This window comes from Urocampus carinirostris, chromosome 1 (assembly GCF_059441175.1).
Source record: "Urocampus carinirostris isolate Australia breed hairy pipefish chromosome 1, RoL_Ucar_1.0, whole genome shotgun sequence".
In the NCBI taxonomy this organism is placed as follows: Eukaryota; Metazoa; Chordata; class Actinopteri; order Syngnathiformes; family Syngnathidae; genus Urocampus; species Urocampus carinirostris.
In genome coordinates this window covers 38673553-38961910 of record NC_142349.1, presented here as the reverse complement: position 1 = coordinate 38961910, position 288358 = coordinate 38673553, and the positions used below count along the sequence as shown (strand labels likewise).

The following is a 288358-nucleotide window of genomic DNA, read 5'->3' as shown; positions in this document are numbered from 1 at the left end:
TATAGAGATAAAACAAATGCACAAAATGGAAATTATAAATACTATGGAGAAATGTCTTTTTCAACAGTGAAGGTTTGTACTTTAGATATCATTATCCTTTTTAAAATAAACACGCAGCTCTTGTTTTGAGAAATATCTCAAAGCCAAATTGTGTAATAGTTGACCACTAGATGGCACTGTTGCCTAATGTGAACGGAAACCAGTGCCACAGCAAGCACCAAGACGGTAGACAAACAAGGGGGCGACCTAATTAGGCATTCCATATGCAATAAAAATACAAATTTCTCGACTTGTGATTGATTTTATAAAACACTGGTATGAAAGATTGTGTATTTTCGCCTAATATCCAAAATAATGTTGTTGTTTTTTTTTTACTGAATGAAAGTTTGTTTATACCACTAGGAGACACTAAATATTATACTCTTTCCCATTACATATCACCTTATGGTCACTATCCCTGCTACAACTGCAAACATGCATAGAAAAAAACAGATAATTCAATATTTCAACGTTTGAAATTATTCATATCTATTTAGAATGATTCATAATTATCAAACTACAAAAAACAAATGAATGTGTTGTTGGGAATTAAATATCAAAATGTATCGTTTACCAATTTGTTCGAATTAGTTATCTGACTCCATTAACCAAGCACATCCTACATTCACCCAACAATTCATGCGCGCTCGCTTCTTGATGGAAAAGATGAACAAGAAAGCCGACATTTTCACACGGAGCAGATATAGTTTCATTAACAATTTAACAAGGTGTACTCCATCGAAAACGGATGAATTAGTGTCGTTGGAGTCTCTGTGAAGCCCTCTTCCGAAGTCCTTTGGCTCTCTCTTAATGGCGATCTTCTCCCCGCATAACGGCGTGCCGACTCCTCCCGTGGGCTTCACCATCTTGTCGAAGAGCGTCCCGATGTCTGGAATAACCAAAACAACACCTAGCGTTTCTACGTCACCAGGGCCTTTCTGCGTCTGGATGTGCTGATCATCTTATCAGCCTTATGTCCCGTTCCCGCCGTTCCTGTAAACAACATTTTCTACTAGAGTGCCCTGACATCGCACCACAGCCCAGCCAGGGAATATCTTTTGCATGAAATGTAATTTGTATTCGATCGTATAAAATCCTTTATAGTCAAATATATGAAATCCTTCAGTGTGTACACTTACCCCTCTTTGTATCGTGGTTACCTTACGCAATTTTTAATTTTCATTGTGCATTGTGATGTGCATTCTGATTGGCCAAACAGTCGCCCAGCCACTTTGCTGCCTTTGTCTGCCTGTGCGTCAATAACGTTGCGGTATCAATCCGATCCAAGGACCTTTGTATCGATAATATCCATACAGGAACGATGTGCCCACTCATATATGAAAATACATACCGTAGGCTTACATTTTTCTTCCTATCCTGCATACACAAGATGTTCTGTTTACACAGTAACATTATACTTCCGAACTTACCTACCAGCATAGCTCCATTCAAGTTGTTTGAGAGTATAGAAGCCTGAAGTTGTTTCGCTTTGAGCTTATTGACGGATTGCGCTCACGTCTCTCCAGTAACAATTACTGCAAAGTCAGCCTCGGAGTACACCTACAAAAGCTACAGTCTGTTGAAAGAACTGCTTTGCTAAAATCTGGTTAAATGGGTGGAATTCGGTGCTTGTTTTTGTGTGCGTGCATTACCAGTTAAAAAGAAAAAGAGGAATAGGCAATTGTGCCTTTGTGTCTGTGGAAGTGACTCAGTTTGTAGGAGTTTCTCCATTAGCACAGAGTGACCTCATGTAACAAGAATGCAAGGGCTGATTCCTCCCAGGCCTGAGCTGCTTTCTTTATCAAACACGATAAAGCCTCTCTTCTGGTAAGGGTACGCTTGCGAAGGAGGGAGGATGGTTAAAAGGTGAGCAAAGCCATTTCAAAGGCCGGAGACGGCTTCAGCTACCGCACACATTCCGCTTCAATTGCCGGGAAAATTGGCAAAGCGGGCGGGCATGAAAGAGGCTGATCGAGTCGAGCCGGCGTCAAAGTCGAAAACTCCAAAAGAAAAGGGGACGGTCCCGCTTGACAAAACGGGACCGTGATGAAGGCGGGGAGGAGGAGAAGCAGATGGATTATTTTTAGCGCTGCGTTCGCAGCTGCAAACGTTTTTGGATTGCGGCACGCGCACCAACTCGGCAGGGACCGACACGGGACCATATATGGTATTAAACCAGGGGTGTCCAAACTTTTCACAAAGCGGGCCAGCTGAAATTGTGAGGGCCAACTATTCAGCCTGGCATTCTTTAAACAGTCTTTTATAAATTCGCCCTCGGTGAAAAGTTTGCAGTGCTTGGTGATCAGCGTCGTGACCTCGTAGCTCACCTTTGTAGCATTTTTATTTGACTCAAGGGACAAAGTGCTACCGTGCTGTTAAAACCGCTTCCAGTTGCTTCACCTATTCACGTTTCCAGTTAGCTTGTCGTAGTCAGCATGTTTCGTCTGGCAGTGCCTCTTGATATTGTATTATTTTTTTGGCAAATTAGGCAGACGCAGTTGTGTCGGATTTTGATGAAAAAATATTCCTTTTTCCACTTGTCCCAGAAACAGCGGCACTCGGAGTCAACTTTTTTGTTGTTGTTGTTGTTTTACAGTGGCCATGTCGGCAATGGGGTGGGCTAAGGCGTAAGGTGGCCAAAGGGCTACTGCCGTCAATATGTGAGCAGTTGATTTTTTTTTAAAATCTTTGGGGGGCAAATGTATTTTATACTGCGGTCAATGTTTCTTGCGGGCCACATAGTATTGATTTTACAACAAAATCTGCGGTCCAGTAAAAATTCTATCACAGGCCTTAATTGGTCCCTGAGCCGAACTTTGGACAACTCTGGTCTTAACCCAGAGTGAAGTGTTCTTCTATGGCAGTGGTTCTCAACTTGTCTTTCTTGAGGAAGTGCACTAATCACAAGCCTCGACCAAAATCAATAAGAACATTTCCACTTTTTCAAATATATTGATTGAAAGTCTGACATCACTGTTGGGTGCACAGAAATCTGTCTTTTTGCCTTTTTTCTTCTATTTCTTCATGTTTTGCTTCTTTTTTTTGTTCCCCCTTTTTTTTCTTTTTTTTTTTCTTTTTTCTTCTTTCTGTTTTTCAATTTCTTCTCTTCTTTTTTCTTTATTTTTCTCTTTAATCTTCAATTTCTTTCTCTTTCTTTTTTTAAATTTCCCTTTTTCTTTATTCTCTCTTTTTCATTTTTCCTTTTATTCTTCTTTTTGTTTTTTTCCCTTTCTTTTTCTTTTTTCGCCCATGTTCTTTTTTCTTTTTTCCCCCTTTTTTTCTTTCCCCATTCAACAGTGGACATAAAATTAAAACTAAAAATGATGCTTCTTTGTCACTTTTGATTCTCCCTGTTGATTGTATTCTTCCTCGTGCTTTTTAACGCTTATTTTCAGTTTCATTTTGCTATACAGCGACATCTAGACGTCAACTAAAACACACATATATTTTTAATGAAATCCAAAATTCTTCAATTCAGTACATTTGTCTATAATATAAAATACAATTATTTTCTAAATCCACGTTTGGTGATGCTCAACATGTGTAAACACATTTTAATGGTCTTTTTCTGTGGTGTGAAATGGAGAGCGTTAACATCTGCACGGCATTATTGCCATCTGTTGAAAAGTAGTGTTATCGACCCTAATTTGTTTTTTTCTTTTCTCTTCATTATTTTTCAAAGATCCTGCGACCCACTGAAAACAGGTCCGTGTTACATTTTTGGGTCCCAACCCACCAGTTTAGCACCACTGTTCTACTCCAATGTTGAATTTGCAGCCACCAAGAGAGGTGGAAAAATAGATTGCACTGCTTTTCTTTCATTTTTCTAATATTCAGAGGATCTCAAAAGTAGCCGTACCCCAGACATTATTCCAGCACCGTGTTGTGTTTCCAAGGATCGACTGTGAAAAAAAAGAGCTAGGAGGGTTGAGTACAAACGCGGAGGATTTGCTATCCTCCAACTCAAAAAGCTTAAGTGATTAAAAAACCTCCCACCGTGTGTTTTTGTATATCACACAGCCAGAGAGAATCGTGGGAACGTGGGGGTCAAGTAATGAGTTCCTACTGGTACACTTTCTGTGCAACTGTCAGGGCCCCACTCAGGGTGGTGCAAAAGCACAACGCAGAAAAACAGATTAGTAAAGTTTGGTTCACGGGGAGTCAGGTATCAAGGCAAGAGTATCAAGAACACTAGAGGCAGCAGTCGTGGTCCAAGAGGCAGGCGAGGGGTCTGTGAATCCAGCAGGCAGAAAAGGTGGAAGTCGAAGAATTCGGCAGGCATTATTCGTGACCCAGAAGGCAAAGGGGTCGTTAAACTGTATAGGCCAGGTCTGAGACAATAAACTTGAGGCGTGACAAAGAAGGCAATAAGCTAGCACGGAGCCAACATGAAGGAGTGTTTAAGCCGGGAAGATGAGAGGTGTGATAGGATGGTAACCAGGACAATCGACACAGAATGTGAGATGACTATTAGAGCCTGGAAATGAGTGACCAAATAGGGCAGGGCCAAGCGAGGGAGAGAGGGCTGAGGCGGATGAAATAAAAAAGTCCAGAAAGGTAACTAGCTAGGAAGGTAGGTAGGTCGGTATCAGACAGACATACAGACAGACAATACTATATTAGTTGTGACTCGGCTAGTCAAAACTCATGGTTGCCATGGCGCCCAATTGGTCCCCGCGTGTGGCGCCAGGTTCTGTCACGGTGGCCACGGCACCCAACTGGCCCCGCCCACTGACACCAGCTGAAACACGTTGACAGATTGCTGCCGGACTACTTAAACGCGGTCTTGCGAGTTGCCTAGTGTCAGAGTGTCTGCAAAACTCCTGCTAGACTCTGTGTGATACGCCAAGTCCTGTGAATTTGCCTGCATTTGATCCTGTTTTATTTTCGGCCTGATCTGTTTATTTTGACCACTCTTTAGTTCTGATTTCAATCCATTTCCGCGACCATCGATCCCCGGATCGAGTGTGCGCGGATTCCTCCTCTCCCTAATAAACTGTGAGAACGTTACGCGATTGGGTTCTTATTCCCGTTTCCTGTCCTGGTTCGTGACACAAAATATGGCATTTTGTGCAATACAAGTTAAATATAAAAAGCAACTTGGAACTGTTTTTACTTATTTCTGTGAGAAGCCATTTTGAGAGTGATTACTGTACATTAACTCAGGTTTCAGGGTAATAACCAATCACGGCTCATAAAAATGGGGTACCATGATTCGTTGTTACCCGAGATAACGTCAATGCCATCAACACATAGATAGATAGATAGATAGATAGATAGATACTTTGTTCATCCCCGAAGGGAAATTCACATTTCCAGCAGCATCCCTGAGCTGAGAACAATCGAGAACAATCGAAAATAACACGGGAGCTGCTGGAGTGGCTGCCATTCGTGACGGCGCCGGAAGAAAAGATTCAATTTGAATCATTTACAAACAAACAAACAATTGAATCATGTACAAACAAACAAACAAAATATTCATGTTTCAATAAGTGGAGTGTTAATAAAATATTTCTGATACTGATATAACCAGATAAAGCTAATAACACCACCTCTTAAAATGGCTGCCTCAAGTGAAGGATTAAAACAATTGGCTTTTGTTTTTTACTCTTATTCTATAGATATAACATCAAGCAAAATACCATGCTGAAATGAGTGGGGGCCATGAAAAAGCACAATATTATTTTAAATTACTTGGGTTGACTTCGCCTCTGGTGGTTTTGTTGAATTTTGTCCTAAAATATATAGTGTGCCTCTCGGGAAAAAAAATAATTCTAGATATTTTGACTCCAGGTTAGCATTCAATCAATGTTTACATGAAATGTACTTCGACGGCTTGACGAGATAAACAAGAACTTCGCATTGACAGGCAGCCAGAGTTCCACCCTGGCCGATGAAGCTAAAACGATGATGAAAAGGATTAGCGCAAAGACAAGCCATCCCTCTTCCCAATACCAATTAGCTCTCGAGAGACTCGCACGCTTTTGCTCTACAGAGTCCATTTTAATGCGAGACGACTCGGCCTTGACTCGGCTCGCTCTGTTTCTTTCTCTCGTCTAAACACACATGAAAGCTTGGCATGCGAGAGTCCCGTGGCGAGCTTTCCAAAGCTCCACGCGGAGACTTTTGCAGGTGTGAGACTTTTGGACAGCCACCAATACATATTCCGGAATATAAACCGAACATTACTTTTTTGTTGTTTTAAAGAAATGCCTTCCAATGAGCTCAACGGTAATTCTATTATGACTGAATTTATGTATTATATATATATATATATATATATATATATATATACTGAATGGTTTTATACATTTTACTATAAAGGATTTTATATGATTAAATACAAGTTACATGTAATGTATCAAGTACAATGAAGATTTTCACTGAGTGGGCTTCAGATCACGCTGTTCCAAATTTGAAATGTTTTGGCTGGGGAATTTTGATAACAGGACTCTGACGAAGGACGTCAGACATTGTTTTGATAAACGGTAGCTTCGTGGGGGCTTTCATTGGCACGCCCATGGGAGGAGCGGGCACACCAGCTTGCAGAAAAAACGTGGGCCGAGGAAGGAAGCAGAAGATCGAGAGAGAGAGACAGAGACTCAAGCGACACTAATTCGGTTACTTCGGCCATATATTCGATGGAGTGCGCTTAACTAAATAGTTTAAGAAATTAAATCTGTCCCGGTGTGGAAATGCCGGTCTCTTGTCCATCTTTTCCCATCAAGAAACGAGCGCGCATTCTTGGTAGAAAGTAGGTTGTGTTTGGTTAATGGAGTCAAATAACTAATTCGAACAATTTGGTTAACGGAAAATTTAATATTTAATTCCTAACAACACATATAATTTAAATCAATATCCATCCATCCATTATATGCACTGCTTATCCTCAGAAGGGTCGCGGGGGTGCTGGAGCCCATCCCAGCTATCTTCAGGCACTGGGCAAGGCACACAGAGACAGACTCCTTTGCTCATTCACTCCTAGAGACGATTTGGATCGGCCAATTAACCTGACATATGCCTGTTTTTTGGGGAATGTGGGAGGAAACCAGAGTGCCAGAAAGAAACCCACGCAAGAACGGGGAGGACATGCAAACTCCACACAGGAAGGTTCAATCTCAAGACCTTAGAACAGTGCGCACATGCGCTAACCACTGCGATGCCGTGCTGCTGATATATGTGTATATATATATATATACATATATATATATATATATATATATATATATATATATATATATATATATATATATATACATATATATGCACAACAGAAGTGAGTAGGATAGCCCCAAAAAATACTCAAGAGAAAGTACTGTTACTTAGGAATAATTTGACGTCATCGAAATGATTACTTGAATAAAAGTAAAAAAGGACTTTGTTAAAAAACTACTGAAGTAGTAAGTAACTCTCCGTACGTCTTCTCATTGGTTTTCTTTTTCCAAACAAGAATTAAATCAGATCATTAAATCATCAAAGTACAGTCCAGTTAATTAAAAAAAAGTTCCTAACCTTGCTCATGTGTGCCACCTGTTGGTTATTTGAGTCACTGGTGAAATCTAAATAATAGAAACGAGATCTATGACCACAAATAAATGCACCTTAGCAGAGACAGACAGACTCATACCTGCGTGTTGGGGATAAAAGTAACGGGTTCAATGTAGCCCAATGCAAGTCAAGTCATGTTTATTTGTATATTCGTTAATCACAAGGAGTCTCAAAGGGCTGCACAGATCACAGCCACAAAATAGTACAGTTTATTCTTCCCAGTCTACTCAGGGAAAGATAAAACATATAGGGATTTGAAAATACTCAGAGAAGTACTAAATTTTCCCAAAACTTCCTTAAGTAAATGTAACAAAGCAAATAGAATTCATTACTACTGTTAGCGTCTAGCATGCCTAGAACCATCAACTGGCATTTTGAACTTGGCACAGGTGTGTTCAATTATCACACACCTGTGCCTAATCATCCTGAACCCTTTAAAAGGACATGTTTGTTCTAAAAGCTCTGTTTAGCCATTTTGAGTTCTCGCTGTCATTCTACTTGTGTCATTTGCACTACCACACCAGATTTGTTCATTCTGGGTTTCTTTGTTATTTCCATATTTGCATTTTCCGGTTTTGTTTAACCATTTTGTTCGTTGTTATGTGTCCAATTGCTTGTTTGATACCTTGGTCCTGATTTTGTTAGTAAATACCATCTTTGTTTTGAGTAACTCTGCCTGCAATGTATATATATAGCTGCTGACATCAAAACAAGAAAGCTGCTCACCATGCACAGAGGGCTCCACCCCAAGTCCACCACCCTAAGGCTATATGCTAGGTGGAAAGAAGGAGGCTGAGGGATAGTGAGCATCAATGCCATGTCCGAGGAAGAAATCCAAGAGTACTTTGAACAAATGGCCCCAAAAGATGTATCGGGCAGAAAAACCCAGATGAGTTAAAAAAAAAAAACAACAACTTTGCAGTCAGAAAAAAAAATTGAAGAAATGCAAACTCAAAGGAATTTAAAAGATGGCATGTATGAAATGTGATCCTTAATTATTAATGTACATTTACACTAGGCTGCAACAATTGGTTCTTAAAGGATCACAAGAGCCATTGACTTGGTTGAATTGACTGTAGGTACAGCAACAGTTGAACACATTCCAATGAATAAAATATCCAAGCCACGCCTACCATAGTTACCGTACAGGGTTGGGTAGGGTTACTTTAACTGGATTACTTTCATTTACTTTTGGATTACTCCAATACCAAATATGCTAATAAAAGACAAAAGAAACTAAATATGAAGAAAATTATGACTCACAACACGTGGTAAGCTTTCTCTCCTGGCTTTGATCTCCAGCAAAACTAAAATAAAATGCGACAGAAACAAGATGAAAATAAATCCAAACGGCTTGCCAACATAATTTTTGCCGTTCCATGTATTCCGTTACTCCCCAAGCCTACACAAAATTTAGTCATTTTATTCAAAGTAATCCAGTTAAAGTAACCCTACCTAACCCTGTTGCCGTATCGATGTATCAGACACAAAAAAAGTAGGGCGCCTGAAACAACAGTGAGCGACTCTTAAGTCGCTTTTCCTGATAGCATAGCCGCATCATTTCTTCCCTTTTATATGAACTTATTCCAAAATACTGTAGAAAAGAGTCTAGTTATTATATACAGAATTAATTTAATGGCATCAAGGTGTCGCTAATAATCTTGTAATGTTGGCGATCTGTGAGGAAGTCGTCAGATCCGTACCAACTTAGCATAAAAAATGATTCAGATTAGTTGGCTCTGACGGACTCTTACTGCAAATGTAAAGCAGGGAATGTTCACTTTATTGTTTTCCTCTATAACAAACCTTAATGAGCTTTAGATATGCCACCTCATTCTAATTTCTTTCCATATCTAATGTCATGAAAAACCTAAGTTCTCTTTAGGCTGTCTTTGCAGATAACTTCATAAGCTCATAATTTATGACAGAACAAACCCATTTCGAAACTTTTTAAGGCGTGTCCAGGTTTCTATTTCCTGGAAATATACCAAATTAACGTGGCAGGGATGAGCTACAGATTATGTGGTGAGGCTGATGTGGTGCTTTGTTATAACTGACCCAACAGCAGCGTACATTTCAATTTAATAAAAAGAAAACATGCTTAGCGCACGTGCGGAACAGTTCTTGAGGTCATGAGATCGAACTTCCTGCGTGGAGTTTGCATGTTCTCCCCGTGCTTGCATGGTTTTCATCCGGGCGCTCTGGTTTTCCCCCACATTCCAAAAACATGCATGTCAGGTTAATTGACCGGTCTAGGTGTGAATAAATGAATGAGTTCTCTGTCTCTGTGTGACCTGTGATTGGCTGGCAACCAGTTCAGGGTGTCCCCTGCCCACTGCCCGAAGATAGCTGGGATGGGCTCCAGTACCCCCGTGACCCTACCGAGGATAAGCGGTGCAGATGATGGATGGATGGATAAAACACGGTAGAAAAAATAACTTTGTTCCAGTTCCCATCAATCATCTTCACATTGAGCATGCCCTTTTCTATTTCAAACACTTCAAATTATTTTTTTTCCTGAGACAAAGGGATTAACCACACCCCTACCAAACGTTACGGATACCTCTGATCAATGTTAAAAGTGCCCCAGATACATCGTCCAACTGTTTTTGACAAAAAAACACTTGTTTACACTTGTAATGCTCCTAGAACTGTACAAGTGTGTGGATCACATGCGATACATAAAAGGATGACCTAAATTGGCACCCACCGGCTGTAGTCATCCTCACGTTCTGGTTGGCTGAGAATAAGTGCTGTTGGATGTATTAATTGTCCTTTCTCTAGAAGTGACAGATACACAACTCAAACTTTATTTTTAACTTTGTTCACAACAGCCACAGCTGCAAATGATTCAAGTTCCTTGATGAAGGCTGCCTGATATCAAATTCATTTTTTTTTTCAAAGTCTACACTTTGCCCTGAAATTACATACGTATTTAATATGTCTGCATTTTTTTCCATTCTTTTTTTTGACCTTATGCTATTTAGCCACGCTCTCACAATCACCTAGCTCAAAATTGTGTGTCACTGCACTGTGTGCTGGTTACTCCCCACTTTTGCGTCTCAGGGGTCAACAGACACAGCTGCATACCACACATATTTCAAGATCGAACACCACTGAAACATAGTATCCAAAACATCAACAGTTAACGGAAACGTGTTTTTAATTGGCAGCTAATTTCGTTAAAGTACATTTATTTCTTATTTTAGAAAATATTGAAAAAAAACAGCAACAGTTTATATCCAATTGTTTACAAGAATCTTACACCAGTGACAAGCAGAAGAGAATATGTTTAAGGAAGCGCAGTCAGAGTTACAAATCAATGAACCTTCATCTTACCCGTCATTTAATTGGCTGAGCAAGTAAGCAATATATAAACTGTAGCTCGGAAAGAACACAATTGATTGTCTTACCTTAAATTATAAATGTAGTCTATATGCTTCTTTTGAATAAAAGCCTGAATAGTTAGGTAATCTTGCCTTATGAAAAAAGTCCATGCAACAAAAAAAAGACATTTCTGGATAGCTTAATAATAAGAAAAATAATAAATTGCATTTCGAAATGCCTTTTAGGGCACCCAAGGTCGCTCTACGTATGAGTAGGACACAACAATAAACGAAGAGTAAAACCAGAGTAAAACAAGCAATTAATAAATAGCCAATACAACATGTTAGAGTTAAAAGGGGCGGTGTGTGAGGCAAATGGTCAAGAAAAGTCTGAAGCGGTGAGTTTTGAGTTTGGATTTGAAGGTGCACAGGGTCGCAGACTTCTGAAAGTCAGGCGGCGATGAGTCCCAGAGCTGGGGGGCAGAGCGGCTGAAAACTCTGCTCTCCGTGGAGCTGAGGTGGTCAGGAGGTAAAGTGAGATGGAGGGAGGAAGATGATCCGAAGGTGCGGGTTGACTTGCTTTTATTAATACTATCACCAATGCTATTGTCTTAGGCTGAGGTGTGCACCAAATCAGTCACTGGTCTCACTTAACGCCCTGTGCCATGAGGCAAATGCATTGCATGTCTCACTATTCTTCTGCACACTGTAATACTAATCTTATTCATAAAAAAGATAGCACAATAAAAATGAAATGATCTGCATTTATATAGCACTTATCACGCCAATGAAGGCTTTACAATGTGCTTCACATTTACCCATTTACGCACACACTCACACACCAATAGCGATTGTGTAGCCATGCAAGACGCCAACCTGCTTATTGGGGTCATTAGGGGTTCAGTGTCTTACCCAAGGACACTTTGACATGTAACACGGAGGAGCTGGGATTCGAACCTGCGATCTTTTGATCCCAAGATGAGCGCTCTATCTCCTGAGCTATTCTGGGAGGAAAAAAACCTTTTCCATGTTTTCCTATGACTCCACGACTCTGTCATGCAAGTTCAGTATCCATGATGTATTATTTATCTGTTCACATAAATCAAATCTGTAATCTAACATTTCTATACAGACTGACAACGGATTAACTCAATTTGGTTGTGTTCATCTTTGAAATCGTAAAACGACAAAATTCGAATAAAAAAGATTTTATTTCATGATTGTTTTTTAAAACTCTTTATCTAAGTCATTTTCTTGTAAAACAAGAATAAAAAACGGATCCATTCAAAAAAAATAACAATGAATTGTAAAAGCAATAGTTTTCACTTTAATAAGAAAATAACCAAATTCAGTAAAACTATCTGCAATATCCTCATTTTTGTCTTCCTTTTAACCGCTAAAAAGAATGTTAAAATATGGTAAATTGATAAATCTAATTTGAGGTAGTATTCTTTCGCAGAAATTAATAAAGTAAAATTACAGTTAAATTGCAATAAATAAGGTCAAATATTATTTACAATGACATCCTATGCCTGTTCTCAGACAGGCAGATATTAAAAAACAATATCTCAGGTGTACAGACCGTGTCAGAACCGACACAGTTTACAAAGAATTAGCCATCAAGATGTCTTTGGTGTCACTTTTAGAGAAACGCTGACGACTTTTAATTTCCCCTATGTGCAGTGAGTGCCCCTTTTTACATACATGCGAACCTTTTAACATAAAACTACCGTAGAGACCATCACACACTTTATTCTTATGCTCGAAACACAATTCGTCTTTTGAATATTTGTTTCAAATCAGAAGTGGCAATCTTTTACCATAATGGAAATCTAATAAGATCAGTGGAGGGGTTTATTTATGCATAGTCTTAATTCAAAATAAAGCAGTTGTAGACTAAAATAAAAGTTTGTTGCTGTTGTTTGAACTTGGAAAAACATGTGATCAGGATTTTTAGAGGGGGGAAAGCAGGAGTCAAACACACAAAGCAATAAAGTTGATGTGTACGTCTTCAGAATCTTAGACAATGCTAATATTTTTAAGCCATTAACAACAGTGTTGTGACAAAGTAATTTCCCCATTCCCGAAATCTGTGTCTTTTGTATGTTTATCACTTACAAAAGGTTTTAGAACATCAAACCAATATTGATATCACACAGGACAACCCATCCATCCATCCATTATCTGCACCGCTTATCCTCAGTAGGGTCGCAGGGGTGCCGGAGCCCATCCCAGCTGTCCTCGGACAGTGGGCAGGGGACACCCCGAACTGGTTGCCAGCCAGTCGCAGGGCACAAAGAGACAGACAACTCACTTGCTCATTCCCATTAGGGACAATTTGGACTGGACAACTAACCTTAAATGCATGTTTTTGGAATGTGGGAGGAACCAGAGTGCCCGGAGGAAACCCACACAAGCATGGGGAGAACATGCAAACTCCACACAGGAATGCTCGATCTCAAAGCCTCAGAACTGTGCCGCACAAGAGTTAACCACTGTGCCGCCGTGATGCCCCAAGAAAACCCAAGGAAATACAAATTGCAGTTTTGATTCAATTTATTAAGGGACAAAAAATCCCAGCCTATCTAGACAAATGTGAAAACCACCCTTTGTAACATCACAAAGCAAATGTAACCAAAGGCCACATGGGCCGTCAAGAAATCACTTACATTTAATCTGTTTGACAAAGTGAAGTAGGCTACTAAATCTCAAAAACTCAATTGTCATGCTACAATCCAAATAAATCCCAAAAGAAATCACATAAAAGTGCTCAAAATCTAACAGTCCAGTTAAGGTCTCAAAGTCTTTCCAAGCCTGTGGGTCTCCAGCAAACCCCTGTCAGAACCATTATCCACAAACGGAGGAAACTGGAAAGGGTGGAAAACATTCCCGGGAGTGGTCATCCAACCATGATTACTCCAAGAATGCGGTGACGGCTCATCCAGCAGGTTACAAAAGAACCTTAAAAAATATCCAGGAAACTGTGGGCTTCGCTGGCCTCAGTTCAGGTCCGGGTTCATGACCCCACTATAAAAAAGCGCTGGCCAAAAATGTAATCTATGTAAGAGTTGCTGTCACAAAAGAACAGTCATCTCAAATTTTCCAAAAAGCATCTTGACTATCCTCAGGACTTTTGTTTAAATCTAAACTTAAAACTCACTTCTACTCCATAGCATATGAATAACCTACTCTTCTCGTCGGCTGAAAAATAGTCTGTGTAATATAGTGTAATAATCTGTGAAGCCCTTTGAGACTCTTCGTGATTTAGGGCTATACAAATAAAGATGACTTGACTTGACTTAAAACATCTTGTGCACTGATAAGTCAAAATTTGAACTTTTTGGAAGGGGCGAATGGCGTTACATCTGGCATACAAATGGCACAGCATTTGACAAAAAAAAAACCTGCAGTAAACATAGTGGTGTAGGTGTGATGGTCTGGGGCTGCTCTGCTAGTTCAGGACCTGGGTAACTTGCTGTGGTTGACGGAATAATGAATTTTGGTGTTTACAAGACTGTGATGTTTTTGTTTTTTGATTGTTTCGTGCTTCTGTTTTCCTGGTGGTAGTGTGTGGGAAGGGACGTGGCCTACTGCTGCTTTGACGACACACACCTGCCTTTAATCAGCAAACTATATAAGCTTGTTGGTGAATTCCGTCCTGATGATTTGGTTCCTGTCCAATTGATTTCCTAACTCCGGCCAGCCCGCTCCCTGACTGCGCCACCTGCATTCAACTTGCAATAAACACTGTAAGAGTGTCCTGTCTCACATCTCTGAATTTCGGGATCCAGCCATGAAGAAAACATAGCAAGATCCTGGAGTTCATGCCCTCAAACTCAAGTGCTCTTGTATCATGCAGCAGGACAACGAACTGAAACACACTAGCAAGTCCATCTCTGATTGGCTCAGAAAAAACAAAATGAAGGCTCTGGAGTGGCCTAGTCGAAGTCCAGATTCAAATCCAATTGAGATGCCGTGATGTGACATTAAAAAGGAAGTTTGTGCTAGAAAACCCTCCAATATGGTAGACTTGGATCAAAGAAAAGTTAGCCTAATTTCCCCCACAGCGTTGTGAAATACTCATTATCAATTATCATAGACATCTAATTTATGTTATCGCTGCTAGAGTTGGCCCAACTCACTATTAGCTTCAAAAAGCAGTTATTTTTTCACAAAGGGGCAGATTGGTTTAGATTTTTTGTGCCTTAAAAAATGGAATCAACATTCTAAAAATGCGTTCCGAATCTTTTCGGGTTGTTTCTGTGGGATAGTAAGATTAGTTTGATGATTTGAACTGTGGCTGGCTGGCAATCGGTTCTGCCTATTGCCTGAAGATAGCTGGCATGGGCTCCCACACCCTCGCGACCCTACTAAGGATAAGTGGCACAGAAGATGGATGGATAGATGGATGATTTGAAACCTTGTGATAAATATGCCAAAAAGAAAACACAAAAGAAAAGGGGCACATACTTTTTCTTGGCTTTGCTAAAAGAGTCTGTCTAAATCTCAGTAGCCAGGTCTCATTTCTCTGGGATAACGGAGCCCATCCCAGCAATATTTGGGCAGCGGGCAGGGGACACCCTGAACTGGTTGCCAGCCAGTCGCAGGGAACCCAGAGACATACAACTCACCCGCTCGTTCACACCTAGGGACAATTTTGACCAGCCAATTAACCTGACGACAATGTTTTTTGGGGGAATGTGGGTGAAAATCGTAGTGCCTCGAGTAAACCCACGCAGGCACGGGGAAAACATGCAAACTCCACACAGGGAGCCTGCGGTAGCTGGACTTGAACCCTGAACCTCCGCGCTAACCACCCAGTCGCCTAATGCCCTTGATGAAGCACAAAAGTGATAAATTGTCAACCAGGTGGAGGCGTCGCCTTTGTCCAAAAAGTCCAACGTGTTGTTTGAGAAAATGACAAGTTCTTTTCGGCCGTTAGGAATTGATAACGTCGGGTGGGAAGGGGAGTTTTAAATTGCCGGGACAGCCCCACTGCAATAAAAGGAAGACTTTTGAATCGCCTACTTTTCTTTTTACACACGGACAATGAGAGAAGATATACCGTCCTCTTGATTATGGGAAAAGTGGCCATTATCGCTGAGTACAAACTGCACAAATAGCACTCAGAATGTGTGCATTTTTGGGGTGATTATAGTAATTACCAAAGCTGGCTGGATATGAAAACATATCATGAAAACTGGAAATGGAAAAAGGGAGATATTAAAGCTTCTTTACGTGCCTGGAGGCTGCATACAATTTCTATCTTTTGCAAAATGTCTCACTAATTGTGTTTCTCGGAGAATATTCGGCCTGGTAGCACACAAAAGAGTATGTAATATATTCCCTCATGACTACCAGAGCACATAACACATTTATAACAATGATTATATGGGTGAAGATATTCTGACAAAAAAGAAGTACTCTAGAAAATGGTAACAACTGCTTTTCTTGGTCTATGTGATACAGTGGAATTTTCTTTTATACATTCATTCATGTTATTTGCGACAATCAACAAGCACGCTGTTGATCAATCCATATCAATCTGCGTGAAAGGGACTGCCATTGTCAAGTGGGCACAAAGCTTTTAGGGCAGAAGGAAAGCGAGGTCATTTATTGGAGGCACTTTTATTGCTGGAACGTCTGCTCTTTTAAATCCAGTTTGATGGTTTGTGCAGGTCTGTAGCAACACGGATAATTTTCTGGCCGTCAATACTGTGGAGTACCAAGTCAATATGGCCACTAGAGAATAAAAAAGGATTTATTTTTACATTAAGGTTGACTTGAAATGTCCGTTTTAAGAAATATTGACAGCGCACAACAGTAATATGGTCATATTCAGAATATCGAGCTAAAAAGCGAAACCTGTTAAACAAATAACACATATTGTCTCAGCTCCGCATGCTCAACTCAACATGCGTGTTCGGCAAGACTTCAATGAGTGAAACGAGCTGGAACAGAGATTCCAATGAGTTTTTCTGTTTGTGTGTCTCGCAGTGGCGCTCACAAAATGGCGGCTAGTTTTAAATACCAGAGAGGACTGGAGAAGAAGAAAGATTGAGGAAGTTTGGGCCATGACATGGACAAAACCTAACAATATTGCAAGATCTGTCTATTGACTAATCTCAAGCCATTCCTTGATAGCACACAACATAACATTTAGATCATTGTTTGACAACTAGTGGATCGGGACCCAAGAGTTGATTGTGGATCCAATTTCAGTGAGTGGCGGGCATATGGCCTGGCAAAATAATGCTAACAAAAAGATAAAACAGAGAGTCTATTTTACTATAAATGGTGGTAATGCCCTGCTCAATCCCTTTTACTGTTTAGTCAGTCTATGCTGTCCCAATTGTTTGAGAGGGACCACATCCCATTTTATTGTGATTGTGTTTTATTTCTTTTTTCTCTCCATAGTAATGTGTGCCAAGTAATGTATTGATATGTTTAAGAAAAACTGACAATAATGACAAAGGAAATGATTGTGAAATACAAAAATATCGTATGAGTGTCTCCCTTGGAAGCGGTGCTTGCTAAATGGTTGAAAAATGCTATATTCTTAGCTATTTTGCCAGCATATTGATCATTATTATCCTCACAATTAATTTTCAGTGTTTAGGTACAGGGTGGCACAGTAGCTGAGTGGTTAGCATGTCCGCGGCACAGTTCTGAGGTTATGGGATCAAATCCAGCGACCAGCCTTCATGTGCGGAATTTGCAAGTTCTCCATGTGCTTGCGTGGGTTTCCTCCGGGCACTCCCGTTTCCTCCCACATTCCACAGAAATCATGCATGTCAGGTTAATTGGGCGGCCCAAATTGTCCCTAGGTGTGAACGAGCAAGTGAGCTGTCTGTCTCTGTGCCCTGCAACTGGAGGGCAACCATTTCTGGGTGTCCCCTGCCCACTGCTCAAAGGCAACTGGATGCACCCCCGTGATGCTGCTGAGGATTATGATAATGGATGGATGTTTAGGTACACGCTTTTTTCATATTTTGGTATGAACTTGGCTATTTAAAAGCAGTTTTAGAGGTTCGCTTATATGTGATGTAGGCTTTTATGCAAGTATATACGGTACTAGAAGTTTTTGGGTTTTCCTCTTCATTTTCGTTTTAATAAGGTTAACATTTTCTTTAAACTGCACAATTTCAGAAGTGTAATTGTTTTCTTATTTTGGGGCCAACCTGAATGATTGGTCAGACCAGTTGAGAACCACTGACTTAAACTCATCAAGAAGCAACTAGTACAAATATAAAGATAATTGTACATTCATTACAACGAATAACTGAAACAATAATATGATAAGAATAATCAAACAAAAAACCCTGAAAAACTCGTACAATTCTAACTACACATGCAGTGACATGTTTTATCAATAAAAATATTCATAATATTTAGACATCACGGTAGCAAATACAATTGAAATCGAGAATTACGAATTGCTATTTTGGTGGTATATTTGAAAGGTGAATTACTGTAAGCTTTATAGCAATCTATTGAATCTAGTTTGCGAACTAAAATTTAAACTATTGTCTTTTGTCTGGTTTGAAATTGAATTTATCAAAGTTAGTTTGCATCAAACGCTAGTTTTTTCTTTTTTTTTTTCCAGAAATAAAGATCCTCCACAAATGCCACTCCCACCCACAGTTGAATTTGAAGAAAAAAACAATAGCAATAATTAGTATTTTCACAATCTTTTAACGACATCTTGAATTTATTTCCTTTCCAGTTATTGCTAATTGGAGCTTAAACTAGAACACGTCGATTTTCTGCATCAATCACCGAAGCGTGTTGCCTTTGCCTAGATTTCCCTTATTATTGTCGACATACAAGTGTGAAAGCGTTCTGCTTTCGCCGTACTGAAAAAAAATGATTTGCTGCTTGGACTCGGCTGGACGGACAGGTCGCCGTGATTAATGTTCCACTTTCCTGAGAAAAAACACACGCACACAATACAGCTGAGATTTCATCCAATACACTGAATTATAGAGCAAATAAAATGACGAGTTATGGCAAGGGCACAACAACTGCACATTACTCTACACATATTTTATCATATATTTTCGTTGCATTTTTCAAACAGTGTTAATCAAGCATTTTTAAAAAGGTATATGGAATATTTCGTATTTAGTGTTTGGATGGCTACCATGAATATTTCTAAACATTTGGGCCTTTTTTCCCCAAACATATATTAGGGGGTTGTTTGTTTCCACCTTTGCTTAGACATGTATAAATAAGATATCTACATAAAATTATTTTCTCTCTACAAAATATTTTCAAAGGGACATTGTGCATTGTTTATAGCCTCCTAGTGGTAAAAAAGAGCATAACTCATAAAAAATAAGCAAACATTTTCAAATTATCATTTGTGAGTTATCTATCCCTGTGTGTCCTGCGACTGGCTGGCAACCAGTTCAGGGTGTCCCCTGCCCGAAGACGGATGGGATGGGCTCCAGCACCCCTGCGACCCTACTGAGGATTAAGCAGTGCAGATATTGTGTGTGTGTGTGTGAGAGAGAGAGAGAGATTGTCTATGTGTTTGTCCACCCAAGAAAAGGGTAGGCAGTCAGGTAGGTTACACTGGATATGAACAATGTCCAAGAAAGACGACTCAGTGCTTTTGGTTTCGTAGACTCAGCATTTTCTCCCAGAAAGACATTGCACTCTCCGAGGCCAGAACGACATTGAATATCGATATCTTCAATCTATCTTATCTGCAGTTCACTTCATTTAAACGAAGACGTTTCTCTTAGTTCACAGTGAGTAATTTAGTGTTAGCTGCTGACTATGCTGACTAGTCACTCTGGTTTTTAGCATCACTGTCACATCGATGGAGGTGGCAGACGTAAATATAGGGAGGTAGGACCAGGGTAAGGGTATTTTCCCAAATAAAAATTCTGTATTGAAAAAAGTATGAAATAAGCAATAAAGGTTGCGAGTAAAAAACAAGGCAGTAATGATGTGCCCCGCTGTGCCGATGCGTGTGCCGAGGAAACTGAAAAATAATCTACAAAGCGCAAATGGAGACATGTGTTGATTACGCCTAAAGCCTCGGACGTGAGTTGCTACGTCGAAAACCTCACAAGACGGGCTTCCTAAGTCATCGCCTACACATAGTTTTGTTGGTCATGCGACATAAAATGGCCCAGCGAGATGACAAAGAGCCGACAGGTGACACTGACACGCCCAACTGGCATCTTCAAACCTCAATTCAATTTGATTTTGTTTTGCAATAGCCGCACTGTACCCCACCAAAAAAGAAGAGAACATCCACAGTCTAGGATCATTTTGAGCAGATATCCCATAAAAAGGTACACATTATGATAAGCACTGTGAATATATATTGTAAATTATTGTGTTTTGCTGTCTTTCTTCTACTTACTGATGATATAAAAGCTGAATCAAATCAAAATGTATTGCTTAGGTTCTTTTCAGGCGCTCAAAAGTTCTGTATAAAAACATTTAGTGTACAATAAGACAATAACCACCACCCACCAGACCTTTCCTCCCCATGCAACAACCCGAAACATATTCTACATGGACACACACATTGCTTAAGGTACAATAAAACCAAAACAATTATAATTGAAATGAAATTATGTCAGCCTCAATAATTCAAATGTAATGCGGCAAGGAACGGGATGTGTGAACTTGGGTACCAAAAGAACACGTCATCTATGTTGAGGCATTAAAGGGCCCTGCATTAAAATAAGAAAACTCAAATAGACCCACACCGTGGTAAGGAATTTTAACATGCAATAAAAAGAGAACATCGTAGCCGACTGAAGCAGGATGTCAAACCCCTTGGAATCTTGGGACAAACATGTCTATCAAACTTCTGCAAAGTAGCAATAAAATTTCTCCTTTCCCCGTCCTCACCCGTCCCTTGTGAACGACTATTTTCAAAAGCAGGACCAATCCTATTTAAAAAAAAACATTTAAAGTCCAAGACTTTGGAAATGCTATTCTAAACAAACACAACGTGTGGCCTGTTCTTTGTTTATATGTCAATGTCTGAAGTAAAGCAGCCATTCTTTCAAGTAACAGACATACATTCATTCACATCACAATTCCATCAACTTCATAGCATCAACAAAAGGCGAGGTAACATTTTTATTTAAAAAATGACATGTTGTTAGAACAGTGGTACCTCGTTTTATGACCAACCCATCTTAGGAGATGTTTCAGTATCCGAAGTTCGCGTCCGACTAAAATCGTCCTCGTTATACAATCGGTTTTCCAATTTCCGGGGGAAGTCAGTGACGCTACCACTAAAAGTTTGAGCAGGTACACCCCAACAGCTACCTACTTGGTTTATCAGATAGGTGACAGCCTTGCAAACCAGTTGCATTGAACTGAACTGAACTACACTAAATTCACTGTTGAATTGAACGCTCAGCGCGACACGGATTGTTTTCGCCAACACTTTCTATATCTTCCGCATCGCTCATTGAAAGTTATTGACGTAGTTTCCCAAGCGTTAAAGCAGATCATACTTCGCCATGTGATTGTCATGGCAACCGGTTTGTGCACAACTAACCAAGCGCCCTGGAAAATAGAAGAATGAAAGCCTTTAGATGTAGACGTGAATTGTTTTTTAATTAAAAAATGATAAGCTATCATGAATATGAGGTGCGGTCTACAATAAAACATTCAAAGGTTACCACAGAACAAGACTGAATCATTTAAACAGATTCTTTCAACTACTCCACGCATCACAAACTGAGCACTTAAGGCACGTTTGCAAGAGATTCACTGGCATTTGCATCATGTATGGCCGACTTCTGTCTGTCCACACTCGGAGGCTTGATATGGAATCAATCTGAATTAATGATGAGGTCCTGTCATCCCCTTTAGAAATACAGGCTTGACCATTGCATTTTTAATTACACCTGAGTGCCAACATATCGGGGGAGCCGTCCTGTGAGTCACTGGGCATAAATCTTGGCGAGACAGCGGAGATGACTTCGCATATTTTGCAATGAATTTGAGAGCAGACAAAATGTCATGTGAATATCTGCTTTTGATGCAACACAATCATTACCATTTAAAGAATAATGGTCGGACGTACCGATTTCTATCTAAATATTAAGGCGGCTCCCGGTCGTATTTGTCACGAAACGGACCGAGAAGCAGGAAGTTGGAACTCAATTGCGTAGACGATATGTCACTTTAATTGAGAAAGAAAGTTGTCCAACACACAAACGGACCAAAAACAAAACAAAGCAGGTTCAAAGGCAGGCAAAATTACAATCTACGCATTACTCAGGTCAAACAGGCATGAACAGGTTTTCAACAAGCAATGGTCTAGCAACGGGCAGTCCCAATAAGAGCGTTTAAGTACTCCAAGAGCAATCAGTCCAATGCGTCCCAGCCAGTGTCAAGGGGCGGGGCCAGCTGGGCACCATGACAACCGTGCAGGGCATGACAGTATTCCTATCTGATACCAGTAATAATACTGCACGGGTTAGCAAAAGAAAATGATGCACTTAATGGATGGATAAGTTACATTTTGAAATTAGTTTAATCTTAAAGGGGTTGTATCAGCGTTAAGATCGAGCCTAAAAAAATCCAGCCCGACCCAACCCAGCACGCGTCTATTGAAGTCCGACCAACCCTGACCCAAACAAATTAACTTAATTTGAGACAAGCAAACATGAATTTTCGTATTTAATTTGTGAGGACTCAGGAGGAGGAAGAGAGTGCTATTTGGACATACTCCGTCTGTAATTGCTCCAAAATTTGCATACATACTTCTACTGTTAATGTGAATCATTGAAAATGTCCCTTCTGATTTAACATTATTTTCAAGTTTTCAGTGTAATACTTAGTTGCTTGAGATAAACAGAAACTGGTTGCCCTCGTCTAATTGAGCATCACTGTATTCAATACATCTCAATTCTGATAGCTTTTGCTCTAATATAGTTTGATGGAGTGCCAAATCACAATCAGTCATGGATACAGGTTGGTTGAAAATTTGCATACATACGTGAGCTATTGAAGTGAATAAATGAAAGCTTCCTGTTTTGTTTAACTTTGTCATTATATTGCTTCTGGGTAGAATAATTGCAGTTCTAACCAACAAGGCGGGAAAATTATATTCAGAGAACATTACAGGGTCCCTTTCTTGGTCAATATGGTGTTCCTTATCCAAGTCTACTTTGTTCACCGTTTTTGCAGTATTGATTTTAAAATGTTCATGTCATTCCCAGGTGTATTTTGGGGCATTAGTGTAATTGCCGTTTGCTGTCTTCTTTGATCCATTGATGTTTAGCTGAAGTTGTCCAGTTCTTCTGGATTATTTACCAGTAACACTTTTGCAGCATCTGGAGTAAATTCAGTTTTATGAAAATGTCACCGTTATAATGGCACAAGCCAGGAGATGGTGATTTCCCCCTATGTTTCGATCCAGAGCCTGCGCTCTGAAAATGCTGGTCTACTAGTGATCCTAAGAGCCAAGAAGAAATCCGCAGGTTTGAGGGTGCTCTCTATTCGGGCCCCGGTGCTGTGGAATGCTCTTCCCCCTGAGATTCGGTCTGCAAACTCAGTGAAAACGTTTAAATCCAAGTTTAAAACACACTTCTATTCTATAGCATATGAATAACCTTTATTTTATGCTGACAATATCTGTGTAGTATTTGCCCTCATGTAGGTTTTGGATCAGAGGATGGTGTCATAATAGTCTGTTGTTTGCAATAATCTGTGGACTGTGCAGCTCTTTGAGAATCTTTGTGATTAAAGGCTATACAAATAAACATGACTTGACTTGATTTAAGGTGGATGACATCTTAAATCTAGATTTTATTGAATAGTGAAACTTTGTTTTAAAATGCAAAATTAAACATTCCCAATACACTTTCTATATGCATTTTAAATCTGACGATGAACTCATTTGTGAATTTGAATATATTTGAGGGAGGCATTTATTTGTTTTTGTTTACATAGTTTATTGCTGTTATTCAGCGGTGAGCTTTTTAATGAACAGCTTTGAAGAATAAGCAGATAATTGCAGTTATGAAACATGGTTTTTCCAGTCTGAGGAAGGCATACGTTTGAAAAAGTTCTTCCTAAGAGCCTCTGCTGCATAGTGGCATATATTCATCTTAAAGGCTCACAAACAAGTTTAGATACTGGGGAGTACGTTGTTTTTGTATTTTAATAAGAGCGTTTACATGCTTTTTTTGCTGCTGTCATGGATAGCAAAGGATTTCAGGCCGGGATCAACACTTCAGTTTTTTAAAGTCTTTTTTTAGAGCTGAGATAGAACTTGTTTCAGGTAAACTCAGTAGCTAATTGGGCCACTGTGGAAAAGAGTATTATTGAGGGGAAATAGGTGTATACATATAAATATATTAAAGAAAAAGCAAGCGAAAAATGAAACCATGACCTAAGTCTGAGGCGTAAGTATACCAAGACTATGATTGCAGCCAGCACATATAAGAAATCTTTGCGTGTGTTATGTTGACGAGATAAAAGTGAAGATTGTTTTGTGGATGTATTTTTTTTTTCAACAGAATGTAACCAGAGGCGAGATTTGTTTGTTGAATAATTCAGTCGTCGTTGAATAATTTAGTCGTAGGAGATCAACAAAACTGCCATTTTGACATTCATTTCCAGCTAATGTTAGCGTTGTGCATGCTATATCCAGTCTTAATTATTTTGTAAATTAAATGTGTGTTACACCCTACTAACCCTGCAGAAAAACAAACGAGACTAAACTTAAAATTATTTTGTAAGTTAAAAGCATATTTAAATTAAAAATACATTCTAAAGTCCAATTCAAAGTTTTCCCAAGTATCTAAGAACCATTAGTATCACAAACTAATGGAGTAGACTAGGAAATTTGAACAGTCAGTGTAACACAGTTACATGCACTTATTGCACTTATCTACTAGAAAAAGATCCCAACAATGGAGCGCAACAATTCTCAGTGGAAATACGATAATTGATAATAGACAAAGGGTTGGGTTTGGCCGGGTAATTAGATGCTAGCTGCTGATGTGCTGGGGAAAGACTTTTACTAGCCGTTAAGGGCCAAAGGAAACCAGATCATATTTTTATTCTTGTAGTAGTAATTATGGATGTTTTAGTATCATCATTAAAATCATGAATTGTATTTTTGGGGAAATAGCATAGAAATATAGAAATTATGAGCAAGGAAATAACTGGGCATCATCGCAAGGCAAACAGCCCCATTAATTGAATCCTTAATTTTGTATTATTCTCCAAAAGGTGGATACTTTAATTCCATCCTAATATGTACAATTGAGGCAACATACCTCATAAATTAAACGATATATGGGTTTCTACTGATGTCACCAAAGCCATTCGGACCCCCTGTGTGAAAATTAACTGGTAGAACAGAGGTCTCAAACTTAATTTAACATGGGAGCCGCCAGAGCCAGGGTCTTGGTGAAGTTGGTAAATATCAGGTTTTCCACAAAAAGTTCGGACAAAAACACCTCACTCTTTTCAAATACCTTTTTCTTTAAATTCCCCAAAACACAATAAGACCTGAAGATAAAAAATCATTAAAATTGTATCTGAAAATGAAAAAATAAATAAATAAATTAGCAATATATTAATACATAATCGGCTAACACTGCACTTAAAGGAAGAGTATGTATTATTCAGTGCCTCCTTAGTGCATTTGTTTAACACTCGTAAGATGAGAAATCTTAACAAGCAGGGGATAACATAGTTTACCGACATCTTGCTGCAAAGAGTACCCAAAAAACAAAAACATGTTAAAAGGCTGGGCCAAAAGAAGATGAAAGAAAAAATTTGATTTTTGGTAACTTTGAGTCTCTTTAATTTTTATTCTTACTTGTGTTTTTTAGAACTGGTTTTTGGTCTCACAACAGAATACTAAACCAGCTAGTGTTCAAAGACAGTGGTTTTCTGCTAAGCTATTATTCAAAATGTGAATCTTTAGTTGCATTACTACACTGTGGAGCCGCAACGTTGTCTTTGTCAGCACTTTTTCGTCTCTAGTTTCACTCCCCTGTCCAATAAAAGTGTTTTTCCTCTGTGCTAGTCTTATCACAACACCGTAAATCTAATTTCGATCGGATAAATTAACCAAAGAAGAGAATAGCATTTCACTGCTTTGATCGCCTTGTATTCTTTCAAGGCATGATAGGTAACTTGAAACCTATGATAAAGTGTCTGACAGACAGCGATTTTGCAGCCCAGCTCCTTGATGTGTTATTAACAAGTGATGAACTATGAAACATGCAAAAGGCAACTTGAAAGTCTGACACATTAGTCTTGCTATTTGTAGAACAAGTAGAACATGAAGTTTGCTTACTGATAGAAGCTAGCTTGCCACTTTTTAAAAATTTGATTCTGATATTTACTTAAATTACTTGGTTAGCTACTGTCTGCATGTTCTCCCTGTGCTTGTGTGGGTTTCCTCCGGCACTCTTCTCCCACATTCCAAAAACATTCATGTAAGGAATATTGGTCAGTCCATGAACTTCATTGTCTCTTTGTGTCCTGCGATTTGCTGAGGACCAGATCAAAGTGCCCCCTGCCCACTGCCTGAAGATGGCTGGGATGGGCTCCAGCACCCCTGCGACCCTAGTGAGGATGAGCAGTGCAGGTAATGGAATCAGCAGTAATGGTAATGTGTTTTACTGCTTTTGTAACTTGGTTTTCTAGCATAATCTGTAATTCTGGGCGGCAGTGGCTCAGGAGGTAGAGCGCTCGTCTTGGGATCAAGGGATCCCAGTTCGAATCCCGGCTTGTCCGTGTTACATGTCGAAGTGTCCTTGGGTAAGACACTGAACCCCTAAAACCCCCAATAAGCAGGTTAGCGCCTTACATGGCTGCAAGGCCACTATTGGGAAATCTGGAGCACATTGCAAAGCGCTTTGGGAAGTCATTGACTTGAAAAGCGCTATATAAATGCAGATCATTTCATTTCATTTCATAATATAGAAAACAAAAATTCTACATTGGCAAATTGATCAATTTCTTTCAAATTCTTAAAATAGGCACTATTACCTTATAAAACAGAAGTACATTATTTTGATATCAAAGCTGGGGTGCATTGTTTTAGGTGTCCACTGCACCAATCTGCTTTAATCTTACTCAGTAGGGGACGGACTTCTTGTCATGATTACTGATGCGAGGCACCTGATTCTGCTCCTTTGGCGCCAACTGCCTCGGACACTGATTGGCTGCTTATCTCTTTTTAACCCCCCGTCTTCCTGTCACCCATTGTCAGTTCGTCTACGAACCTCAGCTCTGGGGTGCTTGTGTGTGTGTGCTTGTGTATGTGTGTGTGTATGGATGTGGGTTATAGTCCCTGGAAGGGCTGAACCGATTTTTGTGAAAATTTACACAGTTCTACTTTAGGCCTGCGGGAACATATTTAGCTAGGTTTCATGTTAAAGCACTCCCTATTAATACGAACAATATATATATAGACATCTTCTTTTGCAGGGACTGCTTTCACGGGGTCTTTAACGTTTTTTAGTGACCCTATTGGGTCGATCCGCTATCATCCATTTTCTTCTTGTAACCCTAACCCTACCGCAGGAGAGTCAGCCCCGTGGTCTTCTGACAAGGTGCAGATTCGTGCCAAATATGCCGCTGAAATGACGTCAAGAGACAGCACCATCCTATACTGATTAAGGAGGCCGGGCGAGGCGAGGAAGACCAGAACCGTGTAGCAGATAAGAGGCTAAAGCGTAATCTCCCCAAACCGAGATGGATTTGTTCGTGAGGCGCATTTTGTGGACCAACACTGAAAGAATGACAATCCAATGAAGTGATTGCAAAGGCATATTTCAACTAAAGTGACGGATCACTGATTACAGTTTGGGTCGACTTGAAGAATGAGAAAATGTCAATGCTGTGAAGGCACCCGGAGCTTTAAAAAATTCGAACAGGTTCACTTCTTATATGTTGCCCAATTATATTCGGAACAGAACAGAGGGGTAAGAATAAAACAATTTCAAATACGCTGTACAAGGCAGATTTTTCTATGACCGAGCCAATTGACAGTTGTGCGGAGATTTAAATAGTTTGAGAAGAAACATCTGGGGATCTCCTGACGAGATACACGATTTGCTCGGTTCTAATTGCACGGTCCTGCTGGGCTGAAAAACGTTCATCATTAGAGCCATTAGTCATAATCGGCAGCATTTAGGGCCGGAGCTCACGTCAACGAGTGTAGACTTGACGGCTGCAAATATGGGGGCGGGGGTAACAATCATAGCTTTTGACAGGCGGCGGCTCTCTGGAGCCTTTCACGGAGCCAGCTGACCGTCTCATTCCTTTTGGAGCTGTCATTACTGCACATTGTTTCACGGTAAAATGTGATTTATGAGCATGAATGATTGCTACACGCTCGCCACAGGTTAAAGCGTGCACGTGATGGATGGTGACGCGGTCGAGTTATAATTCTAGCGCCGCCGCGAACTTTCAAACGTTCCACCCACAGTTACAAACGAGAGCGGCCTTTATTTTCCGTGAGGCGTTAATCAAATAAAATTGCTTCCGGAGCGGTCCGAGCGCATCCTGGCACTCGCTGCTCCGGGCAGATAAGCAACGGAGAAAGAGCAGCGAGGTCATACGAAGTGCAGACTGCAATTAACTCGGTGGAATTAATTGGCAATTTCCGACGCTTGAGAGGAATAAGACACAATAAGGAATTCGGGAGGGATATGCTATGATTGGCTTTCTCGCTAGCTTAAGCTGAAATTTGCGGATAATGGCCACCATTGTGTATTAGTATTCCATTAGAGTAGTACCTTCGCAACATAAAAAGAAACAAGCCACAAGAGAGTCGGTGCAGAGGTAATGTGTCACTCAGTTGTTTTAAGATGTCATCTAAGTAAAATCGTGACTGCCTGAATACTTTACAAGCAGGAAACTCTTAGAATAAAGCTGCAATGTTATGACATCATATTACAAGAGGACATTCTATGATAAAATGTTATAATTTTAACTAACTCAAGTTAGGAAGGAACAAAAGATTTATATAAATTATAAATGAATTAAAAGTTTAGGGGAGTTTTTAAAAACGAGAATATTGGCTCATTTAGTTTCAAATTAAAAAATATGGGTCCTTTCGTTTAAAACAATCGTCAAAACCTGATCATTTTTGTTAAATCTCTACAAATTCTCCCATTAGTTTATCACGTCCCAAAAGAAAAACTCAACACCCCAATGGATGAGATCATCCTATGCAAACCGACCCATAGGGTTACATCAAAGTATTCCAAAATTCAAAGATGCTTTATCGTGATCGATTTTTCACCTTTAATTTTATTTGGACAGATTGCTGTAAAGCAAAGGAGAGCACCGCCTTCGTGGAGCGGTGGGGACAATATTCAAAATTTGTCCAACTTGTATCCTTTCATTCCATAAGATATCCTTCTCTATAGAAGTGGAGAACGTTTCTTGAGGCGTTGGTTTGCGTCAGTTTTGTTTGATGTACGCAATAGTTCATGGGTATCACTAAGCCAATGTTGATCTAAGCTAGCGCTAGCTAGCGATAGCCGTGCTGAACTGGTGCTACAACCACCATGTGTTATTTTGTGTATCCTTCCATAACATATTCATCTCCATGGAGAAGGTTTTTTTTTCCATGTTATTTTGAGTTAGTTCTGTTTGTTTAATGTAAAGAATAGTTTGTGAGTAGCACTAAGCTAACGTCGAGCTAAGCTAGCGCCACGTAAGTGCTGTGCTAACACAAGTTGATATTGGCATTTTCACTGTAGATTATTCTCTTTGTGAGTTTAGAAAACGTTTTGTGGGGACCACTTAGAGTTAGTTTAATATGTTTACTCTTCGCTAACATTGACCTGATGTTATCGATTAACTAGCGTTAGCTAGAGCTGAGATATTCTGAGAAGAAAATGGTTCTGATAAATATAGAAACTGTTTGTTTTATTAGATGTTTAATGTACTCAAAGGTTCTGTAAATATGGAAGTTTGTGTGGTTTAAATTTGTTTTTTTGTGTGTTTGTAAATGGTAAATGGTCTGCATTTATATATCGCTTTTCAAGTCAATGAAGACCTCCCAAAGCACTTTACAATGTGCCTCACACTTACCCATTCACACACACACACTTGTCAGATCAGGAGGCTTCTCCTGCTACTGGTAACCATGGAAACAAGTGCTGTCTCATATGGGGGAACAAACACCGAAATAAGACTGTCTGGAGAGGGATGGGTGGCGCCAGGATGTACTCGCCTAAGACACACTACATGGTTGACAACAACAGCTCACTCTTCGTCGCCAGGATCAAAAAGAGCCGCACCTTCCGCTAACAACAAGGTCGGATGTGATAAGTGTCTGACGGGAAGGAAGACACCCAGGGTGCGTGGTGGTATGGACACCTGTACAACTGCCACATGGAACATTCACACCTTGAACCTACAAGAGAGGTTGGAAGAACTCATCTGCGGACTGGAAATATCCTCTTTGGACCTTTTGGGTCTATGTGTGACCAGATGTAAATACTGCGGAAATGACGACTGATGAGAGACACATTTTCTAGTGTAGTGGAGAAGCTAACAAGCACATGTATGTTGCGGGATTTTTGTTGCACAAAAACATCAAGGCATCTGTATTTGGATGTTGCCTAATCACAAAATGCCTCAGTGCCTTGCCGTTTAACATCACAGTCATCCAGGCCTATGCACCAACCTTAGAACACAGTGACAAAGAAACTAAGGGGTTTTATGCCCAGGTTCATTACATCATTGACAAGGTACCAAAGAAAGATATCATCATCCTGCAAGGCGTCTAGAACGTCCAAATTTGGTATGAATGCTCATAAAGACTGGAATAAAACATGTGGAACAAGTTCTACCCTACAAACTAATGAAGGAAGACAAAGGCTATTTCAACTTGCTAGCTACAACAACTTGGTGCTGGCAAACACTCTTGGCAACCACAATAACTCCAGAAAATGAACATGGCCTCATCCGGATGTAATCCACCACAGTCAGGTTGACGACATCACATTTGCACAACATTTCAGATTCAGATTCAGATTCAGATTCAGATCTACTTTATTGTCATTCTAGTACACGTGTATACAGAACGAAATGTCGATACATCTGACCCGCACAGTTTCCTCGAATGTACAGATATAAGTAAAAGTTGTATTGTATTATGGCTACGTATAGTATTTTACCATAGTGCCGATAGTGCAAGAGGAGTAGCTAAACAGATGTGCAAAATGGGCATTCAGGTTAACAAGTCAGGTAAACAGTAACATTAACACTGTAACAATAACGCTGTAAGTACAATAGTGCAGAGAGCAAATGTGCAAGGAGTGGCAAGCTATAAAGAACTGCCAGTAGTGCAAAAAGTCAGATTAGCAGCCGTTTAGATTTAGGTTAACTATATGTTAGATTGACCATTTAACAGTCTAATGGCCAGGGGGACTAGACTACTGCGGAACCTGGTGGTCCTGCACCGCACACTGCAGTACCTCTTCCCAGAGGCTAGCAGAGTGAACAGTCCATGATGGGGGTGAGAGGGGTCCCCGATAATGTTCTTAGCATGGGATAGGCAGCGCTTCTGGCCAATGTCCTGAATGGAGGGAAGTGTAGTCCCGATTATTTTCTCTGCTGTCCTCGTTACCCTCCTCACACTACCCCAGTCGGTAGCGCTGCAGCCTCCACACCACACAGAGATACAGCTGGTCAGGATACTCTCTAGATAGATAGATAGATAGATACTTTGTTCATCCCCGAAGGGAAATTCACATTTCCAGCAGCATCCCTGAGCTGAGAACAAACAATCGAGAACAATCGAAAATAACACGGGAGCTGCTGGAGTGGCTGCCATTCGTGACGGCGCCGGAAGAAACGATTCAATTTGAATCATGTACAAACAAACAAACAAAATATTTATGTTTCAATAAGTGGAAAATGGGGGGAAAATAATTTCTCATACTGAAATAACCAGGTAAAACTAATTTTAAGTTACCTGAATGTTGTGCCATCTCACCTATGGTGCCCCTGTAGAATGTGATGAGGGAGGGTGGGGGCAGGTGGGCTCTTCTCATCCTCCGCAGGAAGTACAGGCGCTGCTGTGCCCTCTTAACCAGTGATGCAGTGTTCACGGACCAGGTGAGTTTGTTTGTAATGTGCACCCCTAGGAACTTGATACTGCTGACAACCTCCACAGCCTTGTTGTTGATGCAAAGTGGGGCATGGTTGGGCTGGTTTTTCCTAAAGTCGACAATGATCTCTTTAGTTTTGTCAACATTCAGGACCAGGCTGTTGTCCCTGCACCAGGCAACCAACTGCTCCACCTCCTCTCTGTAGGCCAGGTCGTTGTCGTCCCTGATGAGGCCCACCACTGTTGTGTCGTCAGCATACTTCACGATGTGGTTTGTGGCGGACCTAGGGGCGCAGTCGTGTGTCATCAAGGTGAACAGCAAGGGGCTCAGGACACAGCCTTGGGGGGAGCCCGTGCTGAGGTAGATGACATCTGAGATGTTCTGACCTATCCGCACTGATTGGGGTCTGTCACTGAGGAAGTCCAGCAGCCAGTTCCGCAGGGGGGTGTTGAAACCCAGGAGTCTCATTTTGTCTACCAGATGTTGTGGGATGATGGTGTTGAATGCTGAAGTCCAGGAACAGCATCCGCACATGGGTGTTCTTCTCCTCTAGGTGTGTCAGGCTCAGGTGAAGCCTGAAAATTTGGTGAAAATTTCAAAAGTGGAATCAAGACAGCTGGCATGCGCACATATCTAGGAGCCTATATGAGAATTAATCACGTCCTGTTCATTATAAACTTCTGCGTTCGTCTCCAAAATGTCGAAGTCAAAGAACCCAGTGATCAAGTTTGACCTTTGGCGACTAAAAGACCCACAAGTGGTCGAAAGCTTCCAGGCCTTTTTCGGCGGGAGGTTTGCTCCTTTGCTTGCCTTGGACGTAGATGTCAAAACCCTGACCACCAAGTTGTTAAACCCACTTGGAGGGACAAGAACATAGTAGTGAATTCAAAGATCAGACCTTTGGTGGTTACTTCCATCTTTCTCTACGCTTGTAAGACTTGGACTCTAACAGCAAACTACGAAGAACTGTTGTCAACTGTGCGCGGATGGAAACTTCAGTGGTATGGTCACGTCACAAAATTATCAGGACTGACCAAGATAATTCTCCAGGGCACAGTCCAAGGGAGCAGTAGGAGAGAAAGACCAAAAAAAATGGGCTGACAACATTAAGAAATCGACTGGTGCCAACTTTATTACGACCCAAAAACAGGCCAGGGATTGTCAACAGTAGAAAAGGCTGTCCAGAGTTGCGTTTTATTGGTGCCCCGACGAACGCTTTACTGTGAGAGTCCATTCAGTTAGGTTATCCGTGAACCGTGATTACTATTAAAAATGTAGTTTTATACAAGAACTAAACCTGCTATACAGCATATATACTCAAAATAAAACCCAACAAAACACACACTTGTATGAAAGGATTTAATTTTAGCAAAGGCTATCTCGGGGTCACTCGTATTGTAATCTTGGTGAGGCTGGTGGTTTATTGTACCTGCATTTTATACCATTTTCCAATCAGCAAATCAAGGAGACCTTGCACGAAAGGGTCCCTTCGAATCAGAGAACAGAGATTAGTCCTTGGCCAGCCAATGTTAAATCCTGTTTATTAAAAAAAAAAAAAAGAAAATGGGGCCCGGGCATTTTGTCAGAATCAGGCCACAAAAGTTGAGTCAGGCGTCTTTGTATGTTGCACGAATCATTCATCCACAAAAAAAAAGAAGCCTTTTGATTCATTTAGACAGAAGTTAGTGGCCTCAGAGCCATTTTACAGATGACTAATTGCCCAAAATCCAGCAGAATACAAGACAAATGAAAACAGGGCTTCATTAGTCTCTTTCAGTAGAGAAAGGATTTAATCGCATTGAAAAGAATCTTTGATTATCTAAAGAAATTCAATAATGCAAACCATTTTTTAAGTTTTTATTTTAAGGAATTAAAACAACATCAACAAAATGGAGCAAGCGTAATGTGCCCCTTAGCATTATAACACAGAATACACTGAATATACTGATTTAACAGAATATTTTTGAAATTTTAAATTAAATCAAATTAATGCAGTTTAAGTTTGATTTATTTGCAAATGTCAAACAAGTCAGTGATTGGGTAAAACACAGCAACATCCTCTTCTCTCTATCCTTGGATACAGACTTAACGCACCAATCCTCGGGTCTGAACAACAAAACAGAATAATATTCATACGTGTCGTTCCATATATATACAAAAATCAGAAGTTACTTAATAAAAAAAGCTACTTTGTGACTAAATAGCTGCCTGTGACATGATTGCGTTTTCACCCGTTAATTGTGACTTCTATGTTGAAATTAGGGGTTTAGCGAGAGGCACAGTTAGATTGTGACGCTTCCCCTTTAAAAGGTAGGAGTTTGGGTCCGCACATTTCTGCTGTATCACAGGTGACTGGGGAGAGAGAAGAAAATGATTAGAAAATAAATTACCCAGAGTTTTGCGTTGCAAATAAGTTCTCCAGGCAGGTGCCAAAGCCAGAGAGGAATGACTTCCATCCATCCATCCATTTGCTTCCACTTATCAAGTCGCAGGAGCAGCAGCTTCAGCCTCTGCAAGGAAGCCCAGACCTCCCTATCCCCAGCCACTTCATCCAGCTTATCAAAAGGGATCCTGAGGCGTTCCTAGGCAAGCCTAGAGACATAGTCTCTTCAGCGTATCCTGGGTCGTCTCCGGGGCCGTCTGCCGGTGAGACATGCCCGGGACACCTCACGAAGGAAGCGTTCAGGAGGCATCCTTATATGATGCCCGAACCACCTTAACTGGCTCCACACTGAGTCCCTCCCAGATGAGAGTTTCTCACCTTATCTCTAAGGGAGAGCCCAGCCATTTCAGCCACTTGTATCCAACAGGTCGGCGTAGGAACGTAGATCGACCAGTAAATGGAGAGCTTTGCCTTTCACGTCAGCTCCTTCTTTGCCACGATGGACAGGTATCGTATCTACATGACAGCAGACGCTGCACCGATCCGCCTGTCACTTCCCCGTTCCATCCAACCTTCGTGGCGATTTCATATCACAAGACATGACTTTGCTCTGTTCAAAGAGACAATATGTATCCCTTCTTTTTTTAACCAGTTTCAGTAAGAGAGCTGCAGTCAAACCTGTCACTTCTCACCCGTCAACTTGTACCAGCTAATCTTCCCTCTGGTTTCATAGTTACGCCTCTATTTGAATAGTTATAACTAATTCATTTAATTTACTTATAGTAATTTATTTTACCCTATTTTCATGACCATAGGGTGCACATAAAAGTGGAATTTTTTTCTTCTTCAAATCATGCCAGATGTACCAGAGTTGTCCTATAGAAATGTTCTAAATATCTTTCAAGGTGTAGCGCAGTCTGTTTTAAAATTGACTTGCGCTAGTGCGCTGAAAAAAGACAGCGTGTGAAAATAAGTAAAAGAGTAAGTTACTGTCGTCCCCTTTATTTGAGCTGTGAAAAACATCAAGACTTGGATAGCTGTTTTGCTATTGCCATTTATCTGCTTATTGGACAGGTAGCTGGTAACAAATGAGACTGGCATAAATTCTCTATTCCGTATTCTGAGATGTCATTTAGCTCCCTACATGAAATACTTGCATTCTCTCATTGTTGTGTCAGGGAACATCCTTCACAGACATCCCATCAATGAAAACACAATAGAAAAAAGGCAAAATGCTGCCACAGCAGCTACACCAACAGAATTTCAAAGAAAGGTCGCTGTGTCTTTGGCAATTCCAGAAAGCACAAAGCCTTGCATTCCACACTTCTACACCTGGTCTCCCCTACTACACAACAGGAGCAGTGGAAGTTATCTAAAACGCGAAACATTTTTTCCCCGTATCATTAGCGTTAATTTGTCATTTGAGTTTCCTTTAATCCTTGAGGAACGATCACAAGCGGATGCACAATTGGTCCCCATTACTGTGGCAACCAGCACTGTCCAATGGGGGCTTATTTTATTTGTTTTATTTTATTTATTTTGTTCTCTTTATTTTCCCTCGTTTTTAATCACCATTGTGAAGTTACTTGTCCCCATTCCAAACCCATTATGTGCCCTCTGGTGTAAAAGAGTGCTCCAAACCTCAACAGAGATTTAATCGAACGACTCACCAAAGGTTCAAGAAAAGCATACAGGCGCGGAGAGGAAAAACATTAGGGTTCTTTTTACTTTTTTTAAGGACACCTTTAAAGGATGAACCCCACCTTTAAGGCATCAGCTTAAAATCCCCTGAAGCCTGTTCATGGATTGGGTTTTGTTCTTAAATGTGCGCTTTTAATCAGATGCACTTTGTAGTCCAGAATTTACGGTAAACTTTAGATATTTCTAATGGAAGCTGTGTCTCCAGTTTTTTTTATATAAAAAGAAAGTGTGCTTTTGTCCAATAATTTGAGATACACTGTTTTTTATTTCGAGAGAAATTGTCATTGCATGTGATTATTTCCCAAGGAATAATGTTAACATTCATCATAGACGAGTATTTTTTATTTTGCGAATTTATGCTTTGAAATTGTTGTTTCAAGGCCAAGCGAGGCACACTGTTATAAATGAGCCCCCTGCAAGTAGTGCAAAGCTGCATTTAAATATGACCGGCCCCAGACGCCGCTTACAGAGCACATTTGTCGAGGCCCAAGAAAAACACGCCTGGCCACCTGTCAACCTAAAAGCCCTTTAAAATAAATCACGGTGACCTGTGCCTTCCACAGGGGATAAAGTAAGTGGAAAGAAATGGAGGGATAGGAAAATAAAGAAACATTTTAGTGAGAGCAGAACATGTTAATGATTCTCTCTTGAAAGAAAGGTACCAGTAACACCAAAAGGAAGCAGATGTAATCTTTTCTGTCAGTGTGATATGTCTCCAGTCACAGGCACCATTTATTCATTGTTGGCTTTGTGATCAAGCAAACAAAAAGACTAGGCAGGATAAAAGAAAGCTGCAGCACAAAATATTCTAAAAAATAGTTACTAGGCCGCAGTGACTAAAATACTGCTATTTATAAGGGGTGGGAGCTTTCACACAAAAATCGCCATTATCCGCATCGGATCGATACTTTGCACCTATTTTCTCAAAGCCGCTATTCTGTTTATTTTTATTTTCTATCGCTGTCTTTATCTTTTCAAATTATCCACCTCTCATTGATCTTTCTTTTTTGTGTCGCGTGGTCGAGGATCTGCATAATAGAATCGGTTCCCATCTCTTTGCTGCGCGAGAGGGGGTCTGAATCCATCACACGGATCCTCCATCACGCAGATCCTTCACCGCGCGACACAAAGAAAAAATAAAAACAAAGACAGGTGGGTGATTTTCTTTGCCCAGCCAGAACCTTAATATAACGATTGACATTTTAAGTCTGATCCGAATGAACTCAAGATCTTAGCCCACTCCAACTCATGAGTAATTCCAGTCGAACCTTTAAAGGTAATGTGACGCAGAGCCAAGAAGATGCATACAAGTGTTCAAAGTCAAAACAGGGAATACCAGTAACATAGTGATTCACAATTGCTGCTCATTCAATTTTGTGTGGAGAACATAGAGCAGAATGCTAATTACAGTCTGATATTCAATTAGGGCGCAAGGCTGCAGAAATGATATTTCATTCATCCTAACAGGAGAGGTGAAAGCAGACATTAACAGACAACAAACTACTTTAACATGCTCATAACATTCCCCACACTGACTTTTAGTGGATAGTAATACATTTTTTAAAGGAGCCTACGCGCAAGGAAATTTTATGGAGGGCCAAACCAGAAAAAACATCAATAAACGTATTATTGTTACAGCTGGTCCTTTTTTCGTAAACGGTAAATTATTTCAATGTCAAAACATGTTTGACTAATGTGTCACCTTCAAAATGTACATGGCTGATGTATTTATTTGTTTTGACTTGAGTATCAATAAAGAGTAAGAACACGCTCAGGTATCAGAAATGGTACACTGTTCATATATATATATATATATATATATATATATATATATATATATAAATATCATTACGCTAATCCTCAGTAGGGTAGCGGGGGTGCTGGAGCCCATCCCAGCAATCATCGGGCAGTGGGCAGGGGACACCCTGAACTGGTTGCCAGCCAATCGCAGGGCACACAGGGACAGACAACTCGCTCGCTCATTCACGCCTAGGGACAATTTGGACCGGCCAATCCACCTGAAATGCATGTCTTTGGAATGTGGGAGGAAACCGGAGCGCCCAAAGTAAACCCACGCAACCACGGGGAGAACATACAAACTCCGCACAGGAAGTCCGGTAGCTGGATTTGAACCCACACAGGAGGTTCCCAAGACCTTAGAACTGTGCCGCACACGCGCTAACCACTGCTCCGCCGTGCTGCCGCCCTGTATATATATATATAATATATATATATATATATATATATATATATATATATATATAATATAATGTTTATTTATTTTCTATACACATTTGCGACCTTTCCTCCTTGGAAAGTAATACTTAATTTAATAAAGTTGTTTATTTAGCTTTTCTTATGTATATGAAGTACTTTCCTTCATGTTTGAACAATCTCATAAGAATGTTGTCGTATTAATGTCACGAGGCAGGACCAGATCGGAGGCAGGAGGCAGAAAGGGTGAACTCACTCGCGTTAACGATCAGTTACTTTTATTAAGGAAATAAAAGTCGTCAAACACTCAGGGACGAAAACAAAAACAGGCTTACAAGCAAACAGGAACTCAGACTAGGAATGCTCACAAAACAGGCTTTTACTCAGAACGGGCAAGTACAGGTTTCCTCAAGTCAAACAGAACAGAATAATGCAATGTAATGCAGAACAGAATAATGCAGAGAGATGCAATGAACTCGCAACCGGCAATCCCCAAAACCCGCCCTTAAGAAGCACACACGCAAATTTGAAAATCTGCTACAGCCGGTGCCAAGGGGGCGGGGCCAGCCGGTCGCCACGGCGACCATGCTGGACATGACAATTAACCTGACAAAGTAAGTATTTTCCTTTTATAAATGGCCATTTTGGGATAGTTCAGATCATTTAGTCATTTCACAAAGCCACCAAATGTCAAGAATTGGAACAGGATCAGGACCCAAATGCGTGACCTTCTCACACAAGCCTTTAATTTTATGGCAAATGGGGAGTCATGCACATTAGGCAGCGGTCTGGCGTGGAAAGACAGGAAGCCAGAGACCGACGATATTAATTCCATTTGCCCGAGCAGATGTCGGACAAATAGGGTCGATACCGGACAGGACGGGACAGACAGGATTGATAATGAAACAGGATATCAAAATAAAGAGGAAAAACTAGAAAGGAACGAAAACTGGAGAGAATTATGAACAGGACAAGAACAGACTGAAACGAAACTGGAAACCGATATTTAACAGGACAAAATAAACGGTAATAATACCGGACAGGAAAACAGGACCGAGTCAGAACCAACGTCTTGCGGGGCAGAGGTTCATTGACGGACTGACAAAGGAAAAATGGGAGCACTGAGCTTAAAAAGACGGAAAGCCAATCTGTCAATGAGCCGCAGCTGGCGCTACACGGGTGCCATGGCAACTGTGACAACAAATAGTAAAACAACTGGTGCTAATTTAACAATCATGTAAACGGACGATATGTTCACTTAGATAGTATTTAAAGTGTACTCCTTAAGTGTTAAATTAACACTGTTAGAGTGTACACCTAACACTACCTCAGTAAACATAAGATGCTTATCTACAGAGTGTTGAATTAACACTGTTAATTTTACTGAGCAGTTACATCTTCTTCACATTTACTTGAAAAAATAATGATGCTGTATAAGACAGAATTGTTATTAACCTTATCTACATTCTTCTATTCTGCCTATTATTTATTTTTTAGTAAAATAGTGAAATAATTTAATTCAGCAAAATTATTGAAAAAGGTGCATGTTTTATCTTTGATTTATTTTATTTTTTTGTAGTAGCTTTATAAAAGGTTATGTATTTACCCATACTACTTCTTGAGCAGATAATTAGTAAAAAATAAATAGAAATCTTCATTTCTTTGGCTGGTAAATGGAAAAATGAAAAAATACTGAATAATGGGATGCAAGGATAACAATTGCCAATTAAATGCGTCAAACGTAAGTCGCACAGCACACTAGTGGGAAACAGCACACTGGTTGAAAATCAATGTATTTACTATTTACTGAAATTGACACTAATGCTCATGTTTGAAAATAACTGAGTTAGCATGCAAATTATATGTACATATCTTTAAAGTTATTATTTACTAGGAGTGGATGATGTCGGGATTTTTGTTATCCAAGTGACTACAAGGTTAGAGTTCACCAACACCGATCCGATTCCGAAAATTTTTGCTTGGAAATGTCATAATTTAATAATGGATTTTAATTCAGATTCTCTAATATTTTTGTTCAACATGTTTTTGTTTTTTTCTGTTCTAATCTCCTACTCCTTACAGCTTCCCCTTACCGTGGGGTATTTCTAATGGTGCGTTGTAATCAGGTGAATCCTATAGTCCATAAAATACAAGACCTTCCATGGCACGCGATTTAAAACATTAAATCAGTGATGCAAATATTTTGTAACCGCAATTAGCTCGAATTTGAAAGTTATAATGTACGCATAATCTTAAGACACACTGACAAAATGAATTACAGCTATAGTTTATATGGGAAGACAGTATTATCATATCAATCCAATCAAAGTACACGCTCATTATCGAGCCGAGATTGCCCGTCTAACTCCTTAAATTTTTCTGAGTTAAGTTTATTAACAGTTATATAAATTACTTTATAGCTCAGAGTTTAACATAATTTTATGGACAAAAATATTAGTTGAATTATGTGATAACAGGAATGCTTAGTTTTTCCAGGTGAAAAAGAACCATTTTGTTAGAAGTTGAGATCCATTGTTATATGATTACAGTAGCCTAATAGGTGCCTTCCCCAGTGTGCTTCATGTCGAACTGATGACACTTTGGCAATTTAGAAGCTTTTATCTGAGTTAATGAAATAGTGTTAAGATTCCCTATCACTCATCGGCCTTTGTAGCTTCCAAGGCCACGTACGGCGTGTCTGCGCGCTGTTATACGATGCTGCTTATTGAGTTCCCAAAACGATTGCACGGACCTACTTACAGGCTTCAACCTGGAAAACATAGGAGAACGCCACTTTATACTCCTAAAAGCAGCCTGGCGGCTGTCCAAAAAGCTTCGGACTAAATCTAATTAACGAAGACTCTTCATCCCGCTTCACTTGTCATTATTATTAGTGCTGCCCTGTTTCTCTTCTCCTTTTCCCCCTTCGTGGAAATTTTTTATTCTTTGTCAAAACACATCAATTTTATTTAAAGGCCGTTTAAGTACATTTTTGGCTTGGCTTTAAAGAACACTGAGCAAAGCATGCAGATTAGGAACCCATTTGTTGGCCCTAACATGCGGTCTTGCTTCAATGTCTGCTCATAAAAGCCGTAAGAAGCTGTGTGCTACAACACAAGCACACACACTTTTTTCTGGTGAATACTATCTTCGTTGTCTATCTAAAACTCACAGGCACATGGATTGGGGCTTGGAAGATCTTGGCCACGAACTAACCGAGATACTAGAAGAATGCAACTACAAACAAAAAAAACAGCTTAGAAGCTGCACACTGGATTTGAACTAAGATATTGGCTCACACAATCATATGCAACTGGAGTATCTGCAGAACGGGTTCCTTTTAAGGTTTTTGATGTCACAATATTGGGACAGGCTGTCAGTGTCTAAAATACATCACAAGCAGCTTCCACTTTTTACAGTATTGCTACTGTGGAAGGATTTGTCATGAAATGAAACTTGGAAGTGTACTTTTTATCTTGAAAAGAGAGCTGCTTTTAGGTAAATCTTACATGAAAGTCCCCTATTGATTTCAATGTTGGAAATGAAGTACAGTGAATATGAGGGCTGCAATCCATAAATTATTTTGTCAATCAATTAGATAAACATTTTCTTAAAATTGATGTATTCTAAAACACAAAATTATTGTTTAAAGAAAAATGGAATAATCACTTTCTCAGTTCAACCTGTTCTGTAGCAGAAAGAAAGGTAATATCTTCCAAAGTAAAAGCCAATAGCTGGAATCATGTCAGAACCATACACCTTCAAAATATTTTTTTTAGAATGAGTAAAAGTAATTTTAAAAATAAGCACCCTCGCATAAGGGCTGACCAATATTTAGGAATGTTTTAAAGGAATTAAGAACATTTGTACCCATGGGGGGTTAAAAAAAGAGAAAGTCGAATGATAAGAAGAACTAAAACGAGAGTCTAAAAGAAATCTAAGAAATAAACTCACATCAACATTTTTCTTTTACAAAAAAGTAATCTTACATGTATCATGAATTACATTCAGATATTTTGTTTTGCTATAAAGTTATAGTGTTCATTAGAACCAGTAGTCTAGATTTTAAAACTTCTGGAACATCTGTGATTTGTACTGTCCGCCATCCTCTACCAGTGACTGCAAAAAGAACGATGATACTATGTATATGTTTAAACTCCGCCTGTCTTGTTTTCCGCTCCACCGTAGCAGAAATCCTTTGTAGAAAAAGAACAGGACTTACACTTTTGCGGGAGCAATGTCAGAGCAGACCAAAATAAAAATGGATGACACGGCTGACCAGCTGAACTCGGTGGAACATAAAGCCAGTGGAGCGTTATCAGCGCTTTTGTGCACCGTGCATACAACGGTGGCGGGAAAAACAAGTACAGACCTTCACAGTTCGTTTGGTGAGCTAGAACAAGAACAAATAAACAATCATGTCAGGGGCAGGCCAAAGTACACTCAGTATGCCGATGGATGGATGGATGGATGGATAGACGGACCTCTGATATTTATAATGGGTTGTTTAAGAGTTTGATAATTTTTGGATGGTTGATGAGTTGGAAATATTTGAATAAGGTTTTCTCACATTGCTCAATCAAAGTGTTCATTGACATGTTGTAATGTATACAGTGGTACCTCTTCATATGAGCTTAATTCGATCGGAGACAGTGCTTGCAGCTATATTTGAATTTTCTAAATATGAACTAATTACAAACAAATAGGTCTGCTCCCGCCCTCCCTAAAGCATTAAAGTGAACCCTTAATAGCTTTGAAATATATTTTTTTCTGAACACTAAAAACAAATTCAAATCGTAATTAAACATAAAGAAAGTATTAAGATGAATCATATTCTATTAATGAAATGAAATGTGAGTTTATTATGAGCACCATGGTTTAGTTGCTATAATAAATGTGTGCGTGTGGTGTGGAGGAGGTGGTGGGATGCAAGGGGGAGTCACATAGATCGCATACCTGTCAATGTATATATGTTTTTCCTGATTTTATACGTTTTTGTATCGTTTCCTCATGTCGAGGTTTTTGAATTTTTCCTTGCCCTCGTGTAGATTTTAGATCAGGGAATGATGTAATAATAGTCTGTAGTTTGCAATAATCTCTGGTCTGTTTAGCTCCTTGTGATGAAGGGCTATACAAATAAACATGACTTGACTTGTATCGGATTTTTTTTATTTTTCTTGCAAATAAAACTGCATATGTGTAAAGTAAGCTATTTTTAGTTGTGTATTTCTCAGACTCCTATGCTATGAAATTAATTTGTTTAACCTGTTTTTCTATTTTTAGTATACAAGTAATCATCACACACACACATAGTCACATTTCAAAGATTCACGAGTTTTCCATTGTTTGTAATGTAATACGTATGCGCGACTCTATTGTATATTACTGCGCATGTGTGACCTTTCAATAAATACGTCTTCTGAACCTGATGTAGTCAGAACGGCCTGGGCGGCCAAGCAAGATGGCTGGCGGGCCGGGCTCACTACATTTGCGCAGTAGTTTTAACCTTTTCATGCCTCTACTTGAATACTTTTGTCAGCAATGAGTTTATGTCTTTATGAACTCCGACATTATGAAAATAATGTCTTGCAGTCTACATTACAAATAAGTACAAATTAATCGAAAAATTTGCAGCTGGTCCTCAATCCACACACAACGGTTTAGATCAAACTACAGATGCCAATTGCTCTCCCCTACAATAAGAGAGGAATCACTCAAGGGGCAAAACTGCTATTATTAAAAAAGCACACAGCGCCATTAAAGAGGCAGCTATTTGAAACCTCTTTTCGTTTTTGGCATGCACACAATTCAATAGTCCATTACTGAGATGTACAGGTCGCAGAGGAGCAAAAACTCAATAGGCGGGCTCAGACGGAATTAGGAGCAATATCGAGTTCAGTCCGTTGTTGGCTCCACAATAGAAGGCTTTTTTGTCGGCGTATATACATCACTAGTAATTTCTTAACGCTATGGAGAGGAGATAAAAATAGCTTAAGACCGTCACACTATATTAAGTGTGACGCGCAGGCGGATGGAAGGGAAAATTCCAAACTGTAGTCAGCTTCATTTGAATCCTTATAAATGGTAATAAAGAAATGTGTTTTTATTCATCAGTGAGGATTTGCTGATTGTATTAGTCAGTTACTTGAGACAATACTGCTTTGGGGATATTTGTATGGAGAGAAAACCAACATCCGTCCATTCATCCGTATGTCCGTCCATCCAACCATTCGTCCATTCAGCCACCCAGTGACGTGTAGTGAGGTTGAAGTTTGGTGAAGCACAGTCAGATAAATAAACATTATTCCTCATTTGTTTTGAAAAATATACTAACTGTGCCATTGAGAAAATAGATTTTAAAACGTTATCGTCTTAAAAGTACTTATATTAATTTGCATCTCCTGCTTTGATTTAAAGTCCAGTTTGGAAAACTCCTTCAATTTCAAGATGGAATCTTACAATTTTCCAGACAAACTTAATGTAACCAAATAATGAAGGCTGCACTTGAATTACTGTTAGCATGCTAAAATTACTTATGCTGTTTATTGGTTCTGTCCGAGTGTGCCAAGATGGTGACGTTAAATAAAAATGACTTTACCATTGAATACATTTAACCATTTAAGTTGTTTAATTTGATATTTCTACACCTGCATCCATTCATCCATTCATCCATTAATTGTCAAGTCAGTCTGGAAACTAACCTACATTTCAACATGTCTACAAGAGGATTTAGAATTGTTCTTTTTTAGTTCAGTTTTAGTTTATTTTGTCTAGACAACTCCTGACTGCCTCTTTGAACAATGGTCTCCCACCACTCTCTCAAAACGCTCCCAATAACAGTGTCATGCACGAGCAAACTTAAATTTATCAAAGTCAATGGTCTCTTAAAAACGAATTAGCAAGCGCCATCATTTTAACTCTTCTGAAATAAATTGCTTGAAATCAATCTCTCGTTTAAGGGATGCACACAAAAGAAGAAAAAAAGTAAAATCAGACCATGCAACCTTTCTTTCTGGAAAAAAAAAGAAAAAAAATCGAATCCCTTAGAACTTTGTTGCTGACATGATTTGACATCGGAAAAAAATAAGAACACAGTGTTTTCAAAGAGTGCATACTTTTGCAGGCCTGCTTAATGCTCAACAAATGTGTTTGAATTTGAATGGAAATGACAAAACGATGGCCTCAGTTGACACGCTTTGGTGATTAAAAAAAAAAAAAACACGAATCCAAACAAACTATGCGGAAAACGTTGCAAACAGTCAAAAGAAAAACACGCATGGTGCAAGCGATTGTTTGAGCATCTTTTGTCAAGTGGGCTTCACATTGATAGTGTGCATGACTAACTCTTCATTGAAGTGCTTTTATAACACATTAGGATCACGCGTTTCCAGCTTTGCACAGCTACCTCGCAATTTCCATTCAAGACAATTAATCGTTGTGATGTGTGAATGAGTTAATAGTTGTTTGAATATAATAGTGCCGTGATTGGTTGCTGCAACCTGTTTCTCACCCAAAGTCAGCTTTCAAAGGTTTTCCACACAGTATCAAACAACATTTGGACTTGTATTTCACACTAAATCTGGTGTGATTTTTATAGACTTGATTGTGCAAAAACAAAAGCAATGTCACATTGTGTCGCATTGTTAAATATGTTCTGAATTTAGTCTTGTTTACAATATCTTGTAAACAGGCATGAATATAGGTTGGTGGTTAAAAGGGTAAGAGGAGTGTGGTGGACACAGTACTATGTGACAAAATATTCATGTTTATTATCTAGGCTGAATTTAGCCTTAAGTTGCTTGCATGAAAGCAGGTTCAGTTTAGCTTGGCTCACTTACTGTGGCGACCAGGCTTACTAACAGGCTAATATTATCCCCAGAGATGGATCTGTGACAAGAAAACATAAAACTAGAACCAAAATTAGAATTGGCAAACGTGCAACGGATTTAGTCAAATGCTCCTGCCACACGAGTTTAGCTATGCTTAATCAGTTAGCCTCGATTTCTTTATTACCCCCCTAAGCAACTCTGCGCCAACTCACAGCAACACACTCTGGTTGCTGTTGTGATGTTGTCATGTGGATCATGTGCATGCAAGAAATTAAAAATACAAACTCACCAGATAAATAATGAAGTATGTTGGCTTTGTAGTTCTCTATGTAGAGATTTTCTATAGACTGCAATGATTGTTCTAAACATTCAGCATACTTCCAGTTTTTAACAATCTTTATATCATAATGTGGGCAGCACGGCGGCACATTGGTTAGCATGTGTGCGGCACATTTCTGAGGTCGTGAGATCAAACCTCCTGTGTGGAGTTTGCATGTTCTCCCCGTGCTTGCGTGGGTTTTCTCCGGGGACTACGGTTTCCTTCCACATTCCAAAAACATGCATGTCAGGTTAATTGGCCGGTCCAAATTGTCCCAAGGTGTGAGTGAGTGAGCGAATTGTCTGTCCCAGTGTGCCCTGCGACTGGCTGGCAACCAGTTCAGGGTGTCCCCTGCCCACTGCCCGAAGATAGCTTGGATGGGCTCCAGCACCCCCCGCGACTCTACTGAGGATAAGCGGTGCAGATAATGGATGGATGGATACCATAATGTATGGGCTGCAGTTGATCATTTTCCACCCTGATTGGCTAAAAATGCAGAAATTTCGTTTGATGTTTTTGTGATTCTTACTCTTAACGTAGCAGTTTCCCAACCCAAAAGGCAACTAGTCCTGCCTGCGCAAACGCAGCACCCCAAACACCCGGTTCATTCTCTGCTAAATCTCACAAACATCCCCTCTAAACATTTTCTCCTCGGTTCTAAACAATTCACGTAGGTTACCCTTTTTGACTTTCACATTTGTGTAAAATAATTTCATTCAACATTCCTTTTTAATCAAGCAGACATCTATTAAAAGCAACTTCTGCCTCTTTTTAAAATCTTGTCAGATTGTTTTTGCTGTGTGGGTTAGCTCCTACCAAAATGAAATCAATTATGTTGTTATCTTTTTAAGCTGCTAACAACAAAAATTGGATTTCCCCGTACACAACGACAGTTTTTCAAAGTTCAAAACTCGAAGTGATAAGTAAAAGCAGACTGTAAATGTTGAATTGCCCACACTTATTTAACACAGCAGACAAAGCTCAATAGATCCGGAATTCCTAAGTGTTAAATTGCTCTTAAAAACTACAAAAATGTAATTTTCAATCAAAGCACAGAGAGTGATACACCAATGGTGGGCCGTCTGGGCCTGCAAGGCTTTCTCTGCTAGCACAGAAAATATCTGATTCATGTGATGTTAATTATATATGGTCAATGACTACTTAGATAAATCAAAATTGTTTATCAGTTTCCTTTCATTGTTTCTCTCGGTTGTGCTACTTCCAGATGTGTGCTTTCATATTTAAGCATTTAACCAATTACATGTCAGCAATTACATTTTGTCAAGATCAGCAATCGACCCAAAGACGTTCACAATCTGTTCTGCAAGCCCTGAGGCAAAAACTAAGGGACAATAAAGCTGTTGGCTTAGCCAATCAGTTGACGGACCCAGGGCTTTTTAGAAGGCCAAGGGAAATGTCAGCGGTTTCACAAACTACTGTATGATTGGCTAGGGAGCGGTAACGGAATTATGACAACAAAAGGTTGAATAGAAATATAGTATGCCCTCGTTCACCGCTTTTGTTGAAATTTCAGCCCCACATTGAATCAAAACGTTTACCATAAATACAGCAGGACAGGTTTGACTTTCAGCATTGATTTAGATGGCGATAAATAAGGACATCTTGATCCAACTGAAACGCACGGATAATCTGCACGGCATAGTCATTAAAATCTTCCTAAGGAAAGAAAAGAGGATAGATCTTGTGCACAAATTATTTTTAGTGAGCAACATGTGGTTAAATACCTAAATATTATTACAATTTTAGTTATTATAGATGTTTTGTTATATGATTGGCGGTTGTAGCTGCAGTAAGGGTTCCTTAGCTATTAGCCTAGCTATTAGTTAAGGAAGTTTGGATTGATTTAGGCTCCTTTGACCTAGGTTTAAAATACAGTCTCTGATTGATTTACACTGATCAATACATTTTAAAGGCCCCCAAATATGCAAAGCTCGGATGAAAAGATTGAACAATTCTTTTAATGCATTTGATACAATTCTGAATTCAGTATCCCTTGGAGAATTTTCTGTTGTTAGAGAGTTAAGCTGTGACATATTCATGCATAAAAAGCAATCCTCTCCGATAAATCCTTCCTCACCGGCAGTCTGTTAAATGTAAAACACCTGCAAAGTCCAAGCGATGACTTTTTAATGAGACTCGTTTTTCTCAGTGTTTCAGAAATCCAATTAGGGAGGTTTAAATCTTCGAAGTTCACTTTTTATTTCTTAAAAGCAGGTGAATAATTGATCCCTCTAGATAACGGTTTCATTTTTAAAAACATATATTTGACTACATCCTTCCTATTGGCGCCAGCTGACAGTTTTGACACTGTGAAATGCTTTCTTTTTTGATCAAAGTCTTCTTTTTCACAATGTGTTTCTGTTTGTATTAGAACTGCTTTGATGATTAGCGCTAAATTTAGGCTCCGAAACACTTAAGAATCCAAACATGTCGCCAATAAACGTGCGATTAAATCTCCAAGGGTGGTCAGCTGGCAATTTATTTTTAATGGCATCTATTGTGAAAGCTCTATTTGATCACAATATCTATCCTTAAATAAGTCCAAACGTCAAAGCACTGAAACGATCAAAACAAAAGCTCACACTGTGGTTAATTAGCTATCCCTTGGATTCAAATTGTTGTCATTCGGTCACCCTGAGGACTGCTCATTTTGACAGTTCTTAAGGCATGGCCTTTAAGGGAAATGGCTTAACTATCATATCAGTATGAAATCAACAAAGAAATTAAACCATGCTTCACTATGATAAGCATCAACTGTTATTAAGCTGTCCAAACAGGTGGGCTTTTGTTGGGTGTCACACTGCATCCACCATAATATGTAGCATGAAACATCCATCCATCCATTATCTGCACTGCTTATCCTCAGTAGGATCATGGATTGCTGGTGACCATCCCGGCTTTCTTCGAGCAGTGGACACTTGAACAGGTTGCCAGCCAGTTGCAGGGCACACAGGGACAACTCACTCATTCACACCTCGGGACAATTTGAACCGGCTAATTAACCTGACATGCATGTTTTTGGAATGTGGGAGGAAAGAACATGCAAACTCCACACAGGGGGTTCGATCACATGACCTCAGAACTGTGCCGCACACGCGCTAACCACTGCGCCGCAGTGTTGCTCTAGCATGAAACATTTCAAGAGAAAAAAATCAAGAGGGTTAAGTGAAATGCCATAGATGGCCCAAGTCAATCGCCAGACCTATAGAGTTGTGGTCCCCAACATTTTGTCCGCAATATGTGTCCCTTGTACAGTATTTTTGCTCATGAAGCTTGGGACTCAGGTGGCATCAAGGTTGAAAAGAATATGACTTTTTTTTCAGTTGTCATTTTAAGTATTGCACGTTTTTTATATAATCTTGTATTACTATATGTGTATTTATTATCAAGTAAAATACAAACTATTCATTAGGTGGGAAAAATAATCCCTAAAAATAGCAAAATCATTTATTTGGAAAATTAAATATGATTTTCCTCATTGTTATGATTATTTTTACCAAAATAATAAATAGGTTCAAATATGGTATAATAGTATTTAAACTCGTACCGCCAATAGGCCAAAATTATTTTTATTTATGCTTTATTTTATTGTACCTTTTTATATCATTTGTATGCATTTTTGGGGCTTGGTGCTACTTTTTACATTTATTTGAGAATCTTACTTACGCCCTGAAAAGCCTTAAAGCGCTTTACGGAATTTTGAACATTTTTACTCAGTGCTGCCATCTTCTGGCCGGTGTCATAAATGCTCTGTCAAGCCCAAGCATTTTTTTAGATGCTCTTGAATGAACTCGTCTTTTTTTCATCTTTTAGAGGGTTTGGATTGGAGTTTGGACTCTACTTTAAAAATGCCTTCTCTTACGTTTGCCATTTTCATGCTACACTAACAAAAAACTGTAGGGATGACCATGAGTCACTCCCCATATTCCTGCTCCTTAATGTGTTCCACCTTGTCAGCTTTGCTAAAAGTAAGGCAAAAGCAGAGAGGCGCTGTGGAAAAAAAATAGAAATAATAAGGGCTCTTTTAACTCAGAAGAGCATTGGTAACACATACTTAATCGAGAAATTGTTCTACTTTTAACTTTTAAGGACCGCTCAAATGACACATCCCACATTTAACGCACACCAGGAGTTACCTTCATTTGAGAACTACTGCATGTATTTTAGCTTGGTGGGGGAAAAGTTAAGCTAGAAACCCCTGAAAGCACACTACAGCTCAAAGAGGCTGCAGGAACCTCACATGTTCTTCTGTCGTAACACTTTTGCTCACAAAAAAAAAATGATTTTATTAGTAATAACATTTTGCTGTCATAAAACTTGAAAATCATTCGGATTATTTTCAAAGCACGTAAAAATACAAGAAACATGTGTCAGGAGTAGTCATTTCACCAACACAAGTTAAGTGTCAGGAGTACCGATTGAGAGCACCTGCGACTGCTGAATAGGCGCCAATAGCCTGGACAGCTGATTGGCTGATGCACTCTTTTTAAACCCTCGGCTTCCAAGAGGAAGCCGTCAGATCGTTATGCGAACTGTTGCCACCAGCTCAGTAAGCCCTTACGTCCGACCCTGTTCCTGCCCTGCTTTTCTCTGCCCGATCTTCGTTGCCAACCTGTTTCCGGACCTGACTTTGCCCCGTTACCTGCCTGCCTTCTGTTGCCAACCTCGTTTCTGAACTTGACACTGCCTTTGCTCTCCAGTCCCGGCCAGCGACTTGTAATTCCAGCCTGTCTCCGATCCTCCTCGCTAGACACGGAGGTGCCACTCCCGCATCACCCGCTTCTCTTGTCCGTCAGCCATCGGATCATGGAAGCAAGCCCTGCTCTCCCTCTTTATTAATAAAAACTGAGAAAACGAGCGCTATTGGGTCCTGTGTCCGTTTCTGGTCTGTGACAATAAGTGTCATCTTTTTTTTATTTTTTAATAGTCGTGTTTAAAATTGAGCATTGGCTTAATTTCCTTCTGAAAAAAAAGAAAAAAGAAGAAAAAAATGAACCACTTTGTGTACATCCTTTGAGAAAGCCACAATACAACTTTTTTGAGGAATCGTTATAGCAGTTTTAGCCAAATGTATATTATGTCGACCCTTCACCTTTAAAGAACCAGGACGCTGCTCGATATGCTGTCTTCAGACTTACAGCATGCGGGCGATGCATCAGGCAGGCAAGTTTTTAGCCAAGGTCCGTCAGGATCGCGGCGGGTGAAATAAAGGTGACTGCCCCGCTAGCAAGCTTCTTCTGCCTTATTGAAGTTGTTTCAACTGGAACTCTTGCAAAATCTTGAGAGTGCCCGGTTACGTAGATGTATGTATTCACTGTTGACTTGGACTGTTTTCCTCCCACAATTTATCCTATTTTTTTTTTTATTCAACAACTTTGTGATTGGCTATTCACTGAAGCAGGGCAACAGAGTTGTTCTTATACCAACTATCGACAGAGGAACTGCATGGGGAACTCTGTACTTCCCATATATATTCTCATTGTATTTACTGAAAACAGCTTCAGGTTAATGTCTACAGTAGATTTCCAAGAATTGTAAACACATCAAGCAATCACATCAAAGAAATGCAAGTTGTTTTTTGGTGTGCATGAGACAATTTAAAACGAATGAAAGACCTTTATTGTCTTTATACAAGAGCTTTTCATTTTAGTGCAAGTATTATAAAATTCGGACTATAAGCCGCACCTGATTATGAGCCGCACCCATACATAAGCTGCACCTGACAATAAGCCGCATGTGTCCGGATTGAAACATAAGATATTTACGAAGAAAGAGTTTTAATAATATACGTTACCTTACCCCCTTAACGTTCCGGCGGCCCACCGAGACTTTTGATCAACAAATATTTGTCTGTACGATGTCACAAGTCACTGAAATATGTCATGCCACATATAATTGGAAAGCTTAAACTCTTGGGATTTAAGATATGATCAACATTTCATAATATATTCATCACAGAAACATGACGACCAGTCTGAAACAAGATACCCGAAAACTATAAAGCCTACGTGACTCACCAGTATGTCCCCTGGCCCGTCCTCAACTTCTTTAAATGTCCGCGGAAATGGCTTCGTTACTTCAAGGACAATCATTAGAATCCAACCGTGTAAAACAATTATTCCAAAACACACGGTAATGTCAAAATATATGTAGGAATATGCCTTAAACAGTCCTGCTTTGTTGGACGTTGTTTCTTTAATCCTATATTTTGCCACATAATTTCCATATACAAATAAACACACTCGTAAAATTATTTTCAATATGGTAGTTAGGGCTCTTCTTTCAATTGACACCTTTTTTAAGATGAAGGTCTGTTCCTGTGCCAAGTTACATTAATCCTGTGTCTTCCCCCACACATATGTTCCAGGTGTCTCGCTCGGGCGTTAACAGTGGGAGGCAGAGGTGGCAGTGCCCACAAACGGATAAACTCTGCCCACTCAAAGAAAAAGTGGTTGTAGGGAAAAATAAAACAAAGTAAGAAAAGGGGAAAATTGTCACAGTATGGCCGTTTGGTTTTCTCTCTCTCCTCTTCTTGTTTCTCTTGCCTTTTTAGGTCACTTCCTCCTTGGCTTTGATTTCCACTCACACGTGGGGTCATTTTCCCTGATTGCACCCTAATCACATCTCCTGCTTATCATTTAAGCTCTCCAGTATTTAGTCACGTTTGCCTGTTCGTTGCCATTCTCGTCTCGTTTTAGCATTATCACAGCCTTGTCTTGTTTTCAGTTAGTGATGGCAAAATAAAGCCCCATAAAGCAATGAAACCCTCAAGGGAAATGCTCCACACACACACCTTGAGGCTTCAAGATGACTCATGACCTGGACTATGCCATCATGTGGATAGAAAGATGGATAACACTGTGTAAAATACGCTCCAACAAAAACTATTTTTGTAATAGTGTATTAAGAGTGCATTATCAATTGTTTTCCTTTGTGCATATGCAACAAGTCTAAAACAGAGGTCAAATCAAGTGCTCATTCATTTTCATCAAAACCAATGATTTATTTCCCAAATGTTTTGGACCCAGGTGGTTTCTTTTTCTGCAGGAAATTTCACCTGCTGTTGAAAAAAACATTCACAAGGTACAGATGTAGCAGGAGTGCATAGATGTGTCATGAACCAGAACAGACTCTCGGATACAATAGCGTTAGTTTCAGAAGACTTTTTATTTGAAAGAGTTGTTGGAGCTGGCTTGGGACGTCGGCGCTTGTTGGTCGTCAGCCTCTTCGGGTGGAATGGCAATTCCGTGACGGGTAGACGGAAGGTGCAGCTTAGCGGGTAAGTCGATGGCCGGGGCGGGAGAGTAGGTCGCAAAACGTGGAACAGAAACAGGTCAGAAACGGAAGCAAGGCATGAATCAGGCAACAGGAGTCGTGGGTACCTTGTAGTCTGGAGTAACACTCAGGGATACAAAGAGTACACTCGGACGATCCCCTCTGGACGCAGACCGCTTAAGTGGAGAACGTCAGCCAATCAGGAGGTGCGCTCCAGCGCGCCAAACGATTGCCCCAGATTACTTCACTTAGGCAATCACGACAAGATGTGTCATAGCAAGTTTGTAAAGAATTGCAAGTGCATAATTCTGAGATTCCCAGTTCTGAAGGGGATTTTCAACTCTAGGGTGTTTATTTGCTTCTATTTTTTTGAACCACACTCAAACCTAGCGAATCATTTCCTGAATCAGTCACGCGGAACATCTGCTTTCAGGGCCTTCTAACGTCACCGTTTACGTCATCAATACACACCTGCCTACTTTCTCGACCACAAATTTTGCCTGCCGAGACCTTGCCTGTTCCTTGACCATGACAACTGCCTCTGGTGATCAAAATATTGTTGCCTCGATATTTCCTGTGTACCAAACCTGGACCGAATAAACGACCCATTGTTGCCTATATCCTTGCTTCTGCATTGTGCTTCCATGCCATCCAGAGCGGGTCCCTGACGGAAAATGAAGTACAAAAAAAGAAACGGGGAAAAAAAATAAGCACCATTTTAGGAAGAGAGAGAAGAAAAAGGGAAATAATGAAAAAGCAGTAAAAAATGATCAAAAACCAAAATAGATAGAGATTTGGTGGTCCCTTGATCAGTATATTACCAATAATAATGTAATATTATGCACAAAATTAACTAATGAGTTTTATAGAAAAAAAATGTTACTCTACTGAATTACACTCTCATTAATTCACTTTCTATACCTGTATTATTTATATACTGAACACATTTAAAGTCACCAACACAAAATCCATGACCAATCACAAGGGGGAAAATGCTTCTTGAAGGGAGCTGGCTGTCTATTGTTTTTAAAAAATGAAACCTGATGTAAGCTGCTGCTTGATGTAATGTTGGTTATGTTTAACGTGCATTAGTGCTGAGTAAAAAAATATTAGGGGTCATAATAGTTTTTCCCCCCATGGATTTGATATGCGCCTCTTGCAACTGCTGTCTTGCTACGCCACTGCCTTATTGAACATAGCCCTATTTAAACACAAAGCGTACAAGTGTCTGAGAAGAAAAACAGATAATTGGAAACATTTTCAGGGCTTAGAGAGTATCATTTAAGGCCACCTAACTGTCGGTCTAACGTAGAAGGGAAACGCCTCCAATGCGTTTCCCCAGCTAATCACGACCAAATCCCCTCGCCTACTGTCTGTCAATTTTGTGTCTCATCAATACCAATTTGTTCAATTTTAAGAAAGGAGCATGGACGTAATAAAAAAAACAACCCAGTTTATCTTTTGACGCAACAGAACAACAGTTCGCAGCATCATTAGCACTATCGCATTTAGCTCAGCCACAGGGGGTTGAAAAACAATATGCAAGTAAACTGGCCTCCCACTGGACGAGATCATCAACAGATCAGCGGGATGCTAATAGTGTCCAAGCCAAGCTCCTTCTAACAAGGATATATTGTTGATGACAAGGCAGAATAAACACTCATATTCTTTTGACACCCACCTATCTAATAGCCCTTTAAACTTGCTGCCATCAGAGAAAAGACTCCAGAGTCTTGGAACTAGAACCTTTAGGCTCAAGGACAACTTATTCCATTTGGCTTCTTCCTTACCCTACACCCTCCCACCCCTCTGCTTTCCGCCAAATCAATGCATAACTGTTCTATTTTGGTTACGGTTATAATTTGCAAAGTTTTTTTTTAATGCATCTTTTTTTTTTGACCTTGCTGCTATTTGTTATTTGAACTGTGCAGTATTCATAGCACGCTTGCATGTGGGTAAGAGAAAGTAAATTCATCTGTGCTGTATGCTTTGCCTATAGCATATTTCACAATAAAGTTGGATTTGAGTTGAGTCAGGATCTGGCATGCTACCTTGTCTTTGACTTCCATGTTAGCATAGGTCTGTTTTTCTTCCGGGCGTGGGGCTATATATTTCAACTTATTTTTTGACCCTTGTTTGTTACTTTGTTTTTGTGTTTTGTCACTAAGCATCACCCTTTTTTGAGCACCCTAGCGTCTGGTCCTGTGTTTGGAGCCACTCGTCAAATGGTAACCTATATGCAGCTCATACATACCAATTATGTCCGTCGCACCATGCAGGATAATTGAGAAGTTGCAAATACAAAGGCCCCGTTTCAGAGAAATACGTGATGAGGGTATTAAAAATATTTTTTTGCCCAAGAAAAAAGCCAAACTAAGTCTGCACAGCTTTGGTACAAATGCTCTACATCAATACTCTTGTCAAGACAAACAAATTGTTTTGGAGTCTAGTAACAACTTCACAAGGCAAAAGCAAGGTGTTTTTCTCTTTGTTGGCAAGATTAATGACCATCGCAAGGACCTTGAAGGACACTGTGAGGAGAATTCCGTTTAGCATGTCCTTACGCACATATGGGGAATCTCATCAACCATTATAAGATAACACATTTTGCCCCTGCTTTGCATTCGTCAGGATACCTCAATGTCCTTTGGAATCGTAGTGTGCTTAATAGAAATCAAATTAGAACCATCGTATCGCAAAGGGTGAGGGTATTTTTAGCGTGTCAGTTGGAGCGTCTTTAAGCCTCAAGATAATGCTCAAGACTGAGCGCGTCTGTCACGTCTGATGAGTTTGAGAAGCAGAAGATATGCATCGACGGTAATGCAAAATATATTTGGATTTTGCCGGTTGAGGGGCAGAATTTTTGGCTTCCACGTTTGGAAAATGACACTCAAGGTTGAATGAGGACAAAAATGATGGCTCGCTTGAGTTGATCAAATCCTGGTATAAAAAAGCTCTGACGAAAAACACACTTCTGTCGCCATAAGACGGTGAAAAAGAAGTCATCACGACTTACGGAAGGAGCACTTATCCATCAAGAATGGGGCTAAAATGTTGTGGGGGTTATGCCATTTAACATAGGTGGGGCATGAAGTCAAAGTAACAGTTAATGCTCATTTTGGGGGAAAATGTATTTTGTGTGGTGAGACAAGATTCAGGATCTCTCCTGCCTGGGTAAATAAGAAACAAGATCATTTTAGGTACTTTAATGCCCTGGCAAGTGGACAAGAATAGTTAGAGGACCTTTAGTTTGCAGTAAAAACAGAAAAACAAAATAGTAAAATCCCTCCCAAAAAAAAAAAAGCATGTAGTCCTGAGTTCTGACTAATCCAGCTGTAGCTCCCCATGTCACATCTCTTAAAGACATGCGTAAGTTTTAAAGAACTTAGACTTTTATATTTTTTTTGCTTGTTTTGAACAGTATAAAATATGTTTATTTGTTTACCTGAATTGCGGCGGCATGGGTTACAAATTAGCACATTTAACTCACAGCTCTGACGTCCCGGATTCAATTCAAGCTATCGGCCTCCCTGCGCGCAGTTTGCATGTTCTGGTGCCGGCATGGGTTTACTTTAGGTAATCTGGTTTCCTACCCACATTACAAAAAAGACGCAAGGCAGGTTGAAGGGTGTCTTCAAAATTTTCTCTGGGAATGAATGTCCGAGTAATGATTGTCCGTCTCCCAAAGTCAGCTGGGATGAGCTCCAGCATTCCTGCGTCTCAAGTGAGAGTAAGAGGTTCAGCAAATGAATGAATGGGTTGCTAATATTTTAGATAACTTCATCAATTCATTCATTTTCATCTGTTTGGTAGAGAAACCCAAATCTTCCTATCCCCAGCCATTTCGTTCAGTTCACCCAACGTGATCCCGATGCATGATACCAAGCCAGTTGAGATTCAAACTAGTTTTTCCAGAATGTCTTAGCTATTAGTTGTGGTCTCCTTTGCCTGGGACACACCTGGAAAACCTTTTCAGAAGGCATCTAGTAAACATCTCCACAAGATGTCCAAGCCACTTCGAAAAGCTCCTCTCAACATGGAGTGGCAGTCACTTTGCGGAGAATATTTTGCTGCATGTATTATTTGTGTCATATCAATGGCCAAAAATGTGTTTTGTCAACAAGTAAAAAGAGTTAGAGTAAATAAAATATTAGCACATTGCCAATCTAAAACAAGGAATGTTCTTATGATCATTTCAGGATTTTAAAAAGGACTCGGGTGAAAGTTACGAAAGGGAATATTCTTGCAAATCGTACTTTTTACTTTACGTGGCCAAAGTCTTTCTTTTAGCACAATGACAATGTAAAACGGCTTTTCCCCATCAAGGCCGATGCAAGTGTTGGGACATTTCCCACAAAATATTGCCACGATCAGTACAATTTTAGTTCTGCCGGCTTTGAATGCATAATAGGACCTTCAGGAAGCAGTGAATGGCGCAACAGAAAGCCCGGTGCTGGCCGGCATCCATTTGCAGTGAGTGAAAGCAAAATTGTTCAAAAGCCATTTGGATGGAAATCAGGGGAGGTGTTGGTAGATGAAAAAAACGTTGAAACCTGTTTTTGTACATTCTGAATTGTACAGGTTGATTCAAGTCAATTCACGGCCGGAAAGATGGCTGCAGTTTGTTGGATATGTAGACAGATGGGCCAGTCAGTGAGTGAGCGGGTGAGTGAGTGAGTGAGTGAGTGAGTGAGTGAGTGAGTGAGTGAGTGAGTGAGTGAGTGAGTGAGTGAGTGAGTGAGTGAGTGAGTGAGTGAGTGACAGACTGACAGTTGGAGTATGGCTGGATTATCCAGGTAGACAGACCTACTGATAGATCAAGAGATGGACGGACAGACGACCAACTAAACGACCGACCCAAAGACAGACAGGGAGACAGTTTTCAGTCTTCAGTATGTCAAAATAACCAAAGAATATGTCTAGTTGAACTGTAAACGAGTTAATAATGTATGCAGGATAACAAAAATGCAGCAATTTTGTTAAAACCTTGCTTTCCACACAAGCCGTGCTCGAGTTTCCTGCTCCGCTTCTCGCCGTATTGTGTCAACCCACTTAGCCCGATCCGCCTGTTTCGCTCACAGTAATGCGAGACGACACTTTCCCCGCACAATCCTAAACTCTCGCTACAATACGATTTGTCATCGCGCTCGGGAGCTGGTGACATTCATAAGCGATGGACTGTCACGATGGATTTGATCGCGTTTTGACCACGATTGGGCCATGGATAAAGCTTCCGTGAGATGTGTTAGCTTCACCTGAACATCACATATTTGGCCATAATAAAATTGTAAATGTTTGTTTCCTTTTGTATCGCTTTGCATGTAAAGTTACAACCGAAGAATATCAGCAGGGGGAAAAAATAAGGAAAAACAGATGTGATTGCATAATTGCATCTTCTCCAGCTTAACAGCGTCAAAAAAATCAGAAGAACAGAATTCAGCCTATAGCTTGGGACCCGGTGAGCTCAATCTATGCATAATGTAAGCTGGGATGAGCGAGGCAAATGAAAGCTTTTGTAGCTAGTTGCCGTCATCAGAAATTTTCACTCCGTAAAATTTGAACTTTTTCTGGTATTGAATAGCTGCAAAGCGTTGTGAAACTATAATTATTCTCCATCGAATGTAAGTTTTTTTTCTTAAGGTCTTTGTGAGTCTGGAATGGATTATTTGAATTTATATTATTTTTATAGGAAACAGATTAGTTTTCATTTAATTAAAAAAAAGAAAGGAAAATAAGTTGCTTGAAACGCCTGTTGTTGGGAGTTGCGAGATCTCAGGAAAATTTTATTTACGTGTTATACATTGTATTTGTTTTTCTTTAAAACAATGTTGTGTTTCTGTTCATGTATATTTATCAAAGACTGGCAGTTGAATGAATAGTATTTTAAAAGGGGGGGAGCAAAAATGAATACTTTTTGTGGTTAAGTGCTGCAGTAAACAAAAATATGAATTGGCTTAGCTTGATAAGTAAACACATAGTTAAATATGTAGTGTCCCCCCAGGTTGTGCAATTACAAAGCCTCCACAGTATATTCATATTCGTAAAGCAAAGATTTTCTGTTGTTATTGTTAAATGAGGGGGGCACGGCAGCTGAGTGGTTAGTGCGGGCTATGGGTTCAAATCCAGATACCAGCCTACCTGTGAGGAGTTTTCATGTTCTCCCCCTGCTTGTGTGAGTTTCCTCCAGGCGCTCAGGCTTTTTACCACATTGCAAAAAAAACATGCGAGTCAAATTGATTGGCCGGTCCTAAATGTCCTTAATTGTGAATAAGAGGGTGAGTTGTATGTCTCTGTGTGCCCTGTGACTGACTTTCAACCAGTTCAGGGTGTCCCGTGCCCACTGCCTGAATATAGCTGGATGGGCTCCAGCACGCATTTGACCCTAGTGAGAATGAGCAGTGTAAATGATGGATGGATGGATTGTTAAAAGATTTTTACATCTTGAAATGCAGTCACAAATTGAACCATTAACAGAAAAAAAAACAATACAGTGACTCTTCAATGACCGCACAATTTTTTTCTCTCTTTTTGTCCAGCTTTTTGTAATGTTTTTGGTTTCCAGGTACCTTTAGCAGCAAGGTAACAGCTAGTTTTGTCAGTTATAATTGAATCTCATTTTATTTAAAATAAATACACATTTTCCAACCTATTAAAAAAATGCATGTTTATATAATAGCTCATGTATATTTGCTTTTTATTTAAATCCATCTTCTTATCTCATCTCATCTCATTAGCTGCACCGCTTATCCTCAGTAGGGTCGCAGGGGTGCTGGAGCCCATCCCAGCAATCATCGGGCAGTAGGCAGGGGACACCCTGAACTGGTTGCCAGCCAATCGCAGGGCACACAGGGACAGACAACTCGCTCGCTCGTTCGTTTACACCTAGGGACAATTTGGACCGGCCAATCCACCTGAAATGCATGTCTTTTTAATGTGAGAGGAAACCGGAGTGCCCGGAGGAAACCCACGCAAGCAGGGGGAGAACATATAAACTCCACACAGGAAGTCCGGTAGCTGGATTTGAATCCACACAGGAGGTTCCCAAGACCTTAGAACTGTGCCGCACACGCGCTAACCATTGCCCCGCCGTGCTGCCCTTAAATCCATCTTGTTTTTTTTAATTAATTAAGTTGTTTTTACTGCTAGGACGCACAAAATAATATAGAATTTCCTTTGTAAAATGAGCTGGGGTTTTTTCAGAGAAAAAATGATTTTATGTATAAACAATACAAGTATAATTTCCCAGCGTTGCAAAGCATTTTACTTGTGCAAAGTTGTTGGGGTGTATGGTTTGTTGAAAAAGTACCAGGGAGCCACTTCAGAGCTGCTTGTACACAAAAGCAGATGTTTATCAATTATGTTGGTATTTTTGGGTGTGCCTTGGCATGAGACCTTGCTAAGAACACTTGCAGAGACCTAAAGTGCAACTTTGTCAATTTTCACAAAAATTGGTTCAGCTGTTTTGGAGCCTATAAGTCACATACACACACGCACACAAATCGGGATTTCAGAGAGCAGTTTATATTTTTGATATTTGGAAAGGCCCATTTATAATATTTTTTTTACCACTAGGAGGTAATACATCATACACACTGTCTCTTTAAAAATTATCATAAGTTACTATCATTACTTAATACCTGGATGTTGAGTTATTCTATTTTTAAATTTAAAAAGCATATCAGACATATATTCTCTCCACATCACAGTTAATGAGGTGGCCTGTGAACTTTAAAACTATATTTCCGTTACTTCTTATAGAGGAGCAATTATGCAGTGAAACCCCCTATGGTTCCCCCATCGCCTTCTCCTTCTATGAGATTATCACAATTTATACAGACCAATCTGCGCTTTACTTTGATGCTGAAAGCAATAATTACCTATGGATCTGCAACAGCGAGCAGCAATCAAAGTGACGTTTGTCTAATTTGTCCCAGCAGCCAAGTAAAAGCGTAATGATGCGTTTATGAAAAGTAATTTCTGACCCTTCAGGAAACTAAGTAAATTAGGCACCAGGGCATTAGTACTCGGTCCCCTGACCTGGCTACCATCATTCTAACATTTGCATTAACATATAGCATGGTAAGTTTAATTGAAGGTGGAAGTAACCTTTTCATACGCTGAGCCAATCAGTAGTAACGTCGAGGCGGGGGTGCGCGTTTACTTAACCTCCTTGAGCTGCATCACATCTAATATGTGTGATTTTTTTGCATTAGAAAAGCAAAGTGGCGAAGCAAGAGGAGCAACTTAATTAAAAGTTGACCATGAATCTGCGCTTCTTAAGGTCAGCAATCAGTCTTACTGTACACCCTGAGGCATAAAATTAACCTTGTCGCCTTATGTTAGGATAAAAATACTTGTGGCGACTGCAATAACAAAAAATGTAAAAGTAAATCAATTTAAAATGGAAAAAGGCAGATTTTTCTTCTATTTTTAGATGACTCGCCTACTTGTTTATTAGTTCTTTTTAATGTGGGGGAACAGACGCCAGCTCTGCCAAGAGAAATACTCTGTCAGCAACTTGATTGCATTTACATGGTAGAGCGCGGCGCAGGCTGGAGCGCATTAGCAAGCAAAGCCATGAGCGTCGGCAAAAAAAGGGCCCTTCTGCTCGTGCCATGTGGGGAAAAAAACACAAAAATCAACCCGTCCGTAATGTATGCACTGTTTATAACATGGGAAAGGAAATACGAGCTCCGAAGGGTTTGTTTGTCTCGCCACAATTCAAGTGAATGATGAGCGCAAAGCCTTGTATTGTTTTTTCACATGTACATACAGATATTTGAATAAACACATAGATTGTTTGCTTTTGGAGATGAAATTTTCTCATATGCTATGTGTAGATACCCCTAATCAATCTTTCGCTGCATCTTGAATTTCTATTAGTTTTGCATGTTTTGGAAATGGGTAAAACCAATATGCCAGGTCTATCTTGCAGGATTGGGTAATAACCGTGTGTTATGACTTTGCTTCTGTTTTGTGCTGTGTTTGTTTTTTTGTTCTAATAATCTTTTTTCTAACTGGTTATTTTCAGACTAACAGACTATTTTTTGGTGTCTGTACTCACTTGGGTAACTGAAATACTTTTAAAATGAAGTAACTATTGTCACAAACCAGGAACGGAGACGGGACCCAATAGCGTTCGTTTAACTCAGTTTTATTCAGGGGGAGAAAAGGACTTGCATCCATGATCCGATGATCGTCGGTCACAGGTAGCAGATAGCTGGAACGCGGAAGTGCCACTTCCGTGTCGAGCTAAGGTAGTTGTTGAAAGCGAGAACAAACAGGTGAATGGCCGGGGCGGAGGAGCAAATACATATACGGGTCCAGAAAAGAGGTCGGCAACGGGAATCAGACGGAAAACAGGACAGGATAGAGTCGGAGGGTCACAAAAGCTTGCCTAGCGGGGAGCATAGGTTTGCAGACGATCTGACGAGTGTTTTCAGGAAGGCGGGAGTTTAAAAAGAGTCCAACAGCTAATCAGGTTCCGTGGCTGTTGGCGCCAACGGGGCAGACTCAGGTGCCCCGCATCAGTAATCATGACAACTGTAACAAATAACTGTCTTTCGGGATCGCGCCCAACACTTCCAAACTGTGAGGCAGAAGTAAGAATCATTTAACCGTTAACTAAAATTGAACCCAAGGTTTTAAAGACTCAAAATTGTAATTATGAAGGAACCAAATGGAAGAATTGGGAGCGGAATTGGGGTTTGGTCATTTTTTTTGCGACACATTAAATTAAAAATATGGAGGCTTTTAAAACGTTCCATACCACAAATACGTACACACAATATTAAGCAAAATCCACAAAAAGGCCCAAAACAGCAGACTCCATTCAAATGTCTTGATAAAAAAGGCTTTGCTATTCATAATTTTTTTAAATCAATGTACCGGAATTGGACGCACTATGAATCGTGTTTTTTGACAAGGAAACAAGTAAATAATGAGTATCACATCCAAACGGAATTATTTTTACCCTGATTGGTTGAAATGAAAATAAAAATCTGCAAATGTATGTTGACACTGCGTGTCTCCAACTGCTACCATCGGGCCGACGTTACAGATTCCACACAAGGTACCAACAAACAGACTAAGAGATAGATTCTTCCCCAAAGCTATCAACACACTAAACTGCAGTGGTGAAACAGTTTTAAACTGCAATGTCCCTGTTCTAAGTGCAATAACACTGATTAAGTGCAATATTCCGGTTATGTACTGTTTTTATTTTAGATGTTCTTGACTTTTATTTACCACTTTAAATAGAAAATTATTTAAACTAAAAACTAAGGAACCCGAATTCCGATATAAAACTTATAAAAACAAATTGATTGGCATATTAAGAGCCAGTAGGATTTTTTTATACCAATTTATTACATAAGAACAAAAGCAGTCTTAGATATTTGGAGAATATTCAATAGCATTATAAAACAAATAATTCAATTTTTCTGGTCCCTATACGTAAATTAATTTTCTCCAATTTTGTACCACGTGCGCCAAATGACCTTTTTACAGCACCTGGTATTCCCAGGTGGTCTCCCATCCAAGTACTAACAAGGCCAGACTCTGTACAGCTTCCTGAGACCAGGCGTTCTTGAGGTGGAATGGACGTAATCAGGGCGGCACGGTATATAGGTGGTAAGCGTGCAGCCCCACCCCATGGTACGGAGGTCCAGCTTTCAATTTCAGCATGTTCTCCCTGTGCCTGTGTGGCTTTCCTATGGGCATTCCGGTTTCCTCCCACATTTTAAGAACATGCAGTCAGGCAAGCAGACGGGGACCTCGGACAGATCGGGCGTTGCGGAAGAGTCGAACGGGCGAGTCAGTCGGAGTGGAGGGCAGACTAATCGGAGTGGCGAGCAGACGAGTCGGACTCGGACAGCCGGAGAATCAAACAGGTGAGCCGGGGAGTCAAACAGACGAGCCGGGGAGTCAGACCGGGGAGCAGGGGAGTCTGACTGACAGACGAGCATGGAAGGTTGGCCGACAGGCGCGGCGTTGAGGGCGACAGGCGTGGCGTTGAGGGCGACAGGCGCGGCGTTGAGGCCTTCAGGCGCGGCGTTGAGGCCGGCAGGCGCGGCGTTGAGGCCGGCAGGCGCGGCGTTGAGGCCGGCAGGCGCGGCGTTGAGGCCGACAGGCGCGGCGTTGAGGCCGACAGGCGCGGCGCTGAGGCCGACAGGCGCGGTGCTGAGGCCGACAGGCGCGGCGCTGAGGCCGACAGGCGCGGCGCTGAGGCCGACTGAGACCTCGGACAGCTCGGCGCTAAATCTTCCCGGAAACCCCATTCGAGGCACAGTAGTTCCCATGGCGGGCGGGTCCTTGGGTCGAATGGGCAGGAAGGGTGACGGCGCGGCAGGAGAAGAGGCCCCGGGAGGAGGGGCCGTTGCCGACAGGAGCTCATTCAGCTGACGCGACAGGAACTCAGTCCGCTGAGCTAATTGCTCCATCTGGCGCTGTATGTTCCGTTGAGTTCGCTCGACCTGCAGTTGAAGGGCGGTGACATTACTGGGTGATCGCCATACGGCGCCCTCTGTCCGATCCAACTGCTGGAGAGCGTAGGGAGTATCTAGCTCCCCCCAATCCGTGCTTGTGTGAGCGTTCGCTGGGTTCACGTTTGTGGTCTGAGCGTTCTGTCATGGACAAGGGCAGGAAACAGTATTTAGAACCCACTCGCGTAACGTACTCACAATTTATTGGGGAGAGGAGGAATGCGCGCACACTCGATCCGGGGATCGATGGTCGAGGAAGTGGATTCAATTTTGAAAAAGAAAATTTGTCAAAAACAAACGGATCAGGCCAAAAATAAAACAGGATCAAACACAGGCAGATTCACAGAACTAGGCATTTAACTCAGAGTTTAACAGAAGTCTTGCAGAAGTCTCACAGAAGTATCACAGACGCTCAGATAACTAACGGCTCCAAGAAGCGCGTCTCACCCGGTGGCCATGGGCGGGGCCAATTGGGCGCGGTGGCAACCGCGACAGAATCCTGCGCCACCCGGCTGGGACCAGCTGTGCGCCATGGCAACCGTGACAACCTTGACGCTGGAGGCATATGGTTCAAGCTCCCATATCCTATACTTTAATGCAAAGATCGGGACATTTGGGTGGTCCTTCTGCCTGGTAGCGGACCCACCTCTAACAGCAGGTCCAAATATACGTTGTTTAATGGGCATTACACAAACCGCGAAACAATCAGTTGACACCATGAGCACCAATGAGAATTACTGTTATTATAATTAATACTCTTATTATACAGCATTCTGAAAATTTATTTAGACAGCAATGATAATAGTGATGATGATGATTTGACCGTGCATCCACAGAACCTATGTAAATATGTATATTTATGAGGTGTTTGTTACATGTAAATACACAAGAGATTTAGCTGTAAAACACAATTTTTAAGGAAGTCCAGGGGTTATGTATAAGTAACCGAATACTTCTTCCAATTCCTTGTCGGACATCTTACGTTAACATTGTTTTTTTTGTGAGTGTTTTTCTGTCTGGTTGGTTTCTTTTTGTTTTTCTCATGTTTGTTCATTTTATGTTATTTAGTTTGCAGAAGAGTTTTATTGCAGAATAGGTATTTTACTTTATTTTATTTACATACTGTTGAATGTGTTTATATTTCACTGTTTACTTTATTTACACTAGAATTTGTTTCCATAATTTTGTGCGAATGGAAGATTTTTTAGTTGTCATGTTGACTTCAGTTTAAGTGCCATATCGGTTCAAAGTGCAATATCCCGGTTGTGTATGGTTTTTATTTCAGATGTAAGTACTTTATATAAGGGGTGAACACTTCATATTTTTCTATTTGAGTCTTTATATTGTATATTTTTCCCAACTTGAGCTTAACCGTAATCTATTTGTACCAATAATAACACTAAAGATTGTGATTATGAAGCTTGGTGAGTAATTTTAATGAATGCAGCTTTGTCTCACACATTTTCCACAAACCATTAATCACATCAATTTTCACTTCAGCTTTTGAAGCGTTACGTTTTTTTCTTCACCGGTTTCAATCATTACCTCCCCCTCCGAAAAATGTGTCAGCTACAGTCCTTCTATTGCAGTATTGAACTAAGTTTATGTGCCTGAGACGCCATCAATCCAGGAAGTACCCGTGGAGGCATAACAAGGAGACTTTAAGGTCACTTTATTGAAATTCAAATAAACACAGACAAAACCTATCAAGCAAATAAAAATAACTAGCTTCAAAACAGGTTGTAAAATGGTCCATTAATTGCACTCATTTTATATAGCCGCAGCCAGCATATGAGCGAACACGGCAGTTACTTGTTTAAGATAATTGCCTACGCATGTTAAGAATATAATCACTCGAAAAATTGGCAGCGGTTTTACTTGCAAGAACATTGTTTCTCTGTTGACGTGAATAGAAAGCAAGTTTATTTATCACTGGACCACAACAAGATAAATAATGCCGGATGGGGCTTTTTCTTTCTCTCATTAACTTTAAAAGAAGACAGCCGCTTAGAACGTCACAGGTTTAAAAAAAACACATTGCACTGAACACATCGCAGACTAACAAACAGCAACAATGGATAAGAAAGAAGTAGCATGTATTGACGCCTATGTTGTTGTTTTTCCTTTTGCTAGATGAGAGTTGCCTAGTCTTTCACATTCTCCCATTTTGATACATAATTACAATCGCAACGTAGAGTGAACGTTATTTGCAGCAAAATTAGACATGGGACTCCAGGATCAACTTAATGAAGACTTCTAAGCGAAAAAAAAAAAAGATTCAGGATAAATGGGTAAAAAATAGTTAGTTACAGGGTTGTGTTTTGAGACTGGCATAAGTTGTAAGCAGGGTTGGGTAGGGTTACTTTAACTTGATTACTTTCAATTACTCTTGGATTACTCCAATACCAAATATGCTAATACAAGACAAAATAAACTAAATTTGAATAAAATTACTAAATTTTGTGCAGGCTTGGGGAGTAACGGAATACATGGAACGGCAAAAACGATGTTGGCAAGCTGTTTGGATTTATTTTCATTTTGTTTCTGTCGCATTTTATGTTAGTTTTGCCAGAGATCAAAGAGATCAAAGCCAGGAGAGAAAGCTTACCACGTGTTGTGAGTCACAATTGTATTCATATTTAGTTTCTTTTGTCTTTTATTAGCATATTTGGTATTGGAGTAATCCAAAACTAATTGAAAGTAATCAAGTTAAAGTAACCCTACCCAAACCTGGTTGTAAGAATAGTGAATCGGAGTTATAGTGCAACAAAATGTAGTACAATAACATTTAGCAACAACAAAAAATCCCAAATAAGTTGTTGAATAATTTATGAGTACCCATTTTGCAGGATCTACACTTTTCAGTTTCGAACGCTAGTCTCGGCACTCCAGATTAAACACGTAATAAAGACTTAAAAGGGAAAAATAGGATAAACTACAATGGTTGTGCACTATTAGAGCATCACCCCTGTTGAGAACCCTCTTTGGGTGGCATTTCCCTTTTTACCAGGGTCATTGGACCATGAGAATGGAAAACCCAAAGAGTAAGACTGAGTCCACATGTAGACTAAATATGCAATAGTCTCCATAGATATTGTTTGGAATATATTAATCTCAAGATGCCAGAGAGAAAACAAAAGATAAATGGTGACTGGAAGTTGAATATTTTCTTATTGCTGTCAGTAATCTGTCATTTTCAAAAGGCTCAAATTCCCTTTATGTAACAATCCCCATAACACGAACATTAAAAGGACAATTTGTATTGTTTAGCGTCATTTAGTGGAGACAAAATTCAGTAATTATTTTGAAAAAACAGTATTAATTCCAATAATTAGCAAAAATAATTAACAGCTATATTCTCATTATCTCATTAGCTCCACTGCTTATCCTCAGTAGGGTCGCGGGGAACAGCTATATTAATGGGTATTTTATAAAATACTCTTAGGTTGAGAAATTTGTATTTATTTTACATTGCATAAGGCTCACTCAAAGGGATGTGACATACTTGTCATCCTTCTTGCTGTTACCCAAAAACAATAATCTTGTGTACGTTTTGGAGGATCAGGCATTCGCAGGGTGGTAAAACAGGTTCAACACTAAAAAAACGACAACAGATGAAATTATAATAAATAAATTATTCTAACAAACAATGTATTGACCAATTGAATTAAAGAGCCGAGTTTATTCTTTTCAAAACTCGTCTCGCCTTTTTGGAGCACCACATACGTTTTTAGATCATTATGTCAGGAAAACGGATGAAAAACCTTTAGTTATTCTTAAGGGTGGCTACACACACGTAAGGAGATTTCTTTTTACCGTTTTTGGTAGCTCAATATACTTTAATCAAGACACACACACTCTTGGATTTATGGACTTTTCTTTTATTAATCATCTACTGAAGAAGCTTAAATAGAACACAAAACAAGAATAAGGAAATAAAACGAAAAAAAAACTAGAAGTTGAGAACGTAATCCGGCTCTATTTGGACAGAAGACATTGGCTTGATTTTTACATTATTATATTTTGATAGAGTTCCCCGTATTATGTCACACCAATACCAATACCTAGCAACAATGAGATGTTTTGCAAAATTTGGCGTCGATAAAGATGACAGCCCAGTCTTTAAGTCCTCGGCTGTAGAGCGATGAGGAATCCTAGTAGGCTGGAGAGCTGGTTGGAACGAGGACTACTGGATGCAGAATGTTGAAGGAGAGGTTGACTGCTGGTGGCTTGAGTTCTCTCTGAAGTCGCTGGCTTTGTCCCACTGGTTTGGCCGCTAGCTTGATCAAGCTTGGCTGCCGACCTGGCAAGGCACGTCGACTGCCTGTTGGGCTGAGACCTGGCCAGGACCGGCCAGGGCCTTGCCCCAGCTTTTTCTGTCAGGACATGCCGTGCTACCGTGTGGCTGGCCAAATATTGACTGCTCTTGCAATGTGAGACGTGTACCAGCTATCGGTTCCGGTCTCCTGGGAAGGGCGCACCGCCTGTGGTGAAGTGGTCACGGAAACCTTTGATGTGCAAATGAAGCCAACGCTCACGTCCCCAACCTCACATTCTAACAGTAACAGTCAGATAACATCTCTATGTGATTGACTTCAAACACAATCTTCACCTCACAACTTTTGACATTGTTTGATCACTTTCTGACATTGCAAACCAAGATTCTGACCAAACGTTGAATACTCTACAATATGAATATGTGTACATTAAAAAAAAAAAAAAAACAGAATCCTCCAATTAATCCAGACAAGATATGGCCTTTTCTTTTATTAATCATCTACTGAAGGAGCTTAAATAGAGCACAACACAAGAATAAGAAAATAAAACAAAAACAAAATCTAGAAGTTGAGAACGTAATCTGGCTCTATTTGGATTGACAACATTGGCTTGATTTTTACATTATTATATTTTGATAGAGTTCCCCATTTTATGTCATACCAATACCTAGCAACGATGAGCCTAATTTAATTTTAAAAAATGTGAGCAAAAAATAAATAGTTAATGCTGTGTTTTGGACATGATTTTCAAGGGAATAGAGTTATAACAGTCCGGCACCATTTAACTCCTAGTTAGTATGAAAACAGATGCAGCTCACGGCATATCGACCATACAAAGTGCTAATTTGCATCGTGTTAGATAAAGCTTATTAATTAATATGGACATTAACACTACCTTCCGGTGAACAAAGCCTTTCGCTTTACTGCCTGCCCGACAATAAATCCATATTGCTATTCACTTTCTCACCAAGATTGACCTTAATGTGCTCCTGATGTATGCCCACTAAAATATCAAATATCAGTCTGCCACAAATAATAAATCCATTTGACGCTGTTGAAATACAGTGTTGGACGTGTTACTGAAAAAAGGCAATTGGTTACAATTGCTAGTTACTTTGTTTTAAAAGTTGTTGTTATTATCGGATTACTGCAACCCAAAAGTAGCGCGTTACTATAAAAGTAACCATCTGGTTACAAATTTCCCTTATATTCTTGCATTGAACCGACTAAACTTGCATAAAATAGCCAAATAATAAAAGAAAGATGAAAGCGTGTACTTCAACCTGTTGAAGCTGTGAAGCCTTCATATTTCATGTGTAATCTTGAGAGCTTGCAAATGAACACTTAGGCAAGACACTCTATATCTGATTAGTCTATGGGCTTCGATCAACTCGAAGATTTCCATTTCTGGATACTGTTTTGAGCCTCTATTTGCACAAGATTTTATCCTCCATTCCTGGGGTCTGTGCAAGATAGTTATTTTTTTCCAGGCATAGTGTATTACAAAAATAATTTTAATGGTCAAAATGATCAAAATTCAGCACTTTATCTTGAAATTCTGTGCTCACGTTTGCCCCATAGATTTTGTTGTTATTGTTTAAGCCACGACCCCTCCTCAAGCGAGGCCTACCATTTGCTTCCGGTGATATACAACCAAATATGCGCTAATAATCTGACCCCTGATTTCAGAATTTTACTTAATAGTAGTAAATTTGGTGTAGATACAAGTGTATACTGTGGGAAGAATAATAGTAGGGAGGAATTTTTGTATGCTTGCTGGGGACGGTGCCACTGTTACTGTATTCGGTAGTACTTTGTACGGTGATACAAACCTGCCAACCAGCGGTGTTCCTGGCGAACTAAGGGTTGAGTAATTTTTCTGGAGCTTGGGGTTATGTGGCACTATCCAATGCACTATCCCTTGATAGACTTAAAATCATTGAAATGTTGTGGTTTTCAAGTCCCACCAGTGTTGGGTTTGACTGCAGAGTCTCAAGCCAGAACCAGCACGCTCAAGGACAGTTTCTTCCATCAGGCTGTCAGGACTCTGAACTCCTTAACCCCTGAACCTTCTGCCAAATATATGCAAAACTGCTGTATGAAAGTTTGTTTCTGCATACTTTATTTCTACTTTATTTGTAACATAATTTGTCCCTAAATGATTGATGATGTTTGCACATGGGAAAGCGTGGATATTTGACAACATACTTGAAATTGAAGTTGAAATGGAAACAGAAAATGACAGATTACTGACAGCAATGAGAATAGCTGGTGTTAGAATTTGTCAACTGTTTTTAATAATTAGCAGAGTAACGCAACCACGTTGTAACGACATTTGAGTTACAAATTTTTCAAACACTGTTAAAATATGATGTCCGTGTTGCATTGCTATTTAAAAAGAAAAAGAATGGACAAACATGCATGTCCTAGTTTGAGTCCAGGCAGGTGGTCCGAGCCGACGCGGGGGTCAGTTGTGAGTTGGAAAACAAATGCAGTGTAGCGCTCAGATGAGGAGTTTGACACTGTCATCATCAACCATTTATAATGCATGGCAGAAGGGGTGGAGGGGGATGCCGGCAAAAGGTGGAAATGAGGACACGCGCCAATTCCATCCACCTTTTTTATCATCTCATTACTAGATAGAAATGTAAAAGGGACCATATTTGAGAAAATTGACTTTTTGATGGCTTGTATACAAGTAAGTTGGCACTTCATGCCCACCAATCAAGTGTGAAATTAATCAACCAACTACTATTAGTCTTCTATTTCTGAAAATGTCTCTGTAAACAAGCAATTCTGTTTCTATAATTTAGTATTCAGCAACCACGGTGCCGTGGGGAATTTGTGACCAGGCCGCATGGGGAAAAAAAAACTACGTTTCGTTATTTTTTTACCCATCGTTGTTTTACTGAGGCTGCTACGGTTCAAACTGAACTTAAACTGGGACTTTAATGCAACCACTTTAATGTAAAACGTGGTACCACTGTACATTATAAATCTACTTAGATAAGAACAAAACTACCTGGAATACTTTATTCCAGATGAGGAATGATTTTTGCTTAAAATTACAAAAGCTGTACAGAATTTGGATCTTTCTGCTGCCTTTTACTGGCCTGTGTCATCATTGCAGCCTTAATCAGCTCATTTTAAATGTGCGGGTTAACACTCTTAAACTCTTAAAGGTTAGTGTTTGGAACAGGTTTTTTCTCACCAATTTTCATGCTACACTGGCAAATATAAATTAAAAAAGCCCTGCAGGAACAAACATGACATCCCTCTCCAGAACTCGCACCTGGTCCCATTCTTCAAAACTAATGTGATCCACCACGGACAGCTCTGCTCAAAGTAAGATGAAAAGCAAATGGGCGCAGTGGAAAACAAAGCATAAGGGGTCTTTGAACTCAGTTTGCCATTGTTTACTCATAATTAATAGAAAGATTTTTCAACGTTCAACTTTTTAAGAATACATCAAATGATGAGCACCACCTTTAACAACAGATTAGGTGTTAAAACCTTTTTTCAGCCAGAGACCAGTACAGATGATATCGATACAGATGTACTTGTTTTTAATTGCAATTTCTCTGGCAATCAATTCAGGGTGTCCTCTGTCCACTGCCCGATGATGGCTGGGATGGGCTCCAGCACCTCTGCGACCCTAGTGAGGATAAACAGTGCAGAAAAACGATGGATACATTCAATGCATTTACCCTAAATTTGTGTTTCTAATCGTTAAAACAATTCAGAGCATAAGTAACAACAGATTACTGACAAAAACACAAATGTATTCTCGTATTAACCCAACACGGTATTTATGAAGAAAATACCTAGGTAAAAGCCACAAAACCACAATGGAAAGTGTCGTTATCCACTTAGCCAAGGTCGGGTTTGGGAAAACAAACACTCGAACCACAATTTTCCAACTGGGGGGGCTGACCGACCCAATAAGTCATGACAGTCCAAAACCTTTTACTTTGTATCCACACGTTCCCTTAAGGCTTATCCTATTTTGGCGGAGGGAGACCGAGATAAGAGCATTAAACTGGAATATAAAACGTTGTGGGTGTCCAAGTGTGGTCGTTGTTGTTTTTGAAATGACACGCTGTGTGTCCTTTTTCAAATACTAAGCATAATAAGCAGGAAGTAGAAATGCCTGGTTGATGACAACTGCCATATCTATACAAGAGCACAACCAAATTGGAGGGCTTCCCTTTTCAGTGGAGAAAGCTATGGAGAGCGGTCAGTTTACTGCACATCAGAATCTGGGATCCTTGAATTAAGCTAGGTCTTTGTGATGATTAAGATATAAGAGTCACAAAAGTAGTGGTTTTGCCACAAGTTGTAGCTCCAGGTCATCCATTTTATGGGTAATTGATCTGGTGTTGGTGAGCTACAGACTCAGCAGGGGTGGCTTGTTAGGCTGCAGTAAGCCAGAACTGTGGCATCACTATTGAATCCTGTCATGGCGCCACTTCAGTCTCTTCCTGGACCTTATAAAAATCCACGGAGCACCCAGAGTTGGTGAGCATTTCTTTTAGCTCTTCGGAGTTTCCTCAGAGTCTAATTTAATGTTATTAACTGCTAAAACACTAGCTATTGCAGGTTGTTTTTGGTCGACCCATTGACCTGTGCACCCATCCAGCTGTTTGACTGACAGAATACACCAGCTTATCACAGTCATGTACACAGACAGTCATGGCCACACAACACACACATATAAAGCCCTCTGCCACCTATCTCTGTGATAGCATTTGCTGTGTGTTGTCTGCTGCACAAACCAATGCATAATGAACATTTGCAAAGTATCAAAAACGTCAAAGTAAACCATGATACAGCGAGGGATTACTGTATAGTCCAATCAAGGCCACATTAACTGCCTCAAAATCGGTTATTGTAATAAGGGCTAAATCGTTACGGAATTGAAAACAATAGGTAGCGACCGATCCACACAACCACAGTATTGTATCGTCGTAAGAAAAGCGGGATTGAGTCACCCCTAGTAATAATTGTAATCATAATTGCAATAAGGCATATCCTATTACATCTGGGAAGATTTCACAGTAATTGGAGTGAATAGTAATTTAAACCAATGATATTCCAATAGTTGAATTGTGTTCTATTACATTGTGTTTAAATTAAACATTGTTCTAATTGTAATGAATCTTATCAAAATTGTAACGAATTGCATTGTGACCGGAATGAATCGTATCGTATTTCAAGCGAACGGCCTAATGGGATTGCAAGATATCATTTGCAGCGTGTCAAGATTCATCTCCGCCTCAGTGATGCCAGGGAAAAAAAATGGCAGAAGAATCCCTCGGTTCTCTTTGATGGTCGGAGTTGTCACATATGGACAAGTGGACACCTGGCTCCACTTCCTCTGCCACTTCATCCTTCACACCATTTATTCCCAGCAGGTTTTCTTCCGGACAATTCCTTTAGACAGCTCAAGGTGACACGTGGCATCCCCCAGTCCTACTTGATGAGTTACCATTTGGCCGGAGAGTAACCCCTTTAACAGCCCCAGCCCCCCAAAAAACCCGCACCTCCACCCACACTGCAACAACAGGTGACCCAAATGCAGCCCAAGCCCTTTGTTGTTTTTGTGTGCCAACTATGAGGGGCAGGTTGACTCATTTCCAGCTCACTGACACAATAATTCCCTCTTAGTATCGGGAATTGTTTGTGTGCGTTTGTGCGCATTAGGGAGGCCTGGCTGATCGTTTTTTTTTCCCTCTCGATTTTGCAAGGGTCAGCAGATGTTGTGGCCAACCCAACAGAGTGACCGAGGGAATCGATGGCAGCCAATTAGACGCCACCAAAAGGATGCGAGAGAACTTGAGGCCCTGACAATGAATGAGCGAGGCTGGAAAAACAACAAAAAAGATAATCTGAAAAAAAGCTCTTCACAAAGACTGAAAACAGTGGCGAATGGGATATGAAAAGTCAGATACGGCTCAACAAATTAGCCTAGTAAATGAAGATGGGTTTACACCAGTCGTGGTCCATCAGGGTCTGCAAGGCTATTCCTGCTGACCTCAAAAATATCTGAATCGTTTGATGTTTATCGTATTTTGTTAATGAAGACTTAATACATAATTCCAAGTGGTCTGTCAGCTTCCTTTTATTGATTTCCCCATGGTTGTTCTGATTCCAGATGTGTGTTTTCAAATTCAAGCATTCAACCAATAACATTTTAGCCATCACTTGTAGCCAGTCTCTGAAATCTACGTGGAGGCCTACACAGTTATGCAGGCCCTTTAGCATAAAGTAAGTGTCGACAAAGCTGTTGCTTTAACCAATTGGATGTTAAGTTGGCAATACTTCGGCCTTCTAGCTGGCGTAGGTAACGTCAGCGTTTTCTCAAACTTTGATTGGTTAGGGGGTGGTGATGCAGCAAAGTTATGGTGCCAAACGGCATTGAACTGTCATGAACTGTCGCAACCGAGGTAAGCAGGAACTTTCATTTCATGGACTTGATGAAAGCGCTCGATCCAAAAACAAAGAGAACTGTTGAGCTTCTTTCTCTCATTGCCGAGAGAAATACAATGTTACCTTATTTCTTGTCTACCAATAAGTGAAGAAAGGAGGACTTATTTCGTATACAAATAAAATTGATTTTTAGACAGTAAAACGTGGCTTTATTCTTAAAAATATTACCATTTTTATGAGGATGTTTTTTAACATGTGTCACAACTGTAGCTGCAGTTGTATTTTCATAATGTTGTTATGTAGGCTTGGATTGATTTAGACGTAGCACTACTGAACGCCATGGTGTAAAAATGCACAACCTGCCACTGATTTACACTGACAGTCTAAATATGGAATTCCAATTTTAAAATTGATCTCTGTGACAATTTTACCACACTAGTTGGCATGTAATCTGTGATGAATTATATAAGAGGTTGAAATCTTAACAAAGGTCATCCTATGTTAAGTTAGTATGCGCAATTCCCCGAAAATCCATACTAGCTTTAACTAAGTATTTCAACCTGTCCAAAGTATGAGAGATTGTGGAAATATCCTTCTAATTGACTGCCGTTGTGACGGTTTTTTTTTAAACCTTCATTAAACAACCTAAAGCCCTGCGTGCCAACAGTGTGCGACGCCACCAACGATCGCCATTCTGCTTCTTGCGTCAGGTGTGCTGGGGAAATTTATGGAGGAAAATGGCGCGGTGTTGATAATTTTGGCACTTTGTCATCTAATTCCTCTCATGTGCCTAGCACCGAGAAAAACGGCAAACGACCCTTTTCCACAAAGCATGCGCTCTAAATATAAAACACTGCAGTGACGCCTGGAAACACTTATGATGCCCTTCTAGAAGAGACATGAGTTGATATTTTGCCAACATTTTTCAGATAATCCATAACGGGCAAAGGCAGGGTTTGACTGTACTTTATCCAATATTTACAAAATACTTGCGATATTTCAACCTTTTTACCCGTAGAGTCCTCAATTTATACATCCAAATTGAACAGCAGTAGAAGATATCCATCCAAAACACAGAAAGATTCCTATCTTGATGCATTCTCGCTCTATTCTCCACAGTATAGTTGCCCTAGTTCTGTGTTCTTTAAATATAGGGCTAACATATTTGTTATTGAATTAATCTAAAAATAATTGATATTGATCTGGTAACATTACTGCAATATTAAAGTATCTGGATTTCATTACTGGTATTGTTTTTTACAGGTACCTAGTACTAATATTTTGGTGGGAAACCGTGCAAAAATATTCTGCTTTTACTTACTTTTCAACATACATGCATGAGAAAGGACGCTGAAAAGTGCATGTGGGTGTACAAATGTGTGCATGTGCATGTGTGACGGAAAGGAATGAAACGCAATATGTCCCATGATCACCTCCCGAGCGAGCCAAATGAGCAACCTGCCTCTAACATCTGCTGTATTGGAGTAAAAAGCTCTTTTCATAGGTTATATAAATGACATAGGCTACTGTGTGGCATTGCAGTGGCCATCTAATATATGAAACAGATAAAATAAGAAAATACCTTTCATTGAAGGAAATGTTGCTAAAAAATAGGCGGTTGTTCACCTTCAATGTGTAATCTAGTTTCGATTTCAGTACTGTTTGAACTGAGCCTTCTCTACCGCAAGGTAGATGCCAGGAACCTACATGAATGTCACATTTAATGTATAATGGAAGTCTAGTTTTCATTTATTCTCCACTAATCTTTACAGAGATTACTGAAATCAAATGAAGACAAGGAAATCAGATTGTTAATCATTTGCCAACCTGCTGACTGATAATGAAGTGTGAAGGCAGCATCGTGCACAGCATAATGATCTTGCTCATTAAAAAAAAAAAAAAGTACAGAAAAAGATACAAACACTTTTTGGTGAGTGTGGAATTACAAACCAAGGCAATCATAATACATTGGGAAAGTCTTAAATTGTGTTAGAGTGTATTTCTGTAATTAGCAGCTCTGCTGACTGCACTCTGAGATTAAGTGCTTTTACATAGTTTTCTTCTTCAATACCATGTACAAGCATTACAACGATTATCCCTACCTAAATTGGATATTATAGGTAGTGGCTGCAATACATTGGGTCTAGTAATTATCAGCAATGTTGCAAATTGTTCCATCATAAAATGTACAAGACATTATTATGAGGAGCACTGTAGTGGACAGGAAAAACACACAGAAAGTAATCAACACAGCTCGGAATATCATTGGCTGCTCTCTGCCGAGTCTGGAGGATATTGCCGGCTTGCGATACCCAGGGTTTGGGCACATTACTTTAAAAAAAAGTAATTAGTTATAGTTACTCAATACATCTTCCAAAAAGTAACTGAGCTCGTTTCTCTATAGTAAAAGTAACTAGTAACTACGAAAAGTAGCAATTTCCATGACTTTAAAAAGAAGTTGTTGTATGTCAAAGAATTCGATATTTTCTGAGCAATATTCGAGCGTCCGTGCAGCCCTTTGAGACTCCTTGTGATTAATGGCTATGCAAATAAACAGAGATAAGACAGGTAGTTGTGTTATAGAACCTCATAATATTAAATGCATCTCACCAGCAACACATTTATCCTACTCTTGGAGTGCAACAAATATAGACAGCAAACCATGTAATGAAATAAAAATCTGAAGTAAACAGTATATAGGGAGTTTAATAAATGAAATCTAACTTAACTGGTCCGTTCTAGAGATGGAAATTCCGATTCTTTTTAGAGCACCGGCTTTTTAGGCTCGGCTCCCAAATGTCTCTTTGGGTTTTTTGGGTTATTTAATCCTTATATTACCATTCATTATGTATCATTATGCATGTCTTAAAAAGGGGTTGTCATGATTACCTGTGCCCGCTCATTTGGCGCCAACTGCCTTGGACTCTGATTGGCTCCCTGTCCCTATTTAAACCCACTCCTGTCCTTCGTCTATTGTCAGTCCGTCTGCAAACCTCAGTGAATACTAGGCAAGCCTTTTCGGCCCTGACTCTCACTTTTTGCTCCCGTCTGTCTCTGGCTACGACCCGTGTTGATCTTGACCACGTCTACTCTCCCGTCCCGGCTTAGGACCATTTCTGACCTGACCATGTTTTTGCTCTCCAGTCGACCTGTTTTTCCGTCCCCGACACCGCCATCACTCGCCACGGAAGATCCGGTTCCTCGTTCAGAGCGACCGGCTTACCGCGCCTAGCGAACACTAGATCGTTAGCGCAGTCCTTCCTCTTTCCTTTAATAAAACTTGTGAGAAACGTAACACAATTGGGTCCTGTTTCCATTCTGTACTGAGAGGGGGAAGATAGAGCAAGTTTAAAACTTAAGCACTAACACTGAAAAGCCCAAGAAACATAAATTAAAATATTTATAAATCTACAGAGAAAAAATACTAAGCAACTGAACCTATTTTATACTCAACAAATTCAACAACTCAAAAATCTCTGAAAAATGCATTTTGATCAATCAAAAGAGAAAAATAGAGTCTCGAAGGGAACTGCTCTCGATTGGTGTTGTGCTTAAATTTGACACCCCTGCAAAATCGAATTCCCCTTTGCGTGAACTATGCTTCTTAGCACTGCGCTTTCGATGATTAAAACAAAAAAAACGATCGTGGTCTATGAAATGAGTTCATGAAAACATGAAAACGTCCCGGACACCGGAGGCAACCCAATGTAGTTATACACAATAATATTCACGATGATGACTAGTTTCACACAATTAGGCTTTATTCAGTGTATTATAGTTGCATCTCATCTCATTAGCTGCACTGCTAATCCTCAGTAGGGTCGCGGGGGTGCTGGAGCCCATCCCAGCAATCATCGTGCAGTGGGCAGGGGACACCCTGAACTAGTTGCTAGCCAATCGCAGGGCACACAGGGACAGACAACTCGCTCGCTCATTCACACCTAGGGACAATTTTGGACCGGCCAATCCATCTGAAATGCATGTCTTTGGAATGTGGGAGGAAACCGGAGTGCCCGGGGGAAACCCACGCAAGCACGGGGAGAACATACAATCTCCGCACAGGAAGTCCGGTAGCTGGATTTGAACCCTCACAGGAGGTTCCCAAGACCTTAGAACTGTGCCGCACACGCGCTAACCACTGCGCCGCCGTGCTGCCCTGTATTATAGTTGCCTTATTGTATAATATGTCGACAGTGTAACTTTGAAGTCTTTCAAACTTGCAGGTGTTGCAAAAATCTCAAGACTACGTTCACGACAAACGTTCTAACGCAGCGCTGAAAAGCATAAAGCGAGTTTACGCGAAGGTGAGTCAGATTTTGCAGATGAGTAGAATTTAGGCACAACACCGGCTCCCACATCCAAGAGCAGGCTTATGGAGACTTTTTGTTCACGAACGACACAAGTTGAGGTGCTTAAATTGTTCACGAATCAGCCCTCCTTCACAATTCTAGTTCTAGTTATACAATGTTTTATACCGAAATGCCACTAAAACAGAGTGAAAGTGCTGCTGAACATATCCAAGCTGTATAAAAAGTAGTCACTGACCTTTTTGTGCAAGGCATGATTACGTTACACGGTGTTCTTTTTAATGGACCTAATGGTGATTCCAGAATTGAGAACTACTATTGCCCACCAATAGTAGTTAATAAAGAGAAATCCCCTTTTCATGGCAATTTATTCTAATATTTATAAAATTCAATGACAATTTCTATCCGTGTTAGTGTGCTGAGAGGGAAAAGCTTAGAAATTTTAGCTTTGCCTTATCTATCTCCTTCAAAGGCGTGATCTAAAGCATGAGTCCTTGAATTGGCAGCTTCAAGCTAAAATGCAAGACATTCTTTTTGTATTACAGACATGAATCCTTGAGACATTTTTCTAGACATTTGTATCAACTGATTCGATTTTACAGGTGATGTATGCGTTGAAGTATTTTCTGGCTATGTATAACAGACATTAAAAAGAGAACAACGTCTAAATGTTCCAAACAATCAAAAAAAAAAAAAAAACACTTTTCAAGGAGAATGGCTAAGTAGGTTTTGTAATGACAACAGCAATATTATGATACAGGTCATCAAACAGCTAAGATGTTCATGTTGACTTGTTGAAACATTTAAAATGTTCACATCTGTCGAAATTTATTTGAGTCAGAAAATGAAGGGGTGGGGGCAGAAAAAGTAAAATAAATAACATTACCAGGTTAAAACTTTGTAGTCCAAATGGTAATTTGTCTCATTTATTTAAATGTGTACCTAATTTGTTTTGTCAGGAATCAAATCAATCAAATTATTTATTTTTGAAAAATAAAAATAAAAAAATTATGTTATGTAATTGCATCAAAAGGTATTTCTTAATAGAATTTTAAAAAATGGAAACTCAAGTATATATTATTATTTTTTATTAAAAGAAAGGATAACATTGAAAAGAGGAATATTTTCTGGCCTTGAGCATGTGTGTAAGGAATGAATATAAGTGGGACATTCTTGGTTAGCCTTTTGGCATATTGATTCACCAACAACACACATAGCTATCCAATTTGATAGCTAAATACATCCATCATCTGCACCGCTTATCCTCAGTAGGGTCGTGAAGGTGCTGGAGCCCATGTATAATCTAACAATTGACTCACTGCATTATTATTGTGCTAGTTAAAATGGTAAAACAGTGAAGACCCACAACAATAGTATCTAGCTAATCCAAATACTCACTCAGTATTGACAGTAACAATGTTTACATTGATGCGCCCACCCTAAACGTTTACGGCAGTTAGTACATTTTTGTGAGGAATCTTTTGACCTACGCAGAGTCCTATAAATGAGTCGTCTAGTGAACAATTTTCAATATCTTCAAATAAATATTAGTTGTGGCCAGCTCGATGCCCTCAACATTTTGAGAGTGCATCATGTAATTTGGAAATGTCCTCATTTCTAGTCTTTGGCCGACTTTAAAGCTGAATCCATTTAAAATGTGATGATGGTTTCAAAAGTAATTTTGCATTGTATTGTTGCTAGAAATAGAGTAAACTTGGTTACATTTACAATGGATCTCACGATTTTAATCTTGTTAATGAGCACACTGAGCATCTTCACAATCCGGCAAACCTGGAGTGCAAACAAGCGCAAGACAACAGTCATTATTCACACATTGGTTAACAAGCTCCTATGCCGCTTGCATTAAAAACTGCTCTTAGGACTGTAAATTATCCCTGCCATTAAGATTATTAATGAAAGCACCAAGCCTTTGATTAGAAAAACAGCAGCAAGGCTCAGCCATGACAGTTTATACAACAAAAGTCAGAGAGAAGGGGTGGAGTGGATCATCAGGGACAAACCTTTCCGACAAATTCATCAAGGACCTGGCGCCCTGACAGCCTGTTAGTTGCCCACTCCCTAATCTGAAAAGGCCACGGGCGCGGTAGAGTGGATGCTTTGGCCTTTCTGAAGATCAATAGTGAAACGTAACAAATTATCCAGAGCAAAAAGAAAAGGTGTGCAAGGACCTACAGACACTAGTGTTCATTTTAACAGTCAATTTTATTTCAGTCTAAATTTTAGTCCAATTTCATTTGCATTTGTTTTTTGTTGTTATTGTTTTATTAAAATGGTTACAGTGCTTTGCAAAAAAAAATGTTTGTACAAATCTGATATATACTGCGGTCAACATTACTAGCGAGCCACATATGATTAATTTCATGACAGAGGCCGCGGGCCAGTAACAATGTGATTACCTGCCGTAACTAGCCCCCGGGACGGACTTTAGACATGGCTGCCTTCTAGTATTGCGGTCTGGACTTTGGCTTGGCCATTCTAACCTTTATCCTGTATTGTTCATTTCAAACCATTCAATTGCAGATTTTGCTTCCCGCTGGAAGGGGAACCTGCCCCACATTCTCAAGTCTATTGCAGACTCCAACAGACTTTCAGCCAGAATCGCCTGTATTTGGCTCCATCTCTGTTCCCACAAACTCCAACAATCTTGCTTGTCCCTGCTGAAGACAAGCAACCCCAGAGAATGATGCTTTTACCCTCATGCTTGACAGTGAAGATCGTGTTTTCAGGGTGAAATGCAATGTAATCCTTGCATTCAGCCCAAAAAGTTGAATTTTGGTCTCATCTGACACGGCACCTTGTTCCAAATATTATTTGTGTCTCCCATGTAACGTCTGGCGAACGCCAAAACGACGCTTTTCGTGATATTCTTTCACATAGGGCTTTCTACTTGACACTCTTCCATAATTGGCTGATGTATTTAAAGTATGACTAATACTTGTCTTATGTACAGATTGTCCTGCCTCAGCTTTGTTTGGCTGCAGGTCATCCGTTGTGATCACGGGTCTCTCGGTTGCCTCTTGGTTTAGCTTTCTCCTTGTTTGGACCAAAAGTTTATAGGGACGGCCAGGTCGCAGTGGTTTTATTATTATCAAGAGTCTTCAGCTGGTACAAAATGCCGCAGCGAGGCTTTTAACTAGGACAAAAAAGTCCGATCACATTACCCCAATTTTGGCTAACCTGCATTGGCTCCCTGTTAGCCTAAGATGTGATTTCAAGGTTCTCTTATTATTATACAAAATCATACATGGACTTTCCCCTCATATCTTTCAGATCTGAATTCCCCTTATGTTCCGGCCCGAAGCCTTCGTTCTGAGAGCGCCGGTCTTTTGGTGATCCCAAGAGCCAAGAAGTGTTCCGCAGGTTCGAGAGCGTTCTCCATCCGGGCACCGGTGCTGTGGAATGCTCTTCCCCCTGAGATCCGATCTGCAACCTCAGTGGAAATGTTTAAATCTAAGCCTAAAACTAACTTTTACTCTATAGCATATGAATAACCTAAACTGCTTATGTGTAATAACCTGTGAAGCCCTTTGAGACTCTTGGTGATTAAGGGCTATACAAATAAAAATGACTTGACTTCACTTGACTATTGCACGTGTAAATGTGAAATTTTCTTGTGTCCCACACTTTCCCACTACTTTATCTCTGACCTGCTTCATGTGTGATCTTTGATCTTCATAATCTTGTCTGTCTCCCTTCACAGACCTGTGAGCCCATCACAGACCAGGTGCATTTAAACTGAAACTCAATGACAAACATTTAGAAATTCAAGCCGACATTGGATCATTCAGAAGTGATTAGGGAACTTCTGGAAGCTGAGCTAAGAGAACAGGCGGCCAATATTTTTGCAACACCTACTTTTCAGTATTTGCTTTGTAACTGTAAACTAAAATGTTGAATAATTATGTTTCACTTCACCATTGTGTCGACCATTTTGTTGATTCTTACTAAAAGTTTTCAGTTCTTTAACTTTAAGTTTGAAGCCCGAATGGGGTAATATGACAAAAAGTTCTGGGGGGCAAATACTTTGGCTAGGCAATGTAAATAAACACATTGAATGATACAACACAAATAAAAAACATAGTTTTCATGCGCCATTTCTAATCTACATATATTTTAATTTCTAACACGAACAAATGAGACTTAGCCCTCTTATATGGGCTCCTTCGCGCCCGACACAATTTTGCTTTAATCGGGCAATCAATCATTATTAGATGTAGGGGAGTCAAGTAACAAAGTGCAGCAGAAAAAGTGTGGCCTGGCATTACTCCTCACAAAGGCTACAAAATCAAACAATCAAATTGCTGCAGACAGCACTAGAACAGTTCTTTGAATGTCGCCAGAGATACCGCTTGATCTTACAAAGCAGCTGTAATTTTTTGTCAGGAGACTGGCACAACGCTGCTTGATCTATTGTGTTTTCAGTGTGAAACCACACTTTTTATGTTGAGCACTCAATTACAGTCTTGCATGTAGAAATTGCTCAGGTTCCCATGTGTGGAGAAAATAAGGTGCTATTGTTCCAACAATGCGGTACACTATATTAAAAGGGATGATTTGGCACGATAGCATAACAATATGAGTACTACTTTGGTCTTCCGGGACTCTTGATTAGAAATGATAATGGATCTGAAGAATAGGCAATCTCCTTCCATTGCTCTAATTGGTTTTAAAGCAACCTTTGACGTGTGTGGAGTTACTAATGACAAGATAATTACACAAATGTTGAAAAGGGTCAAAGAATGGGTATTCAAACAACAAAACTACATTGCTATAAGTACTTTTCTAAAGATATAAAAATTACAAGACTAGCGTATAATTTCGAGGAAGTGTCATCTATTCATTGAAATTACATGTAAAAACAAACCCTATCATGTATATATATATATATATATATATATATATATATATATATATATATATATACCCTTATATACACTTGATTATGTACATTATTATTCATATAAATACATTATATATAATATATATATATATATATACCCTTATATACACTTGATTATGTACATTATTATTCATATAAATACATATATATATATATATATATATATATATATAAATACATATATATATATATATATATATATATATTGAAATGATATATTTTAAGTCAATAAATCTTTTAATAGCTGTGGATGGTCCTTGAAAAGTATTTGGGAAAAATGATATTGTTCCATGAAACCATTCAAACAGATTCAGCTGTACAGTCAGCTTGATTACCTTCTTCTAAATCCTCAAGTTTCAAATGTAACATATTTACTTCTGCTCATTCCAGCATCATTGCTTTCAAAATCCCAAGCGGGGGTAATTCAATATGGTTAATATACTATGAGATGATTCATCAAAAATGAGCAAATTGTGCAATTTTAATTTTGTTCTGCAAAGTGTGAAAATTACTTTAGAGTTTTACGACTTCCAACAAACACATAAAACAAAGAGGGAAAGTACAGTATTTTCTGAATGAAGTTTAAATCCCACTTGACACAAAAATGCATAACTTCAAGAGAACAAATGTATACAATAAAGCAGTCATTTATATGTCACATTTTTTGTACTGATGGTGCCAATACAAATGAAGAAAACTACACTTTTTGTATACACCGTCTTTGGGCACATTAGAAGATGACCACAGTCTCCGAGGGGAAGAGGAGGTTTTCGGTACAACCTAGCTTTTGAAATTAAAAAAATGTACTTTTCATGTAAATGTACAGAATACATGTACCTATATATACATAAAACATTTCAATGAAAGATCAGTCAACTTATGAAAAAGGTGTGACAATCCAAAATATACAGTACAAGTGTGTGCTTCTTTTTTGTAAAACAAACAATTCAATTGCACAAAACCAGCAAGAGACAATTGAACAAACATTTATTGAATAAAAGACATGTTCATCGTTACACATCTACAGGGTTCCTACAACCTAAGGCGAGTTAAATTCCAGACTTTGAAAGACTTTTAATGCCTTTCGACATTAGTCCAATGTCACTGTACCAAGTTGCTATGTATATTGTGGGTAGACCTAAGACCCAAGTCTGCTCTTAAAGGCCCGACTGAAGGCACATCACTGTTTTGATGGTTCCATTATTGTGGCCATGCCATGTTCCCACCAAATCAAATTGCGGAATTATTAGAAAACACAATTGACGAATGTTACTCAATATTTTTAGTGTGCGCCACCAGGCTGTACTTGCCCAAGACACACCACAGAAAATGGTGCCCCTACAACCCAAGTGATTAAGGGATCCATTCACCTACCCATCCAAACAAATATACATCATATTAATGTGTTCAAAGTTTTAATATTTTCAAAAATTGGATTTAAGACATCAAACCTTCCTGTGTGCAGTTTGCATGTTCTCCCCATGCTTGCGTGGGTTACCTCCGGGCACTCTGGTTTCCTCCCACATTCCAAAAACATGCATGTCAGGTTAATTGGCCAGTCCAAATTGTCCCTGGGTGTGAATGAGTGAGTAAGTTGACTTTCTCTGTGTGCCCTGCAACTGGCTGGCAACCAGTTCAGGGTGTCTCCTGCCCACTGCGCGAAGATAGCTGGGATGGGCTCCAGCACCCCCGCGACCCTACTGAGGATAAGCAGTCCAAATAATGGATGGATGGATTTAAGACATTCTAAAGTCAATTAAGTCATTATTAGAATAATGTATTTAATGCCTTTTAAGACTTTTTGTCGGATCCGTGGGAACCATGATATATGCGTACAGAGCGATGAGATAATGTTTCAGTGACATAAGAAACAAAGTTAAGGTGGTTTTATCCATTCCACCTTGAACTTTGCCAAGCAATTAGAAATGGGTAAAATAATTCACTCAATATTGGCTGTCAAAAACATACGTGATAAAAGCAGCAAAGGTCACACGACGTACTCCCAAATATTTGGAAAAAAACTTACGCAGGTTTAACCTAGTGGAAGTGAGGTCTACTAAGATGTGGCAAAATAGGTGCCCTCCACCTGGCATAATGAGTGTTTGCGCATTCCTCTATAAAATAATGCTCCAACACCCACATGTCCTTTTTCCCGGATATCAGCAAAATAAAAAAGAGGATGTGTGCATGGTTTGTTATAGGAGAAGTTCATCTATATTTGGCTTTTGCTTTGCTTTGCAGCATACGTTGAGAGCTGTGACCTGTGGGATATTCTTGTATCAACAAAAAGTCGGCATGAAGAAGGCAAAGTAAGAGCTTCGCTGACCACGCTGTATTTTCTTTCACTGTCATCAAAGCAACCCTACTGCAATGATGGCGTTTTGGGTGGGGGCTTGGAGGCTCGAGCATGGGCCCTTCCAGGCCCCTCTGACCACCTCGCTTATGAGAGTCAAGCACGGTGTCAGCAAGGCAACCGACATGAATCACGCGACTGCTTCCACCGACGTACAGTAATCTTGTCTGGGCTGAGAATATATAACCCATCAACCGCACAACAACCTTGGCGCTCTCCTTTGACTGGACATTTACACCAAATTGTTTTTATGAAACATGGAACGTGGCCCCGCACCACTCGGACTGCACAGGCGCCAAATTGGATCGACGGATGACCGCGAGACGGGCGGTTGTGAAAGAGCCTCCTTCAGCATTAATCAAAGAAATGAAGCGGTTAGATCCTACTCTCAATTAGATTAGATAACATAAATTGAAGAATTTGCTCAAAATGTGATGTCAATTCTCAACAGGTCATTCGATTTGATCGCCTCCTTGCTGTTTGCCGTGTTGGTTATGAATGTTTTTCTCAAGAAACACTTACCTTGTGGTGTTAGGTAATTGCTTTAAATGGAGACGCTATGGCAACCATGTCTTCTCGTAATAGGGCTAGGGTGATGATCGAGTTGCTGATTCGCCTTTACATGAGGACCGCAAGGTTGTTTTTGAATTATTTTGTGTGTTGTTCAGGAAGTTCTGTTAGCAAGTGGTAAGTGATTATGCATAACTGCTCTTATATTATATTAAATATAGATTCTATTTCTTTTGTATTCAAACTCATTGGCCTGTAGACCACATGAGCCCTACTCTATTCTAGCAAGGAATAACTCATCGATTATCCTATCGATGTCAGAATCGGACATATTTTCCAGAGTAATGACATCACCTTACACACGATCTCTACCATTTGCTATTTAATTGTGCATCAGAACCAGCTCTAAGTTAAATTCGCTAGTAACTCAGGTAATTTGCAAAACAAAAAATATATGTTTATTGAAATAAAGTATGAAAGTAAAAATGATTATTTTTCCAAGTTTGTATGTTCCTTCTTGCTGGTTTTTACTGTCGTCATTAGTATTTTGCAATGTAGTTCAAGTACTTTAACATAAAAAAAGTCCTCCTAAACAGAAAAAAATCTCCTTTGAATAATTTGGCTCTTTTTAATTATGTATGTATTTTCACAAAAAGTTTAAAATACAGTACAGTTGTCACGACCAGAACAATAAGTAGGACCCAGATGCGTAACGTTACTCACAAGTTTATTGAAATATAGAAAAAAGGCAGCGCCAGCGGTCCGGTGGTCGCTTAACGCGGGAAGCGAGCCGCTTACGGGATTGGAGCGTTGCAGAGGTTGATCTTCCAGAGCCGGAGATCGTAGCGTAGTTAGACAGAAAAACAGGTCGTTAGCCGGGACGGGAGATCAGAACCTGGTCGGGTCCAAAAACGGGTCGTATCAGGAATGGACGAATGGAAAACGGGACAGACGGGAGTCAGTCAAAAATGCTTGCCTTGTCAAAACAGAGGTTCGCTGACGGACTGACAACAGGCGAGTGAAAGTACTGAACTTAAATAGGACGGGAAACCGATCAGGTAACCAGCAGCAGCTGGCGCCAGATGAACCGGCACAGGTGAGTGTAATGAGTAATCATAACAATAGTAAGAAACACATCCGCGGTATTTTGTTTTTTTAATTAACGAGCAAGATTTTAAAAGATCCCAAAACGAGAACATTTGTACACAAAATAAGCAAAGCTATGTGCCATCTTAGAAATGTTTTCTGTTAAGACTAATATTTATATACTGCTGGAAGAAAATTTAAAATATAGTAAAATAAACTAAAGCATAATTTTTCTCATTTTTCATCTCCTCATCTTATCTCATTAGCTGTACCGCTTATCCTCATTAGGGTCGCGGGGGGGCTGGAGCCCATCCCAGCCATCTCCGGGCAGTGGATTTGGACCACGCAGGAGATTCCCATGACATGAACTGTGCCGCACATGCGCTAGCCACTGCGCCGCCGTGCTGCCCCTCATTTTTCATTTTATTTTTAAATATAACAGAATAGAAAAAAAAAACATTTAAAATCTTACCTATATATTCCAACCAAACAAGATTATTTTTGCAGTGTTCTAATTGTTGTGACGATAAAAAACAATACATTTTAATGAGGATAATGGAGGTAAAAATGATTTAAAAAAAAAAAACTTAAACAAGACAACAAGCCCTTAATGCCGTCACAAACTATTGTTACTGACGCCAAGCAACAATATTTGATGCTGACATCAGATACAATTAATAGATTACACTGTTTTCAGCCTAACAGAACCCAAGGTAGACGACAGCTCTGCCCCTTGTTTTTAATCACACACAGTGCATGGCATTCTACTTTAACGTGGATAGGATCGATTGAAACCAAAACATAATCATTTGTTCTCGAGTGTTTTATTTGTATTTTACGCTGTTGTTAGGTCAGTTAGTTGTCATTTTAAGAAGTTTGTAAGTTATTGCGGCCGCTTTGATTGCACGTTCTTTGAGTACAGTATATCACTGCGCCCTCGTTAGTGTATGAAAAAAAAAATACAAGTGAAGGTGGCATTTCGTAATTAAAGTAAAACTTGTAAATTATGGTACAGATAGGTTTTGCAGTTCGTGATCCAGTGTATCGGGTTTGTGAGGCTCATTATGTGGTTTCCATATGTTCCTTGTCGGAGAGTCGAAACGGGTGGAGATGGCAGTACTCGTTTTGTGAATACGATGTGCTGGGTGGCTTATCTGTATATCCTCCTTATACTATTATCTCTCACAAATCTAAATGTATTTTTATGTGTAGTTGGTACTGGGCTCGCCAACATTTTGCATCCACTCTTAGAAGGTTATTAACCTCTTTGGACACCTTGATGCCATGAATATAACTCTGTATATAATAAATGAACCTGATCTTTTTTATAATTAGGAAGAAATAATACGGCTATGTTATCAGGAAGAGTCAGTCGCTGTTGTTTTGGATGCTCTATTTGCTCCGCATGTGATACATGGATACCGTAACTATGGTCGGCGTGGTTTAGCGGTCTCCGTCAGATCTATTAATTGCCAGTTCAGAGGATGATGACTTTGCATTGTACAACACTTGTTGCCAGATTTTAGCAATTACCAACAGTACCAATGCCAAACAGCCAGAGCCATTACATTACTTTTCAAACCGAGTTGAATAGACGGTAATGACTTTGCACACTATGTGGCTGACAGACCAACACACTTTTCCCACTGATCACTACTCAAATGCTCTGATTGAATTGGCAAAATCACAACAGTGGTTCTGATGGTGGAAAGATATTTGGTTTAATAGGCTGAACAGTATAATATTGCTCCAACTAAAGAATATCAGTGTAGGACTGATCACACAGAATTTCAAGAGATTTAAAACATGTCTTGTGTATTAGATGCACTATTGGCAACAGTTGATAAGTATTGCACCTTTTTTCAAGCGCTTTAATGCAGCTGTTGACTCAAAGTTTAAAGTTTCAAAAGTATTAACACAGAGACCAAAATAGTGGCTAAAGTGGTCAAAATGACCCATTTTGTTTGCAAAAGGCTCTAACATTTAACATATACAACAAAGACATATTTTACCTTCAAACACCACAAGTTGCTAACAAGTGTATGAGCACTTCCAGCCCACCATTTCATAGTACAGTAGACAACAACATACAGGGGAATACAGGCAATTAGTGCACCATTGCTTGTAGCCTATTACTGTATGTATCGTTCATGTCAGTGCCATTTGTTTTCTAATTTGGCCTCTTGCAAATGAATGGCTTCGGAATCGGAATGTTTTGGCGAAAATTTTACTGATTTTACTGATTTTTTTTTTTTTTTTCAAAAAAGAAAACTGAAATAATAAATAGTACATACACTCCATGCAAATCAATTATATAGGAGTAAAGTATAAAGATATATGACTGTCCATTAAATGTAATAGGCAAGATTGATACTCAGCCTCTTTTGGCGTAACAACCGGGCCACCGATCCTCTTCTTGCATGCCTTATCCAACCTTGACATTCCTCTGCACCAATTTCTTTGACAGCAGCAGTCATTGCATTCAGCAAGGGCATCAGCCTACAGAGATGATGATCATAAACCTTCCACTTCCAAGCACTGAGGAGCTCCTTTTTGATATGCTTAGAACATTTATAGTAGAATAGGTTTGGCTCTTTGTCCAGCCTCTTTAAATATAAGGCCATGATTGACAACTTGATCAATAACAGTTGCCTGAATTCCGTCCTTCCAGCTCTACCTCCACCTGGGACTTGGACTCCTCTTCCTCAAACCCTTCTGTCTCTTACTCTGACTCACTCACTAATCTCCCTCATTTTCCCATGACCTTTTCCATCCATGTTGGCAAAGAATAACACACGCTGCAGCTTTGACGGCTGCGGACTGATTAACAATATAAGTATTTAATGCAGGAATGTCAAATTGGTGCTTCAGTGATATCACATTGATTTAGGTGAAGAAAAGTTTCTGTTTGCTTACCAGAGCTAAAACATTGGAGTTTGGACTGTTTAAATGAGACCCATGTTTACTGTTCTGCAAAAGGGTGGGGAACGTTTGTCAATCCAATTGGAAAGGGTTAACACGTTTTCAGGAACTGTCTTGCGCTCTGGTAAGATAGTGATCAGAAAACCGAGTAGCTCCCATATTGTTTAAGCGGGTTAACACGATTGCGAAAATAACTGTAATCAGTAAAAATGATGAATAGTAATGACTTGATATTGGTTGAATGCCCCCCTTTTTGATCAGCCGTCCCTCCCCAACCGCTAAAGGAATTTTTGGATGATTGAAAAAAATGTCCTGTATTTTTTCCCATGCCGAAGTAGGCATGTATGACAAGTGTAAAGGCCCACATTTTTTAGATTGTTAAAAACCAGAATGTGTTTCCCCGCTCCAAGGGTTTTCATTTTCTCCTCACACAACCTTCATTGGCATCAAAGAGTGTGCCTAATTATTTCCAAACATGAACCATCAGGCGCCGTGCTAATCGATGATATGAGTACAAGGAGCATAAATCATTTGTTACATGTGACGAGCACTCCTGTTCGCAGAGACTGAAAGTGTACTGCAATAGTACTAGCTGTTTACTCACGATTACAACTCAGCCTCAGGGGCGGATGGTTTGATTTGTAAGGAGGAGGAGGAAGAGATCAGCTTTGCACCCATCTCCTTCCAGCATCTTCTTCTAATGAAGGTGGAGAGCAGCATGGTACCGTGGAAGATGAGGTGAACAGAAAGTCAGCTCTTGTTTCTTGGAAGATAGTAAAAAAAAACATTTGTGACTTAAAAAGCGATTATTTTTTTGTTATTACAATACATACATATTCCATTGGTTGATAACTAATTAGGTGTCCGCAGCACAACTGAGGTAGCTTAACCTTCATCAGCTGTGCGCTAATGTTAGGAGAATTATTCATTGCATATTTCAGTAACACATGAAAAAGAACACTTGGTGAATGAGCAGAACGCTAAAAGTGAGGAAGGGGAAAAACAGTGGCGAGGCGGTTGGTGAAAATGAGAGCTTATTAGGCAAAATGAAGGAAACAGACATGAGCAGAAAAGCAGCAACAGTTAATAATACTTAAGATCAAATGCGGCTGAGAAGCGCAATTAGCGCACGGCGCCATGACAAAATCGCCAGCCTGATGATCAATAGTCGGCCTGATTCTCTTTTATGGAGAGGCAGGAGCAAACCGGCAGATAACGATCACATTTGCTCACATTGATTTGAAGCTCATTAGCAAAGAATCTTGATATGTAACCTAGAAAACGGTCCTCCTTCAGTTAGCCTATTCTCATTTTCTGGCCAAAAACGAACATTCATGAAATGTATCGTCGACCGCAACGGGCACATTTGCATCCTTTATTGTTCTCGTTTTTTGTTCAAATGAATGACATACATAAATGGTCTGTGGTCTGTTTTTTTTTTCTCAAGCTCGCTCTGTTGCTCAATAGCGTCATTTGGTTTTCATAGTCGGAATGCCTTGTGGTCTGTATTAAGTTGTTTTTTTCTCCAGCGTAGGCAATTTGGAGTGTTCCTCATTTGCGAGAGCTGTTGGCACATTCTAGCACCCATATAAAAATCAGACTCAAGTAAGAGCACAGCATTCGGATTGAGTATCTCTTTTGAAAACGAATTCCGAACTAAAATCCACATTAAGGCCTATAAGGAGGTAGCCATTTTGCTACACTTATCCATTGAAAATAATATCAAAGTTGTCCTGAGGTTAGGTAACTGATCACAGTCCAATTGCTTTCTGAAGCAAAGCCATAATCGATTATAGAGATCCCTCGTTTTTGCAGTTAATGGGCACCAGAACCACCCGCAAAAAGTGAAAAACTGCAAAGTAACATTGCACCATCATAAATGCCCCGAAAAGGTTAAACTTACCTTGAGATTACATCATTAGGGACTGAGAGTATATTACTGTAACAAAAAACAAAACAAATTATATACCCCCCAATAATAACACACAACACATCATAGCAGCTGATTGGACGGTTTCATTATCATTGTACAAAAGTAAAGCTCAATGGGAGGGCTTTCTCCTTTCAGTGAAAGAAAACAATTTAAATGGCGGCCGGCCAGATGCGCGCTAGCATCGGATGTCCTCGAATGGAGATAAATCTCAGCGATGATTGAAATAAGACCGTCCCGAAAGCAGTGCTTTTCTACGAGTAATGTCTCTAAGTCATCCATTCCATGTCTAAGGGAGCTGACGTTGGCAAAATAGAGAATCTGCAGGGGTATCTGAGGAGAATAGTTAGCCTAGCCTTAGACAGTAGGCCGGACCAGCAGGAGCGCTTTTGCCTTTCCTATACGCCACCTGAGTCGCTTCTGGAACCCGATAATAATCCCACAAAGCACCCGCTGGTGACCACAATTACATTGTGGTCTTCTGACTTTCCTTAAAGTCAAATTTAAGTGATGGATTTTTTTTTCAATGTAACGAGCCGCTAAAAGTGGTAGGCGGAGGTAAGGCCTGCCCCCTGTTTGACTGACAGATTACACTAGCCTAACAAAGTCACCCACACAGACACAGTCACACCCACCCAACAGAGTGCCCTTCTTAATCTGTCCCGGTGAACACAAAGGGCGTTACAAGGATATGAATGACAACAAAGACAAAATTGATTCATTTAAAAATCCGTGAATGAGTGAACCAGCAATATCTTTTGGTTAGTAATATTTTTGTGACGTTATTGTCAGTAGCAATGTTGGCACTGTTGGGACTATCTGCGATGACGGGAACTGTATGACATAATGCAAGATGAAAACTGTTTAAAGGATTCTGCAATTGAAAAACAAGCAGAATATGATGAAATTTAGTCTGAAAAAGAACTGCTCATCAATAGACACTAAAATGGCTTGTTTATTTTTAAACCAGGCTTACAGCAGACGTGAGTGAAGTCCTGCTGTGATCATGACATCTTTGATCAAAACCTCTTTCATCGATGACTTCTTCAAATATAAAACATATGTAGGAATGGTTGAAGAAAAATGTTGGTCTGTTGTTAATGTTTCATGTTCTGTGAAATGCTTTGTCAAAAATTTAGCTAACTAACCCTCGACATGCTTTCGATGATTACATTTTTCTACTAAAACGGATCTGTATGATCACATACTTGCCTACTTGCCTGTTTGACCCGTTTCCGGGTTCGCTGATTGAAGGTCTTTTTGGGGTCCTTGGACCTTCAGTTCTAAATATTATAAACATATCACTCTCCTCAGGTGTAGTTCCAGCGGCTTTAAAGTCCGCTTTTATTAAACCTACACTGAAACAACCCAACCTTAATCCAGAAAGCTTATGTAATTATAGACCTGTGTCAAACCTACTGTTTGTTTCTAAAGTACTTGAAAATTTTTGTGGCACAGCAGCTGAATGATTTCATAGGATTTCATAATAATCTTTTTAAATCAATGCAATCAGGATTTAGGGCTAACCACTCTACTGAGACAGCCCTGATTAAGGTAACCAATGATCTTCTACTGGCAATGGACTCTGGCGCATCATCACTTTTGCTGCTGCTGGACGAGTGCTGCATTTGACACAGTGGACCATAATATCTTGCTAGAACGGTTGGAAAAATGGATTGGTCTCTCAGGAACCTTTCTCTCATGGTTCAGATCCTACCTCTCAGATATGACGCACTGTGTTAAATATGGTGAAATTACATCTGAGCCCTTTAGTGTAACCTGTGGTGTTCCGCAGGGTTCAGTACTTGGCCCCCTTCTTTTCAGCATTTACATGCTTCCGTCAGGTGATATTATTCGTAAGTATAAACTCAGTTTCCATTGCTACGCAGATGACTCAACTATATCTTCAGATGGAGGAATATGCCACACTAAATTGTGGAAATTTGGAGGCCTGCCTCCCTGAGAAAAAAGAGTGGATGTCACTCAACTTCTTGCGCCTTAACTCTGAAAAGACCGAAATGTTACTTATTGGTCCATCTAAATACCGTGACAAATGTAATATCACCTAGAGTGACTCAGTCAAACATTTAGGTGTCATATTTGACCCCGATATATCCTTTCAAACACACTTGAAGAATATTACTAGAACAGCTTTCTTCCATCTTCTCAACATTGCTAAAAATCATCCCATGCTGTCTCAGTCAGATGCAGAGAATATTATTCACGCGTTTGTTACTTCCCGTCTTGATTACTGTGATGCACGACTCTCCGGTCTCCCGAAGTCCAAAATCAAGGGCCTTCAGCTGGTGCAAAATGCTGCAGCGAGGCTTTTAACTAAGACAAGAAAGTTTGATCACATTACCCCGATTTTATCTAACCTGCATTGGCTCCCTGTTAGCTTAAGATGTGATTTTAAGGTTCTGTTGGTATTATACAAAATCATGCATGGACTTGCTCCCTCATATCTTTCAGATTTAATTTCCCCTTATGTTCCAGTCCGGAGCCTTCGCTCCAAAAACGCTGGTCTTCTATTGATCCCAAGAGCCAAGAAGAGATCCGCGGGTTCGAGAGCGTTCTCCATCCGGGCACCGGTGCTGTGGAATGCTCTTCCCCCTGAGATTTGATCTGCAACCTCAGTGGAAATGTGTGCTTAAAACACACTTCTACTCTATAGCTTATGAATAATCTACATTTTATGTTGATAATATGTGTATTATTTGCCCTCATGTAGGTTTTAGATGAGGGGATGGTGTCATAACAGTCTGTAATAATAGTTTGCAATAGTCTTCGATCTGTGCAGCCCATTGAGACAATTTATGATTAAGGGCTATAAAAATAAACATGACTTGACTTGACTTGACATAAATTGTACATCTGAAGATCTCTGGCTCTTCAGAAAGCTTATAAGGTGAACAGTTTTAAACAGCTTAAGTGCTCCCTAACGAAGGGACAAAATGGTGGGCAGAAGGACAAAAGCGATATTTTCCAAACACTGAATGATGGGGCATTAATGAAGCAAGCAATTTTTATGGCTAAATGCTTCTGTTCAACCATTAGCTGGTAAAAGACCAATGATAGGAGCAGCCACAAATTATACTTATAAAAACGGCAGGTTTCCTTGTATTTTATCTTCTAACTCAGTTGACCTCAACGGCGACCACATGATAAAGGTGCTGGATTTGAGTCGAATCGGGAAGATTCTTCTTCTCTGGTAAACCATGGAATCCAATCTGTTTTATGTGGGGTGGGCAAAGCTTTACCCCAAAAAATAGTTAGGAGAGGGACAAGAGCTACCAAGCTGTACTTGCCCAAGACACACCACAGGAAGTGGTGCCCCTACAATCCAGGTAGTTAAACAGTGTATGACCTTTTTGTTTGTTGATTTTGAAAAAAAAGAGTAATATGATTAGCTAAATAATTACACAGAATCTTAAATCATGTGGCCACGTAACAAAAATTGGGTCAAAATTGGACCCGATCCACGGCTTGGATCAACTTCCGATTTTTTTATTTTATTTTATTTTTTATCTAAATGACCAAATTACTAAATAAATATGAAATAATTTTGCAAGTTGAAATTAAAAACAAACACAAAATTTTGTGTCCCAAAAATGGCTTATGACTTCAATTTGGGGAGAAAGTTAAAACAAATGCACAGAAATGTTAGGTTTGAGGCAAAATGACCTACTATTTGAGCTGTTGTTTTACATAAAACAAACCCCTTTTCGGAGAGGTGGCTTGTTTTGTTTTTAAAGCAACCATTTTTTTCTTCAAACCGACTCCAATATTGTATGGATCAATTTTGGTATTTAGCATTATTATTATTTACACTTGAGCCTTCATACTAGTAAATTGAGTTAATATAGATGAATGCACATTTTTGTTACTCACTTCTGATAATGGCAGCAGTTTTTTAAGAGTACCAAAGGTGTCTTATTGCCAAAAGAAAAGAAACAAAAGCTCAAGATGAAAGAACATGAGCTGTCCCCCATTGTGGTCTATTGTATACTGTGTCACATTCCTCCTTTTTGTGAAGTCGTTGGTTGGAAACTCTGTGACGCATTGCTATGACGTCACACTGTGTCAGTAGCTTGTCAATTGGCGTCCTGCCCCCACTCTCCAGCAAACTTTACTTTACTTCGGACCATTCAACAAAAAGACAAAAAAAAGTCATGGTTAAAACACTTCCCTCAAAATGGCTGGAAAAGGCTCCAGCTTACTCCAGCTGGCTAAGTTGGGAAGCTGTGTCAACGCTGTTTTAGACTTCTTTGATAATTTAAGTAATTACGTATGTTTATTGCTGACCTTGACTACTTTTTGTGTAGTGTTACCCAATGCAACATCTATTACAGCCTAGGCATCATGGAAAGGGAATAACCTCTTGTATGGACACTTTTCAAGGTTCCCAATTATCCCCATGCTGAGGTTTTGAGTTTCTTCTTCGCCCGTATGCAGGATTCACATCGGAGAATGTTATAATTGTGGCCTGTGAAGTCGTCCAAATGTGACTTTTCTCACCTGCTACTTGGGCATTGCTAAATGGTGGAAAAGAGATAGTGGGCTGTGTAAATATTATGAACCATTATGAGAATACAAGTAAATTGGTGAACTTCAACTCATGCATTATTGAGTTTTTTTATATGATGCAATATCATTTTTTTACCATACATATTGAGTGCGGGGATACATTTACAATGTGTTGTATGTATTCATCTTGAATAAAGAAGACATCTTGGTTAAAATTGTGGATATCTGTATACCTTGGGGATATAATTTCAATCAACAAATGATTTAACCTTTAATCAATATTTTTCTGTAGGTTTGATGGACCCAAACGCAGGAAGCAGGAAAAAGCAAGGTGCTTAAAGAACAGGTGGCATTTAATTACAAACTCATCCACAAAGCAACAAATAAATGTTCAAAAACAACAATAGAACAGTTCGAAAACAGAAAACTAAAACAAATAACCTCGGGTAAATAGGATGGGTTGTAAAAAGGTGATGGTGGACCACGAAGGTGAGATGAAATTCACGCAACACTGAGTGCTGTCAGACTGGCCTTATAAAGCGTGGAGCCCATCCCAGTTATCGTCCGGCAGTGGCCAGAGGACATCCTGAACCGGTTGCCTGCCAATAGCAGGGCACACAGAGTCGTACAACCATCCGCTTGCTCATTCCCACCTAGGGACCTAAGGATCATCTAGACAGGCCAATAAAACCTGACATTGTCAAGACCAGAACAAAGACAGGACCCACTTGCGTTACGTTTCTCACAGTTTTATTGGAAGAAAGAAAAGGGTTGCCCCACGATCCGGTGATCGCTGGGCACGGGAAGCAGGTCGTTCTGAACGCGGAAGTGGTACTTCCATGGTGAGCAATGGCGGTGTCAGGAACGGAAAAAACGGGTCAGTAGCCGGGACAGGTGAGCAAAAATGTGGTCTGGGTCGGAAGTGAGTCATAAGCCAGGAAAGGAGAGTAGACGTGGTCGAGGACGAAAAAGGTCAAAAGCCGGGACGGTAGAGTAGACGTAATCAGGATCAAAAATATGGGTTGAAGCCGGGGGAACAGACATGAGCAAAACACAGGTTGGAGTCAGGGTCGAGAAAAGGCTTGCATAGTGTAAACTGAGATTCGCAGACGGACTGACAACAGCTGACAGAAAGGAGTGGGTTTAAATGGGGACAGGGAGCCAATCAGAGTTCGAGGCAGTTGGCGCCAAATGAGCGGGCACAGGTGCTTCGCATCAGTAATCATGACAGACATGTATGTTTTGAATGTGGGAAGAAACCTGAGACCCCACGCAGGCACAGGGAGAACATGCAAAAACTGCACGGGAGGCTGCTGAAGCTGGAATGGTAGCCTTTGCAGCGTGGGGCTGCATGCTAACCACCCAGCTGCCATGCCACTACATACCTGTCAACCTGTACGGTTTTGCCATACAAAGTACGTTTTTTATGCACTTTAAGACGAGTACAACTTACGAGGAAATCTGTACGGAAAAACGCATATTTGTTAATGATGGGTAACATCCGGTATACACCGACTATCACTAAACGGCAAATCAATAAAGTCAAAGGAGTGAGCCGCGGCAGCCTCTATCTCGGTATCGTTTTTTTTCATTGCAAACGAAGCGAGCGGTTTGATGCCACTGTGTACATGCGTCTGCCGCCTTTCCCATCATGCATCATTCCGAAAAAAAAAATATGGTGTACGATTATTTTGTATTTTGTACGGGAAAATACGACAGTTTGTACGGGCATGGAGGTTGACAGGTATCCCACTATATTTTAAAATGATTAAGTTACAATTTTTTGACAATGACAACGAGGCTATCACAAAATACCAAAATCATAGATTTATTTAAAAATGTACCTTATTCAACACAAAACCATTACTTTTATGAATTCATAAAACACATTAGCCAGAGCCCGCCCCCTCTTCTTTAGTAAAACAACGTAATCTGATTGGACAGTCGATGGGCATCTGACGTCACCACCCGTCTGTCTTTTTTCTAAATCCTTTGATTCTTTGAACCTCTTTGTTCATCAAGGTGCTTTACAACTTTGAAAAAAAACAACATTTTTTTTCCCCGACTGCACGCTGACTAGTTTCGCTTTAAGCATGATTCAATAGCGGAATCGCACGCTTTTCTCCGGCCAGTTTCGGGACGTGTGACCAGCAGGGAGAGACAGTGAGAATAGCTTTTTATAGTGAAGCAGAGCGGGCGGCTCTCGCCTTCAGTGTCGAAGGAAGAGAAGTGGAGAGGAGGAGAGTTTTAGCAGCCTCAGTACCAGCCAGTGCTTCTCCCGGATACGTTCCACGGAGAAGGAGGCTTTCTCAACCGAAGTCCTTTTTTAGAAAAGACAAGGAGGAGTCCCCCATTTTGATTGTTGACTTTCGTTTGGGATTGCGGCTGTTGTTCCAAAGAGGATTTAACCCGACCAAGATGTACCGACGACGGGAGGGCAGTGGCGGAAAGCTTCTGCTGGCGCTCTTGGCAGCACTGCAGGTAACACATTCGGGACAGTTTGGTCGTCACTACTTTAGCTAGAGCTGCAAGTCTTACTCTTTTTTTTGTCTTAAAAATAAGCATTGCTGATTTATAAGAGGCAAGAGCAACGGTCGAGTGCAGCGTGCCGTTCGTGCTAGCTTGCACTTCGTCCTTCTTTTAGTTTAAACTACGACAGAAATTCTTTAAAAAAACGGTTTGAATTGAAAGATGGGATGTTCGGCGTTTAGTTCGTCCAAGTTTAGAAGATACCTACGGTTAACCTAGTTTAGCAGCGCTTGGCATGATTATAAACGTTCGTGCATCAGGGGCTGTGGGGGAGTTGATCGTATCATCAAAACCTTCTCATCAGCGTTTTTTGGTTTGGATAAGAATCCCACACCATTTGAAACGATTTCGCTTCAAGTACTTAACAAAGACATGCCACCCAAATTATATTGATTAAAAATAAATCATTGGACTGTAGTCTGTAGTCCGTTGCCCCACAACACGCAACAGGGTTGATGCTTATAAGACTTAAGGGCAAAATGATTGCACACACAGCGGGGGGACAATATTAAGCACAAAGCAGTAATACCACAGTTTCAGCTCACACACACACATATATATATATATATATATATATATATATATATATATATATATATATATATATATATATATAAAATCAATATTATTCCCTGCGACTGGTGAACCTGCCCACTGCCCGAGATATGAGATGTCTCCAGCGCACCCGCGACCCTACTGACAATAAGCAGTGCAGATAATGGATGGATGTGTGCATATATGTATGTATGTACATTTGAATATTGCTTGGCCCAGCAATTTGTCCATTCAAAAGCTTCCCATGTGGTCTCTAATACAATTCTAAAAGATGTAACCTATGAGTAGTTTCAATAAATGCTCCCTGATTTAAAAACAAAACAAAACACAGGTTTCCCACCCATCGTCTTCAATTCTTCAAGGGTTCTTTCACAAGAATGTTCATTTTTTTAATCCACCTCATTAAGCAGCGGCACAAATACCCACAATGCTTTTTTTTCCCTTGGCGGGTTGGACCCCCCCTCTTGTTTTTACATTCTTTTGACGGTTCAAGCTATGAAAAACGGGGTCAAATCTGGGAGAGGAGAAACAGAATCAAGGCTGAGGCTATGTTTAGGGAGTAGTAGTGGGCTATTCATGAGAATTGCCTCACACACGTTCATGATTCATTACTTGCTTTTTTTGCCAGTTCTGGGAAGTAGTTAGGCTAGCCTAGTACTCCCTAAATTTCTTGTGATAAGTTCCTGATATTGACAGTCTTGAACGCGATGAATCATTTCAAGTTTGGGGGGACATCCGAATTCGGGTACATCCTTGGTAATCATTTAAACCTTAGGTTATTTTCATCTTTGGTGTTCCACCCCTTTGTATTGCAACAATAGTGGGTTGTTGCTGAGTACGCTCCGTGGCCATGTTCCTATTCTTGAAAAGTACACTGTTGGTGTTGATCAGAAAGGCCGACACAGAGGCTTGGCAGTAAATTCATCCTGTGCCTAGGCCCCTCCACTGGGACAAATGGGGCTTGTTCTTGCCCAGCCATGCTTTTTGGCTAATGCTTAACCCCTTTGGCCTCATTATCCTAATTGCAGTGCCTGCAATAAAAACAACAGATGCTTTTGTACAACTGAGAGAGGTGGTTATGTTTGGGAGGGAGTGGGGTGTAATCGGAACGTGAGCAAGAGGGCTTTCGGCAGGGCACAAGTGGATTTTTGTGGATTGATTTATGATTCATTGTTGGAGACCCTTACTGTCTTTCTTTCCACCACAGGTTGGTACAGAATGCGGGGTCATCCCACCATGCAAGCCTGGCTTCTCTGAAGACGTATACAAAGTCGGCTTGCCAGATATCATCGAAAAGGGGCAGCCACTTTTTACTGGTGAGTTTTGCAAACCCCCGAACACCAGCCCCCTCCTGTGTATTGCTATGCTCCCCTGTCGTGTTTTATAGTATTCCTGAGCAGAACAAGCACAACATTTTTGATATTACCTCCTGAGTCGCGGCAGGCAGTGTTGTTTGCCTCATAAACCAGTTCACATGTGGTTCGCATTTGTATTGCTCCATTTGGTTACATGTTGCCCTTTTTTGGTTTTGAGCAGAGGGCTGTGTACTGAATACAGCTTGTTAGACGAAATTTAAAGCATACATTATGTATAACACCGATACAACTTGCATCTTTTAATAGGGGGTTCCCTGCAGGTAAAACAATAAAAATCCCTCACACACATTTCGATACCGATGCAACTTTAATGAAGCAATTAATGTTGCTAAACGTTGGGTGTGTAGCACCAGAAACTCATTGGATAGAAGTGACTCGTCCTGTTCAGAGAGTAAAGGTTCCCAACCCCTGCTCTAATCCCACTATGGTCTCAGTCCAAACGCAAATAGTCCGACTGAAAGTGTTGGGTTAGTCCTTTCATTTTCTGATTACTTGTGCATGTATAGCTGTTTGACTGATTGAATAACTTGTGCACATTAATGCGCATGTGCAGTGTCTCCTTCACTGATATATTTTTTCTTTGTTGGTACTGCAGATACAGTAATTATTGAACTGTAGCAAAGAGACAAATGAAACATATCAATCCGGCTAACTCGCTCAACATGTCTCATGTGTATTAGTTAACATTAAAAATACCACATATATCCCTACATAAAGTATATAATATAAGTCCAAATCTTTGGCAAGCAAAGTATTGGCTTGACTCCTAAATTTGGAGCCCAGTTTTGATGCTATGGGTAAAAAAAAAACATACTATTTCACTGACTGTGGAGAGTGACCTATTATTGATTTAATGTATGAATCAATGAAACTTAATTTATTACATGATAAAAATAAAGTAAAATGAAAAAAGTAAAATGCGGAAACAAAGTCTATTTGCTGCGTGGTTACGTTTCTCCTTTGCCCCTTCAAATCGAGTTGCTTGCGAATGCCATGTATACGGGGGTTATTTGTTTGGCACTAGTCATGTAAATGATTGATTTGGATTGGTCCAAAAATCCAAACTTTAATCCCAGTCGGGCTATTCACTGCATACAAATGTACCAGTTGTTTGTGTAATATGGATTTAGCCGCAAATTAGAATATGCTTTTGTATTTTTACCCAGGGACACTCATTCTTCTATTTGCCACTGACCAGCAATATCATCACAGTGCCCAAGTTCACCTTTTTCTGACTTTGGTCTTGTGACGTTCGCTAGATCCTAGCTTTAGCTCTGTAAAGTCACTTTTAGTGGGCCACAAGCGTGAGAATGGCTGTGTACTGAGATGGATGGAAAAAAAAAAGTTTTTTTGTAAAAATATGCATATGACGGAAATATTTGCTCTTATACATGGTCATTTGGTGTTTGTTTCCGTTTTAACTTTTGTATCACCTGAAGTTTTTTTTTTTGGTAGAGGAAAAACTGGTGCAATAAATTAGGTCAGTTTATGGAGGCTTATGCCTCAAAATGTTTGAAAACATTGGTCTGCAGTTGTCAATTAAACATCCTCAAAAGGCAAGATCCGTGCCCCTATTACTGGCATAACAAGGATGCAGCTTCTGTGAAACCTCACATTGCTCTTACAGACTGTAATAAAAGTGGAATATAACACCAGTGTGCCATTAGTGAAGGTTACAGCCTTGAGGTCATTTGGGCCAGAAAACATTCTCGCTTGTGTTGTATTTCACAGTATGTGCCTAAAAATTGCATACCGCTGTTAGTGTGACTCAGAGGGTAGTGGTAGAGAAGCAGTAATGGTGAGATCAGGTTAAAAAGTGCCTGGACGGGTGGTTGCGCTTTCACTTAGCTTTTCATTGTGCACAAGTTTCCCTCTGATTCTGCAGGTGAAGGATTTCTCTCCACCAGCTTGTGGATGAGCCATGACCAGGATGAATCAGGTCCCCCCCTTTCCCGACATACACATTTAGTTTTTTTTTAACTCGGTAATCACCTCCCCCAACAGCTTGTTGTACTGGAGTTTTCCTTGACAGAGAGGGGCACTCGTGTGTCATTGTAATGCAGACAAGCACCTCAGCAGCATTGGATGATGTTAATGAAAGTGCATTCTCCAGTGGAAGGCTACTGCTGGGTTTTCGGAGGGACAAAAAGCCCCTGCGGTGTGAAGAGTTTGCACAAGTTTTTCAATTTTGCCCTGGCCATGCTGCTTTGGATATTGTTTTTGACCAGCCGTTGTAGTCTAATGCTTTTTTTTTTCATTAGGTTAGTCGATTTTCACTTGAAAGGGCTTCATTGATAAATATAAACCTGTATGAGGGATTCATTTTAAGGCATACCAGGAGTTTGTGATTCCAAACACATTACAACTTTTCTTTTTTTTCTCTGAGTTTAATTTGGTGATTTAACAAATTGGAAATGGGATTGTCCATTTTAGGTTTCTGTAACATAACTATGTTGCTCGTATGGGATTGGCTCTAAATACATACTACAAACCTATGGTAAGCCCTTAAGCATCTTTGTCCCATCTAATTGCCGTCCGTCCTTTTGTGGAAGATTAAGAGAATACACAGCCAGAGGTGTGTAAAAAGGTGGAAATGGTGCTACTTCACTTGCAAACAACATACATTGTATGCACTAAATTGGAGACTTCCTGTGGATTTAATGTTGGCAAAGGGAGACTGCCCAGCCAGCAGAGTTGATTGTAAGATTAAATCACATTCCTTGGGGCTGTCTTCTAAACTTAAACCATGATCCAGTCAATGTTCCCTCTAAGCTTCCACAGGTGTGAGCATTCACAGTCTGTAAGTATCGCTTGGAACAATAGCGTGTGAATTTCCCTGCGGTGATGAATAAAGTATCTATCTATTTATCTATCTAGTAAACAACATCAATCCTGCGTGTGGCAACTAAATAATTATCAAACATAAACCTGAGATCAAATCAAGTTACATTTTGCTGAATTTCTGGCAATGCTAGGTTTATTTTTTTTTTTTTACAGTTTATTAAATTGACTAATGTACTATTGGTATGGTTGCACAGCCCAGAACTTTTACATAAGCTTTCCATGAAAAAAGTATCCTATCCAACCTAATACTGAAATTGTGTGATTTTGTTTACTTGGTTAGTTTTGGTAATAGAGATCAGTAAAGTATTTAATCAAACTTTTTTAGAGGAAGTACAGTGTTGGCAAAAAGTTTGACTTTATAGATTTGCAAATGATTTAAATCAACCATGCAAAGAGACACAAAAATTCTTCCTTTCTCTTTTTTTCCCTCCCTTTTTCTTGATTTTTAAAATTTTCCACCGACCCCCCTTTTTTATTTTTTTCCCTTTTTTTCTCGATAGTTTGTTGGGAATTAAATATTAAAATGTATCGTTAACCAAATTGTTCGAATTAGTTATCGGACTCCATTAACCAAACACAATCTACATTCACCCAACAATGCACGCTCGTTTCTTGATGGAAAAGACAAGAATAGCCGACATTTTCACACTGGGGCAGATTTAATTTCATTAGCAATTTAACTAAGTGTACTCCATCAAAAATGGCCGAATTAGTTGAATTATAGTCGTTTGAGTCTCTTGGAAGCCTTTTCTGAAGTCCTCTAGCTTTCTCCTCTCGGCCTATGTCCCCCCGCAAGATGGTGTCTTCCATGAGCGTGCCAAGGAAGCCCCCCCCCTGGGCGTCGCGATGTCTGGAAAACTCAAAACAACACCGAGCGTTTCCACGTCATCAGGGTCTTGTTCTCAAAACATCGCCTGCCGTCCTCCATCAGAGTCCTGTTATCAAAATTCACTAGTCAAAATATTCTGCATTTGGAACGCCATGACCTGTCATTGAACTATAGCCTACTCGGTGAAAATCTTCATTGCACTCAATAAATGTAACTTGTATTCAATCGTATAAAATCTTTTATAGTCAAATGTATAAAATCCTTAATTTTTTTGTTCTTTTTTTGTTTTTCAATGCTATTTGCTTAATTTTCTTGCCCCCTTCTTTTTCCTCTATATCTTTTTTAATCAATTTTTTTTTCTTCGTTTGTTTTTTTCCTTTTTTGGTCTTTTTTCCCACGTTTCCCCGTTTTGGAGTCATTTTGTGCATAATGTTACATAATAATCAATAATATATGGATTAAAACAACCTGAAAAGCCATTTGGGAGCTGAAAGAACCGGCTTTTTTTGAGAAGACAAGCGTGTCTCGTTATATTTCAATGTCTCTGTGACAAGGGAGAGTACAATAAGACTAATAATAAAAATAAAAAAAGATTAGGCATCTAGTAAATATCCTTACTTTTGTTTACTCAATTTTGCACTGCATGAGATTTTGAGCCCTGATTTTTATGCACTGGACAGTTGAAAGGAAAAATTGAATCCAGCCTAGTGAGGCTGTATTGATTTTCCAAAGTTAGTTGGCAGAATGATACAAAGAAAAAGGCAGGCCGGAGTTATATATAGTTTTTTTGGGTGGGGGAAATTACTCTTTATTTTTTATTTTTTTTCCCTGTTGTGCATACTGTTAGCCGATGCAAAACCATGACACGCTCTCCTCCCATATGACCTTTATTTTTAAAGCCTCAAATGTTTGCTCTGACCTGATAAGTGAATGGAGTAGAACCAGAAGCAAGTTATTTATTAAAAGCCTTTTACAGATAAAGATATCTTGTCATTGCCTGATAAAGAAACATGTTTAACAAAACTGCATTCAATTTCAGGCGGGTTGTGGCTGCGGGGGTCTTTGCGACCTCGGTGGAATTCTGGTCTTGTTAGCTGATTTACATTGTGCTTTTCATATCCAGGCTTGGCCTTAAAATAAGTAATTGTGTGTCAGTTGGACTTGGAGCAAAATTTAGTAGAGATTTCCCACCCATAAAACTGGTTTAATGAAAATGCCAAAACCCCTTATTGGGCCTAACACTTCCCATGCATCCCTTATTACATTTTTCAAGCTTTGATGTTGGAAAACCGTTTATGACCAAATTTTGCACTTCACAGTTTTTTTAATTTTGCAGATGCCCAGACCATGTTTTGCTTCACCCTCATCCCCTGTTTATTCTTGATATGCTTGAATACAGCTGTGGCCACTTAGATGTATTTAAAGGGGCCCCTGTGTTTGGTGGGACATGACCTAGCTCGACCTCGTCCTTGTAAAATAGGCCAAGTACTCATCGAGCTTCTCAAGTCCTTTTTCTGCTCGGCGACTACACGTGACATTAGCCGAGCAATCTTGGTCAGGTTCAGATGAACGGACGAGTGAACAAACAAGGTCAGGCACATGGACGGCAGGCATGGCTTGTTGGTACATGTCAGACCAGTACTACAGATATTTGCCTCTTCACAGGTGGCCTCTTTGCTTTCTGTTTAGAAATGTTGTACAGTAGATCTGCAATAACGAATCGATGAAATCAATTCAAATCAATGAATAAAATCGTTGACAACAAATTAGTTTATCGATTAGTTGTGTCGTGCGATTTATGCGTCGCTCAGCACGTCGTGGAGCCAGTGACGTCACACACAGCGCAAGTGTGCGAGCAAAATAGAGCGGGGCGTAGTGTGAACTATCTTAAAAGGCTATGGTAAATTCAACTTGTGAAACATGACAGACACAGAGCAAAACAGTTCGATCCAAGTCTGCAAAAGTGTGGGAGCACTCCACTTTTCACAAAACAAAAAAAGGACGTCACTTGGAAGCTTTGCAAAAGTATTACGGCACGGGTGCGCCACAACTAGGAGGCAGCAATCGAAAAACATGGAGTTACCGACGAGAATGAAGGGAGCTCAGTAGCAGGGTAAGCCATTACATTATTATTTTTTATTAGTTGGTTATTTGTGGTTTTAGGTATGTAAAAATAACCTTCGACTCTTGTAGCTAGCCGATCTCTAGCATTTGCTTTCTCTGTGATTAATGACTGCGCTCATGTTTGTGTACAATAATTTTTATTTCAGTGAAATCAGCTTAAGCAGTGTTTATTTGTGCTTCATAAAAATAAAAAAAAACCTCCACATTTGCACAACGGTGGTAAGATTGATCATCAAGTTTTAATTTTCTGGCAAAGTTCGAGTGATTTATTGAGGAAACATAAAATTAGTCTCTGGTAGCTCGCTTAATAGAAGCATGTTGGCTTATTAATGACTGGGTGTGTGAGCGAAATACTTTTTATTTCAGTTCAATGAAAGAAAGACAGCACAGAAAACAGTATCAACTGTTCATCAATAAAAGGGAATAGCAAATTATTCGCACCAAAAACACAAAAAAAAACTGAACAATGAAATTATAACATAAACATGTGCCTAAGGGGAGTAGGCCGAAGCAGAGGCAATTAAGTGCCCATTCTTGTTGCGCTTATAATAGTAAACAGTGTTTAAATATGCTTTTTGAAATAGCTTAACTTGCCGGACTTGTGTGAATGAGTTTAAGATTAAGCCACGAGTTTTTTTTCTGGCAAAGTCTGAGTGATCATTGTGTTCATTGAAATTTGTGCCAAAATAATACTCATACTATACTTTCTTATCACTTCAGAAAACAGCAAACAATGACAAGTTTCATGATGAGAAAGAGAAATAATGCACGCCACAGCAAGCAGCTGTCATCACTAAAAGCACCCTCAATATGATCCCTATTGACAAACACTGATTTTTGCATTGTAATGCAAAGTTCTAAAATAAGAAAGATTGAGTGAGTTAGTTTGCAAGGGTGGTAGTTGTTACTTTCTGCTTGTTAATGTTGAAAACCAAGTTACTGGCTTTTCAGATTTGCAATGATTTCTTGTTCCCCCCCAAAAATGATTAAAAAACAAAAAATAAATATATATATATATATATATATATATATATATATATATATATATATATATATATATATATATATCAGCTGGTGTATAATAAAGAAGGGCAAATTAATCATGTGTTTTTTAATAATCAGATTCATCGATTAATCAAAAAATAATTGTCAGATAAGGAATTATTAAAATAATCATTAGTTCAAAACAAAACTCATTTAATGAGGTTTAATGGCCGCAGATAATCAAACAGGGTTTATTAATTGGTCTATTCTATTTATTGCAAAATACAAAAATGTCTTAAGCACTCATATACCGTTCGTTCATTCATCCATCCATCCATCCGTCCACCCATCCAAAATAAGTGTACACATATGGTGGTATTGTAACCTGTGCAGCCCTGTTAAACATTTTGTGAAGGGCTATACGAATAAATGTGACTTGACTTGACATACAGTACAGAAAAGGCATCATTAACATTGATGTTAACACCTATAGACAATTTAGTGTTAAAAGAACTTGTGTATATTGTTTAATGTAGAGGCATTTTGTATGACTTGTAGCAAATCCAAATTTGACACTGGAGGTTCGCCAACTAAGTTCAAACTCGGAAATACTCGGCCTTGAAGCAGATCACTCTGCCGTCCGCATTAAGAAATAAAAGGAGAGTAAGATAAACAGAAGGCTGCATGTACTGAACTGCGAGACTAAACTTGAAACCACAATGATTTGGACAGCTCCCTCAAGTTTCTCGGATAATTTGTCTCAACACATGTCTTGATCTGTTAAGGAGCTGGAAACTTTGAACGACGTTTCTAACATGAGAACGTTTCTGTTTTACGAGGTCATGTATTGTGAAGAATCTCTAAAAAAACAAGTAAACTCCCTGTTTACAATGTCTGCTTGTGAGGTAGGGCTGCTTAGTTTTGACATTATATTTTGTTTTAACCAACTTTACAAAACAATACACTTACTACTTTGGCTTGAATGAAACCTTTCAAAAACTTCTTCTTGACTCGATGTATTGCAATTTCACTTAGAGGGAGGATTATAGGTCTGCTATCACAAGTACTTTCTTGTAATGATACACAAGCAGGGATGGTTGATATTCTGACTATTAATCCTGCCAGGGACAACCAACGCCTTTCTTTTATTTCAATTATCTTGTGATTGGCAGTTCTAAGTGGTGAATTAAAACATTAACATAAACTGGATGTTTTTTTAGACCATCTGCGAGGAAAAATATGTATTGTTAATAATATTGATTCAGGATTATTGCTTGAAATATTCCCATTGTGTCAGTTAAACAATGCAGAGACCCTTCGCTAATTTGCACTTCTGTTATTGCTGGTTCACTCCTCTGTGGATTTTTATAATAATTGAGTTTGTCTTTATTGTCATTAATATCATTGCATCGTGCATGGTATTCAACTGGGACATATTAAGGAGGGCATTCTGTTGTTGGTGGGTGTGCCTGTCTGTGTGCGCCGCCTTAATAGGCCTGTGTAGGCTCTCAGTCAAAACAGCTGCAGTGGGGCATGCGCAGTCTCTCTCTGAATCAAAAAAAAAAAAAAAAATTTGCACACGGTTACAGCTACAACCTCATTACATTAAAAAATAATGAATCAATTAAATCAGACTCTAAGGAAAGTCGGAAGAGTGCAACACAATTGTGCGCACCAGTGAGTACTATCAGAATTATGATCAGGTTCCAGAAGCGAATCGGGCGGGATCTGGTAGAAGGCAAGAGCAGTGCTGCTGCCTACTGCTAACAGGTCGGCTAACTACTCTCAGAAACTACTCCCCTGGACATTGTATTTTGCCAACACCAGGTCCATTGGCCATGAAATGAAGAACTTGGAGCCACAATTGGTGGTAAACAGCTGCGTTTGGGATGGTCTGAATCAAACCATTGCTGCGATCTGTCTCCATTCAAGGACACCCGTTGCTAGCGCGCGGATAGCCAGCCGCTCTCTAAATTTCTTTCTTACACTGAAAAGAGAAGCCCTCCAATTTCACTTTACTTTTGTATAATGACAATAAAACCAAGGGAAATTGCGTTGGGGTCAGGGGTTGATAAAGCCTAGACCACACAGAGGTAGATGGGGCGCGCGTGCTGAAGTAAGTGGGAGCTCTTTGCTCATATGTGAAGCTACATGCGCTTTTGACAAATGTCCTCCAACTTCATTTTAGTTTTGTAGTCTGAGAATAAAACCATGAATAAACTACTATAATGTGTTGTGTGTTATTATTTATAAAGCTATACAGTAATTGTTTTTTCATCACGGTCTTGTACTCATATAAACATATATACACACATATATACAGGGTTGGGTAGGGTTACTTTATCTTGATTACATTCAATTACTTTTGGATTACTCCAATAACAAGTATGCTAATAAAAGACAAAAGAAACAAAATATGAATAAAATTACTAAATTTTGTGCAGGTTTGGAGTAACGGAATACATGGAACGGCAAAAATGATGTTGGCAAGCTGTTTGGATTTATTTTCATTTTAGTTCTGTCACATTTTATGTTAGTTTTGCCAGAGATCAAAGCCAGGAGAGAAAGCTTACCACGTGTTGTGAGTCAGAATGTTATTCATATTTAGTTTATTTTGTCTTTTGTTAGCATATTTGGTGTTGGAGTAATCCAAAAGTAATTAAAAGTAATCAAGTTGAATTAACCCTACCCAACCCTGCATATATATATATATATGTATGTATATATATATATATATATATCGGAATATAAATATGTCATAATTGCACTATGAACCACGAGAAGGCTTGTATTTGTTTTCGTAGTCTCCACCCTGCTGTGTTTTACATATTCCCCGTCATTGTCGGATATGAAGTGTAAACCAACCCCATGGCCATTCATCCTCCTACTCAAATGACATCTTACATTGCTTTTTATTTAACTGCACGCACTTGCTTATATCATTCCATTGCCTTTGTACTCTTATTTCCTGGATGTAAATCAATACGTGCAGATATTTGTCTACCATGATCAATATGTATGTAATGACTGCAGTGCTCCAATTCCCAGCTAAAGCATCAAAGGCGGGTTGGGTTGAATAGATTTTATTCTTTCATTGTTTTTTCCTTGCATGAATTTAGTTTCGTCTTCAGTCACAGGATCCTTTCTCTTTTTCCTCTGAGTACTATGGCCTAGATAACCAACGCAAACTATGACGGTAGATTGAATCGTGGTGAAATATATCCGCGAAAAATAACCTTTGATCCAGACCCTTATAGTTCAACGTAACAAGGAAGGCGAGTTCGATGCACAAGTTGAGTTTATGATTGTACTTTTTTTGTAGTCCTAAGGCACACGTGTAAATTGGAAATAATAATAGCATATTAAAACTGGCATGCCCATCTGTGGCTAATTGCTGAGTGCATTACTGCACCTGCTGGGTGGCATGGCAGGATGAGGCATAATTTATTTATGTATGACCTTTTTAGGGTGCAAGTTCTTACCTAACTCAAGGCTGTCTGAAAATAATCCCTCACTTTGTGCAGGCTCACCTTGCTTTAAGACCATTATGAGTTGTATGTAAAGGGCTAACATAGCACCAATAACGTTTCATTCCCTCTTTTCATATCACAGTTATCAGCTAAAGGCCTTGCACTCCATCATTGGCACCTAACAGTGTCTGACATTGGGCATTCATCTCGGTCGTGAGGGGAGTTTCATTCGCATATAATTAGCTTTTTCAATTCAAAGGAACAAACTGTGAAAGGCTTGTAGCCAAGGGTTAGCTAAGGCTATTTGACCCTTACAATCTGAATTAAAAAAAAAACTCCTGTTTGACTTAATTAAATATGCAGTTGATATAGAGATATCTGGTTAAAATGTTGCCTCTTTCGCATTTCACAACCCAGGCATCATATTCTTCACAGGAGATATGGATTTTGCTTAATGTGCCAGTGACAATTCTTTTTAGCCCGTGTCCAATATAGATTTTACATCATAAATTATTTTTTTCTTAAAGTCATTTATTTTCACATTTCTGCTTTTGCCCGATCTTAATGCCTATGGTTTTTGCAGAACACTAGGAAAGCCTGTTTTTTACAGGCTTAGTAATGAAGCTTGTGTGTGAAAATGTTTGTCAAAATCCAATTTCAATTCACATCATCATGGCGGCGCCCTGTTCGGCTGCGGCTGCATCGGCTTGCAACGTTTTTTTTACACGTCGGCCATAAGATCCAGTCTTCGACTCAGTTTTGATGGCGCACAGTCGGCTCGAACTACAGATTAAGATACGATCGCAGTTTTTTTTGCTGGATATGCGATCATCCAGACATCAAGCGCTCGGTGTTTATTAGCCACGGACTGCTATGTCAACAAGACCCAGCGGCCTACAAAGCAGCGAAGCAGAGTGGCAAGACAGCGGCGTGACCGCCGAACGAGGACATCAAGCGCTCGGTGCTACGACCACTCGGGAGTGTTTATTAGCCACGGACTGCTATGTCAACAAGACCCAGCGGCCTACAAAGCAGCGAAGCAGAGTGGCAAGACAGCGGCGTGACGAGGAAGCGGGCCGGGCTAACAGCTAGGCTAAAGGCTAACCCCTCTAACATCCATTTTGCTCTCCAACGTTCGCTCTCTGGACAATAAACTGGACCATTTAACAACTGGAAGTGGCATCGAACCGCGAGATGACGAACTGCTGCGCTAAAATTCTGACGAAGACATGGTAAATCTTATCTATCCCGGCTGACGTTCAAAGAACCTGTGCGGGTCAGATGTATCGACATTTCGTTCTGTATACACGTGTACACGAATGACAATAAAGTAAATCTGAATCTGAATCTGAAATTCCTGTGCACCCACATCCAAACTTGAAAGCGTTTCACGAAGGTGAGGGAGGCAGTGGGAGTTGTTGCAGCTGGTTTATAGCCTATTTTGTTTTTTGTCTTAGTTGAGCCACTTAGACACTACTTCTCCAATTGTTTATGGCACAAGTTGAATCACTCATGAAAGGAACGGAGGGTAATTTTCTCGCTTTATGTTTTTGATTTAATTTTAAAAGCACATTATATATACCTATTAAACTAACTCCTCCACAAATGTCTCCATATATAGAGGCTTTGTATTATTCACCAGTGAAATCCTATTGTAGACCAAAAACATGCTAGTGAATGCTTAGTTAATACTGTACCATTCATGTCACTGATTTGTAGATTAAAGAGCCATTTTTATTTATTAATACAGCTTTTCTGGGGGGGTAAGTAAATCTTAAAGTTTATCTCTTTAACCAATCATGTGTACAACACAACCCTCCTTCTCGAGTCCAGTTGGCTGATCACTCAACAATTTTGTTACTTGATTTCGACCACTCTTTATCTCGCTTTAGGGCCTTTTCTCCCTTATAGGGTTAAACAAAAGTGAAGCATACTGGGCCTTGAAGGTCTTTACATTTTTTGCTCCCCAGGCATTGAAATGAGTCACTCCCGACTCAAGTGATCTCACTCTCATTAAATCTTCACGGCACTAGGCAATATTTTCAAGCTCACTTGTGTTGTTTTTATACAAGATTATGTGTATTGGCTACATATCTCTATTGTCTCAAGACTATCTTTGCGGTAGTCATATGTTAAATGGTCTGCATTTTTATAGCGCTTTTCAAGTCACCGAAGACCTCCCAAAGCGCTTTACAATGTGCTACACACGTACTCATTCACAAACACACTCACACACCGATATTGGCAATAGCAACCTGCTTATCGGGGGCAATAGGGGATCAGTGTCATGCTCAATGACACTTGAACATTTAACCGTGTGATTTCCAATTGTATTCTTTTTTTTTTTTTTTTTAAACGTGTTTTTTTTTTTTGTGTCCCATAGAGTGAGATGTAGATTTAAAACTACTGTATGTATCACGAGCTGCAATATGAAAAATAATGATTTGATAAAAGTTCAAATTAAAAAGAAAGATATTTGCCTTTTCAGTGAAATTTTAGGATATACTTAAAATCAACTCAAAGCTTGACATGTTAACTTCATTTGAAGTATTTGTCTTTTAGCGGAACTATTTTTAGAGAAGGTGGATTCCAGATTTCCGAAAGTGATTTTTTTTAAATCCCCAAAATGTAGAGTTGTATCCAAAAAGTCGCTACCTTTTTCTAAATAGTATATTGTTATTGGGCCTTTTCTTCAAGCTCACATTCACAGAGCTTTCTGTAGATCCTCTTGCGTATATTTGGTATGTTTCTCTGTGAAAAGCAGAGGGGCTCAGTCAATGCCAGATACTGAAAAATTAAGATCACATATTATTTCGAATGGTCTAGGCCGACATTGGTCATCTATACGGAGCTGTGTAAAGTATCTCCAAGACAAAAAACACCGCAGTCATTCTCATGTGTGCAGCTGGACATTCTCATTGATTGACACAATCCAACCAGCTTTTCACATTCAAAGGTTTACATACTAGAATTGTCAGTAGCTTCAAGCAAGAACTACTAGAACTCTAAATGAGAGCAACACCATGTTCCTAAAATAAGGTTTGAAGTTGTTTTCTTTCTTAATATATTTCCGGCAAAACATATCATCACTGTGCTCAGTAAATTGAAATAAGTCGCATAAAGTAATTTATCTGAGAAATATAGTGTTGAATCACAGTATGTAGTTGGCCACATGTATAAACTAAACGGCACAGATATCTAAAAAACATATTGGTACATGGTGAGACAGCACAAATTGGATCGCTGTCACATCTCTGTCACAAAAAAAGAAATTTGAAGCTAGGAAAGTGGGGGCACACATTGATTGACCCAGATACTGTAACCATATTAACAAAGAGGCTGCGACCTCCTGCGGGCCACGCCAACTATTGTGTTCCCGGCAGAGGCTTCAATTTCAACGCACCAGCGCTTCGTTAGACACTAGCCTCTTGATGACTCACAAGGTTGTAACTCATGACATTGTGCATGCATCATCCTTTCACCCTTCCTCCCTTACCCCGACCACTCATTCTCAAACAGAGAAGTTCCCTCTGCTTCTGTGCATGATGGATGTGATTTAATTGAGTAATGGAAGGATCCAACTCCTTTGTTCTACTTCCTCAGTTCATGTTTCCAAATACCTCTGATGCCTCATTTCTTTCAATGGAAGTCATGAAATTGACATTTTTCTTTTTTAAAATCAGTTATGTGATTGGGAACATGATGTCCCCTGCAAAAACTACAGTTCAGCTGTCCTTAAATGAGCATATGCAGCCTGTGATATTACTTGTCTCAAGTGATCTACTGTGACTAGACCTTGCTGACACCAGCACCTGCCATCACACTATACTGATATTATGATTGACCAGAAACAATTTTCTAGTCTCAATTTGAGTGCACACCATGGCAGTAGGCAACATATCGCTGCATGGCCCACGTTGCCAGAGTTTATACTATCACTGTCTTTGTCGATATTTATTGAGGCATTAAAGAGCTTGCGGCACGTTGCCACTTTATTTCCTGTTGCACTGCCGGCTCAGCAGGAATGAGGCTGAAGGGGGGGTATATTCTGACTGAAGGGTTGAATAGAAATTGCAGGATAATTTGTGAACATCTTAGACATGAAGTACTATCATAAAAATGTGGGTATTATATATTTGCTCAACAAACACAATTCAAGTGGGGTCAAATAGCCTTCACAAACGTAGGTAACAACTCTTCAGTGGCACTGGTAGGCATAATGTACAATTTTATAGCTGCTGATTTTAAATAATCATATTAAATTCTTATAAAAACCAAAATAATTAAAGTACTTTAAAAAAATCAACTGATACAGTAAAACCGATGAGAAATGTAAAATGCAAATAACTGAAAAAAGTTCATTCTACTCTATTTGTGTAAAGTGGCTGGTCATGATGAAAAACAGTCGTTTCCCCCCTTTTTTATAAGGACATATTTTCAGGCCGTTTTAGCTTTTAATAGACTGGAAAGGGAATATTGTCATGAAAACATGAGGATGGAACTGAGACAATGATAATGGTGCGATAGTCGACACGATAGAATACATCGAACAACTCACACTCGGATATGCGGCCTAGTACAATGATAATAGTAGAATAAATTATTCTCACGCATGGCTTAGCGGCAGCCAACCAGCATCAGAGATGAACAAGACTGCACCTCAAGCACAAAGCACTTTTTTTTGTATTAAAACTGCTGAACATTAGAGAGTTACTGTAGTTCTGTAGTGTTAGCATGTAAACATTTGCGAAAGTCCTTTTGTTTGGTAACTTTCTGTCATTAAACAAACACAAAATTTTAACAAAATAGTGTTTCTGTCTACTATGTATTGGTATAACTGCTTGTTATTCATTGAGAACAGTATTACAGACGCTCCCCTAGTTACGAACATTCGAGTTGCAAACAACGGTACATACGAACATTTTTTCGGGATGTCAAAACATATCCGGACTTTACTGTAAGTTAGATTTTATATTGTTTGCACATTTTCCGAGTAGAGGACAGTACTGTAGTGCTTCTTTCCGCCGCGTGGCACTGTGAGGGGTCACCCAGTATCCACCCGAAGAAGAAATCTGGTTTCTACTTCCTGGTATGTGTAAACATAAATACGTGTACTGCATCGCTAGCACGCTAAGGACTTTGACGTTTTTATTGTTCAATATCTCCTGCATCCAATCAATATCGTTGGGGTGAATTGTAAAGAAGAGGTGAGACGTTTCTTTTGAAATTAAAGAGGAATAAGAAAGCTTGATGCGGTTGAGAAAATGGTCTGAACGCTTTTTTTTGCCATTTTTTCCACGAGGTGGACCTCTTCCAAAAGTAAGTTAAATTGAACCATATGTATCTTTATATAGCTTATTATTTTATGAAATGTTTATTTTTTTCGTACAAAACAAGTCAGGTTACTTAAAAAAGCCTTAAGCATACTTATATATACCATATACATACAAAATATAGCACTGAAGTAACTTTCAAACAAATTCAGCTTACGATCATCCGGAATCTTTTCGTAAGTAGGGCAGCGTCTGTATTGCAGTGAAAGTGACAGAGCAGTAGAAAAATAGACCAGGGGTGACGAACACGTGGCTCTAGAGCCGCATGGGGCTCTTGGCCAACAAGAATGCGGCTCTTTTCCTCATCATATTTTCTATATACTGTAGCTCTTTGCCTTGTCTCATGTTTAGGTTTTTTGTGTGTATTGAGGGTGGACACTTTCCTTGAAATCAACACAATACTTGTAAGGAGGGGGAATGCGTTTTGGGAAATAATGTTTTTAATTGTGTGTTTGTGTGTGTCTGTCTGTCATGGCAGGTCAGTGCGTGGTGTGGCTCTTTGACTCTCAGAGTTAAAAATTTTGGCTCTTTGTGTCAAACTTGTATGGCTCCATTTCCTCTTCACATATACAACTGTTTACAATTGTTACACTGTGAAATCTCAAGCCAATGTGACGTTTTTTTCCCTTTAACGACAGCCAACTATCACCTTTAAACATGCTGGTTTACAGTGTATTGTTCAAAGGTCCAATGTCAACATGCCACCCCCGCTCTTAGTGTCTAAACATTATGACCTTTGAAGAAGGTAAGCTAAAGAGTTTTAGAATGATGGTGTCCACCATTAATTTATGACATTGCTAACCATACGAAGGTTGTAAGCCAAGGTCAATGACATTTATTGCCTGGGCCTACTGAATGAGTTGAGTTTGTTTCTGAAGCAAAGGTTTTTTGTTAGGGATAATTTTGTTTTGTTCATGGTTCAATTAATTGAGCATATGTAATACAGTTTAAAGGTAGGAGGGAAAAAATAAAGTACCTATATGAATTTCTCACTGTATGGGTTACTTTATTGAAAATAATATTCATGTCAGAGCTACAAGAATAACCCAAAAACTAATTAACATTTGCCTTGCTAATATGTACTAGTATACAAAATGTGTAGTCTTTTAGCACTTAGTTCAAATGAGAGGAAAGATCAAGACCTGAAGATTCAAAAAGAAAAGAACTCTGGGGAAAAAAACAGGTTACACTTTGAAAGAAAAAAAACACAACAGCTTTTGTTAAAAGTGATCAAATGGAAATAGCTGGTTACTTAAACGCTTCTGAAACTGTGGCTCCAATAATTCTGGAAAAAAAAACTACATTATTGACATTCAGTTGATAAAAGTTTCACATTTCAGTGCTAGATAGCAATTTTACATCAGGCTCATTTTGCATCTGGACTGTTAGCAGATGTAAAGCAACACAGGGAATCTGATCTGACAGATAAGCGGTTAGATGGAAAGGAAACATGAAAAGAATTTCATATAGATGATAGAAGAGAGGGCTTTAGGTCAAGTAGATCTAGCTCATGTTTTTGCAATCTTGTCCTCCCTTTGCTATCCCCCGCCTTAAAAACCATGCAGGGGTTAGCAAGGCATGCTTTTATATTGGATCAGCATGCCATGCTGTCTTTTTGTTTTTTCCCCCAGTCCCACTTCTTACGTTTGTAATCATAAGAAGTCCCTTATGGGGCTTGACTGACCACTCGTATTGACTCTAGGGAAGAATATATTTGCTTGATGCCTTGTTTGTGAATAGCACCAACATCTCAGTGGATCCGAGCCTCGTATGGAGATAAAATAAAACGGACAAGTTTACTCTGTAAATGCATTTTTCCAGCCGATGAAGTCCCATTTGAGGTCAAATTTAAAAACACATTTCTGATCTGTTCTTGAATATTTTAATGAGTTCTTACTGTGCTTTTGACAATAAGTCAATTAGTTGACACACTGTTTATATCTTTTCAGCCAAGTTGAAGTGTTTGGTTTTATGCAGCAAAGGGCTAATCCACAGGCCGGATGTGTGTGCGTGTGTTTGCCTTCATGGTATCTGCGAAATAAATATGCACGTCTGGTTCTCATCAAACAGCACAACCTGAAGAGTGTCTGGACCAAAATATTTTATGTTGCAATCAAGTCAAGACCTTTGACATAAGTAGGTGGCAGCTGATTGAGAGCATTTACTGTACATTTAAGACCTGTTCTTAAAGATGCAGACGCTGCCCTACTTTCGAACGAGATAGGTTCTGGACGATAGTTGTAAGTTGAATTTGTTCGTAAGTTGCTTTAGTTCTATATTTTGTGTTTTTAAGGTTTATATAAGTATGTTTAGGGCTTGTATAAGTAACCTGTATTGTTTTGTACTAAAAATAATCATTTAATAAAATAATATGCCCTATAAAGATATATAAAATACAGTTTAACTTACTTGTGGAAGATGGGCTTCAAGAGTTAGGCTACTTCCTCCTCCGTGGTAGAAAGTGGCCGAAAAAGTGATCCAACCATTTTCTCAACCTCATCAAGCTTTCTTATTCCACTTTCATCTGAAATGAAACGGCTCGTCTCTTCTTTACACTTTACACCAACCATATGAATTGATGCACGAGATATTAAACAATAAAAGCGTTGAAGTTCTTAGTGCGCTAGAGATACAGTACTGTATACGTGGTATGATTACACATGAACTAGGACGTAAAGCAGGATTTCTTCTTCGGGGTGAAGAAGCGCCACGCGGCGAAAATAAGCACTTCAGTACTGCCCTCTACTCTGAAAAAGGTGCACACAATACAAAATCTAACCTACAGCAATGTACGGATATTTTTCGATATTCCGAAAAAAAAAGTTTCATATTTACCGTTTTTCGTGAATCAAATTGTCGTAAGAAGGGGAGTGTCTGTACATACCAACCATCGAAGTTGTTCAAAAGTTCAAGTAGACAACAAAGTGCAACTTAGTGTCTAAAAATGTGTATGCATGTATATCTTTTACCATACATTAAAGCATTCACCTAATATGCATACTCTTAAAACTATTTTTACATGCTCAAGGTGTTGTTTGCTGTCATGGACTTCTCAAGGTTTCTTATTTTTCTTTTGTTGAGCTTTTAAGTTTTTCTTTGCCCGCATGCACGTTTCAAATCAGGGAATGGTGTAACTGTGGCCTGTGTAGTGCTTTGAGACATTTTGTGATTAAGGGCTGTACAAATAAATGTGAGTTGACTTGACTTGACTTGACTAGAAAGCCCCAGCTGCACACAAACATTGCTTTTTAAATGAGCTTGTACAGGATGAATAGCGGAAAAAACAACTGTGACACAACCTCTTTAGAGTGCCCTCAACAAGAGTGTGTTGACCAATGGAGTAGAGTTCCGAAGGCACAAAAAGTTCTTGTTCCGTATTTGTCACGGTTACTCTCTGCTTGGATATTTTTACAGGTAAGACAACACATATTATTACATAGATGTTGAAAGATTTATAATTTCCATTTGTTTGCCATTTGGGATCTAAAACGTGGCATTATAATCTATTATTGTATCATTTTTCAATATGAATGCATGTTAAAGTAGTTTATTAAATACACGCTATGCTATATTTCAAACAAAGTCCAACAAAAATACAATTTAGAGTTTGACACTGAACTTGGCTGATATAAAGTGCATGCTTGCTTATTTGAACGTCTAAAGAGTATTGTTTCTGTGTGTGGCCATCACTTAAGTTTTTTTTGCCATTGGTGGGTACATTGGTTGTTTAGTTCACTTAACCACTAGGGTCGTAGGGGCACCAGTTCCTGTGGTGTGTCTTGGTAAGTACAGCCTGTCGGCGCCCATCCCTCTCCAGGCCAATATATGTTTCCACACGGTCTCGAACTGGGGGCCTTTCGCGTGGTAGTCGAATGTGCTAACCACTACAAAAACTAAATATCATATAAAGAAAAAGTGGATGTCTTTGATACATTTAACCATATTTTAACAAAAGACTTCTTACTATGTTATGGGACATACATCTACCACGATGTCAAAATATGTAAAACCACTGTTAAACAAACTTGTATTTCTGTCACTAATGTATACATATGCATCATATCTGATGTGTGCCTATAGATTTTAAACAACATCAATTAAATATCCTAGCTTTGCTACAATGTAAACTGTACACTGTTAGACAAACTTCTATATCTATAACTAAAGCATACACATCTGATTTGATGTGGGCCTATTTATTTTTTACCACATCAAGTAAATACTCAGGCTCGATTTAAGTATTTATTCACAAGGACCTCAATAATGAATTCCAAATTCTTGTAAATGTGCATTTCTTGTATTTTCAGTTTTAGTGTTCAGCGTTCAATCAAAAAAAATATTTTCTGCAGATCTAATTCATTCACATTTTTGAGGCATGAAAAAGTTGCCTTTTTGTTGCTAAATCATCAAGCAGATCATGCTGTCATTCTGCAGAGCTGTTGAACACATTAGAGGGTGTGGATGCATAAACGAGGTCCTGGAAGAGTTTTTCCTATGGAAACCAGGCTTTGCTCGCCAAATCCTCTCGGCTACCCTCTGATCTGGCCAATTGTTTATTGGTCTGTCTGCAGTGTGCTTGGAAAACACAATTGCACCAACATTGATTTGTGTCTGTTTGAAACAAAGGAGATACTGACACTGCACACATGCTAAGTGAGAGCTCTTTTTGTGCTTTTCCTCTACCCTAGCACTTCATGGTAAAAGCCATTTTTTTTCAGTCACACTCAGTTATGGGATAGATTCCTCGCTGTTCATCTTTTTCTCAGATTACGAAAGTGTCTGACCATGCGAACACTGGCGGCTTTGTGGTAAGGGGTTGTACAGGAGGAAGCTGGATTGGTTGGCATGCTCTCTATTTATCAGGGTGGGTTTCATCTTGTTAAAAATGGACAGCTGGGCAGACAATTTTCAATCAAAAGACACCACAAAGTTGTATGTGTCGATCGGATTGTCAAAGCTTCCTGCATGCTTGGCAGCGAGGCCAATATTTGGCACATGTAGCAGTAGTTAAACTATATATGTTATGACTAAAGCTGATTCCACACAAAAAGAAACATCTTGAACATTTTTACTTTAGCAGAGGCCCCACACATGGCAGTGAAAGTAATGCCTTACATCCAGCTGACCTAGACAGAACACCACACACACAAATGCATCTCCACCCACAAATTGAAGTTTTTTCTTCAAACCAGATGTCTATCGCAGAAACAAAATTGACTTGTTAGAGGTAGCAAGTTAATTTTATAAGATTCCTTTTTTTAAACATGTTTTTTGGACTAATTTGCTCATTTTGACAATATTTTTCCATGTTGGACCAAAAATCCCCTCCCCCAAATTTTTTTTAAATCATGATTGAAGCTTCTGACTCATGTTGTTGTTTTTTTTCTCTTTTTTTAGGTTTTCAACCCTTATAACTGTGACTCTTAAAAAAATCATGTCACAAACTTACACCACTAGAAAATATCTTAGGATAATATTTGAGAAAATTATCCTTAGCAAGGTGATAAGTTAAGTCTGCATAGGAGATTGCATAGGATGTCAGTTTGTTACTTTGACTATTTTTGCACACTTTCGTTTGTTATTTTTACTATCATAAACTGGTTGTACCATGGGTCAGGAACCTATTTGACCTAAAGAGCTATAATTGCAAAATACGATTTTTTTAGAGAGAGACAGAGAGAGACCTACCCAGGGAAAAGGGTTTAGGGGGGGCTTTTAGAACTGGTTAGAAATTCTTATCTGAGGTTTTGCCTCTCTCCTCTGTTCTCCTTTCATGTTCAAATCCATTGATGTCTTCTCTCCTTTTTTTTGAGTGTTTAATAAACTATACACGTATCCCTAAGAAATGACTGTCAATAAGAGTGATCAAACTTAACTAAGTTGATGTTGTAGAATGTAGACAGTAATGGAAGGACAAGCATAAGAGGGGTAAATTATGTGCGAAGAAGTCTCCCTCTAGGATTAATGGGTGTCTCTGTCTGTGTTTATGCAAAATATAAAAGAGCCTTTGTTGGTGAAGAGCTCGTTGCTGACAGAAAATAACTAGCCCCCTCCCTCAAGTTTGAAATTCATTGCCTCCCTTTCTGCTCATCCGTCACTCCATTTTCCCCCACTCCCGATAAGCCTATGTGTTTTCTGTCAAAGTCGCTCATTTAGGATTCCACGCTGTGCCTGCTGTATGAAGGAGGACCCGGGAGACACTCGGCTACATTGTTAGTATTCACTGTCTCCTCCAGACTTCCTGCCACTGGGTGGGCTGTAGAAGTGGGACATGTACAGTTGGTGATTCATGTTTTTACCTGTGATGTCCTTCACTTGTGTTTGAATTCCAACCAGTATTGTTTACAAGATGGGCAATACAGTATGTTTTTGGTGTGGTCAATATGTGGCTAGCTAGCTGCTTTTTTTCTCATGTATTTTCAGCTCCAGTGCCATTTTGCGGAGATGTTCACCTCCTAGGGCAATGCTAAATAAAGAATAGGTCATCAGTGAGGGGAAATGACTACTTGGCACCGCACTGGCGGTGTGGCTTTCGTCATGTCACACATTGCTCTCCTCACACCTGCGGCTCATGACAGGATGTTGGCAGGTGTTAATTGCAATTGTAAAACAGTGCATTGTGCTTTGTGCTTTTGTGGCGTCTCCATTTCACCACTAAACCACACTATGTTGGGCATCTAAGACTCAATTTCTATAGTGTTTTTTTATTTAGTCTGGTGCAATTGCGACTTCCCAAAAACTTTTGGGCTTAGTGTTTTTGGGCGCTTCCTGGTGCCCACGTAGGTGACGTGCGGTGCACAGCTACAGTTGAGCCCGTATTTCAGCCGCTCCTTAAATTGAAAATATTTTTTTTAATAAAATTGTACTTCGAGGAAAATCAGGATAGCACATAAAATACTATGATCACCCTGGATTATTATCAGGTTTGGGTAAAAGATTTTGTCGGCGGCGGGAGCGAAGATAATAGTGTGGCAGCCTGTCCAGCCCACTGCTACAGCTAGCATTACAACTCTCACAAGCCGCCCCTGGCAAGCCTGTATCCCTCAAACCCCAGAGGAATAAACCATGAAGCGGAGGATCTGGAGATACAATTGGCAGGAAACCACTACATTTAGGATGATTATATTTTATTCGTCGCAAGGACTTGCGCTCAATCCGAAAAGCCCCGATGCTAGCGTGTAGCTAGCCTGCCGTTCTCTAAGTTGCTTTCTTGCTCTCAAAAGAAAAGCCTTCCAATTTCGCTTTTATTTGTAGATCTATAGCTGTTATTTTGTTAGTCATATACTGTCAGTTTGACCCTTTGGGGTTTTTTATGAAGGTGCAACGCTACCTAGTGGATTTTCACTTTTTGCGGGGGATCTGGTCTCCGTTAAACACATAAAACGAGTGATCTCTGTACATTACATGTGTAAATAATGTAAAACCCCCAAAATATCTCAACATACTAGGGAGTCACATTTGCAATATTTGTGTAGAAAACACGTCTTCCCTTATTACACACAGGGCTGCCGCGGATCTTTGAAAAGTCCCAAAAGGCATTTAAATCATTATTCTAAAAATAAAGCCTTACTTGGCATTAAAATGTCTTCAATCCCAATTTTTTAAAGTGTTAAACATGTAAACACATTATTAAGACTTTTTGGTGTGTGAGTGTGAACGGGTAAGTGTGAAGCACATTGTAAAGCGCTTTGGGAGGTCTTCATTGACTTGAAAAGCGCTATATAAATGCAGACCATTTACCATTCATTTACCATTTTATCCTAAAAATGTTTCGTAAAACGTTTTTTTTTCCATGCGTCATGATAAAAAATGCTTCATGTATGCTTCAATATAGCTGAAGAGTTATTTGGAATGAAAGTACTGAAAACATCTTTTTTTATTTATTGTTGTTCATGTCTGGAACTTCGGAGAGTGCTGTTTTTAAGCTGGAAAGTTTTCCACTGGACCAAAATCTGATTTAAAAAAAAATAAACTTATTTTTAAAATTGCCTCTAATATATGTTGTGTTTCTAGTTTTATTTGTCTTAATTGTGTTTTTTTTTTTGGTCGACTTGGTCTTAAATTTGTTTTTAAAAGGCACTAAAACGTCTTAAAAGAGTCTTAATTTTAACTTGCCGTAAACTGTAGGAACCCTGTATGCAGCTCTATGATGAACCAGCTTGCTGCACATGCTCGCCTGGAAATTCATGACTCTGGACCCGAATTAGTTTAACTTTATTTGAACCCCCTGTTCTTCAATGGGTAAAAACTAAACACACAAATAGCATAGCTGTGTTTATAGCAATGTTTTATGTGTTATCTTCGGCCACAACAACACCTTAAATATTTTTCTAGTTTTCCTTTGACTTAATTTATCTTTAAGTGGCACAGTGTTTTTTTTTGTTATGTTTGTTTTTTATGCTGATCCTCTGGCGACCACTCGGCTGTTAAAATTTTCTGATCCATTGCATCTTTATTAGGGTTTCAAATTTACTTTGGGTCCCCTTCAATGCTCATATTTTTCTAAGCACCCCTTAATTGTTTGTTATTTATGTTCTTCTGATTTTAAACGGTCTGTCTGGGTGCTTTTCATAGTCTTGACATTTTATCAATCCCCTTGAACTTTGTAAACATTGTAATTCATTTTCCAGCAGATTCTGCGGCGAGATTTTTTGTTACAGATGCTTTTAAGCTGTTCATCATAGTTTGTGATTTCTTGCCTTGCCTCAGGAGTACCACATAGTACCACCAAAGGATCTATTAGCTGCGTATTGACTTTTTTCACCAGTCTCCAACTGATTTGACATGGATAACGCGTTTGGATTTTGAGGCGTGGGGGAAGGCGATGCAATAAAAACAGGAGAGACCCATAAATGAAAGAAAGTGGAAGAAAGAGTGAAAGAAAAGCTTCTGAAATGAAGAGGGCTCAAGTTGGAAAAAGCCTATAGGTTGTCAGGGGCAACGGCATCACTCCCCTATATAAAAGCTTCTCAGGGGCAAGATTGCAGATTACTCGTGTTGTGTAAAAATATACGTCAAATCATTTATAATTGATTTTCAAAATGCATCTCGCGAATTTATAATTTCACAGTAATCCACATTCTTATGGCAATAGAATGTTTATTAGTATAACATACTGGGATGGACTGGTATTGTAGTAGTCATGCTCTGAAATCAATAAGGCTTAACTGGGTACAGAACGTGTATTTCACATACCGGGGACTCGAATAATAAAGTCTCAGAGTAAAATTATTTGGAATATATCCTCGATAACCGTGATGTCAACGAAAGAAGACAACTCTTAACATTGGCGTGTCCCATTGAAGCGACATATGAGCCAATCCAAAACAGATGACAATTGTAGTAAACAGTGATTGCATACTGCTTGTTTCTACTTAGAAAAATTGTAACTTTTCTTACAGTGCTGGGGAACCTGTCACTGTTTAGTCCTGCTTCGATCTCCAAAAGCTGCATGAGGTTAAGTGTACCTGCCACCGTTACAGTGTGCCTTCCTTCTAAGCCTCTGCCTCCTGTTAGATAGGCGATTGTGGCTTTTCCTTTGTGTTTTTGACCATGTATAAAATTGCCAGAATAGCTCCCTGTTAATATCGGGGCTGCCGAAAGCTCCCTGTTGTTTTTGGTCCTGGTCAGCCTAGTTAGCAACCAGTTAGCAAGCCTGGTGTGTCCATTGGTTCATTCAGAGCTTGGTTCATGTTTGTTGCCGTATCCGTTTTTTCATTGTTGGTTCCTGGGTAGCCTGGCTGCTTACTGCATGTTTTTGGTCAGCCAGCCTGGCATTGATTGTTTCGGTTACCTCTCTTTAGCAGCTGACTAGCCTGCTGGGTCCATTGGTTTATTTCAGGCTGGGTTCGTGATTATGGTTATGGCATTTTTTTCATTGTTGGCTCTCGGTTTGCCTGGCTGCTTACTGCATACTATTGGTCGGCTAGCCTCCTGTTTTTCTGCCAAATGGTTTGTTTAGCTGTCTTTAGGCTGATGAAGCTCCTGTTAGCTCTCCGTGTGTTATTTCAACCTGTTCGTCCCATATTGGCTAATCGCCATTTGTTGTACCATTGCTGCACCCACCTGCGACACAATTCCTCGGCATTTTCCACAAAAACTACTAAACCCCCGCCTAAAATATTCTTAATCTCTTCGCATAATTAATATGTAAACCAATATGGTGACTGGCTTCCGAGGGTGCTGGTGTTACTCTGATGATGATGATGTCACAGCTCAGGAAGTCAAAGACGAGACAGGCTGTCTTCAAAATGATTTATCTCGGAAAATAATTGGAATATATCAATGAAATATACTGTATATCTAGATGTTATACAAAAACAAGTATTATTTTCTCATATTTAGCATGTTTTAAAATTTGGGTATCCTTTTAGTTATTACAGTAGGTCTGGTGGATCTCCAATCTGAAATAACCTTTCATGTCAATTAGGGCTGCACGATTAACCGAAATCGAATCGTTATTGTGATGTGACGTGGTGCTATAGTGTAACCGTAAACCACTGCGGGATTTTCAAGGATTGATAGTTCCACCTTGTTATTTACTTGACGGAGTGTCTGGCCAACAAGAATTGTCACCTATCGGGGTTTAACATCGCCGGCCAATTAGAGGCAGGTTTTAATGGCACCAACCAACAAAGGCGAGGCAAAGTGTGCAAGACGTGTGTGCACAATTTTGATAGGCCGGTGTAAGCTGCCAGTCGGCTAAACGCACCATACACAAATGTCTAGCAAAACAAACACCACAGTTCGTAGTTTTACCAGCTCGTTACATTTAAAATAAATTCATTAATCAAATCGGACTCTGAGAAAAGTCAGAAAAGCGCTAGGAAAAGCTGATCACCAGCGGGTGCTCCCTGGATTTTTATCGCGTCTGGGAATTGAGGCGGCGTCGGATGGCTAAGCTATCAGCTAGGCTAACAACTCTTAAGCCAACACTGCCGAACGTGGCTAGTCACAAACGCCAAATCCATTACCAATAAAGTGGACGACTTGGAGCTACCACTCGTGGAAAACCGCTACATTTGTGACTCATGTATTTTAATCATCACAAAGACATTGCAGAAGTCGCAGGGACCCGACTCTAGCGTGTAGCTTGCCAGCCCATCAATCATTTATTTACACTGAGTTGTCTTTTGTATAATGACAATAAAGACCACCTATCCAACTGCAATTCTGCTTATATTTGTACATCTATAGTTGATACTTTGCAACAGTCCTATACTCTTTCTCCAAGTACGTCTTCTCAAGTTATGTTTGCATGTCACTATGTTTATGTTCTCCCCGGAAAAAACACCTAGCACAGAAAATGCACTTTTCTCTTAAAATCGAAAATCGCATCGAAATTGCAATTTAGGTCTGAAAAATTGCAATTAGGTTTTTTCCAAAATCGTGCAACCCTAGTGTCAATCAATGATGGACAGGATTTTAGATTTGAATGCTTTACTAAAATAAATTCAATCATATTCCATAGGCCTTACAGTTTGTAATGGTTTGTTGTTACAGGCCATGTTCGAGATGAAAGAACAGATCTCCCTAACATAGTTGAGGGTCCAGCATTGTTTTTTCTTAAGTAAGAAGGAGCATGAGTTGGACACTGTCCCTCATCATGGTGTCATGTTTGCCGCAAAAGAAGAACCATTTGATTGTGCTTTAATGTTCTCAGCAGAATATCAACACAATTTGCCCACAGATTCATAGCCATAAAAAAGAAATTGAATTCCATAAGAATAATCTGTTGTCATAGCTCATGGCACTAGCTTTTCCAACCATGTTTAAATGCACCCCACTGGTGTCACTCCCTGTCGTATTAGTTTGAAAAGACAATGCGATTGGTCTGAGCATAACAGCCTTGCTAGATTGAAAGGGAACTTTGGAAGTAAAATTTCAGACATTATTACATTAATTGAAAGATCACGCAATATTGGCAATGTTACCATTGCTTTTAGTTTATGATGCACCTCCTTTGACTTATTTAAATCTGAATTAACTGGTACATTTTTAATAATTAGTGAATATTTTGTTGGATAATGGTGCAATCACTGTACTGTACTCTATTCTTCACTGTAAAAGTGCATGTCGGAATACTACTCTCTCTGGGCATCCCATCTTGTCTTAGTGTTTTGGCAATAAAACCTGATGCACAGCTGCTATGGGAGCACATCTCCAGGATCCTGCAATGCTGATGACCTCCTAATGTGGATTCCAGCGATCCAGAAAGACAAATGTTTGTGGTTCCAGGTCTTCCCAGTATCCCGGGTTGCTGCAGCTGTCACATTATCCTTTCTGTGCCTTTCCCTTCTCGAGCCCAGAATGTAACCTAGTGTGTACTGGCATTACATGGCCTTTTAGCTGCTAAAAAGTCTTAAAAGGCATTGAGTTTTTTATTTTAAAAAAAAAAAGGCCTCAATTGGCATTGAAATGTCATAAATACTACTTTTGTCTTAACAATGTGAACATGTAAAAATAAGATTGATATTAGTTTTAACTAAAAATATGTAGTCACCTTTATCAATTGTCTTTTTTTAATAATTCACCTTTTTACTTTTGGTGGCAACATGGTGTGACCACAATAACGGTACTATCAAAATAGTGATGTGGCTTCATTCGGCCCTTTCTGAGCAGACGCTTGTCTTAGGTCTACCCACAATACCCAAAGTAACTTCGGACAGAGACATTTACTTTGGACTATGGGAAAGTGTACATTTAATGAGAACAGGCTGTCAGACAAACGTTTTTCGTCATGGCTAAATGTTGTGCCAAGTAATGTGTACGAAGCATGATGTATTGTGTGAAACAAATATTTGAGTTTTTGCATTGTGTTTGTTATAACTCTGGTGTTTTTTTTTATTTTTACTTATTTATTTTTTTGGGTCGACTTTGTCCATGACAAAACAGCGTCGGTCAAAACAGCCAAATCAGCATTATGTTAACTGATACACTTTGTATGCCCAAGTGTTTGCTCCTGTTTAGTATTACATTCTATTTTACTTCTACATTTTCTTAAATTTAATCCACGCCTATCAATGGGACGCTGAAAGCTTGTTTGTGTGCTGTGTATACAGAGAGACAAGGCAAATCATATTTACACTTGCTTTGTTTAGTAGTTGTGGCCTGCACACTGGTTAAGTGTCTAGGTTTTGCCAATTTGCAAAGGCTACAATTCCTGATGGATGGTTCTTTTAACGTGAAAGCTGAAAAAAAGAAGTCTCTCCGCTTCCATCCCCCTCTCTCGGACCAGGATACAATGAAGCAGATTCTTTCAGAGCCCCTTGTCCACTTGCCCAACCCCACTCTGTTTTTAGCTCGTTCTGCACCTTTTGCAACTCCCCTGTCTGTGGTTTGAAAACTGATAGGCGTTCTACTGCTTCAGGTTGCAGGAGTCTTGCTTTCAAATTCAGTGCTGATAGTAGAGGTGTGGCTACAGGCATAGTGAGAAAACGAGCAGCAAGGGAGCTGGCTCCCTCCACTTTGCCGCAAGGCTAAAAGCAGCCAGCTCATGCCTAATGTGAGACCTCGCTCAAAGGGATTTGTGATGGGGATGCTCTTTGACCCCTGAACGCCTACATTATGTAAATGTGTGCAGAAAACAAGGAGAATGATTCTGTTATTTCCACAGAAATGCACTTAGTTTACTTTGAATAAGTATGTTGATATTGGTCTTAAAACATGTTTGAGTGCTTTTATCAACGGCTCCAATCATAGGAATTGTCATAATCCATTTAGACAGCGTAGGTAGTAACACAAAAAAGGCAAATTTGTTGTCATGTAATGGTGCTTCCTTCCATATGTTGTTATGGTAGTAGTGGTTGGTAAGGTAACCAGATCTCACCCCACCCCTCTGAACAACGTTATTGTGCCTGTGCACAAAGGATGGGGGATGTGTAATATAAGACTGAGCAGTGGGATGAGGTTCATCGACAACGCCCTTTCCCAGACTGTATCGGCGTGTATCAGTTGACAATTTCAGGAAAAATTAAACATCAAATTTCATTCTAAAGATATAGAAATAGATAGGACTAACTGCTGGTTTAACCTTTTTCATTTTCCACTCTTAGTGAATGTGTATATTGTTATTCAGGATTTGTTACAATTAATGATAGATAACTCACATTTTGTTTTGAGCTTGTAAAACGCCTCGAGAGTCTAGTGATTCATTAGGACGTATTATTAAAATTACTCTTTAGTATGGGGTTTTTGGGGTTTTTAAGGGTTATTGATCTATCTTCGTTATTCATTATCCATTATCCGTTATCGGTCAGTTCTTAATACGCTACAAAGCCTAGGAGCCGGGACACTTACTCTCAGCCAAAAGGCTAAGCTAAGGTCCTAGCCCTATAGCCTTGCTGCGATCATTGCAAATGCACCGTTCCCGGAGGTACTGCAATACCGGGCCGATGCGTGAAGTGGACAGAGCAAGCTCTTATTCCATCTCCGGAATGCAAAAATCAAAGGCCAAAAGGCCAAGCTAAGGAAAGGCCAAGCTAAGGACTTAGCATCGGTCAAGCTAGATAACACCGGATAGCCACTGAGCGTTCATGTGCGTCTCTACTAAGGCAGCAGGTGGTGGGGGCATGCTCATCGTGTTTGAGCTGCTTATTACTAATACTGTGATGTCTTGTAAACCACAATGGTTACTTGTGCAGACATTAGTGGCTATGTATATAAATATTTTTACATTTTAGAAGAGAAGGACTTCATTTTTTGTGCTTCTTTGTGGTCAAACATGGGTTGATTTACAATTTATTTAAAAACAAATTATTTTATATGTGTTAGTATCTGTACAAGACAAATCAATGCACATATTATTATGTGTTTTAATAAAACCAACACCTTTCTTTTGTAAAGCTCAGTAAAAGTCTGAATTCTGAATGTATGTGACTCAAACCATATGTTGTTGGGACTTGAAAGGGTTGTGCGGCCTCAACAGACACAGCTGGCTGAGAGATAGTCTAGTCTTGCGATTTCAAAGCCTTCATGCTGTCTTTTAGCTGATCTTGTTGAGCTCACCAAAGCATGAACTCTTCCAACTAATTATTTGCCCTGCAATGACATGCTGTGTTTGAAAGTTTGTTTAAAGTGGCTGACCATGCTTGCCCTAAAAATAAAATCGTCTGATGTGTGCGTTCAATGCTGACATTGTATGAATGTTCTTTATGGTCACATGATCACATATAAGGTTTACAGAATGATACTCCAAACTGGCCCTGAGCTGGCAATGGATAGTGAGTTACAGGCCACCTGCCCTGAGCAGTGATCATTAGTACACCCAACATACTGGGATATTAAAGTTTGTTTTTACGGCTTCCCATCAACAACGATTCAGGGCTGCAGATTATTGAATTGATGTAATGTGGGTTATAAAGGCTGTGCAACTGAAGTGTTCATGTCCCTTATCTGGATAGTGTTGTCTTTGTAGATGCTATTACATAATAGCAGATGTGTTATGCCCTGACCTCCTAAAGAAATTACACCAAATAAAAGGTTATAGCGTTGTATGAATCTATATCTAGCTGGGCAAGCTCATTTTCTCGGTGAACATTTATTCTTTTCTGAAAGACAACCTTTGCACACCATACTAATGCTATTTTACCTGTCCATTCATCCAAAGTTAGATCATTGTATTTATAAATATGAATACCAATTACCCATATTGCAATGGCGACAAACAATTAGCAATAAAATGTTACAGCCCCAGAATTAGAATCTTTGGTTACACCAAAAGATCTCTATACGACATATACCCAGAGAATCCACTTCTTGAAGGAGCAATCCATTACTCATGAACAGCCAATTATATTTCTGTCAATCTTAGTGATGATCACAATTGTAGTACTTTAATGTTAAAACTACTAAAACTCTTGTAATTTAGCACATAAATTAGCCCTTATGATTAGCCTAATTCCATACAAAAATATTGCTTGCTTGAAGCCAAAATGATCTATGTCACAAGTTGTTTTTCATCATTTTGCAATGTAGATAAGGACAAACATACTGGTCGTCTCTTGAGCAGAAATGATCAAGCAATGTAAAGGGTTTTTGCTTGGTAAAAATTGCTTGTACTTTTTTATGAGGGTATGCTTATGGTTTAACAAACATGCAGTGTTAGGCATCCAGCACTTAATTGATTCTGCATAGTGCCAGAGATTATGAACAAACCAAATGTAATACTCCAAGATCCTATTGCGCCCAAGATTTTTTGCACAATTTTGTCCTTATGAATAGAACCTCCTCTACCAACTTAAGTCTTGAATCAATGTAGTGGTCAAATAAGGATATCAATCAGCAATTAGCATTCGATTGACAAATACAGTCTTTTCTGGACTTTATATTAAATGAAAAGGTTAAATGAAAAGCCTCAATTCTGGTAAGAGAAAGTTTGAATCATAAATCGGACCACCTGGAAAGATTTAGTTACCATAAAAAATTCCAACAAACAAAAGTGGCTGTTTAATGTGCTGGCCAACTATAAATCTTTCCTTTTCTGACGATTATTTTTGTAATTAGAAATCCTTTTCATATGCATCATAACTATTCTGTTTTTTCACTTTCAAGTGGTTGAGCATTTCCTGTTATGTTTGAAGCATCTGCAACAAAGAAACATCTTCCACCATCTGCTATCCAATGTCTTAGTCAGGGATTAATTCGGAATAGTCGGAAATTAGTTTGGCTGTGGAAGAAATAATTTAAGACCAATAGAAAGATGTATCAGGAGTTTGTGACGGATTATGCGGAAACAGTTTGAAATGTAATCATATTTAAGGCATAAGACGTGGAAAACGACTATGGAATGGCTTTCTAGTAAACTCTAATGGAGGTACTGTACACTGTCCTTCTGGTGAGTCTTGCCTCTGTTAAACACTGTGAACTCACACAAATGTGTGTTTCCCTCAGAGCCTCCACTGAAGCAGAATGATAGGAGAGGACTGACCTAGTCGAGAACCCCATTTCTCCTCTGTCTCTCATATCTTGCACTGCACTCAGCGGCTTGATTAGGGTTACACTCAGCAAGGTATCAAAATTTTTTTGCTGTGACACTGCAATTAGCCTCCCAGAAAGTAAATAACAATGGTCTGAAAAGTAAAAGAAGCCATGCAGCCTGTTTACCAGCTTGAAAATACCCGTTTTCATTTCAACCTATGTGAGCTGCAGGCAATGTTAACAGTAGATGAGCATCACGCTTATTTGTAGGTATTTTACAGCAGTATTGAAACGTTACCCTTTCCTACCTTTCAAGCAGTATATTTCACATACTATAATTTCCAGTCCAACATTGTGCTATATTGCTGCAAGTCCTGTTGCTGTCTATCCTATTTAGGGGTTTGACTTCTCTTTCATGTTAGCACATCAGTTAAAAAATGCATCTTAATGCTGTTAATTCTTAACCACCACAGTTGTTTGTAAATCAATTCCACTTCACAACTGTAGGAAAGGCCACCTTTCATATGTTTGTGCAGTCACTCGGGCACCTTGTAATTTTTCTCGTTGAAAGTTTGTGACGTCCAAATTGATGACTTGCATTGCAAGGTGACACAACATTCCATTAATCTTCACATTAATCCCTAAGGTCTGGAAACATTTCCACGCGCAGCCATTTCAAAGCAAAGACAGATTTGTTCATGGTCATGCTTGTGGTTCATTGTTATGTTAGAGACAAACTGAGGACAGATGTATTTGGAGTCAATTCCACCCCCCACGCAGATACCTCCACCCCAATTCCTTCCTCCCCCTTCTTGAATCTCTTTTCACTTCCGCCCTCTCTCCATCGCCCCTAATCTGTGGCCCATTGTATCTTTAATAAAGCACAGCTGCATGTATTCCACTTCACCCATTCGGTTGAGCTGATTGCATGGGCTTAAGAGTCCAGTCACACTGCCATACTTCTTTGACACTAATAATACATGCAGAAGGGATGTTCCTTGTGTCGAACTCATGCCGGGACTAATTGCTCGCACCTGACGTTAAGTTTATGCCAGTAAACCTATGTGCGCTGATGGTGGTTAAGTTGCGTATAATATGCCATGATCGTGTTCATATTTGGATTTCAAGCAGTGACCCCTAAATCATGGGTTGCACCTTAGAGACCACATTATTATTTTAACACCAAGTGTTGTCTTCTCAGACAAAGCCTCACATTCGATACATACCTTGCTTTGAATATGTTACACACTTTGGCTTGTGGCTGGGATGTTACAGGCTGTGTTCTTTACGTTTGTTGGGTTCGTAAGGGTGCTTGAAATCTTTGAAAATGCTTACATTTTAAAGATGTGATTTCAAGGATTGAAAAGTGCTTGAAATTTGGGTGAAGTGCTTGTAAATACTTGAAATAATTGCTACGTTTCTCAACAAGTCTGCTTAAGAATGACGCCGACACTGCTCTCTGGTGGCTTTGCTTTACAATTGGTTTTCTTTTTCCCTTGTGATCAATGGCAGCTGGGATTAGTTTGTATGGCGTTGTCCAATGAAGCGCCATCGCCACATGTAGGCCTGAGAGACAAAACAATAACAATATTTGTCACGATATAATGTTTGCCACACTAAATAAGAAAAATGTTTAAAATGTAAAAGTCAATATATTTGAACAGTAATTACTCTACCTGAACACTGTAGAAAATGGGGGCGCTAATGCAATGAAATCGCAAGTATCAGACGGACATTCAGGAGAAAAAGAAAGTAACGTGCACCAATTAATCAATTTGCAGGAATGGCAATGACACGCCTCACACAGAGTAATAGAGAATGAGCGAAAAAGACACAAACGATTACACGTCATACCCAGTGAAAGAGTCAAAGATAGGAGCGGCCACTTAAAAAGGCTTGTAGTGAATATATTCATTTTGATCAGTGCGTATGGCAAATGCACCCATTTACATTTACTACAGGTAGCATGCACCAATTTCATCTGACACAGCCCTGGTTATTTCTGTTTCAAAATCTTTAGCAAAATGTGTTTTTTAAGTTCAATTGTGATTAACGACTAGAATCAAACATCACACACCCTACATAAGTAGTACAGTTAATTGAAATGCCTATGCAGTGTAATCCTGTGTGCACTATGTATATAAAACTAAAAGCTACAGTGTTTCAATTTGGCATGTTGGGGTGGTGCTAAATTTTTTCAGAGCAGGTAAAAAAATGCATTCATGCATATACAAGTAACAGTCCTAATAGATGTATCTTTTGTTATCTGCAAAGCACAACTGCTTCATTAAAAAGTATACAAAAACATGTCTCGATGGATCAATTTTACTCTTGCTTTTGTCGACATGGTCAATCGTGCTTCTGCCAATAGATATGTGACCATTGGATAATATTAAAAGAATAAAACATCCAGAGAAAGTAAGGGATGATTCACAAAGCAAAAGTCGGAAAATTCTTACCGCACTGGAGTATGTGTTCCATGGCAACAGTTGGGGCATCCAGGTGAGTTCAACTCGCTGCATTTAAAATACATTTTTAATGGATTTTTTTGTCTATAGTTGGCAGACAACTTTACCATCCATTAGAAACCATGATGCATTTATCCTTGAGAGGCAAACACTTACATGGACCCGTTTTCTACAGCACTGTGTTCATTTTTTCTGAATAGTTGACGGGGAGAGGTCAACCAGGATAATTTAGATTAGTGACTATATTTTAACGGCATCTTCACACTTCTACGTAGAACATCTGATGTTACACGATGATATTTTCACATGCACAAATGTATGCTTTCCATCCGCTTTGTCAGTTAAATTCAGGTCGCACACAACAATCCGCGTAAAATGCATTGAAATCTTTTAGACCATTACTAGTTTTGCCCTTCTTTATTTTTAATTTATTTTATTTCTACCTTTTTGTTATTCTTTCTTTTTCAAGAATCTGTCCATTGTGGGAAAATTGACTCTTGTTACAAATGTGCAAATGCACACACACAAACATCAGCTGCATTGGCAGCTGTCCTAGTCTGTTGCTTTGAAGAGACTTCTTTGTCTTGCGTAAATATATATTATTTTTACTATTTTGCGCGCATCCCACCATTGTCTTTCACTAGGAGCTCGGCATGTGTATTCGGGTTGCACTATTAACCGAATTATAATCAATATTGCGATGTGACGTCGTTGACACTGTTTTTTTTCAAGGATTTATAGTTCCATGTTAGTGAGTGGAGTGTTTGGCTAACCGAAATTGTCCTAGTTCGGGTTTTAACGGTGGCGTCAAACCAGAGGAAAGTTTTGATGACACTAGCCTATAAAGTCAAGGCAAAGTCGCGGTTTCCCTAAGCTAGCGTGCAGCGAGACAGCCACTCTCTAAATTGCTTTCTTCTTCTGAAAGAAGAAGCCCTCCAAATTTGTTTTACTTTTGTGTGAAGACTATAATGACCATTTGCTAAACTTCTATTCTGTTTTTACTTGTAGATCTCTAACTATTTTGTCACAGTAGTGTACTCTCAGTAAGTAATGATGTCCTCTTAAATCAAGTTTGCATGTAACTATGATTAAATTCTCACAAAAGAGAAAATTAGCACAGAAAATGCCTTTTCTTTGAAAATTTAGAATTGCACCGGATTGCAATGCAGGTCTGAACAATTGTAATCAGGGTTTCCCCCAAAATCATGCAGCACTTCTGTGTAACCTTGGGTAATTTATTCTTTTTTTTTATCATTATGGGCTTTTAGAGGAAGATTACCCAGTATTTCCAAATGTTTGGCATAGTGCATGTGAATTATAAAGAAAAAACAATTGGGTCTGCATCACACGAGTAAGTCCTTTGTTTTAATGAGGAGTATTTTCAACATCTCAGTAAGTATTTTATTTGCTTTTTTATGTGTTCTCAATTTTTTTAACTAAAATTTAGGGAATTTATGCAATGATTTAATATCCAAAAAACAAACTATACATTTTCAGTTTACAAATGGTGCAGAAAATGCACAATGTCTGGTAGGGTCTCAGGTAGGGTATCATCACACTGAATAATAGTGTTTTCCAGCGGCCTCCAGCCTTATCCTCCATTGTCTGCTGCTTTGTTTCTCGCCCAAAAGGATGCACAATTGCACATGCCTCCTGTTTGTGCACTGATTTATCCAAAATCGAAGAAAAAAGCCAGAATCCCCAGCATCAATTTATGACAAACACATGTGGCAGGATAGCTTTTTAGCCTTTACATTCTCTTTTATCTCTTAACAAAAATGCATGGAGCCTTTTATTTGAGCTTTAATAGTCATTTCAGTAAATGTGCTTATCAAAATATGTATATTGTTATAATTCACATTTGTTTTTACTACACTGTATACTTCCTGTCTCATGCCACCTCACTTAATGTACGCCAAATTACTGTATGACATCCCCCAGAGACATAAAGATTAGCATACTATTCCTGTGCTACTATTTGTGTAACACATCAGACTTGAAGTCTCCTTGTCATTTATGGTGATGATAGTGATAATGATAATAGTCATTGGTCTGTTTCTTGTGCTACTAAGTGAACAGTGAGTGATCACGCGGGCGGTTTACAGTTTGTCTGAATTTAATCATGTTGTAATATAGGATGCGCCAATTTAATCAAAATTGCGGTTTCTTCCTTGGTCACTATCTCTGGGCAATTTTGTCTTACCAAACGTACTATTGCATGATCACGTTTCTGTATATCAAATATCCAATTTACCGTATTTTCCGCACTATAAGGCGCACCTAAAAGTCTAAATTTTTTTCAAAAGCTGACGATGCGCCTTATGACACAGTGCGCCTTATATATGGCTCAATATTAAATTCGCAAGGTCTCGCAACTACGAGAAACAGCCGCCTACTCCATTTTTCGCGCTGTGCATACTGGGAAATATTAAACAACGATTCTCTCATACGTGCATTTGAAGGCGAACACACGTTCACCAAGACGGGGAGACAGCGCCGGGCGACATACGCCACCATCTGTCAGTGGATCGTAAATGCATGGGCTGATATATCAGTCTCAACTGTGGTCCGAGCTTTCAAGAAGACGGGAATTGTCCCCGAACAGCCAGACAACATCAGCGACACTGACTCAATTAATGACGACCTTGATGAAACGGAGCCGGACGTGTTGGATGGCCCATTCACTGAGATGGTCAATTCGAACACTGCAGAAGAAGAATTTGAGGGATTCGTCGATGAGGAGCTTATAGAGTGATCTTTGTTTTTCTTTTGTGTGTTTACGTTTTACATTTTACAGTTATTATGTTATTGCTTTATTGTTATTGTTTTGCACTTGTTGTTTTTGCACATTACGAGTGTCACTTTATTGCGATTGCACTAACGTTTCATTTAAAATAACAGTATCAGACGTTTTTTTTTTGCGTGTTGACTAAATGGAGGAAAAGTAAAACGATATGCCTTGATGTTGTTCAAAGATGTTAAAGATGTGTCACGAAAATGCTTTACCTCAGAGAAAATAATAAAACAGCTGTTTATTTATTTTGGGAGTGAATGGAGTTGTGGAAAGCTTGTTTGTTAACAATAAAGTTTGACCTTTTTGAATGTTTTGTTGACATTCCCTTTAGCGTGGCAACATCTAGAGGTTGCATAACGTAACTACATTCTCTACTGTAGTCAAGTCACATTTATTTACCGTAAATAGCCCTTAATCACAAAAATGTCTCGAAGGACTGCACAGGATTACAATTACAAAATTGCACAATTACCTGATCTTAAACCAGCATGCACTTATAGCGCCTTATAATGGGGTGCGTCTTATGTATGGCAAAAGTTTTAAAATATATCATTCATTGAAGGTGCGCCTTATAACACGGTGCGCCATATAGTGCGGAAAATACGGTAATTGTTTTCTTTATGGAACTCTCTAAAGGTTCCTGTTTAATTTGGTTCCCGTGTAGGACAACAGATGGGAATCCTCAAACCAAAATAAAAAATAAAAAAATATATATATATATATATATATATATATATATATATATATATATATATATATATATATATAGATAGATACTTTATTCATCCCCGAAGGGAAATTCACATTTCCAGCAGCATCCCTGAGCTGAGAACAGTACAATAATAAAGCCAAAAGAATGCAATATACAAATACCCAGTGTGACGTGCAAATGCCCACTGTAGCGTGTTATATAGAGTAACTAAATAGTGCTACACAGAATACATATTGCAGTAAGATTCGGTAATATCCAATGTAGGTGGTGTGGTTTACTGTGGGCCTTTACTCTGCCGGTTAGAGTTAAAGAGCCTCATGGCATGAGGAAGAAAAGATCACTTCAGTCTGTCCGTAGTACAAGACAGTGACAGCAGTCTGTCGCTGAAACTGCTCTTCTGTCTGGAGATAATGCTGTGTAGTGGATGCGATGGATTGTCCATGATATATTAGAGGTCGACCAATTATCGGGCGGGCTGATCATGGGCACTGGTATTCGGAAATTTGACGGATATTGGAATATTATTTGGACGATAATTGAACACAACAATGTGCCAAACGTGTCTCTCTTATCCTGCCTTCTGTCTTTAATGATACTAACCCAAAAAGAGCCACTGAAGCAGGAAGCCCTCTCAACACTGCACAGCGACAAACTGCTGACTGGAGCATGAGTTAATATTTTAACTCTGTTGCTAATATTTTTCATAATCGCGAATATTTTTCACATTTGCATGCACTGCAATATTTTCTTTCCAACCCCCTTTGAGATTACCCTTGACTGATTTTTGTCTATATGTGGAGTTTTTTTTTAGACATTCCTGCGAACGTCAACACTGGATGCGATCAATGTCGCGAAACACTATAATATATACGACCACAACTAGTTGTACAAAGTAGGCTTTATATAGCATGCTGTAGTAGCCTTATTTAAAGCATCTTTAGTGTACGTAGTTTTTCACTGATCGCTGTTACCAGAGCACTATTGTGAATGAGACCCTGGTTTTATAGGATTTCCCAGTTTAAACAAATGTTTGAATTGAGTTAAAGTCTGACTCCTTTTTGCAAAGTAAAACACATCAAACATTTTGTGTTTTGTGGCTATGGGAGACTACAGAGGAACACCACATCTATTAGTCATTTCAGTTGTGTCATAATTCTATTTTATTTACTCTAAAAGGTTTTAGAGCGCTTATTAAGGTTTTGTTTGAATTCCTAACAAATATTCTTTGTATCATTTTGCATTTTTAAAAATGTCTTGCGCCAATTTTTAAACTTTTACAGCAAATAAATGCCGGCTCCAATATCTGCCTTCTTTTAATACTAATAATCAGTATCCGTATCGGCCGTAAAAAACCCTTACCGGTCAATCCTTTACATATAACTTTTCAAATAGAAACATTTGTCAGACATTCCTTGACACTTCTTGTCCATTTGTTTGCCAGAATTTGTCTGTGTTGTAATTTACTCGCTGCCCAAATGACTAACATGGATTTTGTCAGTAATATAATGGAAACATGATGTCTCAACTTCTGCATGCAGAGAAACTTAACAGAAATATATGGCCAGAGTGATTTACATCCCAACTCAATTAGTGCTAAATCAGGGGTTCTGCTGCACACAGCCTTTATTCGATTTGTCAAGTTGTGTCATAATTTTATTTAAGACAATAAATCTCGAGCAATTGCATGAGGAGAGCCACATGACAGATCGTATTTATTGTGGTTATAGAGAGCAGGTATATAACAAGTTTCCCACGTGCTGAAAATAAAAGAACTGAGAAGCTGACATAGCAGCACAAGTCACCTCATCTATTTTTTCATTAAACAAAAATGCTATATGATTGTCTCTGTGGGGGAAACGTTTGGAACACTCGTACTTGTTCCTTCTTTTCTTCATTCGGGAAATGAAAATGGGAAACTTTCCAAAATTGTAATCAAACATTCTTACAAGATCATTAAAATGAGTTACGTCATTAATGGAAATACCAGTACTAACATTTCACCCTTGAACTTTCAACATGTCTATCAATGCTTGCTAAAGAAAACTGAATGGAAGTCTGGCGTCTGTAACATGGATATTGTCATCTAAAATTTGAGATCAGAGTACATGAAAGAAATAATCCGATTGAACACAGAATCTTGGATATATGAAGGAATCTGACTGAATCCGTGAAGGGGGGCACGTGTCACCTCGGGGAACATGTTTTTTGTTTTTTTGTTTTTTCAGAACCTAATGCAGTTGCACTTTTACAATGCTAAAGGGCAGTTGCACTCTCATAAACAAAATGCACATGAGCATTGTTTTCGTTTGCTCTGAGCTTAGGTGCTTCGAACACAACAGGTGTGGACACAATGTTTGGGGGATTTTCAGTTGATACCATGGATTTTTTTTTTTAAATGGATGAAAAGATGGGCCGAGAGAAAAGAAAAGTTAACAAAAGCGATAAAGAGAAAGACAAAAAGTATCCTTCCACTTCTGCTCTTACCCGGATCATGTCGTTCACTGGTAGCAGACGACAACATCATGGAAGATTGCTAATATTGTTGCGGTACACTAGTAAATGTTCCTCGATCAAGCATTTATTTTTTGTGCGTATCGTGGCCCAGCTATGTATAATAAGCAAAACTAAATTTGCAAGTAGGGAAAAAAATAAAAAAGATGTTAAAATAATTGTTTGTTGTTTATTTTGTAGATCAAATAAAATTGAATACAAAAATAATATTGTTTTTAGTCTCTGCCTTGCTGTGAATACATGGGTGCCACGTTGGGTTTTTAAGGTTTATCTTTGCTTAGGAAGGGGAGCAGTTGGATGGGGTATGTCAGTGCAAAAACGCAATAGGAGAGGAGCTGATATTTCCTGCAGCTTTAAACATGTTCTCTGTAATGCTGGATGAGACAAGTTCTGCTAAAATAAAACTATCCCTCTCGCCAATGACACGGTTACTATACGTATAAATTAGGTTTAATTTGATATTGCACTCTTCAGTTTATGTTGGTGAGATCATTGTTTGTCAAAAATAATTACAGTTTAAGGATTTAATTTTCTTTTGTATGAAGAAATAATTTGTTGTAAGTTGCTCTATATTTATTTTCTATTCTCTTATAACTTAATAAAGATACAATGTTATGCATAGGTTTGCACTTTTATAGATTAAGTATAGTATTCAGTTGCGCGTTGGGAGTAGGGGAGAATGTTGGGGGGTGTGAGGGTCAAAATGTTTTCGTCTTCTTTGGGGGCCCCACATAAAATAATTGAGAAGCACTGTTATCATGTTTGTAGCTGTTACACTAATGTGTTTTGAGATAGCTTCGCTAAGGGCCTGTGTAACATTCCAGTAACAATTCCTCGGTGAAGTATCAAGACGATTGCTTAATTACCCTGTACAACTAAATTAGCCTAGCTATTCCCGGTTATATACTGAAAAATTTAGCCAAACCTTTTTAACTTTGAACCCTTGTGATTAAATAATACTGACAAAGATCACATTTTATTGTAGATCAAAAGCATTTTATTTTCCTAAATGGCCACCTTCACACTTTTTTTTTTTTGACGTTCAAAAAAGTGTCAATTTATATTTTCTTTTACTCCAGATAAACTGGATTTGCCTGGGAAATAAGAGGCTAACACTAGCTGTCACTCTAAGAAGCTCACAGTGGAGAGTTTTGTTAAACTATCTTTTGATTAGCATTGGTACTTAGTACATTATGTGAGATCAGATTACCAAAGGATTTTTTCTGGTCATCCTTTGCACTCATTCTATATATTCAGAACTCTCAACAATTGCAACAGGGAATTTATTTAATTTAATTTACAACCAAGTGACACCTTAGGGTCAGTTCTGGGTCAATGAAGCGTTCAAATCTATGTTAGTTACTCTGTCTGCTATGAAGCTTATGACTGAATTTGAATGCTTAAGATAAGAGAAAGATTAACTTTTTATGATTACTTTTTATGGCACATCTCCATAATGTATTCTTGACAAGCATCCTTATATATAATGTGAAAACTGATTTTTAAGAAAACCACAAAAACAAGTTATATTCCTTTTTATGAATTAGTGAAATGACCATAAATATCTAACGTAATCTTTTCAACTGAATCCATAACATATGTTCCAACCAGCTTTAAATGCGAGGAATGCTTTCCTTGTTTGAAGTACATTAATAGAAGACCCTGAATGACTTAGGTCTGACAAAAAGCTAAATGTCCTTATACAAGATCTTTTTCACAGCAGTTGCTTGGATAAATATTGGTCTGAAAATTATTTCATTTACTAACATTTCCAGTTTTGACGTTTGTGTTTGTATGTTTTTTAATTGTTCAATCATTTCAAGTAAAATACCCGAACTATATCATATAGGTGGAGAACTTAACCCATATCAGTCAAAAAATTATATGTAAAGGATTTATCGATATGGACTGGAACCCCCATGAGACACCTGTCTTTGGTGTGTCCGTACATCTGTGTTTACGTTGTAATAAAATAATAATGAAGTAATTGAGTTGTCCTGTTTAAAAAAAGCAGATTTTTGAGTTGGCACAAAAGTGAACAAGCCTGCTGATAAGCATTGTGGAGTTCACATGTGAGACCTTGAATTAAAAAAAAAAAAAAAAAGAAATTAATACGATTTACATATGTGCAAAGCGGCAAATCTGTCATACAACGTTGAACGCTGCTACAAAAATTGCAGATTACATTGTTTTTAAGTGACTAGATAAAATCATTTTGTGCTGCACATTCACTGAGATCCGCTACTCTTATTTTAATTGTCTACGGACTCAAATTCCTCTGAAATCAGTAGAAATGTGTGTTTGGTCGGTGAAACTATGCCATTTGGTTAAGTTGTGTTATGGTCTTGTATTATTTGGGTTATTGTTCTTCAAACTATTTGTCTATTGGCAATTCTTACCAATTGGTGACCTCACTTCCAGGATGCAAATGATGGGTTACCCACCGTGAAATATCTTTAGCTTGTCACATTTTTAGCGTATTAGAGAGTGCCTGTACAATTAAAGCAGACCTCAACTTGGAGACTGCAAGGTACTGCAAAATACTCCCCCCCACAAAAAAAAGATTTGTAAATGTGTTATGTGAAGTCACAATCCACTTTTTCATTTTAGAAAATAAAATGAAACTCTACTTATCACTTGCCAACCATTTGTGTGCATCTGAGTGCACATTTTCTCGTGATAGAGAAAACAATAGTGAGGCACTATGGCACTTTGGGCTAGCCAGGGTTTTTGTGTAGCCTGTCAGTGATGGGAGGGGGAGGGGGGGCATTGCAAACATTGAATAGGATCATTCAGTCGGAGGTAATACCAGGCCCCAGCGCAAGGCGTTTGTTGGACGGGCCATTCTGCTGACAAGCCCGTTTGTCCCATCCGCCCCCTCCCTTTTTTTAACCCCTAGACCCCATTCCCACCCTGCTGCATCGGCATTTCTTTCCGCACTGAAGCCTTTATCATTGTACCCATGACGACATGGCTGATAGGGCGTGGCCGCCACAATTTCTTTTTGCCATTCTGTGCGGGTGCCAATGCCTCCAGATACTACATATATTGCCTTTGCCACGCCAACACAGTATTTTTTTCAACTTTATTGAATAAATGTACACATGGGAGATTCCCGTTTATTATCGACGAAGGTGGTTGCGCTTGCTGAAAATTTGTCAAGTGGCTGTGGAATGTGGAGCCTCACTAAGATGTTGTCATCTCCGGGTTACAATGTTTAGGAGTTCGCCTAAGCTCAAAAGAAATGAAAACCTTTGGGGGGTTACACATTGCTGGAAGTCACTACTTAATATTTTAATTTCACATTTATTTTACTGAAGCTTGAACATGATCTTTAAGAACAAAATATATCTTAATTTTATGTTTCTGCCCCTATGTATCTCTTATATAAAAATATTACAGACAACGCAACAAATTGTCAACAAAATCAGACCATCAATTTTATCCTTTTAGAAGTAGTATCAGAGTTATAACAAATGTGGTAAAGATCCCATGTTTAGAATGAATTCTAAGATGTCATTATAGTAATGTGAAGTTTCATAGCTAACACCAATGAACTGTTTTTCCCCTAATTAACACTAGTTTGTACATTGACATTGGTATGTTTAAAGTATTTGATACTCTGGCCTGATGTTATGGCAGAATGTGGAAGTGTAGACTATCACAGCAACACATTCTTTACAGATGTACCTGCTATTCAATTATAAGGCTTGGTTGAAATTATGGTTCCACATTGATCAACTACATATTCCTCTTCATCCAAGTGAAAATGATGATCCGATGAGAGAGTATTAGGCCCCCAAAGTAGCGGCAGAAAGGAAGATGAAGTGCCCCTTTTGCAGCCTTTTGTTAAATAATGCCCACGGCTTTAATAATTCAAAGCAATACTAGGGCTTTTACACAAACCAAACACTTTACATTTGTGCTTTTGGTGTACATTAAAAATGAAGCTTGCTGGCAGGGAAATGGCCCAAGACAACAACATTTTTGTATTTTCCGCATTAAAGATGCACCAAACTATATCGCAATCCCCCCAAAAATGTATGTTTTGTGATATTTTTCCCATATGCAAGGTGAACCGGACATTAACTAAAACTACAGTTTGTGGCGCGGGTTGTACAATAAATACAAAAATAAGCATTGATCGATCAGTCAAAATATATGACCTAACAAAATTGCGTAATTTTGCATGCAACAAGAATCGAACCCGGGTCGTGGTGGGGGGAGCACGCCAGATCCTATCCACTAGATCACTAGGGATATAGACGACACATTAAAAGACATTAGGTTGTATCTCATTATCATACTATTTTTAGTCACAGTACCAAATAGATTGTTATTATTGGGCCTGACTGCAAGAATATTGTCGGACATTAAACAGGTCATATTAAAATACAACATTGTATTGCAGACTCGCAAAATCTCTATAAAGCACATGTGATTCTAAATGGAATGAAGAGAAACGCATTGAGGGAAGTAATTCTGTCGTCCTGAAATATTTAAATAAACACGTGGCCACTCATATCAAAATGTTTGTCACTTACAGTGCTTAGTTTAGGCTGAGAAAATGTAAAGCAAAATTGTATACTGATTTTTAATCACGTTCTGTTTTTTTTTTTCATTTCTCTAACACAGCACAGAGAGTAAAAACAGTGTGATACTGGGATGAAACTTAATGCCCTGTTGTTATAATTCTGTGAGCTTGCCATTGCTATCCAGTTAGATCCCGTTACCACAATTATGCAACTGTGGTCAGCAAAAAAACGTATCGTTTTTATCGATAATAGCAAAAATTTGGTAAAGCTTTTCCAATTGTGTCCGTATTTGAGGTGCAGGTGCAAATTTGTGGCCAATTTGGGCCTTTAGGGTGAGCCTTACGGTCTGGAAAATTCGGTATGTAGTCATAAAAGAGTGCGTATAATACACTTATTCCACTTTGTGTGTGCATGTGTGTTTGGTTGTCCATACCTTCGTGCTGTGCTATACCACTACTCACTTGTAATACAGTGTTGTAATCCTGCCTCTGAGGCTCTCAGTTGGACTGGAACCCCCATGAGACACCTGTCTTTGGTGTGTCTGTACATCTGTGTGTACGTTGTTATGAAATAAACATCACAAGCCCCCACTTGTCCCTGTGGAAGATTCATCTATCCAAGGTTTTCTCAACGTTGAGAGCAACGATGCTTTCCTTGTGAGGTTGAGTACATGTTACTTTTGTTTAATGTATTTATCAGGACACTAAATTCCAGATAAACTGCTCCTTATTGAGTTGCCCCCATTTTGTAATAGCTCTTAAAAGTTCAATTTTAGTTATTTTCTCTTTAAACTCGCCATTCCCCTGCACCTGTTTTGAACGATACCTTTGGGGCACAGCTCTAAGTGAATAATTTATGAGCATGAGGGAGGAATCACATAATCGCCATGAACCTTTCGTTTCCCTGTGTGTGTTTGTCTTGCCGTCTGTCTTCCATCTTCTCTGCCTTTGTCCTTTTTTAAGGATTTTTTTTACCACTGGAGATTCTTAACTTTATCTCTCTTGCAGTGACTTTCGTCGACTGCGGCCGAGGTGGGCTGGTGCGCCTTGAATCCAACAATCCAGAGAACTTCCGGATAGAAGCTGATGGCGTGGTCTACGCTGCCAATAATATGCAGTTCTCTGGATCACAGACGTTACTGCTGCTGGTCAAGGCCATTGATGACGCAACCCAGCAGCAATGGATAACCCTTGTCCGATTAGCTGCAGTCAACCAGCAGGTTAGTTACTGACATCCACTATGCTATTTTTTTGGTATCTTAAAAGCAACACTATGACAATTGATACTGAAACATTGTTTTGAAACATTCAGAAAGATTCATCTATTACTTATTTTCTTAACATCTTAACTTCCTATTAGTTTATAAAGGGAGTCCCTAGAATCAGTATTGTTTATAGCGGTTAATTAATCTTGTTTTACTACAAATATATTTGGCCTGATACCAACAGTGCACATGCAAAGATGAATAATGATTCTAGCAGGTGTTCCTTGATGCAACATGGAGGCCTGGTGATTAAACGTAATGTGAACATTTAGTTGGAGCTCAAACGTATACTTAAGACGGTCAGCGTCTAGCGATAGCAGATGCACAACGAATGCTCTTAAAAAAAAAACTCAGATAGCGTGTCCAGGGATTGTAAGCTTATTGCCCTTGTGCTATCTATGAGAAACAGCAAGCATGTGTTTGAGCTCTCCTGGACAACACAAGCATTCGTCTGCGATTAATTATGTCGTTCCAAGTGCTCATATGTCAACATTGTCTTTGGTTGAGGATAAGAGAAGGTTCACATTGAATGAGAGCACATGTCATATCAGTCCTTCTTGTAGTCAGGAAATGAAAAACTTCTAAAGGCTTTCTAAGATTGTGGGTTTCCACCTGAGTGCCAAAGAATTTTGTGATCATGTTCAGAAAGACTCGACACAGACAGACAAGCTTTTCTTTTAGTTACATGTTAGACCGTAGCCATACCTCATGTGTTTTCCAGATTGCCAATGTAAAAAAAATATATGTCAGATTTTTGGTGATTTCAAAATAATATGGAATTTACCATATATCGAATCATATTTCTGGTAAAAAGGTTTTAATGGGCACTCAAACCTTATCAATACTTCTTCAAAACAAGAAACATTAACCAAATTAAAGGAATGGACAAGACTCGATACAATAATTGTTGGCTTTATTCTTAATGTAGCTAATTTGCCTAATATTGACTACACATATGTTTTTTAGGAACAAAGATAGCACCTGTTATGGTTTTTGTGGTTAAACATAAAAATAATTTGTTTTACTTTAGAACCGCAAGCAAATATTTTAGGCACGAAGTAAATTAAAGTTGTAGCCAGCAATGATTTCACGCCCTCTCCTGGCAGCATCATTATTTACACCGAACTGCATCTGCAGGTATCATATTTTTAATGCATTAATATATATTTTAGTTCATGTGGTTCCTAACATGGATATTATTTGAAACTGGGACACTGACGGACATTCTTTTTAAACGCACAAACCCCAGACCATGCATTGTGTGCATCGAGTGATGATACTTTTAAATACTTCAGCAGCTACCTTTTTATTTTCTATCGTTACCACTGTCTTTCTGATTGGAGAGACATTTTAATCACCAACAACTGAACAATAATCTCATTTAAATTAGACGATGACTACCTTTAAAAGAACACTATCTGCTGAACAAATCGTAACAAACTTGGGAGATTTCTTAAAGAGTAAATCACCATTTAATGTTGATTCCCCAAAGCTGTAATGATGCTGTGTCTATGTCTGTGTTTGTATAGGGCTTCACAGACAGATGTAGTGCTGTTCAAAATAATAGCACTGCAATGTCAAGTCAAGTCAAGTCATTTTTATTTGTATAGCCCTAAATCACGAAGAGTCTCAAAGGGCTTCACAGATTATTACACTATATTACACAGACTATTTTTCAGCCGACGAGAAGAGTAGGTTATTCATATGCTATGGAGTAGAAGTGAGTTTTAAGCTTAGATTTAAACATTTCCACTGAGGTTGCAGACCGGATCTCGCTAGATCTTCCTGGTTTTTAGTGTATTTTTTTATTGTTACATGCCAGACAAGTTACCAGTAGGTGCTGTAGATTCTCAGAAAAAAAAAAAAAAAAAGACCCAGCATTTATAATAAGCACGCAATTGGTAAAATACAGTAGTTCGAAGGGGTGTGTTAAAAAAAGTTGCAGTGTGGAAACCAATCTCTGAGTTCATCATTATTGAGGAAGAAAAAAAAGCAGGTGTGAATCAGATGTGAATTGGGTGGCGCCTTTTTAAGGATGATGAAGCCAGCACAATTTGAACCTGCATTTGAGGAAAATGGGTTGTTCAAGACACTGCTCCAAAGAACGGTTTTCTTGGATTAAAAAGTTGATTGTACAGGAAAGAACCTACAATGATGTGCAAAAAAACGTTGGCTGTTTATTTAAAATTGGTAGAAAAAACAGATACACGTGAAAGCAAATGGAAGAAAACTATTTAAATGGACTGGAGACTAACGAGAACAGCAACGGCTCGGCCAATGATCAGTTACAGGACGATCAAACACAGTCTGTACACAATCTACACTACCTATAAGTGTTGTGGCAGTTAAAAGACGTATGTGTTAAGCAATTTTATTTTAAATAATCCATCTTGGTCTGGGAATGTTTTTCCTACTCTGGTGTTAGGCCCATTTATTGCATACCAGGGATCATGGATCAGTTTGTGTATGTCAAGATACTTAAAAAGGTTATGTTGTATGCAATGGGGTGTAAAAAGCCCAACACGCCATTTATCATTCCCAATGCAGGTTGCAAATAATTGCTGCTCTCACTCACTATTACTAGCATGCTCACAGCTTCTTAGTTTGTCTGCTTTACTTGGTCCAGTGCGTCCATGTAAGGCCTTATAATCAAATTTCAAACTTGATTAGTGGAATTTGTCCGACAGTAGTCAGTATATGTTTGTGTGTAAGATGTACATGATGTTGAGAGACCAATTACAATGTGCTAATGTGCAAATTTAGTATTGTGGTTGCATGGTGTGTTGTTAGGATAACTTAAGTAATGTAAGTGCGCCACTGGGGTTGGGTCCACCATACTCTCCGGGGGTAAAATATTTGTGTGCTTTTATAACATGTACTCTGGTTTTGTTTTACTGTTCAGTGGTGGAACAGATCATGTTGGCTTAAAAAATCCACAATATGCAGTTTGTTTCCCATTAATGGTTGTTAGATAGGACATCAAGAAAACATCCTTTGATTTAACTTGTGGTTTATTTATGAATGTATATAAAAAATTACTGTTGTCCTTTCCTGCCTTGTGTTCAATGTTATTGTAACTTTCCGTGGCACTACCTCAGTCCCTTCTTCATGTCTCTGGAGCAGCATAGGCAATTTGAACCATCTGTGTGTTTAGTGTCTGGCTTGCAGGTACCATCCTCCTTTGTTTCAAATCTCATTCATTACAGCTGAGGGAGGCTGGCAGATCCATTATGGGAGCCGGCTGTGTCTGTGTAGGTGCATTTTATCAGAATATGTGAAGAGGTTTGCCATATAACGGCGTGTGCGCTGCTGCTGTACTGCTGCTGCGCTAAATGCATACACAGAGCATGTCAAGGATAATACTGCTGTAATGTGGATTGTTGAAAGTGGCGTCTGACTACATTGTGAGGGAATTAATTGAACTACTAATCTTCCTCAATGTTATAAAGTACTCTCTGACTGTGAGTATCCCATCGAGGGACCTACTGTAAGCATAATCTGGAAATCACTCAATCTCAGTGTCTATGCTTCACATTGCTGTTCTTTAAATGGTGAAGTAGTTCAGTGCATAAATGGCCAATTAACAGTAATACCTGCACTTTTTCCTCTGGTGTTTCAAGGCGTGGCTAATTGAGGAATTTAGCCCAATTGTTTTGATTTTTCCTAAATGCGAAGAACATTTAGAAGTAACCTATGTAGTTATTGTTTAATAAGAAATTAAACTCTGAAGTCAAAAGACCACCACATATGGATCTTCAACTTAACAAAACACACTTAATTCATGACCTGCACATGAAACCCATTCATGTTATATATTCCATTTATATCGTGTCCTGTATGTGTTGACACAGAAATACTTTTCCCCCCCCACAGTTCATAAAACCTGCTTCTGATCCAGCCATATCCAATAATTTGAAGGAAATAGCATTTCCATCACGGAACGCTGACAGCCAGCTGAAACGCATGAAGAGAGACTGGGTCATTCCCCCAATCAATGTCCCAGAGAACTCACGGGGTCCATTCCCACAAGAGCTTGTCCGGGTAAGCCCCCTCATGCCACACACACACACGTCCAATAATATTCCACTCATATTTCAAGTCAAAAGTATTTTTTTCTAGAAATGACAACCTTGTAGCTCCCGTATAGCCTAGAGCTTTCACTCAGAAAGTTACAATCATAAGACGTGAAGAAAATGTTTCCTATTTACAGCTCTTTGTTGAAGGTCACCTTCAAACCCTGCGTTATTTTTTTATAAGGACCACACTGTGCAACCTGCCATCATATGAAGGTGGGATAGAACGCTAAAGTGCTTACCAGCAAAGTATTTCCTCAGATATTTGACTTCTTTTATCATGCCTCAAGGACACATTCAGCTGTCTTTTATTGACAACAGTTTTCTGTTGGGACTTGTGGGTGGCTAACAAAGTACAAGCACTTCTCAGGACAGTTAAGAAGATACTTTTTAGTATTTCAAGCTCCATTCAATATCAAGTCCAATGCATGGTTTATAAACTATGGATAATATTAATGTATCACAGTAAATTATGATATTTCAGAGCTTTGCAGATAGTATGGTAAGGAAAAAATGAACTGCTCAGTGTTTGACCAGCGGGTAGGTGAAAATAATCTCAATTTACACATGCGAAGTGAAAAGATATCCTTGTCGAGAATATCAATACCAAGCACACATAAATCAATATTTTTTCCGACGTTTGAAATAACTTGTCGATAAGACACACAAGTTACAGGGTATTATTAACATATGGTGGTTATAGTCCTACACACTTCCTTAAATTAAAAAAAATATCATTAACTTTGATGTCCGACGATGCAGAAATAACTGCCAAAGATTTTAGGCACAGTAAAACATAACCCTAGGACTATAAAATGATTGCAACATCTACATTGCAGACAATTTCCCTTTAAATCAATTTACATTTTTATGGTTTATATATTTGGAATATTTCATTAGTGCAATTAATGTGTAATAAAATGTTTCGACAACTGTTAAAACAAATTCATTCTTTCAGATCCGCTCAGACCACGATAAAAACCGTTCTCTGAGATACAGCGTGACAGGTCCTGGGGCTGACCAACCTCCAACAGGCATCTTTCTCATCGACCCTATCTCAGGAGAGCTCTCGGTTAACAAGCCGCTGGATCGAGAGCATATTCCCAACTTCCATGTAAGTCAAGCCATAATGATTTTCCTATGATCCCCCTCTTTGTTAGTGTGTAAGTGAGTGTGGTGTGGTGATGTGATGTACTAGCTCTGTCTAGTTGGTATATGTTCCAGGGTCATGTGTAGCCTAAACAATCTGCTCTGCTAAATAAACATTTGTGGCAGGATGTGGAGTTAAAAGAAGTGGATTTATCTGTCAAAGAATTTAAAGGAGTGTGTGTCTGTGTGCCTATTAGCCACATTAAATAAACTACGGGTCACGTAGCGCTCTTTTATACTACAATTCTTCTTCAATGAGATTGCAACAAAAGTTTAACATGGGTTTTTGCCTCATCGGGTGGTCAACGGACTGACGTGCAGAGTATATGGTTTTTGAAAGGCAGTTCGTGTTATTATTCTTAGACCTTGAGCATCGTCTTTACTTAGGGCCCGGTCACACAGCCGTTTGCGTCTGTATCGCGGGTACAATTTTGCAGTTTTTTTTGCCCGTGGTTGCCCGCGATGGAAAATGCGCAAAATTGGCCAACCCGCTGTTCATCGGTGGTATGCCCGCAAAACAGACGCCGGTGTTGGGCACACTAGCTTCTTCGGTGCCATAGCTTGAAATCTTGATCTTCACGGGACTGTGTCTTAAGCGGTTATGATTTCTACAGCCCGGTGTTATGCCGAGAAATGCATCCTTGCCGAGATTTGCATCCCCTCGCTACTACAACCACTTTTACCTCGTTTTATCTCACTTTTATATCACTTTTAGGGAATTTAATGGCGAACATATAACCAAAACCACTTCGTCTTGCATTTGTTGGGAATGTAATACAACTTAAACCATTCCGTCTTTGTATTTGTTGTGAATGTAATCGAACGGTAATGCACGCCGTATACAAATCACTTTTGAGCAGGTAACATGTTTATTTTGCCTTTTTCTATTCAAATCGCTCGTATTGAAACTGTTATGCACTCTACCGTAAAGCTTATTTCTGCATAATAAGCTTTACGGTAGAGTGCATAACAGTTCTCAAAAGTGATTTATATACGGTGTGCATTACCGTTCAATTACGTTCACAACAAAAACAAAGACGGAATGGTTTATGTTGTATTACATTCCCAACAAATGCAAGACAAAGTGGATTTGGTTATATGTTCGCCATTACATTCCCCAAAAGTGAGATAAAAGAGGTAAAAGTAGTTGTAGTAGCGAGGGGATGCAAATCTCGGCAGGGATGCATTTCTCGGCATAACACCGGGCTGTAGAAATCATAACCGCTCAAGACACAGTCCCGTGAAGATCAAGATTTCAAGCTATGGCACCGAAGAAGCTAGTATGTTATTATTGTAATAGTTTTTCATTTTTATTTTGTTATCTTGTTATGAAATGAAAAGAAATGTCAAGAAATAAAAATGAATTAAGACTAGGTCACTACGGTGACGGGGATCCATGTCCACCCCTTGACATCTCGAGCACAACTGACGTGTGCTCAGCAAATCGCGCTGTATATACGCGGAGAAAGGCGTTTGACCGTCACACGCGTAACACGCTAATTTCACGTAATAACACCGCGATACAGGCGCAGAACATGCTATGACCGTGCTCCACCCACGATTACCCGCTGAAATTTCGCGTCCTACCCATGTGTAACCACGCCCTGGCCGCGGCCAGAGCACGTCGTTCCGCGTCATTTCCGCGTCATTACCTCGTGTGCCGCCCGCGGTTAACACGTGGTCTAAAGTTTTGAGCAGCGCAAAACTTTTTCGCGCGGCCAACCGCGTGTGAATTTCCGACCGCGTGTAAAGCACTGCTGTATCTCGTCTATATGGCGATCTCAAAGCGTCCAACATCGTCTGCTTCACGGGCAGAAATTTCTGGCCGTCATTCAGCCTCGATACGCCTGTGAAAGGCTTGGTAACTGGGCCCTAAAGTTTTGAGCAGCGCAAAACTTTTTCGCGCTGCCAACCGCGTGTGAATTTCCGACCGCGTATAAAGCACTGCTGTATCTCGTCTGTATGGCGATCTCAAAGCGTCCAACAGCGTCTGCTTCACAGGCAGAAATTTCGGGTCGTGATTCAGACGCAAACGGCTGTGTGAACGGGCCCTTAGCAAGAAATATTAAAGCTCTCAATTATAGATTTTCATCATAGCTTCTATTGTACAAACAGCTTTAAAACTCTGATTTGACCAATCTTGATCCCATAACAAGATATTTAATCAATTGCTTATAAACGATTTTTTAATTACAAACATTGTTTTTGAAGCAAGAATGGACATTTTTAAGTGTATTGCTCAATAAATACCTCTCCTGTGGCAATATATTCCTTCAGCTGAGAGCCCATGCGGTGGATCTGAACGGAAACCAAGTGGAAAACCCAATCGACATTGTGATTAATGTGATTGATATGAACGATAACAGACCCGAATTCAACCACCCCATATGGAACGGCACCGTCCCAGAGGGCTCCAAACCAGGTAACAACAATGGTGCAGAGAAGCTAATTTCAGTAATTTGGGAGTTTTACTTTAAAAAGTTAATTGATATTGTCCTGTCCGAAAGGCACTTTTGTCATGACGGTAACTGCAGTCGATAAGGACGATCCCAAAACTGCCAACGGAATGATCCGCTACAAAATCTTGTCCCAGAACCCAGACAGTCCCACGTCCAACATGTTCACAATTAATAATAAAACTGGAGGCATAATTACTGTGGCAGCAGGTCTGGACAGAGAGGTAGGTTGATTTTTTTCCTTTTTTTTTCCTTTCTTTTTTTTTTTTTACTCTCGCCTGTCCTACCCTGTTTATTCTTCTTAAATCTTACTATGTTGTGGTAGTTCCAAAGCCTTATCCTTATTTTTCTTTAATTCAAATGGTGAAATGTGTGCAGATATTATCAATATTTTAATCGTTTACATAAGAAAGACTAGTGTTTTAAATATAATGGCAATCACAACCTGGACTGTTAATAGAGCCAATGAGCCAGAGTATGCTTGCTTATTACTAGCTAAATTACAAATTGAGCTTGCCTTGGCTTTTTGAACACACATATTTAATCCGACAAGAGTTTTGCACGCATCGCCGATCATTTTAATAATCCCCTCCACTCGCATTCTCTGTCCTCATTTCCAAAGTACACGTCTTTTACTTATCCTTCTTTTGTGCTGTAAACAACCACCTTTTCCCCATAATTGGCTCATTGAGCTGTGGGAAGAAATGAAAAAAATAAAAGTATAAAGCATATGCCAGTTGATTTAATCCTAGTGAGGGCAATCTGGTTTGCTTGCTGCTCAATCATGTCCACCTTAGGGCTGCCGTTTTATGTGCGACAGTTGCCACCCTGAAAGTGATTTTCCCTATTCTCATTATGAGTTGAATAGTCCATCAAATGAGTATATGTTAATCCGAAAATATTTATTTTCAACTTGGTGCTGCTGTATATTTAAAGGTAGCAATGGTCTAACTGGGAGGAGTATATCACTATTAGTTATAATTGGGCTTTAATGCGACTGTGCACCAATTTTATACAATGGCGCCTCATCATCCTGCTATTGCTCACCTTACCACATGGTTCCTGCGGATCCTTGAAAAGTCTTAAAAGGCATTAAATTCATTATTCTAAAAGTAGGGCCCTAATTGGCATTAAAATGTCTCAAATTGTATTTTTTTTAAGTCTTAAAATTGTGAACACATAAATACGATATTTATTTGTTTGAACTTAAAATATTTAGTTACATTTATCAACTGTCTTTTTTGATACTTTGCTGATTTACTTTGGTGGCAACCTGGCGTGTCCACAATTACGGAACTATCAAAACGGTGATGTGGTTCCAGTCGGGCCTTTCAGAGCAGACGCGTGTCTTAGGTCTAGGCACAATACACATGGCAACTTCAGACAGAGAAGTTTACTTTGGATAATTGGGAAGTGTACATTTAATGTTTTCACCGAGGCTAAAAGCTGTGCTAGGTAATGTGTAAAAGGCACGATGTATTATGTGCCATAAATATTTGTGTTTTTTTTTTGCTTTGTTTTGTTTAGTTTCAATTGTGGGTTTTTTTTGTAAAGGTAGTCTTAAAATATAATTTTAAATGCATTAAAAAATATTTAAAACTCTTGAATATAACTTGCTGTAGGAACCCTGTACCAGTGATAAGCAAACACGTATAGACTACTAAGTCACTTTTCATTTGATTATAGTAGGGTGCTAAAGTGAAACAGGGTTGCTCTAATGTTTTTTAATTTAATTTTAGGTTTGTATTAGGATTTGAAATGGTAGATTTGTGTATCTAAAATGTCAATCATAAAATCTTGTAAATATATATCCAACTTATTACCCCCTTAACATTCCGAAAGCTTGCAGAAAGCAAATACGTGTCGTAGACACGTGCGGATGCGGTCTCCGTACGATGTCACTCAAATGCATCGTTCCAAATATCATTCGGAAGGTTAAAGTCTTGGGATTCAAGAAATGCCAACCATTCCTTAGTTTCCATTTTCTTTTTCGCTCGCAACTTTACAGTGCATATGACAATAAACACTTGGAATTGAGTTTAATTTAAAAAAAGACCCATCACAGAAACATCAATATCACTCTGAAACAAGATACTGGGAAAATATATAGCCGGAGTAGCTCACCGAAGACGTTGCGTTCAATAATGGTGTGCAACCATGGTCCTCTTATATCCGTGAGTGTAGTAAATCCAGGAGAGTAAAATATTTATAAATACTGAACAGAATAGTAAAATACTGTTTACCCTATGCCGTAGTTCTACCCAACATGCTATTCACATTCATCTTTTTCGGCCAATTGCAGGCTTTGTTTTGTCCCTTTAGCCTATGCAAGCCTGTAAATGATAAAAAGGATCCGCCCCCTTCACCTCCGAATAACTTTAGCCAATAGTGATCGATTCCACTGATGATTGACACATCTTTTTCGGCCAATTGCAGGCTTTGTTTTGCCCCTTTAGCCTATGTGAGCCTGTAAATGATAAAAAGGATCTGCCCCCTTTACCTCCGAATAAGTTTAGCCAATAGTGATCGATTCAAATGATGATTGACACATTGATTAGCCAATGAAACACCTGTATATAAATCCCACCATACACCGCGGACTACTTCGCGTTCGGGGGAAAATCTAGTCGGCGGCTGCTTGCATTAGTTGCAAGACTTTGCGACTTAATATTGATGCATATATAAGGCGCACTGTATTATAAGGCGCATGGTCAGCTTTTGAAAAAAATTAAGACTTTTAGGTGCGCCTTATAGTGCGGAAAATACGGTAATGAGTCAGAATTTTAATATGTTGTTTTATGCTGTCAACATTACCAAGTGTGCACTGTGACGTGTCATTTTCTTCTCTTAGACTGCACTTAAACCTCAAACAATGAAACAAGTGCATTGTGTGCCATTCAGCACACTGCATAGGCATTTAAGTGAGATTGATTTTAAATTTGGTCTTTTTATAACATTTGTACAATATTTTTGTCATAAAAAATATATAATAATGGCTTGTTCTGACATTGTACGTGTAAGTTAGTTAGTAAAAATGGGACACATCTGCATGCATGGTTTTGAACCAAGGTCCTAAACATATTTGAGAACATAAGTTCATCCCTCCCTAAGGTTGCAACTAACGACTTTTTTAAACGATTAGTCGACTAATCGGATTATTATTATTATTTTTCTTAAACTTAGTATAAAGTCTATTTTGATATTTGGAAACTGATCATACACACAAGAAAATGGGTACAATAATATTAATATTTTATTAAAAATACTGTGGCCTTTTCTTGTGTACAAAAAAATTTAAAAAATCAAATCTAAACCCAATTCGCCCAGTCCTCGGTTAGTAGAGACAAAAATCCATAAATAAATCAACGCCCTTTTTGAGGGACAAAATTGTATTTCTTGTACATAGTGGAATCCCTACGTAGAAGTCGCTGCCAGGTTTTTTTGGCATCTTGCTGATACTCTGTACTCTTTGCACTCGTTTTCATCACATTAGACAATACAATGCCGTCTCATGGTCAAATTTTACGCCAATCACAACCAAGGTCTTCTTTATAAACTTAACTAAACTACTCCCACACTTTAAAATTTAGGTACACACACTTGATTCTGATATTTCGGTATGGTTATGTTACCGCATGAGCAACTCTCAGCAGGGATTGTATTCATGTAGAGATACCTCTCTATTGGAAAAAATTGGAACAATGGAATAAAAACAATAAAATACATTGTCGACTATTTGTATTATCAATTTATTTGATGTCGACTAATCGTTTCAGCCTTACCCTGCATACAATGGCTATCTTACTCTAAACTCATTTACCCTTTTTCACTGCAGAAAGTGCCACAGTACACGCTGATCATCCAGGCCACTGACACTGAGGGTAACCCGATGTATGGCCTCTCCAACACAGCTACGGCCGTCATCCGTGTCACTGACATAAATGACAACCCACCAGAGTTCACAGCTGAGACGGTAAGCAGTCAACACATGTGTGAAATGTACAATACAGTGAGAGCCTGCCAGTTGTATACGCCCTGGCGGCAGTTCCTCTTTTTTTCTTAGTTCAGATACATGAGCAGTTAGCAATGAGTGGAGTCATGTAACCCTCTCATAAAAAACACACATACAACTATGAGAACAGCAAAAAGCACTTTAAAGTGAAACATGGTGCTACCGTTGTGTTGAAATGACCATGATGACGTGATAACATATCCTCACTGCTTGTTTACTCAACAATAGCGCCAGCGCCAATGTTTGCCCGTTCCTCTACATTTCATGCTTTATTCATGCAGTTTTTTGGCGAGGTGCAAGAAAATCGCGTCAACGTGATTGTGGCTAACCTAACGGTGACTGACAAGGACCAGCCCAACACTCAGGCCTGGAACGCCGTCTACAAAATTACTGGTGGTGACCCCACCGGCAGGTTCTCCGTGCCCACTGATCCCACCAATAATGAAGGCCTGGTGACTGTTGTCAAGGTGGGTCACTTCTTTTCTAACTCTAGCAATTACATTCTAAAAGAAGCATTTGTGTTTTCAATGTTTGAAGGTGGCTAGAATTTATTTATTTTATTTTTTTTTCAAAAATTGTGTTACAAATCAAATATTCTAAATCATGTCAGACCAGCGGTGAGGAACGTATGGCTCGCGAGCCATTTATTTTTATTTCCATGAGTAAGTTTGGCTCACAGATAAAATTCACTTTTTTAACGCAGTTAGGCCAGGAGTGCAATATTGTGTTTCTACCACTAGTGGCATGAGCACTGTAGTGCTTCTCTACCATTGAGGCTGATAGGAAGGTATGTCAATAGGATTTTTTTCCGTGTCTCCTAGCCATCGAGATCAGAATACACACGTGAGTGTAATGTCTGCCTTCTGTCATTTTTTTCGCTATTTTTTTTAGCCTAATAAGCACAACTTGTTCAACAATGACAAATGATAAACAGACACGCTTGAGGACTTTTTAAACAAATGCAGATTTCAAAGATGTCAAAGATTTGCATCTATGAAACGGAATGTAGGATGGATAATGACCACTCAATTACCAAGCTTAGAACTGTGACTACGACACACAGCTGAAGATAAATAATATCCATATTCTTCGTGTTCGCTATATTTTGTGACACTTTTACAAAAGAACTCTGCTCGCACCAAACCATTATTTACAACAAAATTGACGGTCAAAGTGAGCCTGAACGATATTAAGCAACTCCGGGAAGAATAGATATTTTAGGTTGCATATGTGTTAATATGGGTCACAGGCTCTTGCATTATTATTATTATTATTATTATTTCATAAATTTTATCAAATTATCAATCATCACACAGTGAAATCAATTCTGATAAAGGAGTACCTTTTGTCGGTTTTGTTGAATTTTGTCTGAAACTTTTCGGTGCGCCTCTCGCCTCCCAAAAAATAGGAGTGTTTCTCTGTCATGGCTCTTTGAGTCAAAACGTTTGCCGACCCCTTAGTTAGACTTTAGATTATTTTAAAATAGTTGTGTCCTGCTCACTGGCCAAAAAGTAAGGAAACCCCACTTTGTATGCATAAAGGAATAGATAGATAGATAGATACTTTATTCATCCCCGCAGGGAAATTCACAAAATGTCCTATTATGTACAGCAGCTGTCAAATGAATGCAGCAATAATTACTACAAGCATTCACTGGCATTTAGGACCAAATCTAACAAATAATAGTTGTTTATAAGACAGAGTAATTTGAGTCGTGTTTCCTCATCTGTATTTCAAAGAGGAGAAGGTAATTAATAAGATGCTGGCAGGCATGCTGCCCTCCATTAATTCACCAAAGTGAGCAGTCAAATCTACTATGAAAATTCACAGAAGAGGTTTAGGGAGGGAATGGAACCACCTCAATTTGCTTTGTTACTCTCACACAATTTCCAGCCATTTAATGTGAGTTCCTTCATGTGATGACGTACGCCTCATTTTTATGGTCTCCTGTGTGTTTTTTTGCAGCCCATAGACTATGAAATGGGCAGGTCATTTGTCCTGACAGTTGAGGCGAGGAACGAGGTGCCGCTAGCCAGAGGCATCCACTCTCCTCGTCAGTCCACCGCCACCGTCTCCATAAGAGTGCTAGACGTCAATGAGAGTCCTTACTTCGACCCCAACCCAAAACTCATTAAACTGGAAGAAGGAAAGCCGCCAGAGTCCATGCTGACCACCTTCACAGCGCAGGACCCTGATCGCTACATGCAACAAAGTATCCGGTAGGAGATTTAATCGAAGTAACACATCATATTTAGTGTTTGTGATTATTAACTGGTGGGGTTTTGCAGGGCCAAAATATAATATGAATATTGTCGTTGAAATTAGGAGCAAAAACCTCGTCAGTTGATCTAAAACATGCCGATTTGCAAAACCTTTCTAATTAACAAAATACTGGTGATTTGACTTTTAATTTTAAACACATACGGTTTAGACAGGTTGCAAAAAAGTTACAGGGTCATCACCTTGTGTCGCGCTAAATTCAAAATGTTGTGAAATGTTTCTCTTTTAAAAAATAAGAATCTCAATACTTCTCATAGAGCAGAAAAGGTTATTAAGTCAGGTCGAAATGTAAATAAAAACCTAAAATAACATTTCCCTTAGTTAAAACAGATTTAAATTGATCTCGAAGGCCTGTTTGCGCGAGGATGTTTGCATGTATTTTATTGCCTTTCATTTAGATTAAACTGGATATTAGGGAATTTAAATCACAAAAGTTTAAAACCACACTGCTGAGTGAACGGGTTTTAAACATAGTCATGTTCCAACGTATACAAGGCCCAATATGCAAAAATGAAATAAAATGAAATTATCTGCATTTATATAGCGCTTTTCAAGTCAATGAAGACTCCCCAAAGCGCTTTACAATGTGCGTCACATTTATCCATTCACACACACTCACACACCAATGGCGGCCGTGCAGCCATGCAAGGCGCCGACCTGCTTATTGGGGGCATTAGTGGTTCAGTGTCATACCCAAGGACACTTCGACATGTAACACGGAGGAGCCGCGATTTGAACTGCGATCTCTTGATCCCGAGACGAGCGCTCTACCTCCGCCCCAAAACTGCTATACTTTCATGTCACTCGGTGCAGAGACAGAAATTCACAGGAGTAAAGAAACTAGTCATCACTCAGCCTTTGAGGCTTCTCCATGGGCCCATTTACAGTTTGGCTTCAAAAAGTAACTCTACTTTATCTTTACAGACTAAATATTTTGTACGAGTATCCATCCTTTTTGGTTATCGAGTGCAGTCACTAATTACTGATATATTTGAATCCTAGGCATATGTAGTGCATCACATCACTAAACACACAGCATGCAGGTGTTTTTTTAAGGTTGACTTAGTATAAACATAACTAAAGTGAGCGTCAAGTCGTGTCATGTTTATTTGTAAACCCCTAATCGCAAAGAGTCTGAAAGAGCTGCACTGATCAAAGACTATTGCAACTATTGTTTGTGTGTTATTGGTTGCGTCACACGTTTATATTTTTTTACAATTTGCTCAAATTTATATTGAACTTTTTGAAATATAGATAAATGTTCGTTGAGTTAATTGTGAATGTGGTCTTCTTTCATCAGTTACACAAAACTGTTCGATCCAGCCAGCTGGCTGAGAATTGATCCCAACAACGGTAGAATCACAACAATTGCAGTTTTGGACAGAGAATCTCCTTTTGTGAAGAACAGCATGTACAATGCCACGTTCCTGGGCACTGACAACGGTACGTAGCCAAGCACATTTGTACTGTTCAGCTCCTTAACGGCAACTGTGCCACTTTTATGAATCACCTAAATCGTTTGGGATGTTTCATAAAGCCGTTGTTAGAAGGACATGCCATTAACAATGACAGATGGGCAAGTGAGCCCCTTGTGTGACATGAACAGACATCTGCCATGCTTGAAGGTCAACGGGTGACCGCTGTTCACCTTAAAGCTAATGTGTTCACAATCTGAAAAGCAACCTGCTGCAGGGATAACTTTGCCTTTTCCCCTCAAGAGGATTTACCTCTGTTTGGGTTTACCCTCATCTGCAGAGCATAGCATAGGCCAACAGGCTTAAAACTTTACCAGTAAAGAGGTTTCTCGGTATTAATAGGTCAGGACTGGATGACTAGCTCCTTTGAGCGTGGCCTGAATGCTAAAGAAGGCAGTGAATACATAGAGGAGCCTGAGAAAAGCGACAGTGGCCTCTGTTTTGCTGCTTTAGTATTCCCATCCTATGTCCTTGGTCAGGAAGACGCTCTCTCCCCATTGCATGCTCACACACAGTCACACTATCCAAATGTTCTAAAACTGCACTCTCGCTGCCTGCTGCCTCACTTGATATTAGTTTCTTAAATCTGCATGCAGTTTGATGGGCGCAATTCCACCCGAGTACATAGCTGTGGTTGGAGAGACAACAATCAATCAATCAATCCTCTGATGACCACACAGTGCAATCAACTTTCAGGATTTCTATAAACATGTATGCATGTGTTTGTGTTTGATGGCAATGCAGGCAAGCCTTTCGCAACTGGTACAGGCACGCTGCAGATCTACCTGATGGACATCAATGACAATGCCCCGAGAGTGTTCCCCCAAGAAGTGGAAATATGTGAAAAACCTGAGCCTAACGCTATCAATATCACAGCAATTGACGGCGACTTAATGCCCAATGCTGGGCCCTTTGCCTTCGAGTTGGCTAATACTCCCATCGATGTGAAAAGGAACTGGACCATCACCAGAATCAGTGGTAAGAATAATCAGACTATTTAATCACTTGGCCACTAATTACTACATTTTAAGATGTTCCGATACAAATTCCTTTCATGGCGGAATCAATAAAATTCTCTGCACATTTTGCTAAAGGACACAGAAAATTTGCTGGCTATAGATAAGTTCCTGTTGAAATACATTGAATCTTTATTGGATAATAGCATTTGAATAATCGCTGTTAGCAGTTTTATGCTTAAGCAGCATTATCCTCCGTCATTCAGTAGATTTGTGAGGCTCAAATAAAATCAAATCCTTGTTTTAGGTTAAACTTTCCAAACCAAACTGGAATTTATCATTCATACTATATGGATGTGTGTCTATAATAATAGTAGCCAGGGTTTCTCACTTACTCAGCTGGGGCAGGCTGTGTCCTATAATATGTTGTTTATTTAAAAGACGATTATTAATGAGTGTAGTTAAATTAAAATAATCAGGCACCAAAGTATGAAGAAATTAGCTCCCCCCAAAAATATGGATACACACAACTGTGTCTTAGTGTACTCTTAGTGTATGTAGTGTGTCCTAGCATAGTGTTTTTTTTATCTTCTAGACACTGAGGGCTGAGAGAAGCATAATTTCAATTATCTGTTTATGCTGCAGAGTTGACAAACAAGCTGATTTTGACTTTGAAATGTCATATTTTCACTGTTAACATGAAGTTGTTAAAACCCGCACTTGGAACTCAGAACTAAGTAACGTCACCTCACTCATACAGTGATGTTATTGAGCTGAAGTGTTTCAATAAATATCCATATTTTAGGGATCCATTTGAATTGGGAATTTATCTCAGGTGGATGACACACCGGCTAACTAATTGGGGCAGAGCGTTTTTGTCTGCGCGACCACTATTTGAAGAATTTAAATGTTAATTCATGGAACGTCCAAAAACAATTATGACCTACACTACCCTTTTTCTCTGCAGGTGACTACGCTCAAGTGCGCCTAAAGATCGGTTTTCTTGAGAGTGGCATTTATGAATTACCAATCATCATCACTGACTCTGGAAACCTGCCCCTGGTCAACACTTCCCACCTCAGGGTCAAAGTGTGTCAGTGTGACATCAACGGTGACTGTACTGACCAGCAGCACATCATGGCTGCTGGACTGGGAACAGGCGCCATCATCTCCATCCTTCTGTGCATCATCATCCTCCTCAGTGAGTGTCACCTAAACGCCGTCGTCGCAGATTAGCACAGCAGTTAAACATGATCTCAATGATGATTAGATGAGCATGGGATTATCAAACAAATATCAGGCAGTCCACATCCGCTTTAAACAGCTAAGACACAGGATCCGATTACATGTGAATGAAAATATAAGGAGGTTTTTTTTGTAATATGAACGCACGCGCGTGTGTCTTTCCCAGTTCTGGTGCTGCTCTTTGTGGTTTGGATGAAGCGCCGTGATAAAGAGCGTCAGGCTAAGCAACTGCTTATCGATCCCGAGGATGATGTGCGAGACAACATTCTCAAGTACGATGAGGAAGGTGGTGGAGAAGAGGATCAGGTAGGAATTATGATGCACACACACTCACACACTCACAAACATTGTGTAAAGGCCCTAATAACGCTGTGGATTATTTGAAAAGCCATGAAAGCATTTGTTTGTGCCAAGCAATCAGTTGTTTCAGTGGAAAATTCCTACTCCTAACGATGAATAAATCCGTTTTGTGCTACTGGAAAATGCCAAGCCAAGGTCTTATCATTCATAGTATATGTGTCCAATTGGTCACAACTATTTTATTGGTGTCGTTTGGGAAAGAATGTCCTGTTACAATGCGGTTACTTATACAAAATAAGGCAGGGGGAAAAAAATAATTTATTTAACAAATTGATTGAGCTTTGTTAATTTTACCTATCATTTGGTTGCAGAGGGTTTCCAATCCATATCTTAGTGTTTCTTCCAAAGAATCTGAGAAGTGGCGCAAGTCAAAAATATGATCTTGGATTATAATATTACAATATCATAATATAATCAAAATAGAATTTAACATAGCGCCTCTATATTTTTGCTGAACAATTTGCAATGGTTAAGTGTGGGCCCTTATAGAAACCACTTAATGAGAATGATTGAAGGGTATACAGCACGGCAACAAAGCTGCATCTTCTTATGTCTTCACCTTATTACGAAATGGGAATTTGACAATTCAACTTTGAAACTTCTGCATAAGGGTACTAGAATCATACAATTGCAGTCCAGTTCAGTTCATCCCAGAAATATTTAATGTATTTTCTTTAGTGCATCTGTTCTTTTACAACCCAAACTCTCTCTCCCCACTCTCACCCTCATCCTGAACAAACGCTCAAGGCATGAATAAAGCTGCATGTCCGCATCTTGTCGCGCTGATCAGGCATGTAGCGACACAAATTCAATTGTCCTAATGACCTCTTGTTAGCACAACAAAATCAGCTCATGGGAGGAAAAAAAGGCTGTGTTATTCTGCACAGGCTACTCTCGCCGGATAAAGTACGGCAGCGGTTCATATATTGCACAAATAAGCTAGAGACCCTGCTCTGACCCGACACAGCAGCCTATTAGCCCTGGGGACTTGTAATTGGTACGCTGATGTCATTTGGAGACAGGCATCTGTGTGTGCCAATAATGAACCTCTGTGTAAGGTAACAACATGACAGCAAGACTGACAAATCATGCACAGTCAGATAGAGAGCTGTGTATTCATATCCACATCAACACTTATCCATAAAAAGCTTAACTTTGTTGAGCAGGACATGTTGGAAAGGAAAGTAAGTTGGCCTAAAGGTAAATTACTGCCAAGAGTCTATTTATTCTGAGCAAACAAGTTTTCATTGTAAATGGCGCAAAGGACAGCAGGACAAAATGGCTGCGCTGTCCAGGGAGTAGGTTTTGTTAAAAAAAAAAAAAATGGACCTGACGTTCCCAGTGCTGTAGTCTGTTTAATACCAACCTCTGTTCTCCTATCTCCCACCAGGGAGGAAATTGAAGTGTCAGTTCATTTGGTGCTCTCACAGTTTATGATTTAGCTGCACTGTTAAAGCAGTTACTATCACAGGCAGACAGATGATCAAGTTGAGCTCAGAGAAATATTTGACTATATTGCTTCACCAGTAGCCCGCTGAGGTAAACACAGCAACCAGTCACCTGAATATTAATTCGAAGAAAGCATGACTTGGCTGGTGTCATTCCAATGCAGGATTTAAAACAGGTAGCAATCGTGTCCTTTTGCAATTTTAGTTATCCAGTAGTGCAAAGGTTGTACTTTATAATTTATTTACTGTATGATATTTTACTTAAATAAATTATTTATATGAAAAACCTTGAAGAATTTGGGGTATTTGACCTGTTTATACTAAAAATTCAAGAAACTGGTTTCATAGAAGAATGGTTGCGCAATTGTGTATTGATGACCTAGAACTCATCTCATCTCATCAGCTGCACCGCTTATCCTCAGTAGGGTCGCAGGGTGACCTAGAACTATTATAATTTTTTTAATCATCAACATCCTATATTAATGATTTTTTAAGCCAAGTATTAAACGGCACAAAACACTTTTTTGAAGAAAAACAACAACAACAAAACAAGTGGTTCTCAATTAGATGTTTTTTTTATTTTATTTTTTATTTTTTTTACATTTTTTAACTCCTTTTAAGGTCATTTTTAGTATTTAAAAATGGAACTTAAATGAATAGAAGAATATATTTGACTGAAAATATATATTCAAGAACACACAAAAACAAATCATGAAAATCAAGGGAGCTGTTCCAAAATATATCATGATCTTAACTTTGATAAAGGTAGACACTATTTGAAACGCTTAAAAGTAATAAGTGTAAAGAGTATAGAGTAGCCTGACAAAAATCTAATCTGTCAACAAAAGATATGGTATTGTTTTTAGTATTCAATATTTCAGGATGTTGCCAAAACAATAGGAAGAGAGGCAACCATTAATCCCATTTTAAGACTTAGAATTTTAGTTTAATTTAGGTTATGTCATGGTCATAGGAAAATAACTATTGTCTCCAAATTAGAGATTTTTATGATAAAAGTATGCCTTAGAAAATGTCTTACTGAGTGTGGGTCAAAGGCTCCGTCATAAGCCCCTTACTGCTACCTATGGCCAATTATGTGGTAGTGTTTCAATCACCTACTCTAGTGTATGAATTGAAACAAATTAAAGAAAAAGGGAAAACTTTACACAGGCATTAAGTTGTTACCCTGTAACAAACCAAATATGATAGATGACATTCGTGTGTGATGACCCGTATAAAGATCCATTTCCGCCTCAAAGCTTGAGGTCACTCATGAGTAATCATGACTGAGTGGAGATGCTACTGATGTGTGCGGAGTAGGTGTACTTTTCATTTAGGCATCACTCTGTGGAAGAGAAGCTGTAAATATGTGTGTAGTTACTGAGCGAATACACCTGATATTATAGATGGACAGATTAGGGACTATCCATCGTGCATGCTTATTAGACACGCCATATCTTGTCCTGTGCTGATACCATTCGACCATTTTCTCCCTCTGCCGCCTATGACTTAATGTTGCCCTGGAAATGTTAATAGGATTAGCTCTGGCTTATGCATAGCCACCACGCTGTGTCTGGCCATTGATTAGAGTCTGTACTTCCTGTGGCGACATTTGTATGACGTGTCTAATGACTCTGCAGCTTTCCAGTAACTGTTAGAGAATGCATTATTACAGTGACAGAGCGGTGAGCACCCTCAGGTCTGGGCTCTTATCAGGCTCTTCATTGACAACCAACCTCTTTCTTCCCTCCTCCCACCCATTCTGTAGGATTATGACCTGAGTCAGCTCCAGCAGCCAGACACGTTGGAACCGGAAGCCATCAAGCCCGTAGGGATTCGACGTCTTGATGAGAGACCCCTCCACCCTGAACCACAGTATCCCATGAGGTCTGCTGCCCCTCACCCTGGAGATATTGGAGATTTCATCAATGAGGTACAATAAACACAGCATTTTTTGGTCATAGGGTGCACTGTTTTAACCCCTTAACACATGAAATATAGATAGAAATATTCACAGAGCTACAAAAAAGTCAGTCCTACAACAACACAAGATCCCTCAAAATGTAAAAAATAAAATGCAAATTAAAAATATGAACTATTTAGTGCTATAAATAAATGATAATGGCAAAAAATAACTATGTACAATTCTCTTTTAATCAATATAGACACAGATCGTCTGAAAAACATGCCAACAATATAAAGTATAATAATTACAACAAAATGCAAAAGATCAGCAGTCTCTAAGATTCAAACATTTAATGCCCTCTGCTTTAGAGCAGTCAATATCATTAAAATGAGTCCAAATGTGGCTAATTTTTCAGTTTTTTTCCCCTCATTTAACTCAATTATTACCCCACAACTCTAGAGCCCCTTCCGTGTTTGTTAAGAAGTATGACGTAGCCAAGCTGCTCGTGCTTTGTTGAAGCAGGATGGCAGAATTTGTGTCAGTTTACAGTGGGGCTGCAACAACTAATCAATAAAATCAATAAAAATCCATGATTAAAAGTGTTGGCAACTAATTACATCATTGATCATTGTTGTATCATGTGATTTATGAGCCATCAAGTACGTTAAATCAATACAAATAAGAGTGCACACTATTCCGTTTTGACCCTGAAAAAATAATTGACCGATTCGTCAATTATGAAATTAATCGTAAGTTGCAGCCCTAGTTAATAGCAGCCCATTGACACAAAAACATAGTAGATCATGGATAGGAACAGCTGTAAATAGCATCAAGTATGAGCCAGAAAGTGGCCTCGAAAGTGCTTAAAAATGCTTGAATTTGGCCCTGAAAAAGGTTTCGGGATGGCGCCCAGGTTGATCCGTACCCGTCCTCGGCCCTCACACTGTCTTGCTCACGTCTACCTCAGTCCTACATATAGTCCAGACCTGGCCGGGTCGGGGGCCAGTCTCCCCTGTGTCATGACTTTGCGCCTGCCTCCCGCTACTGTATGCAACAATAGTTGCGAGATTGGTCTTAAATTTCATTGGATGTGGTCTTGAAAATGGCTTAAAAAGTCTTACATTTGATTGAGAAAATCCTGGGGGAACTCTGTCGGTGAGAAGAGGGCAAGTGTTTACGCGAGTGCTTGAAATCCTTGAAGTATTTGAATTTTTAGGTTTAATTTTTAGAACTTTGCATGAGAACATCATGAGAGAGAAAAATAACAGAATTTATTATTATTATTCCGATTGTTCTTCCAGAAAAAATATTGTTTTCAAATCTAACACGCGTCTACTCACTCGTGTATAAAGGATGCAGAGTACATGATGATAACCCGCTTGGATGTAATGATTCCCCCCCTGCAGAAGTAGATGTGTCAGAATGGAGAGAGGATAAAATACATGTTGAGATTGCCTGAGGCCGTCATTGACTCCAGCTTGAAGTGAGAATGTCAAATGAAAAGAAAAGTCATGTATTTTTCACCATCTCCAAAAGACGTGACTTTCACAGCATCGTAAACTGGATTCACGCCGACTTGAACGACAAGCATGTTTTTAGATGAGCGCTTTGCCGTCTGGCTATCCGTCTCCCGCATGCCCCTCATCTGTCGCCAATGCTCCTTGTAATGGAGGAAAGCAGTGTTTGCATTCCCTTATTCATTTTGTCAAATCCTCACAAGACCTTTTAATTACAGGGAGTGGCGTCCCATCAAAGCTCTATGCCAAGGATGCATTTGCATTCCTCTTGTACTGTAACCAAAAATAGAAAAACAGAGACCCTCCAACTATAAATGCTTCTAACAAAGAAGAGGAGTCTTCATGTATTTTTTCAAAAGTCTGGTTCTGTGCTGAAACTAAGTGCTTACGTGCATGTGTTGTGGCATATCATTAAGAACTTTCTGCACTCAAAATGTTTTCAGTTGGAAAGTGTAGTTTTCTATTTAAACAATTAATGACTGGAACACTTGGCAAAACCTATGAGAGCCTCTGGAACCATGTACAAAAACCTTGACTTTTCCAACAAATTAAAATAATATTTTTTTATCGCAGCCCTTGAAAAGCCTAGAAACATAATAATAGAAACTACTGATAGCTCAGACTGGTGGCTTTGGGGTGACTAAATATCTTATACATACCTTCATCACTTGTACAACACCACCTTCCTCATCGTACTTGAGAATGTTGTCTCCCCGAGAAATAAACAGTTATTATCTATCCTCCAGTCAGTTTTAAACGTATTATCTGACATCTGTGTTGTCCAACAACTTTTTTCTCTTTAAGTCCCTCAGATCGCAATCTGTGTTACTAACAAATGTAGGAATTTTTTAAGGCTCTGGTCACCCTCTTTTGCTTATTATGATGTTATCCAGTGGCTAAGAGATCCAGAAAAATTCATGAAAATAATTTAAATAAAATAATGTAACAGAACTCTGGGCCCTAATGTTGCAAATGCTCTCCTGGCGCTTCTGGATTTAGTGGTTGAAACGAGACTATGCATTGCCAGCCTAAGTAAAGTAAGACATTATAAAAACAATTCTGAATATAATCTAGAGTTGTATGGTATTTAAGAAAGCATAATTATTGTTCGTATTTAGTTGTGAAAAGGTTGGGGACTGCTTGTAAATATAGTTGCGGTTTCTGAGTTGTTGGTTGGACGTGTCCTTGTGTTTGGGTATTTTCTAACTAGTTGGATCAAAATCCGTCTGGCGATAGAGTCAGTCTAACAAGTGGATGAATGTTGCAAATGAAATTAGATTGCGGGATCGTCTAACCTTAGGAAGCTGCCTTTGGCGTTTGGCTGCCAATAGGGTGGTGGGCTTCAACCAGCAGAGCAATTACACTTAATTATAATAAACGATCCATGTATAACATCCCCCTCTAGAATATTTTTCCCACAGCAAACACTTGAAAATTGTGAGCAAGCGGAAAGTAATTGCTTATTGTCTAAACACTTTAAATCAATCTGTTTCTTTTTTGAAAAAGCACTGAGAGAAATATTACCGGTCGTATGAGGGGGGTTCTGTCCGCATCCATTTCTTCCAACTGCTTCACCCATATTTTATCCGGGAGGCGGCAACGACAGGGCTCATAGCCGAAGTGGTCAGTGGCCAAAGCGCAATGTCGCCACCTGCATTACCAATCCATCATGTCTTCAGAGCACACTGTGAGAGGAGTCTCAAAATCAATGGTCAGGAGCTCCCAGGGTTTGATGAAGCTTTCTGGGAGTGTCGAGGGCCATTTTTTAAAGGCCAATGCAAGATAAAGGCGCACGTGGGTGACAAACACCTTCTCCATTCGCCCAAGCCCCAGATGTTCTCAGTGCTTTCTGCTAGTATTTATTCATAAGCTCCAGATTGCTATCTAGATTATAGATGACAAGGTATCGCTGCCACAGGCTCTCAAATCTTCTCAGAAGCAGCATAGTGCAGCTGGCCAGGGTTCGCCCTAAATGCATGATTAGAACACATTCTAGTCTGGGTTCTTCGATCGAGATCTTATCTTGACAACTTTGATTAATTACTACCTGGTGTAAAGGCCGACACCAACAGATGAACTCTAGCAAACATTAATAAAGAATAAAAGTTTGATTTTCATACATAGCTCTTTTTGTTTAAGGTTTGCTGTTTCTTTGACTGTATATGCACGAGCGACTTGAATATGAAAAAAATCTCCTGGCTTAATGGATCGATGCCTTTTGCATTTAACACAACTTTCACATTTCCCCTTGTATTTAACACAATGAGCATATTGAAAATAAAGCGCACCTAAAAAACCCAAATTTGCCAGAAATTTGATAGTGCGGCTTATATAGACCACAAGAAAATGTTGCATAAAATTGGAAATGCATACTGTATTTATTTATGTGCGTTACTTACACAAGGTTTTACGGTATACTATATGTATTTCTGCAATGACAACATCGCTGACCAGAATTGCAAATCCTTGTAAGCAATCGAACCCAGTTTGATGCTGTGAGAGGGGGGGGGGGGTTTAAGGGTTATTGTTCTATCTTCGTTATTCATTATCCATTATCCGTTATCGGTCAGTTCATTATACGCTACAAAGCCTAGGACCTGGGACACTTACTCTCAGCCAAAAGGCTAAGCTAAGGTCCTAGCCCTAAAGTCTTGTTGCGATCATTGCGAACGCACCGTTCCCGGAGGTACTGCAATGCCGGGCTGATGTGTGGAGTGGACAGAGCAAGCTCTTATTCCATCTCCGGAATGCAAAAATCAAAAGGCCAAGAGGCCAAGCTAAGGACTTAGCATCAAAAGGCCAAGCTAAGGACCTAGCACAAGTCAAAAACTATAGAAATGATCCCTAAGAGTATAGTCTGTGAGAGTGCCAAAACCCAACCAATATACGACAAGGGATAAAGATAACATATGAAAAGGCATTGATTTATCTCATTATCACACTATTTTTACTCACGGTGCCAGAAACTAATGTTAGAGAACAAAGAAAACAGTCGTCCTGAAGTAAATAAACCCAAAGTCCGATTTTTCATCAGATACACCAAAGTGTTTCCCTCATCGTACTTTTTTTGCGTTTATATTTTGGGGAAAGATTTTCTGTTACCTCCATTCTCTGACATTCATTTCTGGCAAAGCGAGTAAAAATTATGTGATAATATGACAACATCAAAATCCATTTCGTACGTCATGTGGTCTAGAGATTAGGTTTCAGTGCTCCCACAGACCTGGGTTCCATTCACGTTGCATTCAATCTTTTGCGATTTTGATCAACGACATTTTTTGACTGATCAATCATTGCACTAATACATACTGTTAGTGCGCAGTGATTACACACGACTAAATTCGATAGCCTGTTACTGTAGTCTTAACTCCATGTGGCTTATAGTCCAGTGCTCCTTGTATATAAATATCAATGATTAAAGAGTATTTTTTGGGGGGTTCGCTTGATAATCCGGTAAACCTTTTTGTGCAAAAATACAATACTATTTTATATTCGCGAGTGTCGGCTAGATTGTGCTCTCAGCAGGCAGAAAACGAGGGCTGTTATTTCCAAGCCGTAAACTAGTGTCTTCTTTTTTCCCAAAAACTAGCACTCTCTTCTTTTAAGGTAAAACTATTTTCTTTTTGGGAGAAATTAACATTTATCTTCCTTGACAAAAGGGAACATAGTCTTTTTCAATTATCGGGTCACATTGTATTATAGCTGTAAAAATGCAGTTTGGTGCTCAAGCCCTTCTAGAATCTGATATCCTAGGTAATCTAAGCAGAGTGAGAAGCGCTCACAGTTTGTGCTTGGATCACCCGACCTTAACCTCGGCTTTAGACCGTTGTTTATTACTTTGGTGTGGGGAATGATAGCAGCAGACAACAAGGGCTGGGCATTGGCAATAATCCTATATATCAAGCCCGAATGGTAAAAACGTTGATTGTGTTCATTTTTATAAAAGCAATCATCTTTATAGTACGTATGTGACTTTCTTTTCCTTTGTTGCTTAGTCAAAATGCATACACATCAATAAGAAGCTCGAACATACTATTATGTAACATACTAAACTGCTATATTTTAAAAAGTATAACGGAAGGATGATGACCTTATCAGTTTTTGTCCACCGCTTCCATAACGATGACGTTGACTAAACTCAATCATACTCAATGGAGACGACAACTTAAACACATTCAACCAAACCATAGCGAGTGTGGTTCTATGATTGCTTTTATGGTTTATCATTTCTGGAAGGTCTGAAGGCAGCAGGGAGGAATTCAACCCTGATTGAATTTGTATGAATACTTGAGTGGGGTTGGAACATGAGCTCCTTGCTAACAAGTATAGCAGTAGTTTATTACCTCTGGGTGGCAGAAAAACCCAAGCCCCCAATAGTGTAGAAGGGCTAAAATTAAATTGGCTTTAGTATGACAAAAACCCTAAAGGCGAAATGATGATTCTCATCTCTCTGATAGCTGGTTTTCATCTTCACTTAACAGCAATTTACTGTTTTATGAGAACTGAAAGCTGGAGACCCCAAACAAGCGATGAATCGATTGTTGGTTTTTCTGCTGATTTTATTGTAACTGCTGATAAACCAAGCATTTCTTGCCAGTGTCAAATCAAGTCCTGTTGTGTTGTATAGCCATTAATCACACAAATTCTCAAAGGGCTGCACAGACTATTACAGACTACTATTACACAATCCCCTGATCTAAAACCTAGCATTTCCCAGTGTTAACGTGAAATGGGAAGAACTTCCTGAAACTGGAGAGAAATTTGTCTCAAACATATTTGCACACATGTTGTTCAGATTCACAAATGTATTTGCAATTTACTCAAGAGTTAAAAATCACATGTCTTGATAAATGCACACGCAAGAATAAAAATCACATGTAAATTGAAGGTATATTTAAGTATCTGGATTTCTTCTATTAATGGTAATGGGGAAAGTGAAAAATTAAGTGCTTGAATTTGGCCATAAAAAAGGTGTATGAACCTTGTAACCAGTGATTTAAGACAAGTATGTACGTTTGATCTTGGCATTGGCGGGGACCAAATCACAAGTCTCACGTGATATAGGGGAGAGGTACAGCCAATCAGGTGTGTTATATTCGTCAGCACCTTATCAGGGAATGTGATTTAACCTTTTTTTACTCATAAGTGAATGAGATGCCAATATTACAATCTTTTTCAGTGATCACATAATATTGGTGGGGACAAAACAAGGATTGCTCGATATTGGTGGTAAAACGTCACCTCCGTCCATGCTAAATCTACGCCCGTCATTTATTAAAAGAAAAAAAAGATTAAAACGCAATCCTTTATGCCAAAAACTTGGAAAATAGGCATCATTTTCAATGTGTTGTTGTCTTTTAGAGGGCTAGTGTGTATTATTTGACCACTGGACTTCATTGTATTGTGACATGCAACCGAAAACGGGTATTAAATAGTTCAAAAAGGAATATGAACTGCCAGGATGCAAAGTGACCGAAAAGTACCATTTTTCTTTTCTTTTATTTACTTTGCCTAGAGCGCTCGTCTTGGGATCAAAAGATCGCAGGTTCGATTCCCGTAAACTCCGTGTTATATGTCGAAGTGTCCTTGGGCAAGACACTGAATCCCTAATGCCCCCAATAAAGCAGGTCGGCGCCTCGCATGGCTGCATGACCACTATTGGTGTGTGAGTGTGTTTGTGAATGGGTAAGTGTGAAGCAAATTGTAAAGCGCTTTGGGAGGTCTTCATTGACTTGAAAAGCGCTATATAAATGCAGACCATTTACCATTTTGGGTTTTTGGGTAATTTAGCAGCAAGATGGGGGACAATTATATCAGCTCCCTCTATGTAAGGCTCATGTTTTAAAAAAAAAATACTTGTTTATATGATGATATTTTGCCCATTTTTGAAATTTTGTAGGGTTTTTTTACCATAAGGAGGGGCTTAATAACACCCATTGTCCCTTTGAGATGAAAAATAGCTTGTTTTTTACATCATAAACAATCTTCATCTTCTGTACCAAAAACTAGCTTGTTATACACCGAAAACTATTTTTTTTTTCTGCCAGAAAATACAGAATTTTACAATTCTTCTCCAATTAAGAAAAATGTGGGGGTTTTTTCTGCAAGGTACAATAGTGTTGTTTAATAATTTTGTTACAAAAGATTTAAAGAAAGGAAACTTGGCAGTGTGATTTGTTGTCCGGAAAATACAACAACACAGCGATGAAATAGTGAAGACTAAGCCAGGCTGCTTAAATCCAAACAGAATTCGCACCTGCAAAATCAACACTGATTGTTTTTTTTTTACAGTCCTTCATAGGTAATCCCGTACAAAAATGTCTTTTTTAGATTTGGCACAGAACGTTTACATTTATGCAAATATGTTGCAAAAAATTCCTCATGCCGGGGACTCGAAAAAATTGTATCTCAAAATTAACCCATTCGGCTTGTTTGCAGTAGAATCATCATTGAAGGAACAAATTCAAAACGGTGAATCCCATTTACACTGCATGTGAATTCAGCTCCAAAACAAACAGCTATTTTAGTGAACAGCGTTTGCAAACTGCTCATTTCTGCCGGGAGGTAAGGCAATTGTGGCTTATTGTTCGTGCTTTTCACCCTGTGTGGCGCTGTTGGTATATTTTTGTCCGGCTAGCTCCCCGTTAGCATCGGGGTGCTGATGGCTTACCTGTTTTGTTTGCTCCCAGTTGGCGCTCATTGGCTGCCCACCGGGTATTGTTTAGCCGACTAGCCTGGCATAGGTGTTGGTTTTGCTGTGTTCTTTGGTTTATTCCCAGCCGGCTGAGTTTCTATCGCAGTAGCTGTTGCCGCTTTTCGTTGTTTGTTCTTGGTTAGCCTTGCTGCTCACCGTGTGTTTTTTGATCGACTAGTCAGGCGTTAGCGCCGGTTTTGCCACGTTCCCTTTTTTTTTTTTATTCCCGGCCAGCCTCGTCTTTGTTACCCCTTTTCAATGTTATTTCTCGGTTAGCCCGGCTGCTCGCGGCATGTTTTTCCGCCTATGCTTTTGTTGATTGGTCCCTGTAAGTGTTTTGTGCCAGTTAGACCCTTTTTGGCTGCTCATACTTTTTTGTATCATTACTACATCCACCTGTGACACAACTTCTAGGCATTATCCACAAAAACTACCAGAACTTCGCTTAAAAAACTCGTAACTTTTTGGAGTAGTTATGAAGCAATTTGGCGACTCAATTGCCAGGGTGCTGTTCCTTAATCAAAGCTCAGGATGACCAAGACAAGACATGATGTCTTAGAAAGGCATAATCACGGAAAATAGTTGGAATATACTGATGAAGTATTTATGGATTTTATCCAAAAACCATGTACAATTTCCTCACATTTTGTATGTTTAAGAATTTGGCAATATTTTTAATCCTTTTTATCCTTGCCACAGGGCCTGAAGGCAGCAGACAACGACCCGACCGCGCCTCCTTACGACTCCCTGCTGGTGTTTGACTACGAGGGCAGCGGCTCCACTGCCGGTTCCCTGAGCTCGCTGAACTCGTCCAGCAGCGGGGGTGACCAGGATTACGACTACCTCAACGACTGGGGCCCCCGCTTCCGAAAACTGGCCGACATGTACGGCGGAAGCGACGACTAAGATGCAAGGAGGATGCAAGCAGACGACCCACGACAATGACAAAACGAAGGAACGAAAGATTCCTTGCCGATGGACTCGGACATGTTACGAAGGAACTGTGAAAGAGAAAAGGAAGAGGAAAAAAAGATGCAGAGATTTCTTTTTCAGAAAAAAATAAAAACAATCCAAAAAAATACGAAGCAACCAACTCGGCTTATTGTTCTAGTCTCCGCGTACATAATGCTTGTGGGCGGCGCGCCGGTGGATGCTCACACCATACAGGACTGTTGTGGGTATTGAATGCGCTCAGTTACACTTGAACTTCACAGTACATAAGCACTGGGATATAATGTGCCTTTTTGTACATTTCTTTTGAACGGGAATGATTAGTTTTATGTTCAAGGCTTTAATGGTACTGACCTTTTGTGGAAGGGGGGTGATTTCAAAGCAAAGTATGTGACACCCGGGTACGCTTCCATCTCCCCGTTTCATCTTGATTTTTATTTTCTTTTGTTACATTCCTTTGTGAAGGTTTATTTAATGAAGGATCATCTGTCGACCGCGACGGGAAGAACAATGAATAGCAGCACTGTATAGTATGCGAGACTCGTCCACTAAAACATGACAGTTGTGCGGTTGGTCGCAGCTAAAGGGAGTCACGAATCACAGTTTTGTAGCAGATTGTTTTGCTTGTTTTAATTTGCTGGAGTGACATAGTACAGTATTTGACAAAAATGAGAAAAAAAATCATGTTCTGATCAATGTTTACTGATCAACATCATTTGCCTTAGTCCTCACCTGATATTTTGGACTTTTACTTCACTGTAAAAAGATGTGTGTACATACTGTTCCGTTGTTTTCTTTTTATCTTTTCTTTGGGTGTAGTATACGAACAAGTGCAAAAAGTTCCCAAACCTGTAAATGTTTCATTTGGACGACAAAAACAAAACTTTTTTTTTGCATGTTTTTATCTATTTGTGACGACAAAAACGGGAAAACGGCGTTACCCAAATTACAAAATTGAGAAAAAAAAAACATGGGTGCCAGTCTATATGTAGAAGTTGAGAGATTTTGTATCACAATAAAATCTGAAATGAAAAAAAAAAGAAAACAATTTGAAAAAATGTCGTCTCGTCAGCACAACTGTTAAATTTGTACCAAAAAAAGTGTGGATGTGAAGGTGTAACATGCAAGGCACTGATTATTAAAGCTGAGCTTTGATAGTAGAAAACCTTTTGGAATTGGACTGTGTGGAAAAGCATTTTGTTCTGCGCATCTAATTATCTCTCTTACCCCAACTATCCAAATAAAAGTCCAGTTTTGGAGCTCAAAAATGTATTTTTCATTTATTCTTCGGTTATGGTAGAGACATTCAGAGCATTAGCAGAAGTTTACCTTTTAGTGGAGAAATAGCAGTTGTCGATAATAAAATCAGATTATACATATTTGTAAAGCAATAAATTGCCAAAAAATGCTGTATACAAATTTGCAGGGTACAATAAGACAATAATAGAAGAAAATCCCTCCTAAATCCCAACCCAAAATCTCAAATACACAGACCCAAACAATGGTGTAAATATGATTAAAAACAATAAATGATAACAGAAATGAAATATGCTTTTTGCAAGGCACAGACTAACCAAGTGGATAAAGGGACCTGTGGAAGGTTTATCCACACTGATTGGGATGGCAGATGGCCTCGGGATTTTCAGCCATTGAAACAAACCCTACCAGCGAGAGCCACACCCACTTGGGGAAACACTGAAATGATAAAAAGAACAACTACAGAACAAAATCATTCAAAAAAAAAGGCAATTTAAAGCCGGGAAAAGCCTCTTGAGCCTCCTTTTAAAAACATCAATGGTCTCTGCAGACCTGATTTCCTTTGGCAGACTATTCTATAGGTGAGGACTAAAGTGGCTGAAAATACCATACCATAGGTATGGTACAGGTTTTATACATAAAACCCATGTATAAAATACATAGGTTTTGGTCCTCACCTTAGGAATCGTTAACAAACTGCTGGAGGACATCGGGAACCGTGAGGGCTGAAAATTGGACAAATAAGATGGCCCAAGACCATTAAGACATTTAAAAACGAATAAAAGCACTTTAAAACAATCCTGTAGCGCATTGGAAGCCTATACAGATATTTAAAAACTGGTGTAGTGTGATTCATTCCACCAGACCCTGAAAACACACTTGTTGCTGAATTTTGATGAAGATCCAATGGCAATGTTCTTTTTGGAAAGACCATAGAGCAGGTTATTACAATAATCTAAACGAAAGAATATAAACACATGCATCAGGACCTCTGTGTTGTCCTGAAAGAGAAATGGGTAGACTGGTGATATTCTCAAGATGATAAAACCATATTTTAGTTATGTTTTATATGTGGAATAAAATTGAGCTCAGAGTCAAAAATAACACCCACATTTTTCAACACAATCTGAAGGTCTAAAACATGTAATTTTGGTAAAAGTGTCGCACTCTGACTTAAAGGACCAATGACGGGGTTCCCGCGTATCCTTTTAGAGTCTCAAAAGGCATTAAATTCATTATTCTTAATACAAGGCTTTAATTGGCAAATATATTTAATCCATAAGTAGTGTGTGAAATTCTGCAGCAGTATAAGTCTTAAAAATGTGAACACATTAATAAGATTTATACTTGTTTGAACTTAAAATAGTTTTGAAAATTTTATCAAATGTCTTTTTTTTTTTTTATTCCCAGATTTAATATTAAAACGATGATGTGGTTTCAGTCAGGCGTTTCAGAGCAGACACATGTCTTGGTTACGATACATATAGCAACTTCAGACAGAAACATTAATTCAGAACATTGGAAAGTGTCAATTTAATGAAGTGGCTGTCCCATGAACGTCTTTCACCCTGGCTAAAAGCTGTGCCAGGTAATGTCTACAGGGAGTGCAGAATTATTAGGCAAGTTGTATTTTTGAGGATGAATTTTATTATTGAACAACAAGCATGTTCTTAATGAACCTAAAAGTCTCATTAATATCAAAGCTGAATATTTTGGAAGTTGGAGTGGGGCTTTTTTAGTTTTAGCTATTTTAGGAGGATATCTGTGTGTGCAGGTGACTATTACTGTGCATAATTATTAGGCAACTTAACAAAAAACAAATGTATACCCATTTCAATGATTTATTTTCATCAGGGAAACCAATATAACAGCTCAACATTCACAAATATACATTTCTGACATTCAAAAACAAAACAAAAACAAATCAGTGACCAATATAGTCACCTTTCTTTGCAAGGACACTCAAAAGCCTGCCATCCATGGATTCTGTCAGTGCTTTGATCTGTTCACGATCAACATTGCGTGCAGCAGCAACCACAGCCTCCCAGACACTGTTCAGAGAGGTGTACTGTTTTCCCTCCTTGTAAATCTCACATTTGATGAGGGACCACAGGTTCTCTATGGGGTTCAGATCAGGTGAACAAGGAGGCCATGTCATTAGTTTTTCTTCTTTTAGACCCTTTCTTGCCAGCCACGCTGTGGAGTACTTGGATGCGTGTGATGGAGCATTGTCCTGCATGAAAATCATGTTTTTCTTGAAGGATGCGGACTTCTTCCTGTACCACTGCTTGAAGAAGGTGTCTTCCAGAAACTGGCAGTAGGACTGGGAGTTGAGCTTGAGTCCATCCTCAACCCGAAAAGGCCCCACAAGCTCATCTTTGATGATACCAGCCCATACCAGTACCCCACCTCCACCTTGCTGGCGTCTGAGGCGGACTGGAGCTCTCTGCCCTTTACCGATCCAGCCACGGGCCCATCCATCTGGCCCATCAAGACTCACTCTCATTTCATCAGTCCATAAAACCTTAGAAAAATCCGTCTTGAGATTTTTCTTGGCCCAGTCTTGACGTTTCAGCTTGTGTGTCTTGTTCAGTGGTGGTCGTTTTTCAGCCTTTCTTACCTTGGCCATGTCTCTGAGTATTGCACACCTTGTGCTTTTGGGCACTCCAGTGATGTTGCAGCTCTGAAATATGGCAAAACTGGTGGCAAGTGGCATCTTGGCAGCTGTACGCTTGACTTTTCTCAGTTCACGGGCAGTTATTTTGCGCCTTTGTTTTTCTACACGCTTCTTGCGACCCTGTTGACTATTTTGAATGTAACGCTTGATTGTTCGATGATCACGCTTCAGAAGCTTGGCAATTTTAAGAGTGCTGCATCCCTCTGCAAGATACCTCACTATTTTTGACTTTTCAGAGCCTGTCAAGTCCCTCTTCTGACCCATTTTGCCAAAGGAAAGGAAGTTGCCTAATAATTATGCACACCTGATATAGGGTGTTGCTATCATTAGACCACACCCCTTCTCATTACAGAGATGCACATCACCTGATATGCTTAATTGGTAGTAGGCTTTCGAGCCTATACAGCTTGGAGTAAGACAACATGCATAAAGAGGATGATGTGGTCAAAATACTCATTTGCCTAATAATTCCGCACTCCCTGTACATGGCACAATGTATTGCGTGCAATAAATACTTGTTTTTTTTTTTTTTTTTTAAATTTGGTTCTGCCGACTTGGTCTTCAATTTAATTAACTATGGGCAAAACCTAGAAAAATTAAATTGAACTTGCCCAAAGCTGTATGGACCCTGAATGACTAAGACCTCAATGTGGTCCTGATTGTTTTTTGTTTCCACTGACCAGAAACAAACAAAGTGTGGTCATATTGTTGTACGCCAACTCAAAAGCCACCATCTTCCGTGCCTCTGGGCTCACATTGCAAAAATCACACAACAAAAATCTGAGAACATGAGCTAACGGTTTCTCTTCCAGTAAACAGCATTTCACTTGAGGCTCGTCTTTACAGTTGAGCAACCTGGTAATGTGTAAACACTTTTAGATTTAAAAAAAAAAAAAAAAACATAGGGTTGCTTTGGGTTTTTTTTTTTTTAATCTTTATTGCTACTTAAAGTAATATTGCAAGTGCTTCTTCACAGAGATGACTGTCGGAGTTGCTTTATCACAATTGCTGTTCAGTTTTTCAGAAGGTCCATGGTATTATTTTCTTGATTGGGTCAAGACAAATTGTTCACGGCCCTTTTCTGTGTTCGACCACAGGCTCAAAACAACAATGTTCTTGCGGCTACATTGAGTCAAGGTGAGCGCAGTGTGACGCGCACACATATCCTTCGTACAAAAACAGTAGGGCAGATTGTACTTGACTTTGAAATAAGAAAATAGAAAGGGGTGGGGGTATCTTTCCTCAAAGACATGTGCACTTTCTGGCCCCAGGGGAGGTTAGCTTGTAGAGCGGAATAACAAAGTCCATGTAGGAATGGCTGCGGAGACAACTTACTCCAGACCCCATGTGCGATGATCAACCTCACTCATCAGGGGACTTGAAACGTTCAAAATCAACACAGAAAAAAACAACATTCCCCAAGGTATCACCACAAGCATCCCCATCAACCACTAAAAGCTGGAACCTGTGTTAGGATCTGGTGCGCTTGCTTCTACCAGAAGGTGCCGAGCAGGTTGGGAACTGAGCACAAGTGTGTCCAATATCCACACACCTGTCCCTAATTATCCTCACTATACGTGTCATTGTCCTTTCACTGCCAAGCCAAGTGTGTTCTTATTTTGTATCAGGTTTCTTGTTTGGACTTTTGTTAGTGGTTTAATGCCCACTTGTTAGTTTGTCACTTTGTTGCTTGTCTTTGCCGTTACCGGTTTCTGTATTGGTTTTGTTTGGACATTTCGTTGTTTCGTTAACCCTTGTTTGTCATTTTGTACCTTCTTGCCTTGACTTGACTTAAATACAATCTATCTCTTTGTGAACCCATGCCTGCGGTCCCTGCTTCCCCCACACAGGTCCTTCATCCTTCAAAAACCTAATTACCAAAATTAAGTATCTTGAAGCTGTTATATCAGAAGAGACGTCAGGACCAGAAATCACGGTCAGAATATCTCAAACTACATGCGAACCGACAAGACCATCGCAGTGAAATCAAAGATCAGGCTCTTGCTAGCACTAGTACTTACAACTTCCTCAACGTTTGCATGTCATAGACTCTCACAGCAAAGTTGGAAAGTAAAATCCAGGACATTTACTGCTACAGGAAACTACTGGGCACCAGCTACAAAGCTCATGTGACAAATGAAACAGTGCGCAACACCAGGAAAAGGCAAATTGGACTCTACTAAGAACAGTAGGCAATTGTGCTCAGACGAACATTCCAGGGGTACAATTTCATCACAAGATCATCAGGATTGGCCAAAATTATTCTCCAGGGCACAATACAGGGGTGTGGGAGGAGAGTAAGACAGAAAAACAACTGGGCCAACAACACCAAGGAATGGACAAGTGTCAACTTTATCACTACTCAAACTCAGGCCAGGAACCTTCAGCGAAGGGAGAGATCTGTCCAGACTCGAGTCTTCAGTGGTGCTCCGACGACCCATGTGGTTAGATCCGTGAACCGTCAAACTTTGTGCCACACACATATATATATATATGTAATTCAAACACAAGCCCTTCTGGTCCGCAAGGCAACTTTGGATACGTTGGGACGAAATAATGATACTGTATTCTATCAAAAGCCATTCCTTCAAAAATCAAAATATAAACATGCCTATTGAATATTATCCACACACAACTATTGGCAGTAGAGTGGCTAATTTGGCAGAAATCTTACTACATATGCTAATGTCAGGGTGTCCTTGCCAGTCCAGGAGTTTTTCCACAGCAGTGGTGCTCCTCTTCTCATGAACTGGAGTCCCATTCCTTCCATCGAGCAGTGGATATTTTAAGACACAAATATCCCACATTCCAGTTCTCTCATCATGTGGATGTCGAGATTGCTTGAAGGAGGTCAGCCTCGCCATGCGGTCGCCTCTTTAAAAGCATTGCAGGTGAGGAAAATAACTTACATTGCTGGACCGCTCTTCAATTTCACAGAGCAGATTATAACCCCTAAGGAAGAGGAAGGGGGAAGGTAGGGGAGGAGTGAGAGTAGGTGCAGAAAGAGAACATCCACATATCCCCCACCATGCAGACTTGTTAACATTGAGAAAGTGGAGAGGACGCCACTTGAGTATTCATTCGGAGATTAGAAGGACAATGGGGAGGATTAGTAATGTTGACATTGAAAATTGTTCTTAGAGGCTGGAGATGATGTAGTCCAAAAATACCTAATATTGGATGATTAGTTTACAAATATATCCACAAAATTGTTTAGAAAATATGAAACTTAAGAATGAAAAAATACTCTTGATTTGATTCTGGGAATGAGTGGAGCTTGGCAAAATAGTGGATTTGATCTTCAAAAAAACTCCTCTCAAACCTTCCCTGGTCTCAGGAACAGGAAACACTGCACCAATAGAACCATACTGGACTATAGAGTTGTAAAACTATAACATTTGGATTCGGTTGACTATTAAGTACATACTCTCCTGTGAGGAAACTGAGTCGGGGTACTCAAATTTGGGCGGTTCTATCTCTGGGGTAGAGGTTGTTGAAGTAGCGGATAAAGCCTGTGACAAGTCCCGAGGTTTTGATGGAATCCAGAAAATTCTAATCATGGATTCAGAAGGGGATCGTTGGTTTTCTTCCCAGACTTGGACAAGTGGAGCAACTCTGCATCCCCGGCAAGGCCCTTGGAGGTGCACGGGTGTTTGCCTAACCATTCTACTTGTGTATTCCATACTTTGTTCCCTGAACGATTGGTAATTATTGTCGGGGGTAAGTCGGATTAGTTTACGGTGAGGTTTGGATTCCACATAGGTTACCCTTTGTCAGCAATTCTGTTTATCGGCATTTGTAGGTGCAGCCAAGGGATTGAGGGGATCCGATTTGATGGCTTTTGCTTTCAGATCATACGGTAAAGTTAAAATTGTAACCGTCTCTCATGAACTTTAATTTGAGCAGTTGGAAAACATTTAGAAGCGGTGAGAATTTAATTTAGTGCCACTGTGTGTAACCGGCTCTCATTTCTGAATACATTTTTATCCATGTAATTTAGATTATCCGATTGACAGTCAGAATCAGGCTGCAGGCAGCCAGTGTGCAGCTGCAGGTATAGCAGGGGCCCCTCGTCCAACAGTCCAGCCCATCTTTAAATTATGTTTATATTAATTAAACCTCTTGTACTATATCCGTAGTCACATAGTACTTATTTTTCCGCAGTCAGAATCGATAAGAGAATCGATAAGGAATTGGATCGATAAGCAGGGATTGATAAGGACTCCCTAAAACCTTATCAATACGCAACCCTACATGCATACTTGTCATTCTGCTGTCTTTCTTTTTCTTTTTTATGTGCGTGTAATGACTGTTGTTTTTCCTCGGTGGAAGTGAATTTCCCTAAGTGGACCAATAAATATAAAACAATCAAAATATAATCCCCTTCGTCTTGAAAGGACCCGGCTAAGACGGCTCAGGACTCTGGCTTTAGATGCACCCTCTATGTCCCACCTGCAGATTCCCCCTTGGACAACCCAGGACCCCCTGGAGGAATTTGGTTTCCTGACTGAGTTTCTATCGTCTCAGGATCCCGTTATATGAGCTGGATGAAGTGGCATAGGGCAAAAAAGATCCAGGCCTCTGTGCTGAAGAAGCTACCCTGTTACCACACCAGGGATAATAAACAGCACCACAAACTCCAAGACATTAAATCTAGATTTTAAAAGACACTATGAGAAAATCTAGACAAGAAAACATAAATCGACAATAAAATGTCATATTGTGCAAAATAATAACTACGAGTTGTTTTTTTCCCTCTTGATGAGGACGCCGCCGTGGAATACAATCGATCTAAGATGAAAAAGACAACATACGGCGAGGATTAGCGTTGACACTGACAGACGCCAGCGCGTTCGTCACCATGACTTATTTGTCGCGCTCGGTGGAAATAATTGCTCATTTGCACTTCGCCATCATTCCACTGACAAACAGATAAAAATAGTGATGCACAATATATAATTTGCAAAGCTAATTAAGCAGGATCGAAACCACATCGGCGTTATCCGCCAATTTACGCCGACATCTTTAATTTACAAAATGCACATTTTGACAAAACAGAAACAAACTTTGGACCGAACAATCACTGAATAGTAAATGTGCAGTTTGTTCAGGAAAAATGTGTCCTTGTTTTTGTTGGCCGGTTATGTTGAAAACGAGGGTCCCTCTGCTCGGGGAAAAACATATCCATTAATACATGACATTATCGTACAAATCGTGTTCATGAAAATAGATTTCTTAATGCACACTACTTGTGTGCAGCAGGCAGAGAGCACCGTTTAAATGAAAAGTCCTGACCGAACCTGACTTTTGGAGATAAAAACGACCGATAAAAAGGGAATAAACACATCGAAATTAAAAGAAGATGTCATGATTACGCATTGCACTCACCTGTGCCCGCTCGTTTGGTGCCAGCCGCTGCTGGTTACCTGATTGGTTCCCCCTCCTATTTAAGCTTAGTGCCTTCACTCGCCCTTTGTCAGTCCATCAGCGAACATCTGTTTACACAAAGCAAGCATTTTGACTCTGACTCCCGTCGGTCCCGTTCTCTCACCTGTTTTCCACTCGTCCGTTCCTGAATTCCCCATTTGTCTCTGGCTACGACCACATTCTGATCTACCGTCACGGCTAACAACCCGTTTTTCGACCCCGACCACGTTCTGTTCTTCCGTCTCGACTAACGACCCGTTTTTCCCGTCTAACCACGCTACGAAGGAAGATCCACTTCCGCATTCAGAACACGCTCCAATCCCGTCATTGGCTTCCTTCTCTCATCCAGCGAGCACCGGATCGCTGGCGCTGATTTTCCTTTATATCTCAATAAACTTGTGAGTAACGTTACGCATCTGGGTCTTCCTTCTGTTCTGGTCTGTACAGAAAAACACAAAAACAGATATATTAGAAAAAAATAATAAAAATGAAAATATCAATACTAATGCAATAAAGTAACAATTATGTTATTTAAAAGCACATATAGAGTAATCCCTCACTATAATGCGGTTTACTTTTCACTGCTTCAGGTAATTTCATTATTTATTGTGTTCTGCAATTTTATTGGCCCAACAGTCTCACCCCTTATTATTTTTGGACGGAACAGTAGTGATTATGTTTATGCAGTACCTTTTTTGTTGAACAAATCATTGAGTCTATTAAAAGTATAATTCAGCTTTCCATTTTATATTAACTGTAAAAAAATAAAGGTTTCTACTTCACCGATTGTCACCTATTACAGGTTTTTTTTGCAATGTACTCGTGATTTACAACGAATTGCTGTAACGGAATACACAGTACATCGCTTGTTAAGCCACGCTAACCTTGTATAGAGAGCAGAAAAATTTATGTTGATTGCATACTGGCAGGCTGAAAATGTACAGTGAATGACAATTTGTGATATCAGATAATTACACAAGGAGTTTTTGCACAAGTGAATATTGACTGTATTTGCACACTTTTCATGTCAACCTTCTACACAGCAGTGGGGAGGGGCTCTGCTATATTGTCCGTTTGTAATTATTCAATAATTCTAAATTGTTAGTTTCTCTTCATTGCTTCTCCCTAGCTGCACTGCTTTCAAGTGTGTACGGTCATGTTCAAGCATTTAACCAATCACATTTTAGCCATTAGTTGTTGCTAGGCTCAGAAATGTACCCTGAGGTTTACACATAAAATCACAAAGTCTGTGTACTTTAACATCAGTCTTCAAGAAAGCGGTTGCTTTAGCCAGTCAGACTCCGACTTGGCGTTTGAGCACCTGCTAGCAGGCCTTGAGAATGTCGCCAGTTTTTCAAAGTATGATTGGCTAAAGGGCGCTAATCTATCCGAAATGATCACGCCAACAGCCGTTAAAATTGAAAAAAAAGGAACTGCACATGGAAAAGGTTTTTTACTTGTACTCAAAACAGTTGAAGATCTTTGAATTTTAAAGTTGTGTTTTCAAAGTCGAGTAAGTGCTTAAAAATGCTTGATTTTTTTCTGATTGCTGTGTTTCCTGGTCGCATCCATTAGAACAGGTTTATCAGACTCGTCATGAGAAATCTGTCCCTTTTTCGAGAAGCAGCTTTTTCTTATCGGGTCACTGAAAAGAGCCGTCTTTTTTGGTTCCCTAACGCACTACTTGGATTTTTTGTTTTTGTTTTTTTGGGTATTCTCTTAACATTATGTACATAATTACTTCGTAATATTCATTCAATAAATTTTGCGGGGCAACCCTGCAAAACACTCAAAATAGAATCTAAAATATTCACTGATCTACAAAAAACATTTGTCAGATACAGAACAATTTTAGATTTTTTTTACACACTGAAAAGATTTAAAGTTGGACAACAAAACAAAAAACGAAAAAATGCAATACAATAAAATATGAATTAAAAACAAACTCCTCAGTGCTTTAAATTAATGATAAAAGGCAAAAAAAATCACTATTTACAATTCCATTTTAACACATTTAGACACTGATCTTCTGAAAAACACAAAGCAAAACAAAAAGAAAAATATTAGCAGTCTCGATTTGAAGATTGAATGCACTCTGCTTAGGAGCAATCAATGTCATTAAAATGAATCCAAATTTGGCTCATGTTTTCTGCATTTTATGCATACAGGACTTTTTTTGTCTTCCTTATTGAACATTATTACCAAGCACCCATAGAGCTGCATCCTGTTTTTCAGACGTTAAAACTGCCTATAATTTCCTTGTTTTTGAGAACGATGAGTAAAGCATTTGATGTTTTTTCCGTCCTGTTTTTAATGTTTTTATAATTGGACACCAGCAAATACATACCGGAGTCATACGTTATTTTGACTATATTATGCGCTTTTGTTCATTATTTTGACTGTTATCTGCTGTTTCCATCATCCCAGCCATCTCCGGGCAGTGGGCAGGGGACACCCTGAAATGGTTGCCAGCCAATAGCACACGGGGACAGAAAACTCACTCGCTCATTCACACCTAGGGACAATTTGGACCAGACAATTAACCTGAAATGCATGTTTTTGGAATGTGGGAGGAAACCGGAATGCCCGGAGGAAAACCCTCGCAAGCACGGGGAGAACATACAAACTCCGCATAGGAAGGCCGGTAGCTGGATTTGAACCCACGCAGGAGGTTCCCATGACCCCAGAACTGTGCCGCACACCCGCTAACCACTGCGCCGCCGTGCTGCCCTTGAATTTTCTTGTTCCTACCTTTTTTGTACAGTCATCTCCTGTTCTGGCTTGTTCAAAATACATTGATGTCTTCTCTCCATATTTTGAGTGTCTCCTGCACTACAAAATGGATGAATTTAACGTCATTTAAAAATGCCAGCTTCAAAGGTTTTACTGTGAGATGCTGCGTGGACGATAGTTACAGTTTTGATTGAAAACACTAATGAATCTTAAAAAAGGTCGCTAGAAGTAGAATCCCACAACAATTCTTCAAACAAAACATTTCAAAAGAAATGGACAAGCACCATCCCAATTCTCCTGACCATTTTCAATGGAATAAAAAAAAAAAACCTCCAAAGAAAGAGGATGTCACCTTGTAACCCAATCGCACTCCCGAGACTCAGTTCGTGGAAGAAGCTCCCGGATTGCTGTCCCAGCGAGCACCCGCGGGTGCAGTTTATCGACCCATAACGCCGCTTTTGCCACACTGCGCAATCGACAGTCGGCCTCGCTCAGCAATTTGTGTGCATCCCTAGCTGGAGATTGTGTGTTTGCAAACCACACAGCCACCGGGGAATGGCATGTCGGTAAACACATGGATAGACGCTGCAATGTGACATGTAAAAAAATGTTATTCGGCTGACCTTTGGTGGGCCTTAGTAAGGTGGATGCTGGTGGGGTTATCAATGGTGGTGAGGAGGTTCTTTCTTGTGGGGTCCCTATAGACTATTACTGAATGAATAAGTAAGTAGGCTCGATGACAGTGCACCGGCAAAGCTGCTCTTTAATTTATTGGTGTCTACACCTGGTCAGTCAATGCTGTTTGTTCCTTCTGTGCATAAAAATTTAATGAATTCTGTTTTTTGTTAAAGTTGGGCTTGTGATATTGTTTTAATTGCAGCTCGTAGATGTCCAAATTCTAGATATCTTTAGTGTATTTTCCGTTAACAAGCCTTCATGGTATCTGAATATCCAACACCAGAGTGATGCCAGGCTGACAGAAAGTAGAATTGGGCTGCTTGGAAAAGTCTGTGGTCGGGAGGTGCGGTAATAAAGAACTAAGTTAGAGACCCCGCGAAAGCAGGCTACACGAAAGAAGATTTTTCTCGAGTTGTTGAGTCACCAGATCTCGAGCCAATAGAGCATCTTTGGGATGTGGTGGACAGGAGATTCGCATCATGGATGTTGAGCCGACAAATCTGTGCCAACTGTGTGATGTCATCATGTCAATTTTGACCAAACTCTCTGAAGAATGCTTCCAGTTCCCTTTTGAATCCATGCCACAAAAAAAATAAGGCAGTTAGGATGGCAAAAGGGGGTCAACCTGTTACATGGTGTACCTAATAAAGTGCTCGTGTGTGTATAATTTCACAGTTTTGGATGCTTGCGGTGAGGGTCGTGAGAAAGAATTTGTCCTTGTTTTAAGGGACCAGAGGGGTAACAGAAGTGGACGTCGAGGTAAGCAGAAACCCATAATATGTTGACTGCTTGGCTGCAGTATCACAACCAGCAATGTCCTCTAGACTGGAAAGAGAGGAGCCAATGATCTTCTGGGCCGTGTTGTTTACGCTGTATGTTTTTTCTATCTGCTGCTGGCATACACCAACATGGCGTCCTACACCTTCAAATGCGAGGTATATCGATTCAATTTTCAACCCTTATATATTTAATAGATCAATGAGGTAAAGGGTGTTGTCCTAAGCTAGATAATAACATAGCCTGCCATCATTCGGATCATTAGAAGAAAATCACATGAGCCTGAGATCAATTAAACATGAAAAAAGCACTATTTTTTTCAACACGTAATAAACTACACGCTACACATGTCCAGATAGGAAGGAAACGATGAGTTAAACCCAGTTTGACGTTGTTCACTCTTGTTTTACAGCCACATTTACCCAGAGCTCCATTTGCATGAAAATTCATTATAACGCTGGAACTCTGTCACTCCCAAGCTAAAGGGATTAGAAGCAGCTTCTAATCGCTGTTTATCACCACCGAATAGTCGGAGTAGTATAATGATTTTTTTTGAGATCCATTATCCGGCGTCGAACACAGACGGTGAAAGGGATCAGCTCTTTCCTTCCCGTTTACCGGCTTGTCGCTCTTTGCCTGGGGCCATGTACAGTTTTGCTACAATAGGATCAGCAGACGGGAATGACTGTGGCCTTCCCAGTGGCCCCTTTTCTCCTGCGTGCCCACAGAACAATAACGGTCGCGTTGCACTAACAGAAGGCACATTGACCCGAGTGCTGCTCGCCTTGAGCACATTTATTACCCGTCGATCGTGAAGTTGCTGACCGGACAGCTCGAAACAGCAGCCGGTGTTATTTATTCTCGTTGTGAGAAATTATCCATTGTTGAAAAAGTGGACCAGGGAATTTAAACCCTTCAAGACAAGAGGGTGATGAGATGTCAAGCGTATAAAGACCTGAATAAATCTAAAAGCACTCCAGGGATTCAAAAGCCTTTCTTTGTCCTTAGTGCCAGTTCATATATTTAGCTTGACGGTGGAGGAATTATTTTCTCCGTCTTATTTCCATTTTCTTTCAGCTCTTATTTAGAGCTGCTCTCGTTTGATTTACGTAATCGTGTTGCCGGCACAAGGTATCCGTTAGATTTACTTGCTGGAGTCCCACAGGTAACATTTTGGCTATTCCTTTTTTTCATTTTTATATTCAATTGCTTGTAGGAGTAATTGCCACGTGTGGAGTATTTTATTCTGGGTTAGTTTTATTTCTTGTTCTGGTCTCCAACTGATGGAAATTGGTTTTAATCTAGGATCTTAAGAAGGCGATCGTCCAGCTTTTAACGGAACTGTTCGTGGCCTTGTGCTGTATAACATAATCATAGTCGTTTTGAACCTGCACTCATGTTCATGTTTCTCTGTAGGTTTTCTCTCTTCTCTCTCCGATTTTGGCCACACACTACCGGCTTTAATTTTCCTCCTCACAGCTATGGTGACATGTGTTGATTTCACCATTATTTTTCCTCCTATCACAACTCGATCTCTTCCCTTTGTTATTACTCTGTCCTTGGTTGCTTACTAGTTCATTGTCTTCCTCGTCACATCCCAAGCAAGCTTTGTTCTTCGAGTGCAATGAATTCCTGCCTTCCCTTTGGATCACGAGTTGTGTCTGATAAACTCCTGGACTGTCGCCTTCGCTGCTTGGGTTTACTGGAACCTCGATACCTCACCTGCCTCTTGGGTCACGATTGTTGCCACTGGTGTTCTAGATACCGTTGCCTCGCTATCTGACTCTCCATGTCCTGAACCTGTCGTGATTGCCAATTTGGAGCACCTGCGGAGGCTTGATTGGCGCCAATAGCCCGGACAGATGATTGGTGGACACTCCCTTATTAAACCCCCGGCTTCCTCTTGGTGATTGTCAGATCGTTGCGAACTGTTGCATTCCGCTCAGTGAGCATTTTCGTCTGACTCTGTTTTTGCTAAGCCTTTTTTCTGCCTGATCTTCGTTATTGACCTGTTTCTGGACCTCATTACGCCCGTTCTGCCTGCCTCCTGTCACCTGACCCGTTTTGCCCCATTACCTGCCTGCCTCCTGCCAACGACCTCACTTTCGAACACGACATCGCCTTTGATCTCCAGCCTCGGCCAACGACTCACTATTCCCGCCTGTCTTCGTGCGACACGGAAGCGTCACTCGCGCCTCGCTCGCTCCTGTTGTCTGTCAGTCCTCGGATCAAGCAAGCAAGCCTTACTCTCCCTCTCTTTTCAAATAAAAACTGAGAAACGTACGCTATTGAGTCCTCTGTCCGTTTTTGGTCTGTGACAGAACCTTGCCCCAATAAAGACCAAAGTTTACTGTACTAATATGTGTTTCTGTACTGTGATTGTGGCACAACCCGAGTGGGTTCTTGACAAGTATTTCTTACTGTAAAAGTGATTATTAAATTAAAAAAAAAATGGAATAAAACTCAGCTATGAGCTTGATCTTTTAATCCTGTCTCTTAACCTAAGAGATTTCTTCAAAATTCGAAAACAGTGTAAAGGAGGTTTATCTTTTAAGGTTTATAGCACGCTGTATTTCGTCTTTTTTCATACCTGTCCACCTCGACAAATTTGCCGCTCTTAAGATGGATGGCTTTTTAATGCCTGAATACTTGTGTGTTTCAACAGGAACACTTGATATGCCTTCTCAGTTATTCGTATTGCGATGGACAATTATTGGCAATGCTGACAAAAATAATTAGGTTTGAAAGAGGCGACAAACAGATATAGAAAGGAAAAGAGTAAGAAGAAAAACAATACCCGTATATAAGCGCTTTAGGGTGAAAATTACATTATTGTCATCTTCAGCTTCTGGGTTTGGATCTAACCGGTGTTGGAGCTAATCTGTCATACTGTCAAGACCAGCATCGTAAGCCCAAATGTATTCAGGATGGCGGCTACCCGATAAGCTAACTTGCTCAAGCTATTATCTGTGATTGGTTAGGAGGGGCAAAGAGACCCCATTTGCAAAAAAAAAAGGGGAATGTTTTCTTATTTTAAAATGTTTTACATTTTTTTCCTAGTTAAACAAGAAAAATACTACTTAAAATGAGCTCAATTCTGTACTTAAGGCAGATGGTTTTGATCTCATCTCATCTCATTAGCCGTACCGCTTTTCCTCATTAGGGTCGCGGGGATGGTTTTGATCATTTTTACAAAAAAGAAAATCCAATCTTGGTAAAATAAAAAACTTAAAATAATAGAAAATATCGACGTTCTGCTTTATCAGTTATTTTTCTCATGTGCAAGATTATTTTGTTCTTGTATTACCTGCAAAACACGTTAAAATAAGGTGGAAATGGAGCAAAATGTTCTTCCGACTGATTAGAAGTGTGATCTTAGTTGCTGATCCTCGCCTGAGATTTCTATTAGTTTTGCTATCCTTCAAAATAAGATGAATAATGACCCGAAAATGGAAACGCAAAGCTACCTGCTAAGTCAATAGAACATTTTAAGTGTAATTTGAACCTTGAACTAGCTCAATCTGCTCACAAATCCCCCAAGAAGATCCACACCTGAGCTGTCTGCCATATAGTGATAAATAAAAGCGTTAACACAATTTAAAAGTGTTCTGCTACATTACTTTTTCATTGAGGAAATGAATCATGGATCATTCTGAGGAAAATACAGAGCAGGCGCTACACAATGTGTTCAGTACGTGGTTGAGAAGGGCATTTTTTCTTACTCTTCCTTAATGGATCTGCTCTCAGCTGCCATGTTTTCTTAAGGGAGTTCAGGCGCTCCCCTGAGCTCCTTCCTGAAGCCATTGACTATTTTCCCTGTATTTTATATTTTGCTTATCTTGTAATCCAACAGAATAAGTGCTTGGGCGTCATATGCTACAAGTTGTCAAGCTCAATCTTGAGGAAACAGCATTTTTTTCCTCTCCCCTCCGGGAACAGCATGCCCTCTCGCAGACCCCGCTGTCGCTCCAGACGACACCTCTGTACTACGCTTGAGTCAGGCATAGACCAGTCGTCTTTGTCCGTTCACATAATTGCTTCAACTACTCGCAATGTTTTTGATAAATTATGTGGTACAACATTGGGTTCTGAAAAACCCTCTTCACAGCCTGAAATAATATCCCCGGTGGACATGTGGTCTGTAGCTAAGAAATTAGAGCATTATCATTATGTTCTTTGGGGAAAGGGCATGACATCACTGATGCGTCATTGCTTGCTTTCTGGCGATGATGTCACCTTTCTGGAAAAGGTCTTTAAATATGGACCAAGAGTGCATTTGTATTACACAAAATCATTTCGAGGGAATTCCTTGTTTTCTTTGGATTTATGTCAACCTGTACGTTTTTGCGGTACATCGATCGCAGCAAGGCTTTAGGGCTAGGACCTTAGCTTGGCCTTTTGGCTGAGAGTAAGTGTCCCAGCTCCTAGGCTTTGTAGCGTATTATGAACTGACCGATAACGGATAATGGATAATGAATAACGAAGATAGAACAATAACCCTTAAAAACCCCAAACCCCACATCGCTTCTCGGCATTTTGGCCAGCAAGGCATTGAGGCTGGGAGCCATGATCTTTGATTTCTGCAATCCGGAGATGGAATAGGAGCTTGCTCTGTCCACTCCACGCATCGGCCCGGTATTGCAGTACCTCCGGGAACGGTGCATTCGCAATGATCGCAGCAAGGCTTTAGGGCTAGGACCTTAGCTTGGCCTTTTGGCTGAGAGTAAGTGTCCCGGCTCCCAGGCTTTGTAGCGTATTATGAACTGACCGATAACGGATAATGGATAATGAATAACGAAGATAGAACAATAACCCTTAAAAACCCCAAAACCCAAAACCATAATACAGAGATGTTAAAAATGTCAGAAAAAAATGTTAAAACGTCATATTGTCAGACATAACGAAATTGTGAATATGCTCTATTGCTGTTAAGATTGTCGAGAGGGGTTGTTCAAACCTCACGTTGTTTGTTTGCTGTTATTAGTGTCAATACATTTGTTCAAACCATAATACAGAGTTATGAGGAAATGTAACTTTAAATCAATTAATCTGTTGGAGCAAAACTATATGAGTGTCATTTAGTGTTATTTTTGTTTATTTCATGGGATTGCATTAACTAGTATGTGTAAAAAGGTAGCAATGTTTTTAGTTGTGAGCCATGTATTTGACCCAGAAGGGCACAAGGTTTTTATCGCTTGGCTACGCGAAGCTACGCTAATCTGCACGACCTGTTGTTGTCCCTTTTGGCCCGAGTGTCTTTTGTAATCTGCGTTTAACGGTAGTCAAGTAGAATGAAGATCCATCCATCCATCAATTATCTGCACCGCTTATCCTTAGTAGGGTCGCAGGGGTGCTGGAGCCCATTCCAGCTGTCCTCGGGCAGTGGGCAGGGGACAGCCTAAACTGGTCGGCAGCCAGTCGCAGGGCACACAGAAACAGATAGCTCGCTCATTCACACCTAGGGACAATTTGGACTGGCCAATTAACCTGACATGCATGTTTTTTGGAATGTGGGAGGAAACCGGAGTGTCCAGAGGAAGCCCACGCAAGCACTGAGAGAGCATGCAAACTCCACACAGGAGGTTCGATCTCATGACCACAGAACTGTGCCGCACACACTAAACACTGCGCTGCCGTGCTGCCTAGAATGAAAATTTTTGGTTTAATTAACTTGCAGACTGTACGCAACATCATTACTTCTACAGACGCTGCCCTACTTACGAATGAGATTCCGGACGATCGTTCATGGGTTGAATGTCTTTATAAGTTGCTCCAGTGCTATATTTTGTATGTTTAAGGTTTGTATAAGTATGTTTAAGGGCTGTACAGTGGAACCTCGGTTCTCGACCATAATCTGTTCCAGAACCCTGTTCGAAAACCGATTTGGTCGATCACGGAAAATCGTTTTTTCCATTAAAAGTAATGTAAAATCGTTTTAATCCGTTCCAACACCCTGAATGTTTACCATGAACGTAAACATGAAGTTAACCCAGGCTAATCGTACGTTTGCGTTCGAAATCCGATTTTTTGACCGAACAGCGAAGCAAGAATTACTCTAAATTTTTGGTCGAACCCCGATTTGTCCGAACTGAGAGGCGTTCGAAAACCGAGGTTCCACTGTATAAGTATCCTGTATTGTTTTAAAACTGAAAAATAAACGTTTAGTAAAATAATATACTTTATAACGTTACAAAGTGGCTGAATGATAGAGCAAAATACTGAAAAACGAAGCTACACATTAGGAGTTGACATTTTGTGGTCTGTGAAGCCCTTTAAGGCTCCTTGTGATTAAGGGCTATAAAAAAATGACTTGACAATAAAGATAACTAAAGTTAAGTTTGACTTACTTTTGGAGAACTTAGGCTATTTCCTCGTCCGCGGAAAAAAGTGGACGAAAAAAAAAGTGATCTATTTTCACAAACGCATCAAGCTTTCTTATTCCACTTTCATTTCAAAAGAAACGGCTCGCCTCTCCTTTACGCTTTGCAGTTCTTAGCGTGCTAGATGTACAGTGCAGTTTGTATACACACGAACTAGGAAGTAGAAGCCGGATTTCTTCTTGGGTGGACTGTCCTCTACTCGGAAAAAGGTGCACACAATATAAATTCTAACTTACAGAAGATCCGGATATTTTTCGAAATCCGGAAAAAATGATCGTATCTACCTTTTTGCATGAGTCAAATGTTCTTGAATAGGGGAGCGTCTGTATATAACTTTAGAACAACAATACTATCGCCAGTCACTTCAGGTAACATCTAGCGCGTAAGCGTAGCTCCACCTGGCGTATTAGATATCTTAGTAGTTCTGTATTGGGCAGAACTCATTCAACATAATTCGTTCAACTTTTTAAAGGTGGCCACTTTGAGAATTTTAACAATTTTTTCAAATCATGAAAATGTATTTTTCTTCCCTCCCAAGATACCCCACCCGCCTTGATAAGTGTATTCTGTTTTTATATTGGACACCTGCAACGAAGATCAAATAGGATTAAAGTTCTTTATTTTGACTTTTTTGACTATTATACACTTTTTACATCATTGTCAATAACAGTCAATGGTCTTTGATTTTCTCAAACTTAATGGTGGAACTACATAGGAAATTCAGATTTAAAAAGGCACTCGGGAGGGTGTTTAGAACAGGTTAGAATATCTTAGCTGAGGTTTTGGTTCTCTCTTGTTCTCCTTGCAAGTTCAAAATTAATTTATTTTCTTCTTTTTTTGATTGTCTACTTGCTGGCCAGGAAAGGGATGGCCGCCACCAATGTTCCCTGTAATTTTCCACGGGTCTGAGCGTTCACACAAAGTCGGTGAGCAACGCTTGAAACAACAGTGAGAAACCATAATCCCAAGTGTGGCAACTAAATCATTATCAAACATGTCCATAACTTGACATCAAGTTACATTTTGCTAAGTTTCCGGCAATGCTAAATTATTTTTCTCTTTTGAATGAATTGACTCATGTACTAATGCAAAGGTTGTACGGCCTACAAACGTTGTTTGTTCTTACAATTCTTTCACAAGATATCCATTTCTTTTCATTTCCTGATATATTTTGTCGCATTATATTAACATTTTTGGGGGCTTATTTTTTCGGCTGCAAGATACAGAACTGTACTTAGTCACATTTTTTAGTGGAAGTACAATGTTGGCAACAAGATTCACTTGATACAATTGGAAATTATTTGAATGCAACACAAACTTTTTCTTCTTTTTTCTGTGTTTTTTTTCCCTTTTTTTAATTCCTTTAAAAAAAGTCTCATTGTGTTCATTTTTTCCGAGCTGTTACTTTTTTCTTTTTGTTCACCGTTTACTTTTTTCCTACGTTTCTTTCTTTTTTTTTTTTTTTTGGCTTTTTTCTAAATGTTTCCTTCTTTTTTTCGCTTCCTTTTTTTCCCAGCTTTTCACTATTTTTTCATTTTGGTATTTTTTTCTTTTTTGTTCTATTCCCCCCTTCTTTTAAGTCATTTTGTGCATAGTTTTACATAATATTTGGTCATGTTGGGATTAAAGAAGCAAAAACAAACTGAAGAGCCGTTTAGGACCCGAAAGAGCCGGTTTCCTTTTAGTGAGCCGAGCCGAAGAAGCCGGTTCTCGACAAACTCTACTAACTTTACTTTTCAACTTCGTTCGACATTGACTTCAAAATACCGCATTTAGGACACAACGTCAGGGGAACATGTGTATTTTTACCTTCATGCACTGTAACTTTGACTTAAGTCGCTTCTTAATTAGTAATTTTGAGCCCTCATTTTTGTGCACTGGCTAGATTTTCTTGTGCGCTGAGAATGTGCGAGCAGTGCGCAATTGCGCACGCGCGCAGCTTAGAGGGAACACCGGCCGCCACTAGACTGTACTTGCCAAAGACACACCATAGGAACTGGTGCCCCTACAACACTATTGGTTTTGTTATCCGAAGTTCGCGTTCAACTAAAATCTTCCTCGTTTTACGATCCGTTTTCCCGTATCCGAAGTCAGTGAAGTTACCACGAAAGGTTCACACAGGTATGCACCAACAGCGTCCTGCATTGTCTATAAGCTAGGTGCATTAAATTGCCCTATTGTCAGGTCTGAGTTTATTTTCATCATTGCGCATTATTTATAGTGCACGTCACAGTTTACAGTGATATTTATAAAGAAGAGAAAAAGAGCCTGGTCTTTCTTCCCAATCAAAAAGAATCCAAAAAAATTTGCCAAATATGTCTCTCTAACAAAAACAATGATTCAGAGGAGCTGTTATCGACTGCAGCAATTAGGAATGCGTTCATTTTCTGGGGAAAAAATGCAGGCTTTTATTTTAAAAAATAACATCCTGCTAAAGGCAGAAGCGTACGGGCAATGAAAATGTTTGATGCGAACTGTTAAAAAACTTTTTTAAAAAATTCTGCTTTCCAGGCAGACACAGCAATACATTTGATTTAACGCACGTGCTTGGTGTTTTCATTCATCCAAGAATGAAACTGTTGAAAGTAAGAAAAGCACTATATCAAATACAGTCCGAATGCCAACGCAAACCTCCAAAAAGATAAAAAAGGAAATGTATTTTCAAGCACTTACATGCTCACTGAACAAAGGCAGCTGGACAGAGGCTGCAATGCTGGTTTCATTTAAAAGACTGCATAAACAAAGCGAATATTTCTTTAAAATTACAAACTCCAACTTTAAAGGACATTGGGATATATGATCTGCATCTAATGAGTCGCGCAATAATTCAGTAACACACCATTTTGTAACAGTAGTGAAATTGCAACATTTTATTAAGAACTTGTAACAGTACAGACGCTGCCCTACCTACAAGGAGGTTTCAGACGATCGTTCGTAAGTTGAATTTGTTCGTAAGTTGCTTCAGTGATAGATTTTGTATGTTGAGGGTTTATATAAGTAACCTGTATTCTTTTTAACTATAAAATAAACATTTCATAAAATAATATGCTTTATAAAGATAAATAAAGGGAAGTTTAAATTACTTTTGGAAGAAGAGATTCAAGAGTAAGGCGATTTCCTCCTCCGTGGTAGAAAGTGGGCGAAAAAAAACAAAACGATTCAACCATTTTCTCAACCGCATCAAGCTTCCCTATTCCACTTCCGTTTCAGAAAAAACGGCTCATCCCTTTTTTACACTTTACACCAACCATACAGAATGGATGCACAAGATATTAAACAATACAAATGTCTGAGCGCGCTGGAGATAGTATAGCGCCCTGGAGATTGTATAGACATAGTATAGTAGGTATAGAATGTTTACACACGAACTAGGAAGAGGAAGCGGACTTTTTTTTCTTCTGGGTGGATGCTGGGGAACACCTCTCAGCGCCACCAAACGCCGGTAGCGACGGAAAGAAGCACTACAGTAATGTCCTGTACTAGGAAAAAGGTGCACACAATACAAATTCAGCAGTGTCCGGATATTTTTCGACATCTCGAATTTTTTTTTTCGTATCTACCGTTTAACGTAAGTCGAATGGTCGTAAGTCTGTACTCATTACTGAGAAAAGTAATTGCATTCAGGGAACCTGTTCCCTTGTAACACGTTCGTCCAAATCTTTATCATTTAGATGATAGGGCAATTTGGGCACTAGGTTTACTTCGATCTAGTTGCCATGGCGCTTGCTTGGAAACATGTTCAAGATTTATTTAGGGGTGATGCACTGGGCATTGCTCACTTGCACTACTCCGCTCATTTCTTTATTATTTTGAAAAGACACAAAAAACGTTTTCAATTATTTTTCTTGTAGTTTTGTTTTAACACATATTTTTGGGTTCTTCTACACACTCACCAAAACTCTATTTTCCGAGTAATTCAAGCCATACTTGAGATGCTCTTTTCCCACTTGGGTATTTTTAGAAGCGATCACTCTGAGTGGCAGCACAAAGGGTTTGAAGTTTACGCTCTACTTGTACACATGCATGTATTGTATTATGTATGCGTACATAAATGCACTGCGAGGACAGATGGTGCGGATGATACTAACGCTGTCGTGCGGTGACGCGAATACCGCAAAAAAAAAAAAAACATGTTTAAACGACTTATCTGTGTACAAAAGGGTAGTCAGTGGTGGCGTTGGCTTATCAAGGCGAATGCAGTACTCAAGAAGTAATTGCAGTACGGTACACAGTAGGAGTAGGCGATAATGGGAGTTTACGTATTGAACTGATCCAAGTTGTGGTTATCAATCGATTCCAATACTGATATTTTATGCTTGGAAATGTCATGATCATTGAATAACCGAACCATCCGCCTTGAGTTAGTTTATAGCTACAATAAACCCAGCACAAAGATTTAAGGCATTAAAAGAGTTTCTATTTTTAAATAAATAACCACAATTCAAAATTTAACATAACGATAAAGGGAATGTTTCTATTAAAACGCAGCAGTCTAATGAAAAAACTGATATAACAATGTCAACATGTCAGCTATACCTTCCATTGCATAATATTCTGGAAAATAAAGTCAGAAAGTGCAAATACTGAGAACAATAATATCCAAAAACCTTTATGAGTATTGAAGGATTTTATATATTTGACTATAAAGGATTTTTTTAACGATCAAATACAAATTACATTTGAATGCAAAAGATATTCACTGGCTGAGCAGTGGGGCGAGGTCAATTTAACCTTGTGAAGAACTATTTTTACAGAAAACAGCAGGAACTTGGACGAAGGGCTGATATGATAATCAGCGCTTCCCGGCGCAAGGGGGGCCTTCGTGGCACAGGGGTCCAGACATCGAGGCGACGAGGTGGAGCCCACATGGGCGTTCCTGGCACGCCCATGGGAGGAGCCGGCACACCAGCTTGGGAGAGACGTGGGTCGAGAGAAGAACTTCAGAAGATCAAGAAAGGGAGAAGATCGAAGAACAAGAGGGACAAACGGGAGAAGAGGCTCGCCGAAGCCTCGAGCGACACTAATTTGGCCAATTCTGCTAATTCGATGGAATTCTCTTAGTTTATTATTTAAGAAATAAAATCTGCCCCCAAGTGGAAATGCCGGTCTTGTCTGTCTTTTCACAAAAAGAAACGAGCATGCATTGTTAGGTGAATGAAGGTTATGTTTGGTTAATGGAGTCAGATAACTAATTCGAACAATTTGGTAAACGGTACATTTGTTGAAATAGTTTATTTTCTAACAGTATGAAAAATCAAATACTTTAACGACAGCAACTGTTACAGAGCAAAAGTCATGAGAGTCATACTCAAAAATCAGAAATCTAACTGCCATTGTGAGGGATTTACAGATTTTAGTTCAGGAACAACAACATGTTTATTTTTTGGGGTTGCAGCTCGTTGCTCTCTGTAAATGTAAATTTGCCACAATAGCGGATCACTTCACCAGACAATACCTGCTTGCCTTTGTCATATTTAGTTTCTGATAAAGGTGCTAACATAGATTTAGCCTTCTTTTCTGCCTGACAGGCAAGATGCAGCAGCAGGCCTGGTAGGAAGAGGTGCTTAAAGTGTGCCTGTCAATTAAAAAAACAAGCATGAACTTAGATAGTGGCAGAGGGGGCTGAGTGAGAAAAGGATTGCGCCATCTACATATAGAAGGGGCACTTTGAGGAAATGTGTGTGTGTGTGGGGGGGGGGGTCCCATCCCATCCCAGGACAGTAGTATCTATCCGATCCAAGTACTTGCTTAGGATTGATAATATTGATATTGGGATCGATCTGCCAAGCTCTAATGTATAGTCGTGCACAACAGAGACAAAGGTTTGCAGTGAGTATGCAATATTGGAAGGAGGAATGACAATAGCGGGTAATCGAGACTGCCGGATGAATCTAATCCGCCTGCTTTCACTGAAAGGCCACAAATATCCGGGATGACCCTCGCCTACCCACGACACTCAATTCTCCTGCCGTATCTTTAAATGGAATGATGAATTTTCTTTATGCATGCCTCTCAAGAAATTGATGCAGGAAGCATGATTGTGTGCACCTGTAAAAGTAATTTCCGTATAAACCATCAAATCCAGTGGCCAACAACACCCCAGCCCCTACACGCTTATCCTTTAAAATATGTAAACCTTTTTTTCTGTACTTATATTTTGATATTCAGTGCTCCACTTTTATACATTCACAGTAATATCTATTTTTATATACATTATATGTATATAATATATATATATATATATATATATATATATATGGCGGCGCAGTGGTTAGCCCGTGTACATGGTCTATCCGTGCTTGCGTTGATTTTCTCCGGGCACTCCGCTTTTCTCCCACATTAAAAAAGCATACATGTTGGGTTAATTGGCTGGTCCAAATTGTCCCTAGGTGTGAATTAGCGAGCGAATTGTCTGTCCCTGTGTGCCCTGCGATTGGCTGGCAACCAGTTCAGGGTGTCCACTGCCCACTGCCCGAAGATAGCTGGGATGGGCTCCAGCACCCCCGCGACCCTACTGAGGATAAGCGGTGCAGACAATGGATATATATATATATATATATATATATATATATATATATATATATATATATATATATATATATATATATATATATATATATATATATATATATATATATACACTGCCTTGATCTCCAGAGACAGTGTTTTTGGTACTGGTATTCGCAGGAAAAAACTGTTATCGTAGATCCCTAGTCTCAAAAGAGAAAAAATTATATATATAAAAAAATCAATTAATTCCAGAATACATTTGCCTCTACTTTTTTATAGGCAAAACATTTCAAATATAAAATGGTGAATCTTAAAAATAAAAGAACTAGATTATTTTTTCTTGTGGATTAAAACAATGAGGACATTTTCACTTTGAAAATTATATCAAAGGATCCAACACGTCAACTTTTTCACATCGTTTTCTTGATTATTTGATTTCTTTTTATGTGAAATAAAGTTTTACAAGCGAGCTTTATGTTCATCGCCGTTTGATGAAGTTAAACACACGGTCGTTGATGCGCTTTCTGACATTTATAGAACAGGACAAATCCTCTTTTATAGTTTATAGCACTTTCCTACCATACAAATGAATAACGAGATTTTTGGCCAAAAACTGAATGCTCACAATTACTCTTTACGGCAAAATCCTTTAAAAGTAATGAACAGAGTAGCATTAGACTTTTGCCCCTGTTCATTTTTTGGGGAGTTAGAGAAGTAGCACTTTGGCAGATAAAGTTTCCTCACGTAAAAGCACATTAACTATTCAGTTCTTGCCTGCCAAAGAGAAGCAAATTATCCCCGTTGCTTTATTATGCAGCAACCTCTCTTAAAATTTTCTTTAAAAAAGTTTTATTTGATTGGATGCACCAAAAACAAAATTAAAAGACACAATGGGCCTGATTTACTAAAATCCCAGAGAGCAGGTCTTAAATTGCGTCTTCTACTTACTCTAAGCATTACATTTTTTGTGCTTCTTACTTTTTATCATGCTACATTTAGGAAAGCACAGAGGAAATTGTGAAATTGGGTGTCCCAGTGGCCAGGCAAAACTCTGATAGGTAAATATTTAGATAGATAAATAGATAGATAGATAGCTAGAGAGACACTATATTCATCCCCGCAGAGATATTCACATTTCCAGCAGCATCCCTTCGCTGAGAACAATACAATAATAAAGCGAAAGGAATACAATATACAAATACCCAATGTGACGTGGTAATAACCACTGTAGCGTGTTGAATAGAGTATTTAAATAGTGCTACATAAAATACACACTGCAATATAAGTACGGTAATATGCAATGTAAGGGGTGTGGTTTAATGTGGGCCTTTACTCCAACGGGTGGAGTTAAACAGCCTCATGGCATGAGGAAGAAAATATCTCTTCAGATCTCCTCATATTTTTCACTGATATGCAGTCGTCCCTTGTTTTTTGCAGGGTTCCGTCCCAAGATATTCAAAACCCACAAAGTATAAATATATAATATATACATCTGTAACAGAAAATCAGCTATAGATCTACACATAAAAACACAGACCACAGAATTGCAGTTGGAAGAATTGTATTTATTATCATTATACAATAGTACAACAAATTTACAGGGCTTCTCCTTTCAGTGTAAGAAAGTGATGTAGAGAGCGGCAGGATAGCTGCACGGTTGCATTACGACACTCAGGTTGAGCCAGGTCTCTCTGGTGATTGCAATACAAGTGTCACGAATGACAGCGGTTTCCCACACGTCATACTTTTGTAATGGATCTGCAGTTGGTGAGATTCAGGCTCAACAGGGGTGGCTTTTTGGAGATATTATTGCAGCAGCTGTAGTAAGCCGGACCTGCAGCTCTGCTAGTGTTTTCACTCCTGCTGCCGCCTCAGTCTCTTCCCGGATCCGATTATAATCACCCTGTCGTGATTGCCAATTTGGAGCACCTGCGGCAGCTTGTTTGGCGCCAACAGCCCGGACAGGTGATTGGTGGACACTCCCTTTTTAAACCCCCGGCTTCCTCTCAGTGACTGTCAGATCATTGCGAACTGTTGCATTCCACTCAGTGAGCATTCTCGTCCGACTCCGTTTCTGCTAAGCCTTTTTCCTGCCTGATCTTCGTTATTGACCTGTTTCTGGACCTGATTACGCCCATTCTGCCTGCCTCCTGTTACCTGACCCCTTTTTCCCCGTTACCTGCCTGCCTCCTGCCTATGACCCCGCTTACGAACACGACATCGCCTTTGATCTCCAGCCAACGACTTACTATTCCCGCCAGTCTCCGTCCGACATGGAAGTGTCACTGCCGCCTCGCTCACTTCTGTTGTCCATCAGTCCTCTGATCAAGCAAGCAAGCCTTACTCTCCCTCTCTTTTCAAATAAAAACTGAGAAACGTACGCTATTGAGTCCTGTGTCCGTTTCTGTGACACACCCGATGATGATCAGCATTTCTTTGCGCTCTTTTGGCTTCCCTCAGAGTCCAATTTAATTGATGAATTTCTTTTCACTGTAACAAACTGCTAAATTACTAGCTGCTGCCGTGTTTGTCAGTTTGTTTTGTCTCGACACATTGACTTGTACGCCCACTAAACTGTTTAAATGACAAGACACACCAGCCGATCACAATTGTGCACACAGTCATTTCAACCCACAACAAACACAACCCTTCACAACCTGCCACTGTGATGGCATTTGCTGTATGCTGTCTGCTACGGAACACAAAGCACAAAGAAAAACAAAACCACTGAAAGTGAACCGCAATACAGAAAGGGACTCACAATTTACAGTTCACAGATCCCTTAACCGCATGGGTCATCGGAGCACCAATGAAGACGTAACTGTGGGCAGCCTTCTCCACTGTTGATGTTCCTTGGCTTGTTCTTGGGTCGCGGCAAAGTTCTTTATTGTTCTCGGCTCAGTTCTTTTTCAGTCTTCCTCTTCTACTGCCCTGAAGAATTATCTTGGTCTGTCCTTATGATCTTGTGACCTGACCATACCACTGACGCTTCCATCTGCGCACAGTTGACAACAGTTCTTCGTAGGGTCCAATGTGCCCTCTGATGGTGTTGGGCACCGTTTTGTTTGTCACATAGACTAAGTACTGGGGCCTAGAAGTTTCCTGTAGCATCGCATCTCCATGTCTCACAAGCGTAGAGGAAGAAGGAGGTAACCAGCGCTTGGATGAGTCTACATTTTTATTTCATTGCTATGTTGTTGTCCCTCTAGATGGGTTTAAGTCTAGCCTGTGCGGCAGTGGTTTGAGCTATCCTGGCCATGATTTGTGGTTGTGACCCCTCTTCTAATATGACAGCTCCAAGATATTTATTTTTGGAGACAGGTTCTATCTCTCTGTGGTTGATGGTGATGTTTGTGGTGATACCTTGGGAATTGTCGGCCTCTACTTGTTTTTTTTTTTCTGTGCAGATTTTCATCCCATACTTGGTTGATGCTTTGCCCAGCGGATTGACCTGATCCCTGAGTTCCTGTTTGTCTCCGACTAGTCCGGCAATATCATCGGCAAAACAGACGTTAGTGATGTTGTGTCCAACGGGTGTATTCAAATTTTTAACTAATTAAAGACACTGAATCCCGAAGCCCCGATAAGAAAGTAGGTGCTGTATATGGCTGCCGCCGCTATCAATGTGTGCGAGTGGGTACATGTGAAGCACATTGTATAGCGACTTGAAATTGACTTGAAAAGTGCTATGTAAATGCAGACCATTACCATTAAAGGGCTCTATTTTTAGCATTTAACTCACCTGGTGTTTTAATAGCTGCATTTACATGTCCGGACTAAGTTTTAAACATTGCACAGCGACTGATCATCACAATGTCATAAAATGGCTCACAGGGCTTCAATTAGCAGCAAAACCGCTTGATGAATGGGTATTTTGGCCAAACACATATATTCTTTTAACCCAAAGTTGTAACACGGTAATAAGGAGGTGTCCATAGCCTGGGACGTCTTTTGAGTGAGAGACCAAAATCAATAGTTAATTTAATAAAGCACACTACAGTTTGACATGCATTACAGCCAATTAGCATCTTAAATAGGAACCATAGAGATGCCATTAAGGCACATTAGTCAAGAACCGACAATGCAGAGCCAATAATTCCTCAGTTACCGTTGCCTTGGAGCAATATATTAAAAGGTTATGTGCAAAACGGGCTCCCGGAAGTATTCAGACGTCGCCTTTTGATTTGAGCATCCAAATATGGCGACATGATTGTCTGCCATCTTGCTGCTATGGGTACCTCCTAAACCAAAAACCTTGTAGAGGTCTGGGCAAAAAAAAATTAAGAAAAATGCTGGAGTTTGGTCACTTTGAGTCTTTTTTATTTTCCTACTTCTGCTTTTCAGCACTCGTTTTCAGTTGCACTACACACTATAGGGTATCTCATAGTCAAATATTACACAATGTCCCTTTAAGATTCACAGCTGTCCAGCGATGTTCGCAAACAAGTGTCTAAAATGTCTTAACACAATTTGTCACTTCAATACTACTTTTGTTGCTTACCAAAGCTGTAATGGAATTAAAAAAAACAATATATATTTTTTTCAAAGTATAACATGCAAGATAAAATGTATTTATAGATATCAGTATCAGTCTCCAAAGGTGTTCTAGCTTTTATAGGTATTTGTAGGAAAAAACAGGCCTAGTGCATTCCTTGTGCAAAGGAATGACACAGTGTGTGTATTTGCACACATACCCTTAATTACGAGGCCGACAAACTGTGTTAAAGTTTTTAAACAAAGTACACCCCAGAAGATACCATACTGACTGGATTAAATTGTGAAAATTAGGTTAGGTTTACAAATAGATAATATTTTGGCTTTTAGATAAGCTTGTTAACACATCTGCGGCACTGTTCTGAGCCTTCCTGTGCGGAGTTTGCATGTTCTGCCCATGCTTGCGTGGGTTTCCTCCGGGCACTCCAGTTTCCTCCCAAATTCCAAAAAACAAGCATGTCAGGTTAAATGGACGCTCCAAATTGTCCCTAGGTGTGAATGAGCGAGTGAGTGGTCTGTCTCTGCGTGCCCTGTGATTCGCTGGCAATCAGTTTAAGGTGTCCTCTCCCCACTGCAGAAGACAGCTGGGATGGGCTCCAGCAACCACGCGACCCTTTTGAGGATATGCGGTGCAGATACTGGTTGGATGTTTTTCTTTTTTTTTTTCTCATTGCAACCTCGTATTTGGTTGAACCCAGGGCAAACAGAGAAAAGTCAACCAAGCAATCAATCACCCAATCAATCAAACCAATCAATTCAATGAAAACTCAGTGGCAAATGTTATAGTGACAATGGCTGATAATGGATTCCCTCCAGAAGTCAAAAGTCAAATAAAAGACAGAAACAAGTTATTATCAATAACAAGGAAAATAAGTTGCAATCAATTTAAAATGGATCATGAAGATTCAGCCATACATTCATTTTTCTGCCAATTGTCTTCAATAGGGTTGGGGAGGTGAGCCGACTTTAGGCAGTGGGCAGGACAAACCCAGGCCCGGTTCCCGATTCAACCCCTGTTACGAAGCGAGTAAGAATTAAAAGGGCCATTTGACATTCAAATACAACATTCAAATATGTCATCTTCTAACTGAATTATAAAATGAAATAAATTGTTTTAACAGGCAAACAATGATTTGAAATACAGTGGAACCTCGCTTCTCGACCATAATCCGTTCCATTTCTTTGTACAAAAACCGATTTGTACGATCACCGAAGCCGTTTTTTCCCATTAAAAGTAATGTAAAATTGTTTTAATCCGTTCCAACACCCTGAATGTTTATCTTGAATATTTAACGTAAAGCTAACCCAGGCTAATCGTACGTTCGCGTTAGAGTAATCTTCCGTACGAAAGATTATGCTAACATGAACGTGTAAAAATACAAAAATCAGGTCGTTTACACGTCATTAAGCACCCGGGTCCCCACAACAAGTGGTGAGCGGTTAAAGGATAAATAAAAGATTTATGAATAGGATTTCTTACCCATCGGCAGAAGCCATGCTGTATTCCTGAAAGAAGGGAAACTCGCACACCTTCTTCATATTTTGCTATTATTTCTTTCTTAAATGCAATAGTTGTACGCACTACTCCTCTTTTTTCACCTGTAGCAACTTTGCTGCTTGCACCAACCTTCTTCCGAGGCATAATTAGGGGTTAAAACGCTCCGTTCACTGATATTAATAACAAAAGCAAAAAGGAGTGCGCGCTCACGTGACAACAGTTCTTCACGAGGGGTGGGGGCAATCTACACTCGTACGCCGCTCAGCCTCGCCCTAGCGTACCAGCGTTCGAACTCCGATTTTTTGAACAGAGAGCGAAGCAAGAATTTCTCTAAATTTTTGGTCGAGAACCGATTTGTTCGAACTGAGAGGCGTTCGAAAACCGAGGTTCCACTGTATCTTGTTTGAGTAAAGTTTTGTAAAAAAACACATTAAAGACATCATAGGACAAACTGATAGCACGTTGTGTCAGAACCTGAACAGACGGTAGACCCAAACGCGTAACGTTTCATACCAAGCTGTATTGCGGAAGCGGAGTAGTCAGGCGCGGGAAAACAAACACCAGCGATTCGGTAATCGCTGGGCAGGTGAAGCAGGAAGCTCACAAGATTGGAGCGTAGTCGGAGGGCGGAAACAAGTCGAGCAGCCGGGACGGGAGATTGGAGTGTGGTCAGTCGACGGAGACAAGTCGGGTAATCTGAGAAGATCGGGAAGCCAGGGACAGGGGATTGATACAGGATACAGGCTACAGAATACAGGATACAGGTCGGGTCGGAGGATACAGGACAGGTCGGGTCGGGGCAGACTGGAGCCGGAGTCAAAAAGTGCTTGCCTTGCAAGTGTGGAGGTTCGCTGACAGACCGACCAGGAGTGAATGAGAATACTGAGCTTAAATAGGAGGGGAACAAACAGCATCTGGAGCCAAATGAGCGGGCACAGGTGAGGGCAATGGGCAAATCATGACACGTCGTTGTGAGCACAACAAGCATGTCAGCAAAGATGCCAACATTGAGATTTAGCTTATTAATTTGTTTTTTCTTATTAGAATACTTAAAATAACCTTGATTATTTAAATATATTTTCAAAAGTAATGTATTTTTCTTGATAATTTAATGTTAAAAATACTAATGGATAAAATGTTGCTACTTTAACTCAGTACTCAGTAGTTTTTTCACCTAGTACTTTTTTACTTTTACACCATTAGTCATTTGGAATACTACTTGAGTCATATTATTCTGAAGTAACCCATTACTGTGTAAAGGTAGATATTCAGATCTGGTCATAGTAACGGCCTGAAAAGGTTAGATGTGTTCTTGTTAACACCCGTGTTCAAGCTAGCAGTCTCCTCTAGCGCAGGGTTGGAATTCCTGGAACAAAACTCACTTTCCGGGCGAGCGCTCAAACCAGCAAACAACATCCCGCAGAGAGTTTAATTGCGCATCCGTTTACCGTTTTACAGAGGCCCTTAATTCCGTCAGATGAGAGCAACGCCATCCAAACGATAATTTTGTGGCTCGGGGCGACGAGCGCGTTCGGAGGATTTGTGGGGTGCATTGGTGGCAATCTATCATCGTTTACGGACTAATGAACACAACCTTATCGAGGATGACATTTGTGTTTACGCGCTGGAAATTACCTTGGCTGAATATCTGACATAAGGCCTGCTGCTGTATTACAACATAAGCCGCGGGGGTAATAATGTGTGTCCACAAAAGATTGCATCAGAGAAGGCATCTTATTAAAGACGATATCGAAAAAGGTTTCTCCGATTTACATTTAAATAAAACCCGCGATGTAAACCACCTACTAGGATTTAAAGCAAGATGACGTGCCACTCAAACACATCCGTGTACAAATGTAATACATGTGTATTTAAATTTGATGTATCTAAATCAGGATCTGTATCTGTTCCAATGCGAGCGTTGTAAGTATTAGTGGCCGTTAAACAATCAGACTAAAGAATTGCCATTAAGTAAAAGCAATAATATGCTAAGATTGGAAAGTTGTTTGTTTGAAAATATAAACTACTTTATTGAGCAGTGAATGGAATTTTCCTATATCGTAACAGTGGTATAGCCACCTGTAATAGGAGTTGATGCCCATTCATTGGATTATCAATATAATATACTTAAAAATCTTCATCGTAGGTACATGTCCACTGTGAGAGAGATAAACTAAAAAGAAAAAAATCCAGAAATCACAATGCATGATTTTTTTAACGTTTTATTTGTGTGATAGCAGCAAATAGGTATTTGAACACCTGAGAAAATGAATGTTAATATTTGGCACATTAGCCTTTGTTTAGTATTACAGTCTTTTTCCAGGTTTGCAAACACTTCAGGAGGGAAATTGGCCCACTCTTCTCTAGATAAGACTGGATTTTTGGCTGTCGCTGAGAAAAACCGAGTTTGAGCTCCCTTCAAAGATTTTCGAATGGGTTCGGGTCTGGAGACTGGCTGGACCATGCTAAATCCTTCATATGTTTCTTACGGAGCCACTCCTTGGTTTTCCTGGCTGTGTGCTTCGGGTCGGTGTCGTGTTGGAAGACCCAGCCACAACCTATCTTCAACGCTCTGACTCAGGGAAGGATCTTGTTCCCCAAAATCTCACAATACACGCCCCCAGTCATCCTCTCTTTAATGCAGTGCACTGGTCCTGTCCCATGTGCAGAAAAACACCCCCAAAGCATGATGCTACCCCTCCATGCTTCACAGTAGGGATGTTGTTCTTCGGATTGTACTCTTCATTCTTTTTCCTCCAAACACGCTTAGTGGAATTATGATCAAAATGTTCTATTTTAGTCTCATTTTACCACAAAACTTTCTTCCATGACTCCTCTGTATCATCCATATGGACATATGAAAACTTAAGATGGGACATGTGTTGGTTTAGGCAGGGGAACCTTTCGTGCCATGCATGATTTCAAATCATGACGTCTTAGATAATTACCTACAGTAACCTTGGGAACCTCTTTTCAGGTTATTGACAAACTCCTGTCGTGTTGTACCGGGCCGATTCCTCACCTTTATTAGAATCGTTGAGACCCCACAAGGTGATATCTTGCATGGGGCTCCACTCCAATTAAAATTGACCGTCATGTTTAGCTTCTTCCATTTTCTAATGATTGCTCCAACAGTGGACCTTTTTTCACCAAGCTGCTTGGCAATTGCTCCGCAGGCCTTTCCAGCCTTGTGAGGTGTACAATCTTGTCTCTAATGTCTTTGGTCATCACCATGTTACAATTTTAAGTCTTACTGATTGTGCGGGGTGGGCAGGTGTCTTTATGCAGATAACGACCTCAAACATGTGCATCTGAATCAGGAAGATACATTGAGTGCAGGTATACCTCTATTGGCCTGAAGAACGGTCTTTCAGAGTCAGAATTCTAGATGTTACACAGGTGTATTGCAGCTGTATCGCACAAATAAATTGTTAAAAAATCCTGCATTGTGATTTTTCTTCTTAGTTTATCTCTCTCACGGTGGGTACGCACCTACGATGATAATTTCAGACCCCTCCATGATTTCTAAGTGGGACAAATAGCAAAATAGGAGGGTGTTCAAATACTTATTTACTTCACTGTATATATATATATATATGTTCACTTTTCTTATTTTAATAGTGCATTACTTAAGTCACATAAACAAAATGATAAATGTAATGAACATGTTAGTCTTTAGTTTTGGTCAATTTTAAAACAACAGTGTACTGGTTTGGTAAACTTCGCTCCTAAAAGTAGTTTTGACTTGAAAACCTATAATGTTTTTAGCAGTCCAATAACTGTGTTTTTTTTTCTCTGACAATAATGAGCCGTATCATTATTGTGCCCACTCCTCACAGGCAAATGACTGGGCATGACGCACTGGGCACAGCCGTGAACCAAAATGGTGTAATTGATGTCAAATTTTGGGCTCCCTTCCATCAGCAACCATGCACGATTTGGTATCCCCCCAAAATCCCATCAGGCCCTTGACTTCCACTGAGGCTTGATCATCTAGCGTGAGAGGAGTAACGAGAGGTGGATGATGTGGGGAGAGGCAGTGGGGGCTCGAGATGAGGGTATTTACCCGCACTTGCCTAATGCGGCACTTGCATTTTGTAAAGACGGCATTAAGGTGGACAGCTTTTCTTTGTGTTGGAAACGTGGAAATCGCCGCCAAAGCTTGGTGTGGAGACGGATTGGCCAAGACAAAAGGGACTTTTTTGAGTGCACGTGGGAGGGACGGAGGAGTTGAACCAATAGAGACTCGTCCTGACTTGAGAAGACTCCCACCGTCTTGAGTGGGACGGACCCGCTTACAAAGCCAAGATGGAGGAAGGTTGAGAGAAGATACTAAGAAAAGAATAGATTCTTATGCAGCCTCACTATTTCTAAAAACGCCACAAAAACAGAAAAAAAGAAAGTGGTTGGTGTCATGACCAGTGGTTGGCATGGATCATGGGTCGTTGGTACCTAGCACAAAAAGAGAAAAAAAGTCTTATTCTTAACTCCCCCTGAGATTCGATCTGCAACCTCAGTGGAAATGTTTAAATAAAAACTTAAAACTCACTTCTACTCCATTGCATACGAATAACCTACTCCTCTTGTCGGTTGAAAATAGTTTGTGTAATATAGTGTAACAATCTGTGAAGCCCTTTGAGACTCTTCGTGATTTAGGGCTATACAAATAAAAATGACTTGACTTGACTTGACTAACTCGTATTTAATCACGTAGACACACATTTTTTCATTCCTCCAAATAAACTCAAAGTTGGGTACGTGTTATAACGATGTTTTACGCTTATTGAGAAATAAGTAGTCGATCATAAGTCGGACCAGATCATGGCGGTGAGAGCGGCGAATCCCAACTACTACACCACGAGATTTGTAGATGCCAAAGGAAAAAAAACATCTCATCATCACTGTATTTTAATTATGAATATAATTAATTTTATTATTATAAGTGTTTTTATTATTATTAATATTATTATTGGGCTGGGGCACAAGACTACTGTCAGACCATATACAGGTACCGAGCCGTGGTACAGAAAAGCTTGCGGACCACTGTCAAAGACTTAATCATCTTTTGTCTGCCCGTTTGTCTCAGAATAAGACAAGCTGTTCTTCATGAAATGAAATGATCTGCATTTATATAGCGCTTTTCAAGTCAATGACTTCCCAAAGCGCTTTACATTGTGCTTCACATTTCCCAATAGCGGCTGTGATCTGTGCAGCCATGTAAGGCGCTAACCTGCTAATTGGGGGTAATTGGGGTTCAATGTCTTACCCAAGGACACTTCGACATGTAACACGGACAAGCCGGGATTCGAACTGGGATCCCTTGATCCTAAAACGGTCGCTCTACCTCCTGAGCTACTGCCGCCCCTAAACGGTAATTAGTAAGACTACGTCCTAAATTGTGAGCATAATTGTGCACATGCGAGATTATATTGTATTCAGAAAGTATAGTATATTTTTCTTTCTTGCCTTCTTTTTTTTCTCACTTTCTTGTTCACTTTTTCTTTCTCACTTTCTTGTTCACTTTTTTTCTTTCTCACTTTTTCTTCACTTTTTTCTTTCTGACTTTCTTCTTCACTTTTTTCTTTCTCACTCTCTTGCTTTCTTTCTTTCTTTCTTTCTTTTGTGCATCATGGTTAGGGCTGGTAGAAGTGAAAAACGCATATCTATGCTGCCCTGTTGCTGTGGTAACTCATTGAATCGGGGCTCCATTCATGAGGTCAGTTTTTAAGAGCCAGTGAGGCAGCTGAAACTACATAGACTCCAATCTTTTATCCTGGAACCTAAAACTCTGTGTTCTCAATTAAAAGGTTGCACAACTCACAAGTTGGGGTTATATTGAGAGCTTTTTGAACCTATTTTGTGAAATAGGGTTGAGGAGAGTACCAGTTTTGAGCAGATTTCATTTTATTTTTCCATTCATACGCAGGTCCTGGCCGACAATCACTTAATTGTCATAACAGAGCGATTCAAACGATAAACCAATGGAAGGGGAATTGTTCATTTCATTCTTGAATGCATTCTTCCTGACATAGTACAGCAGTCAATGGTCAAACCCAAAACAAGTTAAACTTTCCTGGAGTCATATCCAATGCTAAGATGCTTACCAGTGTGACAAAAAAGACCAACTCCAACAAGCTCTTAAGATTTCAAATCCATTATCATCTTGTATTAGATAGAGTAAATTTGCATAACTATAAAAATATTAAATATGAATAAACAATAGGCACAGATGAAAATTGTGAGTGAAGTTTTGGGGAGACCATGGCAATAAATATTTTCAAAGATCTGCCCCAAATAACAGCATAGATAAAAATGTTCGTGTTTCAATTCTATCAACCAGGTTCTTCCTACAGCAACAAAGTGTGAATGCGAATTTTGAAGACCATTCTCACAGCTAAAATAGGCGATGTGCAGTCGCCATGGCAACATCAGACACATTTCAGCCGCTACTTTAAGTGCAAATAACGTATTGTTTTTTTGATTTTTTTTCATAGGCATTATGCACCGCTGGATGCCGTAAAAAATAGACACATTTCAATGGAATCACCTTTATCTAAAAATATCTTTCATATTGTAGCCACTCAAGTCTTCTATAGCTCACACACCATCTGCCGATTATTAGGGTACGGGCAGGTTACCGAAGCACACCGAGCACCCGTTTTAGAAATTGTATTCTCCCAGGTGAACAAATCCTGTAGTTGAGATGGTACGGGCACGATTCGCAACAAGATCCATCTAAACTCGACAAACCCTTACAGCAGGTCCATATTTTATTCATGGGGGTATTACCGTCGTGCTAGAGTGCGCCTTAAGACAATGACTAATATGAGTTTCCCTACAAAGGAAGTGTTTCTAATACCGTTTTACACATTCACAAGAAAGACAAAAAGACTGGCGCTTAGATAGAAATGCTCCATTTTACTCAGAGCCCTTTAGAAAGCCACTAACCCCCCACCGCGGGGCTGGTACTGACGATTAGCGTGCCATTAGTTGAACACAAAAGGAACCCGGCTTTAGACTGTACCGGATTTACAATGGTGGGGGCCCAGTATGCACCAGTGGCTCTCTTTAAGCAGGCCCATTGCTGGCCAGCGCTATGGAGTGAAGGATTTTATACATTTGACTATAAAAGATTTTATACGATTAAATACAAGTAACATTTATTGAGTGCAATGAAGATTTTCACCGAGTAGGCTATAGTTCAATGACAGGTCACGCCGTTCCAAATGCAGAATATTTTTGCTAGGGAATTTTGATAACAGGAATCTGATGGAGGACAGCAGGCGATGTTTTGAGAACAAGGCCCTGATGACGTAGAAACGCTCGGTTTTGTTTTGGTGAATTCCAAATATCGCGGCGCTCTTTTCCGAGGTGGTGCAGCCCGGGGGGCTTCATTGGCACGCCCATGGGAGGAGCCGGCACACCATCTTGCGGAAAGGCGTGGGCTGAGAGAAAAAGGCTAGAAGACTTCAGAGAAGGCTTGTCAGGGATGCCAACGACACTAATTCGACTAATTCGGCCATTTTCGATGAAGTACACTTAGTTAAATTGCTAATGAAATCAAATCTGCCCCCGTGTTAAAGTGTTGGCTATTCTTGTCCATCTTTTCCATCAAGAAACGAGCGCGCATTGTTGGGTGAATGTAGGTTGTGTTTGGTTAATGGAGTCAGATAACTAATTCGAGCAATTTGGTAAGTGATAGGTTTTAGATATTAAAATGTAACAGGAGTCATGTTAACGGTTGCACATATTGACAGCAGCTCACCAAATGTGAAATAGGAGGAAGAAGTCATAGTACCGGTGAGGAACTGTTGGCAGGAGTGTACGGGTAAGGGAAAAAAATGTAATAAGGACAGAGTACTGTATCCTTAAGCAGGATTTTAATTGCATACAGAGGGAACGGCATCTTGCCAGGGACACAGAAGAAAATTGCGAGCGGGCCTGAATTCCCTCAAGTATCCCGTCAGGAGTGGCAACGTCGGGTGGAGCTGCAGCTGAGGCTTCTAGGTTTACTTGTTAAATTTTGACAAAGATTACGGCTCATCGGGTTCATTGACCCCTAGTGTCGAAAAGTAATTATTTGGGTGTTATAGTTAAGCAGGTTTTTATAGGTCAAGTTTCTGTGAACGCCGGTTTAAAAGCTACCAAAGAATGTGAGTAAAGTAGGTCACCAAGACCAGCAAGGTCTTCTGGTCTAGACGCAACAAGAAGAGTTTAAACTCCCAGGAAAAATCCCAATAATTGTTCCTGAAGGTCAACACTTCAATTTAAAATGTTGATAGAAGCTGAAATTCTTCAGGAGTAGGTCAAGTTTGTTTTTCCGTGATCATTGTCTTCGGGAAAAATTGGGGATTTTTTTAAGCTTACTTTAGTCTTTTTTCAACTATTTTTTAAAAAATCCACCTCTTTTTGTATATATCACCAAACATAGTCTAGCCTAGTGATAAGTTATCAGACACTCAAAGTAAGGACAGAAAATAGCAGTGAATTTTGAACTTGCAAGGAGAACAGGAGACTGTAAAAGAAGAAAAACCTTCACAATACAAAATTCCAACCTGTTAAAAAAACCATCTACTGAGCATTGTCTTGTTATCAATTCTCCGAGGCTACAAAAAGCAGATCTTCCTTACAGGTTGTGTAAATGATTGAACTGCAACAGTATTGGCCTATAATGACACCAATGTATAAAGTTCCAATCGTCAAAATAACAATGTGAAATACTAATCCAAATAAGGAACTGGCATCCGTCGCCTATGCTGCTATGCAGTATTAGAACAGAAGCAAGCAAAATAAACGAATAACCTAACATTTTTAAAAGTATTACAGAACAACATATTTTGTTCAATTAAATACAAAATGTGAACTGTTCCTTGCAACAGTTGTGAAAATATGTTGCAAAATGTTCCACATGGGGGGGGACTCGAGAAGCTTTGTTTCAAAGTTGACCAATCTGGCTTGTTTCCTCTAGAGTTGCGGGATCATTCAAGGTACACAACACTTACATAATGGTGAATCCTGTTAACAAAACATGTGAGGCAGTTCCTTTTATGTAGATGATTCTGGCCTTTCGTTTGTGTTTTTTACTGCGTGTGTAGCAGTTGGTATAGTTTTGTCTGGCTAGCTGGCCGTTAGCATCGGGGTTGCCGAGGGATTCCTGTTTTGTTTGCTCTTAGTTGACTCTTGTTGGCTACACACTGTGTGTTGTAAGCCTGGGGTAAGAGCCGGTTTTGTCGTGTTGCTTGGTTTGTTTATTCTCGACCGGCTTCATGTTCGTTGCCGTGGCTGTATTTTGTTTATAGTTCCGTTGGCTGCTCACTGCATGTTTTTTGGTTGGCCAACCTTGAGTTTTTCCATCGAGGCAGTGGCCGCCTTTTGCTGATGGGTCCCAGTCAGCCTCCGTCAGCTCTCTGTGTTCTGTTAGTTACCCCCTTTTGGGCTGCTTGCCGTTTTTTGTACCAACACTGCATCCACCTGCCACATATTGCTTTGGCATTTTCCACCAAAATTACCAAAACGTTGCTTGAAACACTCGTAACCTCTTCGACGAATTAACACGTAACCCATTATGGTGAGTATCTTTAATGCATGCCAGTCCCCCTCACATGACACCACAACTCAGGATGTCAAAGATGAGAAGGCTGTGTCATGATTTGCCATTGCCCTCACCTGTGCCTACTCGTTTAGCCCTAGCTGCTGCTCGTTTCCTGATTGGTTCCCTTCCTATTTAAACACACTTTCTTATTCACTCCTTGTCAGTCCGTCAGTGAACCTTTGGACATGCAAGGCAAGCACTTTTTGACTCAGGCTCCTGTCTGTTCCGTCCTGTCCTGTTTCCTGCTTGTCGTCCCTATCTTCCCGATCGTCTCCGGCTGCCTGACTTGTTTCCGTCCTCCGACCATGCTCCGATCTCCGGTCCCGCCTGCCCGATTTGTTTCCGTCCTCTGACCACGCTCCAATCTCGAGCGCTTCCTGCTTCTCCTGCCCAGCGAGCACCGGATTGCTGTTGTTTGTTTCCCTGCGCCCGACTTCCCCGATTCCTCAATTAAGCTTTGTATGAAACGTTACGTGTTTAGGTCCACTGTCTATTCTGGTTCTAAAAGGCAGTCTTCAAAATCATTATATCTGAAAATAATTGGGATATACCAATGAAACTTCTTATTTTTTACTTTTTTATTTTATGCAAAAACTCATGCCCTATTTCCTTACATTTTGCATGTTTTAGACTTTGGGAATATCTTTATGAACCTTTTCATTGTGTTTTTTTGTGTTTCAATTCTTTATTTATGGTTCTTCCCAACTGAGTACTATTTGGTTAAATTAATAGAACACGATTGATTATCAAATGATTACCAGGTTGGCAATTCATTTTTGCCCATTTGCTATTTTCAACCTGAAGTTAGTTAAGACAGCCTGGAGTTAAGAAATACACAATACGAAAATATATGCTGGTTATATTCACTTGCCTTTTAAAATTGGTCAGAGTTAAGATGATCAATGGGAAGTTCCCCCAGATTAGCAACCGGCACCCCTCCATTTCATTAATTTAGTGCAATTACCCATGTTGCACCATCACTTATCCCAGCAATCAGCAAGCATTAGGCCGACGCCGGTGGCGTTTGCTGAACTTTGGCTCCTCGCAGTGTTTAATGACAACGCTGGGCAGCGTTCTCTTCGTGTCTCCGCTGGGATAAAGTGACGCTGGCACCAGGGAAATGTGCTAATCACGCACAAGGTGGCATATTTGAAATGTGACGCATCCCGGTTGGTTGTTTCCCCGTCTTATCTTGATATCTTGTTTTGCCCGTTTCTCTCGCACTTCGACATGGCTCACCCCGTGAAACGGGATGCATTTACAGCTGTCATGTTTTGTGTGCTTTCTAGAGTTAACTCAACGGGGTTTCGCGTCATGTCTTTTCTGTTTGACGAACCACCAGGCTAGGGAAACATCACCTCTCTCCTCTTTCCTCGCCTCACACCGTGTTCTCAAGCTTTGATCTTGGTGTGACTGTTTGCTCACGCATGGCTCTGTTCCCCTGCCAACACAGTTCCCCCTGTTCTCAACTCTTTCGAGGTAGGGAAAAGAAAACGGAAAGGAATAATGGGCCTAATTTGCATGACAACACTGGGATGGGGAAGCACAGAGAAGATTGTTGATACCGTTGCTCAACCAAAACAATTAATCAACCCGCCTAATTGTTGCTAAATGTATCATGCATCTGTAAAAAACGTTCATTTATTTATGTTTTTTATGTTATTCAATTGTGTTTACTCTACAGTAATCGTTGAATTACATTTTTTGTGTGTTGTTCTTAGAACAGAACGGGGTCTCATGGAACAATGTACCAGAAACCCAGCTCAAAGACTATCCGATTCAAATAATTAATGTTGTTACAATCTGAACAATCCTACCTTACCCTCATTTTACAATGCGGTAATAGGAAGTTTTAAAATCCAGAATTAAAAGGGCTACTGCCACTGTAAGGCACCCTTACAGGTCGCGAAAAAACAAAGACTACTTTAGACAAGATTTCAGGCTTGATAATTGTGTTGTTTCTCATGCGTGAACTGATGAGACCAGGTATGTTGGCGTCGACAGGGTGTTTACTTTCGTGTCACTCGCGTGTCAACCACAGCATACAACTCCAAACATTAGGATACACACCGGGCATGCTCAGTAACCATGTGGCATCATGGGTAATGCAATCCCTATGTTATTAGGCGCATAACATCACACTAACAACTTTGTAACTCGTAACGTAGTAACTTTACCAGACTCAATTGAAGTTTTTGTTCAAGAACTTCCGCTTCCATCACCGTTTGCATACTAAGGCTTCCGTTTGTTCAGCAGAAAAAAGGCACAATCTAAATTTTAGACTGACTTAAACCATGCCTTAAATGTAACGCAAGTAGTGTAACTTAATGTTGGCGGTTTGATAAAAGTCATGTGTGATGGTGTGTTTAGTGGATGCCATTCCATTATAAAAATCAGAGAAAAACAAAATGGAACAATCTTTATGAATCATTGTACACTAAAACATTTGACATCCGTACTCTTCTTGTGCCAAAGGTAAACAACAGCCTGAATGACCTATCGTTAAGCTCTAAAGCCCACCATTCGTCTACTGCTTCAATACTCATGTATGTATTCAAGCCTTCATATTTTTCTATTACCGCAAAAACAAAAAGGTTTGATTCTACTTTCTTGGAGCTGGAAAATACACAATAATAAACATATGATTAAATTGTATTTCGGCTGAGGATTCAACTCCTGTCAAGTCAAGTCAAGTCATTTTTATTTGTATAGCCCTAAATCACGAAGAGTCTCAAAGGGCTTCACAGATTATTACACTATATTACACAGACTATTTTTTCAGCCGACGAGAAGAGTAGGTTATTCATATGCTATGGAGTAGAAGTGAGTTTTAAGTTTAGATTTAAACATTTCCACTGAGGTTGCAAATCGGATCTCAGGGGGAAGAGCATTCCACAGCACCGGTGCCCGGATGGAGAACGCTCTCGAACCAGCAGAACACTTCTTTGCTCTTGGGATCACCAGAAGACCGGCACTCTCAGATCGTAGGCTTCGGACCGGGACGTAGGGGCAAATCAGATCTGAAGTCCATGTATGATTTTGTACAATACTAAGAGAACCTTGAAATCACATCTATGGCTAACTGGGAGCCAATGCAGGTTAGCCAAAATCGGTGTTATGGGATCGTACTTTTTTGTCCTAGTTAAAAGCCTCGCTGCGGCATTTTGTACCAGCTGAAGTGACTTGATTCTAGACTTCGGGAGACCAGAGAGTAGTGCATTACAGTAATCGAGACGGGAGGTGACAAACGCATGAATTATAATTTCCGCATCAGACTGAGACAGTATTGAACGGATTTTAGCAATGTTACGAAGATGGAAGAAAGCGGTTCTAGTAGTTTTCTTTACATGCATTTCAAAGGATAGATCAGGGTCAAATATGACACCTAAATTTTTAACTGAGTCACTCTGTGTGATGTGACATTTGTCAATGTTCACAGCAGTTTTTGAGAATATATCACGGCATTTAGATGGACCAATGACTAACATTTCGGTCTTTTCAGAGTTAAGACGCAAGAAATTGAGTGACATCCACTCTTTTATCTCAATGAGGCAGGCCTCCAAATTTCCACAGTTTAGTGTGTGAGATTCCTCCAACGGAAGATATAGTTGAGTGTCGTCTGCGTAGCAGTGGAATCTGATATTGTACTTGCGAATAATATCACCTAATGGAAGCATGTAAATACTGAAAAGAAGGGGGCCAAGCACTGAACCCTGCGGAACACCGCAGGTAACATTAAAGGGCTCAGATGTCATTTCACCATATTTAACACAGTGCGTCCTATCTGAGAGGTAGGATCTGAACCACGAGAGGACGGTTCCTGAGAGACCAATCCATTTTTCCAACCGTTCTAGTAGGAAATTGTGGCGCACTGTGTCAAAAGCAGCACTAAGATCCAGCAGCAGCAAAAGTGATGAAGCGCCAGAATCCATTGCCAGTAGGAGATCATTTGTTACCTTGATCAGAGCTGTCTCAGTAGAGTGGTTAGCCCTGAATCCTGATTGCATGGATTCAAAAAGGTTATTCTCGGATATGAAAACATTTAGCTGCTGTGCCACTACTTTTCAAGTACTTTAGAGAGGAAAGGTAGGTTTGACACAGGTCTATAATTACTTAAGATTTCTGGATCAAGGTTGGGTCGTTTCAGTGTGGGTTTAATAATGGCGGACTTAAAAGCTGCTGGAACTACACCTGAGGAGAGTGATATGTTTATAATATTTAGAACTGAAGGTCCAAGGACGCCAAAAAGACTTTTAATAAGTGAACCTGGGAGCGGGTCGAACTGGCAAGTTGTCGGTTTGGCCGCATTCACCACCTGTTTGAGATCATCAAGTGACAGTTCACTAAAACGGGACAATTTCCCAGGGTGGCCCTGTCGTGCATCTGTAGATTTCAGCCCTTTAGTATGTGTGGTATTAATAATTTCTTTAGCAATTTCTTCCTGTATGCATTGAATCTTCTTAGTAAAGAAGACCATTAAGTCATGAGCAGAGTGCGTCGAACTATCTGCAGTAGTCTGTTGCCTTGTAAGCGATGCTACAGTTTCAAAAAGTGCTTTGGGATTGTTCTTTTGAGACGCAATCACCTTCGAAAGATAGGCCGATTTTGCAGAGGCAAGGGCCGCTTTATACTTTAACAAGCTGTCACACCATGTTTGATGGAAAACCTCAAGCTTGGTAGTGCGCCATTTTCTTTCCAATTTCCTGCATTCTTGTTTAAGGGTTCTAGTTTCATCAGTAAACCAAGGCGTGCGTCTTTTAGGACGTGATTTTAGCTTCATGGGCGCTATTGAATCCAGGACACTAGTCAGGGTGGTATTGAAATCATTTATGAGTGAGTCTATCGGGCCATTGTATGAAGGAAAGGACGCAACTGCTCCAGGAAGTAGTTCAAAGAGCTCAGAAATTGTGCCAGTGCTTATATTGCGTCCGCTAAATCCTTCAGCTTTTTTAACACTACTTTTAGCTAGCACCTCAAATGTAACTAAATAATGATCCGAGATAACGGTAGTATACGGTAACACCATGATGTTTGAGGTTAAAACTCCTCGAGTCAGAATCAAGTCTAGCGTGTTTCCATCTTTATGGGTTGGCAAATCAACCAGTTGATTAAAACCAAATGCATCAATTAGAGAATTAAACGCAATAGTAAGTGAACTGAGTGGGGAGTTCATATGAATGTTAAAGTCCCCCATAATTATAATTTTGTCTGCATAGGTTACTAGTTCAGACAAAAGTTCAGCAAATTCGTCTAAGAAAGTTGTGTATGGCCCAGGTGCGCGATAGATAGTTATTACATAAATTGACAATAGAGAGGATTGCATCACAAGAGCCTCAAACGCCTTGTAATTATTAGAGGTACGAGGATTAAATTTGAGCGTTTTTTTCAGAAATGAGCGCGACACCGCCACCCTTTTTTGACGTGCGTGCTACATGGCTACTCTCGTAGTCTGGGGGAGAAGCATAATTTAGCGCTAAATACTCATCCGGGCGTAACCAGGTTTCACAAAGACCCATACAGTTAAGTTTATAATCACGAATAATGTTATCAACAAGTAAAGCTTTTGGAGCAAGCGATCTAATATTTAAAAGTCCAAATTTTAGCTTTGCTGAATCATTTGACTTAGCTGAAGTCTTTGTAGTCTTTGTAGAGATCTTCAAAAGATGCCGCGGTTGTTGCTTTTCGTGTGCGCTGAGTGTAAAGCTTCGGTTGTCCGGCTCGGAATGAATGTTGGAATTAGTTACATCCTCGCGTCCATCTTGCTGCTTAGACTTCGCACGCTTCACACATCTACCTGCACAGCAACCACGCTTCTGTTTTCTGTCCTTACGGCGCCGCTGTCGTCGTTTATTAAGAGGAATAGCGGTCCACAAGGATGCCGGATCTCTTTGAAGTTCGCTCGGTATATCATAGGCGGTATAAAAAGTGCCCGAAAAGTCGAAATTTAGACGCCCACCCAACCGAATAAGTTTGTCCCTACTGTAAGTGTTTTTGGCCACACATGTGTCCAAAAGTGAAAGCAAAAAAGACAAGAGAACGGCAATAAATAGAAGATTAGCTGGAGAGCAACTAGCCGCAAGCATGCATCCATGCGCCGCCATGTTGGAAAAAATAAATACTGTGAAGAGTCTACTCATTGATGGCAGTTAATGAGTAACGTGTACTCTTGAAGTTATCAATCCCCCCAAAATACCCTAGGACACTAAAATCTGTGCCTCCTAAAGATCGTCTTAATCAAGGTTCATGGTCACAACGAAACACCAAACCTTAGTTTATGGTGCAAGAGAGACAAAAGGGTTATTCAGCTAATCGCCATCTTTTCCAGTGAGTCATGCGCGGTGACAGATAAATGAGGTTGTCCAGAACACATTAATAACATCAATAAAACTGCCATCGTGCATCTCATTGTGCTGCTCAGGAGTCACGGTAATGTCAGCAGCAAATATTTCTCCTTTACGTCCCAATGGGCTGCCTCGGAGTTTGATGACTCGATCACAGGTGATGGAGACAACGGGAGCCGCCATTAAAGTCTGCATCCGCCTCATATTTGCAGTAGTGGATGCCTTAAAATAATTCTTCTAGGTCGCGGCTTTTTTTGTCCCCATGCAAGATGAGCATCATGTACTAAAAACGTCATTAGTCATCTCTATCCGTTTGTACCTTTTCCGAGGGCATCAAAGGACTTGATTATGTTCTTATCTCATGGACCAGGAGTGGAGGAAAATATCCGTAGTTTTTGTTTTTTTAACAAGCAAGAGCTGGCACAGGACATACGCTTGCTCTAGTGCCAGTCCTACTTTCACAGTTTGGAAGGTGCCAGAGTAGTCAGACTGATCTCTTGTGTTGCAACTGTGACTTTCACAAGTTAATACTGCAGCAGACAAGAGTTGGTTTGCTCTCCCTAAAACAGACATAAGACATGGGTAAAATCTAAAGAATCCAATAATTTCTGGCTTTGGAGGCTTGGGTGTGTTAGATGCACAATCACTTAAAAAAACACAAGATACAAACTGTTCAGTGTTCTGTTTCTGTGCAGGTGGTTATATCCTGTCTTAGCTGATTAGATTGGTTAAATGTTTGCAAGAGGATTGATAAGCCGATAAGATGCAGAATAGGGTCAAACATGCCATAAAAATGTAACATCAAATAAGGTAGTGAGTAATTACAGTGACATACAATTCAAGCTCATTGGAAAGTACTCTTTAAATCCTGGGTTTGATTCCTGGAAGCCACCGGTTGTACATTGCCGATAGTAGATTCATGTTTATTCCTGACTGACACTACAAAATAAATAAAAATACATTTTTGGAGCTTGAAATGAAAAGTTGTCCACTATACCACTAATTTCTGGTCTCAGCCAACAGGATTCCTTTTATACAAATGTAAGTATCATGTATAACAAAGTTGTCACAGTCTGGCTGTCATGTTTCATTCTCTCTCTTCCCACCTCTCACTTTCCCTTTTCATCTTTTGGTCACTTCATCTTTGGCTCTGATTTCGACACAGGCATGGTGTCACCTGCCCTGATTGCATCCTAATCACCTCTTCTGGTAACTATTCAAGCATTTCTGTTTTTGGGCACATTTGCCAGTTAGTTGCGATTCTTGTCTCGTTCTAGCCTCGTCTCAGCCTTGTCTTGTTTTCAATATACCTAACCCTTGCCTCTTTTCCTGACCACGAGTTCTGCCTGCTGAACATTTGGACTGTCACTTTAGCCATGGTTAGTTTGCTGGATCACTGACACTTTGCCTGTCCCTGGACCACAGCAACTGCCTCAGGTGATCAAGAAACTGTTGCCGCGATTTTCTGTCTTGCCTGTGTACCAAAGCTGGACCGGATTAACTACCCATCGTTGCCTATATCCTTGGTTTTACATTGTGCGTCCGCACCATCCCGGGTGGCTCCCTGACGAAAGGTGTGACAAGCATAGCCATGTTAGCTTCCTGTCAGTCCTACTTGACCACGTGGTGGGCGAATTTCGTGTCATTGATCGTATATGAGTGTTAAATGAATTTATGTCGTTTAATATGGGTTCTTATCCCTTTACTGATGTGTGTAGTACACTGAGGTTATCCTTTAGTTGTTCTTCGGTCGTCTTTGTGTATTTAAATTTTAGTTGATTGACGTTTCGTCAAACTTTGAGCATCTGGCAAGCGCGTTGTAATAATGTACTGAACAAATCTGTTGCTCAGATTAATCAGACGGCGAACTCATCCACCACCGCATGTTTTCTCACATTGTGTTCCAGGTGAAGCACTTTCATATTTGTCTGTGTTTTATTTCCATTTTGTAATGTGAAAATTTGGGGAAGTGGCCAGAGCCCATGTTTCTTTAAGGGCCCTTATGAGTGCGTATTGCTGCTGCGCATTCAGGGGCACTCTGTAAATATGATCTTTTTGTTGCTCTTAAAATTTTACTATACAGTCACTACGTTTTTATGTTGTGACAATGTTTCATTTTATGTATATGATTGCAGTTCCACTTAACAGCAAAATCATCCACTCTAGCATGGTTGGTCACATAGTGATCAAGTTTATGAATAGAAAGGCAAACATCTGTCCATCAAAAACCAACATTTTTGTGGTGCTGCAGTTGCCACAGTTGGAGATAAACCCCATCAGCCATGCTCTATTTTTCAACACCTTTGTAGTATTTTTCATTTAATTGTCATTTTTGTCAGGCCTAGCTGTGCCATCCATACCACTTTTTACTGTAATGTACAACACAGCCACAACCACAGGTAGATATGATGATATGAAGCCCTCCAAGAAGCCCCACTTGACTTGACTCCCATCAGTTATGTATGAAACATGGGTGTGTGCCCACCGTCCTTCTATTTGTATACCATGGGTAGCTTTGACAAAGTAAAATACTGCAGGTAAATGCCTCACAGCATGTCCTAGGGTTCATCTGTCTTTTCGTATTGCTCCATTTAGTTGATTTGAAGCTTCTTGCCACCTCACAGAGACCTCGAGGCGATCAACAGTAATTCTCTTCCAGTTCGCTGGAGCTTCACTTAAATCAAACAGCTAATGTTTAAAGAGACTCAATACCCTCAAGGACGCTAAGAAACTCACAGATCTAGCAGTACTACTGACAAAGATTTTGTGGTGGGGCCAGTGATAAGGTTAGAAGCTGCCGAATTTCCACAAAAAAGAGGTTGCTAAAAAACAAGCCATGCAGCTAGCGAGTCAAAACAAAACCATCACACAGTTCTTAGTGTTTTAAAACACATTTCTAATAATTATTAAAATAATTTTAGGAGAATATTTGCTGATAGTTTTTTTAAATTTAAATGTTTGCACATGTTTGACATATCCTATGCTGTAAGTAGTCCTAAATGCCTCTCTGGCACCACAGAGAACACAAGTGGAGGCATTTTTGTCATTGTTGATGCCATAGATTACATTTGAAGTATTTGTTCATGTGGGTGATGCATTTCTGGCTGTTATAAGATTCACCAAATAGGATAAAGAGGCTATTTAAGTTTAAATTGTGAGTTTTTTAATCAGTTTAAGCAGCGTGTTAGTGTTCTGAGTACAGAATTGTGCAGTACAGAGATGTATATATTATGAACACAAATTCATATAACATTACCAGGGAAAGACAATTTATTATTCAAAGTGAAAATTAAAGTAGCTTTACGGAATTCTGAGCATTTTTACTCTCTGCCGCCATCTCCTGGATAACGTCATAATTGCAGCATTTGTCAGCTCTTTAATTATGCATGTACAAGTGCAGTACATGCATTTCTCAGAGACATGCGAATAAACGCTTCTTTTTTCCATATTTTTTGGCGTTTGGGTGACCGTTTGGACTGTACTTCTTAGTTTTGCCATTTTTATTTTTAGCCAACAAAAACAAAATAAACTAAGAAACAGGACAAGCATGATGTCACTGAACATTACTCCCCCTGACCCCTGTTTCTCTGACATAACGCGTTCTGACCCGAATAACTCTGCCGGGAAAAGAGCATATGGACTCTTTGAACTCAGTTGCTTACACACACTTAGATGGATAGATAGATACTTTATTCATCCCGTAGGGAAATTCACACTTCCAGCAGTATACTTTTGTTTTTTTTATTAACAGATTAACAGGATGCTGTGTTGGAGTTTAGCTACAGCAGAGTGGATGACATCACACGCTAGGCCAAAAGTTCGACGTCCCTGCTGCAGAAATCTTTGTGCCCAGGGTTACACCACCTCGTGTTAACGTAGATAGCGAGTCCACCTCCTCTCCGCTTCCCGCAGGCTTTTGTGTCTCTGTCTAACAGCGCTGAAGCCGGGTAGCTCCACGTTAGCATCCGGGATGCTAGACGTAAGCCACGTTTCCGTAAAACATAGCAAACTGCACTCCCTGTACGCTTTGATGTTTTTCACCAGCACAGCCAGTTTGTCAGTCTTATTTGGTAGAGAGTTCACATTTACCATGATTACGGACGGTACCAAAGACTTAAAACGCCGCTAGCCGCTTACCCTTAGCTCCGGCTCTGCATCCACGATAGGGCCCCCTCATCTTGCCGGCTTGAGAATTCTTCAGGGCAAGGAGTTGATTCCTCGAATAAACGCATTTTTGTGCGTTAAAACCCATAACAATATGTTAGAAAGTAATCAAAAGTGTAGTTGTCAACCGGGACGAAAAACACAGAAGATAGAAGCAGACACTTAAAACAATAAATCACAAAAAGTGCGAAATAACATGGAGCTGCTGGAAAGGCGGCTGCTCGCGGCGGCGCCTATGATGCTTTAATTGAAAAAATATATATATTTGACTTTCTTCTTTTTTACCAATACCTCAAACAATGCATTCCACCTCTGAGTTTGACATTCTTATATTCTTTAGAGAAAGGTGGTGTAGCTAGCTGGGCTAGCAACAGGCCTGTGAAAATATGAATAACTCTAATTCTGGAGTTCCACAGAATGTTAGTGTTTTTGGCAAAGATAGGGCTAAAAATCCCTTTTTGGCCACAAATGATTTAGAAAAATCAAATAAAACAGTTTTTATTATTTTTGAATTCACTCCTTAAGGTCATTAGAAATGAGACCTATGAGACACCCTACCAAACTTGCAAAGAATGACATTTCACAGAGAACGACAATATCAAAGTCTCGTCTGGTTTTATGTGGGTGTTGCAGCTCTGTGCTTTGGGGCGAATGTGAATTAGCTGGACATCCATATAGTGTGTGAACGTCTATGTGTGGACGATGATTGTCTTGTCTTGTCCTCTCTTCCTCGCTCTCTCTCCGGCCACTCAGTGCCACCGGGGAAATAAACAAGAGCAGCGCAGCAAGGTTAATTAAACTGTGCTCCTTAGTGCTGCAGCCAGCAAACTACTGCAACGTGTATCTGTCACCAGGCACAACCTAAAACTTTACTTGCCAAACGTTCGACGAGACCACCAAGGAAGGCGACGGCTGGGGTGGTACGGCAATCTCCAGACTGATTAGCAAATAATTTAGCTTTAAGCTTGTGCTACATTCTACAATCTTGGTGGTCTCAGTAAGATAAGAGCAACCAATGTTATATTGTTAATATTTTCTGATGAATAAACTGATGCCTTTAAACTCTTTTTGATCACAATCAGTCCTCGCTTGACTGTGTGATGCCATTAATAAGCACAAGACTGCACACACAAACAAAGACAAACACACAGTACTAAGTCAAGTGGAAGGTTTTAACCACCCGTGTTGCGCATGTTACTGAAAAAAGTCACGAGTTACAGTTACTGGTTACTTCACTCCAAAGGTAATTATGCTATCCCCTGATGACTGACACACAAAAGTAGCATTTTACTCTCAGTCACTATCTAGTAACACATTATCATAAATACTCCCATTGAAGCCGACCCCTTAAAACTGCTTAAAAATAGCCACATAACAAACAAAATAGTAACGTGTAACAAACGTGTGGGAGCAGTAAAGCCTTCATATTTCTTGGCTTGTGCCATCGTGAGAGCTTGCAAACTTACAGTTGAGACACTTATTATTTGTTTTGTCTTTAAACAGCTTGAATATTTCCTTTTCAGTTTTTGGGTAATGTCCAAGACATTTTCTCCAGACATAATGTATTGCTCTTACTCTTCCTATTTAAGCCACGGTCCTTCCCCATGGGCTGCCTACCATTTGTTACTGTAAGTATATACGGTAGGACGAATATCAGAATAACAGTATGGAGGAATTACGCATCTGCTTGAGATAACACCACTGTATTGTATTCAGTTGTATTTTGTAGGTACAGACGCCTCCTGAATTACATACATTCGACTTGTGGATTACGGCAGATGCACCATGTTCTAAAACAATGGATTTAAAAAATTTGATTAATAACACGTAAAAGTTAGCATGAAAAGTAATTTTGGTCATTAGCAATGTTCCCTCTAAACTGCCCGCGTGCGCAATCGCGCACTTCCCGCACATTCTCAGCGCACAAGAAAATCTAAATTGCGCACTATCCTGAGCTTTTCCACACACAAGAAAATCTAGCCAGCTCACAAAAATCAGGGCTGGAAATTGCTAATTAAGAAGCGGATTAGGTCAAAGTTACAGTGCATGAAGGTAAAAATACAAGGGTTCCCCTGACGTTGTGTTCTAAATGCGGTATTTGGAAGTCAAGTTCGAAGTAGAACGAAGTTGAGTAAAGTCAGTAGAGGTTTCTGAGAACCGGCTTCTTCGGCTCAGCTCACTAAAAGGAACCGGCTCTTTCGGGTCCTAAACGGCTCTTTGGGTTGTTTTTGCTTCTTTTATCCCTATATGGCCAAATATTATGTAAAATTATGCACAAAATGACTTAAAGGAAGGGGGAATACAACAAAAAAGAAAAAAAATACCAAAATGAAAAAGTAGTGAAAAGCTGAGGAAAAAAGAAACAAAAGGAGAGAAAAAGAAGGAAAATTTCAGAAAAAGCCAGAAAAAAAGAAAAGAAAGAAACAAAGGAGAAAAGTAAATAAAGAACAAAAAGAAAAAAGTAACAGCTAGGAAAAAATAAACACAATGAGATTTTTTAAAATAATTTTAAAAAAATAGAAAAAAACCAGGGAAAAAGAAGAAAGAGTTTGTGTTGCATTCAAATAATTTCCAATTATATCAAGTCAATCTTGTTGCCAACATTGTACTTCCACTAAAAAATGTGATTGAATACAGTTGTGTATCGTACTACTAATGACTTCGTTGCCACACTTGGGATTGCTGTTGCTCACTGTTGTTTCAAGCATTGCTCACCGACTTTATGTGAACGCTTAGACCCGTGGAAAATTAGAAGGAACATTGGTCATTAGTTACTCCTAACACTGCCAACCACTACATTTAGACTCCTGGGTTTTAACCATACAGTCTATGATTTGAGTTTGACGAGGAATTTATAGGTCAAATAAGTAGTTGGTGTAGATTTTGCCTTTTAAAAATAAGAAATACTTCTGCATCTGAAAACTATGTGAAAAATGTGTAATCTTAAGAATCTAATGCTTACCAGAGTTGGATATGATTGGTATAAACTGTGGGATTGTCTTACTACGCAGTGGAATATGACAAAACAGACAAAGCAAGAGATGTTAGGATTTCACTTTTTCCCTCCGGTCGATGAGTCGAGAAATGTTGAGTGAAAATGAAATAAAAAGGATGAACTGGTGGGATCTATAATACCTTCCTGGAGTGTGAGTTGTTCCTAACCACGTTTAGTGTGGTCTCCTAGGAAATTACAACAAGCTTTTGTTAGTGCTGGTGTAAGGGTGCGAATTGGATGATTGAGAGCAGTCCCTCCTCAGTTCTAATGCAGCGATCCTGCTTGGGTTCCGGTCCTTGTTTTTCTCATTGATTTTTTTTCTTCCTGGCGACATTGAGGTTGAAGAAAAAAACAGAAGGTGTCTCGTTGGAAATTTTAGCAGCGGGATACGACGTACCTCAATCGTGGAGTTTGTCTCCTCTAACCCTCTGTGTTTCGTTTGACCTCTGGACACTCCAAGTGCCACTTAAAATAAGCAGCTCTATCTCTGGTGCTATTCTTAAACCACTTACACTGCCAGACGAGAGAGGAAGCTGATTCCCAGCATGATGTTTATCTGACATTTTCCACAGGCCTGCATGCGACTCGATGGGCTGTGATTGCTAACAGAGCGTACCTGATGGCAGGAAACCCTTGCAGTGTTGCCCCACTGGATCTTGTCAAGGTTTTCACAGTATCTCAATCCTTGCTCCAGTTTCACATGTTAGGCTTTAAACGTCTGTGTTTCTCTGGAAATGTTAATTTGAATATTTCAATTTACAAGGATGTCAAGAACAACAGCCAAAAATTCAGAGTCTGACTGAAGTTTAGAAATGGAAGACATTTGAATTGTTTAATCCATAGTTGTTTAGTTTACAACCAGAAGACTCGGGAAGTTCCAAAAAGAAATGCATACCACAAATACTTGCAGAAAAGTGTTTACGTTCACCAAAGTTTGACAATGATATGTGCAGTAGTGTTAAAAAAGAGATTTTGACAGATATAAACATACTATACTAGACAAAAACTTTCTATAACCCAGGCCTGGTGACAAGTATTTAATTACTTATAAATGAAATCTTCAAAAAAGGGTTGGCTGATCTTGACATAAACAGTACAACATTTTTAAATATCTCGTGATTGAGCAGTGTTTGTCAGATTATGTTCCTGTCAAAAAAGAAGACTAAGATGTAAATTATTTTGATGTAGAACACGGATCAATTATTTTATGTGCACAAACACAAGCACACAGTCACAAGCACCTAGCATTTGGGACTCAGGTGTGACTAAATTCTAGTTAGATTCGCAACATTATATGTAAATACCCGGCTTTGTTTATCAAATATGAAATCTTCACAATTGTTATTCCTTTAAAAAAAATGCTATATTTTGTGGTCAAAAGCACTGTTTTAAAATTTGCCGTGTTACTTCGTATGTGAAAAATGATGGTTACGGCAATACTATATTAAGAATGATTAGCAAAAACAATTAACGACTACAAATATACAATTCAATTGGTTTTCAATGAGTTAACAATCCAGAGTTTGAGGAGTTGAGAGTGGTCCTTGAATGCGTGTGACAGAGGTTGCTGTTATATTTTAGACCTGAGGTGGCTATCATGAGTAGAGAAATGTGACAATGCATCTTTAATTTTACCCTTAGCCAAAAAAGCATGTTGATAATCAAACAATCTTAGTTAATTTTAGCAATGGGATCAATATTCCCTCAACTTATCATCATTAACAAGAACCGTTTGGAACTCTGTCTTCAATCTATCAAGGGTTGAGGAAAATATTTTTACACTTTAAATGACGTTTTACATTGAAAAAAACACACAGGGCCAAAAATATGCAGCTGCTTTTCTCCCTTAAGGATAAATGCTTTGAATTCATAATACCACTTTATACCTGTACACTGGCTGCTAGAAACAAGACACAAGTCTCTTAGAATAGTTTGAATTTCAAATATGAATGTGCCCTCTTAAGTGATATGTTTAGTCCTCATGCAACCTGCAGGAAACTTGCTTTAGCCAAGTGTTATTTAGCAGGTGAGACTTTGTTAATGTATACTCAAGTCAAGTCGTGTTTATTTGCATAGCCCTTAATTACAAATAGTCTCAAAGGGTTGCACAGACCACAGATTAATGCAAACCACAGACTATTATACATGCATTTGTAGACTCATTTCAACTTTTATTCCAATAAGATTAGTAAAACAAAACTATAAAAACGAATCCCATGGGCTCCAGATGGTGTGTGCTAATGTCTTCAGAAAAACAAGGTCTGGGTTTCACAGGAACCCAAAGACCATATTAAGACATTTAATTGCTGGCAGAGCAAAGGCAAACTAAACATTTTGGGAGGACATTTCCTACTCCTTGATTCATACCAGCAGTTGGGGGTCACTGAATTACAAAACCGCAAGGCCTCTGCTAATGGTAGCCACATGTGGGCCGCGGGTATATTTATGCCATCATGAACCCGCAGTGATAACGAGCTAAAGTAATAACTTTGACACCTTTTTGATTCACCGTGAACTGATTTGGTTTGTCGGCCTTCTTTAGAATGTTCCCAAATAATTTTATCACAATAATACCAAGCGGTTTTTATTGCTCTAATTCCCAACAACTCTGTGGACGCAAATAAATATGGACTCTACTGTCTGTTTTGTTTGTATTCCTTATTCAGAGCGTGTTGTTGGGAGGATAAAGGACTTGACTTTGGGGGAAATAAGGACATCATCTGATCACTAAACTTTGAGTGAATTCTTAAAGATCATCTGTCTCTTTCTCTTCGGAGGCCGGACCTGTGATTGACTGGCAATCTGGCTGGGGCGAGTCTGTCTCTCACCCTATGGTGCTGGGAAAGGCCTTCTTCTATATAAGTGGTAACAAGACTAATATAACTCCCCTCCATGCTCCCCTGCCATCTGTATTTTGTGCCTTTCGGATATTTTAATAGAGTTTCACCATTGTATCCATTGTATGAAAAAGATTCATGACAGTTGTCGTTCTTTAATTTGTCACGTCATTTATTTATATCTGGGCAAGGCAGGCTGGCAAACTCTTTCTGATGGAAATTCAATTTCAGAAGCTTAGACAAGATGAGAATTATCGCACAGCGTGTGACCTTGGACGCAAAGGCACCGGGGTTTTTTACTGTGGAAACAGGCAATGTTACAAGAAAATTCGGTCACACTGGAAAGCACTCGCCATTTCCAGAAAAAAACGGGCCAGGAATGTGAAAATAGTATAAATCCGGACAAGGTCAGAAAGAGGCGAGTCAAATTGGTTGAAAAAACATTAGCCTTGGATGGAGATTCTGGAAAGGGATCGAGAGAGATAGGAAGGGCGGGTTGCGGGGAATGAAACTATTTGAACATCAAAAACGTGTAAAATACAGGGAAAACATTTATGTTTACAGGTATGTGATCTTCATCACTCCTCCTCACACCATTTACACATATTCGTTACGGTGACTGCCGTAGTAAGTGTTCATGATAAGCCAACATTTTATTTCGCTGATATTGTCGTGATGACCTTGTTATTGTATTTTTGTTATGTTGCATTACTATTCAAATGTGTCAGTTGTGGTCGGGAAGATATGTTTTGTAGCTAATTAAGATTCACTTGGATGCTTTCGGAAGGACGGGAACAGACCAGTTGGTTTAGGTATTCCATATCGGAAATATCTGCTCGTAATATGAGCGATTGATGCCACAAGCGCGATCCTGGAATGGATTAAGCTCGTATGAAGAGGTAAATTGTGGCCACCTTGCACTTGTCTAATGAAATACTTTTGCTAAACGATGGACTCAGGAAAAGTCAGCTTGCTATTGAAATGATTTTAGCACCAATATCGAGCATTTTTACTTTGTATTCTGTTGGTCACAATGTAATACTGTAGAACACAGTCACATGCAGCTTTTGGATTGGGTTGCGGAAAATGAAAACGTAGTACAAATTACACTCATGCTTTGTGAAACACCGTTGGATATTATTTTTCTTTTGGGACTCGTGGTCAAGATGCTATGGAATATTGTTTTGCATCTACAAGCTGGCTTCACTTCATTCTTCATTGTCCTTGCCGGCAATGACATCAATGCGCAGATTCCCGCTGGCTAATATTACATTCTCCGCTAGTGGCTTTAAACTGGTCCTCAAGGTCTGCTTTCAACCTTTGCTATTTAACTTGCAAAGTAAACAAGCAGTATTTATGTATGGGCATGCTTCTCAACATGTGTCGACTATGTGCTACCTTTCCTGAATTTTTAATTTAAACACTGACAAAAAACTCAAAGTTGTCCTCCATCACTCACCCTTTAGCAAGTCTGATTCTAGACTTTTAAGTGGTCCTGGTTGAACAGAGCCATTGACATTTTGCTATACAGCAATTCCTCGGTTCTCAGGGACCAGAACACCATGTGAAAGGTGAAAATTTGCTTCATAGCATTGCACCTTCATAAAAGCCCTTAAGGGTCAAACTTACCTCAAGATGACGTCTTTACTGACTGAGACTCTAAGACTTTAACAAAATAACAACTATAGATATATGAATAAGAATACAGAACACAGAATTGCATTTGAATGAATGGTATTTCCTGTCATACTATAAAAGTACAAAAAATTGGAGACATGTGGTGGCCTGGGGAAGGATAAGTGCCACCAGGCTGCACTTGCCCAAGACACAACACAGGAAATGGTGCCACTACATCACCAGTGGTTAAGAGATCCATTGACTGGCCAACAGACCGACCGACCGACATCAAAATAGCAGGGCTTCTGCGTTCAGTGTAAGAAAACTATTTAGAGAGCGGCAGGCTAGTCGCACGCCACCATCAGGTGTCCTTGAATTGAGCCATGTATCTGCGATGAATAAAATACAACCGTTCCGAATTTAGCGGTTTCCTACGAGTTGTAGCTCCAAGTCAACCCTTTCATTGGTAACAGATTTGACATTTGTGAGTTACAGGCTTGTCAAGACTGGCTTAAGACATTTGTAACATAGCTTTGCTGTAGCAGTAGGCCAGAACTTCATGCCTACTATTTATTTCTCTCCGCATGCCGCCACAGTTGCTTCCGGAACCGGATAATAATCCACGGAGCACCCTCTGGTAATTATTACTTCTTTGCGCCCTTTTGACTTACCTATGATTCTTATTTAATGGATGGATTTCTTTTTGATGGAACGAACCGTTAAAAGCTACCTGGTTTATTTAGTTTTGGGTGGACGCAGTGACTTGTGCGCCCACAACACTGTTTGACTAACACCATAAACCAGCCTATTACAGTCGCGCACACAGTCAGTCGCGTCCACCCAACACAGAGACATACGAACTGCCATTGTGATACCATTTTCTGTGTGCTATCTGCTCAGAACCCAATGCACGATCCGTTGATATCAATTTTAATAAAGACAATTAAATTCAAACTACATGAAGCAGTGGACCTGCAATAACCGAAGCCCAAAGTAGTGAGGGTTTAATTTATGCTTAATTGGTAGCTAAGTTTTCTGAGGCTTTGCCATGATTGGTCGTTATCAGAATCTTGACAAAATTGATGTCATTTTCAGTTGACTGGAAAAAACCAAATGGCCATCCTCAAAATCTAATGGAAGGAGGTGGGTTTTGCTTCTTCATGCATCTCCCAGACACTTCACTCTTTACAATGCTTCAGAATTGGGGGCAATCTTTGAAAATAGTTTTGCAGAGAAAATTAATGGGTTGACCTCCCCTTTAAATATATTTATTTTTATATTGGGGTGGGGTTGTTAGTTGGAAGATTAAAAAAACAAAATCCTAAAGGCATCTCATTAAAAAAGTCACACTCACATGACTTTGCTTCTAAGCAACAGCTTGTGCTTGTCGCTTGCATGCCTCCCAAATCTTGATGCTATAAGTAACAGCTGTTCTCCCTTGTTGCTTTTAAAGGGGGTGGGAGGATTCTGCATTTCATTAGTGGATGATTGCTTTTTTGGGGGTTTTATTATTTATATTTTGTTATCACCGTGACTTGAAAACAATCTCTATCTCTACAATGTATTTACCTCTTTGAATTTATGGAATGTTTAGAATGTAATAAAGGTCATTTGGTACTAAAAAATGTTTAAGAAAGCTCTGAAATTGGGTTGTAAACATTCCATAAGGACGGAAGCAGACATCCTACATCCAACTCATGTATTGTGGGCAGAGAGTATGCTGTCGAAGTCCATTTCAAGAATTGACAAATCGGCACACCCAAATTTTCATCAAGCAAACCAACTACTGTTATGCCATATGCTCACCGAGATCCAAGAATTCAATCAACCTTAGCCTGCGTTGTGTTTTTGCACAAATTTTGGGTAATGTGACTCTGGGCTTGTTTGACGCCAAAAAGGGAGCCCTTGAGTAGTTTTGCCATTTGCGCGGATACGCAAAACCCTACATGAGTCACAAACTGCAAACATACAGGAAAGCGCACCAGGTTGTCTGTGGGCGTAGGTATAATGATTCTCGAGATGCTCCTCCAATCGTTCGTACAACCAATGCGTCCATTAAGCACAATAACTGACTGGAACATAATCATTTATTCTAAAAAATGTAGTTCGGAAGAAAACTGATATACAACTTCATTTAAATGTGATGACTATTGGTAAAATGTTTAGCAATCTTTAATTCCTGCAGGGATCTGCATTTTCCTGAAAATTGCACATTTTAGTAACATAACTAAATATGACAGGACAGTTGTGTATATAAAATTTCTACCTTTAACTTTATATTTACTGCACACTGACAATGACACACAACAAAACACTTTGGCTGTTATTCAACATCTCAAGTTGTTCATATAAAAACTCATAGAATACTGGGATTATACCATGATGGATGGGTGGTTAGCGTGCAGTCCCATGGTGCCGAGGCGCAGGGTTCAATTCTATCTACCAGCTGCGTGGGTTTCCTCCGAGCACTCCAGAAACATGCACGGCAGGTCAATTGGTTGTTCCAAATTGTCCCAAGTTATAAATGAGTGAGTAAATGGTTGTCATCTCTGTGTGGCCTGCAGCTGGCTGGCAACCGGTTCAGAGTGTCCTTTGCCCACTTCCCAAAGATGTTTCCAGCACCCCCTGCAATCCTAGTGAGGATAAGCAGGCCACAAAATAGATGGATGGGCGTTCTGCAAATGGGCATACAGGGAAAATTACCTAAAAATCAATCTGATTTCCTGATGAGGACACTTCCCATACCGAAGGAGTCAGCAACCCCGTGATCGGGCCCATTTCCAATCATGTGATCAATTCCTATATCACTACTCTGATTTTATTTTTAATCAAAAAAAGCTTTGGGAGGGTTTCAGAACATGTTTAACACGAAAACAATCACAACTGATATAAGTAAACAACAACAGAAGTATGATTTGAAACAAGGCATGGAAACATCAGAGCTTCAGCTGAGAGACTTATGAGTTTTATAGTTTAGTAGATGTTCAAAAAAAGAGAATGGACATCAATAAATTTTGAGCTTGCAGTTAGGAGAGAACTGTACAAAAATCCTTACGATACAAAAATTCCAACCTGTTCTGAAGGTCCTACCTCAGTACAACCTAGGCATCCGAAGCAATCTACTTTGTGCATGTCCAACAGTAATTAACAGAAACACATTCTTCATTGTGAGCAAGCAAATTAAATAAAATCATAACAATCAAATAACGATTTACTTCGCAAAGACAAATGCCAAAACCAAAAAAAATCAAACATTTTAGTTGATACAATAACATATCAAGATCACCTCAGGGGCCAAAGAAAACTTTCTTGGAGGGCGTAATTGGCCTGCGGACTTCGACAAAAAGGCCTTGGAGCAACACAAATAACATATTATGCATATTATTTCATATTTTATTTAAGAAGTAAGTTATTTTGCACCAGGCAGTTTTTGACGAAAAAAAAGGAAAGAAAAAGCCAAGGGGACATCTCTGATGCCATATGTCGGAGAGGAGTGTAAACAGTCCATCTTCCCCTAATACTTTAAAAGCCGCCGGCACGCTATCAGGGCTCCTTTGATTCGGACTATTTATTCTTTGTAGCAGGAACCACTTGCAGGTTGAAGAGACGTTCATTAGTGCATGACAGACTTTCCTGCGGGATATCTTATACTCTTGCGTTTCATGTTTAATTCATCATTAGACTGCAGGCGCTTTAATAGGAATACTGTCAAGAGAAAAAACAGCAACCATAAAGCCGCCAAATTGGAGGCAAACATTGATCTTTTAATGTTCCCGAGACATCAAAAGGCCGAAAAGTTGAACGAGCTCAACATTAGCGTTTATATAGTGCGCAAAATTTCACGTGTCAGAACGTTTATGATTTATGAAGCCTTCAGCCGGCCGGCGCACCTCGGTTCATGACAGCTGGCAAAGCCATTAATCATGCGATGCGTATCACGCACTTCCCATGGGGCTGATCTGCTGTCATTGATCAACAGTGTTGGGATGGACACACGACCTGTAGACATCATTGTTTGGATCAAAAAGGCGTGTCTTAGCCATTCTTGTGATTTGTGGCTTGGCTGACTACGTTGGTGATCATCCACTTTGGGATGAACTGGGATACTCACCAATGTTTGAATGGAGAAAAAGAACATATTTTTGGGTGGAGGCATGGGTTGATGAAGTAGGGGGGAAAGAACAGAGCCCCCTCTACATATAAGACACTTTGGCTACAAGAAATTTGAGTAAAAATCTTGCCCAGCATACAAGAGAAAAATTCAAGTCAAGAGAATTTACAAATTACAATTAGAAGTAGAGTCAGCTTTGGGAAACACGATGTCACTAACCTCCATTTTGCTGTTGATATTGCTTGACTGACAGGAGAAAAACTCAGAGATCTGGTAAATCGCCTGCACGCAGAATCAACCCAGTAGGGGATGGAATTTAGCACAGAAAAAAACAAAAGTAATAACCAACATTGTTGGTCCAACAACCCCCAGGGTAACAACACAAGCATTACTATTAACCACTAAAAGCTTGAACCTGTCACTAAACTTAAATATCTTGGAGCTGTCGTATCAGAAGAGGGGTTACAACCAGAAATCATGTTTTGGGGTCTCAAAATTGGCAGAAGTCCATTCCTTGATGTGGTCGGCCCAATTCTTTTTCTGTCTTAATTTCCTCCTGCCCCCTTGGACTGTGCCCTGGAGAATTATCTTGGCCAGTCCTGATGATCATGTAAAGTGACCATACCACTGCAGTTTGTCTGTCACGGGGTCCATTGTCAAGTCAAGTCATGTTTATTTGTATAGCTCTTCATCACAAAGAGTCTCAAAGGGCTGCACAGTTTAAAGACTATTGCAAACTACAGACTATTTTGACACCATCCCCTGATCTAAAACCTACATGGGGGCAAATAATACACAGATATTCTCAACATAAAATATAGCTTAGTCATATGCTATAGAATGGAAGTGTGTTTTAAGGCTAGATTTAAACATTTCCACTGAGGTTGCAGATCTCAGCGGGAAGAGCATTCCACAGCACCTTGGCCCGAATGGAGAATGCTCTCAAACCTGCGGATGTCTTCTTTGCTGTTGGGATCACTATTAGACCAGCATTTTCAGAGCGAAAGCTCCGGACCGGAACATAGCGGGAGATTATATCTGAAACATATGAGGGAGCAAGTCCATGCATGATTTTGTATACAACCAACAGAACCTTAAAATCACATCTTAAGCTAATAGGCAGCCAATGCGGGTTGGCTAAAATCGGGGTAATGTGATCAAACTTTCTTGTATTAGTTAAAACCCTCGCTGCAGCAATTTCTACTAGCTGAAGGCTCTTGATTTTGGACTTCGGGAGACCAGAGAGTAGTGCAGTACAATGCTTTGCACCTTTCTTTATGTGACATGGACTATGTAGCTGATGCCTAGAAGTTTCCTGTAGCATCACATCTCTGTAGCCTGGATTTCATCAAGGAATGGACTGGTGCCAATTTTGCCACAACCCAAAAACAGGCCATGAACCATCAGCAGTGGTGAAAGCTGTCCAGAGTTGCATCATCAGTGGTTCCCTGACGACTCTGGTCTTGTGTTTTGTTTTGTTTTTTATCATGCTTTCTCGTGCTCTCACTCTCTCCTTCACCACCACACATACATCTCCGTTAAAAATCGCTGACTTCCTCCTTAGTAAGTGCTCATTATGAACTCACATTTGATTTGATATTATCTTATTGATCTCATTACTGTATTTTTATGTTCAAGCTTGAATGTGTTTTTAGTGATCAGAATCATGTGACGGAGGCCTCAGTTCCAGTTGGGGGGGGATAAGCTTGATGGCATGAGGCTGTCACTATTATGCTCCATTGAAGATTTACTATTCTTTTACAAAATTGCATTTACAGTTAACCCGCAGTCTCAGTTTATTTATTTTTCAGCACAAAAGGCTGAACTTTAGGGGATCCGTGGATGGTGTAATTGTAACCTGTGCAGTCATTTTAGGCATTGTGATTAAAGGCCATAGAAATAACTGTCTTGACTTGACTTAAGTTTATCGATTATAATAAAGTTGAAACGCTACAGTAAAATGTGACTCTGGAGTGTCACGTCCAATTTCGTTGTCACAATATGTTTAACCCATTTTGTAACGATGATAATAAAGGTATATTCTATTCTATTCGATTCGATTATATTCTATTCTATTACCTCACATCTCTGAATGAAATACACAATAAGAGACAACAGACATTCATATTTTTCATGAGGAGATGGGTTCAGTTCTCAGTCTGATTCTCATCTGACCAGAACCTCAGCAGCGCCTCTATTTTGTTACAAACAATTCAGTCAGTAAGTTGTTTGGGGAGGTTAGTTTAATATATCAAGGGGACACAATCGTAAAACAATGAACATCAAACAGATCAGAGTAAGACAAACATGACAGTACAGCATTTCTCCTCGGGCCAATAGTTGAATGGTTGACAAGGTGATAAGACTCTTTCAGGAGAGGATATAATAAACTGTAAGGTCTCTGTAATGCTCCATATTTGTAGCAAATGCAATATAAATTTACAATAACCCTACCAGCATCCACCAGCTGTTAAATGTATTGTGGAGCCAATCAACAAACAATCAGATGCACTGTTGAAAAAATTATTGATAACTGGGAAAAAGTTTTTTGACAGCAATTTAAAGGGGGTGGCTAGCAGAGGCTGTGAGCGCCCATTGGCAACTAAGGCACTAAATGTGTAGTGTTCCTTCTCCCACAAAATATTCAACATGCTCGGGGACTTGAGAAATTCAATCTAAAAGTTTCTCCAAGAGCTGTGACATCATTGAAGGAACACAAGCCGTGAGAGGCAAGTTTACATGCTGCAATTACAGCCTGTCTTCCTTCCTTGCCTTCGCCTCCTTTTAGGTAGGCGATTGTGGCCTTTCATTCTTGTTTTTCAGTTGGTATAATTTTTTCCGGCTAGCTCCTCATTAGCATCAGGGCTGCCATGGGCTTTCCTGTTTTGTTTGATCGCAGTTAGCGCTCATTGGCTGCACACAGTGTGTTGGTTGGTCTGCGTTAGTGCTAATTTTGCTGATTCCCTTGGCTTAATTCTTTCCGGCTTTGTGTTTGTCGCTGTAGCCATTTTTCATTGTTGGTTCCTGGTTACCACGTGTTTTTTGGTTGACCAGGCTAACGTTTTACCGCTGTAACTGCGCCTGCCTTTCGTTGATCGGTCCCAGTCAGCCCCCTGTTAGCTCTCTGGTTTATTTTTCATTTAGCCCCTTTTTGGCTGTTCAGTACTGAAGAGTACTTTCATCCCCGGGGACGTTTGTTGGTGCTCCAAGATACTATTGCGCCTCAGCTGTTGCATTTGCTGTGACATTTGTGGTTCTTGCTTGGTGGGTTGAGGTATCAAAATGATACCACAGTTTTCTAAGGAGAATCCATAGCATTACCTTGACACTTTTATTTTGAACTACAGAGACTCCCCAACCTTCCTCCATTTGACTTACGTAAAATGGTACATACGAACATTTTTATGGGATGTCGACAAATATGCGGACATTTCTGTAAGTTAGATTTTGTATTGTGTGCACTTTTTCCGAGTAGAGGACAGTGCTGTAGTGCTTCTTTCCACCGTGTGGCGCTGTGAGAGGTCACCCAGCAACCAACGCGAAGAAGAAATCTGGCTTCTACTTCCTAGTTCATGTGTAAACACATTGCACTGTATCTCTAAGGTGGGAGGAACTTTGACATTTGTATTGTTTAATATCTCGTCCATTCAATATGGTTGGTGTAAAGTGTAATAAAGAGCCGAGCCGTTTCTTTGGAAATTAAAGTGGAATAAGAAAGCTTGATGCGGTTGAGAAAATGGTTGGATCACTTTCTCTAAAAGTAATTTAAACTTAACTTTATTTATCTTTTTAGTCAAGTCAAGTCATGTTTATTTGTATAGCCCTTAATCACAAAGAGTCTCAATGAGTTTCAAAAATCACAGAATGTCACCGCCCAATGTGTAGCCTTGTTTTTCAGTACTATGCTTTATAATTCAGCTTTTTTCGTAACGTTATAGAACATATTATTTTTGGAGATGTTTATTTTATAGTACAAAAGGTTACTTATACAAACCCTAACCATACTTATACAAACCTTAAACATACAAACTATAGCACTGAAGCAAATTACTAACAATTGTCCGAAACCTATCTTGTTCGTATGTTGGGCAGCATCTGTACAATCAAACATAATTAATAATTTCCTGAATTGGTTAAATGGTACACCCGCTTAGCGGGGCTATTCACAAAACACTCATCTGTATTACTCGGCACACGATTCAGCTATTTGACACAAATAGCACATAACTGACTTAAAACAATATGGTAACTGGCCTGCCGTGGTGCCAGTATTCCTCACATTCTGTCCAAGCTCATGAAGTCAAAGGCGCGACAGGCTGTCCTCAAAATTCATTATCTCAGCAAATAATTGGAATATACCTCTGAAATATATATAGGTTTTATGCCCCAAATAACGTACTATATCCTCACATGTTTCAGAATTTGGGAATACCTTTAAATAGTGCAGCGTGATGAATGATTATCTTCTTGCTGCTAACGCTACAGCCCACAATGATAACTGCAGATAAGCGGCATACGGGGGATGATTAATTGATGCCAACACATTTCTCTTTGATCAATTATTAATAAACCGCCTTACCCCCAATCGCTCACTTTCATCTAGTGTGAAACAGTCAGCCCTAAAAAGCATACATTCTATAGAGCAGGGGAGAGCAGGCCACATGCGGCCAGTCAGGCTTTTTCTTCTGGCCTGCCCAATGAAAATGTTAAGAATATAATGATACTATGAATGAAACTGTAAAACAAAACAAAAAGTAATGAAAATGTGTTCATCTGCTGGCACTCTTGTCCTTAGTATCCCCAACATTCAAATATCTGGCTACATCTTTCTTCACTTAGTATTTTTCTCATGTATTCATTTTATGTATCGATGCATCTATCAAATTTGATTTCTCTCAGTTAGCCTCACTGTATTTGGACTTTTTCAATGCATTGGTGTTTGAAAAAGGGATATTATTTATTGCTTTGCTCTCATTCTGCACTGTTCCAAACCAATTTTATTAAATGGTTTATTCATACAAAAAAAAAAGAAATTTTCCTCATGACGCCGCCTCAGTCACTTCCCGGACCCAAAACTTTCCAAAGAGCACCAGGTGGTGATTAGTATTTCTGTGCACTCCTCTGACTTTTTCCCAGAGTCCAATATAACACACACACATACACACACACACACACATACACACACACACACACACACACACAGCCCTCCCCAACCGGCCCCTGTGATAGCATTTGCTGTGTGCTGTTTTCCTAAGAACACATTGCACGATGCTTTGATATAAATTCCATTTCAATTCAAAATCCGCAAAGTATTGAAACCCGAAAAGTTATACATCGAAAGATTATTGTAGTGGCTGATCGCAACACGGACATGTGGAAGTTGTCCTTTTGCTTCAATCGGTGGCTGCCACGGTTCCAGACCGAATTGCATTTGTTTGTTATCATTCCTCAAGGATTAAAGGAAGCTTCAGTGCTGTTCAACTGGGAGAAGTGTAGCTATTTTAATAGATCACTTCCACCACTGTTTTAGTCAAATATAAACATTGAGAACTTGAATTGTGGGTGAAAAAATTGAATTATCATGAGTATGTTGTAAATATCAGATATAGTATTGCTAAACATCCCGTTTTTCTCCTGTTGTGTATCATATGAATAATGTTGGCAAACACATGGACTAATTTCTTTCAAAGGGTGTCATAAAGCAGCACAGTTCTGAGGTCATGAGATTGAACCCTCGCGTGTGCAGTTTGCATGTTCTCCCCATGCTTCATCTGGGCACTCTGGTTTCCTCCCAACTTCCAAAAATCGTGCATCTCAGGTTAATTGGCTGGTCCAAATTGTCCCTAGGTGTGAATGAGCGAGTGAGTTGTCCTTAACCTGTGAGCACTACGACTGGTTGGCAATCAGTTCAGGGTGTCCCCTGCCCAGTTCCCGAAGATGGTTGGGGCGGGCTTCAGCACCCCCGCAACCCTACTAAGGATAAGCGGTGAAGATAATGGATGGATGGTTGACATAAATGTTTCTGATGTCACCGCAGTGTTCTTATTTAGAGTGCGTTGTGGTAAAGAGCAGCTTGCTGTTTTCCAGGAGTGCTGCCACACCCAAACAATAACAAATAAGCCACACCCTATATAAAGCCACAGTGATTAAAATATAGCAAAAAACTAGTAGGTTGTAGTCTGGGATTTACGGTAAGCTTTGGCTTTTAACCGACCGCTGTTCCCCAGGGATCGACACTTTTCGTTCCCTTTTGCTTTTCAAATTAATAAAAAAAGTAGGAAAGAACTCTTTTCAGGATAGCCAGGGCTCACACACAATCTCGGGAAAGCTGTAAATTGGAGTTCAGATTTCTCAGTGGACCCTCAAGGTGAGAGAGAGCTTGTGAATGTGCAGCTTGTAAGTCGGAAATTGTTGCCCCTCAAGGCATTGCCGCCTTCTTTCTTGTAATCTTGCTTGTCTTGCAGTCTGGTATCGAAAAAAAGAATAGTATATCAAAAATACACCTTTTGAGGATTGAGAATTGTCCGAGGGCCTTACTTTAGAAAAATGCTTCCAATACGCTAAGGTTTTTATTGGCTTTCCTGATTGCCTGGTAGTCGTGGGTAAAATAAATGGCGTTTCTTGTAAAACGGGAAGTATCTATAATGGCAATTCCATGAATATGTTTGCACTCTTCTAACGGTGGAGGTCAAACAATCGCACACGATGGAATATTTAGGAGGGGAATTACCCCATTCACTTCAAGCAGCCACACTTATGGCACTATCAATCGTCTGCAATACAAGTCAAAACAAATAAAGTTTCTTTTATTCATCCCTCAAAAGATGCATACGCTTTCATACAAAATTCTATACCATACACAGATACACCAAAATCCCAATGCATTCATGTGTAGTGATCTAAAAAAAAAAATCACTGGGATAGTGAAAAATGTTAAACAATTTAGCAAATAAACAGACTGATATAATGTGTTAAGGGTTCTCATTTTCATAAAATGTGCCGGGATTCTGTAAAAACAAATTTGGTACCAAATCTTCTTGTGATTAATGCCTTGGAAGATATGAACAGTCAATATAATCAGTTTCTTGGCCATTTCATAGTGAAAGCTTGGTCTAGCTGGGTGATAACCACGTAGGTTTAATTCAAATGTAAACACTAAAAATGTATAATATCACTAGTTCAAAACACGCTATTTTGTAGATTGTATTATTCAATACAATGTGAAGGAAAAAAAGGAATACATTGATCGCATGTCACTAGAAAGTGTGATCTCATCAGACAGTCTTAGAAATCTTTCCAATGAAAGAAGAACAATCATGAGTCTTGTGTATCCAACCCTATAGGTAATTGGCCTATTTTATAAGAGCCTTCGCACCCTTTTATATTTACTGTTAGCTAAAGCACTAAAGCGCTGCACCCTCTCGCTCACCCCTGTATGAATGATTCAGTGAGATGCAGAGACTGCAAAGGTATAAAAGCAAATATGTATCGCCGGCGTTCGGGGAGCTAAGGCAACGAGATATTTCAGGTGCAATTACAGGACAGAGAGAGGAATAAGTGCCCCCATGTACTCCTCTGGCCCCCGTTTGTCCCTTCAGCTGAGGTGCAGACGGCCCCGTGGAGACACCCGGGTATAGTGATAACGATTGCAAGTGACCCTCAGTTCTGGATGGCGGTTCAGCGCTGCCTGGCAACGCGCTAAGCCACTTTGACTCTCTGGTCCGCCTTAATAGCTCCGCCAACCTGGTTGCGGCATTGAGCGGCCTGACTTTACTGTGCCCCTGGGAGTGTATTAAAACCACTCCGTCCAACTAATCGCCTCCTTTGTCCCCCATAGCCCTCCCCGCATGGTTTGTCTACGAGTAATGACAGGTCAGGCATGATGCAGCTAGCAGCCAAGCCTTGCTCCCCAGGCCCCCAATCACTCACTTATTTCTTCAATTCACTGATATCAATGAGTACAACCAGAGGAGTCAATGATATATATTTTGCTCACCCACGAAACCTTACAGTGCTTGCAATTTTACAGAAAAACAACAAAACTAGTTAAACTATTATGAGCCCTTATTTACACTAAGAAGTAAAATGTAAAAATAAAAACATGAAATGATTGAATGATTGTCATTTATATCAACATTGTATGCAGCGAGAAACATAGATAGAAGACTTTAAAGGCAAAATGGATAAGGACTATCAGGATAAATAGGTAACAATATTTACAACATAGTGCTTAGCGACCGGCTATAATATAAGTTATAATAAAAGTGCTATTAAAAAGAATAGTGTGTCATAACAATTGTGCAATTAAAAGTGCAATAAGATAACAGCAACACAAATCCTCAAACAAATCACAAGGTATAGGTGTTGTCAAAATGGGGTCAACTGATTAAAATATTTAATCCTGATTAATTTAATGAATACTATAGGTTACCTGTGATTATTCATACATTAATCGCCCATTTTAATCTATTATAAATATAATATTAAAAAATAGTTGTAATACTCTTATTAACATGGAAAAGTGGACAGGTTTGCTTTGAGCATTTTTTTTTCTTGAAAATGTGTGGTGTTGTATTTCAATTTAACTACTCTGACTCCGAACAATCATACTTATTGAAGGAACGTTTCACACAATCTAACACTATCAATAAATAAGTGAAAAAAAGAAATACTTACAAAAAAAAAAAACTTCAACAAACCTTTGGCTGTTTTTAGCCTGTTCTTAGTTCCAGTATCCATATGGCTGTGTCGAAACCCATCTAGTGTCTCCTGGTTTTCAGAAAGATGATGTGGAGGATTTGCATTTGCCGCATGTTTGGACAAGTGATATTTCAGATTGGATGTACCACGGTGATAACTCAGTTCACACCGACGGTACACTTTGGTCTTGTCAACCGATCCATCTTGCAACTTTTTGAAACTAAACTTTGAGTTCAGAAGTTTTTTCGAATCCATTTCAGCGTTTTACACAAACAGAAGAAAGCGAGTGAGCAGGCAAGCTGCAGGACCAAACACACGCGAGCCTATTGTTTTTTTCCGGGTTACAAGCGGATCCTTTAGTTTTTCTAACGTTGCTGGCAGTGGCCAAACACAGCTTATTAAAAACTACCAGTACACTTGGTCACAAAAAATAATAATCCATCCATCTATCCATTATCTGTACCGATCATCCTTAGTAGAGTCACGGGGGTGCTAGAGCCCATCCCAGCTTTTTTAGGGCAGTGGGCAGGGGACACCCCGAACCGGTTGCCAGGCCACACAGAGAAAGACAAGTCACTCGCTTATTCACACCTAGGGACATTTTGGAATGGCCAATTAACCTGACATGCATGTCTTTAGACTGTGGGAGAAAACCGGAGTGCCCGGAAGAAATCCACGCATGCACGGAGAGAACATGCAAACTCCACACAGGAAGGTTTCAATCTCATGACCTCTGAACTATGTCGCAGATGCCCTAACCACTGTGCTTCTGTGCTGCCATAAGTATTAATCTCACGCTAAAACACATGGCGCTGTTAAAAATGGATTTGCATTAACGCATTTACGTTTTTGGAGCATGTTAGTCTTCCTTTTAAGGGACCTGTAGCGCCTACCAGCGCCCAACTTTGTATACCATGTATGTATATAAATATAGATGGATGGATAGATAGATAGATAGATAGATAGATAGATAGATAGATAGATAGATAGATAGATAGATAGATAGATAGATAGATAGATAGATAGATAGATAGATAGATAGATAGATAGATAGATAGATAGATAGATAGATAGATAGATAGATAGATAGATAGATAGATAGATAGATAGATAGATAGATAGATAGATAGATAGATAGATAGATAGATAGATAGATAGATAGATAGATAGATAGATAGATAGATAGATAGATAGACAGATAGATAGATAGATACTTTATTCATCCCCGCAGGGAAATTCACATTTCCAGCAGCATCCCTTCGCTGAGAACATTACAATAACAAAGCAAAAGGAATACAATATACAAATACCTAATGAGACGTGCTAATACCCACTGTAGCGTGTTGTATAGAGTATTTAAATAGTGCTACATTAAATACACACCGCAATAAAAGTACGGTAATATGCAATGTAGGGGGTGTGGTTTAATGTGGGCCTTTACTCCGCTGGGTAGAGTTAAAGAGACTCATGGCATGAGGAAGAAAAGATCTCTTCAGTCTGTCCGTGGTACAAGACAGTGACAGCAGTCTGTCGCTGAAGCTGCTCTTCTGTCTGGATATAATGCTGTGTAGTGGATGTGATGAATTGTCCATGATTGACCGCAGCTTTTTCAGTGCCCGTCTCTCAGCTACTGTTGTCAGGCTGTCGAGCTCTGTGCCCACAACAGAGCTCGCTTTCCTCGCCAGTTTATTGAGACGAGGGGCATCCTTCTTCATGACGCTGCCTCCTCAACACGCTACCGCTCAGAAGAGGGCGCTTGCCACAACTGTCTCATAGAATATTTTGAGGAGCTTTTTGCAGATGTTGAAGGAGGCCGGCCTTCTGAGGTAGTAAAGTCGGCTTTGACCTTTTCTACATAGAGCTTCTGTGTTGGCAGTCCAGTCCAGTTTGTTGTCCAGCTGCACACCCAGGTATTTGTAGGTCTGAACAAATTCTACACCTTCTCCTTTGATGGTTACGGGAACCGGGTGAGTTTTAGTTCTCCTGAAGTCCACCACCATCTCCCTGGTCTTGGTGGTGTTCAGGTGCAGGTCACACAGACATTATGTTTTTTTCATGCTACACTGTATTTGAACTTGCTATACACTAAAATCGTTTTAGCTTAATTCAAAACAATAAAATGAGTTTGCGCTTGTATCTATCTATCTATGTAACTCAGCCTTCTCTTTTTCTGCATGTAAATTAATTTCCCTATACTCCAAAAATGTTCACGCATTTTTCGCGGCTAAAGATAGCTTGAGCTTTTTCAATAATCTATAGTCGAGTGTGATTTAAGTATGCTTGTTCTAGTTTATAATGTTTCTATATTTTCATCCCCCAAAGGCTTATGGCTGTAGCTTTTTGTAGTTTAACTTCATGTACCGGTAAATTGTATGTTATCTTATTCATTTATTCATTCTTTTGTTTTTCTAACCCTCCTTTGTTAAGGTCGCCACTTTCCCGTTTTGGATTTTAATGCATAAAAAAATCACATGGTGCCCAATTGGCCCCGCCCGTGTGTGTCACAATTGCCATGGTGCCCAATTGGCCCTGCCCGTGGGGCGCCAGATGCGGCTTGTTGAGAGATTGGATTTCTGTCTATATAAAGCTCAGCGCTCTCTTGCTGCGGTTGGCAGCCTGTCAAATGAACTTCTGCCCCAAAAGACGTGGGTCCTGACTCGGTCCTCTTTTGCTGTTCTTATTTCAAGTCCTGTATTGTTCCCGTTGATTTTTGTCCTGTTTGATTTTGGGTTCCAGTATTGTTTCCGTCTGTTAATGTCCTGTTTGTTAGTTTTTCCAGTTTTTGTTCCCGTCTAGTTTCTCCTGTTTATTTTTGTTATCCTGATTCGTTATTGGTCTCGTCAATCTCTGGCTTCCCGTCTTTCCACGCCTGACCAGCTGGCTAATGTGGTTGCCTGCCCATTTCCTGTAAAATAAAGGCTTGTTTGAGATTATCACGTGATTGGGTCCTGATCCTGGTTCTTGACAATCAAGGCTTCTTAAATTTCATGGATGTATTTTTTAACAAAATCTTGTTAACAAAAGAAGTCACAACATCATAAAATGCTCTAAGTGAAATTGTTACATTTATATTGTTATATGGCTACAAAAGTAAAAGACACCAGCTATGAATCATAAGTGGACTGGACATATTGTGCATCAACTGCAAGTAATATCTCTGCAAATATGACCCTAAAAATTCTCTTTTTTGGCACACATTCTTCTTAACAGTGATTTGCATACACCTGAAAGTTCTTGCACACAGACACTTTTACTCTAATATTGTTAATTTGTTTTGAAATGAGATATTGATCGTGGTCCTTCATGGCTATTGTTTATTAGGTCATGTAAATTCCTCTTTTGTGTTTTTACCTGCATTACTTTTCATTTAAATTTGCAAAATGTTATTTTTGCAGATTTATTTTTTTAGCCTTGTTCTTAAAGTAAGTGGGAAAGGTGAGATGGCACAACATTCATTTGGACAGGTAACTTAAAATTAGTTTTACCTGGTTATATCAGTATCAGAAATTATTTTCCCCCCATTTTATTAACACTCCACTTATTGAAACATAAATATTTTGTTTGTTTATTGTACATGATTCAATTGTTTGTTTGTTTGTACATGATTCAGATTGAATCGTTTCTTGTACATGATTCAATTGTTTGTTTGTTTGTACATGATTCAAATTGAATCGTTTCTCCGGCGCCGTCACGAATGGCAGCCACTCCAGCAGCTCCCGTGTTATTTTCGATTGTTCTCAGTTATTTTCGATTGTTCTCAGCTTAGGGATGCTGCTGGAAAAGTGAATTTCCCTTCGGGGATGAATAAAGTATCTATCTATCTATCTATCTATCTATCTATCTATCTATCTATCTATCTATCTATCTATCTAAATATCTCATCTCATCTCATTAGCTGCACCGCGGGGTGCTGGAGCCCATCCCGGCAATCATCGGGCAGTGGGCAGGGGACACCCTGAACTGGTTGCCAGCCAATCACAGGGCACACAGGGACAGACAACTTGCTCGCTCATTCACACCTAGGGACAATTTGGACCGGCCAATCCACCTGAAATGCATGTCTTTGGAATGTGGGAGGAAACCCACGCAAGCACGGGGAGAACATACAAACTCCGCACAGTAAGTCCGGTGGCTGGATTTGAACCCACGCAGGAGGTTTCCAAGACCTTAGAACTGTACCGCGCACGCGCTAACCAATGCGCCGCCGTGCTGCCCTAAAGTAAATATCTATGGGTCGAAACTGACCGAAACACTATAAATGTTATTAAAATTACCAATATTAGAAAATAAATAAATGAAGATAAGATACTCTGAGTATCAGGTGACTAAAGAAACATTATATTCATTATATAATAATTTTGATGTTCACTTTAACATTTTTTCAAAATTGAAATTGAGGGATGCACTACCAGAGAAAAGGCTCACGGATATAAAATAATGGGAAAAAACAGTGTTTCAATGGATAAGGAAACCTAACAAGGTAACATGTGATTATGAACTTTTTTGGGGTGGATTTTACCGCTGATGTGAGACACGGGTGATCGCAAGAGGAGGGTTGAATATGTCATCGGACACAACAAAGTTAGTTTCTGTCTGTGAGTATCTGCTCGACTTACAATGGCTGCACTCTACCTGCGATCTCACTGAGTAGCAATAAAGAGGTGAAAAGGATAAGGAGAAGAGATGAGGAGGGGAAGCTCGGTGTATCGAGAGAGGGATTCTAAAGCAGTCCAGGCCTAAAGCAGCAACACTAAGATGAGCCAGGACAAGCCTGATTCATCCCTGACTGTAACCTCGATCAAAAAGAAAAGTTAAGTCTGCTCTCAAATAGGAAAAGGATGTCTGCCCTTCAGACGGCTTCAGGAAAATGGTTCCATGGGAGAAAAGCCTGATAGCTAAAGGCTCTACCTTCTATAGTCCTTTGAAATTTTTCATACCGCAAGTAAATGTAAGCTCTGGGAGCGTAGCAGTCCGTTAACTTCGATAAGGCACCACACGCTCTTTAAGGAATGATGGCAAATACTAGGTAATATTTTGTAAGTGAGGGTGTTTCGAATTCAATTCAAAGTTATAAAGCGAGCCAAGTGTAGCGGTGCCAGTATAGTGGATATTTTGTCCTGGTTCTGGTATTCTGGATCAGCAGAAGCGTCTTTAGAGATTTGCTTTGTAAAGAACTGATATAGTCCAGCCTCTATTTAGGCCTGAATAAAAAAATATAAATACATGTTGTCAGGATTTAAAGGTAGGCACTGATCCCATTCTTGAACTCTTTCCAACATTACTTAAATCTGGGTCGATGCCTGCTTTCGTTCGGTTTCCTTGATGATTTAAATGATGGGTTGTCTGCAAAATTCCGCGCAATGCATTCAACAATTCAAGTTTAAAGATTTTCTTTATTGTAATTTATATAAAACGGCTGATGGACTGATGGACTTTACAAACTGTTTCTTAATCTGTTAGTGGTGGCGTGGATGTTCTTGTACCGCTTTCCTGATGGAAGGGGTAGGGGTGGGCAATACTGGGATTTTTGGTATCGATCGGGTTTTAGTAAATACAGAGTAGTATCGATCGATACAGATACGTCATCTTTTTTTTTTTTGCTTGAAAATGTCATGATCGTTTAATAATTGAACCCCTGCCCCTTAGGTTAGTTCATAGTGACGATAAAGTCAGCCTGATTTTTTTTAAACTACAATGAAAACTTTACCAATAAAAAAAACAAGTAAAAGTATTTACAAAAGTCAAGGGAGTTGAACCGAAAAAGCTGCGATGCAACAAAAATACAAATATAACAAAGCCGACATTACAAATAAAATACCTTTCATCACAAAATATTTTGAAAATAGAGTCTCATCTCATCTCATCTCATTAGCTGCGCCGCTTATCCTCAGTAGGGTCGCGGGGGTGCTGGAGCCCATCCCAGCAATCATCGGGCAGTGGGCAGGGGACACCCTGAACTGGTTGCCAGCCAATCACAGGGCACACGGGGACAGACAACTCACTCGCTCAGTCACACCTAGGGACAATTTGGACCGGCCAATTCACCTGAAATGCATGTCTTTGGAATGTGGGAGGAAACCGGAGTGCCCGGAGGAAACCCACGCAAGCACGGGGAGAACATACAAACTCCGCACAGTAAGGCTGGATTTGAATCCACGCAGGAGGTTCCCCCGACCTCAGAACTGTGCCGCACACGCGCTAACCACTGCGCTGCCGTGCTGCCTGAAAATAGAGTCAAAGTGCAATATTTTAGTCTAGGGTTCTCCAACATTTTTCAAGCCGAGAGCTACTTTTTGTGACAAATTAGCGCAGTTTTATATGCATTTTTTAAAATAACAACTTATCGAGTTATTTCCATGTTGTTATTATGTTATTACTAGGCGAATTACTATAAATGGGGTTAATTAGACTCAGTCCACCACAAAAAATGATTTCACTCAAAAACCATAATGACCTAGGACTAGTGAGCTAGTTTTGGAACATCTGCCTTTGGGCGCTACCCTGGTTCCCGCGGGCACCACGTTAGAGACCCCTAGTCTAAACAATACAACGTAAAAGTATTTAACAGGGCAGCACGGCGGCGCAGTGGTTACCGCGTGTGCGGCACAGTTTTAAGGTCTCGGGAACCTCCTGTGTGGGTTCAAATCCAGCTATCAGACTTCCTGTGCTGAGTTTGTATGTTCTCCCCGTGCTTGCGTGGGTTTCCTCCAGGCACTCCGGTTTCCTCCCACATTCCAAAGACATGCATTTCAGGTGGATTGGCCGGTCCAAATTGTCCCTAGGTGTGAATGAGCGGGCGAGTTGTCTGTCCCCGTGTGCCCTGCGATTGGCTGGCAACCAGTTCAGGGTGTCCCCTGCCCACTGCCCGATGATTGCTGGATGGGCTCCAGCACCCCCGTGACCCTGCTGAGGATAAGCGGTGCAGCTAATGAGATGAGATGAGAATATTTAACAGTATAACCATTAAAATGCTTCAACAACACTCACTTCACTGATGTGATGAAATATAGAAAGGTTTCAAATGCAGGTTTCTTTCAGCATGTCGATAAACCAACCAGGGGGTCCAACGTATTAGATCTTGTGTTTTCCACTGACAGATATCTGATTAAAAACATTGACGTTGGGCCGAGTTTCTCTACCAGTGATCACGATTCTGTTACTTTCCAACTTAACCTGGCTCTTAAAAAAGACACCGCTGCTCAGAATTACATAAATTTTAAAGACTGTGATCTACATGGCATGAGATACTTTCTGTCTAGTGTCAACTGGTACCTCTTATTTGATAATTGTGGGAATATTGAAGAAATGTGGGCAATATTTAAATCTGTTGTTTACACTTTGATATCTGTATAAGTACCCTCAGTTGCTGTTACACCTCATGTCAACCGCGATATAGCTGAATTGCATAGGCGAAAGCAGTTTATTCACAAGCTTTATAAACGTGATCAGTTGGCATACTTGGAAAGTTATCAAGATGCTTCAAGGGAACTGCGGAGGGCCATCAGGCGGGAAAGGGTGGCTGAGAAAAATAAAGTTTTAGAGGCTAATAATACTCGTAAATTCTTTTCATACATCAACCGTAAACTAATTTCTAGGGCATATATTCCCAACCTGAAGGCATCTGACTTTACCGTTGCTACAGATAATGCTGACAATGTCCGTATATTAAATGATCAGTATGCCAGTGTTTTTGGTCGTGACAATGGTGTTTCACCCGACTTTCCCAGCAGAACTTCAGCTGTTCTAAATTCTGTGGAACTTTCAAAGGAGTTAATTCGTAGATACTTGATAAAACTTCCCAGCAAATTTTCAGCCGGCCCTGACAAAATTCCAAATTTCTTGCTTAAAAAGCTAGCTGACTTTTTATGTGAGCCATTATTTTACCTGTTCTCTAGATCTTTTGAGGATTCACAGCTGCCTGAGGACTGGCTTAGTGATATTGTCATACCGATTTTTAAAGGGGGGAGCACAACAAGTGCAGCCAACTATAGACCAGTTAGCTTGACTAGCTGCGTCTGTAAAGTGTTTGGGAAAATTATCTCAGATGCCATATGGAAATTTATACAGGAGCACAATCTTTTTACGTTTAAACAACATGGGTTTAGGTCCGGACATTCTACCATGACTAACTTAATAGCTCATTTGAATAATATTACCAGTATGTTTTTTGTTCACAATATGGCTGGTCATGTTGTTTATTTAGTCTTTTGCAAGGCTTTTGATAAAGTGTCTCATAACAAGCTTTTACAAAAACTGAAATGCTATGGTATTAGTGGAAAACTGCTTGAATGGATAACAGCATATTTGTCAAATCGTTAACAATGCGTAAAAATTGATGATGTTCTTTCAGCGTGGTCGGAAGTTTGTAGTGGGGTACCGCAGGGCTCAGTACTAGGACCATTATTATTTCTGTTTTTTGTGAACGACCTACCTGAGGCCATTCAAAGTAGTGACATCTCAATTTTTGCCGATGATGCTAAACTGTCGGCTTTCTTACCAAAAACCCAGGTTACAGGAACAATTGATTCTCTCCAAAATGACATTAAATCAGTTTTTCTTTGGTCCGAAAAGTGGCAACTGCAATTGTCATCTCATAAATGCTTAGCACAGTCGTTTTTACATGGTTCTGTTCCGCTGTATAACATTAATGATCATGATTTGCATGTTGTTACTGAACATAAGGATCTGGGTGTCACTCTTACTTCAAACTTAAAGTTTATCACGCATATCGCCAAAATTACCAACAAAGCCAATAACATAGCATCAAACATTTACAGACACTTTTACAACAAGAACCCAGCATTCTTAGTTCAAATGTTTTGCGTTTATGTTAGACCCGGGTTAGAATATAACAGCGTTGTGTGGAACCCTTACTTACTCAAGGACATTAACCTACTAGAAGGAGTTCAACGACGGTATACGAAGCGGATACCTGGGATGCACAGCTTGTCATAACCGGAAAGACTACAAAGACTGAACTTGGACTTTTTGGAGCTCCGTAGAATTCGATCTGATTTAATTTTTGTGTTCAAAGTACTGCATGGAATGATTGATGTGCCTTTTGATCAATTTTTTGAGTTCTGTCGTGTTGATGGTTTACGTGGTCACAGATATAAGTTACGGATGCCTAGACCTACCAGCAACTTGCATGGAAACTTTATTTCTTTCAGGATACCAAAAATTTGGAATTTTTTGCCTGACCGGGTTATTAGTGCAAATACGGTGCAAACCTTTAAGCAAAGGTTGGCAGAAACAGATCTGTCAAATTTCCTTAGGGGAGGGGGCGTAAGGTGACCATATTTGGCCATGCTCACTCTCAGCATTAGTTTTTTTTTTTTCTTTGTGTCATGTTTTGATTAATGTATCCAACAATACCTTCAATAAACATTACTATTTATATTTCAACAGCAATTGATTTAGGACAAAAGCCAAGAGAGTCAAACCCAAAAAACTCAAAAACCATATGACAATGTGGACAAGACAACTAAAATACCGTATTATCAAGACTATAATGCACACTCAACACCCCCGAATCTTCCAGAGACTTATAAGCCTTATAAGCCTGTGCACCTTTACAGAACTGGAAATTCAGTAAGTAAATTTGGCAATTTAGATTATTATACGAATCTTCCACATATGGTAACCATTTGTGAATGAATCGATTCATTTTCTATGTGAAACCAGATTTGATATTTATGTTCTATGAAAAAAAAATTTCTATCGTCCATTTCAATCCTATGCACCTAATGGTTCAATGTGCCTTAAATATAAAAAAATCTCCCACAAGGGGGTATTTTTAAAGGTGCATCCTACATTCAGGTATGTCTTATGGCCGGAAAATACGGCACCTTTCTTTGTGCAATATTTTGAAAATAAAATCAGTAGTGGAAATGGCGGGTAACCACAATTTGATTGAATTTGAAAGCTATAATGTATGCATAATCTTACAACACACTAACAACGTTATTATCGTGATGGTTAAAACGGAAAGACAGTATCAATTCTAAGACAATAATATCGATCCAAGTACTTGCTCAGTATCAATAATATTGATATTTGGATCGATCCGCCCACCCTTAGTCAGGGGTACTAAACAAACAAAAAAAATATCTCAGAGGAAGAATGTAACCAAAAAAAAACTTTGCAAATGACTGAATTAGAATGTATGAGATATCATGCCCAAACATTTGCTTCATTCTCTGGAAAACCATCTGAATAGATAATTGGGAGATATTGGCCTTGCGGCACAAACAGATAGACACATTTTTTTCACATAGCTGAAAGATTGTGTAGTATCTAATGTATCCAAAGATTCTCTGACTTGCAAAGTCACACTCTCAGGAACTCCGAAAGAACGAGCGCTGCTACAAAAAGTGAGGTTGCTGCAGATAATGATGGCTCTGAACACAATATGAGACATAATATATGTACGGTTTGATTCTCCAGTCTACAAATGACCTTCATCTAGCTTTCATTTAGGACCAGATGCCCTTTAGCATGAGCTTCTGAATCAGTGTTTGGGCAATGACCTTTAAAAACAATGAGGTATTTAAGCAAAGGATGGTGTTGGCATATTAGCAGTGAGGAAGCAGGAAACTCTGTGTGTTGAGAAATGATTGGTGGAAAATGCTTGACTGTGCATCCAAAGATCAAACTGTTCCAAGCTACAGTGGTGCTTCAAACGTTAAATGCAACACAACTTGTAAGTGGTGGTGGTAAAATAACCTTTTTGCCAAAAATGTCTGCATTTAAGTCTGCAGTTTGAGGAAAATTTTGGCTGCTACATTAGCTTCTAGCATTGGTAGCTAACTAGCCTGCTGACAAATAGCTAACAAATGGTTAAATGATAAGGTTTTTTTTTTTATTGACCAAAGTCAAGGGAAACGGGAACTGAGGCACCGGTGCTCAAAATAACAATGGCATTTAATAATAAAAACAGGACCAAGGTAACAAACAAACAAGAAGTTACAAAAACATAACATGTCCAAACAAAATCAAACCTGACAATATCTAAACCCGACACAAAGACCGAACCAGGAATGGAAATGCAATGAACAAAGTAACAAACAAACAAAGGGTCACAAAACAGTAAACTTTCGGAATCCAAACCAGAGCAAAGACCAAACGGAAAAATAGATGCCTGGAAATGGCAGTGTTGGACGCAGTGTGCCATCCGGGCAGTCAATATTAAGACCTTGGATAATTAAGGACAGGTGTGTGGAGATTGGGCTCAGGTGTGTCTTGCTCCTTACCCGGTTGGCGCCCTCTGGAGGAAGGTGGTGTGCCAGATCCCGACAAGAGTGTTACATTTTAGCAGAACACTACATTAATTGTACACATTATATATTTTATATATTAACTTCCTTTTAGTCTTCCAGCAATTAGTTTTTGGTCCAACTCAATTTATTTAGTCTCATTTGAAAATTATAATCCACATTTTTTGTATAATGGTAACGCTTCGAGAAGGCGGTTACTCAAAGATCTTCACTCCCAGGAAACAGAGTGGATCCTTTCTATGCTGTACCCGTTGATGTGAAGCAGGAATGGTTCATTGACATCAAAGTCAGGTGGCTAAAGTATCATTCAATCCTTGAAGAATGGCAATAGGCTAATGCGATTTGGTCTGTTACCGGAGAAACCACCAATGAAAACAACACAAAGAGACACGTCTGTGTTGCTATCCGACCCTATTCTCTATGGTATGGCTGTGTGAGTGTGTGTGTGTGTGTGTGTGTGAATGGGTAAGTGTGAAGCACATTATAAATTGTGTTGGGAGATCTTCAGTGACTTGTAAAGTGCTATGTAAATGCAGACCATTTAGTATTCACCATTTACTATGTATGGGTGCCCTGTTGGTGTCATCAAGAAATATAGAAATAAAAATGAAAGACATTTCAGAGACTTCTGCCAAGCCAGTGAAAATGCACGTCAGTGGCAGTGAATGAATTTTCGTCCCATATTTTCCATTGCTAAATAAAAGTCATTAATGGCCGATATAACTAATTGCACTCATACGCGTAAAGTACTCTATATTAACCTATAACCTATAACGTTTTTAGCACAGCCCATAGTGTTGACTTTCAGGCCAAGAGGATGTCAAAAAGGCTGATGTTGTTGCGTGAGAAACGCAAGCATAATTGCTACTTTGCGCAGAGCTGCCTCCTCCAAGCCTTTCTTTTTTGTTCTCGTGACTGAGGCTATTTTTCTCCCCCGTACGTCGCCACACATCACGGTAATAGTGTGTGGCAATGTACAATCCTCCTCCTCATCCTCTCCTGTGGCGTTTCTCCCTCCACTGGCATCAAAGGGGTGCACAGCCTGAAACGGATGCACGTGTTAATCACCATCTCCGAAGGATTCAATGATCTCCAACCACTCCAATGATTCGCTTGCAAAGGGGAGCGCTGAGTATTCATGAGAGGCGTGCTGCGCATTTACATGTACAACACTGTCAAAACATTAAGTGGGAGGTTCAGACAAAAACGCTTCTTCCGGGAGATCAAAACCGCTTCAGTGTTCAGTGGGAATTAACTCGGTCGTGTGTTTCTGGTACAGTTTGCTAATGCATCATTAAACCTGGCTGTGCTCCTGAAATGTGCCTGTGGGAGTTGGCCAAAATCACACCTACTCTCCCGAGTCCTCACAAATTTGAGAATTGGGGTTTGGTTCGGGCTCGTTAATTGGTCAGCCTCGGGGTGGGTAAGGGTTTGATACCTGCGGGCCCAGGTCAGGCTGGATTTTTTTAGACCTGATCTTATATCTAGTTGGAGTTAAGGTTTTGGTTGGAGCCAAGTTTAGTGGGTTACAGGTTAGGGTGTTGTCCCTAAACTAGGTTTTTTTTTGGATGCGAATTATCCACCAGTCTAAGACATTTTTTACTTGTGAATGATCCACATCACTGGTAAGGTGGAAGACTTACAAGCACAAAGTTGTGTGTATGACTCATTCCAACCAGTACAAAATAAGGGTTAGGGTTTGGTTAGGGTTTTGGTCAGGGTTATGGTTGGAGTTGGGTTTAGGGGGCCAGAGTTTCAGCCATAAACAAATGGTTTAAACTTTTCCGAGTGTTTAATTAAAACAAAGCGTCATGTTGATGCAATGTGATTTCTACCCAGTTCTCTGAATATCAAAGTGAAGAAATGAAATGAGGTGCAAATAAACGGTGGGAGTAACTATTGGTCAAACCTAGTGCAGAACACATTGCATTGTGTAAATCTGCGAAGTAACTAAACTGCATAGAGTAAACTATGATATAGAAAGGGATTACTGTTAACCAATATTGAATTACATGTGTGAAAATCGTATTATTTTAGAGTAAATTTGACAAGAATAAAGAATTTAGATTGTTTACACCACCGTGTCTTAAAATAATCAAATAATTAGGTTGAGTAGTTTTTATTCGTGCATTTAATAATAAATAATTTTTAGTTTTTAGATAACTTAATGTCTAGTAAAACTGAATTTACCTGAAAAAGGTCATATACAAAAATTTAGTGGAATCCAAATGAACCTGTGAATACTCAGTTCAATGTCAGACCTGTGTGTATTTTGTTTTTGTTTATTTGAGCTATGTTGCATGTTTGTTTTCACACATTTTTAAGGTTTTGGAGCATATTAGATGCGGGCTTCAAACCCTCTGAGCCCAATAGTCATCTTTATAATTTTCATATCAACATATCTTAATACGTTAGCAAGTATACAACAAGCAGCTGTTATACATTGCGGAATAAAATAAAAAGGTGCAGTGATCCACGTGAACACTGTAAACTCAGGATTATTGGTAAACATTTATCCCGCTAGTTTTATATCCTTCACACAGTGAAACATTTTCATAAAGCACACATACGCTTCGGGAAACTATCGAACAACGACAAAAAGTCAGTGTTTCAAGTCTGAGTCAGTACCAAAGTTCCAAAACATTTATTTTAACAGTGTTTCAGCAGGCTACCAACAGAGTGACTATATATATTTCCCAGAGAGCATTTTGAAAAGGAAATTGGTTTATACTTGATATGAGCCATTGATCCACAGAGAACACAGTGGAGATTGCCATTCAGGAGGATCCGAGTGATACAGAGGAGTTGTGGAAGCGATGAAAGCAGATAAGTCACTATCAGTGACGGCGAGAAGGATGTGCCATGGCAGAGGATATGAATGCCTGGCAGATAAACAATGCCTTTTTCCCCCTGAGCAATTTTCTGGTTCATACTATTTGGTTAGGAGCTGTGCATGGGGAACGTCTTCAGGCATTTGGGATACTCTGTTAAGCAGCGGGGCCGGATCCAGAATTTCTGTTCTGAGATGGGCCCAACCAGTAAAATAATGTAAACTCCAAATTTCTAGCTTGTTTCTTCAGTATTACGCTTTATCATTCAGCCTAAATTCATAATTTACCCGACAAAATATAATTACGCATCGCAATGGATTTTTTTCTAAACACAACATGTTTAGTCGCAAACAATAGGGAAAACAATTTTGCACGTTAAGCACTGAATGTGTTCACTGGTTTATATAACAATTGAGTGAATGCAGTTTTACACCTGAACCAACTTAGAGCACTATACAAACTCAACACTGTCCTCTAGCAGTCAGAGAGAGGATTTGGTTTGCCTTTTTGAAGAAAAAATTGACCAAGAGACCTGTTTTTTTTGTTGTTGTTGACATACAGACTCTGCCTGACCTACGAACAAGTTAGGTTCCGGACGATCGTTCGTAAGTTGAATTTGTTCGTAAGTTGCTTCAGTGCTATATTTTGTATGTTTAAGGTTTATTTAAGTATGTTTAAGGCTCATTTAAGTAACCTGTGTTATTTTGTATTAAAAAAATAAACATTTCATAAAATAATATGCTCTATAAAGATGAATAAAGTTGAGTTCAACTTACTTTTGGGGGATGCGCTTCAAGAGGTCTTCCTCCGCAGTAAAAAGTGGCCGAAAAAAAAACGTTACGACCATTTTCTTAAATGCATCAAGCTTCCTTGTTCCACTTTCATTTCAAAAGAAACGGCTTGCCTCTTCTTTACAATTTACACCAACCATTTTGAATGGACGCACGAGATATCAAACAATAAAAATGTCGCAGTTTTTAGCGTGCTGGAGGTGCGCATGAATGATGTCAGCAGGGCGACGAATTCTAGTGCGAGAGTGTGGGCGAGCACGAGAGTTTAGTTTTGGGGAGTGTTTGGTGTGTTCACAAACAGACCGTAAGTGTCATGATTTGCTCATTGCCCTCACCTGTGCCCTCTCATTTGGCTTCAGCTGCTGATTGGTTCCTCCTATTTAAACTCAACATTCTCATTCACTCCTTGTCAGTCTGTCAGCAAGCCTCCGCACATGCTAGGCAAGCACTTTCTGTCTCTGGCTCCCGTCTGTCTTGTGTTCTACCAGTCTGCCCCTGACTTCCCGATTGTCTCTGGCTGTCCGACTTGTTTCCGTCCACCGACCACGCTCCGATTGCCCGTTCCGGCGGCCTGACTTGTTTCTGCCCACCGACCACGCTCCGATCTCCCGTCACGGCTGCCTGACTCGTTTCCGCCCTCCGACCATGATCTTGTGGGCTTCCTGCTTCTCCTGCCCAGCGATCACCGATTCACTGGCCTTTGTTTTCCCACGCCTGACTTCTCCGCTTCCGCAATCAATTTTGGTGTGAAACATTACGGGTTTGGGTCTTCCATCTGTTCTGGTTCTGAAATTGCTACATTGTTGGCAGCGGTGGGATTACGAGCAGGTGAAGGAGAGATGTTTACGTACGAATTAGGAAGAAGAAGCGGATATTTTCACTTCCGGGTAGATGCAGGGAGACCTCAAACAACGCCACACGCTAGTAGCGGCTGAAAGAAGGACTACAGTGCACATAATACAAGATCTAACTTACAGCAATGGCCGGATATTTTTTGACATCCTGAAGAAAATGTTCATGTCTGCCGGAATCCGTAAGTTAATGAAATAAAATGAAATGAAATGATCTGCATTTATATAGCGCTTTTCAAGTCAAGACTTCCCAAAGCGCTTTACATTGTGCTTCACATTTCCCAATAGCGGCCGTGCAGCCATGTAAGGCGCTAACCTGCTTATTGGGGGTATTAGGGGTTCAGTGTCCTACCCAAGGACACTTCGACATTTAACACGGAAGAGCCGGGATTCAAACTGCGATCTCTTGATCCCAAGACGAGCGCTCTACCTCCTGAACCACTGCCGCCCCTGAAATGTACGTCACTCAGTAGGCGTCTGTACTTAGAAATTTATGGCGATTCTGACTAAATAATCCAACTGGCTGTATCTGGCGCCGCAGACCATATGTTTGACATGCCTGGTGTAGACGCCCGCAAGAAAAAAAAGCAGACTTGCGTTATCTTCTGAGCTCTACCACACTTGATAAAAATCAGGGCAAACAGACATAATAACTTCATTGTGCTCTCCTGATCCCTCACACAAACTTCCCGGAAATTGTTTATTTTAATCAGCATTTGCTCATGATCACTAACAGCAATGAAAACAACCTTTTTGGCAGGAATAAGAAAAGCAATCAAGAATACACCGGATGTCCTAAAATAACAGCCAGACAAGCCTGGAAAACTGCAATTAATGTGGAATCATTAGCAGACGTTGATAAAGTCAATAAGATTTATTTATTTTTTTCGTCTGTTGAGAAGAGGCAGAAAGAGGATAGAAAAGCTTGCAGGGGTCGTGCCCCGCTATCTGTTCTCGGTAAATGTCAAAACATACTCCAGCTTCACAAGAACCATCCAAGCTAATGGAGGCAATTACGCAGAAATTATAACCTGTCTGAGAGCGAGGCTACAAACGAGTGCGTGGGAAACAAGCACTCGTCAAACAATCAACACATCTGTCTGTGTACAGCACACTTCACCGCTCTTCTGTATCTGACACTCCTTTTCACCGGAGGGTGCCGTGAAAAAAGTGGTAAGGCACCGACCGAGCGACATTTCCATAATCCGACACCGAGGCCGACTTTGACCTTGCATTACTTAACACCCGGCGCGGCTCAATACTTGAAAGAAAGTCTTATCTCCATTTTGATGAAGTTCAGAGCCCTGGAAAATGATTCATCCCAATCCCTTGTGGCGATACGGAAGGTTAAAATCTACTCACTCATGTATGTTTTTCCTTCATTTGATATCAACCACAGTACTTCTTTAAAACCGCCACTCGCTTTTGCCGTTTTTGTGCCGACTTATTGCTCCTCGAGCTTTTGGTAAAACAGCGATAACTACAGCTTTGAAAGTCAGAGTGTTGCAAGTAATCGGTTACTTTGTAAAGCGTTCCTGGAACGCAATTATTTTTACAGTAACAGCCTCATAATAAAATGTTGTAACTCAAATGTCTAATGTGGTGCGTTGTTTAAAAGCAGTTCATAAATTCCAACGCCATTGGTACGTGTCACCCCCCCTAACCCCCCATCATTCAACACCATTTGATAAAACCTTAGTCCACCAGAATCACGCCACTAATATCCTTATCAAGGCAGAGCTTGCATGTTTATACGACCCTACAAAACCGAATACAGTAACAGTGACACCATCTCAAGCACGCAGTGCAAAAAAAAATTCCCTCTATACAGTAATCCCTTGCTGTATTGCGACTTACTTATCCCGGTTTTGCTGCTTCGAGGAGTTTCATTTAGCAAAGTGTTATGCATTCTGACTGACTAAACACAGGATGCCGTCCATCGCCAAAAAAGTTGGCCCTCTCCTCCCGCTAAACTTGCTCAGGAGCCGCATGCAGGTCTGTAGGACTTCCCAGTGGCTACCTAATGTGTTTTCAAAAATGTTTGAAGATAGAAAATCATATGGTTTCTCCAGGACAGAACCGGTCATATGATGGGGTCCCGTGTGGTGTAAAATCAAGTGGATCTTGTTCTGAATCCATACAGTTGTGCAATAATTCAACAAAATTAGTTTTTGGATTATGATTTGACAGTAAATGAGTTATTTGTAAAAACAAAAGAGGTATCTACTTCGGGATTTTGATCATCAAAGGACAATCAGAGAGTAATGTTAAATGCACAAGTTCGGTTGGTTGTCACCAGGAGTGAATGGTAGTCAGTGGATGAGGGAGGGGGCGTGCCTTATACAGGAACAAGCAACCATTTAAAATTCATTCATTCACTTCATGCACTCAATTATGTGGGTCTCACCTGCGGCTATTTTTTAAGCAGTTTAAGGGGTTTTGGCATTAACACGAGGATTTCTTTAATTGGCTTGTCCAAATTGTCCGTAGGTGTGAATGAGTGAGCGAGTTGTCTGTCTACGTGTGCCCTGCGACAGGCTGGCAACCAGTTCAGGGTGTCCCCTGCCCACTGCCCGAAGACAGCTGTGATGGGCTCCACTACCCCCGCGACCCTACTGAGGATAAGCGGTGCAGATAATGGACGCATAGTTACTTCCAGTGTAACATGGTACTTTCTCAGTAATCTGGGTGGTAATGCAATGCCTTGATTACTTAATTACTTAAATGAAGTAACTAATAACTGTAAATAAATACTTTTTTTCAGGAACACCTCCAACACTGGAAACTAAAATTAAAAAAATAGGTGGCAGTGTGATGATTAAAAAAGTGCAGTATCAGAAGCGACGCAATATTTCAAAAGTATGCAAATCAATCTGTCTGTTTAACACGACCATTTTTAGTGTTTAATGTATTCCAGCACAACGTGGGGTTTGTGCATAGGACGTGAGTTTCAAATGCTTAACAAAACGTTTCTTATGTAACAAGGATTAAAAACACACAAAAAATAGATATATGGTAATGTTTTTGTCCTTGGGATACATAAATTAGATCCTGTATAGTCATTTGTGCTGCAAAACAGACACAAAAAGATTCTTTCATCGGGGTTTGTAATTATAACGCTACAAGTATTTTTAATACAGTGCTTGGAATCTGCTGCAGTAATTAGAAGCTGAAAACACAAGATGTTCCCAAAGAAGCTGGTAATTTCTAACGGTCTAGTAACAATATTCCTTCTCATATGTGATATAAGAAAATAATGTTACTTTATATTATCTCTAACGACACTTTTTGCAGTGTAAACCTGCAAGCATTGTGGGAAGAAAAATAATGTCAAATAATATTTAAAACAAACGGAGTTTTTTGCTGACAGAAAATGGGCTTTGGATTTAGATATATAATACATTTTCTCATATTATTATGTTTTGCAAAGAAAACATTCAAAACGGCACTTTAGCTAGCTAGATAATTCAACTCTACATAGGAGCAGTTTATGCCTTTGTCAGAAAACCACTTTTCAGAAGAACCGTATTTTCCATACTATAAGGCTCACCGAAATATAAGGGATGGAAATATAACTCCAGTAAGTGTTAGATTAGCAGAACATTTAAATAAGTACCGTATTTGTGGATTCACTGATCAGTTGAAATATACTGTATTGCGGATCACAATTGCAAAACTATAAATGCAACGGCATTTGAATCCGGATCTCGGTGGAGATCATAATCACAAGACCAGATTTCTCACCTGGTCCATCTTAATCATACCCTACTTACAAGCTGCGACCCAAATCAAGTAAAAAAAAATCTCACTTATTTGAATGAAAATATTGTGCAGCTTAAACAGAACTATATTTACATTTATTTAAAACAAGTGACAAGCAAAACAAAAACAAGTTCAAGTAATAATATTAGGTGCCGTGTGTGTTATTTAGTGCATCCCCCCGAAAAAAAAATCTTACCTTTTTTAATACGGGGAAAAATATGTGTAATATACATACAAACATAACATATGAACATGCTTTTTTTTTTAAAAATACTCGTAGGTTAAGAAATTTGTATTAACTTGACATAACATGAGGCTTACCTAAAGGGAGTTGACATCATTGTCGGCCATCTTTCTGCTAGAAAGAATCTTGTGAAAGGCAAAAAAAATAGAAGACATATATTGTGGTTTTGGTCACTTTGAGCCTCCGTAATTTGTATTCTTCTATACGTGTTTTTAAGCCTGGATTTTAACACCTTCACAAAGGTTGCAGATCAAATCTCAGAAGACAGCAGATTCCACAGCACCGTGGCCTAAATGGAGAACCCTCAAACCTGCAAATTTCTTCTTGGTTCTTGGAACGTTGATACAAATGTATTCGTCATTCAGGTGATTTTGCATCTATTTCAAATAACCTGCAGAATGCTTTGAAATGCTTTGATGTGACATGCACCAAAGTAAAAAATAACATGTTTGTAGACATTGCCTTTGAGAGTCTCTGGAACTAGGGTGCCAATAGTGACCGTTAAAACACACTTAAATTATTTATTTAAAGTGATACTCCCAAAAATGAATTATTCATGAACTTAAGAGTGACGTTTTGATTTAAATAGCAAAGCAAGTGATCACCGTATTTTTTTTCTCAATCACCGAGTGCTGATTAAGAATCAAGATCCTCTTGAGTGGAAAGCTTTTGGAGGAGAAATCTGCAGTTACTGATAAGAACTGCATTGTTCCAAATTATTGCATCACTTCACGGTGAACGTCATTAGTCTGAGGAACAACATCTTCACCGATATTTAAGGACCACTTCAAAAATCTAAATCTTTCTTCTCCTCCTAATTAATTTCTTCCAACTTGTAAAAAGAAGGTCAGGGGTCCGGCCGCTGAAAACTATAAATGCGCTTTAATCTTCATGGAGGCTAAATGAATAACGGTAATTATTTTTGACCCCGTGTAGACGGCCGCTGAAATGAATTATTCTTTTCACATCTTAATGCTTTTATTCCCTTCTTACCTTATGAACTTCCGTTATATTCAGTCAAAGGAGACGGAGATGAAAATTGCTGTCACATTGTCCTTACCTTCATTGTACTGATTCTAATAAAGTGGTTATCAGCAGGATATCCAACCTCACCGGTGGCGACGGAGCACATTCGCTTGGAAAGAACTCATCAAATTTGCACATAGATGTTTTCATTTTCCATAAATAATATAGGAGTTTGACTTCAGCTGTGCCGTTGCATCATTTTACACAAGCAGCCCACAAAGTGCGGCACTGCTTGATCACACAATTTGGTATTCTTTACCCGCCTCTCCATAAGCCTGCAATATTATCTTCTATTTCCACTGCGGCACTGAAGACAGTTTTCTTGAATGAGTGCATACTCAAGGGTAGATTTACATCAGAGAGATCTTTACTTTTCAAGATTTTAATTAGGGCTGGGTATTGCAAACAATTTTATGATACCATGCATACCATCATAGGCAGCAGAGCGACACAGTGGTTAGCGCGAGTGCGGCACAGTTCTGACGTCATGAGATCAAATACTCCTGTGTGGAGTTTGCATGTTCTCCCCGTGCTTGCGTGGGTTTTCTCCGGGCACTCCGGTTTCTTGACAAATTCCAAAAACATGTATCCAAATTGTCCCTAGGTGTGAATGAGCGAGTGATTTGACTGTCTCTGTGTGCTCTGCGACTGGCTGGCAGCCAGTTCAGGGTGTCCCCTGCCCACTGCCCAAAGATAGCTGGGATGGGCTCCAGCAATTCTGATCCTACATCACATTATGTGTATCACTACACACATCTGTTTCAAAGATGCACATGTCCCTACTTACTCCAAACTTTACATTTGAAAGTTTGAAAAAAAGGGACAATGTGGGGGCCAGGGTCAGCCCAATCAATTCTACTCCACTTCAGTCCTCACAAATAAAATTGGAAATTTCACTTTCAAGAGCCAGCTCATAGAACGAACAACACACAGGTGTAAACTTCACGGTCTGCCACTGGTTTTGTAACATGTATTTCATGTATTACTGCACATACGAAGAATGCACAAAAATCAAATCACAACACGCAACACCATGTATATTATAACTCTAATAAATTCAATTAGCCCCTTTGTGAAATACATAAAAGAACTGTATTTCTTTTGTTCTAAAGGAAATGGACACAGTGCAATGCCTTGCCTTAAAACCATCGCAGAGATGATCCACTATTAAGGGACCACAGAGGAAACAAACCTTGACAGCAGCTGTGATATTTATGCAGAACAGCTGCCATTGTTAGGGACTCCTATGCCATAAAGTGGTATCCGTCCGGAGCATCCAACTTTATGGCTGACAACAACAACAAATGGTCTAGGATAATTGGCTTTTATGGCAGGAGGGGACACGTGTGGATTGGCGGCTTCTGCTGCAAACGCCACAGGTTGTGTGAAAAAGGCAGCGTTTGGGGTGCATAATCAATCATCAACGTATGATGATGATCTCATCATTTGCAACCGTTGAAGGAGAACAGTCCCTTCCCCATAGCCCAACCCTTCATCTGGGGTCTTTCAAGTCAACACCCTATTGGTGGATAATCCATTTTTGGTACTGATGGACAACTTTGTTTGCAGAAAGTTGAGACATGAGTCATTCTCCTCATACATGTAGTATGAATGTCTCTCTGCAATCAAGTTATAAGAAATCGGGCCCAATCAGGCAGCCATGGAACCATGTCATATGATAAACTTATTTTTACCCTCTGACTTATCTGAATGAGTTTGAGATCAGACACCTAAGTCTGCCCACAGAGGGGCGCACACCTTTGAATGCTATGAAAACAGTATCCCAGAAATGAACTTGCCTTTCTTATGCTGTTGGTCTGGAAGTCTCGTGCAGACATCCCATCGCTCTCAAGAGTAGCTTTGTTTCTGACCTGCGTGATGATCACTAAATGAATATCATTCCAACTCATTTTTTATTACATGTTTACCCTAGAGTGACATGTTTATTCTCGTTGCATGCAATGTTTCACGACCTTGATTTTAATGTCAATGAAGACAATTCAATTCAGTTCAAAATACTAATATGGAGAAGTTTTTTTTATTTTCTGTCATGCAGTTAAAAAATATCAATAATATTCATATTAGCCTGTGTTTTTTAATGATGTTTTTTTTTAATCTTGCTGATTATTGATTGCAGTTTACCAGTGCACTTTTCCATGGTTTAATATTTTGAGACAGTCCTACCATTTTTCCAGCATGATGATAAACAATGCATACATACATTTAAATACAAATAAAATATACTGCATTTGATTGAAACTCTTAATCATTACATGCACATTACATCGTAAGTCAAAATGTAATAGTACCTTTAAAACACAAAAACGATTCATTTTCCTTTTATTTAGAAAATGTGGAGGTCTCCAATCTGTTACTGCGAAAGCAATATTGATGTCCCTGCTGACAAGCTGCATTTACCTGGCAAATGATAGTGTGTCACAAGAAGGACCAAGCACTAAAAACACTTTAACCGTGATTGAGCAGTGCTACCCCTGCGATCGACCGAAATATCGCATAAGACGTTATGACCACTCCTGGTTAAGAGTCTTTATGTTCAATTTGGTGATGCTGTGAATAGAAGTTCTATGACATTTGTGGACACTTCTTAAATGCTTAAGCCTGATGTATGCCTCCTGCTAAAAAAAATCCACTGCTTTAAATTGGTTGTCTTTTTCTTGCTTTATTCGCTATTTAACTGTGACGTCATTATTTAATGGGCTGCACTTACTGGGAAGTTATCTGCATTGTGGACATTCTGTTTTAGACAATGAAATAACCTTGTTTTTAGTTATTATATTCAGACAAAAGATTGGAAATCATCTATTTGGTCTGATACTGTATATGAGTATACACATTTTAGCAGCTGAGAACTAAATTATTAATCCTTGCCTACCTCATGGCGAGCTTGCGGCAAAGATTTTCTTGGACTTGGTTGAAAAAGTTCCATCAGCTTCAGACTTATCTCTAATTCAAGTTATAGTAACTTGTGTTGGTGGTTCTTTTTTAAACTTCCTCCCAAATCTTTCAAGAGTCCGAGCTTGTGGAGTGTAAAAGATCAACATTCCTAATGAGAATGATGGAATAGAATAGAACAGAATAGAATAAAAACATCTTTATTGTCTATACCTCGCACTCCATTCCACCAACTGCAGCCACATCACAACCCAAGTATCTAAAGCTTTGAACTTCTTCCAGCACCTGCCCATGCAGCCTTATTTCTAACACCATGCCCACTCCATCATCAAGTGAGCACTTCATCACCTTACTCTTCCCAACATTGACACATAACTTACGCCTATCACATACTATTCCAAACTCCATTACCAACCTTCTCAATGTTTCCTCAGAATCAGCCACAAGCGCTGTGTCATCTGCAAACATATATACATACATATATATACATATATATATACATATATATATATATATATATATATATATATATATATATATATATATATATATATATATATATATATATATATATATATATATATATATATATATATATATATATATATATATATATATATATATATATATATATATATATATATATATATATATATATATATATATATGTATACATATATATATATATGAGAATCGCTATGACAGATACAAAGCCGGACGGTAAAAGAACAAGGGACATGGGAATATCAGCGCTAACAGCAGCCAAGCCTGTCAAACAACACACTGTAGGCAGCCAACATGCGCCAACCAGAATATAACCAAACAGGATGCCCCCGAAAGCCCAAATACTAACAGAGGGCTAGCCAGATGAAATTATACAAACTGCGACAAAAGCGGCGAAAAACCCCAACAAAAAGCCACAATCATCTACCTAAAGAGAGAAGAAAGAAAACAAAGAGCACACGCTGTAACGGTAGCAAGTAAACTTCGCCCAGTCGGCTTTTGGAGGTTGAAGCATGCAACTAAGACAAAACAGCAACAAGGCCCCGAATGACAGGGTAAGCAACGTTTTAATTCCTCAAAGCAGAAATGATCGGTATGCAATCACTTCCACTACAATCGCTGTCTGTTTCCGAGCTGCCTCACCTGTTGTATAAACAGGATTCGCCAAGTGTTGTGTTCGCTCATTGACGTCACAGCTCTAGAGGAAACAAGCCAAATCGGTCAACTTTGAAACGAAATTTCTCAAGATCCCTAACACGTGGAATATTTTGCAACATATTTGCATAACTGTGGGGAGGAAGACGACATGTTCTGTTTCTAATTGAAAAAAAAATATTTGCCTTTGGGTATACCTATGAGCTTAGCTTAGGACATAGCCACACCACTACTTTGCTATGTTTGTACTAAGCGCATCATCACTTTTGAGAATATATTTCTGGTGATTTTTTTTTTTTTAAGTCATGGAGATTTTGTCATCCTGGACAATTAATTATACATTTACCCTTCAAACACAAATTACAGTACATCACACAAACATTGGCGGAGCTTTGCCAAACAAAACCTGCCTTTGTCCCAATTGCCCTTAAATAGAGAAGTCGACTGATTTTCCAACAAACCTATTATAACTAATCGAGGCGTTGAAACACATTTTAAAAGTGAAGCTCTTCTCTCTCAGCAAATTTACTTCATTAGATTATATTTAACCTCAAAATTAGTTAAAGGGCAATAAGACAGTTCGTCAACTATCCCCAGATACAACAGGCAAATAAACGACAGTTTGGTTCTCGGTCGTTGTTTCTCCAGAGAACGAATCATGTCCCTCTTAAATTATATTTTCAGTCTCCTTGAGCAATCTGCGGTCTTTAAAATTGACCTTTTGAAACATTTCAGGCTGACTAATCACAATAAATTAGCATCTGGTGAAGAGATTTGAGAATGTGACACCAAATGCCAACAATGACCTGTAATATTGTCAGAATTATGGATCAACTGTCACTTTTCATTACCCCGTAGTTAATTTCTTTCAAAACAGACTGTAATATCAAGCATTAATCAGATTGTCTTTGTTTGCATTTGTGCAACAGCCAGTTTGAACCCCTGTTGTAAGCAATATACTCGTTTTTTAGCCATTCAAACAAACACAGAAACAAAGACTGTCTCTTATTTGCAGTAAACCAATCAAGATGAGTGAGTTGCCCTATTCAGAAATTGAATTCGTGCTTATGTAAATTCCATTAAGGATACCTTGATTGAACCAAGGCTTTGATATGCCTGGCACAAATGCATAATTTCCTCTCATTCATGGGTTATTTTTCTGCATTACTTATTCTTCTTCTGCAGGGTCTGTAATACTTTTGCGTGACCTACTAACCCACCATGGATTGTAATCCTTGCAGTAAAGGAACACATGCTAACTCCATTACAGGATGAAAATAAAGTTTAGATTTGATCAGTCAATCCGGACAATGACGATGTTAATCGTTTTTAACAAAGAAACCACACTCCGCACACTTTCATATCAAGAAAGTTTTAGAGAAAATTCAATTCCATAAAAAATGTTTCAACAAGATTTACCTGTTTTAAATCTGTTTTAACGAACTTAACACTGATATCTCTTGCATAAAAAAATATCCAGAGCTTTTCACTGACTTGCATAAATAAAACATTTTACATACGTAGTAAGCACTTAATGTTAAACAATCAGCATCTTTAAAAAAATCAAATTAAACTAAAAAAAATTATTTGTACCCTCAAATTCATCGTTTTCAAATTGTCTAATTTTAAAATGTCAAACCAAAAAAATAAATTCAATCTATTCTCCACCCCTAGCTGAGACGGTAGGAAACTATTTTGCCAGCCCAGTAAAAAGTGGGGAAAAAAGGATTAAAAAAGAGGAAAAGAGAATTGGACTTTCTAACTGAGGGCTGACAGCATAAGTTATCACAAGGCTAAGGAAGAAGATAGGGAATTTGCCACGTTGTGAAAATGTATACCTGTAGGACATTATAGACACCCACAAATCCCAATACTACGAGTCATATTTGGCAGTATTTGGAAAGGGAACTTCTCCGAGGACACCAAACTGACATCCGGCAAAGAGATTAGTAAGGCAAACACACCTATTAACTCTGATTGACACTACAAATAAGACACATCGATGAGTTGCTCTGTAATTAAGAAAAAGGATGGCGTTCGAAAATGTCATTTGAAAGCCTCTGATGCACTCGACAGTATCAAGATAGCGACTGTTTGCTGACAATTGTGGTATGCAGACGGCATTAAAAGAGCTTTATCAAAATGTCACTGCCTCTGTGATTGTCAATTGCGCCGCCCATATTGATTGCAAACTCTTACCTCTTAAATGGCCATCGTTTATCCTGAACAGCTGCACTGCCTCCGCATCCCCACCAAGGAGAGATATTTCCAGCCCCTTTTATTGTTACTTTTGATTCTTTCTAACCGTGCCACCATTTGTACGCAAGTCGAAGGGTGTTTTAGCTTTTTAGATCTACCTCCTCCTACAGTTTACTTTTCACATATACAACACTTTTTGCGCCAAATTTATCTTTCTGTTGAAGATCAAGACCTACTGTACTCACCCGCTGAAAACTTTTGAGAACAATTAGGGTCATGCAGTTTTCTGAGGCACATATCAATCAATTTCAGGCCAAATGTGAACAACACCTCCTACCTGTTGTGTCAACTTTAACATTATCATGTTAGCAGGGAAAAATGTTGAAAATACACACAAAAACAGACTTTAAAGAAATTCATGTATGAGACTCAGTAGCCCATCCATACCAGTAGGTTGCACTACTATTCCTCATTGTTGAAAAAGCCAAATGGTAGGCTCTATTTAGTCAAGTCAAGTCATGTTTATTGGTGATGCCCTTAATCACAAAGAGTCTCAAAGGGCTGCACAGACCACAGATTATTGCAAACCACAGACTATAATTGCACCATCACCTGATGTAAAACCTACATGAGGGCAAATAATACACAGATACACAGATATTGTCAACATAAAACATAGGTTATTCATATGCTATAGATTAGAAGTGTAGTTAATGCTTGGATTTAAACATTTCCACTGAGGTTGCAGATCGAATCTCAGGGGGAAGAGCATACCACAGCATCGGGGCCCGAATGGAGAACGCTCTCGAACCTGCGGATCTCTTTAAGGGTCAGGTTTCAAAAACATTTTCGATGAACTACACTAATATGCGATTGTATACCTTGTTCAGACAAGGCATTCCGACGCACACTTTTTCCACTGTCCAACAATGGACTGGTTTATCGAGGCCTTAACAAAGCACCTCACCAACAGCTATCAATCAATTCACTGCTCTGTAATTTTCTTGTTTTATTTGTTTGTGATAATAAAGTTAATACCATCTATTGTACAAACAATACAAGTATTTTTGAAGCATACATCACGCCTCTAAACACCACATCTGTTGACAAGTTAAGGGAGAACAGTCCCGCAAAAAGGTGAGATTTTTTTACATTGATGCCTTGAGATTATTATGCCCTCAAACATTTATAAAAGCTACCTTAGTATTTGTAAATAATACAATGTTTGCAATATCCAAATGTTCAATCAATTACTTAAGTAAAAACAATGATTGATTGATTGATTAATCTGAAGAGACAAACTTATTATTTGAAATGAGATTGTCCTACCATTCGGAGCACCACTTCGGTGTTTAGATAGCTCTTAGCCCATTTTGCGCCATTTTGCATGGGTGTGGATAACAAATGGCTTGGCCTGGAGCACGGTTTGGTGATCATCAGGCAAGAAGGCTGTTGAAAGGTTAAGTTGGAAAAACACTACTTCATTTAAAGTTGACCAGTCATAGATGGTGTTTTGTCATGGAAACTGTCCAACTCGACACTGGCGTTCGCCATACAACGCAATGATGGGACTGTAAATGATTAAAGTGTTGCAATTTTTGCAGATTTAGTGGATGTTAAACTTCAAAAATCTCTAAAACCGTCTTGCATACCCTCTTACGGAATAACAATTTAACTCTTTCACAATAAACCTTGTCTTCTAAAAATTGATCATAAACGTCTAAACATGTAAAAGTTAATATGTAACTGCATTGGTCTGTATTTCCAAAACAGTAATTTATTCGTTGTGGATACTCAATTCAATGATGGTATATGGTTTCAAGACGGTCAATTAACTACCATTTGCGGCACAAAGAAAAATAAGATCAACACCCAAAACATTTCACTTCTGTCAGTACTGCAGGAAAGTAACATTACATGATGACCATGCTAAATGTAACACAGAAAGGGGTAAAGTTGATGCATAATGACGATTTCAAAACACTTTTTGAAGGACATGATTACATACTTCCACTCAAAACATGCTGACTACAATTTACTTTGACACATGATGTTACCATAACAATCAAAAGAGGATAAAAAAATAGTATATCTTCTTCATTTTTAGCCAATTAAAGGACACTGCTTTGCCAGAAGAACCAATTTGAATAATACAACGAACAAAGCAACCTTGCTTATAAAAGGAGCTGGTAACGTCAAATTGTTGTTCCTTTGCAGATGGTCCTATCGGTGCGCAAATCTTGGGAATTTAATATGATGCAAATTAAACTCAAGGGATCAAAGCTGTCAACTGTGTCTGCCAAACTTCCTTAAGCAAAAATGTTTCTCATGCATGCTGTCACTAACAAAGAAATGAAACGTGAACAGCAGAGAGGAGAGTAGAACATACTTTGCGCGACAAAGCACCACAAGATAAAAACGTGTGATTGATGACAAGACGTAGTAAGTAGCATTAGTATGGAATGAACCAAGTTCAGTCCAGATAAAAAAATATTTTAATATACAGTATTTTAGCAACCTGAAATCAAACAACTTTAAACTGTGTGAATCTGATGTCCCTTTTAGCTTTAATTTTCACATATTAATTAGAATCATCTTTATTGCTCTTACATTAAAGGGAGTGTGTGTATTATGTGACCACCAAAGTTGCTGTTATACATACTGCAAATAAAAATGAGTATGAAAATGAGTTTGAGACCTCTGCCATAGCGTTTGCTACCTGTGGTTTTTTTTATAATTTAAATATCACAAACTTTTACCAGTTATAATAGAATAGATCACAACTTGAATTGAAGCACAATGAGATAGTCAGTGATAACCAGGAAGACGTTCCACAAAGACAAACACATAAACAAATGTTTTTGTATATGGACAAAAGGATGACATAAACATTTCAGGAAAGTTGCATCATCCAGCCTCTTCCGGAATGAAAACGTCAAAGATGGCATGTCGACTTAAAATACGACTCTGTAATAGACATGGCAAAATGAATAAGAATGGATCAAAATCATTAGGTTTTCGATCCGGAATAGCCGAAGTCCTGAAATATAAAATCCGGAATATGCATAGATTTTTCATAAGAAATACAGTCAAAATCATCCAGACCAAACATTTTATCCGGATATTGCAAAGATCCGGATAAACCGAATCCGGATTAACCGAGTTATACTGTATTTATAAACGGCTTTCTCCTGCAGAGTTATGCAACGTAAGACTAACATTTGTCCTATGCACAGAGTGACCTCAGCTGTGTATGCCGGCAAGTCATCCAATATAATAAAGGACCTCTTGGTTGCTTTTCTGATTAGTTCTCCTCCTTGTTTGGGATGAAAGTTAAGAGGGACAGCCAGGTTTTGGTAGGTTTGCAGTGTTTTTTTTTTTTTTTCTCCATTATTGATCGCACAGTGCTTCGGGAGATGTGTAAATGTTGTGAAATCACATTTCTGCATTGAACTTTTATACAACCTTATCCCGGACCTACCTCGTGTTTATTTTGATCCTCATAATGCCATTCTTTCCCTGGGCACCGTTTGAAGTCATAAAATGTTGTTTTTCTGCTGCCATTCAATTATTAGCTTTTGCCAACCATTAGTCAAGAGCAATTGAGTTGTGCCATCCAATTAAAAGATATAGTTTATCATTCAAAGCAAAAATGCGTGCAGCCGATCTCTAATGAAATACAAGTCGAGGTAATCTGTATCGTTCCTTGCCTATTACATCCATGGTGATAAAACTGCCAACTTTTTATATTTAACGTTATGTCGAGGGTTGGAGAGCAACTACAATGGCTATTTGACTATCTTCCCTGTAATTATAAAAAAAAGAAAGACACAACAGGCTTTTTTGTTAACCAAACCCTGACAGGGACAAGTATGAAAACATAATATTGGACTCAGCAAATTTGATGCATAATACTCAAGGGAGCCCCGCCAGGAACATTGCATATGCAGTGATATCATTATGGCGATAAGAAGCAATCACCGTGGCAACATTGTCAAGGGAGGGCCAGTGTGAGCGCTTCGTGACAGCCTTACAAGTGCAATTTTGTGTGATTATCTTCTATTCATTTGGAAAATAACCAACATTTTTATTCTGCTGCTGCATTGGAGGACAGCTTAAGTTGCCCTGAATGCTCAGTTTGTCTCTCACGAATCCAATAAGCACGAGTACTCAGGTTTAACGAGACACAAGCTGAAAATGCCAGTAACGAAATTGGATGAGAATAAACTAATAATATCTACAATATGTGAATAATGTTTTATTGCAACTAAGGGTGGGCAAATTAATCCAAATATTGATATTATCGATATTGAGCAGCTACTTGGATCTGATCAATACTATAGTCTCAGGATCGATACTGTGTTCCCATTAAAACTATTTCTACAAGAATGTTGTTAGTGAGTCGTGAGGTTATTCAGACATTATTTCCACAACTGACTTTATTTTCAAAGTACTGAGCATCAAAAGTTTTTTTTAACAGTATTTTTAACATTGTTACACCGTATTTGTATATTTGTTACATTACTGCTTTTTTCTGTTTGACTCTCTTGACTTTTGTTCTGAAAGGGTTTTTGTCGTTGAAGTTTTTTCTTTTAATACTGTTAAAGGTTTTTCTATAGTATTGTTTCCACTTCATTTTCAAAAAATTGTGCACTGGAAGTTATTATTCTTGTCATGTTGACTTTGTTTAATTTGTATTTTTTTTACCTTGCCTTTTTTTTCTGATTCGACCAGCTTGACTTTTGTTCCGAAACAATTGTAATATGAATATTCATATTTATTGTTATACTCTTTTGTCATTGTAGTTATTCAATAAAAACAAAACATTTTAGTGTCTAAAATATTGGTAGTTTTTATTGTAATTCAAGCCTATTCAAGCAGATAGGGTTCAGTTATTTATTGATCATTACATTTCCGAGCAAAAAGTATCGCTTTTGGATCTCTATCAATTGATATCATCCAGTATTTACTTGAATCGGAACAATACAAAAAAATCTTGGTATCGCCTACCTCTATCATCTCCAACAATGCCATGGCTAACATACCTTTTCTATAACATTTAGGTTACCATAACATGACTAATGGAACACACTGAAGAAAATACAACAGCATCTTCATACTATTGTTGGCATAGAGAATCCGTGTCCTGCTGAGTGTTCAATTTCACTTTCAAGATTGTGAATGAGTAATAAGTAATAAAAGCTGAAGTGATAAGTTCTTTTGAGGACTTTTATTACAAAAACCAAAACTAATAAATAAACAGAATATGCGGGGCTTGTGATCAGGAGGTAGAGCGCTCGTCTTAGGATCAGGAGATCGCAGTTCGAATCCCGGCTCCTCCGTGTTACATGTCGAAGTGTCCTTGGGTAAGACACTGAACCCCTAATACCCCCAATATGCAGGTTAGCGCCTTACATGGCTGCACGGCCGCTATCGGGAAATGTGAAGCACACTGTAAAGCGCTTTGCGAAGTCTTGACTTGAAAAGCGCTATATAAATGCTGATCATTTTATTTCATTGACAATGTTATCCCTTAAATAAGCAAGCCTTAAGAAATTGCTGACCACTGTTTTTATGGAAAGGGGCGTGAATTGACAAAAATGAAACCGAGCTGGAAAATGAAACTTAACAAGGCAGAGTAAGGTAGTCACATATTCACAAGAAAACTTTTGCTAAGACTTGACCCAGCCGGATTTTCAAGGTTGTATGATAAGATGAGGCAGACTCAAGGGTAGACTCTTCGGAACTACACTTAGTAACATTGCTTGGAAAGTACTGAATGAAAGGATACTTTCAAAACATCAAATGAATACAGCAATTAAAATCTTCATTGAAATACATGGATGAAGGCAGGGTGCATTTAAAAAACTATATGAATAATGTGAGTATCAAAGTAATTAAGTTATGATTAAATGATAAAACTAATATAAAGAGAAAACTCATGCTATCTTGGCTACATATCCAGTGACACATTTTGATAATCTAACAATAACTTAAAAGATGAAAACGTTCATGGAAACTTTCTCTGGTACTTTTATTTTTAATGCTCGCTTATACTAACATGAGCAACAGAGAAACTGTTGACCCAGTTAAACCTCTGTTGTCTTTTCGCTCAAGTTCAAGAAATTGAGTGCCATCCAAGCTTTGATTTTCTAGAGACATGATAAACTGGCCTCACTGTGAAAAGAGTCCTTTTCCCTCAGCGGGACATAGATCTATGTTTTCTTTGGATGGAGCCCAGCAGAAATAGACACTAACAAAACAGGAACCCTACTGGACACAATAGGACAGTGGGGTATTATAGCATTTAGACTACTCAAGTCTATCACAGGAAGTTCACTCCACTGTATAAGGGACATGTGTCAAAATCATAGCCCACGGGCTAATTGTGACCCGCCACATCATTTTTTGTGGCCTGCGAGACAATGCTGTGAGAAAGAAAATTGGTTGCATGTGTGTGACGTTCTGACAGCACACCATGATCAAGCGAGCACCGAATTCATGAAAGAGGAATATTTTTTCCTCCTCTGTGTTTGATTAACATCTCCTTGTGATGGTTAAAACAAGAGCTGGAGATTTTTATTATTATTAATTATTTATTATTACAGGCAATATGATTCACACAGAAAAGCAGTATGGTATCACAAATGCTTTATCAAAAGGCCTGACAATCAGTAATATAAAAGAATGGCGGGCTAGGACAAAAAAAAACAACTTTCTATTTCTCAATAGTCAGTACCCGAGTCAAGGGAAGCAGGAACTGAGTCAGGGGTGCTCAAAATAACGATGGTAAAAAATAAAACCAGGAACAAAGTAACAAACAAACAAGGGGTCACAAAACAAATAACTTGTCCAAAATGTATCAAACCTGACAATATCCAAACTGGATATGGAAATGCAATGACCTTACGCAGTATGTTGTCCAAGGTTTCAATATAAAGTCTTGGGATGATTAAGGAAGGGTGTGAAGATATTAGACTCAAGTGCCCCCTAATCCACACCCGGTTGGGGCCCTCTGGGGAAAGGGTGGCATGTCACATCCCAACATAACCTCCCCATTAAGGGCCGTCTTCCAGATTCACCCCTACCCCTCACCCACCCCCTCAGAAAAAAAAACTTTACGAAGACAGCAGCAAACCGACCTTCTCCCGCTTTTTTAATCCTCCTGACCAAACCCAACAGCTTCCTCCTAAATGCAAACTTAAAGCATCACTTGAAAAATGTAGAGACTGAATAACAACCGAATGAATGGTTGTATCAACATTTTGTATGAATTACACTAAATTATTTGAAAGATGATGAAGGCTATGAAAGCTAAAATTCAGAAATCTTACAATCATCACATGGAGTAACACACTGCACTATTACAATAGTTACATTTCAAATCACTAACATAGTAACGTGTGGCTAAGAAGTATTTATTTGAACAAGTAAACATATTCAAAACTTAAAAGAGGCAAGAATAGCCCTGTAGAGCAGGGGTCAGGAACGTATGGTTTGGAAGCCCTAGATATCTCTTTTTATGATTGATAAATAATAATAAACACAATCTAACCTAAATCACAAACTGTTTAAGATAGATGTTCAATGTAACCTTGAAAAACAATTGGAGAAGGTCAAGGTCAGGAAGTCTTACAAAAAAGTGCTTTTATTTTAACCACGTTGTATAGTTTATTAGGCAAAAATACACTTTCTCTTACATGGCAGACAACATATGCTCTGTTTAAGTTTACATTAGGAGGACTTTAAGAACCCAATGTTATTTTAAACACACAAAGCGTTCACCTTCTACATTTCCAACAAACTCTGGGATGTCTTGTGTTCAAGTTTTACATGTTTGAAGTGTGGGGATGCCAAACCTCTTGCCAATATTTAAATTTACAAGGCTAAGTGAGACATTCTCACAATAATAATACAGTGACTTTGACCAGCAATTAAATGCAAAATACAAAAAGCAGACAATCAATCATATGATCTGAACGTCCCTAATTACAATGTCCTTAAACTAGCACGCAACTGCGCTGCCCTCACCAAACTGCAGGCTTATGGAAAATCAACAAAATGAGTGCTACATTGAAGGAAAAACAAAATACAGACAAAAAGAGATGTGCTTTTAACTGCAGCACAGTGTATGAGTAGACCGTCTACAATTTGCGCAACTGATACCTAAATTACTAACACGCGCGCGCCGCATGTCTCTCTGTGTTATGAGTGTCACAGATTGAAATTAAGTTAGACACAATTCGTATATGTACTGTAT

General features: G+C 39.5%; 1 protein-coding gene, 2 long non-coding RNA genes and 3 pseudogenes across 3 annotated transcripts; 3 read left to right on the top strand and 3 right to left on the bottom strand.

The window, feature by feature from the left end:
- Positions 1-100549: 100549 nt before the first annotated feature.
- cdh2 (cadherin 2, type 1, N-cadherin (neuronal)) lies at positions 100550-181533 on the top strand. The gene is made up of 16 exons (XM_088338333.1): positions 100550-100973; positions 102784-102892; positions 149481-149692; positions 153611-153778; positions 154769-154924; positions 157237-157381; positions 157467-157639; positions 161251-161388; positions 161709-161894; positions 163393-163646; positions 165008-165150; positions 165927-166160; positions 167106-167339; positions 167550-167689; positions 170960-171124; positions 180008-181533. Exons 1-16 carry the CDS (start codon positions 100911-100913, stop codon positions 180212-180214), a joined length of 2727 nt encoding a protein of 908 aa, XP_088194459.1. The 5' UTR covers positions 100550-100910; the 3' UTR covers positions 180215-181533.
- LOC148374590 (U2 spliceosomal RNA) lies at positions 132889-133004 on the bottom strand (annotated as a pseudogene).
- On the bottom strand, positions 175279-175426 carry LOC148374589 (U2 spliceosomal RNA; annotated as a pseudogene).
- A 7355-nt stretch (positions 181534-188888) lies between the features above and the next one.
- LOC148374587 (uncharacterized) lies at positions 188889-197939 on the bottom strand. The gene is made up of 3 exons (XR_015852973.1): positions 197531-197939; positions 192372-192452; positions 188889-190059 (listed from the first exon to the last, which is right to left on the bottom strand). It is a non-coding gene; the product is annotated as an uncharacterized LOC148374587 (long non-coding RNA).
- A 201-nt stretch (positions 197940-198140) lies between these two features.
- Positions 198141-205256, top strand: LOC148374585 (uncharacterized). The gene is made up of 3 exons (XR_015852972.1): positions 198141-199390; positions 201049-201114; positions 204943-205256. It is a non-coding gene; the product is annotated as an uncharacterized LOC148374585 (long non-coding RNA).
- On the top strand, positions 198329-198477 carry LOC148374586 (U2 spliceosomal RNA; annotated as a pseudogene).
- Positions 205257-288358: the final 83102 nt, after the last annotated feature.

What these genes read in the sequence shown, in the direction of transcription:
- cdh2 (XM_088338333.1), top strand. Translation starts at nt 100,911, where the DNA reads ATGTACCGACGACGGGAGGGCAGTGGCGGAAAGCTTCTGCTGGCGCTC. An exon ending in GCCTGGTGACTGTTGTCAAG is followed by an intron (nt 161,895 to 163,392) that starts GTGGGTCACTTC and finishes GTTTTTTTGCAG; the next exon opens with CCCATAGACTATGAAATGGG. An exon ending in TTGGAGATTTCATCAATGAG is followed by an intron (nt 171,125 to 180,007) that starts GTACAATAAACA and finishes TCCTTGCCACAG; the next exon opens with GGCCTGAAGGCAGCAGACAA.